Source organism: Sturnira hondurensis, unplaced genomic scaffold (assembly GCF_014824575.4).
Source record: "Sturnira hondurensis isolate 20B ecotype Veracruz unplaced genomic scaffold, ASM1482457v3 Scaffold0006496, whole genome shotgun sequence".
Classification (NCBI taxonomy): Eukaryota; Metazoa; Chordata; class Mammalia; order Chiroptera; family Phyllostomidae; genus Sturnira; species Sturnira hondurensis.
This window is the reverse complement of record NW_028079127.1, coordinates 17,787,847-18,071,196: the sequence shown is the minus strand read 5'-3', so window position 1 is coordinate 18,071,196 and position 283,350 is coordinate 17,787,847. Positions and strand designations below refer to the sequence as shown.

At 58.1% G+C, this 283,350-nt stretch overlaps 1 protein-coding gene across 6 annotated transcripts; it reads right to left on the bottom strand.

The window, feature by feature from the left end:
* Positions 1-45,645: 45,645 nt before the first annotated feature.
* On the bottom strand, positions 45,646-267,710 carry ITPR1 (inositol 1,4,5-trisphosphate receptor type 1). 6 transcript variants are annotated; one of them, XM_037049555.1, is made up of 62 exons: positions 267,486-267,710; positions 266,570-266,644; positions 244,750-244,857; positions 240,641-240,711; positions 192,614-192,729; positions 186,288-186,374; positions 184,029-184,187; positions 182,771-182,869; positions 181,765-181,848; positions 181,523-181,669; positions 179,424-179,519; positions 177,977-178,021; positions 174,549-174,703; positions 172,210-172,309; positions 171,188-171,348; positions 170,546-170,687; positions 167,202-167,360; positions 164,091-164,263; positions 163,327-163,446; positions 162,172-162,366; positions 159,921-160,172; positions 159,383-159,524; positions 158,512-158,665; positions 157,412-157,599; positions 154,445-154,583; positions 153,752-153,806; positions 151,732-151,897; positions 151,484-151,654; positions 151,059-151,124; positions 150,013-150,150; positions 149,610-149,735; positions 147,462-147,662; positions 145,426-145,677; positions 142,736-142,861; positions 141,555-141,683; positions 137,929-138,049; positions 137,430-137,614; positions 135,061-135,209; positions 134,163-134,274; positions 129,452-129,484; positions 122,839-122,874; positions 121,727-121,777; positions 117,168-117,300; positions 114,976-115,166; positions 95,623-95,803; positions 93,959-94,212; positions 92,274-92,474; positions 90,770-90,880; positions 88,498-88,593; positions 86,166-86,309; positions 85,127-85,231; positions 82,639-82,831; positions 80,426-80,548; positions 75,031-75,206; positions 71,670-71,834; positions 67,326-67,521; positions 65,057-65,149; positions 63,865-64,004; positions 63,217-63,382; positions 60,441-60,601; positions 49,509-49,670; positions 45,646-46,940 (listed from the first exon to the last, which is right to left on the bottom strand). In XM_037049555.1, exons 3-62 carry the CDS (start codon positions 244,839-244,841, stop codon positions 46,854-46,856), a joined length of 8,271 nt encoding a protein of 2,756 aa, XP_036905450.1. In that variant the 5' UTR covers positions 244,842-244,857; positions 266,570-266,644; positions 267,486-267,710; the 3' UTR covers positions 45,646-46,853. The 6 variants fall into 6 exon arrangements, with proteins under 6 accessions (XP_036905450.1, XP_036905445.1, XP_036905446.1 ...); XM_037049550.1 differs by lacking the exon at positions 129,452-129,484; XM_037049551.1 differs by lacking the exon at positions 129,452-129,484 and having other exon boundaries at positions 121,727-121,774.
* Positions 267,711-283,350: the final 15,640 nt, after the last annotated feature.

The window sequence follows — 283,350 nt, the reverse complement described above, 5'->3', positions numbered from 1 at the left end:
CTCAGGGTCCTAGAACATACACAAAAGCCAGCCTACCCGGGAACCAGCACCAGAAGGGCCCAATTTGCTCGTGGGAAGCAGCAGAAGGGACTAAAATCCGAGAGAGTGGAGCAAGCACTATTGTTCCCTCTCTGACCCCGCCCCCACACACAGCGCCACAACTCAGTGACTGGGTTGCCCTGCCCTGGTGAACAGCTAAGGCTCTGCCCCTCATAAGTAACATGAGCAACCAGACCCACCCCTCCCCCCAAATTGCTCAAATGGGACAGATCAAAGCCCCAGAACCAATATATCGAAGCGACCAGGAGTTAGCCAACCTATCGGATGCACAGTTCAAAGCATTGGTGATCAGGATGCTCACAGAACTGGTTGGTAAAAGTAACACCGAGTGTTTGAGGGCCTGAGCGAGGGGACTTCTGGACCACCCCCACGGCACCGCTGACTTGCCTCTTCATCCCCAGGGCTGTCCGAGAGGCTGGAGGTCGTTCAGCCCTAAGGTGTGGTTAAGTCCCGGTCCCGTCCCTTTGCAAGAACATTTGGCAGGCATCTCTAACTGCTCACTGTGGAGACACTTGGCACCTCCCTTACCAGTGACATCAGGTGTGACCCCTGTCCCAATTGTGTCCACCAGACTCTTCACCGAAAGGGCCACTGTCCCTTCCAAGCTCTGGAACAGCCACTCCTTTCCCCACCAGCAACTGTCCGAGACTTGGCTTTGGGGGCGGGTGGCCCCAAATCCATGTGCTTGTTTTCTTCCTCGCATGTCTCGGCTCCAGCGAGTGGTTCAGACTACCGAAGTACAGACAGACGTTGAGAAGCCAGCACGTGATGCATCAGGTGGCAATCTGCAGCTTGGGGAGCCGGGCACGGTCAGCTCTTACTCTGGGGTTGGTGGGAGGTCACTGCATTAGAAGTCAAAACCAGGGACCCACATCCCAGTCTCGGACCTGCCACTCACTCGTCACATGACCTTGACTCCTGCAGCTGCTCTGAGCTCTGGGTCCTTCACCCTCGACTGGGGAGGGTCTTTGGAGGTCCTGGTGACCCCAACAGTTCGTGACCCTGTGTCGTCACTCCACTTGGTGGACCACACTGGACCACACTTACAAGAGCCCGTGGGGGAGCTTCATCTCTCTCAAAAATCAACACGTGGGAATTACCCTGAAGCCCACCCTTAGGGGATGCTGACGCCTGTGGGTGCTATTCAGTGTTGCTGGGGCCCAGACACTTGTCTCGATGAGTGGACTTCTGTTTTGTTTTCATTATTATGTTTTATTTCACTGTTGTTGTTTCCTTTCATTTTCCATCACCCAAGAAAATCGTTGGCTACCTAGATTTCCTTTGCTCAGGACTATGGATCGAATTGCCTTCCTCCACACAAAATGGTTAGGGTCAGGTCCTGACCACCAGGATCTCAGAACGTGACCTTATTTGGAAAGAAGGTCATATAGATGTAATTAATCAAGTTAAAATGAGGTCATCTGGGTGGGTCTTAATCCAGCAGGACTGGGTGTCCTCATCGAGAGGGGAAATTTGGACAGAGAGACACTCACATGGAGAAGCACTGTGTAAAGATGAGGATGGAGACAGGGGAGACCCATCGATGAGCCAGGGGATGTCAGAGTAGCCTGAGACCACTGGAAGCAGGGAGGGAGACAGAACAGACCCCCTCACAGCCTCAGGGGAACCCGCCCTGTCGACACCTGGATCTTGGAGCTCCCGCCTCCAGGATCGGGGGCCAACCTGTCCCCGCCCTGTCATCCACCCAGTCTTGGCACTTTGATCCAGCAGCCCTAAGATGTTCCTGATCTGGTCACCAGTTCCCCAGGGGCTGTGATAGCCCTTAGGGAAATTGCAGGCTTTCTCTCGTGTAGATGTCAGAACCCTAACCAGGTCAAAAAGGTCTGTGTTGCCCCTTTTTCGCAAATTCCATCTCACACCAGACAAGTTTTTTGGAACCATCCGCGCACATGGACCGTGCACACACACGCTCTCTGCAAGTGTGTGTGAATGCTAACCTCGCCCTGTCTGTAGATTTGACTGGACACCAAGGACACAAATGAGTGAGTGCTCACCATTCTCTCCCGGAATATAAACACCTTGGCTGTTGCAGCCTTCCTAGGGTCCTATCTACAACACGAAACATATCCAGACATCTGCTAAAAGACCTCACTGGTGACGCTCACCCTCTCTAGGGGTGCACGGCAAGGTATCAGCATCAGAAAGACACACGAGGGCCGGTTCAGGAGAAAAGATCTTGGCCAGAAACTTCCACTCGTTTCTGAGTTCTGTCACAGCCAGCGTGTGGGGCTCTCAATTCACGCTGTGCTGGGGTGTTGTTTGCCAAGCTCACTGGTGCAACAGGACCCCTGTCTGGTCCGGACACGTGGCTTCAGAAGAGGACGTGGACCTGCTGGCCCGAGAGCGTTGCTTCGTGCACTCCTTTAAACGCAGGAGCAGCCACACCCCGCAGCAGTCCCCTCACCCGGGCCTGCTGAGCCGGCGACCCTCCGAACTGTGAAAGGCTGTCCGTCCAATGCACACCACGGCAGAGTGGACGGCGATGGCATGCGTCTGTTCACACAGGGCCTCCGAGGGTGACACTCTGACAGGCGCCTTCCACAGCGACTTTTACCAGTGCAGCCGTCTTGCAAACCTAGTGAACGAGCCTGGCTTTCATTACAGACACTTAAATGTCCGTGTCTTCAATCATGTGGGGTGGCGAGAACAGAGCTGAACCAGAGATTGGCGCAGACAGGAAAGGACGAGGATGGGGTGTTCGCACGCCCCATGAGCAGAAGTCCACCTACATCAAAGGCCTCGCAAAGGTGAGCAAAATTCACTTACCTGCCCGCAGAGAAGCTCATCTTGGGAAAATAAAGATTTAAAACAATTCTGTCTTGCCAAAGGTCAGATGGGGAACTTGTGTTCACTGTAAGAGCTGCGACAGAACTCTGACCCTTGAGGTTGAACTTGGGGCGCAGGGGTTTGCCGAGGCGCGCAGTTTGCAGTGAAAAGGCGTCACGTAGACGTTCCCCACGTGACGTCTCCGGCGGAGGCAGGTCTGCCTCTTGAGGTTCGCAAAGACAGACCAACGACCACAGAAACGGTCTCCTGCGAGCCTGGAGGAGGAACCTGGGACACCACTGTCACCGTTCCGTGGCGTTCCCATAAGCACCGGAGGCGGCTCATCTGGGGGTGGGCTTCGTTCCGTAGGGGTTGCCCTTGAAGGTGCTTCTGGGACCACCGGCACTTATGCCAGGAATGGCCCTGAAAACGGCTTTGCCGCCCCCAGCGCACCTTTCCCAGTGAGCCGCCCCGAGGCCGGCGGCTGGTAAAACCCAGAGGGGACGAGCGGGACTGAGACGCACGGCACAAACATGGTAACTGGCGACCCGACTGCGTCTGCTTCCAGCTTTTCTAACGGCGAAGCGGCTTCAGGAATCATGTGAATTCAACACGTTTACATGCTAGCATTTCACGCTGTCGTTTCCTATCTATCAAGACGCCCACCCTTGGCCCTGGAGTGGGAGGGGACAAGGTGAACCCCGGTGCTCCAGGTTAGCTCAGCAATAGGGTTAAAAAAAAAAAGCAGGCCCCCCCTCCTACAACCCTTTTTCCTTCCTGAGGCGGACCCGTCGGTCCAAAGTTCTGTAAGATCTGCTCTGTCATTCACTCACTTAATACATGGTAAGTGTTTCAACACACAGAGAAGTACTGAGATCAAGAGAGTTGGTTCTGCTCGGTGGAAAACAAACCCTTCTGCTGTAGTACATTTTTCCATTACAAAAAAGAAAAGAAAAACTGATTTTCAGAGTCCTGCCAACAACACTCTAAATCTGAGTGCTAGATTTGCAAATAGGCTTATATTCATATTTAGAGAATATGCATATTCAGAGACTTATTATTCAGGAAATATTTGGTTATCATCAGACTAAGTAAAACTATGGCTAAAAATAAGAAGGATAAAATATAAACAGTGGGAAAAGTTAGGGATGGAGAACAGGAGCCAGGACAAGAATAGAACGGAGAGGAAGCGGGGAGGAGGCCTGCGTGTTGGTTCTGTCTCGGGGTCTGTCTTCACCACTACCTGAAAGTCAGTCCAGTGGAACACGCAGGAAGCGGGTGCTGGGCACGCAGACAGGCCTCGCCGGCCCGTGTTCTCCGTGCGGACCCATCCCGCACCAGGGGCAGCCACGTGCAGTGCGGGGCCTGGACTTCAGTTCGAGCGGGGGGGTGGGGGGGGGCTCTTATTGGTCTGCACCAGTCAGGGTAGCCCCTCTCCTCCCCCATGATTGGCTGGGACTCCCCACTCTAAGCCTGAAACAGCCCCGCTCAGGCCACAGTCGGTTCAGGAATGACTGTGTGACCCAGTTTAGGCCAATGAGACGCCAGAGAGAGTTTTCTGAGGCCTCGGGGGCAGGTGCCCTGACTCCAGAGCAGAGCAGGCTATTCCTCCCGGAGGCGGAGGGCTGCTGCCTTCTCTGCTGTTTGAGGAGAAACGCTGCGAACAAAGACTGGCGGTGTCGACAAAATCAGAGACATGGATGAGGACCGCGAGCAGCGTGGCCTGAACCTGCACCATTACTTAACTGCAGTTAGCGGGTTGGTGGCTTTTCCCCATTGCTGAAGGCAATCTGCGTTGGTTTTTCTCTGCCTGATGCAGGCGCTGAGCACACCGACCCTCCGAACACTTGCTAGTACGTGATGGGTTAGGCGAGGTTTCCATGGAGAACAAAGCAGAGGACAGGCTCCCAGACTCGCCATAAGTGCGGTAGAGAACTATCACCAATGAGACACTGAGCCAGGCTCACCAGCATGAAAAGACACCCGGCCGAACACACAGCAAACCTTCAGTGAGAGGACCCAAGTTGGAAATGAATCATAGAATCTGAGAGTTAGAAGAGATCACAGCGCTCAGATAGGAAAGCCCCTAGATTTCCTGAGCAGAAATGGGCCTGAGAGAGTCAATGACGTACGCACGCACAGTCCCAGAGCGAGGTGAGCACCGTGGGGGACCCGGCTCTCTCTGGTGCCCGGCAGGGCTCTTTCTGCTGTGTTACAATGATTCCTCCCAAAGGCAGGAAGTGAAATAGGAAAAGGGTATTTCGAAATGTCAGCACAGGAAGAAGAAGGAGGAAAATTCTGCATTTTTGTTGAACAGAGATTTAGGAAGCTCATAATAGAAATTTCGGGTATTTTGTTTTTAAATCAGACCTTTACTAAAAGGTTGAGCATATGCCGCAGCACGGAACCACCTGGGCAGCACTGTTGCTAAGCAACGCCTCCCCCCTAAAGCAAGGTAATGCTGCTACAACCCACTCTCACGGACACCCTGACCCCAGAGCTGTCAATCAGCTGCGTTGCTGGAGTTAGGTGATCCGTTTTTCACAAGACCAGAAGTCCACCCTGGAGGGGTCAGACCAGTAGTGGGTTCGGCCTGGTGTCCACCCCAGCGTTCACACTAAGGGTGCTCTTCTCTTTATTCTTCCACGTGCTCCGCGAGGCAGGAGGTTCCCGCAGACGCGCATTGTGCTCAGACTGCAATGAAGAGGCCCTCTGGAGCTGCAGGCGGTTCCGGTCTCGGGGGTTCGAATTCAACAGCTCGGAGCCTTAAACACAGGCTTACTCTCTGAGCCTCTGCCTCCTCGCCTGTCCAACCACCCTGCGCGCCTTTTGGAGTTGCTGGGGGGTCGGAAGAGCTGCTGGTCGTGAAGGCGGAGGGTGAATCAACTCTGCGGCCCTACCAATCATCCCGAGCTGCTGCTTGCCTCTGGGTTTCAAGATCAGGGGCCAGGGGCAGCTGAGCAATTTCCTCAGGAGCGTTTGCGACGGGCGGCCAAACAGCCCTACCCTTCCAGCGGGGAGGTGCAGAACTGCATTCAAAACAGACTCAAAATCAGCTAGATTTACTCAACAGCCGCCTAGTGAGGCTACTGATGAACACTGCATTCTACCATCTCTCCTGAAACGATGCCCCAAATACGACAAAACATTATAGAAAATGCCAAGAGAGATTGGTATGAACAATCTAGCTGAATGAGGCCCATTTTTGAAAAAGTTTCCAGTTTTTGCTTTTTAGTGAAAGAAAAGACAACAGCTCAGAGAATGACTCCGAAGTTCAGTGAGGGAGACGGAGACGACGCCCTGTGGATCTGCACTCGTATCACAGCCGCCCGCCGACCTGCACCCCCCCCCCCGCCCCCCCGGCCGGACCGCCCCGAGCTCTCCTCTTCCCTGAGTGTATGAACTCGCAGCTTGACTACTCGAGCTACCCCCTCACACGTGGCTAGAGCCTCCAGGGCTGACCACCCGGGGGGTGCAGCTGTCTGTTGCCGCACCCTGATCTCCTGTATCGACACTCCCTCGACCCTTCGTGTCTGCCTGTTCGCTGTGCTGCCCAGAGGGGTGTGGAGCAGCTTACACAGGTACAAGCTCTGCCCAAGAAAACAAAGTTCAGTGAGTTCCTTACATGGATAAGGAAATATCATAAACCGCCAGACATACATGCCCAATAGCTCTACTTAGTTGTCAGAAGTGAGGGAAAAAAGGAAAAATAAATAGGCGTGCTAGGCCTCCCCGAAGCCCAGACAAAGCCCCTCTCTGACGGCTGGTGACTGGCACCTGGCTTCTGCTCAGCAGCCCGTGTGGGGTTGGAGGGAGGGCGGAAGGCGGGCTGGGCTTCTGTGTAGTCAACACCCTGAGCTCCACGCAGCCACGTGTGTGAAAGCATTCAGGTGCACCCCAAACTCCAAATATTCACTTTCAAACACCCATCCTCCGAGGGCCTACTGGGCTCAGTGGAGTGGACGGACAGATTCACCCACCCCAAGTGCAGTGAAAATACCCAAATTCAGTGTCTGCTCCCACGGAGGCCCTGGCGCGTCTGCTGCCCTCGGTGATTCCGCCCTAGACAACCGTGCGGTCCCTCTCCGTGCCTTCCCCGCCTGGAGTCACTGTTCCAGCCTCGCTCCTACGAGTCAGCGCTTCTCGGATACCCAGAAGCCCATTCCCAGGGCTCGCTCGTTCAGGCCTGTTTTCTCACTAATCAATTCCGTTCTTTTGTAAACTAGCTCCTCTGAAGAAAAGCGAGTTTGCTGACTTGGAAACAAACAAGTGTTTAAGGCATCACCCTGGAACGTTTTCGTGACACGACCTTCTCTAAACTGGAGTCGAGCTGTGTGCGTGCGACTCGGGTGGTCACGGGATGCGGGGAGCGGTCCGAGGCTTTGGGTCCCACTCCCTCCGGAGGTCCCCTCTCTCTGGGTGCTCCCTCTCTGACGGCAGTGCTGTGTCAACAGCCTTGCCTGCTGTTGACAGAAGGACTTGTGCAACAGGAGACCACAGGTGTGGGTGGGGGTGCGCAGGCAAAGAGTGGGCAACGCCGGCCAGGCGGCTGGAGTTAGCTCTCCGCCTATAAGCATTCCTTTGGGGCAATTTTTAGGTCCTCGCCTGCATTAATAATGTCCTTAAAAGCAGGACCTTAAGTCAGCCGCTACAGACGGCTTTAACCTGTTTGGGCCATCTTACAACTGGTGAGAAATTACCAGAACCTTTCGAAGACAAATTCTTTAATTCACTTAACACAGGCTGGGACGCTGAAGTTACATGAACATGTCATCGCTTTTATTTTAGGCGCCGTTTTCTCCTCTCGTTTGGATCTGTCGCCTGACTTCTTTGTCTTGCCAACCCAGACTCAACTGTCTCCGAGGCTGTCTTAACTGTCATTTGAAAGCCAGCTCTCCCCCTCCGGGGACTGCCACAGCCTGGGCGGTTAGGGCAGCACTGTCTCGAGACGTGCGTGAGACCTTCAGCAAAGTGCACCATCTTCCCGGGGCTGTTTGGGGTTTTCCCAAGGCTCCCAGGGCCGCGTGCTCCTGGGAGAGTGGCAGGCAGTGCCTCCATTTGTTTTTCTTTCCTGGTCTCTGCGACAGGCCTGTCCGGCAGGAGTAACCCCTCCCTGGGTGTGGTTGGGAGGGCAGTAATAGGGGTGCAATAACTTATAGTTTTAATGTGACCAGTTCACCTAAAATGTCATGTGCTGTGCTTGAGTGTGATGTTGTTACGTTACAGAATGACATGCTTACGATTTTGTACCAAAAGATTTTGTAATAAAAAGAAGTGTCACTTTGCCGGACTCTGCAGAATGCGGAGGGTGTGCAGGGGTGCGCCGTGCTACGATTCTACGTGCCTTCACAATGGGTTTCATATTCAAAATACTTGTTATTTTTGTTGAGCAATACCGTTTAGGAAAATAAACTCTGAGTCTATAAAGCGGGTGCGTCAGAATGCTTTCTATGGATTCTAATTGCTTTCCTGCCCATCTGTCGTCACAAACTTGCAAGAGAAAAGTTGCGAGCCCTGCCGCTCTCCGGGCGGCCCTGTGGTGGTCGGCGAGAACATGTGCCTTGCAAGGGGAGCCAGGAAGAGAGCGGTGACCTGTTTTCTAGGGAAGGGGGGTGTGATGGGGGGGCCCCGCTGGGTCGAGTGAGAAATGGTGGAAAAACCCCAGTCACGAGGGCTCAAGGAACCAGAATCACATCTGATGGTCTCGAGGGCTGCATTTTTGAGGTAAGCCTCGCTGATCTGCAGACTGATGAATTTGCATTTAGAAAATTCAAGCCAATGACTGAGGACGTCCAGGGCAAAAACTGCCCGAATAAGTCCCACGCCACGGAACTGACCCATGACAAAACGTGCTCCGTGGTCAAAGGTGGCAGACCACCACGGGAGCTCACGCTGCTGTCGGGACTACCAGTGGGCGTTTGCTCCATCTACTCTGTGTTGGTTTTACTAAAAAAACGCAGCGGTCGGATTCAGGAGACCTCCTAGGCTCAGCACCAACAGGTCCGCCAAGTCCAGGAGGAGAGGGTGGGAATCACCGCCCCCGCCGAGAGGCGCAGGCAAACGACCGGAAAGAAGTGGTCAGTAAGCGGGTCCCAGGCAGCACTGAACGGGCACAGAAAGGGCGTGCCAGTCTATGTGTCGGCTCCATGATGCCTCTGTCAGAAAAGTCAACACGCCAGAGAGGCCCCCGTTACAGCTGGGAAAACCCACGGAGCTTCCTGGGGAAGGTCCGGTTCTACGGCAGCTGCTGGGGATGAGACGGGAGCTCAAGTTGGATGAGCTGGGGGATGAGTCCAAGAATCTGTTTAAATTCAGGCTTTTAATGGTGACAAATAGAAAATCTTATTTGTGATGTAAAAAAAAAAGAAATGGCAGTTACTATGTCAGCAGAATAACAAAGAGTGGGTCCCTCCAATTCTGGACTGGGATACGTTGGATCCACCTTCCTGTGAGGACGGCGACTATCAGCAGAAGTCTCAGTGTCTCTGGGGCTGGACCCTTCACTGTCATTTTATAAACAAGGGTAACGTTCGACTTGAGAGGTTGCGTCATGGGGCCATACTGCTGTGCCTCAAAGTAAGATTTTAAAGTTCAAATTCAAGATCAGAAGTGTGATTGCTACCAACCCACATCAACAGGTATTCCCAGATTTTGATGCCAAGGTCAAGTTCACTTGACATGAAGATAAGCAGGCTGACTGGCTAGGATGTTTGTCTCTCTCTCTGGTCTTCCCTCTAATAATCAAATACAGCGTAGGCTCAAAAACAAGTTTTGTGCTGCCTTGCTCTCCCCAAAATTTCATCTGCAAAATGCAGATTATATTACTAATACTCGCCTCAGGAGTTGTTCTAAGGACGGAGTGAGAAATGTAAACAACTTACTACAGACACTGGAAACCATTGTTACAATTATGATCAGCACATAAAGAGAGAACATGGAGACCCCCAACACCCCTGACTTGGGGCAGGTTGAGAGAATGCTTGCAAGAAGAGCGTTTACTTTGGAAAAGAGAGCTTATGTTATTTTTTCCCAAAACACATCGAGGAGTAAAAGTGCTGTTCTGTAGACGCGCAACGCTGGAGCCAGAAGCCCTGCCACCCGCTGCGGCCTGTTACGCTCAGCAGCTCGGCTGCCTGTCACTCACCTATCTCCGACCTGCCCTTATCTGCTTCGCCCCGTTCCGCCTTATCCACTCTTCTATTGTGCAAGAGTAAACCTCCACCCTGGAACTGCCCCATTTCCCCTCGGCCAGTTGACGAGGGTCCGAGGGTCACAGGGATGACGGAGAAGAAGTGGCAGCCAGCAACTGCTTCTGCGAAACTGCCACTCTTGGGTGACTTCTGACCTAACCAAGAGGTCGTCTCCTGTGACTGCGCCGAGAGACTCGCCCCAGGCGCATCCAGCCTCAGAATGACACACCGGAGCAGACAGTGTATTTTCTGCCGTGTCCTCCCTCCCACTTGGCAAAAACACATGGAACGAACACACACCACCGGGTTTGTCCCAACACAGACTGAACACCAGGGCTGTTCAAAGTCTAGAGAGAAAAATCAGTGCAACTTCGGTGGGTGGCACCTTCCACCTTCAGGGAACCGCAGACACAGGGAATGGCATTTTCTACATACAGATGCAGGGGCCGCGGAAGCAGTGCCTGCTGGAGTGCGGTTGGCAGGGCGATGACGTGGTGTAAGAATGTATAGTTTTAGTCTGAACAGTTCACCTGCAATGTCCTATGGTGTGCGTGAGTGTGATCGTGTCGTTACAGAATGACATGCTCATGGTTTTGTAATAATAGACTTTGTAATAAAAGGGGGGCATTATCTGTGTCAGACCCTGTATAAGAAAATATCAAATGATATATTTTTTTAAATTGTGGCTATTTCTAACATTAAAGCCCAATGTCTTTTTTCCCCCTCAGAATCAGTTTTTTTTAAGCCCCGTGTTTAAAAAAAAACAAAACATTTTATTTATTTTTAGAGAGAGGGGAAGGGAAGGAGAAAGAGTGGGAGAGAAACATCAATGTGTGGTTGCCTCTCATGTGTCCCTTACTGGGGACCTGGCCTGCAATCCAGGCATGTGCCCTGACTGGGAATCGAACCAGCGACCCTTTGCTTTGCAGGCCCACGCTCAATCCACTGAGCTACACCAGCCAGGGCTAAGCCCAGTCTTTTAATGAGACGAAGATTTTTAAAATTCACCACAGATCAGACTTACTTGTACAGGGCAAGGTTATTTTTAATAAAATTCTTTACTATCCTAGACTACATATTCTTATTTATGTGTTAAGTTGCTCAAATTTTGAAGAGTATTTTTGCAAGAGTTTTATGACTTCCTTCTCGCTCTCTTCTGCTTCCTTAAATGGCCACCTGGTGAACGGCACTTTCTATCTGAGACATTATGGCTCCCAGCCCGAAGGGAGAGTCGGGGGCTGCAGTTAATGCTGCCTGGGGCTGGGCCACGACCCCGTCCCCTCCGTCCTGCACTGCAGTGAAGGCGCTCGCTCTCCCCAGTCAGACAAGCCCTCAGCACGCTAATAAAACTGTGAGGCGCCTTCCAACGCACCATTAAATCCGGGCTGAAGTCCGGGGGTTTTCAGAGGTGACATCTTCGAGACAATTTGATTTGCGTGAGTTTCCGAAATCACGCCCTGGCAGATCATCAGCCTGCCCACGCCACGCTCAGCTGGGTCGCCTTGCAGAGATGGGCTGAAATTTAGCTCCAGGTTTTCTGAAAGGCCCCCCAAGGCACCTTGGGTGAAAAGATATTAAACCAAACAGCTGCTGATATGGAAACCGACCGTCTGAACGGCAACTCGGTGAACATGTTAATGGGGGTGGGGGGGGGGGGGGGCGACAGTGGCTGACAGACGTGACGCAGGAGCTCACTGGACAGTTAATGCTGATCACTCTGAAGTGCTCCTGGGGCCCCGGGGGTGGAGAGCCCTGTGTGGGCGGTGACCCAGGTCAGTGAGACCTGCAAGGGGTCACTTCTGTGTCCTTCTCCCTCAGGTTTCAGGCATCATAAACACGAACCTGCCCCAGAGCCTGCTTCAGAGGGAGCAGGGTCACCGAGGGAACAAACGAAGGATTTCACAACACCTTGAAAAAACAATCTTATCAGTGCTGCAGAGCTGGTTTTATTATCCCACTTCCTAAAAAACTGTGCACGTGGCAAAACCCTAGTCAAGGTGGTGGAACTTGGCCCTTTACTGACGCAGGACGACGCAGCCCGGGGTTTCGCAAGCTCCTGCTCGCACGGGCGCGGGTGCCGGTCTCGGCCGTGTTCTCACGAGGTGGATTTTTAAGATAAAATCAGGAGAATGTGATTCAAAGGCACAAGAAGTTAGGAACATAACAACGTGTTTGGCTACAGGCCCACGCGGATCCTTCGCAGCATTAGAAAGTGGAAGAAAGCCTTCTCTCCTGCAAACACGGCTGTGTGTTTCCAAACCAGTGCGGGAGTGACCAAGACGGCAAATTTCTGCAGGTGCAAAACCAACCATCTCCAACCTGCTGAAGTCCACGGCGGACCACCCAAGAACTGTCTCCTCAGCCAGAGGTCAGGCAAACTGGGGCAGGGGACCAGACCTAGCCCCGCCCCCCGCCCTCCCGCTGACCCTACAGCTAAGGGTGCTTTGTATTTTTAAAGGGTCGAACCAAAGAGTCCACAGGGGCTGTCCATGGCCGGCAGAGCCTAAGACACTTCCTGGAACAGCCCTTGCGGAAAAGCTTGCCCACCCCCGCGTTTTCGCCGGGACAGTGAACACAGGACTGAAACCGCCCTCCCCGTGCCCTCCCCGTGGTGGTTTGCAGGCAGCTGGCGATCTGAGCAGAGGGACACAAGGCCAGCCGCCAGGCGGAAGAGACGATGGTGTCAGATAAGGCCTTCAAAGAAGAGACCCAGAGAGGTGGGGAAATGGGGGTGACTCTTGATGAAGCTGGAAGATAAGGAGCTGAAGGACAGAGGCGGGTGGAGTGAAGAGGGTTGGACAGGATGCGGGGTGAGCTCTGGGACCAGGGCGTGATTCGCCCGCAGAGCCCCCTGGGTGGCGGGGTGCGGGGGTCTTCCAGGCAGGGTGGGGTGACCCTGGTTCCAGGGAGGCCGTGACAGGGAGTCTGCCCTGCGGCCGAAACTAGCCGCTCTTCTCCTTTGGAGTCCGGTGAGCCGCCCGCACACACGCATGCAGGGAAGTGTTTTATCATGACCGGTGGGAAATTAAGGACACACTTCCTGTTAGGCTGAGCATCTCGTAAACGAGTGGCTTTTGGTGGCAAGTCAGTGACTGACACCAATGCACACAGCCACCAGGTCACCTTTCACCGACCAAGCACTGCAGGGCTTCCGTCCACGCACCAGAGACTCGCTGACCTCCTTTTGTGGCCGTTCAAGAAGAGGCGAGGCCTCCAGGGCAGGAGGCTGCCAGGAACGGCGAGTTCCGCCCCTGCCCCGTGCTTGTCCCAGACTCGGGACATGTCCTTCGGCAAAGCACTCAACACACCCAGTTTCCTTGGCAATGAAATGGGGGTGATGGACGTTAGCCACCTCATAGGAGGCTGATGGAGAGTGATCGTCTCCAAAACGCTTTCAAGATAAGTGCTCCTTTCAAGATAAGTGGACAACAAGGTGGGGGTCGTTCTTTTTCAAGAATTTAGGGGGGAATGAGACTTTCACAGTTAAAATAGGATGCTGTTTACAGCTTCCGAGAGCCAAGAGCTTTGCCACACAGGAGGGACCATCAGCGACACAGACTCTGCAGGAGGCTGAAGGCGCCCTCGGCCCAGGGGTTCTGGGCTGGTGCTCTCTAGGCGACCCCTGGGACCGGCGCTGCATCCGCCAGCGGTGGGAGGGAGGATGTCTGTCCCACAGCATGGCCCTGGGCGAGGTGGCCATGTGGGGCTGCTGTGGGACGGCTCTGGGTCCCCGCCGGGTCTCCTGCACGTGGCTCAGTTATGAGGGCACAGGGACGTGTCCTTTCTGCACTCACCTTTGGCTCCAGACTTTCACACTCTGTCCTACAGGGGGACGGTGGTGGGCACCGAGAGTGGCCTGGGGCCAGCAGGCTGTCACTGCCTCTGCGGAGCTGAGGCCGGTACTAACGTTTCTGAAGACAGTCAAAGAACCACCCTGGGGACACGGCGCACCTGGAGCTGACCAGGGTGGACAGGAGACAGGACCTGCTCCGCTCTGGGAAGTCTTGGGCCGAGGGGGAGGGGAGTATTTCTTAGGATGCTTCTGGAACATTTGCCCTTTCTACCCTAGTCTCTCTCCCTCTTTCCCCTCATTCCACTTCTCCGTCTTCCTTCTTCTTAAACAAACCTCTACCTTAAATTTGGCCCAGTAGGACAGACCGACACAGTTCAACCTGCAGGCGGCTGGTTGTTGGGGGGGCAGCAGTTCCAAACCCATGTGTGACTCTGGCTCCCTGGGGAAACTGATGACTCCAGGATCTATGCCGGGGTGGGGTGGGGGTGGGGGGCTCTTCTCTGCTGTCTCGACGACAACCAATGGGTGGGACAGGCACTCCAGGGGGACGAGCAGGCCTGACGACCCGCCAGGCCACCCGGCAGCCTCACCTGCGACCCTCTGAATGTTCTGGGGAGAGGATGACAGCCTGCTCCTTGCACAACCCTGGGACTTGGAGAAACGGGATGGGTGGGAGAGGTGCAGGGGTCCTAGCCACAGGGGCCGGGAACCAGAGAAAGTGCCCTCGAGGGCAACTTTGATTTTCCGTGACTTTTCTTTGTAACGGGACTGCTGAGCAGAGAAGGCACTGGGACCTGACAGCAGCCACGGGGCCCTTCTCATTTTTTGGAGCTCTCGGCCCACGGAGGCTGCCGGCCACCGCTCCATCTGTCGCTCGTGATCACGTTTTTCTCAGAGTAAGGAGCGCGCCCCAGAAAATGTGCCTCTGCGACCCGGCACCACAGCCACGGGACCCGCCCGACGGTCCAAAGGAAGCACTGACGTGCATTCAGCCGCTTAGTTTCGTCTCCCAGCCGACAGCCTGACAGCTGGACCCGTCCTTAAAGTGCAGTAACGGCGCAGGGGCTGGAGGGAAAACCCGCTGGTTGGTAACTGTTGCAATTTTCCAGTTAATTGGTTCTCCACCTGGTCGTGCTTGGTCTTTGGGGGCCGGCCCCGTCCGGAGCTAGTTTCGATGCCGATGTGCATAACTGGGGATGAGAGACAACACTGCTCAGAGCAGCTACGTGCTTCCGACAGTGGCCACGCCCAGCTCCGGGGCAAACGCGGAGGCCGAGCGACCCACAGTCCTACTCTGGTGGTGTGTGCAGTGTGCTGTACACGCAAGTGTGCGGTGCACGTGTGTACACAAAACGTGTGCACACATGCCCCAGAACCACCCTTCTCACCGCTGCACTGTCCTGAACAGCGGGACTGGAGCGCCTCTAGTGCCCACTGGCTGCGGGATGGACGGCTGGCCTGCGGCTGCTCACCGAACGGACTTCAGTGCTGACTCGGCCACGGGTGGGGCACTGCTCCCCACGATACAGGCGGGTGTGAGGGCGGGGGGCTGGGCACCAGGAGCCAGGCCCGAAGGAACATGCTTAGGAAGCACGGCCGTGAGACTCCTCGACAGTGGAGAATGAGTCAATGGCGTCTATTCGGACGGAAATCTCAACAGGGGCGTCATCTCTGGTGCTGGGGTTGCAGCGACTGAAGTGACTAGGAAACTTCGGGTTTGGCAAAAGTTGCACAGGTGTGTCTGTGAACGTCTTTAAGCCGCACACAATGAGACCCATCTCAAAATGTTTTGTTTATTTTTTTAAATATTTATTTATTTTAGAGGGGGAGGGAGGGAGAAAGAGGAGAGACATACTGATGTGCAGTTACCTCTCACCATCCCCGCACTGGGGCCCTGGCCCGCAACCCAGGCAGGTACCTTGACTGGGAATTGAACCCATGACCCTGTGGTTTGCAGGCCAGCACTGAGTCCACTGCGCCACACCAACCAGGGCCCAAGACGTTTTAAAGCGGGATTGGCAAACTTTTCCTGAATAGGGACAGTTAAGACTGCAGGCTTCTCAGGCCACGCGGCTACTTCTCACGACCACTCACCTCTGGCTGCAGCCCGAAGGCAGCCACAGTCGACGGTGAACAGAGGCGCGTGCGGCCACGTCCTGGGACCCCCCCGGTGACAGCACGCAGGAAGCCCCACACTGGGAAGGGCCGGGGTTCCCCGGCCTTCTCCTGGCTTAGAGGATTTGGCTTTAAAACCCAGCACCACAGCAGCACTGGCAACGCGGAAGGCCTGAGAGGTCCCGAGTCATTGCCGGAGCAGGACGACTGTCACACCACCACAGAAGACACTGTTTCCGGGAAAGCAATCCAAGCGGAAAGGTTTTGCTCATTTCAGAGTGTTGGCTTCTGGACGAAGGGACCCACTCAGGGGCCTGTCTCTGGAGAAGGGCCGTGAGAACCTCTTCCCAGCTGTGTCTTTTCTGGACATAACACGCGACTGCAGTTTCCTGTTTAACCTCCACTTGGTGACGGGTCACGGAAACCCGCACATCAGTGTGCGAAGGGCGTCTCCATCCTTTTTAACAGCTGCGTAGTGTTCCACTGCACAGAGGCCGCACGGTCTGCTTCACGAATCTCCACCGAAAAGCACGGAAGATCCTGTCACGTCACTCAGTGCCCACAGGGTCCCCCCACCCTGGAGCACACACACACGACAAACCTTGGGAGCGAAGGCAGAGCAGCGAAACCCTCGCCCGTTTGTGCCTTCACGGTGTGGCACTGAGCTGCCCCTGTGGCGTGCGGTCCCCACATTCGGCAGTCGGGAGCCCGTCTGACGGTGCTCCTTCCGAAGATGCTCCTTCCGACCGTGCGTGTCACTCGCTCTCTCCCAGCCTGCTGGGTGAAGATGGCGACTTATGAGTGAATTGGAGCTTTCCCCCATGTTTTTTTGAAGCAAACAAAAACTTGTCTCTCGACTTCATCAATTTTTTGTTAGAGAGAGGGGATGGGAGAGAAACATCCATCAGTCGCTCCTTGCTTACCCCCAACTGGGGACCCAGCCCGCAACTGAGGCACGTGCCCTGACGGGGAACCAAACACGTGACCTTTCAGTTTGCGGGCAGTGGACGCTCAGTGCCCCAAGCCATACCAGCAGGGACGCTTTCTCTCGTTCCAACAATGTTAGTCCTCCTGGAGTTCATCATGGTGGAAGGTCTGCATCCAACTGCAACTTCTCTGCCCAGATGGCAACCTGCTGCTTGAGCGCCGTTGCTGACCAGGCCTCTCTCTGCACTGAGGGGACACACCACTGTGCCCACACTGACTTGCTCGCAGCATCTGCGGCCGCTCCGGTCGCCCTGGGCCGCCTGGCCCGGCACACATTTAACTGTAGCCGGTGCCGCTTCACGGTTTCCCGCCCCACACCGCCGGGCGGCCCATGCTTTCCGTTTGCGAGACGTCCCTGCACATCCTTGTCGGTCTGTTGTTCTACGTCAGTGTTATAACCAGCACCGATCAACTTCCAAAAAACGTTTTTCAACTGAGATTTGTTTACATTTACAGATGGCTTAGGGAGAACTGAGTTTTACAGAGTTTTCTTTTTAACTAAAAACAAAGACATCTTCCCGTTCATTCAAATCTCTTTTTGACTCCCAGGAGCTTGAAAACGAGTCTCCTTCACAGGCTCCTCAGTAAAGTTTATTCCTAGGAACTTAATCTTTTCATTGCTTATACAAATCCACTGTATTTTCTAACTTACTGTTGTCCTGAAAACTTAACAGCCAAAGAAAAAACATTACTCTGATCTCAATAAATGGAATTTTCTAACCCATAATAAGTAACCACAGCATTATAATTTAATTCTGTTCAAAAGAGTTCAAACGGAAAAAAAAACCAGATTCATAGAAGAAAAAGGACATTCGGAATACATTAAAAATATTTAAGATACTGGTTTCTGACCCACATTTTACTGTTAAAACAGAATCTATGTCACTCCGCGTTCCCACTTCCCTAGTCGTGGACACATGCTGGTTCTGCTCCGCGCCCTGCCCACTGCGCACCTCTCCCAGGGGGCGGGAGGGGTGGCAGTTCGGATTCTTCCTCACCTGGACCCTGGAGACCAGCTGCCAGGACCTGGAGCCCGCCAAGCAGAGGCGGTGGCTGAGGCCCCTGCCTGCCAGTTCCCCTCTGCACAGCCTGGGAGAGGAATGTGTGTCCCGAAAATCACAGCTCTATCAGACCTGGGCTGCCCAAGGTCATGCCCAAGGTCTCGGAAGAAGACAAAGAGGACGCGAGGTGAAGCGTGTGATGCTCTGGGAGGGGACCCTGGAGCTGACCTTGGGGTGACTCCTCCTCTATCGAGTCTGTGGCCTCAAGTCTCAGAGTGAGCGGGCTGGCTTTCTGGCTCTGGGGGAGCCACTGCTGGGCCATGAGAGGGAGGGGCAGGGGACTCCTCACCTTCCCTTCCAGGCAGGGAAGGGGGCCGTAGGCCACCATCTCCCGGGAAGACCCCACAGGCCACGAGGGTTCCCTGGTGGCTTGCTGCCCACAGACAGGCGGTCACGAGGCCTCCTGCACCGCGGCACTGCGGGGAGCAGGGAGGCTGCGGTGCACCAGGGTGGCCCATCTCTCGGGGACACGCCTCCACCCTCATGGTGGCCCCTTGTGCTCACCGTGACAATCGTTCCAGTTCTCAGGGGAGGCAAGCTGGGGTCAGGGAAACTGAACAGCAGAAGACGGAGTCTGGATTTGAAATCGAGAGTCTGATTTCGACGATCGTGCCTTCAACTACCACACTTGGCTTCCATGAAAATTAATGGCAAACCCCAGTATTTTGAACTAAGGGTGAGCAAACAGTTTAAAGTTGTTTCTGTGCATTAAACACTTCTCCCTGTAATTTTACATACTGACACACTCATTCTACAAACGTGGGTTTTGCTTGTCTCCACAGGGCTTGCATCCACGAGGGATGCTGTCAAGCCCCTTCGCGGGCACATTTTCCCTCTGAGTGATGGATCTGCTCATATAGATGTCAGAATAAATCATGGACTGCCTAGCATGTTTACTCTGCAGTGCTCTGAAGACTGCGCCACGGGTGACGATACTCCTGCACTCACAGTTTATAACATTCCTGCCGAGCTGTCAGAGCCGTGTGCGTGAGCGAGCGCTCGTGTTTATGAATAATATGCTTCTCCTGTGGGCGTGAATCCCGCCCTCTCTGTGATTCCTGTGCCCCAGCCACATTGCTAGGCAACACCAAGCAACACCCATCCCACGGTCTCCTGATTCCATCTGATGTTTCACAAACGGACCCCTGCCTTTAGAGGCAGGCAGATAACACGAGCGTTTGGGCTTCCTAAGTGGTCACACATCCACGCAGATCAAAGCCAAATGGCCACGAGTGTCGGGCCAGCAGGAGGCGGAGGCAAACATAGGTTTAGGACGTTGGCTGGTAACTCATCAGCGACATGCACGATGACCCCGCACCCCTGTGTGGCAGGGGCATCGAGGAGGGCGAGGGCGCGGGCTTCCTTCCAGAGCGGGCCTAGGACTTGGAGGGCGCGCACGTGGAGTCCTCCGACACCGGTGAGGTCACACGCGTTCCATCTGCCAGGTGGAAATTGGGGGCAGATGTCCTCCGTCAGCACGGAAACCAGACCGTCCAGGCCAGAGCCCAGCAGAGCACGATGAGCGGACCCTGTGACTCGAACTGAAGCCACACACTGTCCCCTCCCAGGGAGAGGTCAGAGAGGCGTCAGCAGCCCTGAGAACACGGAGGCCGGCCTTCCGTGGCCAGGGGCGCAGTGCCTCACCACTCCGGAAAGGGTCCCTTGTTTTTCCCCACCCACTCAGGCTAAACTCGGAGAACCACAGGGAGCAGAACCTGCGGGTCATGGCATGCTGGCTGCCATTCCGGCCCGCCCGAGCGAGGAGGTCCTGTGTGGGCACCCTCCACCGACTCCCCCGCGGACGGCAAATGTGCCGCTGCTGCAATGCCATCCACCTGGGAGAGCGCGCCGCGGCATCTCCGCCGGCGGGAAGGTAGAGATGCGGTGGTAGGAACTGCGCTTGTGCGCAAACACGCCGGTGGCAGTCACCCAGGCTGCGCCACATGTTCTCCCCGCACAGCAGTACGAAGCACTGACGGACGCGGCTCACTCAGCACGGCTTCAGCTGGTTAGACACTGGGCGGCCGAGCCCGTGATGCTGCCTCAGGACCCCGGGTGCGTATGCGGCTGAGGCGACGGCTGAGCTTGGCGTCATCTCAAGGCCCAGCTGCGGCTGGAAGTCCACTTTCAAGACAGCTCATTCACACACCTGTCAAGTCGGCGCTGGCTGTCGGCCAAGGGATCTAACGACCACGTGGCCTCTGGTGTGTCTTCGCAGCACAGCTTCCCCTGAAAGGGGCCATCCAGGAGGGGGCCAGACAGAGGCCACAGCCTCACCTGGCGTCGGAGGTCACACGCTGTCGCTGCCACCGCAGCCGGTTGTTTACACAGGTCACCCCAGTCAGTGCAGGAGGGGACGCCAGAGGGTGTGAGGACCAGGAGGCTGGCCACGTGGTGACGGAGACATTCCTGTGCAGAGAAGACAGAGGGGACACGCACCTACTGATTGCACCTACGGGTCGGTGGTTCGAGGCGAGCTGCCAACCCGTGTCTGCGGAGGAGTCGCCTGCTACTCCGAGGAGCACTGGCCTGGGAGCTGCTGGGTTCCACGATCTCCGAGGCCAAGTCCAACCCTGACCCTGATCCGCAAACTGTCCCAGTCACAGGCGTTCCCCAGGAGTCGGTGGGAGATGCAATGCCCCAGACCCATCTCCAGATTCACGAGTCGGGGTCTCCAGGGAGGGGCCTAACAACCCACATGTCTGCTTAATTTTAAAAATGTTGCCCAGGTCATTCGTGCAACATGGCTGGACACTCCAAACGGTACAGAATGTCAGTAGGAAGTCTCTCCCCCAACCTTTCCTTTCAGTGGCCCAATTCCCCTTCCTGCAAGAGACGGGCAATGCTCCTGGGGTTTTCCCGTGTAGCATTCATGCAGGAACATAGGAATGCACAGGTAAACAAACGCACGGTGTATGTATAAAGGCAAATCAAGAGCCAAGCAAGCACAGAGAAAGGCCAGTTCACTGCTGGTCTCCGTCACCAGCTTCAGATGCACACACTCGACCGGTTTCTTGTGCTTTTTTCCAACTACAGCTGACACACAGCATAATGATTAGACATTAATGCAATGTGCAAAGCAATCCCCCCCAATAAGTCTAGTTCCCATGTGATCCCTGTGTGCCTCTTTCAGAGACGGGATTCTGTCATCAGCCAGTGACTTGGGTCACCCCACGCCTATCACAGCAAATAGAAACACCTGGAAAACTTCACCGGGGGGGCACACAAACTGTATGGAATGCACGTGCTTGGATTCCACCCTGGATATTGTACTCAGATTCACCCATCTGGGCACTTACAAAGACCTACTATGTGCCAGGCTTGGACAGTGGTGGACAATGGCCCCGCCCCGGAGCTCACAGAGCCTGTTAGAGGAAGCCCCATCTCAGCCCAGGAGCGGTGGTTTAGACGATGGTACAACGGACAGCCCCAGGTGTCTCCTACAGAGGCAGGCAAGGTAGGCTCTCGGCTGTCTTAGTTTGCAACTATTTGGGGGGCTGCTGAGCTCCCGAAGTGCTTCCCTGACACCCAGCTACACTGTGGTTGGATTTGAAGCAGGTAAGCCTGCAGCCAGAGAGCTCTTTGCCTTTTGCAGTTATTCATTCCTTTTTGCTAATGGAGTTGACAAATTAGGTATTTGGAAAGACTCACCTTGGTTTTGTGCTGTGAGCCACCAGCCAGAGGGACTTTAAAGTGTGAGGAAGACTATGGAAATCAGATCTTTGCTGCCGTGTAGAGAAATCTGAGGACTCTCACCCACTCTCCAGTTCTTTCTAAAGGCTCCTTGTGCGCTACCCGCGTGCATAGTCTGGGACAGATTTCTCCCCGAGCTTCCTGGTGCGGGGACAAGCGCGGGCTGGCCCCGCGTTCCCCCTGCAGTCCGTGCCAGTCCGTTTATGTGGTATGTTCACAGGGGGGCTGACAAGTGTTGAGAGGTTTTTATTTGGTGTGCATTTTTAAGTAGAAAAAACAGTCCGTAAAAATAGGTGCTTGTTAGTTGGTTTTCCCAGTTAGTCTTAGGATCGTAACCAACACCGTTCATTACAGAGCTCCCCCTCAGGCAGACTGTGTCGCTGGTCTGGGCTGTGCTTAATATTCGCGATGAGACCGCACAGCACACGGGCAGCTTTTAATGATCCAAAGGCAAAACCCCTCTCATTTTCCGTGTGACTTCTGAGAACCGCTCCTTCTAAACAGGGCTGCGTATGCTAATTTGTCATAGTTAGTGAGCTGCCGGCAGCTCTGTGCGTTTACTTTTCTTGGCAGTTCTAGAACCTTCTGCCATAACACATACTGACGAACTGTTTGACGGGTTACAAAAATCTGGATGTACTAAAGGTACATCTTGTGCAAACCACAAAATAAACACATGATTACATTACAAAATCTGCTATCTTATCAGGTTGAGGAAATTGTCTTCACAACCGCCCGAGGAAAATGAAACCATTTTGAGTGGAAAATAGGCTCTCCATCTGCGCAGGCTGCACTGTCTGTGCCGCCCGACCTGGGTTCGGTCTGGCCGGCCCCTCCAAACACACGGCCTGCCAGACGCAGACCACAAACTGTGCCCCGTCCAGAGACCGCCTGGGAGACGGGCAGCGCCTTGTGGCCCTAGTCAATACTCTGGTGTAAGAAATATCAGCTGTCAGGATTACTGGTGCAAAGCACAGTTTTAAAAGTTGGTTATTGCCATTTTTTGATCAAGCCGGCCAAGGTCTGTCCCTGCAGGAGGTCGGATCCTGGGTCTGCCGGCAGCAGTGCTGCCGCTGGAACATGGCTGCCTCAGGAGGAAGGTGAGGAGGCACACGGGTAGCGCCGGCCGGTGCCGCCTGGTTCCTGCAGGACAGGCCCCAGGAGGCCCAGCCATACGCTGTGGACAAGAGACCTCGCTGAGGAAGATACAGGACACTGGAATCATCGTGCGGAGGACAGTGATGCCTCGGTCCCCTTCAAAGTGGGCACCGTGGGACCTCACACAGTTCCAGTCGCCATCAGCTGCCCTGTCATATTTTCCTGAATCTCACCAACGGTCTGAAATCTTTTCTCTATCGAAGGTGATTTTAGTTTGGGGAAGCCGGAAGTCACAGGCCCCAAATCTGGGCTGTAGGGGGGCTGAGTCACCTGATGATTTGCTGTTTCACTAAAAAACTCCGCATAAGACGTGGTGTGTGAGTGGGCGCATTGTCATGATGAAGCTGCCGATCACCAGCTGCCCGTAGCTGTGGCCTCTGAATCATCCGAACAGTTTCCATGGAGGAAGTTAAGCCTAACGCAAAATCTGATACAGATTCATTGCTATACTTGCTCAGTCACTTTAAATGCGACGACCACACAGTACACACCCTCACTCAAAGGCATCTACCACCTCCACTGACCAGTACAGTGAAGTTGTCATTGTTCACCCATGCACATTCCAGGCCACTCTCCTTGGCTGCCAGGTTACACTGATGTCACATAAACTGTCCTCATTATATTAATAACGGCTGGCTTTTTCTGGACAGACCTTGTACGATGAGAATCTACTATGCAGAGGCACCTAGTTACGGGCTCCCGAGGCCCGTGGAACGGAAGTTTGGCTCATATTCTTGCATTTTGCCAGGGAGATGAACGTGAAACAGCAAATTATATAAGTAATTCATAACCACGGGAAGTGCTTCCAAAGGAACCGACAGGACGGTTGAGGGCAGAGACCGGGCGGAGGAGCAGGCCTTTCCTCAGGAGGTTCCTGAAGTTTAAGTTGCATTTGGAGCAGACTGGGATAGAATCTTAATTGTGTCAAGGTTAAAAAAACAAAGCACTGTTCTTGCATTTAAGGGTAAGAAGCCAAAAGATCTCTAAGCGAAATATGGTGTGGGTCGGTGAGAAGCTTCTACAGGCAGGAAAACACCCTTGCATGGTCTGAGACAACATCCTAGCAAGGGGTGATTTTGCTGCCTTTGGATGACAGAGTCCACGTCAGAAGGAGGGGGAATGGATAAGAAAGGCGGAAGGCTAATTAACTTTAGTCAGCCTTCATGCATGTGAGCCAAAAAATGGAGAGTTTAACATAAAAACACTTTAATATGCACCCTGGCTGGTGTGGCTCAGTGGACTGAGTGCCGGCCTGCAAATCAAAGGGTTTCCAGTCAGAGCACGTGCCTGGGTTGTGGGCCAGGTCCCCAGCAGGGGGTGGCATGAGAGGCGACCGCACATTGATGTTTCTCTCCCTCTTTCTCCTCCTCTCTCTAAAAACTAAATAAAATCTTTAAAAAAACTTTAACATGCTTATAAAAGCTTCAAGCTGATCGCAAGTCTTCAGCGATGAGTTTAGATTCCGTGATGGTGAAGGTTCCGACATGTGTACACAAAACGGAATGACTACACTGGAGGCCGAAGCGCAAAGATAGAGTTGTACAGAGAAAGTCTAACTTGTAAGGAGAGTCAAGTGTATAATTAAAATAATTTTTGCAATTTACTCTTTTAATAGCGAATTTCAACCAAACCTAACTGATTTAAAATTTCTGGTACAGAATGCAGTGTTAGAAAATGTATCAATAAAAGGATATGTAATCAGAAGTGAATGTAACCATGTACTCAGACTAGGCAGAGATAGGAATTTAAATCAAATTTTTGGATAGGTAATACGTACTCTACTGAAGAAAAGAATCAAGGAACCCCCAAATCGACAGGCACCTTTCCCTGGCCTCTTCTACCCACCTGGCTGCCAAGCACCCTGGGCCGCACAGAGACACCCACACACCAGAGGTTCCCATTACCTGTGAATACACAGGACCCCGCACATCCCAGCAGATCTTGACACGGGCTTGCCTCTTTTTACCCAAACGGGGAGCGTACCGCAGGCACTGTGTGCCTTCTCCTGACATTATTTCTCGGGGATCTTCTCGTATCTGTACACAAACCCTTCCACGCCCTTCTCTGCAGCTGTGCGGTGTCCCGCTGTAGGGACGTACCGTTATTGATCGAGCCAGTCTCTGGCTGGTGGATATCTGGGTGGTTTCCAACAGACGACTCTGCAGTGAACGACCTTGTAGTGTTCAAGTTCACATCACAAGTACACCCACAGAGGGAGGCCTACTAGCCAGAGGGGGCAATCATTAAGAACTTCAGTAGATGCTGCCAAAATGTCCTACATACAACTTGTACTGATTTATACTCCCACCAGCAATTCAGCAGAATGTTTATGTTCTGCTTGATGTTACCAATCTTTCAGCTTTTTTCCTTTGAGTGGGAATGACTGGAGAAAAATGCCAGCTCATTTTTCCACTATTTACCTCTTTTAAGAGTTCCTATTGGACTGTTAGTCTTCTCCCTGCCCCCCAGTTGCAAAAGCTCTCCTGCATCCGAAAGGTAAGACTTGCATTAGCCACGTGAGGTGCAAATGTTTTCCCCTCACCTCATCATTTGTCTTCGACTTGCTCATGCAGCCTTTTGCTGTGGGGGTTTTATTTTTACGTGGTTGAGTTTTTCAACATCTTCTCTTATGGCTTTTGGGTCTGACCCCTCTGGCTGGAGGACGACTACACGCCAAGGCCACTAATGTGCCCTGTTCTAGGGCCTGTGTGGTTTTCACTGCTTGTCTTCAGATGTTCTTATCCACTTGGAGTCTGCCCTCACTAAAATGAGCCTGCGAAGGCCAGTACCAAGTACTGAGCTGTTGTGTTTCCATTCTGCTTTGTGGCATCAGTTTTATCCCCTATTTGGGTAACTTTTTGGACTTTCAGAAAACGTGTATTTTCACCCATTTCAATTCTTAGAGATGTTCCCATGCATGTCTGTGTTCAGCCCCCTTCCGGTAACTGCCGTGCTCTTCACTTTGCGCTTCTTTCCTTTTTACGGAGCTTGCACTGGCTGCCTCCTTGAGCAACATCCCCAGAAAATTACACAGAGCGAGAGATGTGTTTGCGATCATGTGAAAATATTGTTCACATCCGAGTTAATTCTGCAAAAGCTGGGATTCTGTGCCAAACAATAATTTGATTTCAAGTGAAATCCCCTGTACTCAGAGCAGAAACGCTGATTCTCTGCGGCGCATTTCCGAGTGAGAGAGGGATCAGTCGGGCGGAGTCTGGAGAAGGTGTTCCAGACGCTCCTCGGAGCCCTGCAGTGAGGTTGCTTAGACCCCAAACCACACTTACTGCAGGCTGGTTTTGTCACGTACAAAAACACTTTAAAATGAGAAATAACAGCAGCTGGTCATACGCCTGTAACTGTGGAGTTTTACAGATGATGTCGGGACTGCAGGTCTCAGATGACTACGTGCAGTCGTGTGTGGAAGTGGGAAGGGGGAGCGGGGCACGCCCACTGGTGATGGACTCTCAGTGTGGGGTGCACAGTTTCGGGAGCAATTTCATCTGGGAGATGACACAGCAGAGAGCAGGAGGGCGAGCCAATGCTGCGAACCCCAGAATCTCGAGAGCCAGTGTGAGCAGGGCGCACTGGCTGCTGGCTCCCCGCCAGCCAGACTGGGTCTGCTTCAAGGCTGCAGACTAGCCTTTGCACGGACAGGGAGATGCCGGAACCCACAGCACAGGACCTTGCAGCTCCTTCTGTTGTTGTTGATCACTTTCCACGTTTGCCACCAGGAAGGGCCCGCGCCTAAGTGAGGGGGATGTCAATGCGGGGGTTATTGAATTATTTTCAAAATGCATGTTGAACCTAAACAGATGTGACTATTTATAGGAATGCAATGCCTATTTGACATCGGGAGGAATCACACAGTAGGCTCGAAAAAAGAAGTTTCATGACTATCAGAACCTGGGGCAGACCTTGGTCTTAGCCCGATCTTATACACGGAACGGAAATAAAACAAGAAATCACAGTTCCTTTCTAAATTTGTATTGGAATACCTTTCGTCTTCAGAACCTTGATCCTGAACTCTGCACACGGAACTATGAGCCCAGGCCCCTCACCGAAACAGACAGCTTGAGACGCGTCTCAGTGACTACGCCCTACGTAGTTCTGGCCTGTCAGTAATGACAGGAATAAACATAACTCCACGAAGTCAAAATCGGTTTTAAACCTGCTCGGTAAATGGGCAGTCCTACAGCTTCTACCGTCTGAGCAGAGGGAGACAATAAGCTTCCCTGAGAAAGCACCCAAACCTCTTTAAGAAAGTTTACTGGGTGTGAGACTGACCGGGCCCCTGCACCACGAGGGACCGGCAGATTTTTTCTGGGAACGAGGAGACAGGTGGCTTACACTGGGGCTAAGGGCCCGGTCGGTGCAGACGGCCATCAAACTAAATGGTTTCACCCGGCTCTGACATCCGAGCCGGGCCCGCAGCAGAAATGGCCTGAGGAGGCCCGTGTGCCCACTACACGGGCACCCACCAAGGACGAGGAGCAACCAGACAGCCACCACTAACGGATGGAGCCGTGACAGGGACGCCGCTGCTCCACGGGCCAACGGCGGTCGAACAGCGCAGGGCGGCAAGCGCCTCCGGCAAAGCCCGGAGGCAGCACCGCAGTGTCCACTTCCCGGGCCAGCTGGCGGCGTCCGCAGGCTGTTCGCCTGAGCGGCTGAGGTCCTGGGTCGTGTCCTGTCCAGTGGGTCTCCAGTAACCCCCACGTGAGAAAGGCACACGGGAAAGGGAAACGAGGCCAGCATGGGGGCAGATGCCTGATCGATCACTGCAGAACGGAGCACAAGTACTTAGCCTACAGCTTCATTTTCTGACACCTCGGACCTCCCAGGGCTGTGACACTTGGCCCCACCCTCTCAGCGCACTCGTTACTTGCTGTGACTGACAAAGCTGACGGCCCCTTACCTGTGGCAGTGAAGTCTGTCTGAAGCGTCTCAGATGATTCCAGTCGCAGAGTTTCGGAGAGAGGGAGGTTTTCCTGGAAGAGGGGAGCATCTGCTCCGCTCTCTGCTTCCACGTGTCGCCTGCCATAGGCCAGGAGCCTGGGCTCCCGCTTGGAAAAGCACAAAGGGTGCACCCGCGGGACTCAGGGACTTTGTGCCTGGTCTGGGGACACTCCAGGGCAGTGCGGTTCCTGTCAGTGTCAGGGACGCTGACGTCAGAGGGGAATTCATTCAGGTATGGCAGGGAGACAAGCGGGGGCGCTCCATCTGCGACAGGGTTGGGGGTGGGGGCAGGTACGGGGAGGGGCTTTCATCGCTGAAACATTTTCAACGGGCTCCCTGGAAGCCTGCCCAGCCCCGTGGGGCGTGCTGGTTTCTGCCTCGATTTCCCCTCCCAGCTGCTCACCGGAAGCTCAGCAGCAGACCCCCCAATGCTTCTCTCCTGAAGCAACCTCTTCCTCTGCAGCAGGACCCTCTGTCCAGGGTGCCACCTCCTGCTTTCTACTCACACTCCCGCCTCAGACAAGCCTCTAACGTCCAGGGTGCCGCTCCGAATGCTTGAATTCCCCGGCCGGCTGCTCAGGTCCCAGAACGAATGTCCACCTGAACAACACGCAGCTGTTGGTTGCAGGTCGGTCTGCCCTGAGCAGCCCGTGCAACCTCTGTCCTGCGGGGCTTTCTTCCAGACTTGGGTTTTCTAGAAACCAATGTCTCCTTAGGGACGTTGGGGAGAGGCTCGGGGTGTCTGCCACTCCCACCTCCACGAGCATCTTGCTGCACAGCCAGCTGGTTTTGGGTTCTGCTTCCCTAATCACAGCTGAGAAGCTCTGACAACTCGCTCCGGCTGGTGTGTCCTCCTGACCTTTGCTGAACAAATACCAGAATCCTCGCTACACGCTGGTGCTCGGTGCTCCATTGCTCCTCTAGGAAAGCCCTCTTTCCAGTTGGGGGGGGTGTTGGCTGGGGGGATGGGCTTGCTGCTTATCCAACATGCTTCTGTGTTTCACTTGCCATTACATTTTTTCGTGTAGTTTTGACTTTCCTGTATTTTCCATATTTTCTACACTGATCATATATTACTACCATTAAAAACCCCTGAATATCATGCCCCCTAAGTTGACAAACATGGGAACATCTACAAGTGATACACAGAGATTGTGTGCACACAATGTGACTTTAAATAAAAGGGCTGCGGTTGGGAAGCGTCACCAGTGGTGGTCTGACCCGCGCTTATCAGGCATCTCACTTGCAGTGCAGCTGGGACGCTGGGCAGCAGGAAGTCGGGGCAGGCTGCCCAATGGGCGAGGGGCTGCACTACCCCCCCACCCCCGCCCCGAGCGCCGGCCCATTGGTCTCTGTGTGGCTGGGAGGGATTTCGTGGAATGACACTCACGACGTTCTGAGAGGCCAGGTCGTGGGAAACCTTCGGCTGGCACCCCTTACTTTCTGACGCACCTTTCAACACTCTTGTGAAACAGCAGAGCGTGTGGGATTAGCTCCGTTCCACCCACGAGGAGCACTGTGCTCGGAGAGATTAGGGGAAATGATGAGTGAGCTTCAGGCTTTAAACCCGGCTTCAACCGCAGCCTTAGTGCCGGGCCTGGAAAAGGCCACTGGGCAAGTTCAAGGGACGTCGCTCTGCAGTGGGAGCCCCCCACACCTGCGACCGACAGGGCCTTTCTTTGAACCCCCCAGGAGAGACCTGCGTTGCCCGGCCGGGACTGACGTGCACCCCGAGGTCCTGGCTCAGTGAGGACGTCTCTTTACCCAGGTTACAGTGCCCTGCTCACAGAATGCTTTCCCGTTCTTGGCACATAACCTGGTTTTCTATTTTTTAACAAAACGCTTGTTAAGACAAATTCTCTCCTCTTAAAATGAACTGAAGCGGTAAGCTGCTTCAGCTAGGAGCAATCTCCTTCCTCGTTCTGTCCTGCTTCTTGCAAAGACACCCTTGGACTGCTGAGCTTTAACCGTGGAAACGGCAACTCCCCATCAGGGCGACGGTTCACGCTGTGAGAGTGTATTCTGCTTGCTGATGGACTGTTAGTGGCCCACGTGACTCACAGGCGGGGAGAGCCAGGAGTCGGCCCATCAAAATCTCTGGGCCGCCTCGTTGAGAGGACAGTTTAAAATGCAAACATCTGGCAGTGCTACGGGTTCTGGTGGTGCAGCTTACGGGGCAGACGTTAAGCGGAATCCATAAAGACGGCCTGGAAAGGCAGCGTTAACTATTTATATAGTCCGATCTTTGGGTTACGCTAAAAACGCAGTTTAGGAAAACAAGCTGGAAAAGCCAGGTTCTGAAGTCAGACCACAGCTAGAGAAAGACTTAGCCTCAGTACAAAAATCTGCAAGGAATACATGGCGAGTTACTTGGTATCTGTTTTTACTTGTAACAGTTTCAAAACAACTACAAAATGCTACAGATGTACCACTGCAGCTCTTCCTAATGGGTACGTGTCCTGGGGCACATTTTCGCGATCAGAGAAACGGCACTTTGGCCGTTCACCCAAAACTTCAATTTGGCTAATTAAGTCTTAGGCGCAATATGATCCCTATCAGAATTGCAGTGCGAGGCTGACTTTCCTTCCCGGCCTGAGTGTTGCTAGGCAACAGTTAAAAAGGCACCATGTACCTTTGGTGTGGCACTGCCAGGTTTAAGAGAAAACACACAGTAGCAGGTAAGCTGGGCCGGGAAGCTGGAACCCCCATGGGGATAAGAGCCATGGAAGGCGTGTGCTGTGTCATGCGCGCGCGCACGTAGACGGTAAGTTATTAGCATTCACCCGAAACTTGCTGCAGAGCATACAAAACGAATTTTCTTTAGAATATGCCAGGGCCAGATGAGCTTCAGAATGTCTCGACCTTGCTATGAATATGCTACTTGTTTCAACTATAAGCAGTGCGTCTATTTTTTTATGGGGGGAGGTTTATACAACAGCAGTAACAGTGGACTATTCATGCTCCTCTCCCCCCCAGCTCATACCGAACCCCTGGGGGAGATTCAGTAAATGAGAGCCCCCAAACCAAGTTGTGTGTAAGGAAAATGAATGAACTTTTGTAGGTGTCTCAATTAATTATATATACAGGTTTTTAAACATCAAAGCTCCTGGAATTAGTTTTTCAAGATTTTATACCTAGCATAAAATTCAGATGCAGAGTTGGGACACTGGGTGAGGCGGGACTATGTTTTCTAGGCATGGCACCAACTTAGCACTGTCCCTGCCCCGCCCCACCCCTCTCTTGCTCTGCTAACTCGTGCTTGGGGGCTGATGGCAGGGCAGGAGGGATGCTGCCTCCCTTCCGTAGCTAAGCCATACAATGTGATGCGGCTTCTGCTGGGATCCCTGTCTGGGGACGTGTTTTAGCGTCCCTGTGCCGACAGGTGAGCATGCCAGCCAGCCTGAGCCACACTGGTGGAGAGATAACGGAGCTGAAGCCCAGCCGTTCCTCCACCCACTGGCCTCCAGACCCGAGGCAGCCCACATGCGGGCCGGCTCTGGCCAATGCTGAGTAGAGCCCGGCTGTTCCCCTCCCCATCCCAAGCCCTGCCCAAACTGCAAAGTAGGGAGCAAAGTCAACTGAAGCCACGGAGGCTCCTGGTGGTGGCCTGAAATGCAGCATTAGACAACTAGAACATTAGGATCTGGGGAAATTTTGTTACAGCTAAATGCTACATATAAACTAATCTGCCATAGCAGGCATGGTCGATCAGCAAATCGATAAACTGATTAACATCCAGTTTTAGTGCTCAAGTTATTTCAAGCAGAAGACCACCCTGTCTTGATAAGAGCTGTTGACATGGGCGGAAGCGTTGGTTTTTAAGGTCCCTTAAAAAACCTTCAGAAACCTACCCACAGTCTCGCGTCCTGATTTGTTCATCACGATAGTCAAGTTTTAACGGAGTGAGGCAGAGGAGGCAGCAGTCCCTCAGCCGTCTGCTTCCTGTGATCCTGTGGGTCAGGAAGTGGGTAGAGTCCGGCTGGCTAGCTCTGCTCCATGTGATCTGGGGGGTCGCTCACCCAGCTGTGTTCGTCTGGGTTACCTGGAAGGCCCAGGAGGGCGCCCCTCGCGTGTCTGCTGCTCCTCCATGTGCCTCAGCGCTCGGTGGTTTTGCCCACACTTCGTGAAAGGTGGGGGCTGGCCCCCAGAGAGGCGTGCAGAAGCTGCCAGACCTCTAAGGGCCTGAGCTCAGAGCTGCAGTGTCATGTCCACTGCATCCCACGGGTCAGATGGAGTCACAGACCAAGTCAAGCGGAGAGAGACTCCACCTCTTGCAGGCTGGGCGCACAGAGTGGGAAGAAAGTGGTGGCCACTTTGGGGACGCAAGGGCAGAGTAAATGGCTCTGAGGAGGGAGAAAGTGGCTCTAACCCTGGGTCTGTCACTAACTAGCTGAGCCGTGTTGGCCAAGTCACCTATTAACGTGTAACCACTGGCTCGCATGCCAATCGGTGAGGAGAGGGGGCAGTGAGCTCCGAGACCCTGCTGGTCCCCCAATCTGCCTCCAGTCGGGGCAGAGCCCACCCGACCGTGGGGTGGAGGGGAGGAGGAAGGAGAGGGTGGAGAATGCAAACAGGAACACAGCGAATGAGTTACCCTTTGTCCAGGGAATTTTTCAGGGATGTCGTTGGCGGGGGATGAAGGCTCAGCCCTGGGCGGGCTAACACTCTGCCTACCAGCCATCGAGGGGCTCAGCTTCCCAGGCACATTCTCNCAATCGGTGAGGAGAGGGGGCAGTGAGCTCCGAGACCCTGCTGGTCCCCCAATCTGCCTCCAGTCGGGGCAGAGCCCACCCGACCGTGGGGTGGAGGGGAGGAGGAAGGAGAGGGTGGAGAATGCAAACAGGAACACAGCGAATGAGTTACCCTTTGTCCAGGGAATTTTTCAGGGATGTCGTTGGCGGGGGATGAAGGCTCAGCCCTGGGTGGGCTAACACTCTGCCTACCAGCCATAGAGGGGCTCAGCTTCCCAGGCACATTCTCTGTCTTCAGGCCACAGGGTCTTGCCCCCTTTCTCCTGTACCATGGCCTTTCGTTTCCAACTGGGGGGGGGGTGGACACCCTGAACCCATGTGCCCTTAGCACGCCTGAGCCCCAGGTGAACATCCCTGCATGGAACTGTCATGCCCTGCCTGTGCCCTTCCTGCTACAGTGCCAGAATTCTCAGGACCCCCCAAGTGCGGAAATGGTGGTACTTTTTGGGTCCCAATAAGCAACATACTGGTACAAATCCTCGTGCACAAGAAGGGCCATTAGATGAACGTAAACACAGGCTGCTAGGCCAGCCAACACTGCTGCTTCGTTCCCTCCCTGAGCTTCCGAGTCATCTCCCCACAATTCCGGCACTCTCGCCTCGCACCCTATTCCCAAAGCTTCCATTCTGACAAGATGCCACTTCAGGGCACATGAATCCAAATGCAGCAACAACATGCTTTAGAAAGTTATGAAGAAAGACGTGAACAAAACCAATCCGTGCATAGTCCCTGCGACCTGTGTTCTTTGGGGAGCCGGCGGCAAGGGGAACCCACACGGAGTGGTCTCAGCGGCACAGGCAGACCGGTTTTAAGTGCACCTGGCTTTCCTGCTCTGCACAGATGCGGTGTTTTCCACAGATTGAAGGCAAGACGCCCCACCAGGAAGATCACCCCTTGTTTATGTTGCTGCATTCTGGAACCGAACCAGCACTGTTTCCGGGGTCTCACTGTACAAATGTTTTGTTACCTGTGCGGTTCTCGTCGTTTCTTCATCCTTCTCCAACCCTTCCTCCAACCTTCCGACAATGATCTTCAGCCAGACTGCCCCTTCCCCCACCCCCCAAGAAGGCGGAAGGAAAAACACATGTAGTGACCATTCCAGAGTAACAAGAAAACGAAATTTGGGGGGTGGAGGAGCAGGCATCGACCCGAGCTCTCTTTCAGGGGTGTTCGCACCCAAGTATCAATCCAAAAAGCCATCCTCAGGCAGCCACTCACCGCCAAACACACCCGCCTGCTGCGGCCCATCGAGACAAATGTGGGCCCGAGTCCGTATGAGCCCTGCCCCAGGGACGCCCGGCTCATCACTGGGCGTCCGGACACCGCCTGGCAGCGTGGTCCACAGCAACCAAGAGCTCCCTCTTCCCCAGGGACGCGGGGCGTCATCGAGGGGCCCAGGCCACAGGAACACACACGACCAGGGTACCCATTTCGGGCTCGCACGTGGCAGCGCAGCCTCGACCCGGCCCTACCTTTTCTTGGTAACGGCGTCCACGGGAAAGACGCGCAGGCGCGGCCCGGGCGGCGCTGGCGGGAGAGGCGCTCATCGCCGAGGCTCCCGGGGCACCGGGGCCCTGCCTCTGCAGCAGGGCCCTGGCCAGGGCGCCCCGGGTGCGACACGCCTCGACACTTGGGCCGGGAGGCGGCAAACCTGGCCCCTCACGGGCGCAGTTCAAACAGTCACTGCCCCACGCGCAGCCACGGCTCCGGGGCGTGGGCCACGCGGAGCTGGTTGAGGGTCCGCTCGACCCCGATCCAGCGTAAAGCGGGAAAACTCGGAGCAATCCCTGCTCATCGCCCTCTGACTGGGCCAGAAGGGCAGTGAGGGCAGCCCGAGGCGCCCACCCGCCCACGTGGAGCCCTGTGCGCGCGCCCCCGCCTGCCCCGCCTTCCGGCCGAGGCTCACGGGCTCCGCCGCCTCAAACGCGCGCGGACCCCGTGAAACCACACTGCGCGCGTGCGCACACAGCACGCGGCCCAGCCGGCGCCGTCGGCGGCTGGGCCGGGAGAAGAGGCGCATGCGCCCGACCAGGGTCCCGCGCTCCCTCGAGAGGGCGGGGCATCGGGGGCGTGGCGAGCGCGAGGCCCCGCCTTGTCCTTGGCGGCGGCGGCGGGGCCAGGTGGAGGCCCACGTGAGGAGCCGGCCCAGAGCGCCTGGGCCAGGGCGCGCAGGCGCACAGCGGGGCTGGGCGAGGGCGGAGGTGGCACGGGGGTGAAGGCGGGGGAGGGAGTTCCTGGGAACGAGTCGCGTTTGCCTGGCCTGGTGTCTTGCAGCTGGCTGCGGGTGGGGTTCCCGGGCGGGCCGCCGGTTTCTCCTGGCGACGAAAGCTGCTGACGGGAAAACGTTCCGGGACGGGAGCGCCCCGGCCCTGGCCGCTTCCCGTGGAGGCCGCGGGACCCTTGTGGGTGATTTGGGGCGGGGGCGGGTAGCCCGGGCAGCGGCCCTGGGGGACTGTACGAGCGACGCTGCGAATCCCAAACAGCAGCCTTCCCGGCCCGTGTGGGCCCGCTGGCGGCTCTGTGACCTCTGGCACTCCCCTTTGCCCCGGCCTCAGTTTCCCCGCTCTGGTAGCGAGGCCAAGAAGGAAACAGCTCCCGCCCCAAGCACCATCTGCCTATCGCGGGCACAGAGCAGGGCCCGAGTTCCTCGGTGGTTCGTGCCAGGGCTCCCGGCTTGGCCCCCAGCGGGCGTGGCCGCCCTGTCCGTGTGAGCCTGGGCCTCAGTTTACTCACCAGCGCCCCAAACGGGAATGAAGGAGTGCGCGTGCACGGCGCCATCCTGGGGCTTCTCTGTGCAGGCTGTGTTGGGGGGCCCGGGGGGCCAGAGGCCCATCTGCGCTCTGCGGGCCAGCCAGGGAGCAGGAATGCGATCTCTGGCTTATTATGCACCCGCCCGTGTGTCCCTGCGATAAAGAAGGCTCCGCAGCCCTCAGTGTACCCCGTCTGTCTAGTTGGCAGTGCTTTGGGAAGGCCAGAGGAAGGGTTTCGTTGATTTTCCTAAATTCATTCTGGTGACCACGAAGGAGCCGAAGGAGCCGTGTTGGACCTGCATTTGGGGCGGTTGTTAGTGTCCTGGAATGACGTGGGATAAAATTGTCGGGGCTTGAGAGGCGAGCCGAGCTGGCAAAACCAGATGTTCTTCAACTGTTAACTGTGGTTCTGTGTTGAGAGCTTGAAAAATGTTCCACAGAATCTTTTTTTGTCTCAATAATACCCCTTCCTCCATTGTTGCCATGGTGGTCCCTGAAAGCTCTTCATGTATTTCTATGAGCCATGCACTTTGCCCTTAATCTTACCTTTTCCTACCAGTAACCACTTCAAGATCCTGTTGCAACAAGAGTTCAGGGAAAAATCCATCTGTAATATTATTTAGAGAAGGATGACCACGCCCTGGCTTCTGCAGAGTGTTGAGTAAATCACACCACTCTTCAGTCTGGAAAAAACCTGCAGCTGAAACTGGGATTAGGGATAGACCCAGCTGGATTTTGCAGGAGTGCTGGTGACAGTTTCTGTTTGTGGTCTGTTTATCCTGCAGCATGTTTTGCCAGACTGTGACTGGCTTTTTGTAAACCTACTGCGTCTGTCCACAGCACGTGGTGCCTGGTGTCTCCAATACGTGCAAACAGCTGATGGATGCTCCCCCCCCCCCAGTGGCAGGGTGGCAGGTGTTTGGTCAAGTCAGCCGACGCCCACCTGTAGCTCCTCCTTGGAAAAGGTAGCCATTTGATTGGTGTTTTCTGTGAATAATTATTAAAACGTGTTATTGAGAGTGTAGGAGTGATTCTATGGCTTGACTTTTTTCACTTATTTTCACTTTCAGTGTTGTAAACGTTTGTAGAGTGTACCTGCTAATGTTCCAGTTGCTTGAAATCGGCTTGAAAGAGGTAGTTGTCCTCGGCCTCCACCCTGATCTCCGTTCAACAGTATTTAACGGACGGCGTGCGGCGTAACCCCAACAACCCCGATAAACCCTCACTGAGAAGGTACCATTTACGTGTCATGGGTGCCCACCCTCTCATCTCACCACAGTGGACTCGGGAATGGAAGCTTAGCGAACCGTCTTCCACCTCCGGGGGCTGACCACCTCGTCTCTCTGTTTTTTAAGAGAAACGAGTCTTCCTGAAAAGTTACGCCTTGTAAGAGGCCAGTGGACAGGAATCCTGGACATTTGTCCGATTTCATTGATAAATACCGGTTTCCTTTAACACTGATTTTGTTTCAAATGAAACCACTGCACTTGATGATGTTAGTAGGGCCTCTAGCCAAATGGATCCTTTCTTACTTCAGTAACAGGATGGGGAATTTTGATGGCTCTGAGTCGGTGGAAGAAATGTGGGTAGGGCTCAGGGAGGAGGAGGGAACGCCCATGGCCTCCCGAGCTCGGCGCTCACAGTAGCACCATGACGGGGTGGACACTGACCCCTTTGGCCTGGGTGCGTGGTCAGTGCTGTCCATATACCCAAATAAAATCCCCCCTCTGCCCTTGACCCCTCCGGTCTGGTTCATTCCTGTTTCCATGAATAAAGCGAGGATTTCAGAATCGGACAATCACAGGAGGAGAGGGACGACCGAGACGTGAAGCAGCCCCAGCTGTCACGGCGGTTGGAGGACAGAGGAAGGGTCAGACGGGAAAAGAGTTACAGCGCGTTCAGTGCTGAAGGGACGGGGAGCGTGTGGTGCAGGTCAGGTGTCCCACAGAGCTTCCCAGCAGGGGACACCGTTGGAAGACGCAGTATCGTCAAAAGGTCGTTCCTTACCGAATCGATGTGGATACTCAGTGACATGACACTCATCACTGTGGTCATCGTCTGCGCAAACCTGCAGGGTGTGTCTAAAATGTATGTAGGAAGCAAAGAGAACAGCGGAAACAATTTCGAAAACAAAAACAAAGGTGGAGGGCTGGTGTTGCCTGATGTCAAGACTTAACTGCCTTGAAGCTTCAGCTGTCAGGACGGGGACGTCTGAAACACTGTGTGACAGTGTGTGTGGTGTCAGAGCGACCCTAAGTGAGTTTGAAGAGTGTGGTGCGGGGCTCTTAACCCTGATCCGGCACTGGATCGCTGGGGCTTTTTGATGTGACGTGACTGGAGTGTGATGCTCATCACGTGGCAGCTCTCGTCCCCTCCCCTGTCCCTGACAACCACGGCTGCGCTTTGCGCTCTGATGACTCTGGCCACTGTCCCTGCCTTGTGAAAGTGGGATCATGTGAGTTAGCTAGCCTTCTGCGACTGGCTGGCTTCACGTAGCGCATTGCCCTCGAGTTTCACCCGTTCTGTCACCTGCGACAGGATCCCCCTCCTTGTCACGGCGAATTGCATTCCGAGGCGTGCGTGTGCCACACTGTCCATCATCGGTCACAGGCACTCAGGTTGTGTCCCCCGCTTCCTGCAGGGCATGTGGCCCCCAGCAGTGCAGCCACTGCCGGGAGTTCCTGCCACGGGACTGCTGGGTGACGTTGTGGTTTTGTTCTTACTTTTTTGAGGAACTTCTTTACTGTTCTCTGTAGTGGCTGTCATTTTCCATTTCCACCGACCGTGCATGAGGGTTCCGGTTTCTCCACATCCTCACCTCTGCTTGACGATAGCCATCCTCACGGGGGGCGGGGTGACCTCTCACTGTGGTTTGGTTTGCACCAGTGATGTCACAGATCTGTTGGCTTTTGAATATCTTTTTTTGAGAAGTGTCTGTTCAAGTCTTTTGACCATTTTTAATAAGGTTGTGTTTTTACTGTGGAGTGGTAGGAGTTCCTTGCATATTTTGGATATTAACCCTTTATCAATTTGCAAATACCTTCTCTCTTTCCTTAGGTTGCCTTTTTTACTCTATTGTTTTCTTTGCTGTGTAAAAGCTTTTTTGTTTGATGTTGTCCCAACCTGTTAATTTTTGCTACTGTTGCTTGTGCTTTGGGGGCCATGTTGAAGGACTCACAGCCCTGGAGGCTTTTTCCCGTGGGTTTTCTTGGAGTTTTAGAGTTTCGGGCCTGCCCTTTACATTTTTAACCCATTGAGTTGGCTTTTGTGCACTCGGTAGCTTGGGTTACAGCGCAGTTTCACCTTTGCGGAAAGCTCGTACGGCGCTGTTCTAGAAGGAAACAGGAAAATAATCTTTGGGACTTGAGTTAGGCACAGATTTCTTAGGTCATAAAAAACATGAATCACACACGAAAAAACCTGATAAACCGAATCGCATCAAAATTTAAAAAATTTGGTCTTTGAAAAGCTCTGCTAAGAAAATGAAAAAATAAGACACAGACCAGGAAAAAAGATTTGCAAGACATGTATTTGATAAAGAACTGGCAAGCAAAATATTTTTAAAGACCCCAAAACTTTTAAAATTCAGTAATAACAAAAGAAATAAGAAACTGAGCAGTGTGAAGAGACACCAAAGAAGAGGTGTGATGGCCTAGTACTTGCATCTAATCTTAGACGTGCATTCTTTGGCTTTATTGTTATTTTTTAATCGATGCGGGTTATCTGGTGGGGAAGTTTACGGCCTACTTTTGTTTCCTTTGTACTTCACCTGGTCTTACTCGATTTTACAGAGTTGACCCCCACAAGTAAAACCCGCGTGTCTCAAACAGCAACCACGGCTATTTCCCCGTTGTTTCCCCTTGTCCAGGGGTATCAGCAGCCGAGGTGACAGGAGACAGGCCCCTCTCAGCAACGCCGGCAGCTCGTCTGTCCGCGATCCCATCGGCGACCTGACCGTGCACCCGTCGGGGCCGGAGGGACCTCTGGCCTCCCGTCTTCAGAGCAGACAGTCTGGGGAACAGGCGCCTTGTCCTCCTCCTCCTTGTCCTGAGCCTGAGCCTCTGCCCAGGGTGGGCGGCACAGGCTCGCAGGGAGGGAGTGCACGTCTTCTCTAAGGAGCCCCCATCCTAAGGCCCGGACCCTGTGATGTGCTGCCTTACTTGGCCGCGAGATGTTGCAGGTGGGACCGTGTGTCAGGTTTGGAGGTGGGCTAGCCAGATGGGACTCACGTAGTCAAGGGTCCTCACGAGGGGACGGACGGGGTAGGCAGAGGCACCAGCCAGGGCGGCACTGCTGGCTTCAGAGGCGGGCGCAGGCCCCAAGCTCAGGGACACGGTCGCCTCTGGAGGGCGACGGAGGCGAAGGTGGAGGTCCTCCCCCGAAGTGTCCGGGAGGAAGGCAGCCTGGCCACCTGTTGCAGACTTGTCTGCCCGCCTGGCTAACACACCTGTGTTGTTTTGGGCCGCTCGAGTGCAGGTGGTCACGGCCGCAATAGAAACTAACACAAGCGCACCTGGGGGCTGGGCTGTGCGCAGGCTCTGAAGCAGGGGCAGCGTTTTCTAGTCCTTTATTTATTTACTTGCTTTTAAGATTTTTAAAATTTATTTAATTTTACAGAGGGGAAGGGAGAGAGAAAGAGAGGGAGAGAAAGATCAGTGTGTGGTTGCCTCTCATACGCCCTCCACTGGGAACTGGCCTGCAACCCAGGCATGTGCCCTGACTGGGAATCGAACCAGCAGCCATTTGGTTTGCAGGCCTGAGCTCAATCCACTGAGCCACGCCAGCCGGGGCCTCAATCCTCTTTTTCAAGAAAAGTTGCACGGCTGGCCTTCCCCCCCCCCCCCCCCCCCCCACCTCTGCAAAGTGGAACTTGCTTCCTACAGGGTGCACCTTGCTCTCGAAAGAGGACGAAGGGAGGGTGACGTTCTGGACACTAGCAGCCTCAGGGGCGCCTGGGGGACGGGTTAACTGTGCAGAGCCTGGGACTGGCCCTTTTTCTGTCTCACCAGGGTTTTTTTATTTTTTAAGTTTTTAAAGGCAAGCTTACTGAAGTATCACTTACATGTATAGTAAAATTTTCCCCTTTTGGGTTACAGTTCTAGGAATTTTGAGAACCTTCTATAGCATAACCACGAGAAGTGTTTCCATCACCAAAACATTCCCCCAGGGTGCCTTTGTAACAAACCCCCTTCCCAGTCTCCTTGTCTCTGGCAACCTCTGGTCTGATTTCCGTCCTCACGGTTTGGCCCGGTCCTGAATGTCACGTCCGTGGAATGGCACGGCCTGCTGTAGCCTTTTGAGTCTGACTTTGATGACGTGGGCACATAACACCCTGGGGACTGGTTTGGCTCGGGTCCGTGTGCACATGGGAGTGAGCCGTGGTGGCCCCGCCCCCTGCAGTCATGTTCTGTCGGGGGACCGCAGCTGCTCCCCGCACTGGGGGGACGGGGTGGGCCCTTGGGCCTGGAAGCCGTGGGGTGGGGCGGGGACCGGCAGGTGCGGTGGGGCTGAGGCCACTGTGGTGGACGTGACAGCCGTGTGGGGTACAAGGGCTGACGGGGAGAGCGGTCGGGCCACGTGGTCAGAGGGAGCAGCAGCGGACCGTTGGAGGCAGGGTGGCCAGCGGGGGTGTGTGGGGGTCCACGGTCAGGCAGCCACCGAGGAGCGGCTGCCTGGTTGTTTGTTCCGTGCGCATCTCCCCCCAGGCCGCTGCGAGGTACTCCTCCCGTGGCGAAAGACCCTCCCGCAGAGGCAGGGAAGGTTTGCAGACTTTCCCCCCTCAGAGGCATGCAGCCGCTTTCTCTGGCAGGGACGGCGCTGGGTACCCCTGGCCGGGCGGTCAGCCAGCTGCGGCCCTCACCTGGAAGGGCTCGCTGTTTCCTTGGCGCCCCTCCGCCCTTGCTCTGGCGGGTCTCCCGTGAGCCGGCGGGCAGGTGAGGCGGAGGCCCTGCACGCGCAGTGGCTGCAGCGGGAGGGCGTGGCATGCGACCGCAGAATCTGCCTATGGATCCTGGGGCTGATGGTCTGGGGTCACTTCACCTTTCTAAACTGAGCCCCCCGCCCCCAGGTAAGAAAGGCCTGTGTCAGGGGAACAGGGCTGTTGTCCACGCCAGTGGCTGAGTCAGAAGCTGAGGCCTTCTGAGTTATCGCCTGGTTTTGGTCCATCAGGGGAAGGTGCTAACGGAGGCGGGAGTGGCTGGGGCAGACATTGCTCTGGGTGACAGAGACATGGGGTTTTCAGTGTTTGCTTGAAGCCGGATGGAGGTTTTTTATTCCGCTATTGTTTGGGCAGGGGTGGCAAGGGGTGGGCCCTGGCCTCGGGCGGGGGGTGGAGGCGAAGGTGCCGCTCTGGCCACAGGGAGCTGGGGTGTCTCAGGCTGCAAGTTTCCTGTTGGGACACCCCACCTCCAGTGAAGACGTGCCCCTCGCTGCCCCTCGCTGCAGACGGCTTTGCAGAAGGGGCAGAGGGGCGTGTCCACCTGGGGTGGCTGAGGAGCCCCGGGCTGCACTCGGGTTTAGGGTCGGCAGTGAGAAGGCTTATCAGGGTCCCCTCACTGTCCCCGAGATCAAATGTTGACCCATGGCAGCACTGTGTGGCCCCGGCGGCAGGGACGCAGAGCCACGTTAGCTGGCCAGGCAGTAGTTGGCCGAGGCTGTGGAGAGGTGTAGGACATGGAGGTGACCGTGTTGCCGAGGGAGGGGAAGTACCAGGTGTGGGGTACAAGCCAGACACGTGACCCTGACTGCCTTTCCTCCAGCTCCTTCCCGCCCAGAGGTAAGTACGCTCCCTGGACGGGCGGTAGGACGTGGAGACCGGGCCCTTCCAGCAGCACTGTGCCTGGAAGGGGATGGCCACTTGCACCCACAGCTGGTCCTGTTCCTCGTGAAACCTTACGGTCTTCCTTCCAGAGAACGCATGTGGAATGCTTCCAACCGGGTGCCACAGAGGCCAGTCAGCGGGAAAGGATGTGACCGCCAGCTTGTGCTCTGGAGTGAGCAGGTGGCATTCCTGGGAGGCCTTAAGTTTTGTCCTGCACAGGGGGGCCCACCACCTTTTGAGGGACACGGCAGAAATGCTGGCCCAGAGTTTCCGCCGGCGGCTCCTGGACACATCGCACCGTGTGGGGCTGTGGGACTCGCGCCCTGTCCTTCCGAATCCACCCTGGGGGCTTTCTGAAATGCCACGTCCTTACTCTGTAGTGGTTTCTAGCTTTCTTTTTCTTTCCAGGCTGGGTGGCTGGTGCAGTTTCCCCACGAGGTGTTAGGATTCTCTTTCACACCTGTGTGTCCTGACCTTAAAGCATTTTCAGTATTGTCAGTCTCGCCTTTGCCAATGTGTTTTGTTTTTGAAATGCAGTGCCCAGTGAGCTAGAGATCAGCCTCACCAAAGGAGTTTCAGAGCTGAGCAGCCAGGCAGTGCCGAGCCAGCAGCTCTGTCTGAGTGGGGCGCAGGGGAGAGGCAGCCCCCGCCTGCCCCCGTCTCCTCCCTCTGGGTCGGTTTGCGGCGCCGGCAGAGAGGCCACTGGTGCTGCTGGATGGGCCTCCAGGTGGTCAGGCTGCCAAACACGGCACGCAGTCCCCAGAGTGGAAACAGTCAGGATGGCCACAGTCGCCTGAATCTGCGATCGTCATCACAGCTGCCTCTGCAGGCAACCGCGGAGGCCGGCGGTCGCTCTGAGTGGCAGCCGCCCACGAAAACCACACACAGCGCTTGACTCAAAACTCCAACAAGTGCCGTGTGATGCGCGAGGGGTGGAATTTTGGGTACTTTCTGTAAAATCGAAATCTTTATGGGGGTTTCCAGCATTCTGGTCGATTGTTAACATGATCGGTGTGAGGAGAGCAGAGCAGGGCTGGCGAATAAACATCTCCCGGGGTGGGGTTTTCACCGGGAGAACAGCCTCCTCTCGGGGCCACGGTCCAGGGAGAGGCGACTGGATGAGGCTCGAGGCTGTGACACGAAGATCCGGGGAGCTAGTCCTTGCCACGGTGTTTGGTCTTGACCAAGTAGTGGGGTCCAGAGCTTTCTAACTTGTGGAACTTCTTGGGAAAGAGACTTGGCAGGCAAAGCAAACCCACGGGCCTTGCAGGACGAGGTGCAGCTCTGCAGGAGCACTGGGGAGAGACTGAGAGTCAGCCGCCCAGGCCCTGTTCTGGGAGGAGGAGGCGGCGGACAGCCTGGGGCAGGAGGGCAGGGGTGCGTCTTGGCCTCTCGTAGGCTCCACTGCTGGTCTTCGAAGTTTCACTTGCTGCGTGACGGGTGAAGGAGACTTATTGGCATATGCAATTCAGGGCTTCTTTCAAGCCCATAGTTTGTTTTTAAAATCTGTGAAAATGTTATTTTAGCGCCAACCAACCCTGTTTCTGCACGTATGTGGTCCTGCCCCTTCTGCGTGTGACGTCTGTGATGCCCTGCCTGCGTGGTACCGGGCCCACGGCCCAGGAGCGGCCTCAGAGCGGCGGCAGGCGCCCCTCGTCTGGTGCACGCCGCTGCATCGCGCCGCACAGGCACCGAGTTTTTCACAAACTGGAGGCTGCGCCCCCGCCGGCAACAGGACTTTGCCGTGGTGGTCGGTGGTTGGTGTTCTGCGCGGAAGCCACAAGGCCTCTGAGGTGCGCCTGAGTCAGGGCCTTGTGGCTGCTCATCGGTGCAGCTGCAGGCTGCCCACAGCAGAGGTGCAGCCCCAGAATGGAGCTCTCGATGCGCTAACCCCATTGTTCCCGCGCGGAGGCCGTGGTCCTGTCCCACCTGCATGGCGTTGGGAAGGCGGGGTTGGCTGCGGCTGCTGCTGTAGACAGAGCTGCGACTGGACTCCAGAACCCAGCATGCCTGCTCCCTAGTCTGTCCACGCGCCCCCCCCCGCCCCCGTCCGGGAGCAGCGGGACGCAGCAGGGCCATGCCTCCAGTTTCAGAGGGAGCTGCGGGGTCCGAACTGCAGGCACGAAGCATGAGGGATGAGAACGTGGACCGGAGTTGTAAAGAACGAAACGAGAGCTGGGTTTAGTGTGTGTTGGGGAGGGGGGTGGGGGTGGGTGGGCGCAGCTCTAAGAACGGGGTGCAGGGTCGGGTGTCCGAGCTCGGGGCCCTCAGGCAGGGCGGAAGCTTTGTAGGAAGAGTGGGTCACCACCAATCTTAGGGTCGGTCGCGAAAAGGGCAAGATACTGTACATGTTGGAAAAGTGGGAAGGAATTCCCCGATGCTCCAACAAATGATTTAGTTAAGAAATTGGCAAATACTTGAAATCTGAAGTGGTACCATCGCAAACCTTTCAGACCAAGTGCTCGGAGTCAGACTTGCTTGCGCGGTGGTGCCATGCTCCTAGCCAGAATTCTCCGGTGGGGGGCGGGACTGTGCCAGGGACGTGGACCTGGGTCCCCGACGGGTGTGGGGAGAGGTGAAATCACAATGCCACATCACGGGCCATGGGAGCTTCAGGTCCGTGTTTTCTGTTTCCGTTCTGCGGGCTTTGTGTCGAGGTCCCAGCCCCCCGGGGGGTACCCTCTGCCTATCATGGTGGATGGGGCGGCACCCACTCAGGCACGAGGATTTGTGTTTTCAGTGATGGGATTCATGTGGGACACAGGAAACCTGTCATAGCCACCGTCTGAATGTGTCCATGTGGAAAGCCGCCCAGGGGACCGGATGGCCTGGGGGACAAAGCACAGAGCCCTGAGACAGGATGGGTGGTGCGGGGCAAGCGAGCCCCGTGGTTCCAGGCAGACCGCCCGCCCTGTGTCTCGGCTGCGAGGGCGGCTCTGCCCCCGGCCTGCCTGCCTGCGGGAAGCTCTGTGCAGGGATGCCACACCGATGGGGAAAGCACTCACGGCTTCCTCAAAGGGTCAAATTTATAACGTCGAAGCACTGGTTATGAAACTGGTAATTGCACCAGAGTTTAATCCTGACCTAGTTCCCAGCTCCGGGCGGCAGTGACTGCTTCCCGCAGCCCAGGGACACCGGTGCGAGCAGAGCCACCCCGGCCGCTGGGAGGGACAGGCCCTCCTGCCTTTGGTGGAAGCATTAGCTTTGTAAGAGCTTCCCACGTCTTGAAGGAGGACCCTAGCCACTGGTCACGAACGAAAACCACCTCAAGTTCAAGCTCCCATAGCAGAGGCTGCGCGTGGTGCCTGTGACGCCTGGGGGCAGCCACACGTCCCTTGGAGTGAAGGAGCCCCATCCTGAACATGCTGGGCACCGCTCGCGTCTGCCTGGGGGCTGGCACTAGCCAGGGCGGCGTCTCTGGAGTCGCCCGGTGGCCTCACCACATGTGCTTCCAGCGGCCCAGAGAACACAACGGCGGGGGCAGGTGTCAACCTGCCACATGACGCCAGAACGAAAGCTACCAGTCGGTTCTGCATCGTTTATTAAATATTTGTTTATATATGCATTTACAAACGACTCATTTTGAGGACTCTGCTTTCAATCCATTTTTAAACTGTTTTTGGCAGACAGTGTCTTCTGGAACAGGAGAGCCAAGTACAAAACTAGGCAACAGGTATAAAAATTTCCTCTCCCACTTCCCATCCATCAGCAAGAGAAGTCATGTGACAGAGAAAACCGAAACTTGGCCCCTTCACGGGACTGGCATGGTCAACGGGGACTCCCCACGGGGCGGGGTGCACAGCGCCCCCGTGGGGCCTATGAATTAATACTTCCCAGGTCCTGGAGAACGCTGGTTCCTATGAAGAAAAAAGCCGACTCTACTGTTTGGGCCAGATGACCTAGGGACCCTTCCATGGTTGATTACAGCATGACACCAAAGTCCACCCAGGTGATGACGCCGGTCGGCCCGCCTTCACCCCACGCACTGCGTGAAGAGCCCCCTTCAGAAAAATCCATCAACTTCACAAGCGAAAGCCTGAGCCTCTACTGTAGCTCTGCTCAAAGAGACAGTTTAAACGATCAATTCAGAAGCTTAAAAGTTATCTTTGAAACTAAAGTTTTGTTTCTTAAAAATGAATGCTCACTAGACACTGGGGAGACTCAGAGCGCCGTCACGGCGAGTCAGAGGCAGGCACGCCACCGGCCGGGAGCAGCAGGCTCGTGGCAGGGCCGCCTGGTGCCCGGGCCTCACTCGCTGGTGCCAGCGTCCCTCGCTCTGTAACCCCTGGTGACCCAGTGTCAACACACCAGCTTTGGAAATGCGCGCCTGAGGACATGCCCGGGTCACAGATTCACTGTGAGCACATCATCCGTATTGCACAGTTTCATAAAAAACATAAATACTGGCTATTCTAGTTTTAAATACAAAATACATGTCATATAGTTTTAAATCTATAATCTGGTTCAAGTGCAAATCAGGTGCTTTCTTCAGTCCTTCCAAAAAAGGCATTTTTAATATCTTTGGCACAGAGCTTCATCCGTGCCAACAGTCCTAGTTACAATACGTACATCCAGACCTCTGGGGTAGCGATCATGTACAGAGTATAAAACTGAGTATGTACACGTGGACTGGGCGGAGCCCACACCTCCGTGGGCGGGGCGGACTCGCCAGCCCCACCCAGCCACACGAGCAGGAGTGAGAAAGGTCGCCGAGGGCCCCTCCTGGCCCTGCTCACGCGGGCTGCTGCGGGTTGACGTTCATGTGGGGTGGGTGTCCTAGAAGGCCGATTCTCTGCTTCTGCTTCCTCTGCTCTGTCATCTGGGAAGTTAGAGAGTTTCATCGTTAGCCCCAGACGCTTCCTGTACGCCAGAGCACAGCCGGCCCGCGGATTCACCTCTGTGGTCACGTCTGTACTGAAACCCACTTTCTATGAGAGTGCCGTCACTCCATCTCACACCCTCAGCTTCAGAAACGGCGTCTTCCCCGCAGGGTGGGGGACCCTGGGGCCGCGTCCCGCACCGTGGCATTCAGAGGGGTCGCCTGCTGCCTGTTTCATAAAGAAACGGAAGCACAGGAAGGGCACAGGAACCCTGAGGGCTGCCCGGACTCATTTCTAGACCGTGTCAAGACGCCCTGGAAGCTTTGGTGGCTTTCTACTGTAACGACAACACACGATCAAGACCAGCCGTGTGTCTGCGGCCCCGGGTCGGGGCGGGCCAAGTCCCCAGGCCGCAGGGTCCCGGCTCCCTGCTCTGAGGGCTCTTGGTGGTGGGTTCGAGAGAGAGTGATCTCTGAGCGCGCCCACGAAGATGAGGGGAGTCTACACGTGTCACCGAGCCTCCAGACCGAGGGGTCGTGTGTGGGTCCCGCTCTGGGTCCCACAGACACTGAGGGTCGCGGAAGGTCAGGCAAGAACACTTCTAAAACGCGCAGCGAGAGCTCCACCCCGCCACTCGCCTGCCGAGAGAATTCTCGTACCAAATTCTCTGCGTTAGTGCTTTCCTTAATCCCGCTGGTCCTAGCCCGGGCCTGGATGCTGGGCGTTTGAGATGACCGAGATAAAAAAAGCTGCACGAAGTGTGCGTCAGACAGACGTGCCTGCCAGCAGCCCGGGGGCCGCTCCCAGATTCTCGGCTTCCTGAAATCCGAGGAACGAGGGTGGAGGAGCAGACTGGGGCAGACCCGGCTCCCTGCGGTCTCCCCTCACGTAACTTCTCAGAGCCCGCCTCTCCCTCTACGCTGGCAGGTGGACGTGGGGGGACGTGGGCGGTTTCTCAGGACCCTGTCTGTCTGTCTGTCATGTCATCAACGCTAAATCTCAGCTTTTGCTTAGACTAGCGTTTGGTACAAACTGCCCTGAGGAAACGTGGACCGAGAGGAACTTACCTGGGTTCAGCGTTAAAGTGGGCGTTTCCCCCCTATCTAAAAGGTGGCGTTTTGATTTGAAAGGACAATTGCTGTTTCCAGGCACCTGAGAAAGGCTGCCTGTTACCATTTCCAAGTTTCCCAGGGGACCCGTATTTCCAAGAGGAAATACTGTACCAGGCTTCTGCCACTGAGAGTCGAGCGGGGACACCGTGGCCGGCCGCTCCCGTGTCCTGAGGTGAGGGCCCAGTCTTTGATTAACTGGGGGGGGTCACCCAGGACAGACATGTCACAAGTTCAGCAGAGGGAGAGCCACACATGACACGTGGGACAAACACCATCAGATCACGTGTGTGCCTCGCTTTGCTGTGCCTCACCAGTGTTCTTCCCTAATGTTTAAGTGCATGATGGGAGTTCTGAAACTTTAAGGCTCTTTTAGAAAAAATGACTAAGAATTTAAACAGTTAACCACAAAAGGCAAATAGGGTACAATTCTTTCAGCCACGAAAAACAAAACCAGTGAAAATAAAAACACAACACAAAAAACTGAGCCCAGGCAGGAGGGCCCGGGGCCCCGGGCCTGTCACTGGCACCTCGGCGCGCTCTGCGTCCCCACCTGTACGACAGAGGCTCAGGTGAGATGCACCTGCGGCCCCGGGGCCCTCCTGCACCCCCAAGGCTTTCTGCTCGCTCCTGAGCTCTACCCAGCCCTGTCCCGGCTCACAGGCTTACACGCTGGGCACGGAGCGGCTTCAGAATGACCCGCAGTGAGCGATCTGAGTCTCGGGTCCTTAGCATGGAGAGGACAGGCTGGGCCCGTGGAGGGAGCCGTCCGGTGCTGCCACCAGACACCTGCTCATGGCCGGCGGCCAGAACCGGGCAAGGACGACCCAGGCTTTGGTGTAAACCGTCCCTCCCCCACTTCCAGGGGCAAGTGGTAATCTCGGGGACAGGCAGCAGCTGGGCGGACCCTGAGCTCCGTGACAGCTGGGACAAGCCCGAACGACCCCACCGTCCTTCCTGGCCTGGGCAGTGAGCCTGGACCATGCGGCCACTCCGTGAGGACTTGGCTGATAAACAGACCACAGCTGCAGCTTACCCGAGTCTGGGCTGAAACGTCTTGGGCAAGGAGGGGTCAGATCTGCGGCCGGGAAGCAACATGTGAAATAGCTTTACTCGGCCCCAGGGCGGGAGTGGGGCGGGGGGCTGCCCCAGAGGAGTCCCCAGGTGAGGCCTCTACGGCAGCCACCGTGGGCCCACTGGGGCTCATGTCGCACATCGGAGTCCTGGCCCTGGCCCCGAGCGGGGTGCCACAGGCACACTGCCTGCCTCTGTCCTGTTGCTCGGTCCCTTCTCTCTCCAGGAGACAGACATGTCAGCATTTTACCATGAGCAAGACTGATTTTTTCCCCTCATCGAGTTAAGGGGGCATGTGCATGGTGTACGGTGTGTGCTGTGTGTGCCTGGTGTGTGGGTGTGTGCCCGGGGCGCACACACAGCAGACGGCGCCCCGCCTGGTACCTGGTCCTTCAGCTCCGACAGCTGGCCGGACAGGTTGGTGACCAGCTTCATGGTGGACTCCAGCTTCTCCTGCAGGTTCCGCAGCTCGTTCTGCTCGCCCTCCGAGTCGCTGCTGACCAGGGACATGGCTCTCATCCGGGGGAACCAGTCCAGGTTTCTCTCCTAGAACCGCGTGTGAAAGGAACAGGGGTCACTCCTGGGAGTCCGACCGGAGAGGCGGTCCGACCCTGCCGCGTACGCTCTGCCTGGCACAGCCCAGTGGGCGGCGGTTTCTGTAAAACCACTTGGCAACTGTCTCTTTCGTGGAACATGACTGAACACTCCCAATTCTTAGAAGTGACTTGAAAGTTAAATCCGGGGGAAAGCGGGCTAATTTTCAACAACGTTTCTGATCTGCAAATCTGAACACTGCCCCCTGCAAATCCAGTCTTTGTAAAAAAGACAAGGCTGATGAGTTTGGGGTTTTCAAATTGTGGTGAAATACATGGAACAAAATTCCCCGTTTTCGTCACTTCCAGGCATGTGGCTCAGGGGCAGCAGTGCAGTCACACTGTGTGCAGCCGTCACCGCCACCCACCAGAATATCCTCTTCCCCCGAAATGACACCTGCCGCCCCTGAACACGGTGCCCCGCTGGCTGCTGCCTCCTGTCTGTGCCTCTGGCCCTGACTGCTTGCGCACACGGTGGCTGTGTGTGTGTCTCCCTCGGGGTGCTGCACTTGGAGGAGCATTGGCACACATTCTGGACGTGAGAGGGACGGCAAGGTCCCGAATGTTCCAGATATCCCGGGGGGTGGTGGTGGTGGTGGTGGTGGTGGTGGTGGTGGTGGTGTGTGTGTGTGTGTGAGATGGTGGGTGTGGAGAGGCCGAACACAGGGCCTGGCCTCCCCGGTTGGCCCCCCCACTCCTCGTGGCCTCCTTCCTTCCTGAAGAGCTGCCGGGGGCCACCAGTTGGGGCAAGGAAGGCCCCGGCAGCCCCTCCCCTCCTGGTCATGAGGCCTGTGGCTCGCACCTGCAGGCAGGCTCGCGGTCGGGTACCAGGAATGCCTCACAGCTGCGTCCCCACCTCTGCCCACAGTGGCCTTTTCCCCAGCTAAGTTCTATTCCGAGAGGCAGGAGATGCTACACAGTTCTTTATATTTAAATCAAAAGATAAGCACCATTAGCTTTCTTGGAAGATAGTACATACAAAATGTAACATGTTCCACAAACGCTGCAGGCACACCATGTGTTTGGGGCCAAGGACACAGCTGGGGCCGCGCTCAGCAGCCACTGCGTCCCGGGCCTCGACAGTCCTCAGCACGAGAGGGCCTGCACCATCAAAGCACCTGCTCTTCTGTCTGGGAGAGCAGACTAAGGGTGGGACAAGGCCTGATACACCGTCCAGCGGCAGGTGGAGAGGAGAGCTGACATGTGCAGTGACGCCAGGGATGGCCTGGCTGGGGCCCTTCCTGGAGGCACGTGCCCGAGGGACGGTCAGCACTCGCCACACTGCGGGCAAGACCAGACCATCTGCACAGATGGGACAGCCGTGGCCCAAGTGGACGACAGAGACGTGGGGAGGGGGCAGCAGAGAGAGCAAAGAAAGTGACCTGTGGGGAGGGGCCCTTTTAGGACTCGCCTGAGGCCACCTGGCACCAATACGCAAACGAACGCCACCAGCGAACACCGGCTGCCTAGGAAAGGCGAGAGAAGCCACCTGAAATCGGCCATCGGAGCTCGTGTGCGCCCCCGTGCTCAGCAAACCGCCCACAGAACCGGGCAACACAGGCCTGGGCAGAGCATGCAGCGGCGAGGCGTTGGGGAGAAGAACGCGGGTGTCGGCCGCGGGCCAGCGCATGGTGCAGGGCGGTTCTCTCCCTCCTTCCCACACGAGCAGAGGCAGCCTTTCTGCGGCAGTCCCGCCTCCTTTGGCAGCACCCAGGTTCTGGACTCCCGGGCCTCTGGACTCAAATAGGCCTTTGAACAAACTTGGAGGGGACAGACCCTATCCCCCTGTCGACGGGGCACTGAGGGTCCCTGGGCCTGGCTCAGGGCTCTGAGCTGAGGGTCAAAGGCAGAGCAGGCCCAGGTCCCCGCCCCTGGGTACCGACGGGCAGGTCTCAGGACCCAGCCCCTGGCTCACCCTGCAGCTCTGCTCCAAGTTGGGGCTCTCAGGTCTACTGGATGGGCTGGGGGAGCCTGCCGGCCTGAGGGGCTACTGCGGGCCCATGCGCCTCTTACCCGGGGGGCTCAGGAGACACAGGTTTGTTTCCATCTGGGCTTCCATGCTGTTCTACCCTCTGTCCAGCTCAGACTCACACAGACGCCCAGCCTGTCTCAGGCCTGACGACCAGGAGTCCTGACGACCAGGAGTCCCGCCGCCCCGGGCACGGGGGCCGCCTAGGGCTGTGGAGCCGGAGCGCAGCTGCTGTTGAAGATTTCCTTCACAGTCCGTGGAAAACGAGAGAGGGGGTGTTTGTGTTTGACTAAAAAGATGCCCTGACCTTGCATCGCCCGTTGAAGATAAAACACAAGCTTCTAAAGAAACGTCACCCTTGCCACTGCGGCCATGTTGGGCAGACTGCCCCCCCCCCCCATTCCTCCAGCGCTGGGGCACAGCGGCTCCCTGGTCTGGGGGCCGTACCAGCAGCCCCTCTCCTTGCCTTCCTCCAACCTGAACACAGAACAGTGAAGAGCCTGTGGCAGGGGGCCCAGGGGGGCCCACCCACCCCAAACCAGCCCAGCTGCAGGGGCACTGTCAGTGTGGGCCCTGAGCAGGGCGGGCCCTACACCAGAGAGTCTGGGAGCCGATAAGTATTTTAATTAGTCATCCTGGGCTGTTAGGTCAGATCTCAAATTCCCAAGGAACACCTGGTAGTTAGAGTCAATTCGCAATTCTGGCCCAGCTGTCCTGTGTCTCCACGTGGCCCTGCGTGGAGTCTGAGTCTCGGGTGACCACGGGCAGACCACCCCGGAGCTGAGCGCAGAGGCGGGCAGAGACCACCGTGCCCACGGTTCCGCTCAGACTCACACAGACACCCAGCCTGTCTCAGGCCCAATGACCCGGGACGCCCGAAGCCCCAGCTCCCCAGGGGTGCATGTTCGCAGAATCCTGCCTGCGTGTCTCTTCAAGATCAAAACCGCCTGTGTCTGGGCTCCCACTGCCTTTTTGAGAAAGTCATGTTTGAGGGAGACACTCTGTTTACACATGAACTCAGCTGGAAGGGCGGTGTGTGTGGTCGGGAGGGCGGGGGCGGGCGGCTTCTGGGGTCACTGAGCATCTGTGGGCTGCATCTGCCCCCCACCCCCGCGGGTCCCTGCTGCCCCAGCTGCTGGCACCTCGCATACCGATGGCATTAGGCACCGTCTGCCCTGCTGCTGCCCCCAGCTGTCCCGGCACGGCCAGCTTCCTCGTCAGAGCATGCGGCGCCTGCAGCCACAGCCGGAAGCGGCTGACCACAGCCTTCGGTTCTGGTTGGTTCTTTTCCAGGTAGAGCTGGAAAAGTCCCTGCGAAGGCCAACACTGAAGTCTCAGACACGGGGGCGGGGCTGACCTCTTCGGATGCCCTTGATTGGAAAGAGGGAGGGAGTGTGCGTGTGTGAGAGTGAGTGTGTGAGCGAGACTGAGATGGAGGAGGAGGAAGAGAGGAAGCTGGACTGCGTGATGCAAACGCGAGTCATTCTGAGAAGCGCCTTTTCTCCCAGGTGCTAGTGCTGAGGCTGTTCTGGGAAGAGGATGGAGGTGGCCCGTCCCCGACTCGGACGGGTCTCAAGTGGAGTGTCCTGCTGACCATGGGACCCACACACACTGCTGCTGCGTCCTCTGTCCTCCCCGCCAAACCAGGGTTTCTGCGGTGACAGGGGAGGAGGGAGCGGGGAGGGAAGATGGGACCAGGAAGACTGAACCCACTGCCCCTCTGCCCTTCGGACCACCCCCGAGAAGGTTCCACGAGGCAAAGACTGTCCTTTCAACTCAGATGGCAACCGAGTTTCTCCTTATCTCACCAACCAAGATGACGCAACGGATTTTTCCAGAATGCCTGGGGACACTTAGGTGACAGGAGTGTTGAGAGGGCGGGGGTGGGGGGAGGCCTGCACACAGATTCTTGGCCTCCCTGTGGGTCCAAATCCCCAGAAAGTGCGTGGAAGGGGCTGGGGAAGGACTGACGTAACCCTTAACGTTTCAAAGGCTGGGGGAGAGCACACAGACTGCCCATTGTGTGCCCCTGTTGCGAGTCAGGGTGACTGTTTCTATGGAAGAGGAAGGATAACCCCCCAAGCCCCCTTTTCTGACGTCGTAGCAAAGAGCAGACCCCAACCCGGTACCCGCTGGCCTGGGTGAGAGGCAGCGACAGCTCACCTCGCCGGCTGCAGCGGCCACCTCGTCTATCACAGAAAGCGGGGCTGCAGGGATGGTCCTGGCCCCCCGATTGGGGGTGGGGGACGGCGATGGGGCCGGGAACCAAGGGGTCTGAGGGCAGTGTTCCGTTAGTGGCTGTAACAGTGACCCATGTCATTACAGCTCCAAGAGCAAACCAGAGGGACACTGTGGCCCATGTGTGACAATGATCTTCAGTTGGTGATACTGTATCTACGCTTCCTCATCTATGGTAACAGATACACGGCAGTGACACCAACACAGAAAGTTAGTAGGATGGAAAGGGGGTGGGATGGGGACATGGGAACTCTGTGTTTTCTGCTCAGTTTGTCTGTGAAGCTAAAACTCCTGTAAAAAAGTCTAGTAATTAAAAAAAAAACTGGACCCCACACCTGGCATGAATTGGCCAGCCCCCAACTCTGGAGCCTGCTTTCTTCTGTTCCAAAAGCCGTGACCCACCGTGCCCGCAGCCTGCAGGTGCACTTCCTCAGCTGCCTGTGACATCAGCAGGAGGGACGCGGACCCGAGTCAGGAGCCGAGGGCCCGAGCCTGGCGCCCAGCGAGCATGCAGGATGGGCACGAGGGGACGAGACAGTGACCGGCCCGAGTCGCTGTCTCCTTTGGGGGCAGGTGGCTGAGAGAAGGTCCCTGAACGGCAAGCACTGTGCCAAAGCACCAAACCAGCGCCCCTGGCCCAGTCCCAGAGCTGGTCTGGAGGCAGCCCGCCACCGAGTACCGAGCCCCAGCTAGCCAGCTTCCTCCTCCTCTGGGGTGCATTCTAGACTATTCTACCCACAGCTGCTCCTGAGCTGAGGCATCGAGGTGTCCACCCCGTGAGCTCGGAAGGCCACGGCCCAGACAGGCCAGATTATGTAACCTGCAGCTGTGCTGGGGTGGCCACGCACCCTCCCCAGACTCGGTGAGCGGTCGCACTCCGGCGATGCCACGTCCCGAGGTGGCCTGTGCCAGCAGGGAGGGCCATGCCCAGTTCTGATGAAACCCCTCGGAGGAACCTGCGGCAGGGACCAGGGCAGGGGCTGCTGGTCCCGCTGGGGCTGCAGGGGGAGGTCACAGAGGTCACGGAGGAGAGGAAGGTGGGGCTGCCGACCTGAGTGGGCAAGGGTGGGGCTGGCCGCTGGAGATCCCTGATAAAGGCCCAGTCGCGCCAACCTGCCCTTTGCTCAGCTGGCTCAGGGCCACGGTTGGGCAACTTCCCTGTCACTGTCACTTGGGCAGGGCACCTACCAGAAGTCCCCAGAGGTTGTTCATGGCATTCTAGCCATTTTCACTGGTTTCGTTCTATGCTTTTCTCGATCCCACGAGTTTTAAATTTTAAGCTCTTATTGCCTTTATGTGACAATGATCTTTTCTTTTGCTAGTTTAAGCTGCTTATGCAGCTTCCCGCAGTTCTTTACCGTTGGACATGTATGAACACATGTGTGCACATGCCTGTCTCCCCACCAAGCACACAGTGTCCCGCCAGACAGTGTCCTTCCCCCATGGGTTTGCCTGTTGGAAAACGCCCCCTGGCCGGTCAGCCCTGCCTGGGCACACCTGAGTGACAGGATGATGCTGTCTTTGTCCCTGTCCCTATGACGTCAGTAAGAGCTACAGGAGAGGTCCCCAGCACTGAACTGACATGACCCCGGGGCGGAAGAGAGGCCCACAGACTGACCTCTTGTTCGGATTCCTCAATCCCTCCCCAACTCCCACGTGACTCGCCGCCCCGCACTCAGACCCCAGAGGGGCCCCAGCCTGTTCCTGCAGGTCTTCCTCTGAGGCCCGTGGGCCTGCCCTGACACGGGGGGTGGGGCTTTGGGGACCGGGCAGCCCGGGGCAGCATGAGGGGCCAGTCCAGACTTTCTCATGTTCTGGGGGAAGCCAGAGGAGCTGGAAGGAGAACCCAGGGGCCTCGTCCGGCTGTGCCACCCCTAGTGCCGGTGACTCCGCCCCAAACGAGCACCGTTTGCTCATGCCCCCCAGAGACGCTAGTGGGCTCCACTGTGAAGAGCCGTGTCTGACAGAGCCCTGGCCACGGGCCCCAGTGAGGTCCCTCACCGCTCAGTGGCACAGGGCACGATGGCCTGGCTCTGTAAGAAACGGCCACGTGGATGGTGAAGAGGAGCGGACGGGGCCAAGGCTGAGGGGCCACGGTGGGCTCGGGGCCCGGGGTTGAAGGGGCCGGAGAACAGTGCGTGGGGGCTGCGGCTGGGGCAGGGGCAGGAGGCGGACCGAAACCAGTGGTGAGCAGACATCTCCTGCACACACAGAAGCAAGTGCTAAGCTCATCCCAGAATGCACCCTGGGGCTGACTCGGTCCGAGACCAGCAGGTGTGAGCCCTGCCTTCACCTATCGTCCTGCTATGGGCACAATTATTGCCCGCAGGCTCAGGGCCCGCACTTGGGGGCAGCTGGCACCCTGGGGCCTGTTTCAGGAATGGTTCCTTTCAGGCAGGTCATGGCTTAGGTCCCCTCCCAGTGACAGACAGCACCTAGCTCCTCCTCCACACAGGTCCAATGGGGCCAACTCAGAGGGGGGAGCTGGGGGTGGGGTTGAGGGCACAGAGGCATGCGATCAGAGGAGGCCGACTGTGCAGTAGACGGCTGACCTCATACCCTCCAGACCAGAGGGCACAGTGTGCTGGGGGCCTGGGCGGGAGGACGGGCTCCACAGCTGCTCTGGGCAGCTGCTGCTGACATGGACCCTAGTTCAAGTGCACAGGGTGGGGCGGGAGCAGGCCTGGCTGGCTGGGAGGCGAGTCCAATGATTCTGACATGCTGTTTCCAGCCAACTGCTCCCTGCCCCACCCCACCCATGCTCCCTCGTGCCCAGGATCTTGAACTCTGTCCCCACGCTGGCCCACTTCAGAAGCATTATGGGCGTCGTGTCTGAGGGAGGCCTAGGCTGTGCCCTCACTCAAAGCAAAGGGTTTCTGGAGCCCCAGGGACACTGTGACCATGGCTGTGACCTCCCAAGGTGGGCAGGAAAGCCGAGGAAGGCTCAACCCTCTTTCAAGGGAACTCAGTGAGGTGTCCCCACAGGAGCCCAGCCCATTGCCACACATCTGCCCAGAAGCAGACAGGCAACGGGAGCAGAGCACAGGGCCGGGGGTCTACGTAGGTGTCCTGTGGACCTCAACTGCCCCCTGCACCCCCACTCTCCAAAATCCTCTCTGCTGGGGCCTTCCAAGTTCTCGTGTCCTGACCTGAGACCCCGTGGTGGCTGTGCAAGTGACTATGTTCACGTCATTTCTCCTCTGTCACTTCCCCCTACTCCCTGAACGTGTCCAGGGCCTCACTGCTCTCAGATGTGACCCCAGGGTGCCCTGGGTTGCTCCTATGGCCCCCTCACTGCCCGCACCCCCACCCCCACCCAGCAGAAACACTGTCCTTGCCTTGGAGAGCTCTGTCTGCAGACTGGGCAGCCCCCGGCTCTCGCTCGGGTCGGGAAGGGGCCGGGCCTGGGCCAGCTCCCCTTCAACCAGAAGGTCGAACACGCAGGCGTTCAGTGCCCAAGGTGACCTCGGCCCTGGTGAGCATACTGCCCGCGGACCGTGCGTCGGTCCTGCCGAACACAGATGGACGGGCGGGAGGCCGATGCCCACTGCTCCTGAGTCCCCTTACCCACCTCCCTTGGGTGGCCGCTGAGTGGCGTCTCACCTGCAGAGGCTGTTTGTCTGCTTGGGCAGTTCGCCTAAGAGCTGCTTTCAGGCAAAAGGCTTTTCTGAAGCCAACTGACCAGGGGCCTCAGCAAAGCATCTTCCAGGAACCCAGGCTCCCGGACACCCCCCCCCCCCCACGAGAAAGGAAGCAGCCCACTGTCTTCTGAGAGTTGTGGGCCGCCAGGATGACCAGCTTCGACGTGGAAACCGCCTCTTTGCTGTTATGTCCTCGGGCGACTAGTTTATGAAGAGGTGAAGTGAACTAATGCAAGACGGCCCTAATAGGGAAATCTGCGATGGAGTTGTGTGTGCATGTGTGTGTGTGTGAGTATGTGCATGTGTGGGGAATCTGTGATGGAGTTGTGTGTGTGTGTGTGTGTGTGTAAACCTGTGATGGAAGAGTGTGTGTGTGTGTAAAACTGATGGAATTTGTGTGTGTGTGTGTAAATCTGTGATGGAGTTGTGTGTGTGTGTGTGTGACAGAGAGAGAGAGAGAGAGAAGGGGGGGTGTGGGGAGAGGGGAGACATCGAGGGCCACCCCCTGCAGCCATGAGGAAGCCAGCCCCAGGCTCCAGGACTGGGGACAGGCCAGACTCTTGTGCCACCTCACCGGGGGGCTGCGCCTGCTCCCATGAGCTACCTGGACGAGGATGCCTACATCTAGCTGTGGTTCTTGGAATTGTCTTTCCCCTTTGCCTCCGACACCCCACCGTCCCCAGACGGGGCCACCATGGAGCTGTCACCCTGTTCCAAGCTTAAGTGAGGGCAGTGGCCCTCAAGGAGGGTGCTGCGGTGGCTGGGAGGACCACACCCATGGGATGTGTGGGGCCTGAGTTCCCGAGGGGAGCCTCGCTGTTCCCACGCTCCTCCCTGCCCCCATGGGGCCTCCCTCCTGCTGGCCGGGGGCCACTAGCACCATGGGGTGGTGGGGCGTGCAGGAGAAGAGCAGGGCTGCCAGACCGTGAGATGGGCCGCACGCACGCACACACACACACGCGCCAGGGTGGACTCGGGCTCGACAGAGCTGGGTTGGAAGCTCGGCTCTGAGCACGTCCCTGTGGGTGACCATGCTGGGCTGTGGGGTCTCATCTGTACGACAGCCGGAGAGCCACCTCTAGTCCCTGACGGGGGTCCTGGGGGGCCGCAAGGCCCGGAGTCTGTGTCAGTGTGCCAATCAAATGCTGCCTGTGTCACTTATCACCAGAGCACCCGCGGGAGCAGCGCCCCGTCCAGGACCCTCGGGCAGCCGTGGCAGCAGGTTCTCCCCGTTAGCTCATCCTGGAGGAGGAGCCAGAGCACCCAAGACATTGGGGTGACCTGCCACCTGCCGAGGAGCCTTATGTTCAGCCAGCTGCCTTCCAATGCGAGTCACCCAAAACACCCTGCCCACGTGGTCCACACCAACCAGGCACAAGGCCTAGAGGGGAGGCGTGTGTTCCTAGGAACACCGATCCCTTGCGTTTAGGTTCTCAGTTGGCCTTCTTTCCCAGCCGTCCCTCTCGACGCTGCTTGGATTTCTAATTGTCGAGAGTCACCGAGTCCGCTTGTCCAGCGAAGCACTGGCTTCTCTCCTGAGCCCACCTGTCTGCTGCAGGCCTTCGGACCCGTGGGCACAGGCTTCCCACGGGCCCATCACCAGTCGGACGGCCTGGCTAGTCATCTGCAGACTCGCACGGAGCTGCACTGCAGCTGAGGGACAGCCTGGCCAGCGACACAGTGCAATCCTGAGAGAACTCGGCCCCCGCCCCTCCCCAGAAACCCCATGAGGGCAGGGAGCTGACGAATACAGACAGGAGTGACTCTCTGTGACCCGTTCTGTGCGGAAAGGGCCGGACCTGCCCTGGCTCAGCCCTGAAGAACGCCGCGTCCACCTGTGAAGTTTACGAGTAAGGCAGACAGGAACTCTCCACCGTGGGATTCCCGGAGCCAAGGTGCCGTCCTGCCTTTCCGAGGCAGCGGCCTGCTAACACCCAGAACGCCTCGCATGGCCCGTGAGAAGGGAAGGGCGTCTGTGCCGGCTGTCCGCTCGAGTCCCAGCTGGCTGCCCCGTCTGTCTGTCCACCTGACGCTGCCACCCCCTCCCTCCTGGGAACCGCAGGCCCATCTCTTCCCCACCACCCAGTGTACGTGGGAGGCGGGGCTAACCCGGTGACAGCCGGTGACTCGGGCCAGAAAGCCTGCAATGTGCCCAGGGACACACACAGCCAGGGAGGGGCAGAGCTGGAGCCCACACTGCGGGCTCCTGCCCCCAGATCTGGTTCTCAGATGCTGACAGCTCCGCGCAGGCCCCAGCCTGGCCCCGGCGCTCCGCGTCATCCCCCTCCCCAGGGACCCATGGGATGGCGTTCAGAAACCGCAGGTATGAAGGGCTGGGAGCCCACAGTGCACATGCGCTGCCTCCCCGGAGCCCTGCCTGAGAACCACACCCCTCCGGGACTCTGGCCGTGCGCCCCAGCAGCGAGAAGGTGAACTGGGGACCCGAGTCCCTCCACGGTGTGACCCACTCTGGACGGCCAGGGCAGCGGCCCTCACACGGCCAGGCTGTCTGAGCACATGAACGGATGGTGCTGGGGGGTTATTTCCTAACAACACTGCTCAGAAACCAGCTCTCACTCAAGGCAAAAACCAACCAACCAACCAACCAACCAAACAGGACCGTCCATCATCAGGAAGAGAGGCGGAGCCCAGGGCTGACCTCTCCAAGCCTCCAAGGTTCCTCCTTTAAAACGAGGAGGAGCCGCAGGTCTGCCTCCTCCGAAGGCCCCGGGAGTGGACGTGCAGGCCCGGAGGGCGGAGCCTCCTTCCGCCCGGGCTCCCCGCATGCGCACTCGGGCTCCCCGCATGCGCACTTGCAGAGGCTGCTGTCCTGCTGTGCACCACCTCCGCCCCCCTCCAGCGGGCACGCACTCACCTTGATCATCTCCGCCACGTAGCTCTCGGGCCCGGTGTACTCGGTGGAGTCCTTGACCTTCACCAGGACGATGAAGCACAGGTAGTGCCACATGTTGTGCTCTTCCTTGATGTGCTCCTCGAAGGTGACCGTCTTGTTGTCGAACTTGTCTCTTTCCAAGCCTGAAAGAGAGGACGGCCCCAGCCCCAGTGAGCGGCCCTGTGCAGGCAGTGACTGCAGCCTCGCACCAGTCAGAGAAAGGCGCAGGTCTGTGTGGGGGGTCATGGGGCGGTAGGGGGGGGCCGGAAGCAGCACCCGTCAGGGTCAGGGCGCACCCCCTCCTCTGCCACTTGTCAGTCACCATCTGGCCTCCAGGTGCCTGGGTGGCTGTGTTAGGGGGCTGGCTGGCCAGCCTGCCACTCGGCTCAGGAGCGCTCAGGTGACGCACTCGTGCCTGGCAGGTAAGCGGGGGAGGGCAGGTGCCCTCGCCTAGGTGGGTGCTTGCAGGCAGGCGGGCAGGAGGGTTTCAGAGGAGGCGGAGTCCGGGCCAACGGGACTTCAGCCCAGCTGGAATGCTAGCCAGTGACTGCATTTTGCAGAGGTCTCGGCGAGCAGTTCTGAAACCAGCTTCTGTGGTGTCTTGGACTGACAGGGAAATAGGAGAATGTGAGGTGGGTCACAGAGCCAGAGTCCCCATGGCTGGGGAGGGGCACTGGCATGAAAAGGGGGCAGGACAGAGCAAAGCCCATGACGCTGGAGTGGGAGGTTCCAGTGGGAGCCCGTCCGTTCACACAGAGACACGGATACAGACTTGTGTGTGCACGTGTACTCACACACACATGCACATGGACCCTCTACACTGACGCCCCCATAAGCCCAGGGGAACGAGCAAGCCTTGCCCCCAGAGTTTGGTTGCCACACGCCGTCCTGCAGTGGAGGGGCCCAGGGCTCCCTGGCCCGCCCGGCTGGCAGCAGGCAGGGTCTGCAAGGCACAGAGGAGCTTGACCCTGGATTGTCGCCTCTCTCACGGTGACAAAAAAGGGAGGAGGTGCACCCAAGATGACAGTGACATCACAACCCAGTGCCAGCCTGCAGGGGCTGGTGGTGCAGAAAGCTGCGCAGTCTGAGCATCACACAGGTGGTGGCAGAAGGACTAGAACCCACCGTGTCACAGAGGAACCAGGGACCCGTGTGGTCACAGATGCCAAAGCACAGGCGTGCACAGGTGAGAGCAAGACAGAGTCACTGTTTACAATAAAAAGCCAGAGAAATGTACAAGAACAACAGAATAAGGACTCATCCTTCGGGGACAACTGTGATGGCAGACTGGGACAGGGTCAGCCCTGGGTGCTACAGCTGGGGGTTCCTGTCTCCTCTGAGGAGTAAGACAGTTGCACTGTCTCAAAGTATCTCCCCATAATGTGGCTCATAACTACAGAGGGAAAAAGCAACTCTGCAGCCGGGAAAAAACCTCAGCCACACCTGACCATGCCACGCCTGACTGCACCACGCCTGACCACGGGAGCTGCGTCGACGCGCCCAGTTAGGATCTGGCCCCTGTGCCCCCGGTGTGATGCCCGAGGAGACACACCTTTGCAAAGGCCCGTAGAAGTGCAGAGTCCCAGTCTCAGCAAGGGGACACGTCAGACACCCTGATGGGGGACAGTCTACAAGACAACCGACCTACATTCTTGGGAAACATCAGCACAGGCCACAGAGGCGGGGCCACTGGGCGCAGCACATGGCCTGGGGACGCTCACTCGCGGTGAAGGCCTCGATGGGGTGAAGGGCGAGGTCGGAATTCGGTCTGTAGGTGACAGGACTGTATCTGGGCTCATAGTCCCGTTCTGATGGCTGGATGGGGGGTGAGGAATGTGAGAGGAGGTTCTTATGTCTGGGACGCAGTGCAACATTCAGGGACAAAGGGGAGCTGTGCCAGGCTCGCTCCGGCTCTTCGGAAAAACCGTGTGTGAGAGGCAGAATATCGCGAATGAGGTCAAACAGTGGTATTTGGGGGAACCGTCTATGAATTCTTTGTACCAGTCTTGTGATTTTCCTGTAACTTGGGAACTTACGTCAAACAAAATGCTTGGAAGATTTTAAAGGGAGCAAAACGGTTCAGGTTTTTCAACGGGAAACGCTCACTTTTGAGCGTGCGGGCCGGTGGAAGAGGCATTGACTCAGCCCGCATGTCGTGAGTGGCGCTGGGGCGGCTCCTCTGCTCCCAGCTTCCAGCAGGAGCAGCTCACACGCACACGCCGGGCCCGACGTGGCGAAGATGGCTTTCCCGGAGCCCGTGCACCTCTCCCTCGGGGACGCTCACTGCTGTCACCTGCTCTGTGCGGGGCCTGGCCTAGGAGGGTGCACAGTCCCAATCTCCCAATGCACTGCCAGGCAGATAAGTTCACATCTTCGTGCCCGCGTCCCAGATGGGAACACAGTTCAGAGAAGGAAAGTGACTGGCGCCAGTTGGCAGGCTGGTCAGGAGCCGAAGTTCACGCAGAGCCCAACTCCGAACTCCCCCACAGGCCTGGGCCAAGGGGACTCTTTGCCAGTGACGCCTGATACCCGCACCGTCAGCAGTGAGGCTGGGGCTGGGTGGAAGGGCTCCGTTCTAGTCACTTCGGGCAAGGGACACTCAGGTGCCTCAATGACGAAAAGACCCCGAGGTGCATTCATTTCGAGTGATGTGTGTTCACACGCCTGCTCCCCAAGGCCCCACCCCCACCGCACACCGGCCCCCGCTGCCCGGGCCCATTCCAGGCTGGGGATCCCACGCGAGCCCTCAGGCACTCACCGCAGATGAAGCACGTGGTCTTTAAGATCTCCTCCTTCTTCTGCTTCTCGCTCCTCAGGTCCGCGAAGGTGTCGATGATGACCCCGAAGATGAGGTTCAGGACAATGATGATGACCATGAAGAAGAACAGCAGGTCATAGATGACCCTCGCAGCAAAGAGGGGCTCCTGGAACGGGGGTGTCTCGGTCAGCAGGGCTGCCCGCCACCCTCACCTCCCACCCCTGGTCTGTGGGTCAGGGCGGCGGGGAGGGTCTCTTGCATCCAAGGCAGACGTCCATTTTGGCACGTGGGGGGGGGAAACCCCAACACCCGCCATCACCCATCGGCCCTTCTGGGAAGAACTCAAAACAGGCTACTGTTGTGTCTCCTTCCGCACCTGGCCTCCAACTGTGAACCCCACGTACTTGGGGGGGCCCGTCCATGTGGGTGGGGAGCCTCCTGGGAGCTAAGGGGTGTGGAAGCCCATCGGGTGGGCCAGACTCTGCCCTGGGAAATGGTCACTGAGGTGTAACTGGGGGACCTGACCCCTTGCATGGCCAGCAGAGAGGGAAGGAGCCCAGGGAGCTTCCCGGGCTGCCCGTGTGGCCTCTGCCTGCGCCCCTGCCCACTGCCCAGCAGCCCTCCTGCCCTCCCCGGGGCCGCAGCCACCTCTTTGGACGGCTTCCTGAGCACGTCGCCCACGCCGCCCCCGCTCCGCAGCCCGTGGCTCAGCACGGTGACAATGCACATCAGCAGCGTCTCGCACGTGTGCTCCTGGTCGGGCTCTGTCTCGTCAGCCGGCAGCGGCTCTGTGGGCGCCCGTCGCAGGGCAGGGGCGAGAGAGCGCAAGACGGGGACCTCAGACGTCAAACCTTTTGAAAAGCCCAAGTCGTCTGGGGCGACTCCATCTCTGACTCCATGCCCTGCTCATTTCTGGAGCCACGTCCGAGCGGCCCCTCCCACCATTAAGTCTGCCGCACACCCTGTCCTTTCCAGATTTTACACTCTGGCCCCAGCTTCGAACAGACGTCCGGCCTCAGAGAAGCTGCTAATGCTCTCAGCCTCGGGCCCCTCCTTCCCTGCTGAGGGTAAGGCCACCAGACCGGGCTCCTCAGTGGGGGCGTTGTGAGGGCTAAGCCCTGCAGCACACGGCACACAGGTTTTCTGGGCAGAACACTTGACTTTGGGGGGCTGCCCAGTCTCCCTGGTTCCCTTCCTCCCGCGCCTCGCCACCTTTCCCCAGCTGCAGGGAGCGTGGCCTCCCTAAATCTCACGTGCGCACTGCCCTTCCACGGCCTCCGGCCATCCTCTGGGTGAAAGTTAGCCTCCTTCATGCAGACATGTGAGACCTTTCAGGATCTGCCCCTCTGTCGGCCTCTCAGGCCTTGCTTCTTGCTGCTGTTCTTCCTCGGAACCCAGACCTCCAAGACCTGCTGCAGCCTACCTCCACGCAGGCTGTTTCTGCCCCCGTGTTGCCTGTCCCCTGCCCCCACGCCTGCTCCCACCGCTGGGCTGTGCTGGCTTAGCTGCTGCTTCCTTGGGGACGCTCCTCCCGCACTGCTAGGCCGGTGTCTGTCGCGTGTCTTCTGTCCTTGTTCCCGGCACTCAGCAACTATCGGTGATGCCCGCCTACCTGCCTCCCCCAAGCTACCACCGTCTCAGAGGGCCGCCCGGGCCCTGGCAAGCAGTGGGCCCTCGGGAAGGACTGGCTGAGTCAAGGCAGCCCGTCTTCCCTTCCCGCAGGGACTTCTTTTCCCTCCGCTCCCTCTGCTCCCCCAGCCCTCGCCCTCTGCCCTGGCCTCGCTGGTGGACAGCAGACTCCGCATCGTTGGGCTCCCATGTCACGGCCGCGTGGTCCTACCTTCTTGGGGAGCGGCGGAAGAGCAGTTCTCCTCGGTCCCCACCCGACACACGTCGGAGTACAGGAGCTCGCTCGCCAAGCTCTCGGGGCCCTCTGCGGGGAGAAGGACATTTTGTGAGGCCCAGCCTCGTAGCAGGGGGTTGCCCTGCCATCCTGCACGTAAAGTCCAAGTAGAGATGCGATTCACACTTGCGTCCGGTGATCAGGATGGGAGAGGGGCCGGGGGGTCAGTTCCTGGAGGCAAACTAGGGACCTGGCCCTCAAAGACACAGAAACTGGCAGACACGGCCCGGCACGCAGACACCTGCCCGGCTCATGCCGGCCTGCACCAGAACCGCCGGCAGGGACCCGCAGGAGCCAGGCAGGGTGAGCTGGCGTGGTCCAGACTGCGGTGGTTGCGGTAAACACCATTTCGTGTCAACGTGGAGGCGGCAAAGGCCACCGGGCTTGGTCACAACCATTCCAGCCCATTCCTTGGGCACAGCTGCCTGGCTGCCTGATGAAAAACCAGCAACACTTCATTTAGTTGTGTCGAGTGTCGTGACTGAGGGAGAAGAGCCCTTGGGCTCCACTCAAGGGGGTGGTCATTCTTTTTCGTTCGCAGAACTGGAAACCTCCTCTGTGTAAGTACCAGGAACAGGTCTCGCTGTGCAGAAGTCTGTTCACAGAGCAGGCAAGCCCAGCACAGGCCACTGCTGGCAGCTGGAGGCGTATTCTCCCATATATTAAGGGATGTCAACTTTTTAATTTAGAAAACAGAACAAAACACGACCCCCCTGCAGCTGTTCTGCAGTGTCCCACCACATCTGTGGGTGCTGCTCTGTGCAGGTCTGGGAGGGTGCCTCCCGCCGGCAAGGCCCCAGGGTGGCCCTTCACTAAGGAAACACACACGGCCTTTGGACGCGCCCAGTTTTCCTCGGCGGGGAGACCTTTCCATCTGCGTCTGCCCCTGCGTGCAGTCGGCGGGCTTTCCTTCCGGGGGAAATCCCTAGACGCAGATTTCCTAAGCCAAAGGGATGCTGACGCCCATGGTTTCAATATATATGCAGTCAGACTGGTTCACGAGAAAGTTGCAGTATTTTAAAACACGACCACAGAGTACAAATTCCATGCAGGAGCTGGACGCTCACACCCAGCGTCTAATGTAGCGGGTTGGCCAAGAAGTCTGTTCGCTTTCCCATACGGCTCTCATGTCGCCTAGTCATGTTTACTTTCATTTGAAACAATTTTGTTAGACTGTGTCGTGACAGCTGTTGTGTCGGTGTGAACAAAAAACCTGTCAAAACTGGTGAATTTGTGTGTAGTCATTTTAATATTGAAGATGGAAGAACATGAGCAACACTTTCAGCATATTATGCTCTATTATTTTGAGGAGGGTAAAATGCAAAACTGCTACCCAATGAAAGATTGGTGTGGTGTGTGGAGAAGGTGCTGTGACTGAACGTGTCAAAAGTGGTTTGTGGCCCTGGCTAGTGTGGCTCAGTGGATTGAGTGCGGGCCTGTGAAGCAAAGGGTCGCCGGTTCGATTCCCAAGTCAGGGCACATGCCTGGGTTGTGGGCCGGGTCCCCATTGGGGGGGGGATATGTGAGAGGCAACCACACATTGATGTTTCTCTACCACTTTCTCCTTCCCCTACCCTCTCTCTCTCAAAATAAATAAATAAATAAATAATATTTTTAAAAAAAGTGGTTTGTGAAGTCTCGTGCTACAGATTTCTCTCTGGACGATGCTCCATGGTCAGGCAGACCAGCTGAAATTGACAGCGATCAAATTGAGACATGAATTGAGAACAATCGATATTGTACCACAGGGGAGATCGCCGACATTCTCCAAATATCTGAATTAATAGTTATTGGTGAGGCCCTGGCTGGTGTAGCTCAGTGGGTTGAGCGAGGGCCTGCGAACCACAGGATCGCAGTTCGATTCCCAGTCAGGGCACATGCCTGGGTTGCAGGCCAGTTCCCAGCAGGAACTAACGAGAGGCAACCATACATTGATATTTCTCTTCCTCTCTCCTTCCCTTCCCCTCTAAGGATAAATAAATAAAATCTTAAAAAAAATAGTTATTGGTGAAAATGAAAAAAATGTGTCTTGTTTTACAGAAAACCACCGCACCGACTTTTTGGCCAACCCAGCACCACACCATCCTCGAGGACAAGAACCAAGTCTGCCAAGCCCACCCTCTGGGGTCCACCCGCACCACTCCCGTCAGTGTCCCCTTCAGCTCCCTTCCGGAAGCCGCCTCCCAGCAGGAGAGGCCCGACCCACCTGGCAGAGCGGTCTCATTGGGCAGCCGGTCGACCTCCAGGATGAAGTCGTCCTTGAAGAAGAGGTAGCCCACGATGGAGAACAGGTACACCAGGATCAGGGCCAGCACCGCTGTCAAGATGATGGACCGGCCGTTGCGGGTGACGCTCTTGATGACGTTCAGCAGAGTCTCTTCTCTGTACACCAGATCGAAAAGCTTCCAAAGCAAACACAAGACGGTGATGTGGCAACCCGGAGCGGCCCCTCAGGTGCACCGATGCCCCGTCGCCAGCACCGGAACTCGGAAGCACCGCCCCACACCCAGCCACGTCACTTGTGCCTGGCTTCACAGCGAAAAACGTGGTGGTGAGAGTGAGGACAAGCAACCAGGGAGCAAGGGACCCGGGAGCCGCTTTGGGGGCGCGCACTCGGTTTGGAGGCCTGGACACAGGGAGGGCCCAGCGCAGTCCCCGTGAGTCTGGGGAATGAGGGGGAGGGAGGAGGCCCCGGCCTGCGTTCACTGGGGAGTATTTACTGGACAGCCCTGGGCTGCTCTGCAGGCCGGGCCGGGATGCCCTGTCCTCCGCGTCCCCGGTGGGAGGGGCAGGGCAGGGGGCAAGGACTCTAGAGAGAGGCTCCCGCCCCAGCCCCAGTACCTGCTGCCGCCAGGGCCTGTGCCCTCTGAGCCCCAGCACCCCCGTCTGCAGAAGGCAGGGTGGCGAGTTACTGTGGAGGCCAATAAACGATACACGGCAGCACCTAGCACGCAGCCACGCTTCGGTGCTGAGCAAGTGCACAATAAATGGTCATTATCACTGACATCCTGACAAAGACACCAGGCCACATAGATAGTTCGTGGCAGGGACTCCAGAAAACCTAAACCTTCCCATGCGCTCGTGGGGACAGCTGCCCCCAGGTCACAGGGTGCTCACACCTGGCCTTGCCCTCTGCCTGGGGGCCTGCTCTGTGCAAGGCGGTGGCTTCACGAGACACGGAGGATCACCGTAGATCCTTCCGGCAGCGGGACAGAAGGCCTGCTTCCACGAACTCTCTGACCCCTGGCTGGTGGGGCGGTGGTGAGGGGCCAGAGGAGGGTGCGGTTCTTAGAGCGGGGGCCTCGTTTGGACCTGCCTCTGTGCCGCCACCTGCCCCTCTGTGGCTTTAGGCAGAGCCGAGCGAGCCAGGATGAGGGTCTGGACCCCACCCCTGCTTTTCCTTCGTGGTAGGAGGTCCGTGGACCCCGCAGGCCGCCTCTCTAAATGGTAGTGTCGCCTCGGTGTGGTCGTGGGCCGACCTAGTGACGGCCCGGTCACCTCCAATGTAGGATTTTCCATCCGAGCACGTTGTCTGGCCTCTCAGCCCTCTGCCTCTGTGAGGCACCGGAGCCCCAAGACTGGAGGGAAGGGCTCAGTGAGGCAGGAAACGGAGGGAGCGAGGGAGAGCCGGAGCCCCTCCAAGAGCACGAGAGGCTCAGGGAGACGCAGGTTAAATATCAACCCGGCAGGGGAGGGCGACTCCGGACAACAAAGGACTCGCTTTCCGTGGCCGGGAATGTAGAGAGCGTGCAGCCCCCAAGCCACGTAAGTGAGGGACGGCTGTTCTGTCCTCTGATCACACTTCCTGTCGTTAACGCGACAGACACGCATGGCCCATGGAGGAAAAGCGTTCTCCTAATTACACAATCATACGCGTCCCGTGGACACAACCTTGAAATCGCAGAAAAGCACAGAGAAGAACAAAAATCGCCAGTGACCCCGCTGTGTGCAGACATCTACCAAAAGTTATTTCCCTTCAGCCTGACTGGGCTTGGAAGAAAGTCACACACGCACGTGTGTATTTATAAAACTCTCACGCCAGCACACACGGGCAATCCTGAGCCTCGGCGCGATGGCCTGTGCGGACATGTGAACTGCATGCGAAAAACCAGGGCTGCTTTTCCTGGACAGTCGAGCGTTTTGAGCTGTGCATCACTAGCAGCAGTGGTGGCTGACCACCTCTCTGCTTGCCCCGCACCCCCTTCCCGATGAGCTCCCGGTGCATTTCCAGGAGTGCAGTCGCGGGCTCCGTCGCTGCGGTGGAAACAGATACTGTCCCGCCACTTTCCAGAAGGGTGTCCCGTGTACCCCTCCACTGCTGCCGGACACGGGCGGGCACCCCTTTCTGCCACACTCTCGATACCAGGCGCGACCCTGCTCGTGACCTTGTGGGTGCAGCATGGGTCACAGGTCTCACCGACTGTGTCCTGGCTTTGCGTTCAGGATGGACACTTTCCTGGGTTTCCTGTCCGTCTGGACTCCTCCCCCGCTGCCTGTAAGTGCTGTCCCCTCTCGCCCCAGGCTACCACCGTGTCTCTAAGGACGCCAGGTGAGTGCAGGCTGGAGAGCAGGCTCAACCAGGCCTTCCCGGGCCTCTGGCCTCTCCCTCTCCCTCGGGCTGCTGGCGCCGGGCCTCCACACCCCAAGCTGTGCGGGTTTGCCCTGGAGGGCTTGCTCCAGTCGCCGCCTCAGACTTTCCTCGTTTGCGGGACAATCTGACAATCTGAATGGTTTCAGTGTTTTGTCGGTGGTTCTCAACAGACCCATCAATGCTGCACTTGCCTTCGAGGGCAATGCAGCACCTGGAATCTCAGACTAGCGAGACCCAGACAGCGGAGAAGGCCCCGGGCGCTACCGAGAGGCGCCGGCCCCATTCGGGTTTGACTTTGTTCTAATGCGCTTCTCCGAGGGCAAGCGGCTCCCTGGCGATGGCTGGGCCTGAGGGCTGCGGCGGGGAATGCCAGGGCGGGGGAGGACAGCCGGGGCTGTGCCCCAGGGTCACCACCCATGCTGCACAGATGTCACCTGCCTCCAAGGCAACAGGGGAGAGGGTTTTCCAAGGAGCTCCTGGTGAACAGTGAGCACCGGGCGGTCCCTCAGTGACAGGACGGCAGGGCCCATGAGGGCAGAGACAGTGCTGGCTGGTCTCCCGGCGATGTCCCCCACACCTGGCGCTGGCACTGCAAAGGGCCCCAGGAAGGACAGGCGCCGTGGACAGAAAAGGAAGCTGGCTGGACACAGACCGCAGGACAAGCCAAGCTTCCCTGGGAGGAGACGGCATCACCTGTGGGGGCCCCCTGGTGCCCAAAGCCCCTCTGCAGGGATGGGACAGTCTGTGTCCACTGGGCTTTGGCTCCTGCCAGGTACTTGGCTGGACTGCGGACAGAGCTGCCTCTGACTTGCCAGCTGGAACCCCACCCAGGGACAGGGCTGCAGGACAGAGGACACAGAATGATGTGCACAGAGCCCCCGAGGACTTCGGACACCCAGTGTCCAGAGAGGTCAGCTCCGGTATCCGGAGACCCCTCTGCCCAAACCCTTGCATTCTAGCCAGAGCTGCGTGAAATGAGGTGAAGGACCCTCGGCCAGGGCTGAGGAGGGAGCGCACCCGCTGACCGGGACGGTGACTGTCGTGGGTGTGGGTGGGGGAGGGGGAGGGCACACACAATGACAAAGACGGCCCACTTGGCTGTGCGGCACGCAGGCTCGGCAGGGACTTCTCAGGCCCCGATGCGCACCGTCACACGCCACGCCCACCACAGCCCTGCCAGGGAGACGCGCTGCATTCCTCACTTCATAGCTGGGGAGACTGAGGCACAGAACAGAGAGGTAACAGCCCCACGACCGCGTGGGGAGCACCTTCCAGAAAAGTTTCCCTGCCTCTTGCGTGTGTAAGTGCCCCGTCCAGAGTCGACATTTTGTCCCCACAGACACTATCCTGCTTCCCGCCCCTCACAGACAGCCCAGCTGGCAGACAGGTCAGGGCCGCGCCCTCTGTCATTTGATGGGTGTGCAAGGAGACGGGTCCCCTCGAGTGACAGGAGAGGTCAACACACTCAGGGCGGGACCCAGAGGCCTGCTCGGGAGGAGGATGGCTGGGGGCTCATGTGGCAGACCAACACAGGAGACCCCGCGGCTCGGGCAGAACGGCGGCACCTCCCCCGGGAGGTCTCCTGGCTCGCATGCCTGTCGGCTCTTGGTCTGCACCCCGGGGCTGTGGCCACCGCTCCTGCTCCTGTCCCTGCGTGCTTTCACTGGGAGCTGTAACGCGTGATCCTCTGGAAAATGGCCCCTTGGCGAGCACTGGCCACGCGTAAGAAGTGAGGAAAAGGGAGGGCACACACACGTCCTGGCCTGGACCGTGGGCGACGCCTGCTCGGAGGAGTCAAAGGTCTCATCTGCTTCCGTGCCGCGTGGCCGCAGTTGCCAGGCTCCCGGCAGCTGGCCTGCACCCTGGGCAGCGTCCCCTGGGCCCCGCAGACGGGGGGGGGGGCGTCCCGTCAGGGGAGGGACACGGCCCGCCCCCGCCGCCCCGCTCCCGCCCGCTCACCAGCAGGCTGTAGAAGAACTCGTGCACCAGCAGCCCCATGGCGCAGATCAGCAAGTACAGCAGGTGGTAGAGGAACTCCACGTCCAGGACCATGGCCCGGCAGCCCCGGGTGAAGGTGCCGCAGTTGCCCACGAAGCTCATGAGGAAGATGATTTTGTTGCAGACCTGGGGACAAGAGGGACGGCCACATCAGGATGCCTGTGCCACAGTCCCGCCCCTCTGGGCACACATAGGGCGTCTCCCGCAGATGCCGGCCAGTGGTGGCGCCCTCCATTCCGTGCCGAGGGCCCCTGGACCCCGCCATGAACCTCGTGCGGACCCAAGTCATTTTGTTCCTTTGCTTTTTAGGCAGGTGACGAGGCACGTGGTAGTCTAATGGCTTCATGTGCCACGTGTGCACGACAAACACAACATCGGCACACGCTGAAATTACGGGGTTCAGAACAAGACGTGAATCATTTCCAACCTTCCTGGGTGATTCAAACATAGCAGCCACCTGCCCCCCGCCCCTCCCCCACGATCCCCACCCGTGGCTGAGCGCGGGTGCCGAGGCTCTGCTTCACTGGGGGCCCGACTTGGGGGCTGAAACTTGACGAGCGGCAGGCAGTCCTGCCGCCCTCCCACGGCCCCTAATTTCACGGGAAAAGGAGAACTTCCTTGGGGGAAAAAAGGAAGGGACTTCAGTGCGAGTTCTCTTCCCCACCTCCTCTCCCGGGAACGACTCCTCCTTTCCCTCTGTCTGTCCTCGAGGTTTGGGGGGTCGGGGGGGCTCCATCCTGGCCAATCAGAGTTTCGCACCTGCTGGCAGGGAGGAGTGGTCCAGGGACGGGACCAGATGAAACCCACTGAGGTCTTTCCTCGGACTGCAGCAAGACACAACTCTGTTCCTTCCTCTGACCTTGACCCTGAGAGAACACGAGCCTGTCTGGCCCAGCCCGGAGCCTCCCTCGGAACCACCGACACCGACCCAGAGAGCTGGCCCTGCTGCTGCCCGGGCCTCCGTCCACAGAGACACCTGAGGCCAGGCTCTCAACTCTCGGTCACTTGAACCAATCTTTTCTCCTTTGCTTAAACCGGGTGGATCAGGCTCTGACACCAGCTGCTGAAGGCTGGTTACTGTGTGACACGGTCCCACCTTGGGCAGAAACCCTCCAAGTCCGTCTCCAGCAATGTGCTGATAGTCCCCTGGACCTGGGAAAACGCCAGAGAGGAAGGACTTGGGCGGCCCTCGGCGTGATTCCCCGGGCCACCCCAGCCACCGGGCCCTGGGGTGCTGCAGACAGACAGCTGCTGGCTGACCTGGGGCCGAGTAAGCGAGCGGCTCTCGCTGTCAGAGCTGCGAGGAAGCCAAGCTTGCAGGGCACGCCCCGCTCGTGCCGACAGGGGCGTGTCCAGTCTGCCAACAGTGTCCCCTCCGACACTCACTTGGGTAGTGTCCCCCACAGGCGGGGGTGCTGCTGGCTCCGGAGGAACCGTGCTGATGCAGTTTCAGGGAAAAGTGCGAAAAGGCCACGCTCTGGCTGACCGCAGGGGACCACAGACGTGCCGGCGCCTGCTGCCTCCGGCACAGAGCAGCCGCTACCCCCCCAAACCCCTCGCCTCGGGCACTCGTGTCCTGGTGGTCACCCTGTCCCCAGCAGCAGCTCCAGCCTATTCCCGACTCCGTCTGTCCCCCCTTCCCAGGGGCCCTGCCTGGCAGGTCCCAGCTCTGACTCTCGGCCCTGGGTCTCCGGACAGTAGCTCTGTCTCACTGCTGGTGACACCGAAATCTCCTCCTCCAGCACTGACATGTCCTTGTCATTCTGCTCATGCACTTCCAAAGGCCACAGCCAACACAAGAGCCTGTCTTGTCACCTCTGGCCCCCCAAACCAACCTAAGCGTGTTTCTACCCTGAAAATGAAGTCTTTCTGTGACTTTGTTCCTGCCGGCGTATTTCTCCCCCAGTCACCTGTGACGGAGATCGAGACTCGCAGGTGCCCCTTTCAGCCTGCGGTCAAGGCAGTGGCACCTCTTGCACCCAGAGGAGGGGACCCAGCCGGGCCCCACACGGCCTCGGGAGTGAGGCCCGGCCCGCACGCCGGACACGCATCACCATCGCCTTTGCGCTCTGACACTCGCACCTTCCGCAGGCTTGTCACCTTGTCACACCTCGTCTAAAGGGCTCCCAGAGCCCCACAGTCCCCCGCCTCCAGCCCTGGCCACTGAATCCACGCACCATGCCTCCCCTGAGGAATTCTCTTAGGAGTGCTCCTTCCCACTTGCCGCTTCTCTGCGCGAAGCCACCCGAGTCACTCCCCGCTGCCGGGAAGACACTGTCCCAGCCTGCAGCACCCACAGCACTGGCTCCAAGAGACACGTCAGAAGCAGCGTGGGCAGATCAGTCCAGGAAACACAGCCACACCCCTGACCTCTCTGCAGGACACGTGACCCACGCTGGCACGCGGCAGTCTGAGGAACTCGGCTGGAAAAGCCTGCCTGCAGGGGCACGGACCCCTCCTCCTAAGAGGGGTCACTGGGAACAGGCCACGGGAATGCTGACGGGGAGGAAGGTCACATGCCGGGTCGCTGTGCAGACCAGGTCCTGCGTGTCCCCACGCCCTTCCGCTCCTTAGGACGCAACCTCCCACCCGAGCTTGTCAGCTGAAGGGGGCTTTTCTCCCCCAGGGTCCTAATCGCCTTTGCCATCTGAACACCCTCTGGGGACATTCACTGTTGCACTGAACCGAGCTCGCGTTGCAACATTCCTCCCGGTTCCATAAGTGGTCCCAGCGTCCAGGCATGCTCAGGGCGGAAACCTCTAGAAGGCAGGGCCTCACAGGCCGAGCGGCCTGCCTCTTGCCCGAAGCCTCCGCAGTATGGCTCCTATCTCGCATCGGCCGCCTCCACTCCCTGAGGATTCTCCCACCATGCATTTGGCTCCTGTCCTTCAACTGCACTGAAACAGTGATTCCCATCGCCCCCCCGGACTCTGAAATCGCCAAGTCCCTCCCATGCTCGCTCCCCCTGTGTGTGGACCTTCCTCTCGGCTCTCCTGTTCTGTGTGGCCTCACAGAACGGGTGCTGTGCTCCTCCTTGGTCACTACGCCTGCTGGCCAGACTCTCTGGTCCCAGCAAACCTGTGCCCAGCCTGGCAAAACTGATTTACACCCCAGCCGCCCACCACACTTCTGAGGGCTGTACAGTGAGGATGAGGCCGGCCATGCCCCTGAACAGTGCCCTGCCGGACCCGCCCGCGGTTCCGACTGCTTTGCTCTTCTAACAGGTGACCCAAAGAGGACTCTGCTGCAAGCACAGGCCAAGGTTCTGGGGGCCAGAGGGGAAGGCACCCCACCCCCACCGGCTCGGAGGTGGCACGCTTACATTGAAGGCTCCCAGGAGGAACAGCGTGGGCTGCAGCCCGACGGAGAAGATCAGCCGGAGGATCGTGGATGCGATGAAGGCCCGGATGCCGTGGGGCTTGGGCAGCGCGATGACGATGGCCAGGGAGACGAGCAGGGCCGTCCACAGCAGCCCTGACCAGTGTGGCTCCAGGGTCCCTGCAGAGACAAGGTGGTGCTATGGGGCGGAGCTCCCGGGGCGCCCAGAGGACAGACTAGACCCCCAGAGCCTTAATCGCATTTTCCTCAATCACTTCTCTGGACTCATTGGTCCCCAGTTCTCTGCCCCGGACATAACCGGCTACCACCGTGTGCTCGTCCGCAGACCTGCACACACCTGTCCCCCTTTCCTGGTCACCTTCAGTGTGAGCTCGGCTGCCTCCTCTTCCAGGAAGCCTTCCTGTTCCCTTACAGGCCCAGGGCTCCTTCCTTTAGTCCTCCCTGTCTCCTGCTCACCCGAGATACCCGGCACCCATCACATGGAAACTCAGACGTGAGCCCCACTTCACTCTCAGGGAAGGAGCACGGAGCCTGAACTTCTGACGTCTATGGAGGGAGTGAAAGGAGAGGCCCCTGCCTGGACCAAGTTCCTGCGGGGGTGGGGGGCTGGGGGGGGCAACTTCCGCGCGGCCTGCACCATCCCACAGTCAGGGTGCCCTCGCAGTGAGAGCCGTCCCCCGTTTTGCCATCTCTCGCTGTGGCAAGTTCTATTTAGGGTGCCCCGCGGGACGGCTCGGTTATATAACATGAGCTGATGCGGCTAAAAATACAGTTCTGTAAAACGCTCATTAAAAACCACCCCTATTTCAGATGCCGTCACTTCTCGAGTCTCCTTCGGATGTAAACAAGCAGCGTGCGGTGATTAAGGCCACTTACATAAAGGAGTGTCTCTCTCCCCCCAACGCCCAACCGCAGGTGACAGCTCCTCCTGAGCCTGCTGCTGCTGGTCTGGGGAGGCTCGCCCGCGGCACCCACTGTCTCCCTGCACCCAGCACCCCAAGCCCAGCCACTCCCCCTCCCCGGCCTCGGCCGCCGGGGGGTGGTGGTGGTGGTGGGGCCCTGACCAGAAATGGGCACCAAGAGGGGCAGCCCTGCAGACACCAGGAAGCTGGCACTGAGGCCCTGGCATCCCTCCTACGCTCGAGGCAATGGCGCAGTGGCGTGTAGGCCCTTGGTGTAGATGACCCCTGTCTGACCCCCTGGGCCCCTGTGCAGTTGGTCTGATTATTGCCATTTTACTCAAGGACAGAGATTTTCAACTGGTGGGCCACCAGAATTTGTAAACCATGCAACACCCGACTGTTGAATCGGGGTCACTGACCTCTTTTTCCCTTAGGTGGCCAAGGACAAAAAGGACATCAGCCAACACAATGTGCATGAGTCAGACTTCTATTTTTTTTGTATTGGCAACATCTTACAGTTTTTGCCCGCCACAGAATCACAGTCGTTATCTTATGGGCCACAAGATGGAAAAGGCCGAAAACCGTTGCTCCGGAGAAAGCGAGTCTTGGGTGGCAGATCTCGCCTGCGGCGACACAGCCTTGGAAGTCTGCGGCCCTTAACCACCGCGGAAGAACAATCAAAAACAAAATCCGTCCATCTGGGTGCAATTCGATGAATCTGGGCAGTTTCTATGGTCACGGACCCCCCACACAAGCAGGACACAGAATGCTTCTGTCACTGAAAAGGCCTCCTGGTGCCCCCTCAGCTGGCGACTCGCCCCATTCCACCCCCGACCAGGCAGCCGCTGACCGCTTCCTGTCGCAGTGGCTGTGAGGCGTCCAGAATCCCACAAAAATGGAAAAAGTAATCAGTGGGCAGTCTCTCTGAATCCCGACTCTAAGTGATTCTTTAAGATCCCTTCAGGTTATTGTGTGTGTGAACGTTTTGTTCTTTCTGTTGCTGAGAGCTATTCAACAGGACGTTTAATCCGCATTTATTTATCCGCTCAGCAAGGAACGGAGGGACGTTTGGCTTGCTTCCAACTTGGAGTCGTAACAAAAAGCAGCGGGGAGCACGCAAGCGCCGACCTCGGCGTGGACATGTTTCCTCTCTCTTGGCATCGACGTGGAAGCTGCGTTTTGAATCCTAAGCGCACGGCCAGTTTTATGGGACACGGAACCATCCCGTCCCCCGCGGTGACTGCCGCCCTCATCGGCAACGAGTGGGGCTCCGCCCACTTCCCCGGCCTCACCAGGACTTGGTGTTGCCAGTCTCTCCAACGGTCGCCCTGCGAGCGAGCGGGTTGGTGCGTTGCCGTGGTGTGCGCCGGCGCCTCCCTGATAACGAGTGACATTGACAATCTTGTCACGGGTGTGCTGGCCGACTGTAAGTCTTTTGTGAAGCTTCTGATCAAATCCTTTGCTCATTACTTTAACTGGACAGCCTGCTCACTACTGATCTCACTACTGAGTTGTAAGAGTCCCCTCTGTGGTCTGGGTGTGCGCCTCTCCTCAGACACTTGTTTCGTAAATACTTTCTCTCCATCCCATGCCTTTCACTTTCTCAAATGCTTAATCATGGTCTTTTTTAAAGAAGGTTTTTATTTATTTATTTTGAGAGAGGGAGCAAGGGAGGGAGAAAGAGAAAGAGAAAGAAACATCGATGTATGGTTGCCTCTCACACGTCCCCTACTGGGGACCTGGCCTGCAACCCAGCATGTGCCCTGACTGGGAATTGAACCTGTGACCCTTTGGTTCCCAGACTGACAATCAATCCACTGAGCCACACCAGCCAGGGCTTAATCACCAACTTAAACAGCCTCTTAGGAGCCTAATACAATCAATGTGACCAGTGCGATCGATGCACACACCCAAAGTCTGGAGGGGCCTGTAGATAAACCCGCTGCCCGCCTTCCCTGCAGGAGCGGCGTTCAAAACCGGTGCGGCAAAACCCTCCCACAGAAAAACACCACTGAGGCAGCTGGATACACACAAGAGTGAACTGGGTGGCGCTCTGGGGGGCGGCCTGACCCATCGGCTCAGAAATAAAGGGGGCAGGACACCGACACCTCTGAAAGGGGCTTTCAAGGCCACTGGTGTGGCCCGGCAAGTCCCAGGGTGTGACTGGCACCCAGAACGAGGTCGTGGCACATGTTCAGAGGGGGCACGTTGGAAACCTCGGTTTTAGGGTTCCACAAAAATGCACACTGCACCCAAAGAGATACTTCCAAGTTGGCACCCAGGCCCTGTGTGGGGGCAGGGCCAACACGACCCCGCTCCCGACGGCGGTCTGGGGCGCGTACAGAAGAGCCCCCACGACACCCCATAGGAGGAACAAACCGACCCCCTGGGAGGGAGCTGCTGAGTTGGAGACGACCTCGGTCACTGCGCCACAACGGCGAGGGCGTCCTTCGGTCAGCTTAGCCCCTTCTCTCCCAGGAGGCCTGACCATGCTCCCCGGGCAGCTCCCGGCACGGACTTCTAAGGCCTTCGCCGTCCAGACCGGAAGGCTGGCCTCCTAGAGAGCAGCCAGAGTACGCATCCCAGGTGGGCCACTGCCGCAGGGCGGGAGGGACCTTCCACCGTCCCTCACTGCACCGAGTGGGTCTCACGAGGGCGGAGGGGCAGCAGGGTCAGGTCTGGGCACCACGTCCAGGCCCTCTCAGTGCAGGTGTCCCCTGGATCAGGCCTGTCACCATGGTGGGGAGGAGCTAAAAACCTGTCCCCAGACACGAGCCCCAGCGCTGCCCGGGAGCAGGGAAGAAACGGCCAGATGGACAGGAAGAGCCGCTCTCAGCACAGGGCCCGGCAGAAGTAAGGCCAGAGCGCGGCTGGTGGGGCAGGTGAGTGTCCCGCACGAGATGGACAGCAGTTTGAACTGCTTGCCTAAAATGTCACAGAGTGCTTGAGTGTGGTATTGTGACAGAATGACATGCTTATGATTTTGTAATAAAAGGTTTTCATGCAGGCCCTGGCTGGCATAGCTCAGTGGATTGAGCGCGGGCCTGCGAACCAGAGGATCGCGGTTCGATTCCCAGTCAGGGCACATGCCTGGGTTGCAGGCCAGTTCCTTGCAGGCTAACCACCAGCAGGGGACGCACAAAAGGCAACCATACATTGATGTTTCTCTCCCTCTCTCCTTCCCCTCTAAAAATAAATAAATAAATAAAATCTTTAAAAAAAAAAAAAGGTTTTCATGCAACAAGAAGGGGTGTTACTTGTGCCACACTGTGTATATCTGAAAAAGATGGGGTAAATGCCAACGCATCCAAGTCATGGCTGAAGGCGGCACTGGGAGGCCCCCGACGACGCCCCAGGGTGGGCGGAGGCCTGTGTTCTGTCCCCTCCCACCAGGGTCCCTCTTGCCCCTGCTGACTGCAGTGAACTGGGCAGTCAGACGTCCCCTCGGAGAAAGCCTGGCAGCCCCGAGGGCCCGCTGAGCGCTGCGGCCACGGCACTGAGGATTCCTGACATGGCGTTTAAAAAGGAATGTTCCTCTGGACCTGGGTTTACATGGTGCTTTTGGGGGGGAAATAATCACTCGAACAGAGCTTTCCATGTAACCGAAGGCCAAGGGCCAAGTTAGCTCCGCACCTGGGTCAGTGAGAGGCGCGAGCATCACCTGACCCGTCCCCACTCTCCAATCAGCCCTAAAATGTTCTGCGGCTACGTGGGCACGCGCTTCAGTGTGTGGACGCACCCGCACCACCGGGCCCCGCCGCTCAGCTGGGCACCTTCCTGCTGAGAACCAGGTGAGTCTCACGTGGGGCCTTTTCTTGCACGTTCCACCTGAGGTGGCTCCCGGTGGCTGTCACACAGGTGTGTGAGCTGCTCTGCCAGGAAGCTCTGATGAAACTCTGAGCTGAACAGTGGGTTCCCCCCAGAGGCAACCGTGGGCGTCAGAGAGGAGACTGTGGGCCACCCTGAGGCGCTGCCGCCCTCGGAACCCACGTGTCAGCTGTGTGAGCAACGGCGTGTAGCTAAGACTGAGCGTCCTCAGAGGCACCGTGCCCTGTCATTCGAGTCCCCCACACAAGAAAATTCCAGAGATTTCTTACAGACTCTTTGCTCTGTGATCAACCCCAGAAGCTGGGTGTGGGAAAACTGCCTGGTCTGGTCTGAGCATCGGAGCACACGCACGGCCAGCTCTGCCCCGCCCTCGGCTGTGCGCCTCTGGCCAGTGTCCCTGCGTCTCTGCGGCACTTGCCCAGTGAGGACAGGAAGGCGGCTAAGATTTCTTCTGGGTCTCTCAACCGCAGCCCCTTCCTTTCTGGGTCAGTAAATATGGACAGAAAGTATGTATTATTTTAAGCTCGACGGAAGGCCAAGCCTGTGGGGAAAGCTACCAACTCATCTGAGTGGGTCTGAGTGGGTCCCGGGGTCACAGCCACGGCGCTGCCGGCGGCCCCCCCCCACCCTGGAACCGAGGACAGGTACCTCCACGGACTCCGCCGAACGGGTAGAAGAAGGCCACGAGCAGGTTCATCAGGACGGCCAGGTTGAAGGAGATGCTACTCCAGAAGGACATGTTGCGGGCACACCAGTACAGGACGGGCTGGGCTGGGGGGACAGGAAGGGCCACGTGAGGGTCCCCGGACTGCCTTCCGGGCGGAGTCCGAGCCCTGCCTGCCACCACCCCCACTTGGCCAGACAGGGCACCTTTGTTCCCGTTGCCACTACAACAGTGAGAACCACCGTGAGTTTGAAGGTGACTCACAGGCTCCCCAGGCCATCAGACTGGCTTATTTCTGCTCGGAGAACTTACTGGGACAGGGGGTGTCTTTGGGGACAAGGAAGAGGAGGAGAAAAGGGGGAGCATGGGAAACCCTGCCTGCTCCGGTCAGTGCCCTCGGGTGTGAAATCTGAGGGTGTCCAGAGTTCACACCGAGTCCTTAGTTCCCCCCAGGGCTCTGGGACCAGAGGAGGCGCCCAGAGAGACCCGAGAGTTCAATGAGCCTTTGACAAGCGCGGGCACTGGTGGAGGGGGACAGGCGGCAGAGTCGGCGCAGCTGCTGCTTCCACACAGCTTCCTGCTGCGAACGGAGGGCGCCAGAGAGAAGGGAACGATGGCAGGCGTGGCTGAGCGGGGAGCCGCGCTCTCCCCCTCACAGCGGGCACGCGTGGGAAGCTTGAGGGAAGACGTTGAAAGAGGAAAAGGAGACGGCAAAGCTCAGAGATGATTGGGGGACCAGCGCCACCTTCGGGGGAGCTCTCGCTGGCAGACATTGGGGAGCCGCCGTGGGCTGCTTAGATCCGCCGTGATAGGCACACAGTTCACACGTCTTGAGTGGTAATGACACTTTGACCGCGAGCGGACACCCAGTCCTCCAAATCCGTGGGGCGTCCACCCGGGGCAGGGAGGCCCTCGGAGAGCAGCCGGCACGTGCCCTGCCCTCCCCCGCTGTCCCCCTCAGGGAAGCTTGTCCTCGCCTGCCTTTCCCAACCCCACCGTGCCCCTCCCCCATGTACTCTGCCTAGCACCCCAGCCTGGCGCTGGTCCCCTGCAGCCCCCTTCACCAGTCATTTCCTTGGAGGACACTGTTGCCACGCTGTGAGGGGACTCAAGTGGCCCCGTGGAGGACCGCATGCCCACAGCCACGTGAGTGGGCAGAGCAGTGGTCCTCCCAGTCCAGGCTCACCGTGGAGGGTGGGGCCCTGGCTGCTGCGAGGCCCTGACTCCTGGCCCTGCGGCACTGGGAGGTGTAAGTGTTAACTGTTTGGGGCACTGAGCTTTGGGGTGACCGACGACGCAGCCGTGGAGTGGAACGTGCGCATTCTGTGGTGGGCAGAGTAAGGGCCCCGACGATGTGGCCACACCCTAACCACTGGAACCTGCAGGAAGGTCACCCGAGCGGCACAAGGACCTTAGCAGATGGGATGCCACGAAGGACGTAAAGGTGAGGAGGGTCCCCTGGCTGTTCTGGCAGGAGAGGGGCAGGGACATGAGGACAGGAGGGAGAGCCGCTGACAGCCAGGGTGGGCATGTGTGACTCGGCCTCCATCCGCCTGCGGTTTCCACTTCCCTGGGGGGTGGGGGTCCTCAGGACCTATCAGGGAGGGCGTGTGTGCATTGTGTCTGAGGGCACACACGTGTGTGTGCACTGTAGTTGTGTTAGGGTGTGTACATGTTGTGTGTGTGTAAGTATGCACATGCACTGTTAGTGTAGGAGAGCAAGCATGCATGGGCACTGTGAGTGTGTGTGTGTTGTATGTGTGTGTTGTGACTGTGTGCACGTCAGCAGAACGAGGAAGGGGCTTCTGGAAAGCCTACTTTTTGCACCTTCTAACCCTTGCAGGAGAAAACCCCAAACCACTCTGGCCTTTGGCCTGGGCGTGTCTGTGCCTGGCCACGGAGACCAGAGCCCGCAGTTCGGGGACCTGCTCAGGAAGGCCCTAAAAGTGGGGGATGAAGACCACCTGACGGATGGATGGGTGGATGGATACTACGTGTAGCTGGTCCCTCATTTAGTCTTTGTTTCGGAAGAGCTTCTGTTTCAGGGAGGGGGTCTGCCAGCAGCTGGGACTGCCTGGCGCCCAGAGGTGGGCAGTGTCTGTGTCACTCCAGCTCCGCTCCCACTTGGAGACCCCGGCCCCCACCGCCCGCCCCGGCCCGGGGGCCCCTCGGGGCTGCGCCGGCGCTGCAGACCCACCTCGGAGCTTCTTCTGCCAGTTCATCTCGTTGAAGAGGTCCTCGGAGCGCAGGAAGAAGTCGTTGATCTTGCTGCCCTGCTCGTCCCGCTCTGTGGTGTAGTAGATGCGCAGCTTGGACTCCTGCGTCAGGAACTCACAGATGCTGGGCACGGGGAAGACGATCTGCTCCATGGTTCGGTCGAGCCGGACAATCTGGGGGGTGCACACGTGCCTCACCTTCCGGCCCCTTCCGCACAGGGCCCTGGCCACAGGCTCCGTGTCTAAGACGGAGTGTGACACAGACCTTCTCCGGGCTTCTCTGAGGGCATGACCAACGGACTGGGCTGTGCTTGGTGGACTCTGTGAACCGGTTTTGCACAGGCGTTTTTCCTGACCTTGGACCTGGCCGTTGGGTCCCTGTGACTAACCCACCAGAGTGACTGAGACTGCGGCTGGGGCTGCCCCACAGGAACCTGTGGTGGAGACGTGGCTGTGTCTGTGTGTCTGTCCTGTCCACAGGCACGGACCCCTGTCTCATGTGGCCCCTGGGCAGTGACTGGCACGTGGGGCTCAAGCAACTGTGGGGCCGAGTGTTCAGTTTTCCTGTGTTTGAACTTGGACAGCTTCACCCGGCTGGTGGCTGTCGGGTGGCACGGTGCCAGGCTGGCCCAGGGCGCACGCCCACCTGGGATCCTTTCTCGGGCGGCATGACTGGCTTGTCTGCCCCACACGGGAACTGCACAAGCCACCTCTGGACTATCCAGCTGCAGTGACGTCCTGCCTCTCACCTGTCACAGCATTTGAAACGTATGAAGCAGGAACCGGTGAGCCCGGTAAACGCCGGGACAGCCCTCACTGTTCCTTGCCCTGGCCCGGCTGGGCCCCAGGGGGACACCTCACACGGCCCCCCCGACTGGCTCAGTCCCCAGGGAGCAGGAAGCGCGGTGAGGCCTGCTCCGACTCCCAGACGCTGTGCCGAGTCACAGTCCCCAGGGCGGGATTTCAAAAGGGGGGCCAGGGCACAGCACCATGCGGCATGGCCCGTCTCCATTTGTCCCCCTTGAAGCCTGGGGATGTTGGGGGGCCCGGGTATCCCCTGCACGAGAAGATCTGGGTCCTGCTCTTCCTGCTGCAGCCAGTCAAGGTGCCGTGGGGACGCTCAGAGGCGAGGCGGGTTCCCATGGCACTGGCTGCCCAGCCTCTGGGGATGGCTCTGTAGGCGTTTAGACCAGCGGTTCCTGGGCGCAGCTGACCAGGCTACGAGAGCTTCACTCTCACACTGACTGGCCCCGAGCCACCCTCACTGACCTGGAGGTGCGGTGTGGGGCTGGGGGCCAGCGCCTGCCTGCAGCCACAGCTGGGTGGGCTCTGGACCAGCCCCTCCCTCACAGTGGTGACCGTGAACTCAGAAGCACCTCTGGAGTCAGGAGGTTCCGGGCAGGAGACAAGAGGCCTTCTGGCAAGAGCGGAGTCCCACCTCCAGGGCTGCCAAGCCCCGGGTCTGCGAGGAAAGCCCCCCCCCGGTTACGGTGGTCTCTGGGTGCAGAGAATGTCCTCGGGAAGTGGAGGAGGTGGGGGGCTGGCCAAGGGCAGGACTGAGAGCTAGGGACGCCAAGCCTGGCCCTTCCGTTTTAGCTTATCATCTCCCCACACCGTTTTTGGTGGCGGGGAAGACCTGCAAATGGGAGTCAGGAGAACACACTCCAGTCCTTCTCCCGCCCTGAAGGGTGACCTTGCCCACACCTCTTAACTGGCAAGGCCCGTCAACCTTTCCTGTCTAGAACCTGGGGACAGAGGTCCACTGCCCTGATTCTCAGTGACATGACATGGACCCAACGCGCTGGGGGCGGCCAGGCCTGGGTTAAAATTCCAGGCCCACCTCTGATAGCCCAAGTGACACACTGCTTTGCTCGTGTTCCTGATCCTCCCTGTCTGCGCGGTGGCTCGGAGCCCGCTCAGCTCACAGAGGGTCGGGGAGGCTTGGGGAGTGCGTGTCTCTAAGGCAGGTCTCATCGTCGCCTCTGTGTAGCGCTGTCCAGGGAAGAGTCCTCACGTCTCGGGGACATTGGCAGGACTCTGGGGGAGCTGGCTCCTATCCTTCCTTTCCGACCCTCCAGCTCCCTTGACTCCAGCTCCTTTCCCACCTCGTGTTTCCCGCTGTGGGGGCTCCCCCGGCCACCAAGGCCCGTCCCATCTGAAAAGCTCCTCTTTCTAGTCCCTGCCTGTCTCAGCCTCACTTTCCTTCGGGTCTGGGCTCGGGTGTCATTTCTTCAGCACAGGCCACCTTCCTGACCACACTCTACCCTGGGTCCCTCTGCTGGACCGTACACTGCGTCCTCCTGTCCCCGTGGCCTGGTCAGGGCCCTCTGCTCTTGAGGCCTGCAGCAAGAGTCGGGGCGGCCTCAGCACCCCACGGGACACTCAGCACTGAGTGTGGGGCTGGCGCACAGTGGGGTGCAGACAGACGCGCCTGGCTGTGCAGGCTATGCCCAGCGAGCCGCACTTTACCTCGATCTGGGCCGTGTGCTTGGCGTAGAACTCCAGAGCCTCGTCCCCGTCCGTCTGGCCGCCAGGCTTCAGCATGCTCTGCAGCTCCTTGTTGTGCCGCGCCAGCTGCAACGCGGGACACTGGTCAGGGCCGAGTCCCGGGCAACAGGGCGTGTCCCCGGTCCCTCCGGGACGGAGAGGGCTGTGGGGGGTGGGGGTGGGGGCCTGTTGCCTCCTGCATGGAGCGCTCTGCGCAGCAGGTGTTTCAGGAGCCTGCAGAGCAGCACGGAGAGCTCACACCCACGGGAGGCTGTGCTGCCCCAGACACTGTTAGCCGGAAACAGGGAGACAGGGTGTCCGTGCAGCCCTGGGCCTCCATTCGGTGGGCACAGACAGATGCCCTCTTGGTGGCCAGTGAAGGTGCCAGGGGCAGGAGGCTGCTATCCTTCAGCCGAGGTGTGGTGGCCGGGCCCCAGTAACCTCAGCCCACTCCACTGTCATTTTGGATCTAACTCCTGGACCTGAAGGGGACGGGAGGCATGGCCCACGGCAGAGCTGCAGGCTGCCCCCGCCCCCCACCTTTGGCAGAGGCACAGTGACCTCCAGTAAGAGGAAGTGACTTCAGAGCCCCGTCACTTGGGGCAAGTGTTATGCAACAGGGCCTTTTGGTGCCAGGGTTCAAAGGTTGCCACGCCCTCCAAAGGCAATCACAGCAACAAGGCGGTTCCCACAGACATCCACCTGTGGGAGGCCAGGCAGCGAGGCTGACCTCTTCAGGTGGGTCAGCCTCACTCGTCGACACGTCCAGGGCTCCCCCCACAGGCTCCAGACGCACCCCGCCACCCGGGCACCGCTGCTCAGGGTGGATACTTTGGGGGGTGGGGGATTTCCAGGGACGTGACCCCAGCAGAGTGGGAACACAGAAGCACCCCGAGCTTGGCACCCAAGCCAGTCTGCCCCTGCTACTGGGGCAGCCCCGTCATGGACACTGACCAGCCCTGGGCACAGATGGAAAGGAGAAGCGTGTGGGGGTGCGTCCATCAGGCTGGGAGGGCGGTACCTGGTGGGCGAGGATGTAGATGTTGTGGCCCACGTTCCTGGGGGAGGCGGCCCCGTCCTCGCCGTTCCCGCCGTCCTCCTCGTCACTCTCGCTGTCCTCCACCTCCACCTCCCCCTGCATGTAGGCTTTCTTGATCACCTCCACCTGCGGGGAGGGCCACGCACACCCTGGGGTCAGGGCGGACTTGCATGGGCCAGCACCCCAGCGTGCTCACGGGCCTCCCCTTCAGGGCTGACGAGCTCGCCATGCCCAGCCGCTTCCCATCAGCGCGGGCAGAGCCTCAGCCCCCTCGCCGACACAGCCACAGGCAGTTGCCACCCATCAGCCTCCCGGACTCAAGGAGTGGATGCGTGCCCTCCTAGACCAGGGGACAGTCCCTGGCTGATGCACGCCTATGATTCTGAAGTGGACAATGGCCACGAAAGTGACTCCAAACAATAAAACAGGACACCAACGAAGGCTAGAAGCCAGGCCTCTCCCACTGCCTGCCTGGGCCATTGCAGGACAGACAGACAGACAAGAAACCCACTTGTGCTTAGGAGCAGCTGAGGAAACTCTTTTCTCTGACTCCGATTTCCACCCTCCAGGGCCCATTCCAGGTGAAAAGACCACCATCAACAAGGGACATCTACCGAGCCCCTGGCATGTGCCACACTCTGTCCTCAGCAGCCCGACATTCCTTCAGGAGACTTCCATGTGGGAGGGTGTCAAGGACGCGTGTTCCCTCGGAACAAGGAAATGGACTCGGAGAGGCAGGTGCAGTTGAAGGCCACACAGGCCTGACCTGGACCCAGGAGCCTGTTCCCAGAGCGCACCTCCCCCTGCCCCCTGCCCAGCAGGAGGCCTGGGTCTGCTCACTCCTCAGTCCCCGCCTGGTGCCTAGCACGGGCCAGGACAAGGGAGGGCCCATGTGGTATCTATCAAGGGGACAAGTCACTTGGGACGCAGTCATCGATGGACAGGAACACGGTGCCCTCAGCCGTCTTCCCTGATGACTCAGAGGCAGTGAGCCTCTGGCATGGACATAGAACATGACTCTAAACTACTTCTCACGGTCGAGGCCAAGTCTGCAGTGGGCCCAGTGCTCACACCGGGCCAGGCCCTGGAAGCGGGTTTGGAGATAGGACCCTTGCCTTCCCACCAGTTCTCTCTAATAGCCACTGAACAGGGGGTGCAGAGGATGTGGGGGCCAGAACACACACGTGCATGTGAGTACACAAACACACACACATGCATGTGCACACACACACACGTGCACACGTGCTAGACCTCAGAGCACCCCTGCCTCGTGGGGTCTCAGAACCAGGTCTGCTCCAGAGCGTTTGCCTTTGACACCTCTCCACCTCTGCCTCAGGACTGGCATCCCTCACCCACCGGGGCGGCCCAGGCACCCGAGGGCACCCAGGGCCCTGGGCTGTGAGGGTCTCCACCAGCATGGGGCCTGTTCTTGGTCCATGGGGGCTGGAACGGAGGCTCTGAAGCCATGTGCCCCCACTCAGGAGCAACCAGTCCTGCCCTTGTGCCCGCCTCCCCACCCCCGCCCAGTTACATAAGCTGTTACATCAACTCTGAGGACAAGCGCCTGACCCCGATATCAAAGAGCTGGGCTTGCCGGCAGCTTTATTTGTAGGGCTCCCGAGAGGGACTTCGGCCTGGGCCAGAGTGTGCGCCGGGGCACGGGCAGCACAGTGCCCTCATTTACATCTGTCGGCCACAGTTCACTGCGTGGGAAGAGAGTCCAAACACCAGTCTCGTCCCCAGCTCACGTCGTCGTCCGAGAGCGGCTGGCCCCAGTGGTGGCAGCGCCGCCTCCCGACCTGGGAGTCACAGCCCCCCGTGACCATCGCCCCTCAGAACAAAGCAAGCTTGTGTTTTCTTTGGCAGAGCACACAGAACACCGGCACCCCCAGAATACTGCTCTGTTGCCCAGACCTCTGGCAGTGAGAAAAGCCGTGAATTCTGGGGATGGAAACAGGACAAGGGCGGTTGTGGCAGGAGAGAGCCGCCATTCAGAGGGGCTGCTGGACGGGGACTGTCCCCACAGGGTGATACCATCTTCTCCCTTTCAGGGACGAGGACCCGACCCCTCCTGCACTGCCTGTGGGGGGCATGGCAGGGGGTGTCCGCATGTGATCGTGACCAGGGTGAGGTCGGGTGCCGCTCCCAGGTGGCACTTCCCCGTGGCCCAGCCAGGAGCCCGAACCTGATGTCGACGCCTCTTCCTACCCCTGACCTCCCTCGGGCACCGCTCCTGAAGCCCCAGGAAGGCAGCCCCTGCTCTGCCACCACGGAACCGGGACCACGGGACCCGGCGGGCCGCCGCCCTGCTCACCAGCTCCTTGGGCCGCATGTTGTAGAGGATCCTCTCCGCGTTCTCGCTGTCATGCCGGCTCTCCATGATGGCCAGCAGGAGCTTGGAGGCGTTGTTCTGGTGGGGAGACAGAGGCAGGGTGAGTACAGAGAGCCGTACGGGGAGGTGGCCAGATGCACGCGGCAGACGTGGCACCCAGGGAGAGCCAGGACCCTGCACACAAAACCCCCAACACCAGACGGACGACCTCACTCCCCCAAACACATCTGCGGACTCTGACTCGGATCAGCGACACACCAGGGTTGGGCATCGTTCCTCCCCGGCGTTAGCTGCTGCGGTTCCCATGAGGGTGGAAACGTACACGTGGGTGCTGCGGCTCCGCTGGCTCCCTCACGGCGACAGCATGGCCGTGCTCAGGGAGACCCTGCTGTCCACACCCACAACGCCTTCGGGGCGGGGGGGGGGGGGCGGCTATAAACACCGCAGCTCAGCCTGGCAGGCCAGAGAAGGCAGGCAGTGCAGGGGACTTCTCCCCACCTACCAGCAGCGTGAGTGCTCTCTAACCTCTACCATCACCAGGGCGGCCAACACACAAGGACCCAGCAGAGCTGTGCGCACACACCATGGCGCCCCCTACAGCCTCCCAGGGCCTCCCTGCACTCCCGGCCTGCCCTAGTTCGAGGGCCTGGGCCTGGCAGGGCCTGTCTGCTCCTCGGGCACAGGGCTTGAAGTTCTTGTTGTTGGAGGGAGGGGGCAGCATTCGCCCCGTCCCTCCCCGCCCCCCCCCACCCCCCGCACAGGTCCCAGCGGTTCAATCACGTTGCTGTGTCCTCAAAGGGTGGCTTCCCACCCTGGCTGGTGTAGCTCAGTGGATTGAGCGCAGGCTGTGAACCGAAAGGTCGCAGGTTTGATTCCCAGTCAGGGAAGATGCCTGGGTTGCGGGCCAGGTCCCCAGTGGGGGCCACATGAGAGGCAACCACACACTAATGTTTCTCTCCCACTCTTTCTCCTTCCCTTCCTCTCTCTCCAAAAATAAATTTTAAAAAAGTATTTAAATAAAAAAGGGCGGCTTTCCTAAGGGTGGCAGTTTCTGTAACAACCCACGGACCACTGGGTTAGCTGGGAAAGTTGCTGCACTGCTGGCCGGGGGCACACGGAACTCTCAGCTCAGCTCAGGCCCCCCCCACCGGCGGCATCCGGTGAGCGTGCTCAGGCCGCTCCTGCCACACACGCCGTCAGAGGGGTTGAAGCGGGGAGCGGGGGGGAACTCCCGCTTGATGCGTTCGCCGGAATCAACGGCTCGCCTGGAGTCTCAGCCCTGGACACCGAAGGCAACAGAACGGCCGTGACTCCTGCGTTCAGCCTCCCTGCGGCCTTTCCTCCCTTGACGCCACTCACGCAGTGAGCTCGACTGGGCCCCTCGGCTGTTCCGTGACAGTGACAGAGTGCTGCGTGTGGTGCACGACCGAGGACACGCCTCCACACACGCCAACATGGGGACAGTCACAAAGGAAACATGCTCGGTGAGGCTGGCCTGTTTCGAAATTCACTTCAGATACCAGCGCGGCTCGTGAGCTTGAGTCTCAGGACCGAGTGTTTGAACCCTTAGAGGGTCTCCGGGTCCCCTCCTAGGCAGGCAGCGCGTGCTTGTTTGGGTTCACTCAAGAACGTGACCTGGGGAACGGCACACCAACTTCTCAGACACGCAGGAGACCACCCGTCGTGCCAGCATCTAAACCCTTGCAGCCGGGGGGTCGGTCCCTGAACCTCTGTGGGTGTCAGGGGAGTCAGCAGTCTGCGCTGGGGTCACTTCCCCTACTTTAAACCGACACCCAGGAGGCACCTCTGACAGGTCAGCAGCAGCAGAGGACCTGGTGTGCCCTGAAAACACGGGAGTCGCCACTTTTGGCTCTGACGTGGGCGTGGTAGTGCCGCCGGCCAACTGGGGGGCCGGGTGTCCCAGGCCACAGAGGGGACGGTGTGGCCAGCTCGTGCGGCCTGTGGCTGTCGGAACCATGGCCTTCAGCTCAGAGTCTTCCCCTTGGCTGGGAGGGACGAGGGCTCATCCCTGTGACCGAGAGTGAAACACTGACTCGTGTCACACGACCCTTATGTGGAAGACAAAGCCCGAACTTCTGCATTTCAGGCAGGACGTGAAGTGCGTGCCGTGCCTCTGGTTTGAAAGAACCACTTTTAATAGTTACTCCCACAACACGAGCCCGCCGCACACTGAGGCCGAGCACGGGAGCCCCACACTCTCAGGGCCCAGGCGTGGCTCTCAGTCCCCACTTGCCTTCAGCTCCAGCACGAGGTCCATCCTCTTCTTCCCCAGGGGGTTGATGTCATTGAGGATCAGGGCTGTGATGATGTCGATGCCGTTGGACTCGTGGGTGGCTATGCAGTTCTGGGGGCGGACACACACACACACACACACACACACACACACACCGGTCATGGCTCAGACAGCGGGGGCCAGTGGGCCACCCTGCTGCTTCAGCACAATGCCTGCCATTCCCAGCAGTGTCTCTAGGGGAGAGCTGCAGATTTTCCATGAGAAAGTGGCAAAAATAAAAGACTGATGAAAACCTCTAGTTTCAGAATTAGCAGTGAGCAGCAGGAAAGTCCCTGTGTGCTGGAGCTGATACACTGGCCTCATCTCATCGGAATTGCACAGCTGGCTCTCTGCTCTTCAGGGAAAATGTGGCCAGTGACCGACTCTGGGTTCTGAGCCCTGCTTTCCCTCCTGGGGTGCGTTCCGTCCTCTCCACTCCGCTCAGGGTGCACGCGGCACACTCTCACTTAAGGCGTACACGGCGGACGCAGGCCGCCTGGGCAGTCACACAGGGGAGTGTCAGTGAGCCCCGGGGCGACCCCGTGGGCAGCCGAGCCCAGACCCCACGGCCCCCTGGGCAGATCTCTGTCTGGCAGCAAAGCCAGCGGGGGGGCCATCAGGAAGCTTGCTCAGATGTCTGGGGGGCTGTCCCTGCAACCTGCTACAGTTTGGGGTTCCTCCACACCTTCACTTGGACACAGCCTCCGTCTCCTCGGGGAACCGGGAGAGGAAGGTGGACCACACCAAACCCCGGCCTCACGTCACAGTCGGCGGAGAGCAGGGGGCTGCCTCTCCTGTACATCATCTTCTGCCCAGAGTAAGGGTCCCAGGCTTGTCCCCCAAGGAACTTAGCACGCCCTACACGCCCGGCCGCTGCGTTAGGACCGGCCCCTGAAGCCCTGGCCTTGTGGCACTAACGCAAAAAGCCACAGAACCTATAAGAGGCCACAGAGAAGCTGTGACTCCCTCAGGAAACTAGGGGCCCATCCCAGAACCCCCTGCTCGGGATGCCAAGGCCAGGACGATGGGGATTCCTTGTCCCTAACCGTCTGCGGTGTTCAGATCTGGACCGCCCACTGTCTCAGGGTGGCGGGCCGCCTCTTTCACGGGCTCAAACCTCCTGCCACTGAGTGGCCACTTTGGGGTCTATCATAGCCTGTGACATAGAGCTCGGGCTTCTAGGTTTAACCCCGACATCAACATCTCTCCCCAGTCAGGTCAGCATCGGACACTGGAACCAAACCACGGCGGGCTGAGGAAGGCTGCCGCCACCGACTGTGACCAGGTTGGGTCCCGGGGCATAAAGAGCGGCGGAACACCTTCCTTCCTGCTGGGAAAGCGGCCTTGGTGCCCCCTGAGTCCCGAGACCCACCGCAGGTGCCACGGGACTTCTGAGCTGGTCCCTGGTAACAGCACTGCCAAAGTGACACCCGGCCACCCCGCCCCGGGCAGGGCCTGCGCTCGCCTGGTTCTCGTGGCACGGCCCCTGGCAGTACTCGGTCAGGCTCTCCAGGGTCTGGTTGATGAGGGCCACGTTCTTCTCGTTGATGTAGAGACCGAGCAGGCCCAGGCCGCCGGTCGTGCTGCCGCAGATGCAGTCCAGGAACTGCAGCGTCTCGCACACCAGGTTGTAGTTGGTCTTGTTGTTCTGGCACCGCAGGAAGTTCTGCAGCCCGGCCGGACCGGGGCGGGGGTGGCAGAGGAGAGACAGCGGTTACCGCCCGCCATTCAGACAGCTCCGGACGGGCAGGGCTCTGAGGGCGCGGCGGGTGTGCCCAGAGAGGCCGAAGCGGGCAGAGTGGGAGGGCCGGCCCCATCAGCTCGGCGGTGGGGTCCCCAGGGTGATTCGCATGGGGGCAGAGGAGGAGGCCTCTCCGGGAACACCCACTTCCAGCTCCTACGGCCTTTTCGAGTCTCCAGTTTTCTCTTCCCAACTCCGCCCACGGCCGTCTTGGTGGGTGGGATGCTCACAGGCATTTCCAGAAAGAGATGAGTGTGTGGTCTGAAGGCCAAGTGCACTGAGCCCAGGACTGGGGACGGTCTGTCACAGAGCACACTATGACAGACGGGCTGGCTAACGCCCCACGTCACCAGTGACCCGGAACCCGGGTCACCTAGCGTGGCCATCTCCATCATTAATGAAGGGGCCTGAGCAGAACTTGAGTGTGTGTGCATGTGTGCGCAGGTGTGTAGGTGCCCGCGTGTGCATCCCCAGGTGAACTGGCAGAGCCAGCAAGGAACATGGGAGCAGGTACACCTTCAACACAACACAGGAAGCCACACATGACTGCCTTGGGCAGCAGAGTCCGCCTTGGTGAAGAGGAGACTTTTGTCAGAGACCTCACTAACCACTTCTCAAAGACCAGCAGAAGTGAACTGCGAACATGCCTTTGCACACAGTTACAGAAGGCTCGTGTGTTCACTGGAGAAAATGGGCGCCACAAAAAGATGTTCTCGGTGCCCTCTGACCTGGTAACGGCACTTCCTGGACACACCGACCTCCCGTCAAGGAGGACGTGTGGGCGGTCGCCACGCTGTTTGCTATAGGGGACACCTGGAAACAGCCCCCACGCCCAGCAGCTGGGAGTGAATCTCCTACTGGCACCCACATCACTGGGTGACAAGTTAGAGACTCTCTGGGGGAGCCGCGGGGGCTGCTCAGCACCGCTGGTGGTGGGGACACTGAGGGCGAGCACACGCTTGGCCCTCGGGCTGCCCGGGTGCGGCTCAGCTCTGCAGGGCCGAGCATGGCCTCTGAACCCCAGTCCTCTCTTCTACGAAACGAAAGTCGCCACAGAGGGCACTTCACGCCCAGGATGTTCCCAGCGACCCTGGGCCGCTGCTACCCCCGGAGCAGCCACAACAAACGGAGCGAAGGATGTCCGGAGCGATCAGTTCAGCGAAGCCCGTCGAGCTCAGCTTTGTGTCACATTCTAGGAAGCCGCTCACTCGTCACCCGACAAATACACGGTCAGCGTGTTCCATGCACCCAGTTTTCTAAGTCGGCCATGCTACCCCCTGGCCGCCCACGCCTCGCCCGTGTGCCAGAGCGGCCGAGCGGTCGCAGCTCCCGCTGTGAGCGACAGCGAGGGACCCTCGCCGTCCGGGTGGAGACGCGGAGAGGGCGGGGAGGGCGGCGCGGGGCCTCACCTGCAGGTCCCGGTTGTGGTTCTCGCACAGCAGCTGCAGGAAGCGCAGGATGGGCTGCATGATGGTGACGACCGCGCTCATCTCCAGCTCGTCCTTGGGCTTGTCCGCCGCGGCCTGGGCGCCCTCCCCGGACGGGTAGTGGTCGTCGGGGTCGGCCTCCCTGCGGAAGGTGGCGAAGGCCTTCTTGGTGGCAGCGGTGGCCTCCAGGAGCTGCTCGCGGACCTCCTCCGTGATGTGGGCCGAGGGCTCTTTGGCTGAAACACAGGCGAGAGGCCATCGGTGCTACAGGTCCCCAGGGGACCACTCGCCAGAGCCGAGGGGGATGTGTGGGCACAGCCCTCGCATCTGCCGGGATCCCCCCATCTGCTCTCGGACCTTGGGCAGGGTGACAGCAGGGCCGGGCTGCTTGCGGCTCTGCCCCCGACCAGGCCTGCTCTGGGCCTGGGGGAAGCCCTGCCGCGGGGCCCACCCACCCCACACAGCTGTGGCTCTGGTCCTCAGTGTCCTCATCCATGGAGCGGGGAAGCACAGCTGGCCTTCACCCAGCTTCACCCAGGGAAGGCTCCCAAGGGTCCTCAGCACCAATGACAGAAACGGTTGCTTGGTTGTGATAACCCCTGGGGTCCCTTGCTCTTCGAGGGAGCCTTGGAGGGTCTTATCGTGCCCTCCAAGAGCCCTGGCAGGTGACCTGGTGCTGCGGGGTTAGGCGCCGGCCTCTGCGGCCAGAAGGCCCAGGTGAAACCTGCTTACTCTACTGCCCACTGGCTGTGTGCCTTTAACAGGACAAGTCACCAGTCATCATCTCTGCCTCCCTTCCCTCATCTGTCAAGTGGGATGACAATTTTATCTGGTTTACAGGGTGGACTGGGGTTCCAAATGCAGTGACACATATAAAGTGCTGTGGACAGGGCCTGGTTCTCCTGGGAGGCCACCTTCTTCCTCCCTCCCTCCCCGTTCAAGACCAGCGGTCGTCCACGAGGCCTGCGTTGCCCTCGCCCCACCTGGGGGCCGTGCGCAGCACCTGGAGACCTTTCCGGGTGCTGGCACCTGCTGTGCAGGGGTCACATGTGCTGCTATCTGATACCCTCTGCATGCCCGGGCTGGGTGGGCTGTGGCTGAGAGACCCAGTGACAACCCTAACGAACTCGCCTCAGAGTGGCCACTAGCCTGCTCAGGCCATCGACCCTGCACCGGTGGGCCTACTCCTGCCCGTGTGCTGCTTCCCTTCAGTGGGGGTGATGGAGGAGGAGCGTCATAAACACGCCCGCGGTGCGGAGGGCACGGGAGAACTGGCCGACAAAAGACAGATGCGCCCCGTTCTACAGCGTCTCCCTCAACCTCCTCCGACTCGAATGGAAAACCACAGCAAAGGCTCACTCGTGGGGTTCCTGCGGGGGCGGCCTGGAGTTGGACTGAGGCTGCACAGGAACCCACTAACCCAGCAGAGCCTCCAAAGCAGTGGGAGTTACGTAGGAGGGGCTGGATCACCAGCGGCTTCGTCCTCCGCTCCTGAAAACCGGGTGTGCATGCTGTTTGGAGTCTAGAAGGACGGAAGGACAGAAGGACAGAAGGACAGAAGGACAGAGGACGGAAGGAGGCGAGGGGCCGCCCCTGTGGTTGTGCAGACCAGCCGCCGGGAGGGCAGCAGGCACCAGGACACTCACCTTTCTTCCGGGACGGGGCATCCCTGTCGGCCTCGTCGTCCTTCTTTTTATTCCCCAAGTCACTGGTGTTCACCGTCACCGTCGCCTTGATTTCTTGCTGGGCCACCTTCATGCGGTCATAGAAGACCTTGAAGAACTTCTCCGACTTCTTGTCCTCCGTCAGGCGGCAGAAAAAGGAATGCTGTGGGGGGGACCCGCACACTCTCAGTGTGTGGCAGACAGCAGCCGACTCCCGCCCGAGACCCCAGGGCCGCCGGGAGCCCAGCGCCGGCCGCAGGACCCCCCAGAAGCCTGCGTTTGGGCACGGCCAAGCACCATTCCGTGCTCTGTCATTCCCTGGCTCCCACGGCCCGAGGTTTTCTGCGGAGCCGTGGAAGCAAACAGTGTGGACTGCCTTCACCAGAGGGGAGTCACGCAGGCCTGGGATGCAGGCTTAGGGGCAGTGGGCAGATTGCAGGGGACAAAAGCAGCCCCCTGCACACATACAAGTTCATTAACAGTGGGAACAAAAGGCGTCTGGGGGTTACGGCAGGGCCACCACTTGCGTAAGGGCTTCTGAGAGCCGCCCTGTTGGCCCTGTGAACACTTGCAGGTGAGTCCGCCGGGCCCTGCCTGTACAGGCCCGGTGCCCTGTCCCTCCTGACCAGGTTAGGGCACCGTGTCCATGAGTGGGACTACAAGTGGAAGTGCCCACCAGCGACAGAGGCAGTTTGAGCAGAGCAGCTCGGAGCTGGCAAGGAGGACACGGGGGGTGGGGGGGTGGAGGGGTCCTGAACCCTCAGGGAAAAGGCGATGTCCACCAGGCCCTGCAGGGCGGGGAAGGGGCTCAGACACAGAAACCCCACGCTAACAGGCAGTTCGCCCCTTGCACGCATGCTTGTTTCTGCCCACTGCCAGGACGGGTGTGACTGTGAGTGCAAAACACAATATGGTGATCCGACTTCACCTACGCGCATTCGCTTTCCACATCTTTGTAAACACCACGCTGCCGTGAGTTATTTACACAGAAACACCAGGCGGCCGGTTCTGGAAGAATGGAACAAAGCTCCAAACTACTCACTTCTCCCGGTTGGGTCTTCCTGCCAGTTTCCACCCCCCACCCCCGAGGGGCAGCTTCCCTACAGAAGGCAGTGCTCAGCTCGAGACTCCAGAAAGAACTGAAACCTCACCCGCTTCTCGAAGCCTCCACCTCCTCTCTCTCTCCTCGGCCCCATGGAACCTCTGCCCCTCGACCTCTGCCCCTGCTCACTCTCCTCGCCTCTGGTTGTTCCCAGCACGCAACCCAGGACCCTCTTCCTCAGGCTCTTCGTCTCCGTCTCCTCCCCTCCCACCACTCCCGAGTGCCAGCGAACAGGCCACCCCCCGCCTGCTGTCTGGCCTGGTCCTTGTGTGTCATTGCGGCCTCCAAGCTCAAGTCTTTTTTTTTTAAAGATCTTATTTATTTATTTATCTTTAGAGGGGAAGGAGAGAGGGAGAGAAACATCAATGTATGGTTGCCTTTTGTGCATCCCCTGCTGGTAGTTAGCCTGCAAGGAACCGGCCTGCAACCCAGGCATGTGCCCTGACTGGGAATCGAACCGCAATCGTCTGGTTCACAGGCCCGCACTCAATCTACTGAGCTACGCCAGCCAGGGCCCAAGCTCAAGTCTTCAGTGCCCTCTGCTGCCCTTCCATTTTCTTTCAGGGTTACCTGAGCTACGCCAGCCAGGGCCCAAGCTCAAGTCTTCAGTGCCCTCTGCTGCCCTTCCATTTTCTTTCAGGGTTACTACTGTTTCATCCACCAACCCTCCCACTTACCTATCCATCCATCCACCCACTCACTCACCCATCCATCTACCATTCACTGTGCACCCGTCACGAGCTGGGCGCTATCCCCATCACAGAATACACAAGAGTGAGCAACAGGGGCCTGATGTTTGCCTTCCCACTCTGCCTCAGGCACAGCAGACCCTCAGCCTGGGCCCGGGGAGTCCGGAGACCAGAGACCAGATGCTCCGTGGGGACAGCATGGCTACCCTGGTGCGGGTACTCCCTGAGGGTCTCTTCCTGTGCCTGTGATGAGATACGAGTTCATACTTCCCGGGGACGCTCTCTTTGTAAATTATGAGTAGTCGTGGAACGCTCCTGAACCACCAGGCACGGTCCACGTGCCTCAGACACCCTATCCCCTTTACTCCTTGCGGCCACCCCCCGAGTGAGGTGCTGCCATTAGCCCCATTTCACAGATGAGCAATTGAAGGCTCCAAAAAACGCAGTAACAGGACAAGTCACTCTGCCGGGGAGTGGTGGCAGCAGCCCGGGACCCAGCTCCTCTGTTCCTGAGGACCCCGCCCAGGCTCCCCGTGGGTGAGGGGTCTTTGTCGAGTAGCTCTCACCTGAGCGTGAGTCTGTGGGGCTCCAAGCACCGCTCGGCTTCTCACGCCCCTTCCCCTGGCGCCGCCCCACAGCAGCGGGGCCCACACGTGCGCAGGCCCGGCCTCCCCGCACTCGTGAACATAGGCTCCCGACAGCCCTTCCTGCTCACAGAACACCTGCCAGGGCTGGGGCCACACGCTGTTCACACAGCCACTGTCACACAGCGGCCACCACTGGTGGAGGGTCCTTTAGAGACCAGTGACGGCAATTGAGACCCAAAGGTCACAGATCACGACCGGAGCGGTCCAGCATGCATGGGGAGGCTCAGGAGCCTGGTGCCTGGATGTCTGGGAACTTGAGTTTGGCCTTGGCACCTCGCTCACCAGCCACGTGAGCTTGGGCAGCTTTGTGAACTGCGCATGTGCCCCAGGCCCCTTATTTGAGAAATGAGACTCCTCCTACCGACCCTGCCTGCACCTGGGGGATGCCGGGGACCCACTGAGGGGACAGCCAGGGGGCTCTCCGTGGGAAGAACACAGGGATGGCCGTGGGGCACGATGCAAGTGCAGGGCACCCTGCTGTGTCTCATCACCCCTTTCGAAGGAGGGCGGGCGGGTTGACTCAGGTGCTGGGTATCATATGATGACCGGGGTCTAGTCCCCAACAACCACTACTAAATAATCCAGCTGGTGCCGGGAAGTCGAGGTGGCCTCTGAACTCCCAGCAAAAACATGCTGCGGAGCCGTTCCCAACAACTGCCTCGACGGAGGAGGTCCCACGCACCCCGCTGGGCCTCACGGGTTCCGTCAGACACAGAGAAAGGCAGTTTTCCTTCCACCTCTCCAGTCCTCTCCCCAAAGGCCAGGCGCAAGCTCTTGCCTGGAGGGACTGTCCCATACCTTTCACAGGAACTGTTTTTTCCAACCTTTTTAACCACCCTTGATGTCAGGAAAAGTACGATGTATGAAGAGTCGAACGATGAGTAAAACAGGCATTAGGAGTCAAACTCCTCGGCAGAAACTGTCCCTCACTCTGAGAAGGAGGATTTCGCAGGGTTTACCCGACACTCACCGGAGCTCTGCCCGCCTGCCTCTCTGAGCCTGTTTCCTGCTTTAAGGAGTGGAAATCCTGGAAGGGGCCACGTGGAGGAGGGGGCAGTGACAATAAGAACCCGGTCTGGGACGGGGAGGTAGCCACATGCAACCTCATTCGCCTTCGACGAGGGTGGAGAAGCAGGGGAGCCGCACTCAGGTTTCTCTGGTCACTGGGCTCCCAGAAGGTCGAGGCCAAAGCAGTGAGTCTTTACGGTGCTATTCAAGGTGAACGATATTTTGCAAGCAGCAAAATTCAGTTTCGTGGGAACCGCTCCCCCATGCCCCCTCTGCCTCCAGGGCCCACAGCTCGGCAGCAGTGCAGAGAGCCTGCCCATTTGGCGGCCGCCTGGGTCCCCTGTGGGGATCAGAAAGCACCGTTCCTCCCGTGCACCAACACCTCAAGCCACAGACGCTGCTTCCTAGCACAGCTGTCTAGGGCTGTTAGCTTACAAAGTCCCGAGTGTGTAGGTAAACTGTTGGCGGGAACACCCCAGCAGCGTTTAACAGCAAACCCAGGCAGGTGTCGGGGAGGCTGCGTCCCTATACAGGGCCCTCCCACGTGCTCTGGGTTCAATTCCCGAACCGGCTTACGGATGCCCAAGGCCAGCATCTCTCGTGAGGGTCCCTGGCAGCTGCCTGTCTGTTCCAGCCACAGATGGGGGAGGAAAGACCCCCCCCTTCCCCGAGAGGCCAAGGTGAGCGGTAATACAGGCTTGCTCGGGAAGCTTGCTCCCGTGCCACAGGCCGTCGGGCTGCTTGAGTGTGAGTGAGGCACCCGGGAGAAGGCGGGACTCCCTCCGCAAAGGAGCCTGGTTAGGCCCCAGCAGGGACGGACACTTCCACCCGTGAACACGCGCTGGGCACACCTGCCAGCCTCCAAAGGCGCCCTGCGTGGCTGATTTACAATTCAGCGAAAACACCCAGGTCCCGTGTCACCTTGCCCACGGACTCATCGCAGCGTCTGTGACAGAGGACTTCTCGGCCAGCCCCCACCTGCACCACGAGGCCCGCAGGACGGAAGATGTGAGACACGCCCTGGGCGCCTGCACACCTGGTTAGGGGTGGCGCCCTCAGCAGCGGAGGTGGGCCCGGCTGGGGCCCAGTGCGGCTCGCGCTGTTGCTCCCCACATGGCTGGGTGGTCAGCGACTGACGGGCACAGGAAGTGCAAGGGCAAGGACTCTGGTCATCGGCCTGACCTCCGTCTGGTGTACTCAGGGCCACTCACCAGCACTGACGACCTTTCCTGCCCCAAAGGCCCACACAGTTTGGCCAGGCCACTGATGACCGGGTAGCCTTGGCGTCCCCCTCTGGGAAGGAGGACGAGCGCCACGCCAGAGGCCACGCCAGAGGCCACGCGTCTGGTGGGCATTTCACACCTGCCACCTGCCCCCCTGCTCTCACTGCCTCTCCGTGACTTGTGCTGCCTCCACGGTGCCCAGGAGGTCCTGGCTGGCGCCCTCAGAGCCTCAGATGCCGGCTTCTGACCAGGCCCTGGGGCCACGACATTGTCCGGTTTCTCACCGTGACAATGCTGGCGAACGTGACATCGCTGACGACCCAGAGCCGGAGGGACTGCTGTGAACCTCGTGGGCAGGCTGGATGGTGGGAAGGCGTCAGCCCGGTTCTGCGGCGCAACTCCGAGATCTAGAGAAATGGCCGCTCCCACCCTGCCAGCTCACTCTTGCTGCACCGACGGCCCCAGCAGGCGTCATGGGCCACGAAGAGGCCAGACAGACAGACACACACAGGAGGGAAAATCCCAGGGCCCTGCTTCTAGGCATGTGATGCCTATGCGCAAATACGACACCTCAGTGGGAAAAACAAAACCAAACAAACCGTGACAAACCCGCTCGACCACAAAACCCACAGGAAAATAAACGTGCCCGGGCCCGCCGGGGGCGAGGGCACCTGCTGCGGAATGGTGGGCCGTCCAGCGAAGCGAGCGCCGCCCCGACCGAGGGTCCCCCGCCCCTCAGTCCTCTGCTCAGTGCAGCCAACTGCTCGGTCACGTCCACCTGGACACTGAAGGACGCTCTCCGGCACTTGCAGTCTCCTGGCCCTGCAGCCCCTTCCCCCGGGTGGGCCCAGCGGACGGGTGGCTAGATGGACTCGTGCAGCTCGCCCATGGGACTGCCGCGGCCACGACGTGAGGCAGGGCGCCTGAGCCGACGGGGTGCCCTGTAGTAGCACTGACCTGGGGTTGGCAGGGAGGTGACCTGGGGTAGCCTCCGCGCTGGCGACACGCACCCAGCAGTCACTTCCTCCCCGCCAGCTGCTACTCCCCGACCATGGTGGCCTCTCCCAGCTCCTGCAGCACAGCAGGCGGGGCCAACCCCGTGTCTGTGCACCCTCCACACAGCGGGCCTGTCCCCTCTGTCAGGGCTTCGAGCAAACGGTGCCTGCCCAGGGAACCCTCCCCTGACCCCTCGGGGTGAAGGGGCTCTCCCTCGCACTCCTGCCCCGTTTGTTTCACTGCTCGCTGGTGGAGGACGTGCCTCGCGGGCTGGGCTGTGAACTCCTAGGGGGCAGGGCCTGTGCGGGGCTCATCCCTGACCACAACACAGCCAAGTCACGTGGTGCCAGGCACTGGGTAGCTGTTCCCTAGACATCTGCTCTCTGAATGGGTGCACACTAGCCCCGAGGGAAATCCAAAAACCTTCACCTGACTCAGGCGTTGCACCTGTGGCGGCTGACGTGTAACTCAATAACCAGGAGTCCCTGTCGTAGACACTCAGCCCTGACTGAGACCAGCACAGGTGGCCACCAGGCCCTCCTGCTCCCATCTCGGGAACCGCTCAGGGCTCTGGCCCATGGACACTGGTGGTACCAGCTACAGAGCAGGAAGGACATCATGTCAGGACCCGGCTCCCTCCCCTGGCCTGCTAACTGCAGGCTTCGGGGGTGAGGACACTGATAAAACCCATTTCTCAAACCCCATGGCGCTGCCCCTGCGCAAACACCTCTCCAACAGCAACGCCGATTTTAAAGTCCTGAATTTAAAGGGAGACAAGCAGCTTGGGTGCTGAACGGTTGCAGGACCCGCCCCTTTACTGGTAACACCCAGATGTAGGAGCGAGGTACCAAAGGCGGGCAGGTTTCTCTCTGGGGGGTGCGGGGGGGGGCGGGCCCATGCAGCGAGCTGGTGTCAAGGTGCCTTAATACCCCGGGGCAGGCCTCGAGTGGCCGACAGTTTCTAATGAGAAAACCGTCTCAACCGCAAAGCTAGCTCAGCTGGAAGCGTTCCAAAGGGAAAGTCCCTGCCGTTACTCACGGGGGGAAAAAAATTACCTTCTTGGTCTGGAATCTGGGGACATTTTGCGCAAATGTCTAACAGAAGTTGGTAAGGGGAAGTCAGCTCGACTGATTGTTCAAACAGGCTTCTGCCATTAAGGATTTCGCAACTCTTGGGCTAGGCAGGGGTGGGTTTTGGGATTTTTGTTTCTTTTCAAATCCTGTCCTCACAAGAACTATGTTTTCTTTTCTAAGAACATGTCATTATCACCTCCCTGCTTGCGTCTCTCGAACGGCTCTGCTCGGAGGGCCCTGGCCGCCAGCAGGGTGGCCCTCCCGACACCGCCACCCTCGGTTCTCAGAAAGGCAGCTCCACTTCCTGCTGAGCAGTGGCTGGGGGCAGCCACTGCTCAAAAAAAAGAAAAGAAACCCAGGCTGAGCAATTTTGACGCCCCGCCTTCAGGTGACGCGCCCTGCCCAAGCTCGGGGAATGATGATGGGGGACAAGCATTCCTTTGTCTTCTCGGGGCTCTGGTTCAGGGAGTGCTAGATGGGCCGTCACCCGCCCAGGGGACAGGTACCGAGGGGGACACACTGGGACACAAACAGCACCTTCCTGGGCCAAGGCCACGGTTGGTCCCCCAGGCCGTGGGATGCCCCGGCTCTGGGGCTGTGCAATGGGAAGAGTCTGCAGGCGTGGATGGGGCGAGGACAGGGCGGGAAACCACACCCTCGCCAAGACTCTCCTGACGCCCGGAGCCACACAATGGGATGCCCTTCGTGGGGAAGGAAGAACGCCCTGCTTCCGGCGGCAGGTGCCAGGGCCATGAGTGGGTGTGAGGAACAAGGACGCTTACAGATCCAAAACGAGAGAAGAGAAGTGGGGGGTGAGCTCCGAGAGACTCCATGGCAACGTGCCGGCGCCGCCCCCGGCCGCCCACCCGCAGCCAGATCCCTGCTGACGTCCGAGAACGCGCCGCTCCTCCCCGCTCGGGAAGGTGAGCAGAGCGGAGAGCTCATTAAATCCCTTCCCGGCGACTCCCGTCTGCCTGCAGAAGCGGAGCAAGGGCGATATAAATAGAAGTTACGTAACAGCTCTTTGTCGACTCCCGAGTGTGCCCGAAAAACAGCCTGGCCTCGCTTTTTCTGAAGCGTTTTCCGGGGCCGGCGGGTGGAGGACTTGGGTCTCCTGGGGCATCATCTTCAAGTTTAAACCAAGGGAGGCAGGGTTCTAAGTGAGGGCACTCAGGACTCTGGCTGAGTGTCCGAGTTTGGGACCCTGAGGGCCAAGACCCCCCCAGGTAGACAAAAACAGCAACTCTCTGGTCAGAAAGAAAATAGAATCCTGAGGAATCTTGTGGCTCCCTCAGCGCATTCCCGGATGCTGCCAGCACAACCCCTAAGAGCAATAAAATGGCTTCTGGGGTCTTCTGCGGAGGCCGGGGCAGCTCGACTCTGCACACGAAGCTCACCGAGGGTCTCCAGATGCCTCCAGCATCGCTGGCTGTTTTCCTCTTTCTTAACAAGTGAGACACGAGGAGGCCAGTGGGCAGCAAAGGCCTCCTCCTCGGAGACGCCGACAGGGCCCAGGCGAGCAGCGCGGAGGGGACACGGGCCCGGGGCTCCAGACAGCCGCCCGGTGGCGTCTTCACCAGGAGGCCGTTTCAAAGGGCTGTGAGTCTGCTGCTCCTGTTGCAGAGAGGAGAGGTTCACCACTGAGGCTGTGTCTCTGTCCCCTGGTCTCACCTGTGGACACCACGGAGCTCTCAGAGAAACCGTTGCCATGGGAACCCTCCCTCCCAAGCATCCTTCCAGAAAGGTCCCAGGTGCTGGAGAATTCAACGCCCTCCGCCTCTGGAAGGCATATTCGTTTATTTTCTAGTCCAGAACACGCGGCTTCAACTGAGAGGACCTGTGCCCCTATGACGCAAGGACTTCAAATGCAAACGTCTCCTGGGGCCGGGGTCTGTCCCACCGGGTGGGGGTGGGGGGCCGTGCCGCATGGGCTGAGGGGACCCGGAGCCCCGCTTGGCACCCCACTTCTTCCCACACTGATTTCGGTGCCTCGTAGCGGCCATACCGAAGACTGTGCTGGGCCACAGGCGCCCAGAGGATGAATCGGCACGTGACGCTGTGACTGTAGGACCCCTTTTTCACTGGGGGGTGGTCAACACCACAGCACAATGACGCAGGGTCCCCATCTCGGCCCAGGTTGTGGGCCGCAGGCCCCAGGGCTGGCATGGAAGAGCCTGGGCCGTGTGTCTCCACTGAGCCCCACAGCCCGCACCGCCTCCTCTTCTAAACTCCTGCGAGGAAGGCAGGCTGTGCCTCCCCGGGGGGACAGTGCGGATCTGGCAGCAACCGACGGCAGCGTCACGTCCCTGAGTGGCAACGTTGCCAGGTAACAAATGTGGAAATCTACTCAGAAAACTGTGACAATACACAACCTCCGCTCTTCTGCGGCTGGTAACTGAGGGAGTGTTAAAACACCATGTTCTCTTCGCGCTCGGGCTTCGGGTGTGAAAATAAAATTAAACGGGATACTTCCTCTTGTAAACAGGAGACGGGCGAACAGCTCTCACAGGCTCCACTGTCTGAAAACGGCACAGGGCCCGCAGCGGCCTCCCTCACGCTCAGTCCCCAGCCCAGCACCGACGTGGGGACCTTGGAGGTGCACAGCTCGGCGGGGCCTCTCTCCTGCCGGGGCCACGTGCCTGGGGGAAGTGCTCACACCGAGGGCCCCAGTGGAGGCTGAAGAGAGACCCTCGCTGTGTCAAACTGAACTGGCTTCCACGGTGTGGGTCATCCATCTCCTCTTAAAATTTTCTGCAGGGCCGAGCAGTGACCGCCGTTTCGTGGATCCAACGACCAGGGCTTCCTACCCCCACACGACGACGATGACGAAGATGAAACACGTTTTGCAGCGCGCACAGTGCTGAGTGAGGGAGATGGTGCCGAACAGCCCGACACTGTTCCGTGAACACACGGGCCACATCGCCTCCTGTCCTCCTGGCGTGTGACAGTGTCGGGAAACTGGCAGCAGCATCTTGTACAGGGAGGCGGGCAGATGCGCAGTGAAGCCAAGAACTTGGGCCGCAGAAGGAAGCAAACTGGACGTGACGGCCCACTCGCTCCGGGACCCTGAGCGACCTCTGGGGCTCTCTGCAGTGTCCCCACCCCCACGGGACCACAGGGAGAGCCAACGCAGAGACGGCGCCTGGCCCGGCTCCCAGCAGTTGTGCACTCGCGTTTTGGCACTGCTCACTAGTACCAGGACCTGTGCTTAGGGCTGAGAGGAGAGGGAGGAGGCCCCATCAGGACCAGGGATGCTGCTCCGAGCTTGCAGTCTATGCTTCCCTCGGGCGCAGATAAACTGAGCCCCTGCGTGCACGGAAGGCCATCTTAGGAATGGCAGCCACCACCACTGACACACTTTCCCACGTCACGCCGTCACACTCATGTGCAAGGAGGGGGGCTCGGTGTTCCGCAGCCAAATCCCAGCTCCTCCCTCCCCTCGAGGAGGCCAGTCTGGACATGTGGGCTGCTTTGGGCACGTCACTGAGCCTCCAGGTGCTGCCTGCCCGGCTCACTGTAAATCCCAACCGGATGTGGACGATCCCACTTCTGGAAGGCAGAGTGGGCACAGGATGAGGTCCCGGGGGAAGCAAGACGACTCAGGCTTCCTACAGCGCAGGTGCCGAGTCCACTGACAGCATGTGCACACAGGAGGGCATGTGGGGGCGGGGGAGCCGCTGGGTAAGCCTAGGGCTCTGCAGACCGAGAGTGGCCAGGGGAGACTGGCAGGGATGGGCACAGAAGCCTGGAAACAGGCAGGGGCAGAGCCAGGAGTGGCCCCTCTGGGGGCTGCGAGGTAAGTGTAAGCTGGAGCCGTGGGGTGGAGGAGCTCGCCCAGGGGTCTGGGGGAGACGCAGACAGACAGGCAGCAGCAGCCCAGCTGTCATAGGCTTGACGGCGAGCGCCGCAGGGGGCACCGTGCCGGCTGCCGGTCAGGCCTCTGTGGGAGGCAGAGGAAGCAATGCACCGAGAATATGCTCTGGGTCCAAGGTCACGGAGGGCGACTCAAAAACTCTGTGGTCTCATCCAGAGGCCTGGATGCCCCAAGCCTCGCACACGGCCGCCCCGGGGAGCTCCGCCTTCGGGCCTTCCGAATCTGTGCTGACAGCTGGTGACTGGGCAAAGGCACACCCCCCGGCTGGGGCAGGGACGGCAAGGGGAGATTGGCCCCCCTCCAAAAGGAGAAGGAGAGAGCAGAGCCCTCTGCTTCCCGAATTCCCATCTGTGGGCTGAGTGAGGGTCCCACATGTCGTGGAGCTCAGGGTACTAGTCACCTGGTGAGCGTTTCCCAAGACCTGTCACCCGTCACTGCTCTTCTTCCAGGGCTGAGGACACAGGACAGATGGACAAGCTGTGGTTCTTTGCCTCAAGCAGCTTAACACCTAGAAGCAAAGCTCTGGCAAGGTTTCCTGCCAAAGGCCAAACGCTGGGCAACCTGGGCTCCGCCTCTGCGACTGGGCCCCGCCCCTGCGGCAGGGGAGCAGCCGAGGCAGCCCTCGACGGGGCTGCAGGGAGAAGCCTGGCCGAGCTCCAACACAACTTTACTTACGAAAGCAGGTGGCGGCCGGGTTTGAAAGGCCAGCCAGAGCGTGCCCAGCCCTGGGCCTCTCGCCAGCAGCTGGGACCTGCCGCAGGGGGGACAAGGAGGGAAAGAGACCGGTCTGGACTGTGGGCCTGAGAGGACACAGTGAGGTGACCGCTCCTCCGGCCACTCGTTCCAAGTCTTTTCTGACTTTGTGCTTCAGCTCCTCAGTTGGACTCTGGAGACCGTGGAAAAGCCCAGGTTTCCTCTGAGGACGCCTCCTTCCAGCACGGATTCCGCGTGTGGACTCTGCGGGAAGTGGGGGAGGAACACTGCCCCGCACCCACCGGAGACCCGGGCCCCCTGCTGCAGCGGCCCGCTGCGGGGGCAAGACACAGACATGCACAGCCGTGCACTCTGCCTGAACTGCTGGCCCGGCTGCTCAGGAAGGAAGCAGAATTAACACCAGTTTTCCAGCTCCTCCCAAAGGTGAGCTGGGGTCACACGTCCCCCTCGGGCCACCTCAACTGGACGGTGCCTCTCAGGAGCCAAGTGGGAAGCAGCCACAAGGTCTGTGCTGACATCCTTGCACTGATTTCCTGCCTGGTCGTGCAAAGCCAAGTGCCACAGGGACACGTGTCCCCCAGTGCCCGCTGTGCCTGGGAGGGCGGCGGGACCGCTGGCCGTGCTTTTCCAGGGGAGCCTGTTCAGGGTGCACACTGCCAAGCACGGGAACTGACCACTTCTATATGCTGAGTGGCCACCTTGAAATCTGGACTCGGACCGATGGCCACGAAGGACCATTGTCCAGTGACACGCAGTTTCCCGAGGTGGAGAGGAAGGACACAGTGCGTAAGTCCACAGAGTTGTTTGGCCAAAAAATAATAATAATAATAATAAAGGAAGGAAAGAAAAAGGCCAGGCCCAGAAGCCCCGACAGCCCCCGTGATGTCGGTGCCCCACCCAGAATGCCGGTCCGTGTGCGCACCCGGGCCACGGCCAAGGCCTCCCGACAGCGGCTCCTTGGGGACCAGTCACGTGGACTGCGTGTGAAAACCGCTGGGCACTGAGCACCTTCCCCACCAGGCCCACTGGCTCATAAACCGCCACAAAAGCAAAGTATCAGAAGTTGTATTTCTGAGAGAAAACAGATTTAATAAAACGTGTCCGCTTTTAACTAATAAAGACTTTATTAGTACAAATTACCACACGTTAAGATCTTTCCATGACCCTGAGGCACTTCCATGGACCCCCGTGTCCACCATCCCTGGACCCTGTGGGGGGCCCCTCTGGCCAGTACAGGCTGGGAGGCCCAGGTCGAGCCCCAGGGTGGGCCGGGCGGAGGCCGGGACTGTGCCCTCCCCACACCGCAGGCACTGGGGTCCGGATGTCTGCGGCTGTGCGCTTCGCCCCACGTGACCCTTTCTCCCTGCAGACAACTGTGTCAGGGAGGGGCTGGTTTTCCAGGTAAGAAAGCTGAGCTGCAGGCTGCCCGGAGGAAGCCCAAGGTCACCCGGTGGCAGGGGCAGATCTGGGGTCTGAGGCAGGTGTTTCCGCCGCCTGCCCTTCTGGGCGCGCTCCCCGAGGGGCCCGACCTCGAGCCAGCTACTCCTCAGGCCTCAGCGGAAGGTCCGAGTCCCAGGGGACCCGCTGGGGCAGCCACCTGCCTCCCTCTTCTTCTCACGCCGGCGGCCCCACCCCACACACGGCTCCCATGGACAGAAGCCCAGGTCAGAAAGCACCACGCAGGCGTGACTCATTTCTGGCTGCCCTGCCAAAACCAACACCCTCTTACGTAACTCGCTCACACACCAGCCCTTTCCTCCTCCTCAGGGTGACTGCCTGTCAGACGCAGGCTGATCTTCCTCACACGCCGGCCCTCCCTTTCCAGAAAAAGGAACCCAAAGGCCTCTCCGCCCCCAGACAGGGGCAGAGGCAGCCAGGCGGCGTGGCACCTTCTGGAAGGGGCAGGAGATGCCAGACCGCACGCTGGCCCTGGGGCTGAAGTCGGGAGCCCACCACACGGGTTGAGCCTGTGGCGAGGGCCAGCCCCGTGGACGAGAACCACGCTCTCAGGGCCAGACCCACGGGTCGGGTTCCGGACCAGGCACTCCCCACGTGTGCCAAGGCGAGCTGCGTACGTGCCGAGAGGACGGCCCGGCTGGGCGCGTCTGGAGGCTGGCCTTGGCGCGGGACGGCCGTGGGCAGCCCGCTGACACGTCAGCGGCAAGTGAGTCTGCAACCAGAAGCAATTAGTCCAAAACATTTCGAGTCTGGTCGCCCTGAATCTCGGTGAGGCTCGCCATGGTCCTTGGCACATGCCCCCACACACTACTTTGCCCCATGATGCCCTGGGCCCCTCCGCAGGAGAGGGGAAGTGAGGGGCGACGGTGCAGGAGGAAGGAACACAGAGCCCTGCAAGGGCTCAGGACGGAGGGGCCAGCGCTGAGAGGCTCGTGGTGCCCCGTGTGTGCCAAGCACTAATCCAGACGCAGATGCTTATTTGAGAGTCCCCCCCCCGCCCCCGCTACCAAACAGTGAGCAGAAAGGAAAGAGCCTTCTGGGGGCTGCCAGGAAGTGGGTGGCACCACAGTGGGGGAGACACAGCAGGAGTGACTCAAAGGGAAGCTGAACCCCATGGCTGCCCAGTGCCGTCCGCTCCTGGGGGCCTTCTCCTTGTTTCTGGAAGCAGAGGGTTCACCACGCAGCCTGAGCTGTTACAAGGGCACCCAAGGGGGAGAAAGTGTGGGGACGACAGCTGTCCTAAGGGGTCACTGCGCTCAGAGAGGCCAGGGCAAGGACCGAAGGCACCAGAGGGTTTGGGGAAACTGCCCCCAGGTGTCTGTTACACCAGGCTGGGAAGTGCCCCCGATTCAGCTTATTTCCAGGCTTTGGGTGACGAAGGGCGTATGACAGGGTTTCAGGGGAAGGGTGCCCAGTGTGACTGTGCATCGTCACTTTGCATCTCTGACAGCGGCGCCCTCCTCGGTCCAGGCAATGGCCATCTGGATTGAGGAGCAATGGTCCCCAGCGACTGCGTCCCCGGAGCAGGGCTGCATTTTCACATGACACCCAACAGGGGAAGGACAGGAGCCCACACTTCTGCCAAAATGGGGCTGGACCCCAGGAGAGCCGAGCTCCCGGACTACGGAGACACGGCGCTTCCCTGCCTGCAGAGGCAGCGCCCTGCTTGGGGCCTGACTGGCCCGTGGCGGGTGCTCCGTCAGTTCCGAAGCCGGGTGTGGGGGAGCCGGTCTGCAAAGGCAGCCCCACAGTTCCCTCCCCTCCCCACAGGCCCTCCCCCTCCCGGAGCCGAGTGGCCTCGGGCCTGGCTCTGACAGCAGAACTCGGGGAGGGTCGTGCTGTGAGCTGGGAGCCCGGGGCAGATGTGGGCCGGTAGCTTCCACTTCCTCCTTCTCAAACTGTGACTTCCTGGACCCGAGCCTTGGTGCCCCACGATGCCCAGACCACCGGGGGGTGGGGGGGACCGTGCAGCGCAGCCAAGGTGGCCACCCCGAGAGCCACAGGTATGCAAAGGGCCATCCGAGCCACGTGAGCTCTGCTGCGGCCCGGTGACTGCAGCCCTGACGGGACCATGCAAAGGAGACACTCTGCTCCTTCCAGAGCTGGGGACCCAGTGAAACGGCATGAGGGGGGGACGCTGCAGGCAGTGGTCCAGGAGCTTCGTCTTGTCCACCGTGCCCCAACCCGCTTTCGTCCCCATCTTTGGAAGTGACAAAGGGCAGCCGTGGCAGGGGAAGCTGTCTTCCACCGCAGAACACCTGCCACCTTCCTCAGGCCTCCTCCCAAAGGGCAGAGCCCCGGGAGGCAAACCTTGGCTCCGTTGCCTGTCCCGCGCGTGACTCGGGGTGGGCTCCTTCACCAGCGCGTGTTTCCATTTCCTCGTCTGTGGAAACGAGGAATCCACTGATGGGACGAGCTGCCCGTGAGGAGGAAGCACGGTCACTAACTGCTGGTTACCACCATCGGAAGGGCTTTCAGTCTGTGACTGGTCCCGTGGTAAAACTGCCTTTCTTGGCGTCCGGTTGTACAAGTGCTCACAAAGGTACAGGTCGGTGTGGCCAGAAGCGGGACCCACCAGCGCCATCACCCAAGAAGCCTCGTTTGTGCTCCTCCTTTGCAGTCGCACCCCGCTCCCAACAGTGGCGCACGCCGGCCCGGTGCCTCTCTGGAGTCCCATCCTCTTCAGGACGCCACAAAGGCAGAACCGTGCCGCGTGCCACCTTTCAAGACGAGTTTCTCTCATGCTGCACCAGGCCTCCGAGGTGGCAGACCCAGAGCTCCCGCCCTGCCCCACCCCACACCCCAGCGGCACCTCGCCGGGCGGAGGGGCCGTCACTTGTCCACTCCTCATGATTCCAGTAACAATTCTCACAACCCAGGGATGACCTCATCAGCCCGCCATTGCCACTGGGCCCTAGAATTCACAGGGAAACATCTGCTCGTCGCTGAGAGTCCTGATTCAAGGCGGCTGTGGCCCCGGCAGGCCACACGTCTCATACTCGGCAGACGTGGGGGCAGGAGCCCAGGCCTAGCGTCCCGAATCGCACACGAACGGGACTGGCACGCGGGGGGTGGGGGAGGCTCCCCTCCAGCTCCGTGTGCCACCCTGGGGAGCCGCCGAGGGCGAGGGACCTCCAGCAGCCCTGCTTTCGCACCGGCGGCAGCTCCCTACCCGCTGCCTGTCACTGAGAAAGGTGGATCTGCAGACGCCCACCCGGCCACAGGCCCGGCTCCCTTCCCTAGGCCGCGGCACACCAGGGGAGCGGGAGCAGTTGACACAGGCGCCGAGGCCCAGCTGGAACCCATGCCATCTCGATCACAGCCTCCTGCAGCCTTCGCTCAACACGCACCGACTCTCCGGCGGGTCACTGATGACTGAACCGGCGGCCCTAAAGCAAGATGAAACTTTGAACACCCCCCCGCCCTGGGCCGCTGCCCTGGAGCTTCAGGGTGCCTGTCCTTAACTGGCCTTGTGTGACCCGAGTCCACGTCATCTTCTCCCGAGAAAGGCAAGCTGGGAGCCAAGGGGACCTCAGTCAACTCAAGGCTGGAACACATTTTCCTGGAACCACGGGTGTCTAATGACGCGATGGGCGAGGGTCAGACTCTGCCCTCCAACCCTCCAGACCAGACAGGGGCGGGGGAGGAGGGAGAGAACACCCCCAGCGCTGTGTCCGTGTCCTGGCAGGGTGCCTGGGCCACCGAGCCGAGGCCCAGCCGCCCCTGAGCAGCCCGGCGCTCTGCAGAGGAGACGGCTCCCCGTCCTGGAGGCCGAGCTGCTGGAGCTCAGCCGCGGCATTCCATCTGCAGCCTGAGCATGTGAGTAATAGATGTGTGAAAACATGGAACTAATATTCATAATTGCTTTACAAGATAAAGAACTTGAAGGAAAAACAGCTTCTGGGTGCCTTGCCACCCCCGTCAGGGTACGCTGTGAAAAACACGGCATCTCGCCAGCAGCCGCAGCCCTGGGCGCTGCCAGCCCTCTGCACGCTGCCTGACGCCTTAATTCCTGGGTCTTCATGCGTCGTCATCCCGACTCTTCCCGGCCCTGGGAGCCCACGGGGGCCTCCGACCGCCTCCGCTCCCAGGGCGCCTTCTGGCCAGCCCTTCCTGCTCGTCAACAGCCCCGGCGCTGGCCTCGGGCCGGGCGTGCTGGGGTCGCTACTCACGAGACCCCCCCCCCCCCCCCCCGCTGGGTTCTGGTCTCTTTTCCCACCCATTTTTCCCCTACTGAGGTGGGACTCAGGTGCGGTAACGCACGTCAGGGTGGGCAGCATAGCTCGCCCACCCGGACCGAGATGCAGAGTACCCCCCGACCCCAAAAGGCTGCCTGTGCCCCTCCCAGCCCATGTGCTCTCCACAGTGAGGGCCGCTTCACCTGTCTTTGTGGACCTGTTTTGAGTTCAGGCTCTCGTCAGCTCGCCTCTGTGCTCCTGCCAACCACCTTCCCACCGACAGACTCCCTGCTCCTCGAGCCTGCCTTCCTCAGCTCGCCCGTCCCACGCGGCCAGACTCACAGTCCTTGAGGTATGGCCCCGAGGCCTCCCGGGTGGCTGTCCTGTGCTCTCGCCCCCTCTGCCATTCTGCTCACTGCGAGGGCCAGTGTCTGCTCCGGGCCTCCCTCTAGTGCCGAGTGACGGGCCTCCCACGGCCCTGCACTGCCTTCAGACCCACAGCCCACCTTCAAAGCCCATCTCGTCCAAACACCTCCCACCGGCTCCTCCACAGACGTTGTCACCTCCTCCCCCGAGAGCCCGAGGCATCGCCCTTATCCCCGGAGAGCCCTGCACGCCACTCTCGGGCCTCAGCGCCCGAGGACCTGCGCGCATTCCTGTCGGCTGCCTAGATCTGTGGTTCCCTGAACGCCAAGCTTCTGACATTTCTCCAGTCGGTAGCCCTTGAAAAGCCCACAGGCAGGGAGGGCGTAACTCGGGGTTCCCGGGTCCTCATTTGGCCAACAGAAGACACAAGGGAACAGAACTCTCACCCACTATCAACACCATTTCACCACAGACATGGGAGCTAGAAACGGTGGAGAAGATGTAACGTAAGAGAAAACAGCCAGACAGTCCTTCACACTGATGCATCTGGCTCATGAGAAACTCGCCATGGCCCTCGTCTTCCGCACGGGGCCGGAGGACACCAGCCCAGGCTGCCTGGGCCCGGGGCCCATGGCTCCCTGCAGAGCCCCGTGAACACAGCAGGTGCTTGGTGAAGGCTCAGCTCACCAGCCTCATTCCCGGGAACCACGCGGCACAAAGACAAGGGTGTATCTGCACTGTCCCCGCCGGCCGGCATGGGTGGACAGCACAGCCTAGGCAGTGGGTGATGAGGACTGCAGGACACACCCCCCGCTTGGCCAGCCTCCCGTGTGACAAATCAAAGGGCCATCCTGACAGGTTACAACTCAGGTGCCCATGTGCCAGCTGGGCCTGCGGTGGGCCCGCCCCTGGCACGAACCTCTCCACAGCACAGTGCCCAGCAATGAGCTTCCCGAGTGTGTGCCGGGGCCAGCAGGGACCATAGGGCGAGGGGACTGCACAGTCACTTGCTCAGGTGGTGTGAGGCACGAACCTGGGGCGCCCCGCACGAAGAGCCAGTGGGGGCTGCCATCCCACCGGCGCTCCCAGTGCCCTGCCAGCTGCCCCGGCCCAGGGCGCACCTGCCCACAGCAACACACTCCTGTTCCTAAGCTGCGTGACGAACCCAGACATCTTCAGTCCAGCCTCTGAACACAGAGCATGCCCAGTCACACGTGCACAAATACGGCTGCATGGCACACACACCATCACAACAAAGCTGCTATCACCATCACACGTGTTGGCGTGCACACAGCTCAGTGACCCCCATGCGGCGAGCCAACAAAGATGGACGGCTGCGCGAAGATGGGGCATTCAAACATTTTAAGGAGTAAGTTTAACAGCGTGCTCAGGTAAGATTATCTCACGTACACATTACTAAAATTCATCAAAATTGCTCCTTTAAAGACTCGTCAGAATTCTAGTTGTTATTACTTTTAAACATATACCCAGCCAGCAAAAAGTCACCTGCTCATCTTCGACTGGCCTAGCTGGGCCTCTCCCCGTAGGGAGTTCAGGGCGGTTTGGTTGCCTCGAGCTTTTCAGTTAAAAGGCGTGAAGTTTACAGTCAGTAGTAGCCGCAGCCTCTACGGACTTAGAATGAACCCTACGCGGCGTGCAGAGTGGAACATCCTTCTTGGCCACCTGGGATAAACCCTGTGTGTCCACTTCACGCCCTCGTTCACTGAACACACTTCCACGAGTGCCTCCCGCATCCCAGGCCACTTCCTTGGCACGTCCTCGGCATGGTCACTGCTTGCAAACATAAACCACGACTTGGAACCACGTCTGACTTGCCACTGAACGGCCCCAGCAAGGCCTCCCCAGGTCCGTTTTCGGGACAACGGAGCGCCACACTCTAAGGAGAAGCTGGCGCTCAGCTGGGAGACCCAGCACCCCCTGGGGGTCTGCCCCCCCCGCCACTGGTGCTAAAAGGGACGCTGCCCAGGCAGCCCTGCCCCCTCCTACCTGGATGGTGGTGTTGCCGCCTTCCAGAAGGGCGATGGCCAGCAGGATGCTCTCGTGGAACACCCGGTCGCTGGAGGCGTTCATGATGAGGTCGATGACCAGGTTGGAGGCGCCCTCCTTGTCCAGGTGGCACTGAACCTCGGCCAGGCTCATCTCACCCCTGCTCGCAGAGCTGGCCCCGGAGCCTGCCCCTGGGGAGACGGAGCAGTGTGCTTAGGAACCGCAGTCGGGGCGGCTGACACTTGGGCCTGTCCCTCGGCACCCACGCTTCGCACCTCCGGCCGGTCAACGGTGTCTCTCTCTCTCAGCCTCAGCGAGGCTCACCGTCAGGCCCTGAGCATGCGCAGAGAGGAAGCCCCGTCCGACTCACGCCCCGTGTGAGCTGCGGAGGAGCTGCTAGACACCGGGAAGGAGGCTTTTCTGGGGAGAGACCTAAGGTCACCTGGCCGGCCAAGACTCGCCACGTTACAACATGATTACCGGGGCAGGACTGTTAGGAACTGCTTCGAGTCTAGGGGACGGACCACGCGGCACACTTCCGCGGGCACTCCGAAGGAACTGCCCCCTCCGCCCTCTCTGACAAACCATCCTCGCCCCAACGCGCCCTCTCGCAGAAGGCGTCTGCTCGTTCTCTCGTTCGTTCGTTCGTTCATTCCACAAATATTGACTGAGTGTGTGGTGTGCAGCCGTGAGCTGGGGGTGGGCGTGAGCCAGGCAAACAAAGGGCCCACCGTGGTGGTCTTCGGAGCAGACCGATAGACTTAAGGTGAGAGGCCTGTGCCACTCAGGGAGTGGACCCCGTGTTTGGAACGTGTCTGGGGGCTCGCCCTGCACGTTACTGACACACAGTAATGCAATGACACACAGACGCACAACTGAGTTCAGGGCAGGTCCCGAAAAGCAGAGGCCATCTTGGGGGCTTCCCTGCCGAGCTCCATCCAAACGCCCCCCCCCCGCCCCGCCCTCGCCTCAACTGCCTGGACCCGCTGCATCTGCAGCGCAAGGTGGGTGCGTCCCCCCCTCCACGGCTCCCTCTGAGAGCACAGCCCATCTCCACGCACCTCCACCCACCTCAATGCTTCCCTGGGGCCTCAAGGACCTGCTGGATGACCTTGCTACAGCAAGTAAGGAGAAACTGCGTTTGCGATGTCGTGTGAGGACACCGTGCTCGAGAGTCACTGAAAACTTTGGGAGGAAGATGAGGTCCTGCCCCAGGGATGGCCTGAGAGCCCCCAGCACTTGGTGAGGGCACAGGAAACGCAGCATCCCCCAAGCTCCGAGCTCCAGGCGGCGAGCTGACCCGTTGAACTCAAGAGCCTCCTTGAAGCTGCTGGGACAGTAGCCCAAAGTGACACCCACAGCGAGCTCAGGGTGTTTGCAGCTTCTCTCTGCCTGTGATTGTGCTTGTAATGTTTTGGACACTTTTGAGGACGTGTTTTGAAGGTTTCTGAATAGGGTTCCACTTGTTTTTGTTTTGGGGGGTGGACCCCCATTCGGTCCTGGGAAGAAGACACACTGCACAGGCACCGGGTCGGATACTCCAGGTTCAAATGACAGGCCCACCCCCAACAGTGACTTCCACTCACTGTTACACGGGGACACAACNGGACAGTAGCCCAAAGTGACACCCACAGCGAGCTCAGGGTGTTTGCAGCTTCTCTCTGCCTGTGATTGTGCTTGTAATGTTTTGGACACTTTTGAGGACGTGTTTTGAAGGTTTCTGAATAGGGTTCCACTTGTTTTTGTTTTGGGGGGTGGACCCCCATTAGGTCCTGGGAAGAAGACACACTGCACAGGCACCGGGTCGGATACTCCAGGTTCAAAGAACAGGCCCACCCCCAACAGTGACTTCCACTCACTGTTACACGGGGACACAACAGCACCTGCCACCAAATGGGTCACTCGAAGGAGAAACCAGGTAAAGGGCGCACAGTGCTCCGTGAGGCCTTGGCACAAGTGTCTGTCCAGGAAACAGGAGCTTCACTGTCTTCACTGCCAGGTTCATTGCCACTGTGGGGTCCTAATGATCCGGGAAAACCTGCCCCCAAATGAAGCCCCTTGAATCATAGTCAAACGCCACTGAGGGTTTGGGGACATTGGTGTGAGGGCGGACCAAAGATAAGACCAGCTGCTGAGGGTTCACACGAACCCCACATTCATCGGCTAGCTGGCACGCCACGCGCACAACCTACCTCCGCCCCCAGGCTTGCTGGGTCCTCCCGGTGACAGCGGGCCGTTGCCAAAGCTGGTGAGGCTCTCTCTCCTTCCCGCCGGTCGGACGTTTCCATAGTAACGGTTGACCAAAATCTGCCTGAGCGCCTCGCCCTTCATTCAAACAGGACAAGGACGTCAGGTTCAGAGTCAGTGCACAACTGGCTTGCACAGGGTTCTGGGGGGAAGGGCTCAGTCTCACTCAGGGAGGACACACACTATCAGTCCACCCCCTCCATGTGCTCTCAGGAAGCCAGGCCATAAAGGAGTGACCAGAACACTAAATGGCTGATGCGCGCTCTCCCACGGTGACGGAGACAGAACATTTACTTCGGAGGGCAACTCCCGACAGCAAAGACAACCCAGAAAGTCGTGTGGGGCGAGCCAGGAAGAATCAAACTGCGAAGTTCACAGGTCACCTTCCCGAGTGGTGGGTGAAGGCCGCTGAGCACCGGGGTGACGCCCGAGATGCCGGGAGAACCCTGAGATACCCGCGGAAGAGTATGACGAACGAGCAAGCCGAAAGCACGCCCACCTTGCAGAAGTAGCCCGTGGGCCGAGGGGTGAAGAGAGACCACGCTACGGAAACGACTGAGTGGCCAGCGTGGGAGGTCGATGGACCAGGAAGCAGGCTTCGCGGAAGAGGTGGTCTCAAAGGGGGGGGGGCGGGGGGGGGAGGTGGGCGCAGGGAGGGGCGTGAATAAGACGGGAGTGGGGGGAGGGGGCTTGCAGCCGATACAAAAGAGGTTTCTTAAACGACGTCTTTTGCACGTCTGTGAAACTTCCGCAGTCAGAAGCGCTGCCAGTAGAAACACAGAAGGACTCCTGGGCAGGCGCTGCTGCAGCCGGGCCGTGCCCTGCCCTCCACTCCGGGGGCGCAGCAAGGCAGCGGGCTCGAGTCCCACCTGAGTGAAGGGCTCCAGCCCACCGCCCAGTCCGGAAGCCCCGGAAAGCCCAAGGGTGTACGGGTCCCTGAGAACCATGAGGCGCAGCGTTCCCCGGGATGTCAGCACGAGGCAAGTGAGGAGTCTAGCAGAGGAGAGGCGCCGACACATGGCGGGTCTCCACGACAGACTAGGGAGCTCTGCTACGACACCGGCAACTGTAACATGAGTCAGGAGAATTTAAAGTGATGCCTTAATAAGCTCCCGGAATAGGTCTGAAGACTTGCAGCTTCCAGTGGGGTGTTTGTAAAGGAGACTGGAGGGAGCAGAAGGGAGGGGGAGGGGCACCTTGCGGGAGGCAAGGAGGCCAGCAGTACCGGGGCACCCAGGGCCACACAGGCTTTCTCCTTTGTGCGTCCACCACGCTGGTCAGAGGCTCCTAGACGCACTGGACTGGGCAGACGTGAGAGGAAGAAGGGGGTGGGGCGGCAAAGGGGACAGCACAGCTTTTTAAATGAAGGTTCCGGGAATAAAAAAGAATCTCAACTTTCCTCTCTCCATTCTGCCCAGAAATGTCTCTCACTGCACCCCTGCTAAGGAGGCATGCCCGTCAGCTCGCAAAAGTCATCTCCCGCCTCCACCAACCGCAGATCCAAAATTCTGAGCGTGCCGCCGCAGGGGACATTATTTGTGACGTTTTCAAGTTCTTTTTAAACACACTGCTTTTAGGACAACGCATTTTTAGTGGCTCAGAAGGCCACACTTAGGTACCAAGTTTTGCCGGAGTTCAAGTCTGCAGCACAAGCACAAACCCACCGATACCTCCGTCCCGGAGGGCACGCTGATTTAAAAGGGTGAATCTGTGAGAGTAACACCAATTTCAAAGGGATGTTCAAAACAGCCAACTCAGGAAGGAGAAGGGAAAAGAAAGGGTGCTTCACGACAACTCTCACAGAGACCAGTGCGACTTCCCCCTTCCACCCCGGACGCACAGCTGTGGCACATCCTCACGGAGCCTCTGCTGCCTTCCAGCTCCCGCGGGGGAGGGCGGCCAGCGGAGACCTGAAGGCTGCAGGTGGAGAAGATGGCCGTCTCGCAAGAATGGGGAAGGTCAGAGGGCTGCATGGTGCAAGGCTGGGTGACTGCCACTGTGTGGGGGACGTCCCCGCCCCTGGCCCCTCAGGTCCCTGGAGGGCCGGAGCCATGGGGTTAGACTTTCTGCTCTGCGTGGGGTTGAGGGTCCCTGGCAAGACCATGGTGCGTTTGCCACGAAAGAAGCAGGAGGCGGGGAAAGAGCCCGTGGACTCCGGGACAGCTACTCCCGACTCACTCACGCAGCCAGCGCGCCAAACCCAAGTTACAGAGGGGTCTCTCCTTCCACGTGGGGGCAGGAGGCGGCTTCACAGTTGCCATAGCAACCGACGCATCAACCGGTACACTTTCCCCCATAACATCATGAAATGTGCTCATTACGGGGGGGGGGGGACCCACACATGCATCTCCCAGCAACTTTCACCCCCCACGATAAGGTTTTGGGACATATTTACCCCACCTTCTCTCTGTAAACAAACAAACTGCAACAACAAACCAGAGAGCATGTGAAAATGTTTTTTTTCAAAAAGGAAAATGAGACTTGTTCCTTTCCCTAAAGAAAAAGAACTGAGAATTTTAGGTACAGAGACAGACAAGAAAATAAGCACAGTGAGAAGTTATGCGGATGCCCCGCCAGGCAGCTGGGGCTCCGGGAGGGTCCCGCCTTTCTGAGTGGGTGGGTGAATCGGGGAGTGGGAATCCAAAGAGAACAGCCTTCCTCACGCCCCACCCCCCACAGGCCACTCAGCAGCACAGGCTGCCACCGCCACCACAGTGCCAGGTGTAGGGGAAGGAAGGCAGCGACTTCCCCAACAACGCCGCCTCTCGGCTGCGACGTCGGCCACGCCACCCTTGTGGAAAAAAATCACGCTGGTTTTCTCCCAAAGTTCGCACCTCCAGGTATCAGATGCTGCTCTCCGATCGGAGATTCCACACGCATCATTACCAAAGACCGAAAAGAGGCAGAGAGCACGTCACTGGCGCTCTGTGTCGTGGGAAAACAGGGACGGGGGGAGCTGCCACACGGCTCGAACGAGTTTTGCGTCTGTCAAGGGAACTGGTGGCTCAGGAACCAAAGGGGGAGGTGACCTTCGGGCTCCCCCAGGGCGCAGCTACTGAAAACAGCCTGAGCTTCGGGGAAGGCCAGCCCCTCCCAGGCACGGCGGGCCTTTCACAGCTGAAGAACACTTTCCTCCCCTACGTCCGCTGTCTGCCGGCCCACAGAGCGTCTCTGTGTGCATGGTGACGAGAGCTGACAGTCGTTCGCATCCTCGTCGGAGTCCTGCCCCTGTGCCGGGTGCTGCAGGGGAGCTGCCCAGAGACAATCCTAAAGGAGGGAGGCTGTCCCCACCCCCATTTCACAGAAGAAGAAACTGAGGCCCAGAGGTGAAGTCACTTGCCCGACATCACACGGGCAGAGCCTGGCCAAGGGAGGCTGAAGCTGCTTTAATTCCGCAGTTCACGCACCCACGGCACATGTCCTGGGAGCTTGGGGTGGGAGGGACCCACTAGTGCTGAGACGCAGGGCCGGGGAGGAGGGAACACGCTCGAACGCCAGGCGCCCTGATCCCCAAGCCGCAGGATGCCGGAGAGGAAGGGCAAGCCGGCAACTTCTGGGGAGCGGTTCCCTCTCTGGTTATGGACTGAGAAGTCACAACCACAAGGAGGAACAGGATTTGGGACAGGGTGGGACTGAGCAGTGGCCGGGCCATGTGAGCAGAACCAAGGTGCACGGTGACCCACCTCCCTCGGCGTAAATCCTCCAGGACCCCGAGGACACTGTTCCAAGAAGGCCTTCTCAACGGCTGCTCCCTTTCTGACCTAGGTGAAATGGGGCCAAAGGCTGGATCCCTGGGTGAAGGGCAGTGGTACTGAAACCGATGAGTTGACACATGTACATGTCCTGGTGAGCGTGCGACCCATGCTGGTCAGCACGCTAGTGACAGTGGCTCAGTGTGGTTTGCCCAGTGCCTAAGGGGAGTGTCCCCTCGGCCAAGGAAGTCCCCTCCCAGGGCCCACCCAGAGGTGCGCCCTGGGCTCACTTCCTGTCCCAGGGGAAGAGCCACAGACGGCTGTCGGGCTGCGGAGCCTCGGGCGGCTGCTGACGCTCAGACTTGCACAGAGCACACAAAGCTGTCCTGTCACCTGGACGAGAGCAGGGGCCCAGAGCTGTGCGCTCACCACGAGGACAAGGACTGTGTGTGTGTGGGGGGGGGGCGCACACCCTCACATGTGCAAGAAGGAAACAAAAGAGCTGGCCACTTTTAGAGCTGAGTACTGTCGTTCGGGACACTTTTGTCTTTATACTTCATTATGAACTACCCGGAGCGATCACCCTTTACAGAGAAAACAACTTAAAGGCTGCACCGAGGGAGAGAGCCCCCGCACGGGAGCGGGGTCACGGTGCTCTGAGCCGGCGGGGGCACGTGTGATGCCGGTGAGCTGGACTCGCATAACTGGCGGCAGCGGGGGCTGGTTCGGGCCCGGATGGGCTTTAACAACAAAAGGGGTCTTTCAGCCACAGTGCGGGGCTGAGGGAGCCCCCGACACCCAGGACTACGTACCCTTTTGTGGTCTTCCAGCTGCCGCAGGGGCGGACTCGCCTCGAGCTCCTGCTAAACACGCAGAAACACCGTTTTAAGTGTGCGTCCGCAGCATCAGTCACGGGCGGACGCCGAGGGCTCACAGACAGCCAGGACGGACACGGGCAGTGGGGGGGACAGCGTCTGCTTCCCCAGGTGGACATGAGCCCTGCCCGGTGACTCGGAAGGCAGCTTCACAGCCCCACCCCCGGCCCCAGGTGCTGCTGAACACCAGCAGACACAGGAAGCTGGGGCCATCAGTCTTCCCAACGTGGATGGAATGAAGTTCTCTATGATGGGTTTTTACATGAAGCCCAAAGGGGTTACAACGCAAACTCAGCCAGGCCAGTGCTCACGGCTCCGACAGGCAACCGTGCTTGAGACGCATGCGTGAGGACGTCCACAGGACACCATGTGCAGAGACACACACACACACACACGGAACGTGGCTCCCCTGGCCCCTGCAGGGCAATCAGCTGCCAAGGACCAGGAAGGGGCTCTGGTGAGAACACTGGGGGCTGACTGCTAGGAAGCCACCTGACGCAGCGCAGCCTGTCGAGCGTGCTGTTAACATCCCCATGGGCTGCACCCCACTCTGGCTCTGCCAGGGGCCCCCAGTGGTTTCTGGAAGTGAATTCTGACCCTTGACAATGGGCCTCCCCCAAGCTTCTCTGTGGCTCCCAACACCTCAACTGACTCAAGCCCCTGGTTTGGCGGCAGGAACCGACTGAGTGCACTGGGAAACAGTGCCTCCCTGAGCAGCTCGTCCCCAAACTGTCCCTTCGTGCCCAGAACAGCAAGTGGGCGTCACCTTACACAGGACAGGGCCCACCACACCAGCAGGTCTCAACCAGATACTTCCCGGAGGAGCAGGTGCTTCTGGCGCCCTGAGGGGGTGGCCCTGCATTTAGCTCCCACGCCTCGGGACCTTCTTCCCCACCCCGAGAGCCACCCCGGTCCCCGGCCAGGCCACAGACCGGCCCCTGTGCCGACTGCCGGGACAGACACAACTCCAGGACTGCTCAGACACTTGACCAGGACGACTGGGACACAGCCCCGCTGGCCGGCATGCAGCTGCGGGGGGCGGCACGCACCTCTGCCGGGCTCTCCGGGTCCGGGGCTGGCGGCGGCTGGTGGGAGTGAGAGAGAGCAGGTTAGTGACCGCATGGCAGCCGTGCCCGGGGACAGAACACAGACGGCACATCACAGACGAGGGCGCCTGGCGTGTACATGAAGGAGGTGTTGGCTGTGATGCCGAGGGGCAGGGGCGGGTACTGCCTCTACTAAATGGGCCGGAGTTGACTGTCCCAGGACCACCGCCGGCCGGAGACGGGGAAACCTGCACAATCAAGAACAAAGCAGACGGCCACGACTGAGAAGGAAACGCATTCCAAAAGCCACCACCATCTGAACCTCGTTCATCCGCAGAGAGAGGAGAAGCACACACCCATGGAAGCTCAGGGCGGGGGTGGGGCGGGCCTTGGGGGCCCAAACGCAAGCCTCTCCTGTCCCCATACCCTGAGCTGTCTCAGGGTGAGACCCCAGGCTCTCCAGCAGGAGCTGAAGACACCGCCCCCGGGGAGGAGAAGGGGGACTCCTGTGTGCAGGGCTGCCCCACCTAGCACCCCCCATAGCACTGAAGAGGAGCTCTGTCTGTCCCGAGACCCCACTCCTGCCAGACCATGATGACGTCCCTCCATTCCATTACTTCCAAACCACGCTGGAGAGACAGGAGGGTGCCCCTGCGGGAAGTCAGGGCTAACAGGAGGGTGAGTGTGGCGGCTAAAGGAGCTGTGGCGGAGGAAGGCAGGGCTCCGTGGGAAGACAGTCCTCCTTCCCGAGGGCTGTGCTCGGAGCCAGGCACAGGTGTCGGATGGCCGCGCCTGGCCCCTCCCGGGCTGCTCTGGACCAAAGTCATGCACCAGGCATGGCCGGCTGGTTCAAGGTGCAGGCTGGGGCCCTGGAAAGAGGCCCAGACTCACGCTATAACTGAGTGACCTTGGCCTGCTTTGAGGTGCTCTGGCAACGGGGCCCACCCACAGCCTGAGCGCTCGGGTGGTGAGCCAGGGCTGGAAGCATATGGGGCGCAGGGCTCGGCCTCCCTCCGTGGGCCTGGGGCGTGGGCGGGAAAAGCGTTCTTCCTATCAGACTGATTATGTCGACGAGTGACTTCCTTTTTCTGTCCTCGGCAGGTCAAACGAAGTAACCCGACAGGGGCATAAGCTCCAAGTTTCAAATGGGCCGCAGAGGACAAGGAGGCGGGCGTGGAGAGTGCGACCCGCTGCCTCCGGGAGGGCTTCGCTTCCTGTGGGGTGGGGAGGCACAGGCCGGCAGGAGGGGCGGGAGCGCGGCCAGCATAACTGGAGACCGACATCTGCAACACCACGATCCAAGGACGCCCTTGAACTCTACCCTCACGTTCTGCCCGCTTCGGGCTACAGAATGCACACTGCGCAAGCATCTGTGCTACTGGCCCCCAGGGCGGAAGGGATGCCCAACGAGAGGCGGGCTGAGAGCTGCTGCCCAGGCCTTGGAAGGCGATGAGGGACTGAGATGGAAAAAGTGCCACCTTCTACTGGGTGCGCTGGCCACACGCCCACCAGCTGTCCTTCACACCGATCCCAGGTGACAGGGCAGGAGGGCAAAGGCACGGGCTCGCTGCGGGGACGTGGGGGTCGAAACCAAAGCTCAAGGAAACGGAGGTGGTGGGAGGGGAACTGTGGTGTCTTCTTCCCCCTCTTGTCCAAGATGTTTCTGTCCAAAGGGGTGCCCTGACTTCTTCTAGAATGGACCCAGGTCGAGTATGGCTGTTTCTCAGTCACTCAGACATCGGTGGCTTGTGGCTCAGACGGGGCCGACACTCTCGTGACTCCCTGAATGACCGCCAGTGTTTACATTCCTTCAACAGGTAAAAAAATCAAATGTAAATGAGTTGGCTTTTTCCTTGGAACATTTCTTGAACGACTCGGAGACGACAGAGGACGGCTTGCCTGCAGCTCCAGGAACCTCCAGCACAAGGACCCAGTGCCATGCTGTCCACTCCCAGAACAGAGCGGAAACACCAGAGCCCGGACAGGGGCCGTGCACCTGGGGCGCAGGCAGGTCCGGGCTCCGGGCATCACCTCCTGACCTGAAGTTCAAGGGGACAGAGCAGACACCCAGCGGGATCCCCTCCCGCTACGGCATTACGTAATGCCTGAAGTATTTTCAGTAAACCTCATTTCGTAACCCCTGACGGGCAAGTTCTCCAGCTGTGACCCCAGGACGCAGGACTGCAGGCATGAGAAGGCCAAACGAAGCCGGGATGCCCTTTAAACAAACCCAGAAAAAGCACTGACGGCCGTCACGAGCATGCCCTCCTCTGCGGGCTTCTGCTGTGCTTCCTTGAGGCTGAGGGCGTTTCGTGGCAGCAGGTGGCACCTTTGGAAAACGTCACTGACAAGCCATGTTGACAAGCTGCGTTTGAGCCAGGTGACTGCTCCACAGACACGACATGTGGGACCCGGAGGAAGAGACGATGCTCGGTAAACGGACGGGTTGATTTTCTCGCCACATTTTTATTACTGAACTTGATGTTTCTTACACGAAGGGCCGTTTCTCAATGAGCACACGGGCAGGGCGGACGAGCGGAGAAAACGGGCCTATCTGAATGTCACAAGTCCCGTCCCCACCTCCTCAGTCCACCACAGGGTGCTGACGCCTCTCCACCCAGCAGGCGATTTCAGCCACCCGGTGTTGCCAGGTCTCGAACCCGGAGACGACTCTTGCTCTCTGTTGCCTCTTCGAAGCTTTCCTTTGATCTTCAGTCCTCCCAGTGCTTTCAGACAAGGTTGGCAAAATCAAACTGGATGCATCCCTGCATCCACCCACACCTCCACGCTCCCCACGTGCGCCATACACAGGCCAGCAAAGACATGTCAAGGCCGCTAGTTTCCTACAGCCTCCAATGTGAGTTCTTCTACCACCTCTGGGCTTCTAGATTTTCCCTTTACAAGAAACATCTGACTAAGACCACCCCAGCAGAAGCGGAAGGCAGCTCAAGAAATGTAACCATTTTAGCCACCTTACAGACCAGTTACCAGCACATCAAAGGGAACATTTCCGGCCCCCTTCCCCCCTCCCCTCCGATCTCCGTGTCAGCCTGCAGCTCCTCCTCTCCCACCGCGCCCCGTGGAGCCTCAGAACGGTGCGGCAGACACATGGAACGGGCGCAGACTGGGGCGCCGGGCCCTGGCCTCCTCGAGCTGGGAACGCCTACCCGCACCAGGAGCCCCGAGCACTTTAAGGCTAAGAGAGAAGTCACCTAGCATTTCAGCAGGGCGATGTCACACCTTCAGGTTGCATTTTTCTAAGGATGTCTGTGTTTAGAGACCCAATAAGAAGCCAAAGTTACTTAGTTTCACTTGTCTTCCCCAGAGCAAGGCCACTCAACAGTGAAACTCACTGTTCAAAAGCGCGTTCTCACGTGACTGAATTATACAACTGCGGTCATCACGGAACAGCCTCAGCACTCGAGACAGAGACAGAGGGGGACAGAGAGAGCGCCCGCCCAGCGCGGGGCTGCCAGTGCCCAACAGTAAACAGCCCGCTGTGCTCGCTGGCAGTTCCTGCTGAAGGTCACACATCAGCAGTAAAGCCCAAATTCCAGGAAAAAAAAAAAAAGAGAGACACTCTTATGTAACTGCCGCCCCAGTGCTGGCAGGCGTCCAACCCGGCCGTCGTCGGCCCTGCAGAAAAACAGGGCACCGCCACCCTGGCTTGGACGTCACGAGAACGCCCCCTGAAGGTGAGATCAAACGATTCTGTGCTTCTCTCCCCCTCGCCCGAAATTTACCGGGCTCCCTGTCAGTGGCTCCTGAGCTGGCAGCAGCCCGAGGTGGGGGGCAGCCGGCTGCAGCCACCCGCGACATGTGGGCAGAGTGGGAGGTGTCCAGGGAGCTGGCCGCAGGGGCTCTGGCGATTTCACGCTTCCGGGTGACAGCAATTCACGGGGGTCCCATCTCACACACAGGAGCATGCAGCCTGCCCGCAGAGCCACGTGCCATGGCCTTCCCTCTGGTCAGCGCCATGCCTCACAGTTTAGAAAAGCTGCTTGCAGGATCACCTGACCTCCCCGCTTAGACGTCCCCGGGGACGCCTTCTCACAACCCCAGGCTCCTCTCCTGGTGGACGGCTCTCCCTGAACACTGATCTGTACTCCTGTCCGTCTCCCCGTAGAACCATGGGCCCCAGAAGGGCCGACACCGTGTACTCGGGGCCCCACGCTACCCCAAGGGCTGTGTCTGGAACGGCACAGACATGGGAATGCACAGACGACAGTCTTCAGCACCCACCTCTGTCCACTTAAAGCTTGACAGGAAGACAAGGGACCACCGTGGGGCTCACCGGGGCAAAGCCAGGGGGATAAGAATGGGGACCCTGCTACTCTCTTTGCCGAAGGAAGGAAGGAAGGAAGGCAGGCCAGCCTCCTCCTCCTCCTGGCTGGCTTTCAGTGAGGCCTTCCCCTGGATGACAGCGGGAAGACCCCACGCCAGGCTCTTCATCTGCAGGCCCCCACGTCATCCCGAGTGCTTGGAGCACCGAATTCCACTTGGAGGCACTGGGCTTCTGAGTCATTCACAGCACATGTCCTCTCCTGAGGTGCCACTAGCTGTCAGCATGTAGGGGCGGTGGCCGTCCCCAGTCAGGGGACGCTGAGGTCACAGGGGGAGCCGCAGTTGTCTCTCAGGAGCTGCTCCCCAGAACCTTTAGAAGTGGGCGCACAGGGCTGGGATTTCAGCGTGAGGCCTTGCCCTGAGCCAGTGTGAAGGCTCATTAAGTTCCCCAGGCTCCGGCTGTGGGTTGCAGGTCCCCACCACACGCAGTGACAAAGGCCTGGTGGGGGAGACGCCACAGGAGCTGCAGGAGTTTCCGGAACAGCCGCTGACGGTGAAGGCCAATCAGGCAGCCCGGGGGCCGGGGACAGCTGGCCGTGTCCCAGGGCTCTGGTGGTTGCCAGGGGTAACAGGGGAGCAGGGGTCCACAGTGGCTTCCTCAGGGAATTTTCAAGGAAGCCGGAGTAGTTGCCAGAACGTTCTTCTTTCACGAACAGTATTCTATTTCCCAGAGTGTAATTATAAACACACCTGCTCCGGCTGTGGGCCCTCTCCACGGCGAGCGGTGCACCCCTAGCCCAGGTTCTGTCTCGAGCAAGTGAGCGAGCACGCCCCCTGATTGCCTCCATGCAAAACTGTGTATCCAGGAGGTCATGGACGCCGGCGAGGGCGGGTGCGCCTTGGCCGACTTGATCTCCACGTGTCAGAAGAGCTCCCACCAGCGAGGCACTGGCAACGGGAGGGGGGAGTGAGTGCGTGGAGGGAGGGTGCCGGCGGGCACTTGCGGCAACAGGTGTTTCCCTGGCGGCAACCCGGGAGGACGCTGAGTGGGACACGCCTGGAAGCCCTGTTGCCCAAGCAAGCGGTTCACGAAGCCACTGCCCGGCCTCCTGGTGTTCTCAGCTCCTACTCGTCCCAGGAGGCTCGGCCTCCTCACCTGCTCACGCTGGACTCACGTGGGGAGAAGGCTATTTAGAAGCCGGCCCCGTGCTGGTCTGAGCGTAGCCAGCGCCCAGCTGTGTGAGCTGAGGTGAGTCACTTGACCTCTCTGAGCCCCGTTCCCAAGGGAACTGGACCAAATCCATGGCCGCCCGCGTCACTGTCTGGTTTCAGTCTGGGATGCAAACCCCTTAGGTACACGCGACCCATCCCTTGGTATTTCCGAAAGGACAGTGGGAGACATCGGCGCGTACTGCGCTCTCTGGTAACTCTATGTGCCCCCAAAGCGCTACTGGTCTGTCTACCAAACGAGGCACGGGCACCCGGGGGAGGGGACCAAAAGGCTGTCTATAGAGAGCCAAAGCTTTCTTCCGGGTCCTCGATCTGCCAGGCAATGAAACTTTCCCAGTTACATATGTGAATTCCCCAAATTCACCTTTTCTACCACCATGCGCCAAGCACACACTACACCCTAAAAACACGGCCAGAAACCTTGAAAAACAAATTCATGAAACAAAGTACTTAGAGGCCTGAGAAGCCCAAAGATGACCTCTCGTCCATCGGTCTCCCGGGTGAGTCTGGTAAGGGAAGCTCATTTCATACCCAAGTATGGACTGCGTGCGGAGGCCAGCGCGGGTGACTCGGCCATTTCCCCCTCTGGGCAGAGTTCCCAGGCAGAAGCCCCGGGAGCCGTGTGTCCCCACCCACGGCCCCGAGCGTGCTTGGAATTCGTACCGCCGCAAACCGAAGGGGACCCCTCCCTCTGGCTCAGCTCTCCCCACAGGGAGACCACAGAGCTCTTACAAATTCTTTAGAGCTGTACCAAGGCAGGTACTTCTTTTTGCATCTGACGCTTTACAGGAAGAAGGAAAGCGCTTTGCGATGACGTCCACGTCGGGTTTCAGGCAGGTGAAAGGCCAACGCAGCCACAACTTCCGTGGAGATTCCAGACAGTGAGTGGAATCCTATCTCAGCTTAGGAATGTGCTCCAGACTCAGAGGGGATCTCCGGGGACAGATGGGAAACAGACTGGTGGGAAAGGCTCAGACAGACACAGAGGAGGGGCGCATCCACCAGGGGACACGGGGGTGGGGTGGGGACAGACCACAGGGCGCACTGCAAAAGGGACATGGACACAGCAGCACAGGACATTGAAAAGGAAGGAAAGTAGGACCTCAGCATTATCCAGTTCATCAATGGAAATGAGCTGGAAGAGAAAGGAGAGAAAAAGGGAAAGTTAGGACAGGACATGTAAGTGAGCTCAGTGTTAGACCGCTGTCCACGGGTCCTGCGCTGACGCATTGGGGTGGAAGCCTCATTTGAGGGCAGTGTGTACCCCACAGGGGCACACAGGGACACCCACCCTGAAACGCCATGCTTGGGAATGGGCGAGGGCAGTCTGTCCCCGTGGCCGCTGCCAGACCTCACAGGTGACTGGACCGAGTGCCCGGATTTGCACCTTCCCTTCTGCCTGCCCAAGGCCCCGGACACCATCGTGGGCAGGGGCCTTGTCCCCCGCCGAGGGTCAGACCAACCCAGCAAGGAGCAGACTCCCTCTCACACCCGCTTACCACTCAGCAGGACTTTGGGCCCCATGGAAGTTGGGGTACAACAGAATCGGCTTCCAAAGCCACAGACCAACGCTGGGGAGCCTCGAACAACACAGGTTTGAACGGCACCGATCCACTGACCCGAGCAGGTCAACGGAAACGAATCTGCCGGCACACAGCTTCTCGCAGTCCAAATCTGCGCTGTTCCAGGACCAACTGGGCGACCCCACGTCCTGATGCCCCAAACCCTGGTCCTGCTGGCGACGGAAGAAAATGTCCTCCCCCAAGATGGCCAGGCCCACTCAGCGGGTATTAGTGGCAACGTATTGGCCCTGAGGTCAAGGCAAGAGCGGCCATCACGGCGCTGCTTGTTCAAGGCCAGATGAACAGTTCTGACTGATTCATATTGCGCCTCATTAGTATTTAGCACGCTTGGCGAATTTAGGTTGCTATGAGAAACACAGTCACCTGAAAAGGCCAACACACATTCTATTCACAGTGAGAAACCAGCACTGGTCAGGACCAGGGGGCAGAGGACTCGTGTGGCGTGACCAACCACCCTGGTGTCACTCTCGGTCAGCAACCGTCTAGTAATAACACTGCACCTCCTGTTTGGAAGGGCACGCGGAGTTTAAGTAGATTCTGAGATATCCTTTCACGTGAATTCTGGGCCTCCAGATTTCTTTCCAAAACTCTAGTAACTTAATAGCAGCTTAGTAAAAACCTACCGTAGGCTACAGAGTGGCCAACTCACAAAGTGACTGCGTCCCCTTTTCCCGTGGGGGCTGGGGCCTGAGGACGTTCTGAGTTAGAGGCAGATTCAGGTTTGATTTTAGAGATGTGTCGCTACAGAAGGCTTTTGTTTTGTTTTAAAGGTGGACATGGTGTAACCTATGGCTTCAAAGTGCAGGTTAGTCGGCATTCCACAGAGTGGTTGTAATGTCGGAGTAAAACCTTAGAGTCTATTAACACTGAATAGGAAAGACACAAAGATGCTAACAGGATCACGTGAAAATGTCTTGTTGGGGGGTGATCTTTAACGTCCATTTTCTGCTACGAACACACGTTGCTGGTCCTCAGCATCAAGGAACCACAGTGAAGATGGTTTTGTGACCCCCAAGTAGCCATGGCGATGGTCTGGGGACAATCCCCCCTGACACCTGTGGTCGGGCCCTTCTGGGGAAGTGGCCTGAGACAAGTGGGCTGACCCCTGGCTGTTCACCGACTTCTTTCCTAGGGGACCCGACTGACACCCAGGTTCTGGTGACTCTGGGACAACAGCAGGTAGAAGGTCACCTGATGTCAACTGTTCTCAACGGGCTGAGTAACCAGAATGAGTCAACGACAAGACGTTCAAATTCTGCTACGTCCAGGGCCATTTTGTCACTTATATATTCACGGGACACTATGGAAACGGCAACGCTGAACTTGGGGTGGACACGTCAGCGTGTCCCCCGAGCACGCCATGGGGAGGAGCTAGGGCTCGGGAACCAGGCTGTGTGGGTTTGGATTCCTGGCTTCTGGAGGTTAGCCGTGTGACCCCAGGCAAGTTCTGGACGCTTGAGTCTGTGCTTTCCCCTCCACCCGCCTGCGCCCCGTATACAGTAACAAGAGTGCCCTCAGTCTCTGAGGCTGATCTGACAGGAGGCAGATGTTCTCGGTGCGGGGGCTGGCGCGGAACAAGGGGGCCGGGACACGTGAGCGACAGTGTCTGAGACGTGCTCGAGGCCATATGCGGCCTCGGAAATGTGGAAGTGACTCTGCTCTGTTTTCATCTATTTGGTGACTCGGGTGGCAGTTCTCACGAGACTTTTTACACAAGTACACCCGGGTGTTTGAACACAGTGAGGAGTGACTTCCCTTTTCATCTACATCCGTGACTGAACTCTGTCAAACGCAGAAATGGGGGTGGGCAAAGGGACCTACACCTCCTCATCTCGGAGAGCGGCAGCTCGGCCCGCAGGCGTGGGGACCCGGCCTGGGAGGCAGGCGAGGCCACGGCCTGGGAGGTGGGATCGCTGCGTGCTGGCCTTGCCCCTGCCACTTCCCCGTGACCCTGGGAAGCCCCTTCAGCTCCTGGCCACGGGCCCATGTGCAGAGGGAGACCGAGTGGACGCGGCTGGGGTCCACCTAGAAGGCCCAGTCACAGGACAAGCTCCAAGGGGCGGGCAGGGGGGGGGGGCGACTGCAGGAGCACCAGGCCGAGGAGGTGGACGCAGCCCTGGCACATTTGCCTGAGAAAGGGGGCTGGCTCTGGGGCCCCCACCCCAAATGAGCTGGCCCCCCTGAATGTCACACTTCTTTCCTCAGACAGGGACAGCCAGCGAAGCATCAAAGGCATTTTCTAAAAGCCGCAGGGAGTCAAGGCCAAGGGATGCCTGCCCCCAGGCGGCCCCTCCCCCGGCCCTTCTTCTGAAGTTCGATTCTCGTGATTGGGAAACGGCGCCTTCCAGCAGCCGGAGCACAGGGCCGGGGCACTGCCCGCGCGTGCTGCCAGAACCGAAGCTGACTGCCATGGGATTCTAGACTGTCCCCCAGCCATGTGGGATTCCAGAAGGTTCTAGAGTGTCTTCGACCAGTGAGGGATTCTGGAATGTCCCTGACTAACAGATTCTGAGAACGTCTTCAGTGGCATTTCCACTCTGGGGAAGGGGAAGGGACAGTGGCCCCAACTACACCGGAAAGAAACGTCATCTCGCCTCCGAGCCTCCCGCTGCCTGGGCGTGCGGTTCCTTCAGCAGCTGAACAGGGACCCGAGCTACAGTCTACGGACCTCCTCTGGATTCTGGTCGCTGACTCTCCCACGGGGACCCCATCTACCGCCGGCTCACAGCCCGGGGCCCTGTCATCCTCTGTGAGCTTTGTCACAGGCAGGGCCACAGCGCCTCAGGGCTCTGTGACGACGGTCTCCCAAAGGCACCAACGGGCAGAAGGGCAGTGAGGAGGCCAACCTCCCACCTGGCCGAGTGCCTGGTGCACTCGGCCCACCCAGCACCCGAGGGGTCCCCCTTCCATGGCATCGAAAGGGCGCTTCAAGGAGACGAAAGTACCGACCTGATGGAAACAGCCCCTGGGGGGGGAGGCACCCAGTTCACGTTAGCCCCTCCAAGCTCACAGGGGCAGACGTTCCAAGGAAGAAGAGAAACTGTGGCCTTCATGCTTGAAAAGCAAGTTTTGTGTCCCCAGGGTACAACTATGTCCATAACTCATTCAAGTTGCTTTCGTGGATTGTTATGGAGAGTGAGTTTCTGTAATTAGAATCACGTTTAAAACCATTTTCAAAGCGCTAAGAAAAAGGAAGGTCTTGTGGAGTCAGTGGATACTCTTCACCTGCCTGGCGCACGCTCTGCCCCCCCTGCCTTTCCCTCCCCGGGCGTCTGTGTACAGGGGCTGCCGCAACATTTCTGCGCCTGGTGCCAAGGCGCCTGGCTTTTATCACTTGTGTTGATCAGCTATTTGGGGGCTGGCTTCTCCACAAAATCCCTGTGGAGCTCTGGACGTCTGCTTTCTAACCAGCCGACAGGCATTTGTCCTGCAACGCGTGGGGAGAAGGACTCGGGCAGCCCCAACAGGTGACCGCCAAGGGGGGCAAGCCTCCCGCAGCCCCGCCTGCCTGACGCAGGGCAGCCGTCCCACCTGGTCTGACCGTGCAGGCTGTCCTCTCCCAACCGGGCCTCCCTCACAGATTTGAATGAACGGGCTACCGGGCCCCTGGGTCTGTCGGTGAGATCCGGGTGCCTGCCCGCTGAGGACACATTGCTGCAGGCGCCGGGACACAACAGTGGACCGCGGCGTTACCTTCTGACGAAAACCAGGGAGATGCAGCTTGGGCCCGGGCCTTCAGGGGGCACTGGGGGAGTGTCCTGTGCGCCCTGCTCGGCAGTGACACGACCCTGGGACCACCCGTTTCACAGCCTCCCATGGCAATGGTGACACGTTTGCCTGCCTGACTTCCAGTTGGAACTGGAGGGAGTTTGTCAATGTGCGGGAAGCACTGGGCGACATCTCGGCAGGTGAACCTGGCTGGAGCGCGCACCAGCGACTCGCGCCTTCGTGCAGAAGAGGCGCCGGGCTCTCAGCGGGAATGTAAGTGGATGGAACATGTTGCCATTGTGGGTCCTCTGACAACAGGTTGTGTGGCCAAGGGACCTCGAAGAGACAACTGCACACACTCGACTTTTAAAGGAGACAGTGACAGGTTTGGGGGGGCAGGAACAGCAGCTTTAAAAACAATGACCCCTGTTCGTGTGTGGGCCCAGGCGGACCCCTGCGGTGGCCGCAGCCCGTGTCCGTGGCCCGGCCCGGCCCGGTCTCCCGTGGCAGCGGGCGCCTCACCTTTTCTCCGTAGCCCCTGTCCTTGGTCATCATCTCCCTGAGCGTCTGCAGCACCTTGATGCAGAGTTTCTCCTCGTTCTCCTCCAGCAGCTGCTTCGTGTGCTTTATCAACCTGAGCGGGGGGAGCCACGCGTCACAGCCCTGCTGCCATCCCTCAGTTAAAGCCACTGCCCCAGGCTCTCACAGTGAGCGATTGTACAAGCCTGGGTCACAGACTCCTGGGGCAGCTCCCCGAGGACCCAGTTAGCTACAGCGTCTCAATGGTGCCACCTGCTGGCCAGTGACGGCAAACACGCTCCCTGGGCAGCGGAGGGCCACCCTTTGAGAGGTGACCGCAAGGTGCAGAGGTAGGCCCAGACACACCTGTTGTTTAAGAATCCTCTGGGGGCTGCTGGTGCTGTGGCGAAAATGCGCCAGCAGCGCCCCAACCCTCACGACAACACGGCTGAGCCAACACTGCACCCCCATCCAGGGCCGTCCTCCGAGGGCCCACAGAGGGGAACTCGGGGGCAGAGCCCAGTCAAGGGCAGAGGACAAGCAGCCCTGGGGTGGGAGTTCTGCATGGAGCTCTTTGTCTCAGGCTGGGCACTGAGGCAGGAATGGGGCAACCGAGTGTCTCAAGAAGACCGTGCCGAGGGCTGAAGGGCCGAGACTATTTTGCGTCCTTGTGGCAGCCCCCTGGCCGTGGTCAGGACCCGACGGTGGCACATGCCTGCTGGGCAGGCAGCGGGCAGGTGCTCTCGCCCACACTGGCTCGAGTCTGCCGCCTGGGGAAGGCAGACTGGGCCTCGACCTTGGACTTGCCCGAGTGGAACGCAGGCCTGGCACCTCCGTCTCGGAAGCCCTGCGCATCCTGATGCCCCCCCGCCCCGCCCCCGCGGAGAAAGAGGCCACTCACTTGCAGATGAAGCCTCCGCTCTCGCACTTCCTCCGGGCGTCGGTGTTCTCGGGGAACAGCAGCTCGGGCCTGTGCAGCACGTCCACCAGCACGGACAGCTCGGCCTGCACCAGGGGCCGCAGGCGGTCCTCCAGGGCCGAGACGATGTCCTGCAAGGACACGCAGCCTCGTGAGCAGTCGGCGGCGCCTTGCAGGCAGGGCTCTCTGTTCTCCCCTGAAGCAGATGCCAGCCCGGGCCAGGCCAGGGGAGCTGGAGGGCCAGTGGGTGCTTAGCTCTGATTGCCAGACATGGCCCCAGGGGGTGAGGGGTCCCGGAAGCACCCACCCCGGTGCAGAAAACCAAGTTGGGGCAGGTCGACGCACCCACCGGCCCTTCCTTCAGGATGGACTTTGTGCTATTCGGTGTCATTCCACGGGTTTGAAAATGAGATGCCAAAGATACATTCAACCACAAGAAGAGATGGCTAAGGCACAGGCACAAAAGTGGTCAGGCGTGGATGCTAGGATCCCGCTTTTACAAGCAGCGCCAGCACCTAAAGGGTGGGCACCTACTACTGCTCCGACTACTGCGCCGGTGGCCTGCTGGGGGGCTACAGGGGTCGCGGATCTCCTGGCACATGCTGGTGCTGTGGGGACGGTCCAGTGACCGTCAGCGAGCATGAAACAGTCACGGGATAAAGTCACACGAAGAGGACACCAATGAATGAACATGTGTCAACACGCTGAACGCATGCACCCGGGTAGCACGCTGGTCTTCAAACGCCAAACACACCGCTGCAGGGAAGGAGGACAGGGGAGTTGCACGGGCGGCGATGCCGACGCAGCGCACACCGCGTGGAGGCGAATGGCGGCAACAGGTGGAAACCATCTCCAAAGACGCCCCCGTGGGCCGGCGGCTCGAAGCTCAGACACACGCCGGCCCCAACGGGCAGGACATCACACTCGTGAAATTCTGCATTGTTTGCAAGGTTTGAACTTGACGTGGCCGCCGATCTGCATCGTATCATCAAAGGTAAGACATTCGACAACGGGAGAGACCAGCAGGCAAAGACGGTGAAGCCACGGGCCGGGAGAGGAGCCGGGGTAAGCGAGGGGCTGTCTGAACAGGGATGGAGCGTCTGGGCTGCAAGCGAATGCTCTCGAGTCATCCTGGGCAACCTCATCGCTCCGGGGTTCAGAAGAGAGGACCCTCTGGCCACTGGCCAGGACTTTGTAACAAGCACTGTCTGTCCTTAGGTGTTTCTTAGTTCATCTAAAGACCATAACTATTAGAGCCGCAACAGCAGTGACAATACCACCTGTGACAATGACCGTAATGGCAGCTCTGACTGATCGAGAGCCTGCACTGGCCCGCGCTGTTCTGAGCTGCACCCAGGCCCTATTTCCCGAGGACGGCCACCGGGGCGTGCCCTGCCTCACATTCTTCTCATGCTGTGTCACGGACATCAGCTCCATAAAATGGTGGTCCACGTCCCTTCCCTGGACCCCGAGTGGGCTTCTGTGACTGCCTCGACTAACCACGTGTGACAAAAGTGATACTGTGTGACTTCCGAAACTGAATCCTAAAGGCAACACAGCTCTCTCACATGTCTCCCTGAGACATTCCCCTTGGAGCCTGGCCACCATGCTGGCGCATGGGGAGGCAACGTGGAGACGTTTCTGTCACCACCTCCAGCGGAGGCCCCCACACTGACATTCAGCGCAGGGTGACCGCCATCAGAGGACTGAGCGAGACTCCAAGATGAGCCCAGCCACGCCCCCACCTGACTGCGGCCAGAGGCAGACCCTGGGCACGCCGTCACCCTCCAGAGCGGCGAGGGGGAGGTGGCTGCTGCTGCTGTCCCACTGCACAGACCGGGACACTGGGACACTGGGCATCGTGATCCCCCCCAGCGCCTGGGTCACCCCAGGATCTGTAACTCTGTGGGACAGTCACCTGCAAGGCTTGTCACAGAAGCGTTAAGACGTAAGTTCAAGTGTCTACCCTCTGCCCGACACTTGCTGCCCCCCCGGCCCACGCGAAGCACAGAGAGTAGGAGCCGAAGTGCAGCCCACCTGACCCCCACTGCGCTCCTTCCGACATAAGACTCTGCCCTCGGATTTCTACACTGTTCCTGCCGCCTCCAGGGTGACGGGCAATGGGAGGCCGATGCCCGCATTCGAGGCAGCCTCCTCGGTGACCTCGAACATCCCTTCCTGACCACAGTGCAGCCCCACACTTCGTGGAAACCTGCAGATCTGTGCACAACCTTCGGGGACTGTGACTTCGTGACTGTCCACTCCCCCCGCTGACCTCTCCCTACGGCCCACTGCGCATTATCTCTGGCTCAGGAGGCACCGCTGAGCGTGGGAGCTGCCTCAGGCCTCACCTGCAGCCTCTCGATGATGTTTCGGTAGTCTCGGGAAGCAGCGAGAACAGAGTCCCGGCGAGCCGCGTTGCGGGCCGACAGCCGCCAGTTCATGGCCGTCTTCTGCACGATGTTGTGGGACTTCAGGAAGAGGTTGTTCACTTGGCTGTCCAGGTCCACGGGGATGGCGATGGCCCGGCTCTTGGCTGCGTGGGAGAAGATGACCGTGAGCCTATGTGTTCAGCAGGCGACGCCATGAGCTCCTTGAACAAGGGGTTTCCCAGGGCCTTGACTAAGCTCACGTGTTCTCGGACGGGCCAGGAGCCGCCTCACACTGGACCATGGAATCTTGGTTTTCAAAGTCTATCTTTTTTGTGGGGGACTGACTGGCTTCTAGCTCGGGGAGATGACAGTGGTTTGGGAAGGGACATCTGGGCACGGCGTGGCCCTGCCCTCCTGGAGTGCTTGGTCAGGAGCAGCCCCCCGCCCCGGCTGCCCACCTGCTCCGAGCGAGGCTCACCTACGTCCGACAGCACGCGGATGCAGCCCTCCACCGAGGCCTTCTGGCCGGGCGCCAGCCAGTTGCAGTGGTAGACGCGGAACACGCCCTGCAGCAACTGCACGAAGACGGGCTGGCGCGTCTGGAAGAGAGCGGCCGGGGAGGGGGCGTTGGTGAGGGCCGGAGGGCTCACCGGGGCTGCGGCGGGCGCCCCGCTCCGGCCTTGCCCGTGCCCTGGGTTAACCGGCCACCTGCGAGGGCGGGAAGGGTGGCAGCGGTGGGCTGGAGCAGAGGGAGGAAGAGCCACAGGCCTCAGGGCGACGTGCACGCCCAGCACCCCCGACAAGGAGGAGCGGCGGGGTCGAAGCTGGAAACAGGTGTCCTTGTCCGGTTCCGACCGGCTGTGCGGCAAGGAGCCAACTGCTTCCCTCCTTGGAGCCTTCGTGCTGCACCGATCAACCCGAGTTCTCTCCAGACACCACGTCCCGAGCGGAGCCCACGCGGTTCCCCAGCAAACACAGCCTGGTAAGTGGGTCTCCCCAGTGTCCGCACTCCCGGAATTCCGGCACATCTCCCACGACCCCAGGGGAGGACAACCCCACGGGGCTCTCGTTAAACGCACTCGCTCACTACAGACGAGGCCTCACATGTCACCTACACGGCAGGCCTTGCTCCTCTCTGTGAGGGTGCAAATCTGTGCTCAGTGTGAAGACAGACAGCTCAAGCCTCCGCCACATCAGTGTGACAGCGAAGTTGTAATTCTGGTCCCCACCCAGAGCATCCCCGTGTGTGGCGGCCACCACGCCAGTCGGCAGCTCTGGGGGGAGGACCCACAGAGTTACGAAAAAAGGACAAAAACTCTACAGAGGATCCTGAAATAAAAGGAAAACTGAAAGTGCCCAGAAAAAAGGAAGTCCGTTACAAGAAAAAAAACAGTTAATAAAAATGTGGAAACTCTTCTGAAAACACCCTCACGGTGACTTCCATCCAGCGCGAGCCGCACACTTCCCGAGAGACCCCTGGGCCTGGGTGACAGTCCTCTGACACAGGCGCCAGGCTCTGTCTGGAATGCCCTCCTGGGAACCAGAACCCTGCTTCTGTGGGGAAGTGGTTTCTGCTTCACAGCTCACGGCCACGTGGGACGGTCAATTGTGTCACCAAGAGATGCCGGAGTGCAGGGAGCCAGAGAAATTGGCCCAGCAAGCCCAATGGGTGGGCCCAACGGGAGTCAGCCCTGCTCAGCGCTTCGCACCAGTCTCATGGGACCGTCCCCACGAGCCCAGTATGCGAGCCAGCCATGGCGTGTCAACCACCCTCCTGGCTAATACGGGTGGGATGACGATGGGACCCCAATAGCTGCTCTCGAGGAAAGAGGTGCCTTTTGACCACGTTCATTGAGTCAAACTGGCCTTCACTGAGCAACGCCTCTGCTCCCGCCTGCGCAGATGAATGAGCTGGCCGGCCTGGCTGCCTCCTCATTACCCATCTCGATGTGCAGTCTGGGGACATCGATTCACGTGGCCCTTTGGGCCGAAGGGCATGACTGTCCATCACCTTCTCACTGCAACTCCCGCCTCGCTAGCTCCTCAGGTCCTGCTTGCTCTCCTCGGTCTTCTCTGGTCTTTCGCCGACCCGTCCTGAACTGCTCGCGCTCCGCTGGCTTCCCTCCCAGGGAGCTGCCTCGTTTGCCTGGCCAAGACGCCAGCTAGCGGGTGTTCACACTGGACTTCGCTGCTCTCCCCTCCTGCATCTCCCTGACCCGTTGACCCGCCCGACAAACCTGAGCCTCCTGGGCGTCAGCACGATGAGGGGCACAGACGGGCCGTGCACTGGGACACGGCCTTGCCCACCTCTCTGCGGTTTCTCGGCCGAGCAGGAAGAGCGTGGTGTCTCATGCACCTACTGGGCGCGGGGTGTTATGCTGGCCGTTTTGTGAACTTGATCTCTGACTCCCTCAGTTATCTGCAAGGGTGACCCCCATCCCTGTTTAACAAGGGACAAAAGAGGTTCTGAGCTTCCGTGACCTGCTCAAGTTCACAGAGCTGGTGAGGGGCCCGTGAAGATCTGAACCCCGCCCTGTCTTGCTCTAAACTCTCCAAAATCCTGTTCTTCCTCCCTGGACCCCACGTGTCCAACAGCCTCCCAGACATTCCACTCGCACGAAACACGCGGTGGCCACATGCAGGCTCACGGTTTTCCCCCCCAACCGTGGGTGGAAGCAAGGAAGGGGAAAAGATGTGCCTGGGACACTCAGCCAGCCACTTGTCAGCAGGTTGACAGGATCCGTGGCAAGGAATGTCCCAGAAACCCGTAAGCTGGCCCTTTAAAAAACAAAATGAAAACCACCAAAAACCCCAACTTGAACTTCATGTTCCGAATATGTGTTGTCCGTCTGGGCCTCGCTAGGGGCTGCAACTACTTAGGTTGAAGATTCTCTTCTGAGAATTCCAGCTGAGCTGGTTCAACGTGTCAGTTTTGCAATCCCATCTCACAGTCTACAGGAGCCTGGGCGTTGCCATGGAGACGGTCACTTTAAATTACAGGAGGCACGTCCAACCTCTGCACCAAGGCCGCCTTCCCTGCCACCCTTGGGCAGGGGCATGTGCCGGCCTTCAGGAATGACAGGCTCGGAGTGTCTCCAGGTCCCGCTCTCCAGGGACTCCCACTGTGGGGACAGACGCTCGAGGGGCAGAGTCTCGTGGTGTGACCTTTTGCGTCGCAGCTGGTGTTTCTAGTTATTTCTGAATGGAACCGGAGGTTACCTGCGGCCTCTAGGAAAGCCTGTCGCAATGAAAACCCTGCAATTCAGGATCAAGGTGCCCAGAACTGGGCTGAAATCATGCTTAGGAGCTGTGACCGTGGCTGAGCACGGGCGTGAACCCTTCTGCGCCTCCGTTTACTCTGTGGCAGAACGGGGAGCACACCACCTACCTGGTGCGCTAGGCACGGACACACTGCTCTGCACGGTCAGGGGACCACCGCAGGACCCGATAAACGCACCAGTGTCACCGTGCTGACCACGAGTCACTTTGCCCCTGGGGAAGTCCCCCGAGTCCCATCTCAGAGACTCTCCTGTCGTTCCACACCCTTCCCATCGGCCCCGGGAAGCCCCCGCCTCCCTCCACGACAAGGACAGTGAGTCTCCCTCTCCCGGCCACCAGAGACCGAGTGTCCCCTCATTCCACAGGCTACGCATGGACGGCGGGAGTGCCGCCCCAGGGACCAACCGAGACACAGTCGGAAACAAGAGCAACTCCCGGGCACGAGAACCACTGCCAGCTGCCCAGCCCGAGGCCGAAACTGTCAGAGCACTGAGAACCCCCGCGCAGAGCTGCCCCGCGCACCCGCTGCATCCCCGCAGAAGGTGGCCCCGGAGCCCTGCAGCCCAAGGGCACGGTCCCTGCTGTGCCACCTCGCTCCAGCCCGCGCCACTGTAGGTGCGTCTCAGGCTCGTGCTCGGAGCTCAGACAGAGATTTCCAGGGCTTCTAGCAAATGTGGGTGATGGACGCACCAGCCCCTCATGGAGAGCTGCGTCCACATCTAACGCCGGAGAGGGGACATAGTAAAAGGGGGGGAAACACCCACCGATGACACCATCCAGTGTGGGGAAATGCTCTCGGGCGCTTCCTGGTCCCGGGCCCCTCACCTGCAGCGTGGTGCTCTGGTCCGAGAACGGGGAGCTGAAGAACGTGGTCACAATGCTCATGACGATCTCGGTGACGTACTTCTCCAGCACCGAGTCCGCGTGCTTCCGGTCGCTGGTGTTGTTGCAGGCCTGCAGGGCGGGAGCGGGCCTCACACAGGTGCCGGGCAGCCGGGGGACCTGCGGCCGCTCCTGTACTCGCCTTAAAAGACAATAAGGGCCGCGGCCAGGAACCCTCCCCAGAAGAGAGACCAAGGATTAAAAAAAGAGAAAGAGATGAGGGTGGAACAAGAGAACCAGGCCAGCTTGGACATCACGGAGAGACTCACAAAATAATCACTCTGGCGTGGGGCCTACACAGCGGCCCCCTCCAAACGCCTGCCCCCTGTGGCAGATCTGACCCCCAAAGGGAGGGAGAGGTGGCACCCCTGCTTTTGCCTAAGGTTTCCCCTGAAAAGACGCCGTCCCCCAAGTTTAAGGCCTGTGCTCCCTGCAGGCCATGGACTCCTACTCCACATAATCACGAGACTCAGATGTGTCCCCAGGCCACAGCCACAATCTCTCCAAACCTACACACCCTGTGGTCCTAGCCGTCCGACAGGCAGCACTGGGGGAGCGGGGTCCATCTCTGCAGCGTCCTCTGCCCCGCCCCCAGCTCCGCCCCCAGACACGCACATTAAAGCCACGTTGGGTCTTGCTAGTCAGCAGTCTTGTGGCTTCAGAAGGTCCATCAAATTCAGTGCCAAACCAACCAGGGGAAGGGACGCCCACCCCAGCTTGTGGGTGGGAAAGCAACCTACGGACTTAGAGGGCTTTGCCGAATCCTCGATGTACTTGCTCAGGTGTCGTCAGGGAAGAGAAAACCTTGCAGACTTGATTTTAACACGTCCCCGGTTATCACTCACAAATCAATCCGTAAAGGATGAAAAGAAAACCAGAGATGCCTTACCCTCTTGTGACGCTCGGCAGATGAAACCCGCCCTCAGCTAAAAGTAAAAGGCAGGAGCGACACATGTGGGAGGAAAGAGCCATCTCTGCCCTTTGTGCTGGAAAGACTGAGCTGAAGTCACAAGACGCTTCCCTAGGTCTACACAGGCATGCCCACGCAGAGATGGACAGATGGACAGATGGACAGGCGCACGCACACCCGTTAGCCCTGCCCCCAGAGCCCCGGCGAGCCGTACCCTGCAGATGTCCACGAGGAAGTTCTCGAACAGCTTCCACATGTGGTTGCTGGTGTAGATCTCCTTCATCTCCACCTCCGTGTCCACGTAGCAGTGGTTCAGGAAGTTGATGTACGCGATCTTGACCTGGGCAGAGATGGGCGTGGGTGAGCCCCCCGCTCGGTGTGCGGGGGTGGGGGCTGCCTCCTCCGGGTACTGAGTGGGGCCGAGCTGGTCATCCCACCTCCCCTGCCGGGTTTCAGTTCCTTGATGTTCTTGGTGGAAAATTCACATTTATGAAATTTAAAACATAAAGCTTTTGGAAGAGAATAATTTCATAGACCCAAGGCAAAAATGGTGTAAAAAAGAACCCTGACCACAGAAGAGACAATGGACAAGTCTGACAACATTAAGATCAAGGATTTTGTCCTGGCCATTAGCTCGGTTGGTTGGAGTATTGTCCGATTCGCGAAGGTTGTGGGTTCGATCCCCACTCAGGGCACAGGCAGGAATCAACCAATGAATGTACCAATAAGTAGAGCAGCAAATTGTTTTTTTTCTTTCCAAAAATCAATAAATGCAACTTTTAAAACAGATTCAGATTTCTGTTCACACCCAGATACGGTTAAGAGTTCAATGGTGTGTGTGAGCTGGGACGCTGTTTGCCACGCTCTCTCGGTGAAAGACCAAAGCTACAGACGGGCGTGTGCGAGACGGACCCTCTGAGGGAAAGGTGGCTCCGCGTCCGGGCCAGCGTTTCCCGAAAGGGAGAGCGAACGTGAAGGACACATGTGGGAAGGGGCTCCGCCCCCCTGAGCGCTGGAGGACGTGGAAGGTAGAACCGATACGAGACATCAGTGTCAGCGTCCGAGAAAACAGGACAAGTGGAAGAGTCTGACGACATCGTGCTGGCTGTGGGCAGGGGGCTCCGGGGCAGGCGCGGCAGCCGTGGGAAAACCACTTGGCCCAGCCAAGTCCCACGGGCGAAAGGCAGTCCCTGACCCAGCACTGTCCTCTAAGGGCACACCTGCAGAGACGCACAGCTGAGGCCAGGACGCACGCACGGTGCCAGAGCACCAGCCCTTGGCATCACTGCTTCGTCACGTGCTATGCACTGGCCCCCGCAGCCAGACCCTGGACATGCTGAGGGGGCATCCGCAGAGCAGCGACTGGAGTGGTGGGCAGACAGGGACACTCCATGCAAAGGCGATGAGGGCGGCTGCATGTGTCGGGGTGGCAGGGGCTCACCCCCACAAAGCTGAACTTGAGAAGGCGCGGCACAACCCAGGAAGGAAGTTCAAAGATGGGCAAAGCTATGTGGTGGTGTGTGGGATGTGTAGGAAAAGCAACTACGGGACGCATGCACAGGGGCTCACGACTGCCACCAGGGGGAGCCTACCAGGGAGGTCAGGGACAGGGACCTGACGACGGGGTGTCTGCCCCGTTTCCTGAGGGGGGTGGTGGTTACACAGCTGTCCTCGTCAGCATCACTCCTACACTGTACTCTGAGACTTAATGTCCTTTCTGTTCTTATGTTGCATTTCAAGCAAAAACGGGTTTGAAAAAAGCTAACTGCCCACAATTTAAAACTATGTCAAAATGCCATCTTCATCTATTCAATAAGAGACCCCAAAAGATCGATAGCTTTTACATATAGACAGAGCAATGAGAAAAACACAACCTCATTATTTTCCTTCTGTAATTATCATCTCAATACATTACTACAGACTGGTTCAATATTCAAACAGGGCAGGTGCGACACGCCTGCCCAGTGGGACGTGGTGACTACAGAAAGAGTGTGGGATCCCTTCGAGGACGGTATGAAGAAAGGACAGGACACCTAGAAAGTCTTTGTGCTTAAAAGGACAGGGGCCGGGAGAACCAAGTCTACTACTTGTATCTGTTTATAAGCAAGACTCTGAAAGGATGTACAGAAACATAATAAATGATTTCCTGGAACAGATTGGTAGGGGATTTTTCATAGTTTACTGCTTGACAGTCTTTGCTATTCGAACTGTTACAAACTACATTAGCGTTAAGAAGTAACGACACAAGTAGCACATACGTAACTTATGGTGCAAATTCGTGTACGTTCAGTTATTCAGTTAGACTGTAAACTAACTGGCTATTTGAAATCAGAGAAGGATACGATGTACACTGCACGGGCCACTCTGTTGCTGTCGTTGTTACTAATCTTGTTACTAATGGAGGTAAAAGAACAGGGAAATTTGAAGGCCTGGAGGGGGTCACATCCCAAACCTGCCTGGCATTGAGGACGGGCAACCAAATTATAGATTACTTTTATTTTCTTATCAGCTGTAGTTCCTAAATACTTTACAAGACGCTGTTCCTCATGTTTGTCATACGAGTGCACGTTCTGAGAGTAAGCTGGCAGGGCAAGGGCGCACCTCTCTTCCAACCGCAGCTCCGCCTGCTCTCAGCTCCTTCCGGGAGACGCGTTCAGATCAACCCCCCCACCCCCGAGGTTGTGGTCCCTTCGCTCCAGCTTCCGTCTTGTGGAGAACACAGAGGAAAAACAAGCTTCCACCATGTTCCTTCTGCACAAAATCGACACTCGAGCAAAAGTTTTAGCCGACTGAAACTGCACAACAAAATGAGCTGCAGGTCCCCAAACGGCGAGGTGCCCTCCAGCCAGCCCCCCATGCCACGTGGCCAGACTCGGGAAGGGCGCCCCTTGGAGGCCGGCTCACCTCGGGGATGCAGTCCTCGTGGGTCACCACGCGGACAATGTCGTCCAGCGGGAGCAGGGAGTTGCACTTGATCTCGGTGTAGACGTTCTTGCCCTCCGTGCACACGGCCAGGAGCTCGACCAGGTGGATGTGGTACATGAGGGGGCTGTTCTCGTCCATCCGGTCCCGCTCCGACCTCATCATCTGGATCAGGGTCTGGAAGGAGGCCCTGTCGTTGTAGAACACGAGGACGTCCTCTCCCGAGTTCACCAGCTGCGGAGAGCAAGCCATGTTCAGACCACGGGCTGCAGGGCCAGCAGCACCCAAAACCTCTCCACCCACACAGGCGGACAGTGACGTGCTGGTACCTCCCTTCCAAAGCTGTGTGGCCACACGCCTCTCGACGTCACTCACTCACGCATACGACTACACAACCGAACAGCCAGAGCGGCAGCTTTCTATCTGCAGACGCACAGGTGCCGGTGGTCCTGAGACACGACTCGGGGAAGAGAAAGCGCGGGGCCCACATTCGTGGGTCCAGCAGAAAGAGAGATTGCAGCCAGCTTGGGCTTGTATTTCCAAACCTAAGAGTTAGGCTGTAGTTTCTCCTTTTAAAATGTTTCCATTTTCTCTTTCTGCTTTCAAAGCATCCCTGTTAGGACCCTCTTGCACACTGCCCCACCTCCTCGCAAATTACCCACTTCTAATGCAGACACACCTTCCCCACAACACTCATCAAAAAGTCAGGCACTTCACCCCTGGCTGGTGTGGCTCAGTGGATTGAGCACTAGCCTACAAACCAAAGGGTCACCAGTTCGATTCCCAGCTCAAGCCCCAGTCAGGGCACATGTCTGACTGGTAGCCCAGGTCCCCAGTAGGGGGCGTGCAAGAGGCAACTATAGACTGATGTTTCTCTCCATCTCTTTCTCCTTCCATTCCCCTCTTTCTAAAAATAGATGAATAAAACAAATCATTTAAAAGTCAGGTATTCCTACCATTAATATTCCTACTGCTAATGGGTTCTGGGTTCCCCAGCACTGCAGGTCTTTATAAATCTCCGTGAGAATAAGACAACTTCAGCACCCTGTGAAAGGCCACACCTCCTAGAGGGCAGGTCCAGAAGTCAGCACAAACATACTCACTACTATTTACCAACAACGACTCAGCTTTATGAGCTCCAGCCACATACCAGCTACCGTGACCAAAACTTCCCCTGGGTCCCCTAACCTCATGAAACCCTGTGTAACCTGGGACAGGTAGGGCCGTGGTGCCCAGTAAGCGAACACAGAAACGCCCAGAGCAGCGAGCAGAGCGTGCTAGGCTGCGATAAACGCTCCCTGTGACGGTTGACTCCTTGGGGAGCCCCACGGTCCTTCATTCTACGGAAGCGCCTGCTGAGGGTTTGGGAAACCAAATCACACAGCCACCACATGGTCCAGCCCATCCTGCACGACACGGCACCACCCTCTACTGGAACCACATACACAGACGGGACGATAAAGCCACGTGGTGGGGAGATTCACTTCAGTTCTTATTTTCAAAGAGGTGGAAAGATGAGGCAGAGCCCAGAGGGCCGGGGCACAGGTGTGGCCGAGGGCACTGCCTCCCACAGAGAAACTGGTTTCCCGGACCGGCTTTTCCCTGGGAATCCTCAAGCAAGGCGTTTTCTAGCTGATCAATTACAGTTGTATGATCAACAAGAAAGGAGTCTGTTCTGGCTCACGAGGTTCTGTCCACATTTAACCTCCATCCACTATATTCTGGCTCATTACTCCTGGGGGTTTTTCGTCTCCCAGAAGAATATGAGCCAACATCCTCAAAATGAATGTACTCATTGCTGTAAAAATCAGATCAGCCTCTTGCCTATATCTGCAGTTTAAGTTCATAAATGAGACACCCCCCTTACACACACACACACACACACACACACAGAGGCAATTCCTTCGGTCTCTCTCTGCAGCCCCGGGGAGAGCGCCGGCTCAGGGGGAGGCAATCGCGCACTGTGACACTCCCGGGGCGACAGCAGAGGAAGGCATGCAGAAGCAGAGAGCAGTCACCTCGGCCATGACCATGTCCTGGCACTTTTTGATGAACTTCCCCTCGGCCTTGACGATGGTCTGCAGGAACTTGATGTACTGCACGCTGCGCCCGTGCGTCTCGATGCAGTGCACGAAGTGCTGCACCACGCGCTCGCTGATCTCGCTGCAGAGCTGGAAGTTGTTCATGAAGATGTGCTGCATCGTCACGGCCTCCAGGATCTGCGGGGGCGGGGGGCACGGGGGCGGGTCAGGCCAGGCCGGCGGGCGAGAGTCGGAGAGGTGCCCGCGCCCTGCAGGTCCCTCCCACTGTTCCCGAGTGCACACCGCCTTCATTCCTAGTAAACTCTTCCATCGTGATGGATAAATGCAGCAAGAACTAGACAAACCACCCGTGTGGGCTGACTGGGGGTGTCGCTGAGGGAACCCCGCAACCAGAGGTGGCCCCTGGGGGACACCCGCCACCTCCTCCCCGTCTCTGGGTGTCTGCAGCTGTACATTCGTGCCGCCCTTTCCTGGCCCTTGTGCCTGCTTTCCCCTCTTTTGCTCCCAATCTCATTTGCGATCTGTCATCCGTGCTGCTGCACGGGTCCTAGTTTGTCCCTTGTCACCGCTGTGGCTTTTCACTGTGCGAGGACACCACCGCACATTTCTCTCTTCCACTGCTGACAGGTGTCTGGGGAACCACCCCGTTTCAGTGACGTGCTACACTGGTCTCACCACGAACAATACCAAGATCGCTGCTCTGTGTGTTCTCGTGTGTGTCTTCTGGTGCTCAGCGCATGTTTCTGTCGGGTTTGCCCCCAAGAGCGGAGAGGTGGGGGGCAGAGTGTGAGCACGTCTGGCTTTGGAAGACATGGCGTCCGGGAGACGTTAACCCCTCACGCTCCACCCTGTGGCCACTCCGTGCCCCACTGCACACCCGGTGCTGCCCCCTCTGCGACCCCAGTCCCTTCCCGCTGCTGGCTGTCAGTCTCTGCTGACCAACCACGTGCAGCCCGTGCTACGGCCACCGGCCACGGGGACAGATGTCCTCTGTAGCGGGGGGTCTCGATTCAAAGGCTTTTGCTCCTTCTGTGAGGCGGGCTGCCAGGTTTCTCCTTCCTGACATTCCTGAGTTTGCTACACACCAGACAGAAATTCTCACCGGATGGGTGCCACGCAAACGTCCCCCCGCCCCTGGCCTGCCTTGGATAAACAGGCATTTTTAAAGAAGTCCGATTTGCCAGCACTTTATGACTAGAGCATTTAGCAGACTGTGCAAAAGACATCTCTCTCCGTAAGGCCATGTACGCCTCCTCACATGACCTTCTAGAAGCTTCACTATCCACCTTCACCCAGGGCACTGAGCTACTAGGTTTTGTGCTTGGTGTGAGGCAGGGGGCTTTAAACTCCTCATCTCTGGCCTTTTCTTTCTCTTCATGTGACAACCAGGGACTATTTCCCTTCGATCCAGCAGTCATCCTCTTGCAAAGTGCTAGTGCACTCATGTGTGTGTGTGTGCGCGCACGCGCATGTGTGTGCGCGTCTGTATGTGCATGTGCGTGCAGGTGTAAGGATATCACAAAACCAAAACCAAGCCCAGACGTTGCCTGGTTGTCCATGACCACGGGAATGGGAACGGCTTTTTAAAAACCCACAGCTGTTCTACGGAAGGCCACGTGGCCATCAAATCAAGTGGGAAAACGCACATCTCTGACCCGCCAACAGCCACGATGTAGTAAGTGAAAAAAAAAAAAAGCAAAACAGTTGCAGAGTTGCCTCCTTCTTCTTTAAAAACTGCAAAACACATCTTAAAAACATGTGTTTAACCAATGGAACTGTTGCGTGGCCACGTTGGGGGCGGGTTACTCTGGGCTGGCATCCCCACAGACAGTGTGCGCCCAACTCGGGAGGCGGGGCCGAGTGAGAACTGGCGCCTGCCTGTCAGCGGGACGGACAACGAGAAGTGTCACCGAAAATACGTGACCCCATCTCACCGTGTCCTTACCAACCTCCCCCCACTTTCCCCTTCCTTCTGCCCCCAAACGATGGGGAGAGTAACGTCCGCGCGGGAGTGGACCAGGGTGTCCCCCGGAACAAGTATGGCAGGGTGGCCGAGCCTCAGCAGCGCGACAGCCAAGCGCAGAGGCCCCGCCCCGCCGACGCGCAGCCCGGCCCCCGTCCTACCCCGGGGTTGAGGAACAGGTTGATGTGCTTGTGCAGCAGGGCCTGGTTCTGCTGGTTCCCCGCACAGAAGTTCTGCAGGAACTCGTGGGCCAGCCTCATGATCTCCTGCATCTTGGTGTCCTCAGCCTGTGCGGGAGGGGACGATGAAAGCGGGTTGCAATCAGGCTGCGTACGGTCAGCAGGAGAGCGCACTGGTCTCCGGGCCGGGCGGCCAGGGTCAAGGCCATGCCCAGCCCGACTCTCCCAGTCGCTGCTCATATTCTCCCCCTCCAGCCTCGGGCAGCAGCAAAGGTCTTACTCCCGGAAAAGCCAACCCAGAGTGGACGCTGAGAGGAGGCGTCCGGGACCCCACGTGCCACCGCGCGGCCCCTGTGACCGGGGACGGGGCGCAGGCCCCGCTGACCTTCTCGTAGGGGATCTGCAGCAGCTCCAGCACCACGGCGTGGGCGCTCATGTTCCTGAGCAGCCGCTGCTGCTGCTTCCGGCTCTTGCGCACCGACGCACTCTCCTGCACGCACAGCTTGCTGAGCCGGATCAGGATCTGGGGAGACAGAGCGGGCCAGCTGGCGTCTCAGCTCCGAGGACCCCGCACGGCACGGGCGCCACGGTGGACGACACCGGGCTGCGGCCTGCAGTTGGCTGGGGCAGAGGTCCTGACTGCTCACAGCCCGCCCCCCCAACCGTGGGCGCCCTGTGGGCAGCACTGCACGTCCACCCCAACACCACGCTATACACTTGAAGGACCTTACGGTCATGTTTGTTAGACCTCGATGAAGCTGGCAAAGGTTTAAAAAGACATTAACCTCAGAAGAGTGGGAAACCTCAGGAAACAAACCACGGGGGGTGGGGGTGGGCAGGGAGGCCAAAGGGAGCGCCCCACACACTGAAACCAGGGGACCCTCCAACAGGCAGAACTCAGCCGAGGGCACCAGGACGAGTCCACACCTGCCGGGGATGATGGCTCCCACAGTACATGGGGAGTTTCGGGAGCACCCTTAACATGCGGACACTGGGGTCTCTGCCGAGGACAAGGGGGACCACGCCCTGGGGCGCTGACCCCCCAGCTCCCGCCTCCTGACGCCAGCCACCCCGCGCCCACACATGGACGTTTCTGACGAGCCACAGCTCTCGACAAGGGGCACTGGGTGCGGGGCACCAAGCAGACCCCTGAGCTCGACCCCGAGCCCTCCAAGCCCTGCACTCCCGCTGGTGCAGATCGGAAGNTGGTGCACCTGGGACAGCCCGGGGGGGGGGGGGGATGATGTGCAAACAGGAAGGGGCAGAGCTGGATTCAAACCCAGATTCAGCGCCACAACCCATGCACTTGAACCCTGAGGCTACCTTGTCCCTGCCCCTCTCCTCACGAGGAGAGCAGCTGGTGTGCACTGTCGGCGTGGCTGCCACCAACTGTGGCCCTGCGGGGACGAGCACAGAGGCGCGGGGACTCACCTCTCTGACCGCCCTGTAGTTGTAGCTGCTTGTGCTCTCGTGCTTCTGTGCCTGGCCGCTCCCCTCCTAGGGCCAAAGTGCACGTGAGTGGGGCGTGCCTGTCCGTCTGCTGGGTCCACACCGCCCTTCGTGACAGACGGGAGGGGGGCCAGGCCAGGCCCTGCCCCGAGTGGGTGTGTCAGGGGAGGCGGGTCTAACCTGCCCCACTGGGAAGTCTCACACAGTCCCGGGAGACCTGCGAGAGGTAGCGAGACTGCCGCTCATTTCCCAGGAGAACAGCTATTCTCCTGGCTCCTTAACGAGCTGTGCCTGTGAGAACACAGCCCAGCCCACAGCTGGCGTCTTTACCTAAAACCAGGGGAGGAGGGTAGCTAGTCTCCAGGGGCCCGTCCATCTCCCTGAGGCCCTGCCCCAGCTTCACCCACCTCTGTCTTCTTGTGTTCGTTTTCCCCGGACGCGCCGTCCAGGGCCTCGTCAGGGCCCTGCCCCTTGTACACCCAGAGCTCCGACTTCTCCACGATGGACCTCAGCTGGTCCAGATCCTGTTTGATCTGCTTGTAGTTGTCCACGTCTTGGCTGGTGACGAGCAGCTGAACCTGCAGGAGTGCGGCCCGTGAGCGGCACACGGCAGGCCACGCACGCACGTGTGCTCGCGCAGAGCGCCCCACGCTACCTGCTTGAAGGCCTGCAGGACCTCCTGCCTCTGGCTGAAGTGCCGGAAGAGCAGCTGCAAGGCGCCCGACACCAGGGGCGGGTAGTCGTGCATCGTCAGGTGCAGCAGCACGCGGAGGAAGGTCCTGCCGCCGTGGTCGTCCAGGTCCAGCGGCGTGTTCTCCTCGCTATGGGGACGGGGAGAGGGGGGGCAGCCCGTGAGCCCCAGACGCCCCTCCCAGCCACACGCCCGGGGGCCCAGACGCCTCCACGGCTCGGACTGCCTCGCGTGACTGGGCCTCCCGTGAGCTCCTTCCCCCAAGTAGCCCTGTCTCCTCTGTAGCTGCGTTGGGGGTCTGAGGACAGCAGAGCTGGCACAGCGGTCACACGTCAAGGTCACTGCCTTCCTGCAGTGACAGGACGGGCCCCGCCGCTGGGTGCCCGGCTCCCGCTGCCTCGTCTGTGCTCTGAGAGCTGCACCCAGCGGGTCCCCCTACGCTATGAGATCGCTGTCCACACAGGACAGCGCCGTGACCCAGTGCTGGCCGAACCACCTGCGGCGAAGGCCCGGCCTCCTTCAGTTCTGAGTGTGCAGCCAGCTCCCTGTCTCGGTCCGGACCAGGCTCGCCCATCACGCACCTGGATGCCAGGGCAACGACCTGCAGCATCGCCCCGCCCAGAGGCACGCTCCCGAGTCCGGGACTTCTCCCGCACTAGCTGGAGGCGGGCAGGGCAGGGCTGCAGAGCCACTGTGAGGACAAGGAGTGGCCGTGAGCCACTGACACCCCCAGGGCTCCCCGAGCGGGGGCGCTGGGCATGGCACCCGGGGCTACTTTACTGTGTCATTTAAATAAATGACCGTGAGGAAGTAAGTCCCCATGACACAGCAGGCCACTCGCTGCCTGCATCAGCGCCCACATGCGTCAGCGCCCACGTGCGTCTACCACCAAGTGCGGGCCCGAGGGTGAGCCGCCTGCCGTGTGTGCAGGCGGCCAGAGAAGCTTGGAGGACATACCACACATGAGCGCCACTCACGCTGTGCACTGCAGTGACGTGTGTGGGGGGGCCTGTGTTTGGGATCGGAAGAACCACTGGAAAGCTGAGGCGCCACAGAGTGCGCCGTGCAGTCAGGCCGAACCCCGAACACCCCCAAGTTTCGGAGAGACACCACCTTCCACGCAGCAAGTAATGCTGCTGACTCAAATCCCGTGGGTTTTACGTTTAGCGCAGAGTGGAGACCCTGGGCCCGACGTCTTCATGGACATGGGAAGAGAGGGAGGCACCCCAGCCTCACCAAAGAGCCAGAAATGCAAGTGACGCACGTGGGGACTGCCACCCCAGTCACAGCTCGCTCTAGTCACAGGACACCGCCACCAGTGACCAGCAGGAGGACCGACTGCTCAGGCCCTGTCAACCCACGAAGTGGTGCGAGGCGGTGAAGGTGACCGGTTTCAGTCCTCTAAGCTTTCCCTTGGGCGGCAGTCTGTCCCAGGACAACGGGTAAGTGCCTTCGCCGTGACAGCTGGGTGTGCAGGCTGTCACTCCAGGCCTGGAGGCACCGGAGTCGCGCAGGCATCTGAGTGCGAGTCACGCGTCACGTCGGCCCCGGGCAGCGTGATCTTTCCCAAGGGGCAGCGGACGTTGAAGTCGGGGATGATGAAAGAGCGGGGTGTGTCTTGTCGCCCCGTGGGCCTTCGAGTTCGCGGAAAACTGCAGCCCAGCGGCGCACAAGTACATGGCTTTGCGAACCTCCCTCTGGGCTCAGCCCCCTTTTCCTTCCCACCCTGTTTCCCACCCTTTCAAAGACCTGGTGTGTACTTGGGGCGACCTCCTGAAACCCTCCTGCTGTAGGCAGGACGCCCCCACTCACACCCACCCAGGCCGACCGCGAGCCTTCAGCCCGAGAAGCGAGCGACTCGGCGCGAGCACAGGCAGCTCTCCGGGGACGCGGTGCAGGGGAGGCCTCTGAGCGCCAGGCGAGAGGCCGGGAGGCTCCCCGCTCTCAGAAACACCCGCGAGACAGGGACCGAAAAGATACTTTCCTTCCTCCGAAGATGCCCTCTGCTTGCTCTTCGATGTGTTCAAAGTCAAGAGCACCTGAAACGTCAGAGAAGGTAACCTCAGACGAGGACGGTCTGACCCCGGGCCACTGGGGAACTCCCCCCAAACAGCCTCACCCCTGCCTGCCCGTGGGTTAGCTTCGAGTCTTCTCTCGTCCCACACCTCTTGGTGGGGCCAGGCCAGCATGGACCACACTGTCGCGTGGCTCTGGTGTGCGGGTCCCCACGCTGCTGCCGGCGCCTTTCCACTCCCTGCGTGACCCCCTGTGACAGCCAGGGCTGCCCTCCACCAGGGGTTGGGGTGTTTCTGCCACCCCCCGCCCCTTCTCCCTCACCACTATTTCCCGAGCAGGGAAGACTGCCCACTGGGAGTAAAGGCTGCTGGCGGACAGTACGTTTTCTTGGACCATTTTACTTTTTATTCCCTTGGCATTTCATGGAACCCTGCATTAGAGCCCTCAGCCGTCTTAGCACCGAGACTCCAGAAGGGGAAGAAATACGCCTATCCCAGGAGGCGGGCTGTTCCAATGACCCCCCTGACCCAAAAGAAGAGCCCTCAGAATCTCGTGCCAAAATACCTTGGTCTCCAACCCAGGCCCGTTTGCCCTCCTCCTCCTGGGGCGCACTGCTCGGGCCCATCCCCAGAGGCCCGGCGGCCACTCCGCGCGCACCAACCTGGGACGCTGCTGGGCCCCTCCTGGCTGCTGCTCCCGGAGGACGTTTCTGAGGCTTGGGAGTTGCTCTCGTCGAACTCCCGCTTAAATATGCACAGGAGGCAGGAGATCCTGTAGTCCAGCCGCACGTTCAGGATGAACTGCAGAGTCAAGCGGAGACGGACACAGGTGGGCTGCCCGAGCAGGCCCCTCCTGCGACCTCCGCCCAGCCTGTGCACGTGGCTCTCCATGGAGCTGGGCTGCGACTTCAGGTCCCTTTAGCCACAGACCTCTGTGGGGCCGACCCAGTCCGCCCACGGCGCCTCCGCTCCCAGGGTGGCCCTGGGTGTCCCGGCGACACCCAGCCTGAGGGGAACCACAGGTCACCGACGCTCCTCCCCACCCCGGCAACGCTGCTGGTCCGCCGCAGGGGAAGTTGGCCGTTCCTCACTTCAGAGAATTAACCGGAAAAAACGTGCGTCCTCTCCAGAAAATCAACTTGGGTCATGCTCTTCTGCTCTGGTGTGTCCTTCGATGTGAATTTGCACCCCGAGGCTCCTCTGCTTCCACCGCCTAGGCACCCCCTGCCCTGGACTCCAGCCCGAAGTCACTTGCTCCAGGTCAGCTACAGGAGCCACCCAGGGTGCCGCTGCCTGGTATCACACGAAGGCCTCACCAACACCCTCCCTTCCGTGCCCCGTCGCCTCTGCCTCGCCCCCTAGGTGGCCTCACTCCGTCCCAGTGCCCCGACTCTCCCAGCCTGAGAGAGGCTGCTGGCTTTCCCTGCAGGCTCCAGGTCCCTGCTTCCTGCTGACGAGGAGACACCTCCTCTGGTGGTTTCTCTGAGTTCCCAGCGCAAAGGAGCACTGCACAGAACCAACAGCGTCAGCCCACCCCGGGGCCATCAGCGCCTTCTCTGACACACGTCACTTCCATGGCTGAGTCCTGCTGGCTGGACCTCAACCACTTCTCCCAGGTCCCCGTCCTTCACACCTGCTCATGTCCACTCTCTCTGGCCTCGGCCGTTATGAGCCTTGTCAAACCGCTCCAACTCCTAGGTGGGCTTACCCTCTGGTGTCCACCAACAAACGAGTCCGAAGGGCCCCGCAGACCCTGGTCCTGAGACTTCAGGCCCCGGGGCTTCTGGAACACAGTCCGGCCCTCCTCCCAGCATCCCCCTGACAGCTTCCTTCCACACGCTCCGCGTCCCGCCAAGGAGACGAGCCCTTGCTGGGGGCCAGGGGCTCACCTGCCCCACCCGCCCATTTCTAACTGCCCACCCGCCCATGAGTGAAGGCCCAGCCGAAAGCCCGCCTCCCCGTGAAACTGTCTCAGGTCCTCCCTAAGCGGAGTCCTCCCTGAGTGGGATCGCAGGAGCTGCCACTGGGGCTCAGAGGAAGACTCTTCCCACGGACGGACAGCCCTGGACAGACACACCGCCTCACCGCACCTCACTTCCCTACGGGATGCCAGCCCCTCAGTCACATCAGCCGTACTCAGCCCCGGGCCCTTCCGTGCAGGGGCCCCCAAGGCTGCGAAAGGCGACACCATGGGCCGAGGGGTCTCGGGCCGCTCTGCCTGCTGAGTGGACCTCAGGCTGTGACCACATTTCCCACACGGTTGCTGTCAAGGTCAGCGGCTCCCCAGACTCGGGGTGTACCTGCTGTTTGCTCAGGAACCCTCCTCTCCCTTCGGTAGGGCACCAGTTTGGGGTGGTTTCCCCGTTACTTAAGTCCGTCTTTATTGCCTGAGGGAGTTCTTTGGGGGAGTCTAACGGGTGCTTTCAAACCATCAGTAAAATGGGATTTCAGACTCAAAACAAAATCCTTATGTCTGCAAACACTTCTTCCAATGCTCGGCCACAAGTTCCCGGCTGGGGCCAGGCAGCACGGGATGCCAGGGAAAGCTGGTTACAAGAACACTTCCTCCAGGAGCAGAAGAGGAAACACAGGCCGCTGGGCAGCGGGAGGTCCTGCCACCTGAGCCTCATCTTCTGCCGCGGGCGGGCGCGCGCCCTCCCCTCCTGCCACCTACGGACTCTGCTCCTCCCCGTGCTCCCCCCCCCCCGCCCCCCGTGACCGGCTCCACTCAGCACACAGACCCCACAATCTCCGGGCTTCAGCATCCCAGCAGAGCCCACCTGTTACCAGCAATCGCCCTCCAGCCCCTCCCCAGTTCACAGCAAATCGCTCACCAGAGCTGTTTGTCACCCCCAACCCCATTAATCTTCTCCCTCCCGTTCCCTCTTGAACCCCACAGGTTCCCAAGTCCGCCAGGCACACCCCCTTGAGGCCCTTGCGCTTTTTGCCTCCAAGACTCTCTCCCTATGTGCGCGCACGGGGCTCCTGTACTCCATCAACGGCCTGGCCCATCGGAAACGACACCCAGGCCCCGTCCCCACAGCCGCAGACCACCCAGCCCTCCTTCACACCCCAGCCTCCTTGGCACTCGTCACTGTCCCACACTGTGCATGGGGTGGAAGTGTCTCTGTCCCCTCTCAAAGGGTAAGTTCTTTGGGAGCATGGATTTAATCTTATTCATACTGAATCTCAAAAGCTTGGAAGTACTTGGTCCCGAATAAGGTTCAGTGACTAGTTGGTGAATGAATGAATAAAGAAGGGGAGGGGGAGGGGCAGGCAGGCGCTGCGAAGCAAACGGGACCTTGGGATGAGCTTCGGGCCGTCAGCAACACACACAAGTGCCCGGGAGCAGATAAGGAGCCAGGGGGACAGCTAGGGTGGAGACGTGTAGGCCAGTCCCTGGGGAAAGCTGAGGCAGTATGGGAAGTTCGGGCGCAGCTGGATGGACCAGGGCACGCCGGGGAGGGGAGCAGACCCCAGGAGAGAGACGAAGTGGCCTCCGAGCTGAGCACACACCTCCCGCCCCTGACCAGAGAGCCCTGGGTCCCGTCAAAGCAGGACGCCACAGTGTGGTCACAGTGCCCCACAACGCACTCTCGCCCCTGCCACCACCGCCGGCTGAGGGTTACCTGGAGAATCTCGATGATCTTCAGCTTGGTGTCCATGACCAGGATGTCCTCCTTCTCCGGCTCTGCCTGTTTCACGTTGCCTTCAGGGGCAGCAGCCATAGGGGTCACGGGCAGAAAGCCCCCGCCCCGGAGCACCACCTGGGTCATCAGCTCGCCAACACCATGGATGGAACGCATCACGTTACTGCCTGGAGGGGTGGGGCAGACCTCGGTCACGGCCCCATCCTGGGCCACCAGCTGTCACCCCATGGATGGGCCGCACCCATGCTGGTTGGTCACTGTCCCGGGGGATCAGGACAGACAGTGTCCTGACGAGGTCCCCACAGAGCGCTTCAGGATGCCGGGTGCGGGACACGAGCCCTTTCAGTCGGCAAGTTATCATTTCTCTGGTTCTGCTCAGTCTCAGGACCCCAGAGACTTGAAAGGGTTAACACTGCCCATCGAAGATAATGGGCCTTCGGGGGCGGGGGTGGGTGGAAATGACCCAAGTCTTGACATCCCTAAAGGAGCATTTCTGTGCATTGATTCTCCCGCCAAATTTTCCTGGCCACCCACTACGTGCCTGTTGCTGTGCAGACCAGGGACACAGGCGTGGACAAAGCCCTGCGCCTGGCCACGAGCACGCCAGGTTAGCTCGGAGGCCCCATCTCCTCGGCGGTGCAGTGGGGATGAGGAGGCTCAGGGACAGGCTGACTGGTGGCCTCGGTGCACAGGGGCCGAGAAAGGCTGGCTCTCTCGTTCACAACTGAACAGGGCCACCCAGGCACACCCCTGGGGCACACTGGCACCCTCACTGTGGACCTCGGGACACAGAGGTCAAAGGCGGGATGTGCCTTTTTGTGAGCGAGGCAGACACTTCGGTTGTGAGGTGACTTGCAAATGGTTCAGCAACACACAGAGAAACACACACAAACACACAGGAAGTGCACAGAACAGTCTCTGACTCTCAGCTGTGGGCGCGGGGGGCCCGACGCCCTGTGCTTCCAACCCATCTTTACGTCGGAGGCGCTCACAGTGGCTGACAGGGTGGGACCCCCGGTGTAGGACCAAGGGGCGGGCGTCAGGTGCCTAGCACCCGCCAGACCCCCCACCACACCCACCTTTGTTCTCGTCCCCCTTTGCCATCTTGCTGATGGGGAAAACAGTCGTCACGTGCACGCAGTCCAGGATGGCCAGGAGGATCTTGGTTAATCGCAGGAGGTCAGAGAAGTTGTAGAAACCGAAGTATATGAGGTTCCTGGCCAAGTTCACAACCTAGCGGTTAAAAGGGAGGGAGGGGGTGCTGAACACTCTGTCTCCTTCAGCTCCTCTTTCCACCGACCAGTGTACAGAGGGCCAATCCCGACCTTCCTTGTGACAAGAGAGGACGTGCGCTTTGCTTCCAGTTTCTGATCCAATTCCATTTTGTTTCATAAGGGGAAGACACGAGATGAAAACCTGCAAAGCCACGGTCTGCCTAGTGACCAGGCAACAAACACTGGCCCGCCCTGTGCTCTGCGCAGGTTCCCCACGTGGTCCGGGACGAGCCAGTGACGCTCAGCGAGGACAGAAAGACACCGTCGTCCTTGCACACGTAACCCCTCCGGGGAATTAAGTGTCACAAAGGGGAACACTTCACCTCACAGGCAATGAGGATGTCTGTCCACAGGTGACTGCTCTGTGTCCGCTGCCCAGTGCGGCCTGCCTGCTTCTCATGGTGCTTACTGGGACCGTGTACAGGGCGCACAGCGTCTCACACGGCCCGCCCACGGAGCACCTCAGCGCAGCGCTACCATCTGGCCAAGGGACAGGCACCAGCCCACTGCACTCTGGGACAGAACCGAGCTGAATCCCTTCTTACGACCCAACCGGAGTCTCGTGGTGAAAAGCACCAGGTGCTAAGACACCCGTGTTTTCCGTCACCCCCGCGCCCACCGCCGAGAAGCGGCCAGCAGGAAGCGGCCAGGACGCGGTCACCGCCTCGCACGCTACCTCGAACGTCAGCTTGTTCTTCTCCTTGTCGGAGAAGGGGAAGCGCTGGCAGACCACGTCCCGCAGGTACTCCTCCACGAACTCCATGGTCTGCGCGAACCTCTCCTTGATCTCGTCTCTGGAGGCCCCGCTGCTGTCGTAGCTGGAGGGGCGGAGGGGGGACAGGTCCCAGGTTCCAGGGCGGCCCGCCTCCCCGCCCCCACTTCACTCCCCACTCCACACGTGTCCCCGAGATGCACATCTCAGACGCTGGTCTTGGTGACCAGCTGCCCGGCCCCACCAGCACACAGACGGTGCTGTGGTTTGTGCCGGTGCCAGCGGACACAAATATCTGCTGAAGGAAAACACACTCCTGTCACCATCTATGCTCTCGGAGAAGTAGTGTCTGCCACCCGCTTTACGTGAAGCTTAAAGTCCCACGGCCTCGCCTGCCGTCCGTGGCGTGGCTGGGCCCCACCCGACCACGGGCGCTCTGCCACAAAGAACGGCCCAAGGGGACCCCCGCCTGGGCAGGGGACGGGGCGCGGGGGCGGCTCACTCGTCGATGGCGATCTCCGACGGGATCTCCGACCAGAGGCGGGCGTACTTCACGGGCGTGACCTGCTCCTGGGGGTCGCGGTCCACGTGCATGTGCAGCATGAGGCGGCAGAAGGAGGCCCTGAGGTCGTAGGGCAGGCTCTCGTCCGACATGCAGCGCAGGATGAGGTCCACGTCCAGCTGCCCGGAGATCTCGTTGATGGCCAGGTACTGGCGGTCCAGGCACATCCTGGCGAAGAGGTTCAGCTGGTACCTGGAGGAGGGAAGTGACATCAGACGCGCGCCCCAGTCGCTGTGGGAGGGTTCGGGTTCCACCAGAGCGACCCGGCTCCCTAACCGGCTGGCACGTCTGGGTCCACTCTCGTCCCAAGTGGAGAAAAGCACTGGGTCGAGCGAGGCAGGGAGGCCCACACGCCCGCCCTGCCCTGCGGGAGTAGTGAGGTTCTTCCCGATTCCGTGTGGCCGTGTTTATTTTATAAGGTAAACCAAGAAAAGCCAGTCAGCCAACCACGCTTGCCAGTTTCCCCTCAGTTGTGGTTTTATTCGGTGGACCAGAGACCACACAGGGAATGGTGCAGACTGCCCAGGTGGGTCTTGTTAGCAGCTCTGCGACACCTATGGGGCGTCAGCTCACGTGCACCCCGACACATCACAAACGAGGTGTAAGGAGCAGGGGCCTCTCAATGTGTCTTTCACTTTCCTCCTCCTCCAAACGTGGGGACCTTTGGAGCTTCCAAACTTGACCATGGAGACACTTTCTCACCCACTCACGGGAGAAGATGCGTCAAGCAAGAAAGGAGTAAGCGTACTTGTGAAAGAAGACGCCAGGAGCTTCCACGGGGGCCGACACTGGCTCCGACCTCAAAGCCGCACTCATGCGCACCTCCACGAGTTACAGGACTGACTTTGAAGTCCCGTAACTTTCACTTTATCCGTGAAACGCAAATTTAAATGATTCCGTTTCATGCTCGTCAAGTTTAACAGAATTAAAAAGCACCCCCACATTCCGAGTTAGCAAAGACAAGGAACAAAAGCTCACATCTACGGCCGAGGGGAGCACAAAACACCCAACTTAGGGCCACTGAGTGGAGTCGAAGTGGGCGCACTCTCCGTCCCACAAGCCCGCTCCTGCGGTGGCGGGGCCGCTTCCACTTTGGAACGAGGGTGTCCCCTGACGTGAGAGGCTAAACGGCGGTGGACACGGCATGTCCAAGAGCAATGAAAACGTGGCATGTTAATAAAATGGAAACCCATCGGCAGCGCACACGCAAGGGGTGAATCTACCTCCTCCATGTGAACATGGTCCAAACCCAACACCGAAGGAAGAAGGGACTTCGAGCCTAGTCCTGCTCACACCATGTGTCCAGCACGTGTCTGCACAGCTTCTGACTGCACGCAAATGTAGCTAAGCACACGCAGAGGGCGTGGAGGGACACGGCACACGCCCGCACGGGGAGCACGCAGACTGTGGCCACAGGAACGTCACCGTCACTGTGGAATTCCCCTTTCCTTTGAAAAGACTGTGAGCCCTGTCCCATCTTTCCTTCCCATTTTTAATAAAATACGTCTCGGCTTCCATCCCTGTCACTTGAGGTGGCAGGGCCAGCAGGCCTCACAGATGGGACCAAGGCGATGCTGGGATGGAGGAGGGACAGACAGAGGCAAACAGACCGACAGACCGGGAAGACACCAGCCAGGCTCACGCTGTCGGACAAGGGGGCTCCCACTCAGGAGAGGGGGCGGCTGGAGAAGCCCCACGGTGCTGATGAGGACCCCAAGGGCTGGCGCGCACTCGTGGGCTTTACCACCGGTGTGAGTAAACGAATACAGAAGTAGACGTGTGTGCATGTGCACACAGATAAAATGTGTATGCATACACGTGCACAACACAGTCCCCAGCTCTGGGGGCCGAGGTCCACGAGGGTGGCGCTCTTTGCCCTTGTTTTGTAGACCCAGGGGCACAGAGAGAGACCTGTGACGTGACCGAGGTCCGAGAGCTCATGAGGAGCAGGGTCCGGGTCTGAACCCGGGTGGGAGGACTCTTGACCCCTGTGGGAAACGCACAGGTGACCTGCCCCGGGGCGACACGAGCACGCCCGGAGGCCGATGTACCACCCAGGCCATGCGGAAGCCCTACCCTGCACCCCTCAAAGACGCGCCCGCCCCTCGGCCGACCATGGGAGCACGGGCCGCAACTGAGTCCCGGGCGTGATCGCGCAGGGGCGGCGACGGACGCCCCGCCGCGCCCTCACCGGTAGTAGCTGAGCACGTCGCGGTCCTCCTTCTGCCCCTCCTTGGCGTCCTGCGCCAGCTCCCGCACGCTCTTGCTGCGGATCTCCTTGCTGCTGTCCCTCCAAAACAGCCACACCTCCTCCTCGTCCTCTCCGGCCTCCAGAGCGTTCTCTCCGGAAGAAACACCTTCAAACTCAAAACGAGAAAGAACCAACCTGGGAAGTGAAACGAGGTGGGAGGGACGCATTAGGTTTGGCATGGGCCCCATCGCCAGTCTCCAACCCACACCGGCAAGGCCCTGGCCTCCTGATCCGCCTTGCGCTTCCCGAGCCACGTGCGGCCTCCTGACTCCGTACGTGTCTGCCCCTCCCAGAGGTGGAGCCACGCAGGGCCCCACGCTGGTTTTGAACTTCCAGCCTCTGGTTCCCAACCAGGACACGTGGCCACGCCTGGGGATCTGTGCATCTCTCGAGCGGCAGAAGGGGCTGCCGGCTTCCAGTGGGCAGCACCGGGGATGCAGCGCCATACCACACACTGCACGGGACTGTCCCCACGACAGCCATTTGGCCTCAACTGGGAAAACGCCAAGGCTGACAAACCCTGCGTCAGCCCAAACCCCAAATTACGTTATGCACGAGAAACAAACAAAATCGCAAGTTTAGGGCATGATGTAGGTTTTGGGTGTTTTTTGAAGACGGTCCGCGTTGTTGGGCCTGTACTTCTGAGGCCCAGTGTCCCCTTCTTAAAAACGGGTCACTGCTAACCACAGACCCTGTGGCCCAGTGAGCACTGGTGAACAGTGATCACTTAAAAACCGTTATCCAACACGGATGTACAGCAACACTGAATCAGCGATTCCTTTAAAGTTTAAAGTGGATGAACTCGAACCTGTTAAACTACACTGAGTCTGTGTCAGACACTCCCAGGCGAGCTGGTGTGGCCTGTAAGCCAGCACGTAAAGTGAGGCTGCAGCCGGGCCGGCCACCCAAAGCCACCCCGATTCCCCGGCCACGGCCGTGGCTAAGGGAAGCTCCAATGCTGACTGGCTCAGCTTTAGCCTCAGCGTGGACACACCAGGGGCTCCGTTTCCTCCTGCACAAGCGCAGACGCCCCCTGAGCCCCACACCGCCCAGCAAGGGCCCTTCCTCCCCCGATGGGACCCCACGGCCACCCACTTGGTCTCGATGAGGATGTCGGCATTGGCTGGATTCAGCACCGCTTTGCATATCAGCTCCTGCGTCACCGGGATGGATTTGTTCATGGACACACAGAGGTCGGACAGGTAATCCAAGAACCTATTGAGAAGGGAAACCAAACAAGACGCGCTCTGTAGACTGAGCCGAGGTTTGGCTCTCAGAGCCGACTTGTTCTCAGGTGCACTGATCCAATGGCCTTGTGACGAGACCAGTGACGTTCAAGGTTCTGGTACCAGCCAGTGCCTGTGGTGCCCCCAGAAACCCGGTCACTGGAAAGAAGACAGGAAAGAAGGGAGGGAGGGAGGGCGGGAGGGGGGAAGCAGTGGTGCCCAGAAGGCAGGGCAAGGCTGTGCTGCTGACTGCGGGCCACAGCCCCTGGCGCATCCCATGAGCCATGTCCTCTGGGCACTGTTATCGGGGGAGTGGCCTCTACCTTGGTTTCCTCATCTACAGAAAGGTGTCCCTAGGTACAACCTCAGAGGGCTGCTGAGGGTTGAAGGAGACAATTCAGGCAAAATGCTCATAGTTCCCTCTCTGGCGCAAGACATGTTCCTGGAATGTTACCACTGTGGCTGGGAGCAGCCGGTACCACCTTCTTCCCGTGACGCTTCCAGGGCCCTCGGCACACCTGCCTGGTCTGCACAGGTGGGCCCCCAACAAGAGCACACGGGGACAGGCACCAGGGTCACCGCGGGCCTGCCCCTCAGACACAGAGGTGTGCGCAGCGAGCCCGCGCCCCTCACCTGGGCTCCCTGTTCTTGCGCACCAGGCTGACAAAGGTGTCGATCTCGGCGGCGGTGATGTGCTTCTCCAGCAGCTTCCGGTTGTTGTGCAGCAGGGCGGTGATGGTGTCCTCGGCCAGCACGTCATAGCCAATCTGCTTCTGCATGAAGCCGAACTGCTTGGCGATGTACTCCTGGTGGAAGGAGGGAGGCCCGGGGGGGCCGGGTGAGCCATGGGCAGGCACTTGGCAGCGTCCGGCAGAACGCCTGCCCTGGGCAGCAGAGGGCGGGGGGACACCACCCCCACACCTGTAACAGAGCGGCAGCGGCTCACCCTTCGGCCACAGTGACGCCCCAGACGCCCCGCACGCGTAGAGGGGCCTTTCATTAAGCACGCGGCTTACATGTTAATGCCGTGATTTCTTTTCTAAAAGGCCAACAGCTGGTCTTCAGCCCTGGTTTTATTTCTAATTCAACAGAATCTAACTGGGCCTCACCGCTCTGGGCTGCTGATCACACACAGATTTTTAGAACAATTTTGCCCCCTTTTGTTTTCTTTATTGGGGTGAAAACACATTTTAAAAGTCTCTTTGAGGATCAGACATCACATTCCATAGGAATATTTGCAGACTCAGGGAAGGCTCTTATGAATATTGCTTTCTACGTGAACATACCTCCCTGCCCCAGACAGATGATGTGCCTGCTCCAAGTTCAAGAGCCCCCCTCTTTTATTAACTTTCAAAACCTGTACAGTGTTTAGGAGAAGCACGGTGGACAGGGGCCACTTTTAGGCTTGTACTCAATGAGGCAGCAGGGCTGGGGGTTCCTCAGCCGCCGGGACACACTACAGCCGCATGACACAGGACCCAGGAGCAACCAGTCAGAGGACCCCACACAGTGCAGGGGACGGGCTAGTGTCCTCGTGGACGAACCATGCCCTGGAACACTGTACACGCTCCGTGGCGCCCTCATGGGAAGATGAAGACGGAGCAGATGAATCTCCTGGCACCACGTGGGCGCGGTGGTGGCGCTGGGAGGGGCCTGAAGCAACCCCACTGCTCGCGGTGCCCACGTCCTCGGAACAAACAGCCCACGTCCTGATTGGGCAGCAGCGACAGCAAAGTGCGGGCCTTAGAAAACTCGCTGCCAAGGTCGTATCTAATACTGTGGAGCTCTGCTTAAGGTCCACACTGTCTTCACAAGGACAGAACAAAAACTCACAGAGAAGTTCAAATTCAAAGGCCAGACACAGGGCTGTCGAAGGCTTAACAGCAGTGGCCTTGGAGACAACACGGGGACAGGAGCGACCAAAGCAGCGTTCGCAGCACAGTGGCCTCCCTCCCCATCCACAATCCCGCTCTCAGCACTTTCAGTCACCTGACATCAACCACAGCCCAAAAACACTCCGTGGAACATTCCAGGAATAAACAATTCATAGTTTTAAATTAAAAATCTGAAACACCAACCCAAAAGAACCTACGCACCTCAATGTTTGTAGCAGCACAATTTACAATAGCCAAGGGCTGGAAGCAGCCTAGGTGCCCGTCAGTAACTGAGTGCATCAAAAACCCGTGGTACATTCACACAATGGAATTCTATGCAGCAGAAAGAAAGAGGAGCTCCTACCCTCCGTGACAGCCTGGATGGAACTGGAGAGCATTGTGCTGAGTGAAGGAGGATGGGCAGTGAAAAGATGAACACAATATGATTTCACCTGTAAGTGGAATCTAATGAACAAACAAGCAAAACACAGCCAGAGTCATTGAAATTAAGAACAGAAAGGAAACAGAGGCGAGGGGAGGGGAAAACGGGAAAAGAAAGGGAAGGGTCATCAAGCAACATGTATAAAGGACCCACGGACCTGGGCAACAGGGTGGGGCCTGACTGTGGGAGGTGGGGGCTGCAGTGGGACGGGGTCGATCAACGGGGAAAAAGTGGGACAGCTGTAACTGAGTAATAGTAAAAAAATACAATAAACTGCACACCATCCAAAGCAACATGCTGAAATGCTGTGTGGCCCAGCTCAACTCCCACCCAGGGCAGGACTCGTCCCCTTGCCCCGCGTCTCCACGCGGCAGACGCTCCCACCCGGCAGTCCCTCGGTAGCATCTCAGTCACCCACGAGGGACCACGGTCACAGAGCTTTCATTACAGGCTGCTGTCACGGTTGTGTTCGTGTTACTGGCATTCTCTCACTGTGCCTCATTTAGAAGTTAAACTTCCCCAATGCTAAGCCTGCACAGGAAACGACAGCGTGCGTAGGGCTCGGCATTCTCTACGGCCTCAGACGCCCGCCTGGGGTCGTGGTACATGTCCCCACAGACGAGGGACAGTGGCTGCACTCTGTGGAGCGTGGGTTTCTCAGCCCTGGCACCACCGCCTTCCGGGCCTGGACCGTTCCTTCTGCAGGGCTGTCCTGCGTGTCTCTGGATGCTGAACAGCTTCCCTGGTCCCCCCTACCCATCCACAGATGCCAGCAGCACCCTCACGTGTGACACCCAGAGGAGTCCCCAGAAACTGCTCAGTGTCCCCCATGGAATAGCTGCCCCTGAGAACCACTGACTCACTGAAAGATCTCCGGTGCCCCTGGAATCTCAAATTGCTTGGAAGCCCAAAGAGGTCAGAACATTCACTTCACAGGGAGAATGTTTCATATACACATACATACATACACGTACATGTACACACACAAACACACACACACACACAAACGTGATTCAATGACTTAGAATGGCAAAAAACACGAAGGAGAACCGACACAAAGAAAAGTTACCAGCAGCGAGGGAGGAAATGGAGGAGGCAGAAAGGAAGGACCCCGCTGTCCCCTACAAACAAGCAGGATGACGTTTCCCAGCCCTCGGGGCTCGCACGGCACAAACCACTGCACACGCCTGCCAGTGTCACAGAGGGCGAGGCTGCAGAGCGCATGCCCAGGTCTCCTCCCGAAGGACTCGGGACCACCCTCCCCAGCCCTGCAGACATTTGCTGTCCTTCCCAGGAGCAGACCGAACAATGAGCGATGGCTGCCTGGCCGTGGCGTGAGCGTGCACATGACCCGTCACACTCAGGAGGAGAGTGCCCGAACGCCAGGCGGGGGGACCCGCGGTGACCTCCCCGCGAGCCCGAGCGCACCTGGTTCTTCCTGTAGTCTTGCTGGGAGTGCCTGAGCACGCGGTAGCACAGCCGGCAGATGTGCCGGAAGGGGGCGTGCCGCTGGTCCCCGAGCTCCTCCAGCCGCAGCATCGGGCCGTCCCCGCAGTCCGTGAAGGGCGCCTGCAGCAGCTTGAAGATCTGTCCACGCAGAGGGGGAGGGGAACTGTCGTCACCTCGTGTCTGATAGTGGGCTCCTGTCTGACAGTGGGTGCGCCCTCTGGGACAGCTGTGACCTGGAAGGTGTGACCCGGCACAGCAACTCCCTGACCCCCCCTCGCCCGCTGCGGAGGGCTGCTCCCCGCGTCCAGGCCCCCAGGGCCAGGGGGTCGTCCCGCACAGATGGGCACAGGGTGGAGAGTGGTGGCTACGAGTGTGGACCCTGGAACCGGGGGAATCTAGGCTGAACCCACATGCCTTCCAGGCTCCCTGCGGCACGGACTGTGGTCCAGGCGCCTGTGGTTTCCTCCTCAGTGTAATGGAAGGGAGCACCTGGCTTGCAGGGGGTTGTAATCATCAGCTGCCTAAGCACCGTGTTTGCTGAGGGCTCTGGCCATCGGCTCAGAGCATCCTGGCCCCCCAGGAACCCACTGTCATGGAGACGAGCTGGCACTGTGCCAGAGGCTGATCTGGGAGCCAGCGCCCAGACCAGCAGCACGTCATTGACCCTTGGACCGCAGCCCTGTGTTGAGAGGTGACGGAGTGCTAACACGGCGGTCTGTCACACACTGACGGGAGAAGGGCTGCTCAAATACCACGTTCCCACGGGAGCCGGGGGATTCACGGCCAACGTGCTTCCCTTCTGGTGGCAGAGGTCAGGAGTCCCCAGGCTGAGCTCGCAGCCAGCCTCCCACAGCTTTCGAGAGCTGTGTGGCGTGCACACCTGGCCAGCCCAGATGTGAGTGCACGCCAGTTTGCACTTACACCAGACAATGCCAGCTATGCACTTCCTGTAAGCTGTCACTCATTCTTTTTTTTTTTTTTAAGATTTTATTTATTTATCTTTAGAGGGGAAGGGGAGGAGAGAAGGAGAGAAACATCAATGTATGGTTGCCTCTCGTGAGTTCCCTGCTGGGAACTGGCCTGCAACCCAGGCACGTGCCCTGTCTGGGAATTGAACTGCGATTGTGTGGTTCGCAGGCCCACACTCAATCCACTGAGCTACACCAGCCAGGGCTACTCATTCTTTACAGCAAGGGCCTTCGGGGACCACACAGTCCTCTCAGGCCAAATGGCTTCTAGCGCTTGACGTGACCAATGCCATCTTAAGAAGCGAGTTGCCCTCTGTGACCACCAGTTCACCTGGGAGGGGAGGCTGGGCTGGGACCACCGGAACAGAATGTTCTCACATAGATAAGGAGGCCTGCTCAGTGGTTCACCGCCCTGGGACGTACAGCCCTGAATAAGCACCTGCCACCCAGCTGCAGGCCACCTGTGTCCTGCGGGCTGCGTACATCCAGCCCCCCCCCAGGAACAGAGCGCCACCCTCCTGGCTGGAAATTAAGAAACTGTCCGACTCGGGAGTTGCTGGCTCTTTCTCCGGTCTCAGACCCCGACACCCCCAGAGGCCGGTGCCAGGGGGCCCGTGGCCTGTGCTCGTCCGTCCTGTGCTCTGCCAGAGGAAAAAGCTTAGCGACACAGCACAACGCACTGGCCCTGGTTTTGGGGACGGTAAAGGTATCAGCCGAACTGTCCTTGGGGTCCCTAAGGGCGAACACTCCACCACTGTGTTTGCGACGGGGCTCAGCTGTCCAGCCACAAAAGGACACGAAGCAGACGTGGCGGGTGTGGGGAAGTCCACGTGCTCTGTGAGCCCGCGTTGTGAGATTCGGGCAAAGGCGAACAATGAGACCGGGCCCAGGGGGTGGGGTGGGCAAGAGAGGGGTGGACAGGGGGAGCACAGGCGGTTTTCTGGGCAGCAGCACTCAGCTGATGCTCCTGGGGGCGGGGCAAAAAGTCCGTTACGTTTTTTGTCTAAAATTAAAGTACATTTTTCATTTTCCCTAATAACTTTATTGATTTGGATATTTTGAGTCTGTCGGCTATCTCCTGCCATTGGCTTCTAGTGGGTAGAGGCCAGGGGTGCTGCTGAACATCTTCCAATGCCTAAGACAGCCCCACAGCAAAGGGCCATTTGGCTAAAATATCAACAGTTCCAAGAAACTTCCCAAACCACTTTTGACATGTTCCATCACTCACAGCACCTTCTCCATACACCGTACAGATCTCTTTTGCATCTTGGTTGTATTTTTGCCTCTCTGGAAATAATAAAGGATAATACACCAAAAATGTTATGGAAGTTTTTCCAGCTTCAATATTAAAATGGCTGCGCAGCCCTGGCTGGTGTGGCTCAGTGGATTGAGCACTGGCCTGTGAACCAAAGGGTCACTGGTTCAATTGCCAGTCAGGGCACATGCCTGGGTTGCAGGCCAGGTCCCCAGTAGGGGGTGCACAAGAGGCAACCACACATTGATTCTTCTTCTCTCCTCTTTCTCCCTCCCTTCCCATCTAAAAATAAATAAATAAAATCCTAAAAAGAAAAAAAATATATATATTTATATTTAAAGTCTTAAAAAATAATAAAGTGGCTACATAAAAAGTCGCCAATTTTGATAATTTTTTTTGTAAATCACAAGTGGCAAACACAAGGCCCGGGGGCCGAATCCAGCCCGGCACCTTATTTCTACCCGGCAGCAGCACCGAGCTCCTTGCCCCCGGTTAAGGAGTAGTTACATTTATACCGTCCTCAAATTACATTCAGACCTTTGAAGGCAACTGGGGGGCTGATGTGGCCCCTGGTGAAAATGAGCCTGACACCCCTGTTGTAAATGCATGCTGATATGACAGCTGTCGTGACACAATCGAACAAAATTGTTCTGAGTTAAGTTAAAGTCAACTAAACACTACTAGACCCATTGTACAGAAAAACCTAACGGACTTCTTGGCTGACCTAGTATAGTGGTGGTACCACGTCATCACGTGTTTGTCCAAACCCACCGAATGCACAGCCCCACGGTGGACTGCAGGGACCCCTCGGACTCCGGGGGAGGACGCTGCGTCAGCGTGAGCCTGTGGACTGAAACCCAGGCCCCGCTCTGGTGGGGACTCTGACAGTGGGGGAGACTGTGTGGGGTGGGAATGGTGCGTGCAAACTTGGTTCTTTCTACCCACCACTGCTGTGAACTTGAAACTCTTCTGAAAAGTAAAGTCTGTTTTTCACACAACTCCCGTCACCCAGACCACCTAGGTAGCACCACCCGGGTCCCTCTCTGACCTGAGGCCTCCCCGGTTTCTCACAAAGCCCCGATCTGCCCAGTCCCACCCACCTGCTTGAGGATGTTCTGCTCTCTCATCAGCTTCTGCCGCTCCCGGTTGGGCTTGGAGAAGACCACCTCCAGCACATCTTGGCCAGAGTTTGTCCCACCAGTGACAAAGTAAACCAAATCTTCCAGCAGCTTGGTAACTGACCTGGGGTGGGGTGGGGTGGGAGAGACTTGGTCAGAGACGGCAGGGCCCTGCGTCCCACCGCCAGGAGGCTGCCTGTGGGGGTCTCGGTTGAAGGAACCACTTCACCCGTTCTGCCCAAATTCCTCAAAGCTGGTATCAGGCCAATGACCGGTCAGAGGGAAACACGGACGACACACTAGTGTCCGTGGAGGCATTATCCCCTTCTGAAACTGCTGGCCATCCAAGTTTCTATCCTAGGGCCCTCGACCCCTGACATTCAGTAAGCTCTCTCTAGAGACATGCTGGAGATGAAGAGAGAGCATCTTCACAGCCTCAGAGACACTCGAGAATGGGAACGCAAAGGAGACTGTTGTCTGAGAACCACAGGCCGGTCCGGCTGTCCACGCTAAGCCTCACTGCCCTCACACCCAGCCCAGCTACTCAGCGCTCTCTCTGCAAGGGATCCGAGATGCCCCCAAGGGCAGCAGGAGCTGCCCGAGCTTCGGGGGCGGGGCCCTCACCTCCTCTCATTCTGGGTGATGGTGCCTTTCTCCAGCTTCCCCGCGATGGAGCCCAGCACCTTGCTGGCGTCGTTGGCGAAGTCCAGGTCCCTGACTTCGGCCGGGGACACCGGGACGATGGCAAATGCTTCCTTGTCCTCCTTCACGGGAGATGTGCCGATCTGAAACACGGGACGGTCTCTGAGGCCACCAAGAGGACTGAGAGGGGACAGCAAATTCGGTGTGCGCAGGGCCCCAGGCTATCTGCAGGGCTGGCTGGGGACTTTCTTGCAGACAAAAGCAACTCAGCGGGAAACCGCCTGGAAGAAGCACCCAAACTATGACCCTGGGGACTGGAGCTGTGGGGACAGTGAGGCAGGAGGTGGGGCAACACCGTCACCTACAGCTTCGAGTGTGATGGGCATGCACGACTCATGAGCCCACGCATGCTCACCAACACGCAACAGTGCTCATAAAAATAGGAGAAAAATTCCCATAACGTCCCCATCACCCCCACCTCCCCCCCAAAACCAGTGAGAGCATCGTGCCATTTTTCAGAAAGAAAATGCCCACGTTTGCGTATTTGTGCTCTGCGACCCCCAGGAAGGCACGGAGGCAGGGGTGAGCGTCAGGGAGGGAAACCGAAGGGGCTGGAAGAACTGTCAGGAAGTCAGCGTGCACATTCAAGTGCACAGAAATACAGAAATAATAACAATTTTTACTACAATAGAAATAACAACCAGCATCTCTGATGTCCCTCGGGGCACGAGCAAACCCCCCTCAGCCCAAATTGCTGTTCAGACAGACATGAAATCCAGACAACGGCTCGACCTTTAGGGCAGAGGTCATGGGGGAAACTAGAAGGTTCTGGCTCTTTCAAAAGCCCCTTGCTTAGCCACCAGGTCCCTGGGAGAGAACGCTTTCATCACGGTTATGTTTGTCTGTGACCGAGCTCTTCCCAGAGCCACAGGACTTGACGGTCACCACCCCCATCCGGCCCAGAGGTGCCCTCGCCCCGGGGGCAGCACCAGCCCCGCACTCACCTTCAGCATCACCGGCTTCTCCTCCTCCTTGTCAATGGGGATGTTGGTGCTGTGCACCCAGGTGTTGGTGCACAGGTGCCTGAGACGGACATAGGAGTTCCTACGGGGGAAAGCGGGAAAGGCTGAGTGACAGGAACACTTCAGTTTCCGAAAGCCACCGCCCTGGAACGTGTTCTGCCGGAACAGCAGAGGATGTGAAGACGGCTTTCCGCCGTGCGTGGTGTTCGCCGCAGACTGGAGAGTACACGGTGCCGGTCTGGGACACGCCCCCGGTGCGCTCGCTGCAGTGGGCAGGCACACGACCCGACGGCGTCGTGGGTGCTGCCGCGCTAACGAAGAGCGCATCCTGGCGACGGGTGTCTCGGAAGGTCCCGGGCCCGAGCACGCAAGCCAGTGAGGAGCAGTGACTGAGGCCCGTCGCCGAGAGGGACGACAGAGCAGGAACAGACATTTCCGTGTGGACCGATAAAGCAAAGCGCGAGAGCGTAACACTCCTGGGAAAAATATGAGTGAATGTGGAATAACCATTTGACGCAGGAAACAAAATATGAGATCCCTCCAATTTAAATGTAAAAGGTAGGCAAAAAGTGAGAGGCAAAGGATCCAAATAGGTATTTCTCTGAAGACATTTAGACATGTGCCCAACAGGCTCGGCAAGGGGCGACCAGCAGCACTGGGGGCCACCAGAGAGACACTGATCACCAAGACCCCACATCCCGCCTACTAGGATGGCTCCACACGCACACGTATGCACATGCACACACACACGCACACGAGCCGGAGAAACTGGGACCCCACACAAGGCTCGTGGGAGGTAAAAAGGCACATCATGCCCTGGATGGTGTAGCTCAGTGGATTGAGCACAGGCCTGTGAACCACACAATCATGGTTCGATTCCCAGTCAGGGCACTTGCCTGGGTTGCAGGCCAGTTCCCAGCGGGGGACTCACGAGAAGCAACCATACACTGATATTTCTCTCCTTCTCTCCTTCCCTTCCCCTCTAAAGGTAAATAAATAAAATCTTTTAAAAAAAGGCACATCACCCCCCAAAAGCCGAGACCCAGAGCTACAGAGGCCCCACTCATTGCACTGCTAGGTACACACCCAGAAAGAACTGACATCTGCACAGAGGCGTGCACACTCGAATTCACGGCGGCACTGTTCACAACAGCCAAGTGATGATGTTCGCTTAACTCGGCTCATCCACTAAAACCAGTGCACTCGGCACTTCGAAACTCTGTTACTCAAAAGCAGCAAAGGCGCGGAGCGAGCCCGTAGTCTGCAGAGCTGCGCCCGGACTTGGGACCCGGTGGGAGAACACCTTCTGCCCGACCAGATTCTTAACAGCCTTGCCGCCGGCGATCACTTCCTGACCGACAGGGAAGGCACTCTAACGCCCCCTTTGGTGTAGATGTCGCCCTGTGTGGTCAGGCCGAGGGACAGGGACAGCAGCCACCACGAGAAGGTTCTCCTGGAGCTCAGAGAGCGCCCACCTGCAGCTACCAGGCTCAGAGCTGAGCTTGGGCTGAGCAGGACGTGGTGACGAGACACATGAACAGAAACGCCAAGGACCGCTAAGATGCTGACTGCCAGGACTGCCCATGCGACCCTGTTTGGCTCAAATGTGTGAGGTCTGGGGGCTCTGGGATGGGACTCACTGACCTGTGAAGAGTTGTGCAAACTCCCTGAGCCTCAGTTTCCCTATTTATACAACGGGGGGGATAGCGATACCCATGTCTTGGGGGCCTTTGTGAAGACGAGACCACAGAGCGCAGGAAAGCACGCGGCGTCAGGCCTGGCGTGCGGGCAGCACGCGGCATGGTTGGCGGTTACCCGGGAGACTATGCTGACTTGCTTAAGCACGAGCTTTGGTCCTGTCCGCTTCTGGCCCAGGTATTCCCCCAAAACACACTCTTATAAAACTAAGAGTTAAATTTTATAAAGTAACCAGAAAGAATGGTCTGACTTCTAAATACCATAAGATTTACTTGGCACTCAGTGTGTTTCAAACATCCCCTTTCCTCAAATTTCTTTGCAATCGTTTATTCAACTGACCGAGAGATCTCCCAGCTTTGGCAGAGAACCAGAGGGAAGGAAAGGGAAGACCAGGCTACTTCAGCTTCAGGTCCGGCCTGTTGATCTAAATAGAGCACACGTACCGGATTATCCAGCCACCGAGAACTCAACTGGTGAGCAAAAAAAGGAAAAAAAAGAAAGAAAAACGAGACGCCATTCCAACGGGCAGTCAGAACAAATCCTTCACCAACCTCTGTACGAAATCCCCAAGAAAGACTCCAGGAGCCCCCACTCAGGTGGGAGGCGCCACGCGAGCACCGTACCTGGGGACGAGGCTGTCGCCCCCACGGAGAGTGGTGGGGTCTAACTCGAAGATGGAGGAGATGTCGTTGCCTTCGGGCACGGAGACCAGGGAGTACACCATCTTCTCCTGGGCATTTCTCAACCTGCTTCGGGAGGCGTCCTGGTCGGGGTCCACCTGAGGAGGAAAAGCCACAAGTCAAGGAGGCCACCTGCCAGTCCTGCCATGTGGCTTCGGCCGTGCAGGGGCCACAGGAGCGGGGAGAGGCAGTGACACTGCGTGAGCTTCGGCGGGCAGTGCGCCCGAGTTTCAGAGCGGTCATGTGGCACAGGTGCCGGCCATCCACACCAGAGGAAAGGAAAGAAGGAACAGCTACGCTCTCCCTTCTTGTCAGGTGGTGACAGAAATGTGTCAACAGTGGGGGCCCGCCTGACCACTGCTGGCCTCGGGCAGAGTGCCACAGGGCAGCCGTGAGCACGTCCAGGGGCGGCGGGGGTTCGAGGAGAAGTAGCCCGAGCAACCTCTCGTGGATTTGCGTACGGGCCGTTGTGGGATCCCGCGTGACACTGCCTGGCAGTAAGAGGACGCAGCTACTTCCTGGGAGAAGAAGTAAAGAAACCTGGACCCAAGTGTTCGTAAGCAGGGGCCCCAGGGTGGCCGAGAAAGGTGCGTGAGACGTCAGACTCGCCCTGGAAAAAATGTCCGTGGTTAATCACGAGGGCGGCCCACGATGAAGCAGGGCAGGGCCCCGGCTACGCGGGGGTCTGGCTGGGACTGAAGAGCCCTTCAGGGAAGGCCGATGGACGATGACGAAAGCATCCCTGAGAAACGGAAACCACAGAGCCCATCTGCCCGGGAGGGTTTAAGCAGGTGGCCGGCCCTGTGCCTGTTTCATGATCCGCAGGTGGCTGTCAGTACTGTGATGCTATAAGGGCTCATCTGTCACATGTCACGTCAGCCTTGCAGGAGGAGAACGTCCCCCGCACCTCCTGGGAAATCGCATTTGCAGGGACCCTGCCTTGCTTGGCTCGCCTCCAGTGGGGGGCGTGGGGGGGAGGGGACAGCTAAGGGGCCGAGGGGAGGGCCCGGGAGAACCGAGTCCCCTGGCTGCCCTGAGGACCACAGGCTGTCGTGCCAGCCCCTCAGCAGCCCCAGCGCCTTCTGTACAAACACACAACAAACCACGTCCTCCCCCCCCCAAGCTCCTGCCTCCAATGACTGTGTGGGTCTCCCCAAGCAAACCGGCGACTCGCGGCTCCATCGACACTGGAGTGACAGTCACCCCTGGGCCACAGACACTGCCACAAGCTCCACCCAGGAGAGAGAACTCCAGCCCAACTGTCCTCTCGCACCTGCTGTGACCTGGAGGGTGTTCCCACCCCACTTTCTACACAAACCCCGACCTGATCCTGTGTAAGACCCGGGGCTGTGCCTCAGGCTGGCAGCTCAATTCTGGGACCTGCCAGAAGCTGATGGAGAATGAAAACCACGTCCAGCGCCCCGAGTCCAGGAAGGAGGCTGAGACACAGCAGGGTTGTGTTCTCGGGGAGCAGCCGGCGCCCGCCACCTAGTGGGGGGACAACCACACTGCAGGAGGCCCTCGGCCACCAGGCAGCTCCTGTGGCCTTCCTCTCCCCGACCTCGAGCAAGAGGCTCCAGGTGCCTCTGAATGTGGAAGGATGAGAGTGACAGAGTAGAGGGCAATCCCTGGCCCTGAGGGCAGTGCCGGGAAAATGCAGGACCGGGGCTCAGAGCAGAATGAGAGGCTTCTTCTCAGGAACTCATGCACCCAGGTCCCAAAGCCGGGGCGCGGGGCAGGGTGAGCCCCACCCTCCGCCACACTCAGACCAGCACCCAGCCTGAGTAGCACCAGGTCCGCTGGCACCTGGAGAGTCAGATGAGCGGAGAGACCCCTGACCTCCGAGAGACCCCGCGGCACGGACTGGCCGGGCCGCTGCCCGCCTTTCTCCGTCACACCAAGGCCGTCCGCGCTGGCTGCCCCAACCCCTCTGCTGCGCTGCCGGCACCGGCCTCACCAAAGGCCATTTACTGAGCTTCCTCACCAAAGGCCATTTACTGCGCTGCCGGCACCAGCCTCACCAAAGGCCATTTACTGAGCTTCCTGCAGCCCGGTCACCTGCACGACTGTCACTTGGCCAGCACAGCAAGCGTGGTCGCCACGGCTGCAGATGGCGGCCCACCTGAGCCACATGGCTCTGGAGCCCGGGCTGCCATCGAAACGCTGCCTCAGGGCGGCAGCCCCTGAACGTCAGCACCCACTGCGAGATACCACGGGGACCAGGGGCGCACGTCAGGGACCGTCCTTTCTCTCAGGAAGAAGACGACGCAAGGACAAGGCGTCTGAGGAGAGGCTGCCTCGCCTGGCCCAAACACGCACTAAAGGGAGCCTGACGTCCCGCAGAGAAGCTGCGTTAAGGCCGCCCTGCTCACGGCAGGAATCTGAGGACTCCTGCCCCACGCCCCGCAGGGAGGGGAGCTTTCAGACGGCCGGGAGTGGGGCGACAAGGACCAATGAAGAACAGAGGGCAGCAGGCGAAGCCCCGCCCCCGAAGGTCCAGGCAACACCTGGGCCCGACCTCTGCGGCTCCTGCCAAACACGATCCAGCAACGGCGCCCGCTGCGATCCCCACCCAGCGCCCTCCAATTCGTTCAGTGCTTTAGGGGAAAACACCCCCGATACCACCTGCCAAACCCCAGCATCGTCAGAGCAGCAAGTGTGTGAGTTTTTGTGAACCCTGGACCGGCAGGGCGTGTGCCAGCGTGCGCCCCAAATAGGCCTCGTTCACACCCGCCTTTCCCATGCCACACGCCAGGGCCCTCTGCCACCCATGCCCGTGGGCACCAGGGTCCCTGGTGCCTCCAGACAGGATCCAGGGGCCTGGATCTTACCCACACTGAAGTTCCTACCCACATGGCAAAGCCTACTTCTGACCCTGCAGAAAGCAAGAATGGACTGTTCGATAACTCAGTGTCACTCGGAGGAAAGGTACACCGGGCGGCCTGGGTCACCTCCACAGACTAAATGACACCATCCACCTCACACACGCATTCCTGGGAAATTCCAAATGAGTCACAGATGAAGGTCAACAGCAAGAGGACATCTGTGTGTAAAAGGCTGGCTCCTACAAGGCCATCCCCCGTCACCAACCTATCAGTCTCCCAGGAGGTACACGACCACCTGCAACCTAGAGGCGGCAGCCCCTTGACTGAGCACACACAGAGCGTCATGACGGACGGGCTCTTGAACCAATCAGAACACAGGAGACCAGAAAGGAAGCCCTCCAGGAAGGCAGACCAGGCCCGGCTGACCGCAGCCTAGGGCTTCCCCTTCCCCCACTCGGCGACCACAGGCAGCGGCAGTTTCTCAGGGGCTGCGGAGCGTCGGCCTCGCCCTAGCGGAGGAAGACAAGAGCTCTCGTCCATACTTACTGAGGGCTGAAACTCCAGGCACTCCTTCTCAAAGTCTGGGTCTACCTGATGGAAAAGAATCATCGGGAAATTAAAGCATCCGCCGACTCCTCGAGCACTGGGCCCCGCCAGCAGGACACGGCAAGGCCTGCGGGCGCCTTTCAGCAGCCGGGCCCTCGTCCCTTCCCTCTGGTCACGGATCCAGCATGCCACCACGACACAGGCCACATGAGCACCACACACAGACAGCCTCCCAAGTCACCGAGGGACGGACAGAGGGACACCACGAGGTCACGAGCCACACGACAGTGAAAAGCCTCAGATGAATAAGAGCAGCATCCAGTCGCCACCCACCCTGATTTTCAGTGAGACGGTAACAATCCGTGGCCCCCAGAGCTACATTCGCCCTCACACGCAGCAGTCACCTGGGCCCTGGGCAGCCCCGCCGCCGGCCCTCTCCCAGCCGGCAAGTGGGGGTCCCGAGAGCCCCGGGGCTCCATTGCAAATGCCAACGGAGCAGTCTCGGCCGCCAGTTCTGAAACACGGCAAGGTTGCCAGTTCGTACAAGTGTCGGCAGCCCAGGGCTGGTGCCCGAGACTTGGGCCTCGTGGGGTCCGCGGCAGAAGCAGCGCCGCTGCCCTCGCTCCAACCTGGGAATCTGGGAGCGGTCCCCACGCTGGCCCCAGACAACAGGGTGTCGCCGGATGTGCGAGTGGAATGTGAGAGGGACACGCATCACACGTCCTCCAGCCGGGAGAGCAGAGGAGACCCCCACGCCTGCACACGGGAGGGCGGCTCCCACAATTTGGCACCCACAGTAAAGGACATCAGTCAATCCCTCCTGTCCTTCGGCACTGGGCCTCGCCTCTCTTCACAATCGCTGAGCAGACGTGGAAGGTGAAGGGCATGTCTTTGACTCTGACATCCCCCAGGTACAATCATCAGGCCCGTCTATTCCACGCATGCCGAGAACCACGTGCCCCAGGAGGCTGCCTAACTCTTCCTGCATCAGCGCTCCCAGCTGCAGGTGCCGCGCCTCGCTCACTCCCGCAGGGGCAGGGCTGGGGGTAAGATGTGGGGAGAGTGGTGGGAAGGAGCCGAGCGGAGCAGCTGCCCTCAACCCAGATTCGCGCTCTTTTTTAAATCAGAATCTCATCTCTCAGCAACTTCCCGACTCGCAGGGCCACACCACGAGCCGCGGCCCCCGTGGCGCAGCTCACACCCCTGGAACAGCATCATCTTCCGACTCACAGTCTCCCCACATCTTGCTGTGAATCCCTGCGAAGGACTGGACACGTTAAGCCTTGTTACCTTGTGCTGTCTGTGCGCGGGGAAAGAAGGCAGAGGAGACGGGAGAGCAGGAGGAGGAGCAAGATGTCGGAGCGTCACCCTAAACCCCCAACCACCCAGCGCCTGTGGATAAAGAGCAGACGTCAGCTCAACAGAGAAAACCCTGGATGCCACTTACCTCTGCGGCTAAGTAATGCCCAGTGGCCAGGTGCTTGAAACGGAAGAGGCTGTTCCAATAGCCTGCTCCTCCCCGGCACGGATCATGCTGGACCACCTGTAACAGCAGGAGGAGCGGTCACAGCGGGGGAGGGTCCGCCCGGGCCAGGACACCACCACAGCCAAGACACCATACACACGTCATCATCCAGCAGGGACATCGCAGAGGAAAAAACCAGCACCTTCCAACAAACCCCTTCTACGTGCCAGATGTAGTGTCGGAACACAACCGCGGGAAAGGGCTGGGTCGTGTTTCTGCATGACCCGAAGAGGCTGTCGTGAACCATTCCCTGGTTTTCATTTGATCAGCCCCAGCTGTCACAAAGCAGCAGCTGCGACTCCGAGGCTCGCCCACAGGGGGCACGACAGGCAAGAAGGGACGCCTCGAGGCTGCGGGAACCGTCTGTGCGTGGAGATCGAGTGTGACACACACACACGTGCCGGCCTGCACGCACAACCTGACGCCCCCAGAGCCCGAGCTCCCGCTTGCGGTCGCAATGGGATTGCTGGCGCTGGCGGCTGGTGATGTAAACGATTAGACGTGAACTTGCCACGGACAACTGGACAGGTGGATGTACTGTGGGAAGTGAGCGTGCTCAAAGGGTGGGTAGCCAGTGTGCACAGCCGTGACCGCTGAGCAAGGGGACACAAGGCGGCCTCGTGACTGTCCTGGCTCCCTCCCCAAGGACCCTGAGGGTTGGCAGCATTAGGAAGGAGACCCCCAGCAGGGGACGAGGGTCCTATGGGTTGAGGTGGTCGATCAGACTTTAGAGTGGCTGGAATTTGTGGGGACAGAACACTGCTCGCTCAGCAGGGTCAAGGAACGGAATGCTGATACATGTAATATCGTGAATGAATCGCGAGTGATCATGCTGAGTGAAGGGGGAAAAAGACCAAAGGAATAAAAGACTGCATAACTGCATGCTTCCATTCACAAGAGGCTGGAGAAAGACAAGTCCAGCGCTGGACACTGGGGGAATTCAGAGGGCTGACTGGTCAGAGGCCCACCAGAGACCCATGGGTGCTGCTAGAGCCCCATTTCTCGTTCTTGGTACGTGGCTAGTATGTCAAGTTCATCGAAGTGAACACTTGGGCCCTCTATTTCTGCCTGACTCAATAAAAACATGACGGTTGAAGCGAGGGAGGACGAGAGGTGGCCAGCTGAGGCAGAGAAGTGGACTCCCAGGAGGACGTCGGGGGAGGGGCGGAGTCCCCTGCAGCTCAGGCCTCGGTCCCTCCACCACGAACCCGCCAAGTTGGTTTCTTCTTGGTCCCACGGTCTGGTCGCCCTCCGCCACCACTCAGTGACCACGCCATGGGCAGGTCGCCCCTCTTCCCCAAACAGCACCTGGTTATGTTTCTCCCTTGCTGCAAACAACCCTCCAAGCTCCTCCCCTGCCCGTGAATGACAGCCCAGCTCCCTTTGGCCTGGATAGGAGACTCCATGGACACAGGTCCCCAAAAGCAGTTTGTTCTACTTCCAATGCCTATCCCAGCTCCCAAGTGACTGCATTTCACCCCAAGGCAGCCTCTCATTTCCAATTCCACGCCACCATCTCACGTGAGGGGCCTATTCCGGAAATAGGAATCATCCCATCTGCACCAGTGCAGATGCTGCCTCCTCCAGGAAGTCTTCCGGAACCCCCCCCCCCCCCCACCCAGAAGTCCTCCCGTCATCATCAAAGCCTGCAGAGCACAGGGAATGGGCCTGCAGCCACTTTAACCGCCCAGTTATCTGGCGGTGACCTTCTCATCCAATCCCCAATGCGTCAGTGCCCAGGTATCAGGCCGGGGCAGGGGCACGTGACTGCGTGTGGTTGTGACAGGGAAATGGCAAGGGAGAGAGGAGAAGGAAGACACGATTTGACGGCCCAGAGAGAGAAAGGCCCAGTTTCTGCTGAGCTTGCTCCCAAATGAGATGCCATTTCTGCCCCGGGAGCCCCTGGCACTGCTCTGGTGTGTGGGGGAGGGCTCCCGGGGAGCGAGGTGGGTATAAGGACCTGGCTATGGTTTGCTGCTGCCACCACAGACACCCCCCCGGCCCCCCGGCCCCCCCCGTACCTCCACCTCCCACAGGGCTTTGGAGCTGGTGGCAGAGGTGGCCGACTGCCGGCCGGTGGTCCGCAGGAAGACGTGCTGCTTCTTCCGGTGCTCGTCGCAGGTGAGGAACTTCTCCTGCTCGGCGTGGAACAGCCTCACCACGTCCCCCTGGGCGCGCACGCCAGCGGGAGGAGGGACAAGGAGCCCGGGTCAGCGCGGGGTGGCCGCCCCGCCTGCGCCAAGGGCCGCCCGCCCGCACTCACCCCCTTCAGGATGTCCTCTTTGTTGTCGCTCCACTTCATGAACAGGACGACCTTCCAGCTGGTGTTGCAGTTGACGGAATTGACCTGGAAGGAGTCGGGCTTGTTTCCTCCACGCCCCTCGTCGCGGTCCTGCCTCCCGCCCCACACCCCGAGGCCTGGCACCCTCGGGATCCTGGTGGGTGCCGCCAGCCCGCCGGAAGCGCTGGGCAGGAAAGGCCACCCTGTCGCGGGGTGAGCTCGGACGGACCACAGGGGCTACACCTGTTGTCCTTCTGCAACGACAGCCGCCCTTTTGCCAGGTCGCTGCTTCTGCCGCCAGCAAGTCATGGCCCAGTGAGAACACACACTCGTGAAGTGGGACGGGCCGCAAAGGCAGAGCACACCCAGTGCCTACGCCCTGCGAGGTCAGGGACCCTCCTCCCTGCCTGTGGCGGCCCCGTCCTCAGCCTTGTCCAGAAAGCAGGGTGGGCCACTGTGCCCACGCACAGACAGAACACTGATGCCCAGGCAGCTGCAGGTCACATCTGGGACTTGAACCTACACCCATCTGGCTTGAGAGCTTGTGTCCCTCCTCCCTCAACCATCAGCCAATTATTTGTCACCATCATCACTGTCCTGGGTCCTGTCATGCCAATTCAGATGCTAAGGAGATACACTGCCAAAGTGAGGCATCCCCTGGCCAGCAGCACGTCCTTCTTGGAAATGCGCTACAGGTGGTCTCCTTGGGAAAACACGTTAGAGGCCAAGGAGCCCCTTGGGCCAGGAAATTCGGTCAGAGGCTCCCTCCAACGGCTGCATCAACTGGAAACCGGTCCCCCAGTAACGAAAGTCTCCAGAAACTGCACCCCCATCCCCTACCCTCCACACAGCCGTGCACAGCCTCCTGGGTGCCCCCTACACAGGCCTCAGTTTCCCCGAGTGCAGAGCAGGCACACTGGCCCATGTCACTGCTGAGGCCACTGTCAGCAGGGACAGGCTGTGGCCCCAGGGCCTGCTCCTGACTCACCTCGTTGCAGCCGGGGTTATCCACCAGCTGATGGCTGCTGGCGTGCAGCGGCTGGCCAGCATTGACGGGGTTCAGGACCACCTTGTCACCTATGACCACCTGGAAAGGAAAGGGCCGGGACAACTCGTCACAAGGCAGGTCAGGAGTCCCAGGTGGAGGGCAGCTGGGCGTCCTCAGAACGCCCCCTGGCTGTGGCCTGTCGGGGGCTGCAGAGCACGCTGCACTGTGACGTCCACAGTCCCTGCCTGGCCCCTGAGTGATGGCCAGACCAGCATGGATGCCACTGCCAAGTGCCAGCGGCCAAGGTCCCCTTTCACAGGGTAACAGACATGTGTCAGTAGCACTAACTCAGTCTCAGGCGGAAGTCTGTGACTTTGAAAGAACAGAGCCGTAATTCTACGTCTGATGTGAAGATGTTCACACTCCTTTGAGTACCAGCCAAACCGAAAAACACGTTTCCTCGTAGGGCCTGTCACACGGACGTGTGTGTACGTGTGTGTGTGTGTGTTCGTTCGTGCACTTCCGTGGCCCCCCAAACCGACGCCCATCCCCACTGTGAGGGACACAGCCGGCGTTCTCCATTCTGCTCCACCTTCTAGAATGACAGCCGCAGCCGCTACCCCCACCGATCTCACGGCCCACGAACGGGAAGACACAGTTACCCGCAGGGACGGCTCTTCCAGCCCGTGCCTCCCCTTCCCCAGGACGGCTCAGCCCAGCAGGCAGGGCTGCGGGACGGGAAAGCTAAGGCCTCGCTGAAACTCATATTCAGAGCCAAGCGCCCGGTCTTGTGTTATTTCAGGGAAGGGGCGGACTGGGCCTAACGGGTCCCTAAGGTGTAAGGCTCCCGATGTTCCATTGGGCGCCTTGGCGGAGCCCACACGATGGATCCTCTCTAATTCCAAACAAGGTGGAGACAACCCCACCACCCTCGCCCCCTCCCGCTCGCCGCTCCTTGTTCTCCATCCTTCCTTATGAAGGTTATTTCCAAACCAGAGAGGCGTTTCTTGTCCCCTAGCGATCCAGACGGGCAGATGCACCCGGGACACCCGCCTACGACCCCTGCCCTCCTGGACATCACGGAGGTAATGGCTGCTCGAAGGCTGTTTTCGGGCGCCCGGGAGGAAGAGGCAGTCACTGTGTTCGGGTCACGCATCTCTCCCACTGTTTCCCAAACGCTGGTTTCCATGGTGACTGCCTGCCTCTGGTCCTGCCTTGGGGCGCTTGGGCCACCACCCCGGGCCGCGCCCGCACTTACACTGTCCCCGATGGAGCGCAGCTTGTAGAAGGGCTGGATGTAGAACCAGGAGCCCTCGTTCCCTGCCTCGTCCAGCGTCACCCGCATGGCGTTCTTCTCCAGCAGGGCCGGCAGCCGCTTGTTCACTGTCAGGTACTTGTTGCTTTTCAGGTGCAGGAGCTGAGGACCCCGGGAGAGCGCGCCAGGCGTCAGCAAACCTCTGCATCTCCCCCGTTTCTCCCAGACACATGCAACACGGACCAAACCTGCCTCCCACCCCTGAGCTGCCTGTGAACCACAGCAGTGCCTGAGGCGGGCGATGATTTGGAGACAAGAAGGAAGACCGAGCAAAGGCGCGGAAGTAGAGGGGAGAGGAACCACTCCAGTTTTCTCAGCACAGCCGTGGCCCAGCGCACCCCGGGAGCAGCCGTGTGAGTCCCCTGACACAGAGGGACAGCTGGGGAGGGGCGTCGCTGAGCCCAGGAAACAGTGCGATTACGGGGTGACCACACAGGGGACCGTCCTTTCATCTGGAAGAACGTGACCGCTAGGGATTTCCCCCTTGAATTTCTGAGCACCGTGTTCTTGTTTCTTAGGTAACGGGCACATGAAAAGGACAGAAAAACCAAAGGGCTAGATGGAAAGGACTGGTCGAGGAGTGGGTCTGGACCGGGAGACGGTGGCCAAGGGTCCCCGACGGCTCTGAGGAGAAAGCTGGGAAGGTGAAGACCACCCAGCCCTGGAGAGAGGGGGCCAGCACCCCCGTTCATGCGCTGTCTGCAGTTCCCCAAACACTCGAGTTGGGCCACGGATCTCCACCATGGTTGTGGGGAGGGCGAAGCAACGTGTCTCACAGGTGAGCCTGACATCCCTGGGCCACGTCCCCCTGGACCACGTCCCCCTGGACCTCCCCTGAGGGGCGCAGCCCTGCCCTTCCACACCCCTGCCCCAGCACTGAACTCAGATTTACACACTGATGTCACTGAGAGGTGGGCCCCAAGGTCCGGGCCTGGGAGGGTGCCACAAGGAACGCCAGCTGACGCAAACTCAGAGGTCACCTGCAACAGGTACTTCCGATGGCCCTGGACAGCAGGGGCCCTCATGCCCCACTTGCTGCTGAAAAAACGGAGGCCCCATAAGGCCTCTCGTCCCAAGTCTCAGGTCGGGAGGTGGCACGACCCGGAACACACCGGCGGGCGTGTGCTCGGAGCCCCCAGGCCCTCTCTCGTCTGCGGCTTGGGCCTCGCCCTCCCATCTCACTTGGGAGTCAGCTCTCTGAGGTCCAAGGCACTGGCCTGGCCCAGGACAAAGCTGCGCCTGAGCCCACCTGTCCCCTGTGCCCACTCTTAACGTGATAAAACCCGCAGGGGAGGCAAGTGGGACTGGCCAGACCTAATCTTCAAATGGATCGGGAAGCCACTGTCACTACGTCAAAGGGCCCGAGAGGAAGGGCCCAGGGGCCGCTGTCGCCCACATGTAGTTCCAGCTCCCCTGCGTCCCTGACCGGCACAGCTCTGCCCCCAACAGGGGCACAGACGGGAAGGGGCTCCGGTGTCACCGGTCACGTCCGCAGTCAGAGAACTGCAGCAGCAAGCACAACCTTCCAAAGGGGAAAAATGGAGACAACCAAAGGGGTCCAGTTTTCAAGAATGGGTAGCACTTTGACCCACTGTGCCTGGGCAGGATGGCGTGGGAACTGGACGAGTCGGGCAAGGCCAGGTCTGGCTCTGGACTGCCCCCCACTCTCTCCTGCAAGGGGAGACCCGGACGCGCTTTCTTGGCAAAGCCCCCGTTACCGTGCCCTGGGTGGCATTTGACCTCCATGGCAAATCTGAAGGCCCCAGGGATCCACAGGTACGCCCGCCTCTCCTGAGACGAGACGTGAGGCCCGCCCTCCAGGGCTCTGCCTGAAGGCACAGGGGCGGCCCCACCACCTCTGGCCACCAGCTCTTGAGCCCAGAGGCGAAAGCCACAGGAAGCCGCTTTTCACCAAGTAAGAACTTCCGGGAGCGCAAGTTACACACGACTATGAGAGCCAGGCTCCGTTTCGGGGGGGGAGCTTCCCACTGTAATTTGGACAGATCTCCAATGATCAGCCATGGGGTCGGGAAGAGCAAGTTCTCGTGCTGAGGGGGCACCACAAAGCCCAAGGGCCCGGCCCACGGAAGAAGCAGCACCAGACTTGCCGCGGGGCCCTGTCTGTCCCGTGAGTACCCTGGAAAGGTGACCCAGCCCGGTGCCCGCTGTCAGCGCCGCTCCAAGAGAAGGGCCCCGGCCTACCTGGATCACGTTGCCATACTGGATCACGGTCCCCAGCAACTTCCTGTTTTCCGTCTCGTTCTGCTTCTTCTCCAAGTCTGCAGCGTGCTGTGCGTGGAGAAGGAAGGCGGGTCACCACGAGGTGGCCACGGGCTGCAGTTTGCCGCCGTGACACGGAGCCAAGGTCGCCGGTCCGTACGAGTATCCCTGAGGCTAAGCAAACAACCCTTCGCCTCTGTGAATCCAACCCCCAAACCCAACCCTTCGCCTCTGCGTTCTTGCCTTTTTGGCTTTTTAAAAATGCACTTTTCCTTTAAGGAATTTATGAACTTATCTGTCTAGGGTAAGATTAAGGCATAAGCTTATGTATTTTTACAGAGAGCAGGATAGGGGTGGAAGGGAATTTGTGTAGCCCTTTTGAGACTTGTAAAAATTCTCCTTTAAAGCTTTGCAGTGAAACCAAACTGAACTTAAATGCTGGTGTGGGGCCATTTCCAGTTCTGTACCTGGAGTGTGTTACTGAGCAGGTGTGTGCCTCAGTTTCCCTTCTGTAAGACAGGGACAAAAACAGCGCCTCGCAGGAATCGGAGCCCACCATGCTGGCATTCACGGGGTGTCGGTCCTTATTATAAACATCCATTATCATTTATTTCATCTCCACAGTGCTCCCTCGAGGGGAAGGTCACTATCCCAATTTTATCAAGGAAGGAACAGACTCGCAGAGATGTCAGTATGCGGTCAATGTTGCAAAGTTAATTAGATGATGGGTATGAAAGGGCTTTGTTGTATATACTGTTTTCTCGACTTCTGCGTATATTTGAGATTTTGCTAAAGAAGCTCTTTTCTTAAAAGCCACGCATCTATGAAGTAGCAGAGATAACCCTCAAAGCCACACCTGGGTCAACTCCGGATTTACACAGTTACGGCGAGGCTGGGAGACATCACTAGAACACACTTGCCGGGCTAGGGAAACGGCAGAGCCGAACGGCGCATCCGGAACAGTCTCCCGGGGCCACCGACCCGAACGGCCATTCTCCATCGGGCACCTATTCAGTGCTGGTGGTCCCGGGGGTCAGAACAGGGGGACTGGGCTCCCCTGGGCCATGCGGAGACTGTCGTTCTGACCTGTTATCCCCCAAACAAACCGAGGGAAACACAGGTCAGGTCGGAGACGAGACTCAGCAGCTAATCGGGTGGGGGGTCAACCCTGACGCCCCATCGGGTGCTCCTGCCTGGTTCCCAGCGTGCTCCTCCTCCAGGGTCACCTCTCCACGAGGTGACACGTGTCAGGTGCCAGCAGAACAGCGGGCCTCTTTCCCAGGCAGCGTGCTGGCACAAGACCGGGCCAGTGCAGACTTGCTGTGGGTGCCACGTCACCTCAGCCAGCCACTCAACCTCACAATCCCCACTTGGCGTCCTCCTCCCAAAGCGGGGACCCTGCAAGCTGGTCGGGGCTGTTGTGAAGATTAGAGAAGCTTGCAGACACACACCAGGCACTCGCTACACTGTAACTGTCGTTACCACCATCATACTCGAGTCTCTGACTCTCAGCCATGCTCCAGGGACGAGCCTCCCAGAGCTGGGCCAAGCTGGCGGGGAGGAGCATCCCAGGTGCTTCGGACTCAGGCAGCATCTGCCCCACCGCTACCTCGACACAGGCATTTGGAAGAAAGCAGGTCACTTGAGAAAATAAGTCAATACACAGCAGAAAGCTATCCCCAAAAGAACCGTACCTGGGGAGGCAGAAGACCCGCCTCTGTGCGTGTAGACCCATGTAGATGCACACCCCCTCCGGCGTGGAGTCAGAGCCCCCCACCTTGGGAAGCAGCTGCCAGTCTGCTGTCCTCAAAAAGGGTAACACACCCAGGACTCATCCAGGACTAACTACGGTGCGGGCACGGCGAGCCCTGGGGTCCCCAGGGCCCTGGGCACAGTCCCTGCAGCTCCCCCTCCGGGAACTCCATCCCTCCGTGTCCCATCCCTCCCCCGTTTCCCCATGCTTGTCCCCTGCCCCCCGGCAGAGACGCTGCAGCACCCATGGGCCCTGCAGGGAGCTTTCCAAAAAAAAGCCTGCTCAGAACCCAGGAGGAGGGGGGCACATCCTCTGTAGAAAGCCGTTTGTTCTGCGAAGCAGTTCTCAGCCATTACGGACAGGGAGTTCAAGGAGACGTGTGTCAATGGGGAGAAAAATCAACAGCGTCGGGAAAATAAAACATTTCCAACAAGCGATACAGTTTTTCTCCACTCCAAATACCTCACCCAGAGGACTCATCTTCAGAGAGCCATACGGCACTGTTTCTGGACTCAAATGAGGTAAGGACCTGACAGGGAAGGTCTTCTCGGACCTACTCTCGGTTTGAGAAACGCTCATCTAGGGAGGGTGGGAGGGGCGGTGCAGGGCGGAGGGGAGGAAAGGGAGGGAAAAAGTGGGACGACCGGATTGGCATGATCAATAAAATATACTTAAGAAAAAGAAACGCCAATCTAACAGACGAAGTCCCTAGCTACGTCGAGGCTGAGTGTACAGGTGCCAACTCCACGGGTACTGGCGCAGCCGTAAAGAAATGTCACATCAGTCACCCCGAAGGCACATTCTCTATGTTAAAGGCAAATTAAACGGCAGCTCCGAAGTCTCAGGGCTTTTGTCTAAAAACATACGAAAGGCAAAACTGGAACAGAAACCACAACCAACTGGAGGATAAACGTCTGCGAACTTGTCCTTGAACACCAAGCGTCACACCAGAAACGGTTACGAGGTTGGACGGGGGCCAAGCCCCCACACGGCCACCAGGGGCCCACGGGCATGAGACTCACAACCCTCCCAGGAACTCACTTCCCCTACCAGTGCTCCGTTTCAGGGAGGAGACTCCAACCCAGTCCCCTTCTGCACAGACACTGCCTGTCTCCAGCCTGCAGACCCATTCCACGCCCAGAAAACGGCCAGACCTCAGCCTTTCCCGCAGCCATACGGGGTCTGAGTGGCAGGCAGCACCGTCAGATTCAGCTTTCCGACCAAACTGCGCGTCCTCATGTCCAGGTGCCACAGGGGCGGAAAAGGGCAGACAGGAAGTCAGGTGCGAGCTGTCCCTGGGCCACCAGCGATCAAGGCCACTTCCACCACTGGCAGGATCGGATCTGGCTCAGTGGACCCACCCGTATTTTCTCAGGGGGCCACTGTGAGACCCTAACCCGGCACGGTCCTTCTGCAGGGTCACTGGCCAAGTCCACCAGAAAGTTTTTCAACGGGCCGGACCCCGACGTAGCGATTCCATTTGGGGGAATTTCTCCTAAGAAGATGCGCAAGCCCACGCCACCGGGTCTGGCTGGTTAAAAAGACACGCAGGTCAATGTGTCGGCCTTTCCCCAACACGGGAGGGGAGGACCGTCCTGAATGCCTGGGAAGGAGGTGCACTCTGCACTACGGTCCCGCTGCCATTGTTCACCATGGCGTCACCAGGCTCCCTCAGCAACATCAAGGTCGACCCCAGGCTGGTGGACCCCAGGCTATCTGCCTGCTATTCTACTTCAGAGAGCGAGAAACCACGATTAAATTGCTGCAGAGAGGTCCTTGGAACTGCAGGGAAGGGCTACTTGTTTCAGGTCCACAAGCCCTGAATGATGTCACGGGACAAGGAGACAAGGCTTCCGCTGACCGGCCATGCGGGCTCAGCCACGCAGGCGGGAGGGACCCAGGCCTCAGACGCCAGCGAGGACGCCAGCGGCCACTAGAGGTCGCCCCGCTGCGAGCAGGGGATGTGTGCACGCCAGATCCAGGGCAGAAGGAAGTCGAGTGGTCTAGACAAGGAATTCCTTAAATGGCATTAATTTAAAATAATCTGACCTTTGATTGGGGTCCTGCACAGCCGTTGACAAAAATAAAAATGAGAACCCGCAGGAGACTGGCCAGCCGCCCCCAAAGGCAAGCGGCGGCCTGAGATGCGACATTAATGACCTGCGCTGAAACCGACACGTGAAGAGAAGGACCCAGGCCGGCAGGACGGACGGACGGAACCACCGGACCCCACGGACCCCACGGCCAGGCCCAGCGCCGCCCAGCAGTCCCAGGTCGGGGCTGGCTCCCGGCCAGCTTTCTTCCCAAGCCCGAGCGCCATACGAGAGACAGCCGTCTTTTTCTTGTTTCTCTTTGTACACAGGAAGGCTCTGTTCTGGCTCACCTCCGGGACTGCACCTACCCCCGTGCAGCGCTTTTCACGGTCCGCTCACGGGAGGAGAGCGCACCATGGGGGCTGCCGGGAAAGCCAGCAGGCACCCGGCACTGGTGGGGGGCTGGAGAGCGAGCGCCACCCCTCGGAGCCCTGATCGTTTTTGTGTCAAGTGTGTGTTTCAAACTCGAACTGAATTCGTGGCCAACGTTTTCTAAGAATTGAGAGGCGACACGCAGCAGCAGCATGGATTTCTCGCTTCTCGGACAAAGGGGAGGGCCTGCTGGCAGCTCCCGGCGCCCCCTCCCACGCTCCCTCCCACACAGCGACAGCAGGGAGGCGGCGTGTCCCCTCTGGCCCGCATGCTGGCCCGCTCCAGTTAGCACCCCGGACCCCCACGTTCCCTCTATTCCCACTGGCTTCCTGCTTGTGAATCTGAATTCGCAGCCCCTGCTGTAGAAAGCATAGGACCAGCGAGGGTTGGAGAGGCACGGACGGGGTCTCATCGAACAGAATGGTTTTCTTACAGAAAAGCAGGGCCTTCTACTGGGGCGGCCTACGGTCCCCGCACCTCACAGAGCCCCAGAGAGCTGCGGCCCACAGCCCCCGCACCTCAGCCAGACCCCCAGGTGCCCACACAGACTCCAGGGGGGTCTGACCACTGCAGTGGCTGGAGTTAGAGAGGAGCCAGGGACGCCAGAGGCCCCGAAGCTCACGGCACAGCCCCACACAAGGGGGACGCATCACCTACTTGTGTGATGGCACGTGTGCTGGGACATTCACAGGCTGAGGAGCTGCCCGCCACTCTGAGCCCCGCCCCTGACCCCACATGACCTGTGGTCACATGGCACGGTCCCACATGGCTCACTTATAACACGGTCGGAGCACTTTCCCCAAATGCAAGCGCCACTCAGTAAAGGGAAGAGCGAACTTTGCTTCCTGGGTAATGCTGCAACGAGCTGCTGACCATTTTGGAAACCATAGCTCTGGGTCCCTGTCCCAGACGCCTCCATCTGCCTCAGCCTCTTTCACGGCTCCCTGGGTCCTCCTCGGTGGCGAGCCAGTGTGCTCACTCCCCGGGGTGCACAGTGACCGGGCTTCCTCGTTGTTCGTTTCTCTGGAAGTCACACTGCTGGCAAATTGACCTCCTAACTGTACAACTAAACTGTACAGTTACGTATTTGCCATTTATTATCAAGAGGGGGCAGTGGGTCTGTGGAGGTTGAGAAAGTTTGCCCTGAAACCATTAAAATACTGATACAATTCCTCAAGTCTTCAAACCAATCTTTTATTCACTGTTTCTTCCTCCTCTGACTCCCACAGAGGCCTCAGATGGAGGCTTACCTGTCACCTCCTCTTCCTCCAGGAAGCCCTCCCTGACCACACGCCACCCATCCACATTCACACGGATGGGTTTGGGGACTGCGAAGGCACTGCCGCAGCCCAGGGGTTTGCCCTGGGAGGGCACCCCCACATGCTGTCATGTCCTCTTTGCTGTACGAAGCTCCCCGAGGGCTAGGACACCGTCACAGCCACACCTGCAACACCTAGCACAGCACTCAGCCAATCAGCAGATGTTTCCTGAGCACCTACTTTGTGCCAGACACTATGACAGGCACTGGGGACACAGTGTGGACGGACAGACACTGCCCCTGCTTTCATGGTGCCGTCATTCAAGTGGGTGACAGATGGCAATGAAGGGAACTGATAAATGTCACTCCAACTATGGCCCGTGCTGAGAACGATGTCAGCAGGGTGCGGGGATGACAGGAAGCACACAGGGCATCACTCAGGGAAGGAGGTGGGGCAAGGCCTCAGGTTCCAGACTTTCACTGAGAGGAGCAGGAGGCAAAGGTCCCTGCGTGGGAGGAGCCGGGAGAAGCAATTTCACATCAGGACAGACCTGAAGCGCAACAGCGGCCAGACGCCTAGTCTGTGCTGCTGAGCAACCTGCAAGGACATGCGGGCGCCGCATTGTGCGTTCACACGGGGCCTGTCACACCCTGAGGGCAGCAACCCGGTCCCTCCATCACACCTGGGGCGTGTGGCTCTGGGGACTGGGGCCCATCTCTCCCGAGGGTCAGCGCCTTCCATCCCTTCACCGAAGAACATGGGGCGCCCATGACCGAGTGGGAGGGCTGCACGACGCGCCCCCACCGGCCCAGCCGCCAGCCCGGTACGTACGTGCAGTTTGTTGAGCAGCACGGCGTCGGTGGTGCTGTTGGCGCCCGGCTTCGCCGCCTTCCAGAACTGCTTCTGGGCGGAGTAGCGGTTCATGGGGCAGAGTCTGAAGAGGCAATCTAGGGGAGACAAGCCGACAACAGGCCGTGTTACTGAGGAAGGAAGGTGCCGCCCAGGACTCGCAGAAGGCCGCGGCACTCACTGCCCGGTGCGCAACCAAGCAGGCACGGGGCCCTGCACCACCCACCCTCCCCTCTGACCTGCGCCTCTCGGCACGTGAGGCCACAGAGGAGGCAACGGGCTTTTAGAAACTACCGTTTTTGCTGTGTGCAATGTGCACTCCTTGGCCCAAGTTCTTGATGGAAAAGGAAGGATGCACATTACACGTGGGTCGGACTAATTCCCTATCGATATAAATGTTTTTGATTCTTTTTTTATGCTTATGTGGCAAAAGCAACTCTAGAAAGCAATAACAATACAAAATAATACTCTGGAATACGATCATCGGTTTTGTTTCTAAATATAAATAAATGAGTTAAAAATTAAAATGAAAGATTTTTATCCTGAAAGTTTGGGCCAAAACCACTATCTGTGGCAAAATACGTAGGTAACTCGACTGTCACGTAGCCGGTTGGTGGCAGAGCGGGACTCAGAGTACCAGTTGGGGCCCCACCGCCGTGTCCTCGCCGTTCTCACGGGCCGATGTGAAGGCCAACATCCCCGCGCTATGTGTCAACACACATGAGCGTTTTCACGCGTGAACCCGACTCCAAGGTCCAGCTACATTTTAGAAAACACCAAGGGGCTCCTTCGGAAGGAGCCAACAGGGCGGGGGTCTTGTGAGGGCTGTGCCCAAGACGCCACTCTGGGACCGGGATGCCGCCCTCTGCGCTGGACTTGAGACAGTTGCGTCCTGGCCCCTCGGGCTCAACATGTCCCACGTCCTTCCCTTTAGGAGCTCCAGGACGCTTGCGACCCTACCCACGCTCCTGCGTCCAAGTGACCCTGGCACAGCGACAAGAGCTTCAAAGTCACCCAGCTAAGTCACCCACAGAAACGCTCAGCAGGGCCACCAGGGCACCACATCACCGTCTGCTCGTAACTGTTCCCATCAATGTGTCTCGGCCCATTACCACAGGTGCCCCTCCAGGACCCTGAGCGGTCGACACCCAGCCCTGCTGCCTTAGCCAGCCACCTCGAGGTGAGCAGAGCTGCCGGGCCCACAAACCCGGGGCTTCCTCCGCACCAGCTCGACCCGGCTTCTCGTGGGAGTGCATTTTCACCGCGCACGGCACTGCACAGGTACTTGATATCGTTCAGGAAAAAGCTGCAGACCTGGAGGGACTTGCCACTCTCTGTGATCTCCTTCTTCATGAAATACTGCGACCCAGGCGCCGGCGGCCAACCAGCGAGAGTCCATCGGCTGACGGTATGTTTGTGTCTGCAGGGGACACTGTCTAGGTCTTCAGGGAACAAGGACACAGTGGGAGACCTGTTAAAGAACAGGCTGATCGAAGCCACAGGTCACTGCCACTTACTGTATTGGGGCAACTGAATGCCGCCACCAAGAGACATGGTTTTTCCACCATCACCCCGTGAACCGTCACAGCCGTAGCACTACACGGACCAGCACCGCGTGTCCGACCTTTGACACAAGGCCGAGGGTGGCCTCCGGGCCGGGGCTCCATGACGGCCACACGACTTATGACTGCATTCCTGACATCTAGGTTGCCAGGGTTCCTGCAGGATGTGGATAGATGAATGGGCTTTGTGGACCAAACGGAACAAGGTCACATGGGATCGGTAACAAGGCGTCGAGAGTAAAACGGCCTCTTCTTGTCCTCCACACACGTCACAGGATGACAGCGAAATGGTTTCCATTCTGAAACGGAGCTGGGTTGCAGTGGGGGCCCCGGGCACCACGGGGCTGGACCCGAACTGCCAGGCCACGGAGGGCACCACGCCGCCACAGCTCACAGCACAGCCCGGCACCCACCGAACAAACACAGGCCCAGGACTTCAGATCCCCCGACGCCCCCCGAGGGAACAGTGTGAAGCGAGGCAACCACAACCTCACGCCAACCTCCACACCACCGCCGACGTCTGTGGGCGACACGGAGCGCCGCCTGGACAAGGCGCATTTATACCCGGCCATCCAGGAAAGCGTGAGACGCCGGCCCATGTGTACCAGCACCGCATCAGCCTTGCGGATCTCGGTCTGTCTTCCCTGTTGCTTAGCAACGGATGCAAAGAGAAAATTCAGCAATTCCAATGCGATGTAAAGTCACCTTCTGTAATTCTGCATTTCAGCATCTCCCATCACCCTTTGCAGTTCGGGTGGTGCAGCCGGGGGACACCGAAGTTCGGATGGATCCAAACACAGTGTTCGGTACAGAAACACAAACTTAGGAGATCTGAGAGAAAACGAGGCGCACGACCCGTCTGGGGGGTGTGTGTGCACGTGTGTGTGTGTGTGTGTCTGTACACACATACTGTGGTTTGATCTGACTCCAAAGAAATGCCACAAGACTAGCTGATGACAAGTGCTATTTTAGACCTTTGAAAAATAAACTCAACTAAGCTTTCAAAAATTGACTTTGCAACATCCCTAAGCTTCCACAGATGCCATACTGGGCCAGCCCAGGAGAAGTCAGCTGCAGAGAGGGTTTGGGTTCTCTGTTAAAGGGCCATGGGCAGATGACCCCCAACCATTCGGACAGCATTCCGGAACCTGGCTGTGGAGAGGACGCCCAGCCCGCTTAGGAGAAATGCGCACAGCGGCGCACAGGCAAGAGAACCGCGGGCGAAAGGGGGCTGCAGGTGCGTGGGCCCACCTCCACGGCCCGAGTCAGATGAAAAGGCCGCCGGAAGGGCAGGTCTCCGCGTGTCTGGGAAGCTGACCGTGAGCGTAAAGGCCCTGTGGACGGAGAAAGATGCCTGTCTGTTGCGTGCACTCTGCTAACCCTCAGCTGAACTCCTCACTTATGTGCGTTCATCCCTGGGGCTCCAGAGGTGACCCAGGCAGGTCCTCTGAAGCCACGTCCAGCCCTTAGCCTCCTCGACCCCCTAGGAGCCAATTCGCATATTCAACTATGTGTTAAAGTGCCTACTGGGTGCCTGGGACGGTCCTGGGTGCTGAGAAAGCTGTACCAGTGAACCTGATGCACAAGGCGCTGAATGCAATCCTGGGGACAGTGGAGAACTAGTCACAGACACAAGAGGAGTCACAGCAAGCGAGGATGCTTGGGGGGGGTGAGAAGTCCACAAGGGCACAGAGTGGCTGGTGTCAACCTGGAGGGGGAGGGGGCACCACCCGTGCAAAGGCTGGAAACAGGCTGGTGGCCGTGGGCAAAGGGAGCCAGTGTGGGAAGGGGCGGGGTCTGGCGGCCAGGGGGAGGGGCCCACATGCAGTGGGCAGTGCCAGCTGCCAAAGGCCTTTGGCCCCAAGAACCTGGTGCGGCTCATGCGTCTGGGGCGCCTTCCGTGGGTGACGATCCCTGGGACGAAGGGGAAGGGGGGGAGGGCCGATCTAGGGGACAGGAGCACAAACGAAGAATTCCATCTCAAGTGACGCTTCGTTTCAAACGCCCATGAACCAGCCCAGCTGAAGCGCTGAGTGGGCCGCCCGTGGATGGGCAGGCTGGAACGGCGGAGCAGCCAGTTATTTCGGGAGGTGAGGGGGAGCCGGGCGCAGGCAGCACGGGGCTGCTGGGAGGAGGAGCGGGAGAAGCATCGCGGATACAATGCCGCTCCATCTGCCGCTGGGGGATCAGTCCAAACCCAGAGAACATGTTAGTTGTCGAGGCTGACAAAGCTGGAACTGGATTCCAAGTTTCACAGGCCAGAACTAAGGCCTTCCCTCTCGCTTTCTGCACCCCCCTCCCCCGCAAAAAGAAACACAAGGAAAACTAAAACCCCCCAACCCAACACTACCGACTATGAAACTCAACTCTACCATCCAGAGGTGCAAGAAGTGAAGCTGGGGAGAGGATGGGACTGGGGGGACCTTAACAGATGGGGGGAAGCACCCTACACATCTTCGGGGGAGGGGCACGAGAGGGAAGCAAGCTGACTCCCCCCACGGACCCCGGAAAGGCTCAGGCACCCACGGGGACACTGTGCAGGGCATGTCACGGCCCGAGGCGGAGGGGGGACCCAGGGCTCCAGGGCTGCCGAGCACGAGAGGCAGATCGCCCTGCCGGCCCCTCCGCCCATGGAAACAAACTGGCTTTCGGAGGGAAAGACTCAGTAAATGCTACCCAAGGGCTGAGCAAATAAAGAAAACCAGGACGCCACTGACTCCAGGGGAAAGCTGCATATTAAAATCGAGTGTGTCTTTAGCTCGACGGTGAGCAACATTTACACAGCCAGGAGAACCTCAGACTGCGCATTACTTCACCAGAAGCACAGGAGTGGCGTGGCCCTGACGGGAGGCTGAGCATCCGAGAGCCAAACTCAGTCAAACAACAGGAAGTCGGGTCTGCAGGCTTCCAGAGACTTCCGCATCTGGGAACGCAGTGGCAAATACCAGAAGGGAATGTTAAATATTTTAAACTGTTGCCGCTGGAAAGTGAGAAGGGAGGAGCTGCCAGAGCCCAGGCTGTTACTTTTATTCTGCGAGTTATCAATAATTGACCCGTTGCGGAGGTTGACACAATGTTTATACAAGGCATAAACAATGTTAGGGAGGTCTTACACAATCAACCATTTCAAAGGGAGCCCCTGAGTGGCATTTGGCCCATTCCCAGGGTCAGGCAGGCCCCAGGTCTGTGGGTTCCCAAAACATGTTCAGCACCCCCAAAGCAAGCTCTGTGCCTAGGCAGCAGTTCACCCCACAGCCTCCAATACTCCACGTTTTAAAGGTTGTGCTTGTAGCAGTGAAAATATTTAATTTTTTAACTGGGCCATTTTGTACTCAAATCACCTTTCCATTTTCACTGAGCTGTCCCTTTACAAACACAGAGTGACAAGGGCAACCAGCTGGATGTGCCCGGGGTCCCTGGGGCAGAGAACTTACTGCGTGTCCGTGGATCACAGATGGGTGTGGCTACAGGGGGCCGCGCCCTGGCACGAGTCAAGGTAAGTAAGCACCTGTGACCTGTAGTTCGTGGTCCAGCCACTCTGCTAGCGGGCGTGTGTTGCAAAGAAATCCCTCCCAGGCCCTCAGGGCTCACCTGCCCAGGTAGGAAGAGGTACGAGAGAAGAGGGTCATGAGAAGGACCCCAGCTCCAAACACAGGACTGTCATCAGACGACCAATCACATGCCCACCTCGATGCCACGGAGCCGAGAGCGGTGAGCTGAGCACGCAGGCAGGAAAAGCGCATCGGTGACGACCTGCCACGCCGAGGCCCGCCCTCGGGGTGCCGAGCGTCCCTTCCACTGTCTCTCACCCCACCCACTGCCTGGTGGTGCAGCTGTCAACCAGACAAACTCAGTCCCAGCGCACAGAATCCGAGCTCTCCAAACCCACCCCCTGTGGCCAAAAAGTGACAAAAAGATGGTAACCAGGCCTGGCTGGTGTAGCTCAGTGGACTGAGTGCAGGCCTGCGAACCAAAGGATCTCAGTTCGATTCCCAGTCAGGGCACATGCCTGGGTTGCAGGCCAGTTCCCAGCAGGGGACGCATGAGTGGCAGCCATACATTGGTATTTCTCTCTCTCTCTCTCTTTCCCTTCCCCTCTAAAGATAAATACACAAAAATCTTTTTTAAAAAGATGGTAACCAAAAAGAAAGACAGACAATGGACAGGGTGGCAGGTTTTTTAACCCTTCACTCACCAGAGTAATAAACCACAATGCTGTACAGGGTCAAGGGCAGAGTCGTGCGAGCCACACTTCTGAAAAATTGAGTGTTGACTCTTCACATCTTGCCTTGTTTGGAAAAGGATGGGGGCCACTGAACGACAGTTTCCGAAGGGACGGACAGCACGATTAACAAAGAGAAAGGGGGCTATCAATTCCTCTCCAAGGAAGCCAGGCCGCACAGAAGTGAAACCGAACCGCCGACTGTGGACGTTTTACGGCCCCTCCCAACTCAATCTCACCACCCGGGACGTTCCGCACAGGTCCCCGTCCAGGCCAGTCAGCAAGGACGGGCAGGCGGGGGAGGGGATGGGTCTGGGTCTGGGGCGGGAACACAGCTGATACGGGGGCTCATGGGGGAACCCCCGCCCCACTTCCGACCCAAGCCTTCCACGAACAACGAGGGACGCCCATGCCTGTGATTGTGGCACGGATCTCCTTTCCCAGCCGGGACAGGAGTCCCGTGAAGTTCAGTGACCTACGTCTCCCAACAGGGGCCACAGACAACCCTCCCGTGACGGGTCTGCTCAGAGACACAGACAATGTGGCCGAGACGAAGGATGCCAAGATGACTAGGAAACTCGGGACAGAGGCTATTTAGGGGGCAAACTCACGACAGGTGGTAAGTGGAGGTGCGGTGCCAGTGTGGCCGCCAGACCAGACCCGCCGAGACGGGGACCTGGTCCCTCCGACCGCTGCGGCGGGGGGTTCTGCGGAATGTGGCACAGGTGTCAGCGAGGGACAACAGCAACCGAGAGGGGTATCGAGTTCACCGGCGGCACACCTGAGTTTGACCAACGTCAGAGGTCGAATGTGTGTCGATTAGAAACACGTTAAACAGAAGAGGAAGCCCCAGGCTGACGACACCCGGGCCACTCTGCCTTTCCCGGCTGTCGGATCACCCTTTGCCAACCACGCGTGACCGGGAAGCGAAGGGAGGAATGTCCTTTTCACCTCCTGTGGCTCAGCCAGTTCAATGTTTATTCACCTCTTTGCAAAGGTTACTGAATATGGATCAGCGTTACCCCACAGACGGACCGGATCGCGAGAAACAGTGGGAAAGGCCACGCCACTCCCCGCCATGGACGAGAGCGGGGGCCCGAAGTGCCTGCAGGGCAGCCACTGCCCGAGGCAGACAGAGGCCGAGGGGCGACGTGGACGGTGGGGCCCCAAGAGGGGACGGCCACTGGATGGAGGCGGTGCCCTTCCAAGGGCTCCGAGTGAGTCCCTGGGGGTCATATGTCCTCCTGGCGCTGCCCGCCCTGGCTCACAGTCCGCTTCTGTGGTTTGTGGCCCCGAGTCCCAGCTGACCGGGAGCGTGATCAACAGGTGACACTCCGCCGGCCCTGGGCGTGAACAGAGGCTCCCCGACACCAGAGAGAACGCCCGAAACCCAGACGACGGGCGGTCTGGGGACCCAGTTTCCCCCTGGCGCTGCTGCTGGCTAGCTGAGCAGCCCTGCAAAGGCTCCCGAAGCTGTGTGCACTCGCCTGCCTCCAGAAATCGGACGCCCCTCAGGGACAGGGGGCCTGAGAGGAGCGGGGACTAAGGAAGCAGGCCTCCGCAACACGGGCCTCCCGGGAGTGGTCCTGCTGCAGGGCTGGCGACGCGTTACAGGTCACGGACGGGCACGCACTGGCCCAGGGGCTGGCCTGCAGCCTGGTCGGGGGCGGGGTGGGGGGAGGCCAAGTCGGCTCTGTCCACGCCAGTTGTGTGCTCTTGGGGAAGGCAATCATCTTGCATTTTCGTTTCTCACCTACGAAACGGCAGCAACCACAATGGCTCACCCACCCACGCACGTATAAAGGCCCAACCCGGGCAGCCGGAGGGTCCCCACGTCTGCGTCCTCGCCGACCACGGGCCACCTCTGTGGCTGCGGCCCCCTCACGGTTCCATCTGCATGTCCCTCTTACTGATGGCACTGAGCACCTTCTCACGTGCTTCTGCGCTGTTTACGTGGTTTCTTTGGAGAAACGTCTGTTGAATCCTTACCCTACTTTTAAATTGGGGTAGGGGACGTGTAAGAGTCCTTCGCAGACCCCAGCTCCTGGCCCCGGAGATTTCCTCCCTTTCTACGAGGGTCTCCGCGTTTTCCTGACCGCGTTCTTGGAAGCAAAAAAGGTTTTCAGGCTGACGAAGTCTCATGCACCAAGAAACTGTGTCCTCATCCGAGGTCATGAAAATTGACATCCACGTTCTCATCTAGGAGGTTTATAGTTTCAGCTCCTGCGTTTAGATCTTCGATCCATTTTGCGTTAACTTTTACATGTGGTGTGAGGGAGGGCTCCACCTTATTCCTTTGTGAGTGGAAATCCAGTTGTTTGCTAACAAGAGTGCAATTTAATTGTCTTGAAGCCCATGTTAAAAATCCATGAACTATGAAGTGTGGGTTCCCTTCTCCTTTTATCAGGTGATTAACGTCCACCCAACCCTACTTATCAACAAAAGAAATAAAAAGAATTTCTGCCCTGGCTGGTGTAGCTCAGTGGATTGAGCACGGGCCTGCGAACCAGACGATCGGGGTTCGATTCCCAGTTAGGGCACATGCTTGGGTTGCGGGCCAGTTTCCGGCAGGGTCCAGTTCCCTGCAGGGGATGCGCAAGAAGCAACCATACATTGATGTTTCCTTCCTCTTTCCTTCCTTTCCCCTCTGAAGATAAATAAATAATAAAATATTTTTTTTAAAAAAAAGAATTTCTCAATTATTTATTTTAAAAAATTCTTCTATGCCCTGGCTGGTGTGGCTCAGTGGATTGAGTACCGGCCTGCAAACCAAAGGGTCACAGGTTCGATTCCCAGTCAGGGCACATGCCTGGGTTGTGGGCCAGGTCCCCAGTAGGGGGCGCACAAGAGGCAACCACACCCTGATGTTTCTCTCCCTGCTTTCCTCTTTCCAAAAATAAATAAAATCTTTTAAAAAGTTGTTCTAGAAACTCACTAGGAAAGACCACAAGTACAATCAAGGACATTTGAAGTGTAACATCAGCAGAACTTCCCAGCAAGTTGACCCAACACAGCGCACGAGAACAAAGCCGGCACGGCTGATGCACCCTGGTGCACAGGGACGGGGCGGGGGGCGCCCTCGGGTCTGACAGCCCAGCTTTTCAAGCACAGGAAGAGGCCTGTCCCAGACCACCTTCCTGCACGTCCAGCGACTTCTCAGATGCCGCAGTGGGGGAAGTCAGCCTTGACAGCATTCTCTTCCAGGGATAAATGCAACTTGCTACACTGAGCAAATTCTCTGAAGGCCGTGGAGTTGCCACATGGTTTCACATGCGGTGCCCCCAGCCCAGTGAACCAGAGACGCTCCCATTGTTCACGTCTCCGTTTCTGTGTCGTGACGGCTGGTGCCCCGCGTGGAACTGGCCTTCAGGGAGCAAATCGGTCTCAGACGGACAGCCATAGAAATCAGTGTGGGAGCCACAGTGTTCACCCTCTTCCAAGGAACGTGCCCACCGCCACCCCTGCACGCTCCCAGAACACTGCCCTTCACGCCGCCGTCTCCACGTTACAGTTCCTAAGCCGCCACAGACCACCGCTTTGCACAGAAGACATGAACGTGCACCGATGTGCACTTGGCACATGCCAGAACAGCGCTCTCCACTTAGAAGCTAAAAATCAAAGTGATTTCAACTGTCCACAAAACACGCCAAACAGAAGGCCACGGGGAGGGAGCCCTGGCCCTCGGACCCTCAAAGAGCCCACCTGCACGGTCCCCGGCAGGCCACCCGCAACACGACCCAGGGCTGCTCTCTCCTGGGAGCCACCTAACAACCCTTTCAGAGCTCAGAAATCCCAGACACCCAGTCTAACCCCCGGGCGAGCTTGAGGGAGATGACGAATGGCCAGGGACAGGGGCCACAGCCCCCACAAACCTGTCCTGTACGCACACCGAGGGGGCGGTGGGATGGTGCTCAGCAGCTGAATGGCCCGACTATGAACAGAACTGACAGCCAAGTGCCTCCTGACAGAAGTTTGCTCCTAGGAGAGTCCAGCAGAAGAGCACACGTCATACAACTCCATTCCAATACCCAGCTCCGGGAGACGCCAACTCGCCCACAGCGGTGAAGCCCCGGGGTTCCCGGGAGGTTGGTGCGCGGAGGAGGGGACACGGGGTGGGGGCAGAGCAAGACTCTCGGGGCTGGCGAAGAGCTTCAGTAGGCCAGCTCACTGGTTCCTCTTTCTTAGGAGGTCGCTTCTCTCAAGACCACTGACTTGACTCGCCGTCATGTTTTGGGGGTGGCTTCACGGTGCGTACATGTGGTGACACCAGACTGCACGTTTTTAAGTGTGCAGCTCGTCGTATGCCAATTACACCTCTGTAAAGCTACTTAACGCCATTGCCACGTCCACACCGTACACCCGTGTGCGCCGATGCAACAGTGTCTCCTCTGAGGCCGATGCGGAGCAGGGCAGCCCTGGTCCCAGGGTGCAGGTCGTCGAAGCCAAGGCCCCGGGGAGAGTGCACCGCCTCTGGTGCAATAGTCTGGGGCTGGAGGGCCTCGGCCAGCAGCTCACGCCCAAACATCTTCTCCTCCACGTCCGTGGCCTCCCTCGTCCCGGGATTCACGAAGCAAAGACAGCACCCCACCCGCCTGTTGGCAGCTGCCACAGAGGAGCGTGAGGTGAGGCCAGGGTTGGGGGGTGGCAGGCGTGAGCCAAAATGACTTGTGGGCCCTGTGGTGGCGGCCGAGGCTCAGTCCTAACAAGCGCCTCCACCCAGGGATGTGGACCCGACGCAGCTTGATCTGACTTTTCAAGAAAATAAAACAAGAACCATTTACGGTTTTCTGTAAAATCTTTAATTTTGAATGATGAGCCAACTAACTTGATTTTTAAAGTGCCACGCAGGTTAGACCAAAAACAGGCCCAGGGAGCAGCCGACCTCAGGGTGGACAGGGTGGCCTGGGCACAGGCCCTAGGGCAAGGCCAGCTCCGTCCCTCTGTGCCCCGGGACCCTGGTAACGCACCACCCTTTCTGGGGCCCCACGTCCCCACCGGCGGCAGGCAGCTCACAGGAAGAACCCACACCTGCGGGTTCGGGAAAGATGTTCCACACACAGAACAAGCCCTTGGTGAACGGTGCTCTTTGATGGGAGCACGCCTCGTCCCAAAAGGTGCTTTCCAAAACCAGGTCTCCCTTTCCTGCTGATGCTGCGGATGGCGTGAAGCTTGGAGGGAGCGTGAGAGCCTTGGATAAAAGCAAACGGCTTCCACGGGCCAGAGGGAGGGAACATCATTCACACGAGTTCACGTGTGAAGTGCGTGTGGAGCGCGCACCCTAATTCCCAAAGTAATACGGACAATGAGCCTCGGGGACGGGTGTAGGCAGGAGCTGAGGGAGCCTGCCAGGGTCACGAGAAACCGAAGCATGCAGGCCACAAAGGAAGTCACCGGGGACAACCCCGGGCACCGGTGAGGCCACGCCAGGCCCAGGACCCAGCGCTCTGGAAGCCCCGCTGCAGGACACAGGGATGGACAGGGCAGGGCCAGAGTGGAGCCGCAGTGCCTGGTGGGCCACCTGGCCTCTGGGGAGAGCGTGAGCTCGGGGCGTGCAGTGACTCGCTGCGGTCACTGACTTGGGTCACTGGCCCCAACCTTTAGACCCGCCGTTGGAAACTCCGTGTGAGCCAAGCCAAAAGGGCTTCTCTACCGTGAGGTGCCCCACAGAGCCTTTCGGGGACCCTGTGATTGGCAAGCGCCTTACAGGTGGATGTGACAGCCGTGTTTCCTCAACATTTTCCACCTTAATGTTTTTTAAAAGAATTTATTTATTTTTTAGAGAGAGGGTAAGAGAGGGAGAGAAACATCAATGTGTGGTTGCCTCTCACACACACCCCCAATGGGGACCTGGCCCACAACCCAGGCATGTGCCCTGACTGGGAATCGAACCAGCAACCCCTTGGTTTATAAGCCCGCATTCAATTCACGGAGCCACACCAGCCAGGGCTCCAGCTTGATTTTTCAATCCTCTGGGCTAACCAGGGTTCCTGAAGAGCCCCCCTATCCCACCACCCCAGGGAAGCCAGAGGGAGAAGACCTCCTGACTGCCCCCACGCATCACACATGCCAGCTGAAGAGATCGGACTGCCATGTGACAAGAGGTGACAGCGGGTCACAGAGGGGGCTTACTTCCCTGCCACCAGCTAGGTGAGAAGGGCAGGGCTCACCTCATCTGGGAGCAGAACTGAAGCTCAGCCCACCCGCTACCCAGAGCCGCGGAGACCATGTGGGCACCAGACTGGACAGACGCCATCCACCCCTCCGGCCACTGCGTCCCATAAAGAGGGTTGGGTCCCACGGGAGCAGCCGCAGGCTCCACAGCAGGTGAGCTTGGGGGGATGGGGGTGCTCCACGGCCAGCTCTCGGTCTGCAAGTCCTTGGACACGGCCAGCCCCCGACGCACTGGCCTCTGCAGACATCCACAGAGCCGAGCGCCCGTTGGGGAAGGCCACTGTGACTCTGGGCACGATGGGGTCTGGCCACCAAGCCGTGAGTGAGCAGGAGGGGCAGCCTGTGATGAGCCACAGCTACAGAGAATCACACGTCAGCCCAGGTCACAGCTCCAGATGAAATCAACCAGTTCTGTACCTGTAGCCAAGCTGGGTCCCCAACCTGGCCACAGCTCGCCCTGGCTCCCTTCTGCCTTGCTCAGTGGTGCCTAGGGCGGCCCAGCCTCCATCCCCTGCCCAGTAAAACTGGGTGACACCAGCCAGGGGCCACTGCGCCAAGCTGGAAACCCCCCACCGCTTCCGCCCCGCCCCTGGTGCAGCGCTGCCCATGCAGGCCCTGGGGTGCCGTCCCATGTGCCTCCTGTGCTGTGGGCTCCACGGGGGCTGGGTTGATGCCGCCCCCTCCATGGACCCCCAGCCCTGGGAAGCCTTGCTCATTGCTCTATGCACTTGTTCATTGAACGAGAAGCAGCTTCACTTAAATCGTTACCTTAAGCAAAAGCTGCCGGCCGTTGGGNCCCCAACCTGGCCACAGCTCGCCCTGGCTCCCTTCTGCCTTGCTCAGTGGTGCCTAGGGCGGCCCAGCCTCCATCCCCTGCCCAGTAAAACTGGGTGACACCAGCCAGGGGCCACTGCGCCAAGCTGGAAACCCCCCACCGCTTCCGCCCCGCCCCTGGTGCAGCGCTGCCCATGCAGGCCCTGGGGTGCCGTCCCATGTGCCTCCTGTGCTGTGGGCTCCACGGGGGCTGGGTTGATGCTGTCCCCTCCATGGACCCCCAGCCCTGGGAAGCCTTGCTCATTGCTCTATGCACTTGTTCATTGAACGAGAAGCAGCTTCACTTAAATTGTTACCTTAAGCAAAAGCTGCCGGCTGTTGGGCTTCGGGCCAAGCCCACTCACAGACAGTGTTCTCTCCGGCCTGTGCCGGGTTTTGAACAGAACGATAGTAATTACCATATGAAGAAGCCATCTCACATTAGAATCCACCTCTCCATTAGCTCACCCTTGTGCATGGCAGGCAGGTGCTGGAGGCAAGGAGGAGGGCCCCTCCAAGGGGACGCACGGCCCCTCAACAGCCCTCCCCCTGTCCGCGAGGAGCTGAGGGACTCGCGGCTCCAGGGCCCTTGCTCACACTCGACGAAGGGAAGCAGCGGGAGCCCGCTGGCAGGTCAACAAACTGTGCGTGGCAGCCTCCAGGGAGCCGTGTGCTTTTACTGACCGGGAGGACACAGGAGGAAGTCAGCCTGCTTTAAAGTGACAGCTGTGTTCCTAGTCCCCACTCTGGCAGGCTAACCTCTGTGGTAGAGAGTGCCTGCAGCTCACCCAGTCCCCTGGCCCCTCTTCTCCCTCACTCTCAGCTCTTTGCCACTGGGGTGGCAATGGCCCCAGCTGTAAACACACACACAAAGCCATACACAGACATTCCCCAGCCTCCCAGTGAGATGACCACGGGGAGGGACTGCTGGCCAATGACTTCAAAAGAGGTTCCATCAGTAGACAGGCGCATCCTTTGCCCTTTCCTCTTTCCTGCTTCCTGGAATGTGAACTTGATGGCCGGAGCGAGAGCAGCCATATTACGATAAAGAGACCTCCTGAAGATAGGCGCACAGTAGGTATGATGCAAGAGCAGGAGGAGCGCTCGTTAACCATGCAGACCCAGAACGAGGATCTCTAGACATCATTCACCCGAGATAAAGACACACCCCTTTCCTGGGCTGGGTCCCCCAGAAGGGGTCACTGGGGCATGGATTCATGCACCACGATTTAGGAAGGAAGTGCTTCCAGGGTAAGCCTGTCAGGAAGTGGGGAAACGGGACAGGGAAGAGAAAAAAGGTGATCAGGCTGACCCTGGGCAAAGCTGACCACGTCCCCCCATGCCCCTTCCCAGGACACCTCCGACTCTCAGAAACTGCTCCCACGGCGAGGGGGCCATGACGCCCACCCCCAAATCCATCACCCCCACCTCTGCCCTTAACAATACGCCTCACACTTCCTGTTGCTCTGGGCTCTCCTGGCTGCACAGTCTGTTCGTCACTCACCCTTTCGGGCCTCACAACAGAACTGGAACAGAAGAGAGCGGCCTCCCTCCTCCGCCCCAAGGGAAGCGAGGCCACCGTCCCCCTTGTGTTCCCCGAGCAGCGAGCATCAGGACCTGACGCACAAGTGCTCCGTTTCCAGGGCTGAACTGAAGGCAAGGCTCCGAGGAAAGAAAACCCGCCCCCAGCCCCCGTGCTACCGTGTCCACCACTTTCCCGTCTCGGCTCTGGGAGAACGCAGAAGGCGAGGCCCAGCCTCTGCCACCGGCTCAGGTTGCTCACCTGACTGGAGCATCACCTTCCTTATCCAGAGGTGGAGGAAGCGGCCTACACGACGTCATCTAGTTAGAGCGGAGAGTGGCCTTGTCTAGGCCTCCCATGCGCAAGGAACGGTACCAGACACACGGGGACGGGAAGTGATGCCTGTGAGCTCAGCACACCGGCACCGGACGCCCCACGTGGAAGCTGCCACGGGTCGGCAAGGACGGCAGACAGCGTTGGACGCTGTACCAGGAGTCCCGGCAGGATCCGGGGCCTCCTGAAGTGGGGCGAGTTCTCATTGTGCACATGCATGAAACATACATGCACACGTGTGGGAAGGCTCCACAGCCTTCTGGTCACAGGGGCTAGTGGGGGTCAGGAAGGGACCAAGAGAAGGCAGGCCTCACATGGGTATCTTACTGTTTTACGATGCAACTGTGTTTATCTACATCTTATATAACAGTTGGGGGCCCGCGGTGTAAAGCTCCTCTGTGGTTTGGGTAGGCCGCCAGGGGTCACTGAATGGGGGTGCTTGGGGGCACGCTCCAGCACCCAGTGTCAGACGGAACCCGCGGGCTCAGGGCTGAGCCTGGGCGTACCTGACGTCAGACCTAGGGAAACCCAGTGCAGCCCGAGCCAGGTGTGCCTGTGGCTGAGCCACGCCCGGGGGGCACTCCCCACACAGTGCCAACTTGGGGGCCCAGCAGGCTGTCCCCGGAGTCGGATGGGCAGGCTGCGAGGCCTCTGGCTGCAGTCAGGAAGACATGGCGGCTCAATGCGCAGCCCTCAGAGCCGCAGACGCGGCCCCAAGCTGCTCGGCAGGAGCGCCTGCCTTTCCAATAAGCCCTCTCCACGCTGAGATGGTTTTTCCTCAACCTTCCAGTGGCTCCGTTTTGTCACTTTGCCGCAGAGGCAGCCACCCCCATTCGGTTACTGGAAGCCACCAACTCCAGCCACTATGAGATGCAACGCACAGTGTGGATGTGGAAGGGGGGAGCAGGGGCGGGGAGGGGTGTAGCCCAGGCACCAGCTACTCTAAGCGAAGGCTGAGAACCAGCACTTTGGCATCACCCAGGGACCTGTCACAAAGGCAGGACCCTGGGCAAACAGACAGCCATCACAACTGTCCTTCTGTGACCACCACCTGCCTTGCCAGCATGGTGACATCTGACAAACACGGTCTCCGAGCCCAGCCAGCTGGTCGGCGTGGCCTCCAGGGAAATGTAAAAGCACGTATTCCCACACCCCGGCCCAGCTGCAGGATGCGGCCGGCACTCTTGTCTTTGGACCTTCCTGGTGTTTCTACAGCCAACGAGGTTGGACGGAGGCCTCAGCTGACCTGCGGGCACAGAGCCACCTGGGGAAGCAGGTGAACCTGAGTCAGGGAACTGGCCCGGGCAGGTCGCAGGGAAACGAAGACTAAACACACCACGAAGAGCATCGCCACGAAGCCACGCAGACGAGTGACCTCACCAAGAAACACTGTCAGAGCACGAGTGTGTATGTGTCTCAGTGGTCCCCGAACCGAATCCCAGGAGCCCCCGAAACAGCGAGCATGCAAGCCTCGGTTGGCCATGTGCAGCTCGGCCGACGTGTCAGGATGCCGCACGGCACAGCAGTGGTTGGGGTCGTCCTACCAGCCGTAGCCCTCTGTTGGCTCTCTCAGCCTCCGTTTCCCCAGCGGTGACACAGGGACAGAACCAGCACCGCCTCCCAGTGAGGGAGAACTGGGAGAATGTGCCCTGTGAGCTCCCCGTGGGCCCCTGGCCGGAGGAGGGGGAGTGAGAGGCAGAGTCCAGAAACTACGTACATCCAGCCGGGAGGCATCAGCCCCCAGGGCAGGAGGACAACAGCAGTTCAATCAAAACACTCCGAGCACCCCGCACAGATGCGGGACTGGCTGAGTTTGCACGTTAAAGCCAGCATTAGGTCGGCTGGTCGGTAACAGACCTTCAGCGCGTCCCTCTGAACCTCCTCAAACTTGCAGGTCACTTTCCAAAGAGGAAGCAGGAACGCCTGAGCCCGGCAAGACTGGACCGAGCATCCTCGGGTGGATGGGAACAAGGAGCGGGAGCCAAGTCCCGAGGGTCGGGGACCCAGCAGGCTCTCCCTGGGCCGGGTGAGTGGCGGGGGGGTGCTTTACCCTCTGGGCGACCTTCTGTCTCAATAACTTTCTAACGTTTCCCACCTCTGCTGCCTCCGTAGCCTCTGGGACGTCTCAGGGGCCCGCAGCGCCTCACTCCATACCCACCAAAAATGAATGGCCAGGTGAGGTCAGGCAGAGCCGGGAGCAAGACCCAGCAAAGACGGAAAACGTGCCCCCCCCCCACACACACAGGCCCGTGAAAACGAAAGTGACTTCTGGGAGCCCTGCACACCGTCCCTCGGGGTGGGGAGGGGGGCCGCCTCCGAGTTCTGAGAGGTAAAAACATTTCCTTCGGGCCCCCTCCCTCTGAACCCTTAATGAGTTCAACTTCCTTCTCCTTAAAGAAAACAAACCAAACCAAACCAAAAAAAAAAAAGGATTCTTTGGCAAAGAGCGGGGGATTAGCTTCCACCAACCTCACTTCCTCTCCCTCCTTCTCCATCTCCATCTCTTATCAGAAAGAATGAAACTCTCTCTGAGAACGGGGGTCCACACACTTCCTTTTTAGGCTAAAACATAAAACAAACAGATGCTCCGAGAAACGGGCCACACCTCATCAAACACACACACCAATTATTTGTGAAGCCACGCCACGTAGAAACTGGGGCAGGGTGCACTGTCAGAACGCTAGTTCCCACTGGTGAGGGGACGTGGGGGGACCGGAGTGCAACAGGCTCCAAGAACGTGACTTCACACAAAAATGCACAGGACACGTTTTCCTCCCAATACCAGCAGCAGAGGTGCCAGGGGAACAGCCAGCCACAAGCCCCTCCACACCTTGTGAATGTGGGGCTCCCCAGCGAGCAACAGGACCCGGTCCTTAAAAGGGAGAGGAAAAGGCCCCACAAGAGGTGGAGAGAAGGCAGAACCGGAAACAGTAAATGTGTGTGTGTGGGGGGGGGGCAGGCCATCGGGAGGGCGAGGTACTGGGAACAGTGGGGAGGGTGGGGGAGGGGCCCACACCCAGACTGGATGAGAACAGAGTGGCCAGCACTGCTCACAGGCCCCTGGCCCCTGCATTCCATGTGCTGCACGTTGCTGTCCCAGGGCGAGGGACACAACGCCGTGGGCCCTGGACAGCCTGCCACTGCCCAAGGTCCACAGGGCTGCCAGCCAGCCCCGGTTCCCAGCTCAGAACCCCTTGAAAGTGGGAAAGAATCCCTAAAACCAGTGGAACAGCCCTTTCCAGGAACAACCGATGAAGCCCACAGCTTTACCAAATAAGGCAAGTGACCGCTAGGAGCCCAGAGGAGCACAGGCTGCGTCCTGCCCGAAGCAGGCCAGCTGGGCGACAGAGCGGTGCAAGCCAAGACAGGACCGGGGGAGACCCCTCCGCCCACCCACCCCGGGCCAGGCAGGGAGGAGGATCTCAGCCCAGGAGCCCGCAGGACGGCCCGACATGCTCAGCAGCTGCCGGTTCTCTCGGGGAACATGCATGCAAACCCCCTTTTATTTTCAGCGTCAGCACCTCTGTGCAGCACCCCCCCACCCGCCCCGCGTGAAGCGCAGAGACACCACACAGGCGTTGTGAGATGAGGCGACCAACCCGTTTTCATTTTCTACATGAAAATATTTACGAGACTACTTGCATTTAAACATTTAATTATTTTTTTTGGCTTCCCAAGAAGCTCCAAACCCAATTTCCTGTTTTAGCAAACCTCCCATCTAGGAGAAACGGCCTGGAGTTTTTAGAATCGCTTCCTTCCCCGCTTTATGCCATGAGTCTTTCTTATGCCAAAGATAAATTTCAATAAACTCTGCTAAAACAAAGGCTGAGGGTAAAGAAAATCTCTCTGTGGGGCCCGAGACTCTGCCGCCGTCCTCTGCAAGCCTCCAGACACACCGCCAGCCGGAAGCGTGTGGCTGTTTCGGGGCAGGGACAGAGCGGCCCGTGGCTGGCATACGGGCCGCACACCCGGAACGTTCCCACCCCCCGAGTCCAGCACTGTTTTCCTATCCTCCAGTCCTGGGGGTTTCTGAAAGCTAGTCCCCTCACAGGACCCCAAGCAGACGGTAAGACCCACTCACAGGCACGGAGGCGGCCTTCGAGGGTACGGGACTCAGAGAAAACCCACAGTCCAGTCCACGGGGAGTCCCCTGAAACCCAGCTCGTGGGCTCTCTCCGTCCACTTCCTTTTCGTGCAGCGTGGTCAGTCACTTGCTGCCTTGGACCTCATCCCTCCCCTGACCCTCCGTGAAGTCTGGAGACGATAACATGTACTGCAGTGGGGCAGAGAGGTGACGGAGACCACGTCCTTCTGGGAACAGGACTGTGCTGGCAGGGGTGGGGCACAGCCCCCCAGGAGTGGGTCAGCAGGGCTCATCCTGGACGTGGCAAGATGGGGGGCCTTTCCTGTGGACACAGCAGGGGTGCGGCCCTCAGGGACTGAAACAACCAGCTGGCTCCGGGCGGCTGCAGCTTCCTGAGCTGAGGGTTGGTTTCTGTGCTGGGGGGGCGGGGGCGTGATGGCAGAGAAAGGAGGCCCCGCCTCTGACTGCAGGGCTGGGTTTCGGATGCTGGCCTGACCCCTGGCAAGTCTGCCTCTCAGTAGCAGGACGGGCCAGGCCTCGGGAGCACTCCAGTGGCGAGGGCCGGGGAGCCTCCGAACCAGCCTCGGCACAGAAAACGGGAAGGCGGAGAGGTCCCGCAGCCCCGTCTCCTGGTCACTCGAACCTGGGGCCCACTGATTTCCATTTCTCTCCCTTTTTCTTTAAAGCCCTAAAAAATACTCACCAGGTCTTCAAGACCCAAGTCGACCATTTCCTTTAGGCAATCATAATAATAATAAGCCTGTCTAGATTAATTGAAGTTTTTTAACAGTCCCTGTGGGCAAGACAACATTTCGAGTCTGCAGGGAAAACTGCCTTCTCTGCAGCCCCAGGGAAGCCTCGGGCTGAATTCGCGGAACTGGTTCCAGGGCACTTTCTGGCAGGTTCTGTTTAGTCCAGACCAGGGCTGAGAACAACAAGGCTTCCCCCCTCAAGTCATGTTCTGAGCCTTTGGTTATTTTTAGCACTTCATACAGTGGAGTCTGAACAAAGCAAAAAATAGATGTTCGCTTCACATGAACCTTGCAACGGGGTGGGTGGTGCTTGCGGCCACTGAGCGCTGGCGAGGGGTGGTTCCCAGGGCAGACCACCACCCCTCACCACGGTTTCCTGAAAGCGGCTTATAGAGAATAGGGCAAGCAACCCAGAATTATGTAGAAGTGACCGACACAGACAGCCCTAGTCTGGGAACAATGCAGAGGCCATTCCTGGGAATTCTGAATGCTCCCCGGGGACCTGACCTCCAGGCCAGACCCCACAGCCTCACAGGAGTCGTGTCCCGCCCAAGCCGACAGCCCCCTGGACCAGAGGCTCACGGAGGGACCGGAGGGCCGGCTCCCAGGCAGTGTTCTTCCTGCTCTCCAAGGACTCTGGGGACAGCGTTGGGTCGCTTGGAAGCGGCGATTAGGGGAAGGCCTTCAACACAGGCCTTAGTCGAGTCCCCACCCTGTTTGCTTCTGGGGGTGGGAAGTGGGGTTAGTTTCTGCCTCTGAGGCCAACAGTTAGGTCCTAAGGGCTATGGAGCCCAGAGGTACGGAGTTGACCTAGTGTGCACCTAGTGTGCTCTGGCACCTAGTGTGCTGCTTCCTGTTCACAGAAGCAGTGAGACAAGGTGGGAACCTTCATTCTCTTGCCTGATGTTTCCCCTGGAGGGGGAATCTCCCCAAGGGAAGCACTCCAAGCCACTCTCCAGCCCAGCTCTCCCCACATCCGGTGATTGGCTGGGCATGCTCGGTTCACCTCTGGGGCTCTGCCCACAGAGCAGGGGTCCTCTCCGGTCAGCTCAGCCAAGGAAAACGGTCTCTGTGAGGCCCGGGGACGAGAACAGCTGGGAGGTCCGCAGGGCTAAGCCTCCCCTCCCCGTGTTTCATCTGCAAGTGAGGGAACCCAGGCCCAGCAAGTGCCCCGCTTCTGTGTCTGGACCCTCCCGTACCCCTGAGCTCACTGCCAGGGACAGGATGGCAGAAGACCCTGAGCGGGGTAACTGGCTTGGTGGTTTTACAACGCAAACCGGGGAGGGTCTGTGGAGTTCTCTCGCTCTGTCTCCCCTTTGAAAGAAAGAGCTGAGTGGGTATCACTGAAGCACAAACCACCAATTTCTTATTTACTAACCTGAACCTTAACCTTCCTTCTCACTCCTGTGTACGTAACAATGTTAAGATTCTCCATCATGGGGTCTTACAACCTATTGTGTGGTTTTTCAAAATAAATTTTTTTGATTTGATTTCACATTCAAAATGCAGCCACATCTAATTACCCAATCCAGGTAAAATATGCAGTCATTTGCAGAGAGCAGGATGAGCTTTAAAGAAAAAACAACAAAGAAAATCAACTCCGCGTAAAGGCTGCATGCCACTTCATCTCGCATCGCTCGTTGAAGAGCCCACAAGTTCAAGTCCCTGTTGTGGGAACCGGAGCTGCAGCTTGGGGCCCCTCACGTGAACTTTCCTACAGAGGGAAGGTGGGTCAGGCCCTGGTCCAAGGGAAATCGCAGAGAGGGACGCGCTCGGTCGGCGGCTGCCGGGCACTTCTGCCCTCCGAGCACACCCTCGACGGCACCCTGCCCTCCACGCCCATCCACCCCGCAGGGAGGAAGCAGATCCGTGAAGACTGGTCTGTGACGGCATCGACACGGTGCTTCCGCGAACCCACACTTCCAACCCTTCAAGCTATCACACATGTTCCACGTCACATCTCTAACATGGAAGGCGAGTGTTCGGAAATACTTGCTGATACTAGTGCGGCATTACGATCGTCGTCACATCACTAGCGTTTTCAGAACTCAGTCGATGTCTGGCCGTTTACTGCTATCGCCCCCACGACGTCCTGCCAGCGCCCTCAGCACGGTGTCATGTCTCGCTCTGCCTTCGGCGCAGCGCGCCTGTTAGAAGACGGGGGAGGCTGGGGGAGGGGAAGCGGCCTTCCCCAGGTCCCACAGCTGCTGCGCTGCGGGGCTGGAAACCCCGCCGGGCAAGCTGCCCCGAGATGGCCACGATGTCACCACACCCGTGGAGTTTCTTGGTATCAGAACATTCGGGTCACAACTCACTAACCAAATGGGCTGGGCAGAACCACATGAAACACCACCCTGACAGGTCAAAGTTGGCGGCGTGACACAGTCCAGCCCAGGGGGTTGTTCTAGTCAGCACTGTAGAGGCCCCAAGTCACAGGGTAAAAACCCAAGAAGTCTAGACCCCCAGACCCCACCTTCCCAACCCCGCCAGGCTCTCTGTGAACCATCTCGCCGGGTCTGTCACTGCTCAGACGGAATGGGAAGGGCACTGTTGAAAACCCACAGCGAGACCGACTTTCACAGGTTTGCACATAACTGCTCTGTTGTTTCACACAGGCCGCTGAGAGAGTCCCCCATGGCCGAGTCTCCCGCAGCAGCGCTCCCTGGGGCATCCGTGGCCACAGGGCCCTCGGGGGAGGGACACGGGAGCCATCGGGCTGGCAGAGCCGCAGAGCCCCTTCCTCTCCACCCAGGCCACACACTCGCTGCACAGTCCTGAGTGGGAAAGGAACCTGGACAAACGACGGGTGAACGCCCTGCCGCCATGGAAGTTCCCAACTTGAACGTGGGAATCATTACACAATGGAAGGAAATTAATCAAGGGTGTCAAACCGAACTTGCCCCTCCTGTGGTTTCTTGGTTTTTGTTTTGCTTCGTTTTTGTATTCCCTGATACTGTCATTCGAAAGATGGGGGGGGGGAGCCCTTTAAAAAAAGGTGACAGAGCAAATCTGCTTTCTATAGAATCTTACATAAACAAGTTTTCAACTTTCAATCAAACAATTTTAAAAAGGAAACATGCCTACACAGAAAGCTCAATTTATTCACTTCTGACCTTTAAGAAGCCCAGCAGTGTCGGGCGCAATGGCAATCGGAGGCAGGCACTCTCCTCCTCCTGCTTCTGCAAACTGGAAACCGGAAGCAAAGGGGCTCGCATTTCAAGATGCGTGTGCAGTGGGCCGTTTCCCCGGCGCTGTTGTTGGGTGAGCTGCAGGTAGCAACGCCCTTGGCCTTCAAGATTTTCAGTGCCAGGATGTGCTGTCCTGGGTACTGATACATGTGTGGGTGGGAGGGGATCAGAGCCCAGATGGCTTCTGTCCAGGGGACTGGAGCTAGTCGTCTTGGAGGAGCTCTCCAGGGGGAGAGGGTCCAAAGACCCTCGGTGTCTGCAGCCTCCTAGATCTGCTCCTCCGTGCAGACCGCCCCTGGCCGTGTCAGCACCCCCAGGATTCTGCTGAAAACGCAGGGCCTGAGCCCTCGCTCAGACCCACAGAGGCCGCACGTGTTTGAGAAGGTGCCTGGGCGACAACAGCCCTGAAAGCCAAGGGCAAGGAGCACCACAACACAGACACGCACATCTCCGAGGCCTGCGTTCAGCGTGGGAGCTGAGGCCACACGGCCGCCTGCCACTCGGCCAGTGAGGTCAAGTAGGGAGCTGCAGGGCTCAGGTCCCTATCACAATCACGTCATCAGCGGGGACCCCCGTCACGCAGAGCTTGTTCCTAGCAAAGCCACCTGGCAGGGCAGAAAACACACGGCGGGAGACGCCCCTCTGGGCCTTCCCCTGCGCCCGACACCTACATCGGCCTCAGAGCCCCATGAAGACAAGAGGCGCCTCCCCACTCCCCCAGCAGAACCTCAGGGCCCTCGCTCAGCACGCAGCACGCAGCAGGTGCTCAGGAGGGGTCTGATGGACAGACGGATAATATGGGATAGGCAGAGCGACGGCTGATTGGAGCTGTCTCCAAGCCACGGCTCTGCTGACTCCCCCCACGCCACTCCCCTGGCTCTGGGGCTCCGGGCTTCTCCCCACTGAAGGGGCAGGCCAGAGCAGGAAGCTACTCCTCAAGGTTGGCAGCAGCTCTGCCGTGTCCGGACACAAATTCACTTCAACCTTGACCTCATTCTTAAGCCACCTTCTGGCAAAAGCAGTGAGCACGCGTCACAGCCTCCTGAGGCTGACAGGCCCGACTGCGGCGGTCTGTCCCCACATCAGGCCCCCCCGGCTGGCGACAGCCTGCCACCTCTGCTCGCAGATAAATGTTCCGTTTCTATCTTGGGCGTGAGCCTGCCTCCTTGCTGATCATTTTTCCCTTCCGAGCACTCGCCTTCCACCGGCCCACCTCTCTCCCCGCCATCGCTTCCAGCCCTCGCACTTCTCACAGCTCGTCTGAGAACCACCTACGTCCACCTAGCGCTGGGCTGGCCCTGGACCCACGGGGCCCGGGGTCCACACCTGGGAGGCTGCATTTTCAACTCGTGACCAGGGTATTTCTTAGGCACGCACAAGTCTGGGACCCACTCTTCGAAGACCAGGTGGGGCCATACCTACTTAACGATGGCGCCACCCAGCAGCGCCCCTCCCAGCCCACCTGCTCCTCGGGTGCCGTGCACCGGAGACGTTCACTTTCAATCACCTGCAGTGCCCAATAATGACTGCCGACTACAAATCTGATCAATCATGATGAGGAAGAGAAACCATGAGACCATTCTGTGCGCATTAAGCTCTTCCAAGGTCAGCAACATTTCAAACACACAGTGACGTCGACTGCTTTGAGTGGACCCCGCCAAACACAGCCCCCCTCCCTCCAGCACAGGGTCACGGTCAGCCCTGAGTGAGCTCACACCACACGGCAGTGGCCGCCAGAGCCGTGCGTCTCAGCTGTCACTCAGTCGTCCATCGAGGCAGTAGGGCCACTGGTGAGGCCAGTCTGGGAGGATGACCAGCAACAAGCTGCAGGAGGGCAGGGAGATTTTCAATGCATTTTTTTTGCTTTTTTAAGCCATGGTATTTTATCTTGCAAGCATGCAGTCACAGAGCTAGAGTCTAGCCTACTCATCCTGATCTCTGGATAAATCCTTGTCACACATGGAGGGAGCCAGGAAATGGTGACGGAGACATTCCATTTAAATCTTCTCTCTGGTTTCCCTCACGCTCCCCTTAGAAGATGGGTGTGACCCCTGCTCTTTGACCTCCTTGCAGGTGCTTCCCCTAACGCCAGCACAACCTGAGGGTGTGATCTCCTACTTGAACAGGTTTGCCAGGAGACCTTGCAGGTAGGAATGACGGTTGGTTGGTTCACTTTTTCTTTTTTAAAGATTTTATCCAGTTTTAGAGAGAAGGGAAGTGAGGAAGGGAGAGAGAAGCACCACTGTGCTCTCACACACCTCCCCCACCGGGGACCGGGCCTGCTGCCCAGGCACATGCCCTGACTGGGAATTGAACTGGCAACCCTCTGGGGTTTGCAGGCCGCTGCTTAATCCACTGAGCCACACCAGGCAGGGGTTGGTTTGTTTTCTGAAGAAGGCCTGCATACTGAAGGCCACCACACACACAGAAAGGTGTACGCGTCCTCCGTACAGGGGCTGAGTTTTCACAAAGCGAGCACGCGTGTGTACGCAGCACCCAAATCGAGACAGCGAACTCTGCGTGTGTGATCATCTCTGAGTCTCCCGCACCTGGCTACCAGTCCGAAGACGCCGAGCCCTACAGACCAGATTTAAACAGCGCTGTTTCTAACACACGAGCAAGGCTGAAACGGGCTTCTGAGGCCATGAGGAGGCAGGAACAGGCCGAGACAAGGTTCCGATCCGGGGACCCTGTCCCGGTGACCGTGTCTCTCCCAGCACAAGAGACCATTTAAGGCAGCAGCACTCTGCCCAGCGAGCGTGTGCAGATCCTTTGGAATTAACTGAATGTTTCCATCAGAACAACTTCACCACACACCCAGCTGGGGGCAAACAAAGGCATTTCACATAAGCCTAATCTCAGAGCCCCAAGAGGGCAGGGCAGCAGGTAGGAGGGTGCCAGGAATATCCCAAACAACCGAGAAGAAAAGCCCATTGTTTCCGGTATTTTGGCAGTTTTTTGTAGGGGGTGGGGAGCGGAGACTCCATTATATAATTCACCGACCGGTCAAGGTACATTTCCCCTGCAGGAGAAACTTCCGGCTCTGCCTGACGCTGGGCACCCCACTTCCCGCACCCGCCGTGCACGGGAGGGGCGCCCTCACGTCAGGCAGGAAACCTGATCGCAGGTAACGCAGAACAGCCAGGTTTGGGGAGGGCGATCTGGGGCCCAGAGGGCAGAGGTCAACAATTCCCGTCAATCCCTGTACCGTTTCCTTCAGCAAGGGGCTGGATGTGACATCCAGATGCCACCCCCAACCACGCCCCCCTGGGATCTCAGGATCAACAGCCCGCAGAGAAACGGGCTGGAGGTGCTTGCTGTGAAGTCGCCCACGCAGAGGACGCCAGGTGTACGTACTCTAGGTGTCCCCGTGGCTGGAGCCAACGCTGTTCAGACACAAGGGTACAAGTGTCCTGTTAGGGGTGTCCAACCTTTTGGCATCTCTGGGCCACACGCTGAACACATTACGACACATAATCTCAAAAAAAAAAATCCCATAATGTTTTAAGTACATTCATGATTGGTGTTGGGCCGCCTGCACAGCCACCCTGAGCCGTGCGGCCCGCGGGCCACAGGCTGGACACCCATGCGGTTTGCTCAGTCAGTCAGTATTTCCCGAGCCTCTCCCAGGTGCCAGACATGCCTCTGGGGGCTGAGCTTGAGTTCACGGTGTGTCCATCCCCTTGCAGCAGAAAGCCGAGGAGGAAGTCACAAGGAAACTCGGTGTGGTGTCGGGGCGGCGAGCGCCCCCCGCAGATGGGCAGTGGGTGCCCTTTAGGCCAAGGGGAGTTACCGTCCCGTGGGTGCAAAGTTTCAGATTTGCAAAATGAAAAAGTCCTGAAGATCTGTCACCACGACACAAATATTCTTAATCCATTTTATGTTCAGTGTTTTTTTACTCCAGCGAAGAACAAAAGTTACATTTAAGGCAAATCTAAAGCATCTATTGAGTTTATGGTATTCGCACATGAAGATACGAAGCCTCCTCACCAGCGAGACTTTTGAGGTCCACTTTGCTGTGTCTCTGTTGTTGACTTTGCAAACATGCTTTCCTTCACAAGGTATGAGCTCTCGTAGGACTGCAGGGTGTGCGTGTGACTGAAAACATACACACCAGCATAAAGACCCTGTGGCTTAGGAACAGAGTGGGAATCTCTCAGAGCAGCGGTGACCTCCGCAGGGCTCAGAAACTGGAGATGGGAACTGCCATTGCTCTGGGGAAAGCCTGGGAGGTGGGGGAGTAGGAGGGGACGCGGTCCCGTGTGGGTCCTGGGTAGAGGTGCCCATGAGACACGCACAAGTGGACACGGGGACGAGGATGTCGTGACGTGAGCCTGGACGTCGGGGGCTGCAGAGAGAAATCCATGTGTCAGCAGTGGGACAGCACTGAGTGGTCCCATGGGCCAGGCCCGATCAGGACAGATGGGACAGGGAGGAAGTCCCAGGACTCAGCCCTGGAGACCCAAAGAGGAGACCAAGGGGCTCCAACCCCTGAGCTGGGGTCCAGGGATACAAACTTGAGACAGGTAGACTGGGACAGAGAGACAGGGCGGGCGCTCGTGCTGGAAGGCCACATGGACTCAGGACTGAGGTGCTGAGGCAGGTCACAAGCAAGAGGGGAGAAACAGAGAGGAGCAGAAACGAGAGCAGACGCGTGGGCTCTCATGGACAAGGGCGTGGCTTCGAAGCCACAGCCCAACCCCGCAGGGAGGCCTGCCTGTGCTGGGTTCTCTAACACGCCCGCAAGCTCGCCCACTGCACGTACAGCGTCCTACGCGCCAACCCCATCGGGTCTCCACTCCCGGCGCCTTGCTCTGCAGCTGCGCCTCCTGACCTTGGCAGACACCATACCAAGCAAGGCCTGCACCCCACCGTGGCTGGTCCACCCCAGATAGCAGGGCACACTCACCCCCGGTCAGCAGACCCCAAGGACCCCCGACACGGGAGCAGTGCACACCTACTGTGTGCTGTGCCTCTGGGCGGTGTAACCTCTGCACAGCAGCCATAAAAACGCTGACTGGATGTGATGATCAGTGTGTGTCCTATTCACAGTCATCCCCACCAGTAAGTGGGGGCAAACTGGAACCCCCCCCAAAATGGCCAAATACGGACCAAAAGTAATTGGCAGAAGCAAAAACAGGAGTTTTGAAAATATCCAGAGGATACGAGATCTGGCTAACTCAACCACTGGAGAACCGGCTGCGATTTTAAGGCACCGAAAAAGAAATAAACCAATGAGTAGACCAACAGTGACAGGCAGGGTGGCGTCAGGTGCCCGGACTCCGCTGGCTGAGCCGCCATGCGGGTGGGCAAGAACCCGAGCAGCACCTCCCCTCTCTCGGGAGATGAGCCTCTGGTTCTTCCAGCAGGAGAGCACCATTCCCCTGAGGGGAGCGGAGCCGCCGTCCGCGTGTCCTGCCAGGTCAGCGTGCGTGCCGATTCCCCCAGCAGAGCCCAGAGGTGGGCATGGCCTGGACTCCCATGCGCAGAGCCCCCACGAGGGCTCTCACAATCCTGCCGATTGTGAGAAACCGTGAACACAGAGCTGTTCTAGAAGCACGTGCCAACAGCTCTCAAATCCCAACACCGGCATTTCAATCGTCTGCACGTTGATCCATCTCTATCAAGTGGGAAATCCCGCCGTTATCTCTCAGCTGTTGCAGGTGTCCCCAGCGGTCACACGGGAAGCCTCGGGACAGCTCCGAATGGAGGCGCAGTGCAGCGCAGCGTCCAGTTGGAAAGAAAGGACACAAACAGCGACGGAGCCCTTCGCTATTACATAACCCTGTCCTTGGGGCTGCTGCCGTTGAGAGTATCAGTAAATTCTAGTCCTCAGTCAGCCAGGAGTTCAAAAACATTAAACTCCGGCCGGAAGTTCTCTCCTGGGGCCCGAATGTAACCGTTTCAGATCCCTAACAGCCAGCCATTCCAAAGGAACGGAATTAAATTTGCAGGAGTGCACCCAACAGCTGATGTCCTGAAACCAGTCATTCCAGAGCTCAACGTGGACGGAATTTAGGGTTGAAAACTGGTTTCCGGTCTACACAACTCCCTCCCACGCCGCCCTCAAAGACCTAGTCCTCCAATACCCAACGGCCATGCCCTTCTGCAACACCTCTGTCCCATGTCTGGGACGCCTGCACTGGCCCCATGCTGGCCACCCGTGGAGCCACAAGTGCTGTGTGGGGGCCCCAGAGTCCAGGACGGCCCCCACCGTCTGTGTCCTCCTTACTCTTCAACACGCCACGCACCCACATCACAGCCTGGACCCTCGGGGTTCCTGGTGCCTAGCACACCACCCCCAGGGGGCAGGCTCCTTACACACTCATTCTGACCCAGAAGTCCCTTCCCTAGAAGAGTCCCCCACCACCCGGCTCCACCCAGTCGCACTGTGTCCTCTCTTCTTACTTTCCACTCTGCCGAGCACTGTCCCCTCGGACGCACCCTGTCCAGCACTTATCATGTCCCTGCTCGGTGTTGTCTTGGCCACTGGGATGCAGAGGACACTGCAGGCCCCACATTATAATTTTTTTTGGATGAACAAACAAGCCCTACTTTCAAAGGCGCGCTATTTGCAGCTAGGTGCCACGTCCGACAGTTTCCTCAAGGGGGAACCGCTGGCTGGTACCATTATGTGGTTCTGGAAAGTCTCCGCGCACAGAGCTGTTGGCAAACGTGAAACCTGAGATGTCGGGGACGCACGTTTAACGACCCCGAGTATAAACAATGTGGTCGGTGTGATGTAAACATGTCGGATAACCGTTCCTACAGGATCGCAGCCGAACCATTAGGCCGACGGCTTCACCCACTCGGCTGTGCTTTTTCACATGCTACCAGTTAAAATAAATATATCTGGCTCCTACAAGACAAGCCTTTAATAAAATTGGGGACTATCACAATTCCAAATGCAAAGCTACTTGTTGCAACTTAACATTTCTAACTATGTTCGGTATAAAAAAATAGAAATTAGGAAGTTTTTTTGCAATATCAAGATATTTTGATCAGAGGGCTCTAGATTCCGGCCTTTTACATGTTTGGAAAATACAACAGCATGAAACACAAAATTGAACACTGTCAACCGTCTAGGAACTATGGATTCCGCCTTTGGGAACCACCCCTTTAAGCAAAACAGGCATTTAAGAGCCACAAGCCGTGTGTCCTGAAAACAGTTCTCTGTTTCTATTTTTAAAAATTATTGGCAGGTCTACCACTCACGTTCTTTTATCTCACATTTAAAAGTAAAAGATCTTGAAGTCATTCAAACTAAACTAGGAATGTCACAAGCCAAAGCTGTGAATAAAAACAAAACAAAACAAAAAAAACCCACAAAGAAGTCCCAAGTGCAATGCTGTCCATCATCCGAATCTGAAGTAAAAAGAAACCTCAAACAGAATTACTCTACTTTGTAAATTCAATTCCAAATGCACCAGAAATACAGTGAGAAGCCACAGGACTATTTAGAAGCCCAATCCAAGCCTTAGCCAGGATATGGGAGCAACATGTGCGCACACACGCACACACACGCACACACACACAGGTGGTGTGTGTCACCTGAGTAGTGTTAGTCAGCTGGGAGAAAGGACAACCCTTTGGGACAACACGCATGGACCTTGGAGGCATACTGCTCAGTGAAGTCGGTCAGATGAGGAAGAACAAATACTGTGTGATGTCACGGATATGTGGGTCTAACAACCTTAACCCTGGAGACAGAGAATGGGGGTCGCCAGGGGCCACTGCGGGGTGGGAGGGGAGGTGTTCAAAGAACACAAACTTCTGGGATCGAATGCACAGTATGGTAACCACACTGGGTCACACGCTGGGAAGCTGCTAAGAAGCACCTGCAGGGTCCTCCCCACAGAAAAGCAATGGCCGTCCTGTAACGTGGTGCAGGTGTTAGGTGCGGCTCGCGTGGCCGTCACGCTGCAGCACAGAAACACCAGACCAACAGGCCCCACACCTGAAGCCCCAGCGTCGCACGTCAGCCGTATCCCAGGGAAGCTCAGTGAAGACAGACAGGAGGGAGCGACTGGGGGCCATGGAACCCTGACCTTAAAGGAAGGGACCCAACCAGGCGCTGCGAGCAGAGTGCCCAGTGCAGCAGACAGAGCGCGGAGCCTGGGGCTACGGAACAGCTGGTCCCTGACACGTCACCGACGCTCTGAAGCCATCTTGTGTCTGAGTGCTTGGCCACTTCCCCAGAAACAAGTTTCTCTGGTAATTCCACTTCCACGCTGCCCACCAGACAAGACCACCTGCACACGGGGAGGCAGCAGCGAGGGGTCCCCAAGGGAGCAGCACCAGGACCGGGGGGGGGGGCAGGACACAGGCTCTGGGGGACACCTGCATTCCCATCCCGGTTCCCGGATGTGTGGTGCTAATTATTTAACTCCTGCCCTGCCTCACATGCCGCACCTGGAAGACAGGTGACCCTCGTTCAGCAGTTATCAGGGGTAAACGCGCTCATGTCTGGGCAGCACCTGGCGCGAGGAAGGGGCTGCGTGAATTCCGGGGAAACGAAGTGCAGCACTGCTCGTGGCAGTTTTTAAAAAATGAACAACTCACGTGAATCTCTCAGAGAACAGCGACTCGCACTCTGGCATGTGTATACTCTGGCATAACCCTCAACAGCTGGGAAGAACTGGAGACTGACTTTTATTCAAAATGGCTTACATATGCACTTTTGGGTAAAAAAACCGAGTTGCAGAAAAATAACTATGGGTTTAAGAAAACTCACAAAAATGTACATTATAATATACACCTATACGGCCTTCCCATGAAGAGCAAACATCCTCGAAAGACACAGTCAGGAGCCAAGAATCCTCAGCCTCCTCTGCGGGTCCCGTTTCTGGCCCCGTCTCGGCCACAACCGGCTGTGCCGTCCCGGCTACAGCACCGGTTCTCGGATCACTGGGCCACGGGGCCCTCATCTGAGCAGGTCAGGGGGTTAGGGTCGAATGCATCTAGTGATCCCCCAAGTTACTCCAACCCCCCGGATGCCCAGATTTGATTTAAGGCTGGCACGCCCGCCCTAAATAAAAAGCCTGAGTCCCAAGCACACCGCCTGCTCCGTACCCACCAGATGCCCCACGCAACAGGGCCACTGTTTGGGAAACACAGCCAGCACTGATGGAGACGTCCCTCGTGGTTTGGCTCCCCACCGGGACCCCGCTCTCAGCAATAGCATTGTCCTTGGCATCGTCCTCACGTCCCGCCCCCACCGGGTCAGCCTGCGTGCTCGCAGCAGAGACTGGCTGTATCGATCGGTAGATGAGCAACAGTTTCTCCATGGCCACTTCCGCCTGTTCCCCAGGTATCATCAGAGATGTATGTGCACCATCGCTCACAGACATACATTTGTGAGCCCGATTAATCCACCCACACACAGGAAGACAAGAAAACCACTGTCACCCTGGCTGCTGTAGCTCAGTGGATTGAGCGCGGGCCTGTGAACCACATGATCGCAGTTCGATTCCCAGTCAGGGCACATGCCTGGGTTGCAGGCCAGTTCCCAGCAGGGGACCCACGAGAGGCAACCATACATTGATATTTCTCTCTCTCTCCTTCCCTTCCCCTCTAAGATAAATAAATAAAATCTTTAAAAACAAAAAAAAGAAAACCACTGTCGTAAAACTGGGGTCATGTTCGCATCACCCGCCCCACGACCTCTGAGAGAGACCCTCTCTGTCGCTGACACCCACTAGGATTCTCGGTCGCTGCTGAGTGACCCAGCACCCCAGGCTTCCTGCTGCTTTCCTGCCCCTGCTCTGCCCACCCTCTCTCAGCCCCTGATGAGACTGACCTCCTCCCCCACCTCCTTCCTGCCTCTGGACAGCCCCGTCGCCCCCCAGCCCAGCCCGGCATGCATGACCACGACAGGGCCTGGCTCACAGCAGACACCAAATCATCGAGTCACTGCCCTCACACCACAAAGACATCCCCTGCCTCTAGAAGCCCGCAGAGCACCATGTCACAGGGACCCCTTCTCTCTGCTGCACCCCAGTCCACACAGGCGCAAATTCTTCTGTAGGAGCTGTTCAGGGAATGACAGCTAATCCGCTGGCCCAAGCCAGGGGCTGGCTCTGGTCTGACCTGTTGCCAGAAACAACCAGCATAGCCCCGAGACGTCCACTCAAGCTCCGGTCGTGGAGACAGGGGCCCAACTCTCTACATGAGCAGCGTGGTGGTTCCTGGCAAGGCCGGGCGAGGGACTCGGAAGATCCCTCCTCATCCAAAACCTTGCACGCCGATGCCATCGGAGATGAGTTTTCTACGGAGACACTTGTGCCCCGTTGCATGACTCGCATCTCAATCTTAGCACCCATCACGCGGGGTGCGGGGGGTGCGGTTACGAGAGCTCCCCAAGACAGCCAGGCCTAGACTCCTGCCGCTCTTTTCACCCCTCCCCCTCCCTCCTTGTTGTGGTTGTCACACGGCCACCAAGACCAGCACGCAACTGACACACCCCGCTGCAGAAGAGGTGCGGGCCCTGCCGCTGCCCATGACCCCCAAACCTCGGCCATGAGAAGCCACAGCTGGGACCACTTCCTTCCAGCGGCCACCCCCACAGGTGAACGCCATCACCGCAGCGAGTGGGCGGCCCGGGAAAAGCAGCAGACACTGACGTCACCCGCAGAAAAGTCCTCCAGAGGGAACGGGGGCACCCAGGGGCCGTCTGAGAGGCCTGTCTTGCTTCCGCGGGGTGGGGACAGGCAGCCCCTCAGCTCCACAGTCAGCAGGAAGATGCGGCTCCCTCCCTCCTCCTCCTCCCACCCGGAGAGCTCACTCGGTGTGGGCCACGGCCTAGAACCGCCCCCAGGAGAAAAGGGCCCAGAGCAAGAGAGGGCCGGCGGCACCCACGATGCGCACCCTCTCCGCAATCCGTGTTTCGGGGGACAGAGTCAGCACGAGGTCGGGGGCCCCAGGAAGGCTGCAGGCCCCCGTCTGTCTGTACCCAGAAGAGCCCCTGCCCCCCACGCTGGCGAGGGCAGTGTCCCTAGCGCCTCTACAGCACACGCACCGCGCACGTGTGGCCGATGCCACCGAAGGGCCCCGTGGGGGCGGGGGAGGGCGGAAAAGAACTGCCCCCAGCTTCCAGAGAGACACGAGTGAGGGGTGAACACAGCACCGCTCCGCTTCCTTCATGGGGAAGCTGGCAGCAGCCGGGCAGCTTGCACGTCCTTTGTTTTGTTTCGTTTGCAACAGAAAAATGACTTGGAGCCCCTCTGCGCCCTGAGGATGCAGCCCAGGCGAGTCCAGAAGTTGTCTAGGACCTGGACTCGAACATTCTTGGGAGACAATGGGGAGGATGATTAATTGCCGACCGGCCCTGCTAGCGCATCTGTCTATTATGGGAAAGCAACATGTCATACTTGTTTATTTATCACGGCATCACTTCGTATTCGGAGGCTTCTAACGTGCGCGTCACAATTCCATCACTGACCCTCATCTCTGAAAACCAGAGAATTCAGAGGGAGACCCGCCCTTGTGACCAAGGACAAGGGTGGCTGTGCTCCCTGAAAAGTGACTCCTTTGTAACCTGAGAACACACCGCCGGCCTGTTTCAGATTCAGAGGTCGCTTTCTGCTGAGAAAGGAGGGCCAACCACCCAGGTTTTCTGGACGGGCTGACGGGTCACTTGAGATTTGGAAGAACGGCCTGGCTCCGAGCTTGACGTGCAGACCCCTCCTGGGACCGGCTTGCCGGACTCAGAGACAAGGCAGGGTTCTAAGAAGCACTTCCTGACGAAAAGATCACTTTTCCCCTCCTCCCAAAATTCATCCTCAACAGGAGACCCTCCCCTGTTGGGACCCTCCCCTCACCAATGACCCGCCCTTCATGTCACCTTCAGAGAGCTGAAGTGACCCAAGGAGAAGCCGCTGGCAGTGTGCCACCCCCGGGACAAAGGGTTCATTCTGCACCACCAGAACGTTCCTGTGCAGACCCACGGGCTTCAGGAAGGTGCTGAGGCTCACTTTCTGCATGAGGGACACTGCCCGGCGGCCACACTCAGGCGTGTGTTACAGTGCCTGCCACGGGGACATGCGAGGCAAAGGCCCACCTACTCAAGAGACAAGCCTGTGTCAGGCTCACACTCGTGTGGGCTCGCTTTCCCCCACAAACTCTTGGGTAACGTGGCCGGGAACGGCCACAGGAGAGGAGACCCGCCTCCCCGCCTCCGTGGACTCAGCCCCACTGGGCGTCCACCAGCGGCCAGGCGCACATGGCCTGCCGCAGACGGGCACTGACTGACCGACACAGAGTCCTCAATTAATTAACCCCATTCAGCGGCGCTGGCCTCAATTCATCACCGTTTAATCTTGGCGAGCTCTTTCCATTCAGTCTGGCTGAGGCTTTCTTCACTGCGCCCACGGCCGAAGGCAGACCTGAGCGGCTGCAGGGACCGACACCGTTTGGAAGGGCAGAAAGGGGATGTTTCCTGACGCCTCCTTGGCCAGGGCTGCCTCGGCGGCCCTCCACAAGCCTGGTCAGTGCTGGGGCTCAGTGAGGGCCTGGTCACAGGTCTGACGCGAGAAACCAGGAGGCAGGCGACTCTGCCAGAGGCAGGTGCCCGCCAGAGCCGGGCCTGCAGCGGGGGGCCCAGGAGGAAACGTGCACGTAAGTGGGTAAGACAAAATGACCTAAAATTTAGATTCTAAATAATACCTAAGGCCCTCCTCCTGCAAAGAAACAGGCTGGCCTCCTGTCCCCTCTGGTGCACTTGGGGCTGCACCCCGGGGACGTGGGCAGGGACTCACACCCAAGTGTGGCTGGCAGGGAGGGAGCCGACGCCAGGGCGGGCGAGAGCTGCGCCAGAGGCCGGGGCTCTCGGGGCAGGTCCTGTCCTGCAGCCCCCGCGGCTGAGCTTCGAGACACTCGCGTGCAGCGGGCGGCGGAGCTGGTATCTGAGTCGGAGTCAGAGTCTTGACATCACAACCGTGCCACCCTGTCCCCGACATCCAAAGGCCCTTTGACGCCGTACCGGGCCGAGGTGCCATTAAGAGACACAGACCCGTGTGTTCTCTGGGGAGAGAGGCAGGGAATCCAGACGCAATAACACGAGTGACAGATCTTGCCACTTGTTTAAATCCCGTGACAACTGCCTAGCCAATGGTGTAAGTTGATGCGTACATGGTGTTCATTCCCAGGAGTAAGTGTGGGAGATAAATTTGAGGGATCGTTACGCTTCTGACAACGAAGAGGCAAGAACAAAACATCAGATGTCATCTTTCACAAAACAGAGATTAAACGTCGTCAGAGGCGCACAGGGGACCTGACGGATATGAGAGACAACAACACATCTGTGACACAGGCTGCGCCCTGCCCTGGGCCTTGCCTGGGACAGACACCCAGGAGCAGGAGGCGAAGTCCCTGACACATCCAATGACTTGCCCGAGGTCACACTGCTGCTCGGGGACGAGGCAGGGACACGGGTTCTCTGACCCTGGGCTCAGTGCTGGAGCCTCGGACAAGCATTCTCGTCCCCCACCCCACCTTGCCTGCCCACACTTACTCACAGGCCACCTGGTCTGGGAGGACCCGTCACGGCTCACGCCGCCACACCACACCACGCCACGCCTCACAGAAGAACGCACCGCCCTGCCCCCTGCCGTGGGACACCTGTCCACACAGCCTTCGTGAGGGGATGGCCTTGAAGAAGGAACCACCAAAAAGAGATCGAGAGAAAAATACAACTTAAAAATTACAAGACAAAGCTGCAAATCCACCATCATAATTGAAAATCTTTTAACCTTAAGAAGGTTTTAGATTCAGGAAGATGCACTTTTCTGTGCTACACCGTCCTATGGGACACACGTACATGCATTACACCATCACCACTGTCACCGGGACACAGAACAGTGTCCCAGCCCCCAAACATGTCTTTCAACAACTGGAAGTCAACCAGACCCCCACCCCCCACCCCCCGAAAAGGCCCGAGCCTGACTGAGCTCACAGAGGACATGGCACAGGCTGGAAATGCGTGTTCTCCCAAACCCAGAAGGTCTAGTGCCAAAAGCCACAAAACAAGACTTTCCAGTTTGCAAGACCGATATGACACAGATCACGTCATCGGACCAACATCGAATCAGCCACAAACACTCTACAAAGAACCAGAACTTCCGCATGCCACTGAGAACAAAACACGTCTAAGTGACGCACAGGCACTGGAGACGATTCGCGGGTGTGAGAAAACACCTCACACTCAGGAGGAATGGGGAATACTCAGTGTCAAAGGGCGCAGGACCCAACGAAAGTACCGTGTAGAGGGAGCCCATAGCTGCGGATGCTCACTTCACAACCGGAGAGAGGCCACATCCGACCCCCCAGCTCCGGAGAGCCGTGCGGAAAATGCGGAGCAGACCCGAGGCGGAAGAGTAAAGGCAGAAACTAAGGAGCTGCTAAACCAGCCTACGAGAGAATCCACGAAGCCAGACTTCATTTCTTTGAAGACTAGCACTACAAACATACGTCCCATAAACATATTGCTTATTTAATGCACAAATAAATACGCAGCACGAACATCATCACGGTAGCCCTGCCGATACTGTAACAAACTACCAGAGGCGCACTGGCCAAAAGCGGCGCAGATGAGTCCCCTAACGTCACGAAGTCCAAACGGAGGCAGGGCTGCACTCCTCCCGACACCAGGGCCCGGGGGAGGCGCGAAGGAGGCCCACCCCTGCCCTTGCCGAGGCCCCCTCCCCACCCCGCTCTCCTGGGCTCAGGGCTCCAACCTGCTCCTTGAGCCGCCTCCAGAGAACCCTAGCACCCTGCAAGTGCCTCATCCGCACACCTGGAGCTCCGAGACACTCTTCCCTCCTTGAGGTGCTTAACTTAGTCGCCCTGGGGTGAGGCCGCGTGGGCACGGGTTCCGGAGATTACCGAGTGGCCATCACTGGGGGCCGAGTTTGAGGGGGGCATTCTTAAGCCAACTGCAGGGACCAAACCAGATGCTCCAGGGATTGACAGGATAGTAAGAGGGTATTATTAGGTTTGACAACTCAGATGATACAGGTAAACTTCTAGAAAAACGCACCTTACAAAACTGACCCCCAAAGAAAGGCATAAGAAAGGCCCACCAGCCGTTAATCTTGCCACAAAGAATGCAAATGACCAGACCGTGTTCCTCACCGGGCCACCAGGCAGTGAAGGGGCACACAATGGTACGAGGGCCACCCCCACTCTCCCAGGGGCGGAGCGACAGGGCACACCCCACTTCGAGGGTCCGGTGAACCCAACCCCAAGGGAGCAGGACGAGAAAACACAGCTGCTGGCGAGCAGCGAGAGGAAGAAGCGAAGGGGGGACGTGGGCACCGAGGGTCCCCAGGGCTCAGCCCCGCCATCGGCGGCCCTTTGTGACACTCCACTGTTCAGCCAGGGCTGTTCGAGCCCATGCAACCCCCCCACGGTCGAAGCCGGCTCACACAGGCTGTCCCCAGAGTCCAGTCCCGATGAGTGCACTGGGTCACCCCCCAGCCTGACACGGCCAACTGCCACATTGACGTTGGGGCCTGAGACATGCCCTAAGTCACATCCGGGTGACTGAAGCCGGTCACTCAGACCAACTCTGAAGTTTCCGCTGCTGCTTTTCTAGCAGGTCTCCGACTGCGTTTCTCTGGGCTGGTTAGTATGGCGACCTGAAGAAGAGATGGCGACCGTGCCCACAGAGAAGAACACACCTGGGATTCCACGCTCTCCAGGGATGACCCTGTGGGTAGGCCCCGCTCACCCCCGTCACCAGGCGGCAGGCCCCTTAGGGGTGGGACCGCTTCTCTTCGAGCGGGTGCATGGCCTTGTGAACAACCCGGTGGCCTCCGGGACCACATTCCCAAGAGTCACCCAGGACCGACAGACTTTCCATCCCAGCAATGGAATGGAAACACAGAAACGTGCGAAGTGGTGGGGGAAAGTGTCACATGGAAAAGCCTGTGTTCCCTTAAGTAGAGCCCACATCTCAAACTGTACTAAAGAACTTTTTTAAGGGAAAAGTGAAAAAAGCTGAAATCACAAAAGTGAAATCGAGAGAGAGATCTATCAACACGTCACCAGTGTGGTAGCTCCAGGACCCTGAGCCGCGCAGACGATCAGCTACAACCCATGAGGAGCCGGCCGCACTCGCAGCGCCTTCCCCGCACCCACGGCAGGTGTGACGAGGCAGACGGGACGTCCGTCCACTCGGGGACTCGCCTGCATGTCCTGGAGCCTGCCTCGCAGTAGAAACGGCACCACGGCCATCGCCACGAGGACGCGCTACTGTGGGGTTCTTGGTGGGAACGTGACGTAACCTGTGGGCGGATGAGGCCTAGGGTCCCCTCGGCGCCCAGCGACTGACACACGTGGGTGTGGGGAGGAGGCCAGAGGGGCTCCAGGGTCGGGATGAGGGACCAACGAGGAGGTGCCGGCCCCTCGATCACTCCTTCAGGCCTCAGAGGGACGAGCCTTTAGCGCCTACCTGCTCCAGATTTCATACAGAACAGCTTCTCACGCGCCCGCCCTTCCCACCCAGCAGACAACGAGATCACCGACAGCACCCCCCCCACCCCAGAGTGTCCACGGCCTGGCGTCGTCTCCACGTCCTGCCCAGAGGGTCTGTGCCCTGCAGGGGACACGGGAAACAGGGCCGGCTGCCCTGTCCTGCTCTCTCTCCCTCGGCCTCCCGCACTCATTCCCGAAGTCAGGAAACACCACCCATGCTGACACGAACGAGAGGGGACAGTTCTTCCAGCTCACGGAGGCGGGTGCGGACCCCGGAGGGCTCCTCCCTCCCCCGGCTCTGCCCCAGGGCCATGCTCCTTCGGGCTTTCGTGTCCCGGTGGGATACTTCATTAGCTACCCTGTTCCTACTGGTCGGTGTACCAGAGGACTCGCAGTTTAGAGAGTCGATTGGCTAGATCTTGCCAACTGGATGTTATCATAGCTACGGTCAAATTTTTCACTGAAACTATGGCAACAAAGCCCCAGTATTCTCTGTCGTCAAGGCCGAAGCCAAGTTCGAGAGAGAGAGAGGCCACCGCTGGAGGGCTGACCCTGTGCTGGACGCCTCCACGTCCCGCCTGCACCTGACACGCGGCGTTTCTGGGAATGACTACCGGGGAGGGGACCTCCACGTCCCGGCAGCGCACGGATGAAGCGCCCTCCCTGATAACGCTGTCCGACACGTGTGATGTGAGCACACACGTCCAGATACCTCGGAAGCACTGGAGTGGAACTCACATGTACCCAGAAAAGCACCAGATGAAAAAGGAACAGTNGACGCCTCCACGTCCCGCCTGCACCTGACACGCGGCGTTTCTGGGAATGACTACCGGGGAGGGGACCTCCACGTCCCGGCAGCGCACGGATGAAGCGCCCTCCCTGATAACGCTGTCCGACACGTGTGACGTGAGCACACACGTCCAGATACCTCGGAAGCACTGGAGTGGAACTCACATGTACCCAGAAAAGCACCAGATGAAAAAGGAACAGTTAAATCTCACTGAGGGGGCTGCCGTATTGTGTTGTGTATAATGCACATGTTTTTGTGTATAATGCCCACATTTTGGGGGGGAAAAAGGATGCACGTTATACATAGGGAAAACAATTACATACCACAGGTGTAATGATTACACACCACGAGTATGGTAATAGGTGTAACAATCCCATGTATAATGCCCACAAAAACACGCACGCACGTTACTCACGGCAAAACACACTAAATGCCCAAGTTATTTCTCTCAGCTCTAGCAGCTGCTCAAATTGGAGTTTTTCTGCACTGACCGTCAGTTACTGCTTCATAAGGAGAAAGGACGGACTCTCCGAGGAGACTCGGTCTTCTCCCCACACCTGTGGCACGCTGCACTCTCCCCTCCCCCAAACCACGGCCAGGGAACCCACACACAGGCTTTGCCTTGGAGAGAGGGGCTTCCCCCTCACCCCAGCCATTACTGCTGAGGAAGTAGCCACGGGAAACCCCTTCTGGGTGCTCAACTGCCCCAAGCACCAGGTAGAGGATGTCCCTGCAGGCTGCCTGGCAGAGCCCCACCGAACTCGCCAAAAACCCACCACAAGGGGGTGGGGGCCTCGGGCTTCCCGGAAAGCAGCCACTGGCAGGACCTCCCTCCTGTCTGTCAAGAGCGGCGGGGTGCCTGCTGCCTGGGTGCAGATAAGCGTGGCTTCCTCCCGGCGAGGCTCACAATTGTGCCCACGAGCAGGTCTGCCACCCGGAGGAAACGGCCTGGCAGGAGCAGCCAGGGCTCGCGGGGCCCAGGGGAGGCCTGACGGCCTCTCTTCAAAGGGCACAGAGTCCAGTGCTCACTCTCGATGACGGGCACACGCAATAAAATCTAAGACATTCAGAAAGATGGAAATGCCTCTGGTTATCTTTGCACAGGGCACGCACCGAAGCTTCAGAACTGGTAGGTCGGGGCTCACAAGACGGCAAGGGCCACACTTGTCTTCTCTAGAGATGCTCTGAAACAGTATCTCCAATGGCAAATCTAGTCACCGTGGATGGAGGAATAGGGCTGTGCCAGGCACACGGCAGAGGGCACTGCTACCCGCACTGGATCCTCTGCCAATGATTGTCCGGCCCACATGATCACCGTCAGCTGGTGACCAGGAGGAGAAACGAGGGTTGAGAGAGGCGAGGTCACTCGGTCACACAGCTGACAAGAGGTGGGGCAGGGGCCTGACCGGCTGCCCCAGAGCCAGCACTGCCTACCACAACATCCCACGGCCTCCATCCCTGAAACCAGGCCTGGCGGGACTTCTGTTCTGTTTTTTTCCACATGTGTCTCCTTTCAAATATTCCGAAAGAGGAACAGAGAGGGGCTGTGCTCCTTCGTCTCTGCTTGCCTCTCCAAGCACTCAGGAACCCATCTCTGCGGCACTCCAGGACGGTTCTCCCGACAGCGCTGGACGCCCCCGGGCCCCTGTGCCGTGGCAAGGATGCACGCAGCAGCTGCGTCCCTCGTAGGAAACCTGGCCACATAAGCAAGTGACGTGGCATCGGCCACGGATGCTCTGTTCCCTCCCTGATGCCCCCGGCAAGCGGGTGGTCTCTTGTCACTGGAAGCAGGCCTGGCCCCTGGTCCACCCTCAGCACAGGAGGCCAGGAGCCTGCTCCTGCCGCAGAAAGCACTGCTCTCTCTCACACTCCCCCCGGGCCCCTTTCTCTGGGCTCGGNCGCAGCAGCTGCGTCCCTCGTAGGAAACCTGGCCACATAAGCAAGTGACGTGGCATCGGCCACGGATGCTCTGTTCCCTCCCTGATGCCCCCGGCAAGCGGGTGGTCTCTTGTCACTGGAAGCAGGCCTGGCCCCTGGTCCACCCTCAGCACAGGAGGCCAGGAGCCTGCTCCTGCTGCAGAAAGCACTGCTCTCACTCACACTCCCCCCGGGCCCCTTTCTCTGGGCTCGGAATGTCCCCTGTCCACAGACAGCCTGAACACGGGGGGTGGGGAGGGGAGAGAATGTGTCAGGGCCTGGCATGGCAGCTGGTCGGCAATGCAGGCCCTCCACCCCCACACCAAGTCCCCACCTGCACGCGCCCGAAACCCGCAGGGCTCCAAGTCACGGGCACTTCATTTTCCCTGCAGACAGCTCGGCCTCCCCGGGACATGCTCAATCCTGGCCCCGCAGTTAGGGGGGCGGGGTCAAAGCAGAGCCACGGACCTGCGTGATTAGCCAACAGTGCTGTGGCATTTAACACAGGTCAGACACTCTTCAAGTGCCTAGCTTGAACCAGCTCCTCTGAACCCCACAGACACACTCACACTCACACTCACTGTGAAGCACACCACATACGCCCCCCATCTTCGAGGTTGAGGAAACCAAGGCCCTGGAAGGTGACAGGACATACCCCAGGGCAGGGGGCAGGGCAGCAAAAGGCAGAGCTGGGGGTCCCACCCATCAGTCTGCACCCCAGCGTCAGCTTGGAGACCTTGGGGCGGTGTCTGAGGCCTGGCGGGTGAGTTCGCATCTTAGAAAGATGGGGCCCCAGGGGAATGACGGAGTAAGGTCATTTCAGAGAAGAAAAGGGATACACATGCGCAAGGCCCAGGGCGCAAGGCTAGGCCGCTGGCTGCCAGGAGGCAATGTGTCGGTCCTGAGCCAAGAGCCCTCGGGACGACAACACAGCTGACAGGCAGGGCCCTGAAGACCCTGGAAGAGTGTCCTTTATCCTGCGCATAGCTGGGGAACCACGGGGGCTCCGAGCAGCCCTCTGACATCTTCAGATCCAGGCTGATTCCTGGAGCCTCAGCAAATGGAGGGTTGCAGGGGCCCCACCAAGGAGGCAACGGGGACAAGGCAGAGGCCAGCGAGGAGGTCGCCGCTGCCGCTTAGGGGAGACACACTGCTGCTCCCACGAGTCTGAAGCGCACAAAGCTCTCTCGATGAGTCCTCGCTCGGCGTGAACGCCACCATTTTTAGTCCCATCCCCCCTCAGCCATGCTCCCACTGGGCAGCGTGCCTCTGGAAGGTGGAAATGTGGCCCGGGCTCCAAGTGTTCCCTTTGCAGAGCTCCATTCATCCCCTGGAGGGGCCCGCTGAGTGCAGCCCTCTGGACGGGGGTTCAAATCCGGGCCCAGTCTGGTTACTGGCCCTCTGCAGGGTCAGGACGCCCAGCTGTACAGGGCAGCGCCATCTCCAGCGCAGAGGTCAATGAGGGATCAGGGTCAGGAGCAGGCCAGGACTGTACCAGAAGCCCAGTTAAGACAAGTAACTATGTGTTTTTATGACCACGTTTTGAATGAAGCCGAGCAATCTCAAATGTACAGGCATAAGAGGGAAAGGGAACAAATGTTGGGGTCCTAGGGGAGATGCCCATGGGGGGCAGGGCCCATCCCCGATCCACGGGGAAGGCAGGTCAACCATAAGAAATCGGTCCAGAAGCACCAGACACAGGCAGTTAGGAGAGAGGTCACGGGACAGCATAGGAACCTGTGTAACAGTGTCAGCCCTCAGCTGACCTAAATCGTCATCGGGGAAGAAACCACCATTAGAACTGGGAACGGTGAAACCCTCTAAAAACAAAACAAAACAAAACACCGATTCCTCGGGACCAGCCTTTACGGGCGGCAGCACCGCGCCGGCGCTCGGCCGGGTTGTAGGCCAAGGGCTGGTCCCTCCCGATGCTCCGGAACCTCGCCGGGGAGATAAAAATAGCAGATGGCCGTGATAAATACGCTCCTCGACGTTGCTCCGTGGGCAGTGAGCGTGTACCTCTGGTGTGTTGCAGCTATCTGTTCCAGGGGCAGTGAGTCTCACAAGGACACGCTGGGGTGGTGGGAGGGGAGACCGGTTTAAGAAACGCAGTGTATTCCTTAGTAAAGGGTTACCCGCAGGCCAGCCCCTCCCACAGGCAGTTTAGGGCTAGGTATGAGCAGGAAGGTCCCCGATGACAGGTGTCGGGGCTGAAATCCAGGCTCTGCCGCTTCGCTGGGACCTTGGACCCAGCAGCTCCACACCTGGAGCGGCAGTTCCCCGTGTGAGGAAGGGGGGCGCTCTTCCAACACCATCGCCACCTATAGGTATGGTTGTGGGGGTGGGGCTAAAAATTAACACATGTCAAGGAAATGATGATACAAATTCAGGAGATTAAATTAACGCATGTAAGCACCATACAGGGTAGTCACTGTTACACCCATGTATAGAGCACAGAATACGGTTAATAACACAGGGTGATGGGACAAAAATAAAGATTTCAGTCTACAGCCGAAACACAGCAGGCCAAGAGACAGTGGGGGAACTCGGGGTGTGTCCCAGCCCCAATTCTGACGCAGAATTGTTCTTTGACCCCAGGAGCCCTCCTGCGCCTGTCTGATTTCCTCACCGGTCAGGAAAGGAAGGGAAGGGGTCGCCAGAAGCCACAGTGGCCCCCCATCTTCACCAGAGCCCGGGAGGCAGGACTAGCCAAGCCTTTAGCTGCCGCTGGGAGTGCCCAGCAACACTGTGTGACAACGCGACCCCAGTTCCCTAGCTCCACATCCCCATGGAAGTCGCCCTCCGGGGAGGGAGCCACTCGGGCCACCGGAGATTCGGTGAGATGACAGCAAGAACACGTCTGTGGTACCCAAAGCATTTCACGCATGAAGAGTTCAGACACGCTCTGCGTTAGCACGTGAGCTGCTCCAGGGAACAGGATGCAAAACGGAGTCTGGGGTCTCCATCCCACGGGCGAGTGGGCACTTAAAAAGGAAGCCAACCTGTACGTCCGGGAGCATTAGCTCCCGGGCCCCTGCAAGGTGCCCAGCACCGGAAGACACGCGTCTCAAAGCTCTGAGCACGTGGGCAGAGACCCAGAGCACGTGGGCAGAGACCCAGGACACGTGGGCCTCCCTCACCCTCGGGCAGTGGGCCCCACCCCCGGCTGTGGGGGGCGCGGCAAGCATTCTGTGCCACCCTGAGGACTGATGTAAATTACAGTGTTGTCATTCCCTCCGACTGGAGCGCGTTGGTGCAAGATTGCGATAAGCTGGTAAATCTGAAACGAGGATTATTTTAAGAACCTACTAATCTTTTTATTAAATTTGAATGGATTTTGTGAATACAGTCCAAGCTGCGAGAGACTTCCCCCCAAAGCGGCTGAGTGGCAGGCAAAACCTTCAGCGCCCTGGAGGCCCACGCTTGACAGGCACCTACCTAGACAGACTCTTAACTGCCCTGCTTCCCAGAACAGGTAGAAACTAAGCCTGTGCCCTCCCTGGGAAAGACCAGTCACGGCTTAGAGTCAAAGGACAAACAAGATTTACATTGACCCTCCCCTTTGCCTGTGGGTATTTAAAACTAAATGAGATATGAGTTAATTCCTTGCATGCTTTGCCTAAAAAAAAAAAAGAACCAACACTGCTTAGCAACAATGAGGACAACATGCGGGGAAGGAGGGGGGTTGGAGAGAGGCAAGCCAGGGGGCCGGGCACGGCCGCCCAGTCCACAGGACCTCTGCATCCCCCTATCCTGGCTGTGTCCCCATCTGGCCTCAGAAGCAGGCCCGGCTGTTCCCACCCATCCTCTTGTCCTGATGGCCGACTGGCAACCCCAGAGACAGAGGCTGCTTCTGGAGGCACCAGGCTCCCGGACGCGGACGCTTTCTGGTGAAGCGTCAAGGGGCCGTTTCCAGCGCCGATCCCAAAGTTTCACCCTGGAAGGGACCCTGCAGTCATGTCCCCTGAACTCCACTTGTCACGTGGGGAAACTGAGTCCCAGAGAGACGAAATGACACCCCTGCCCCACGGCCCCAGAGCAGTGGGTAGCAGCCCCCGGGCTGGACACGGGCTCTCCCATCACACACGCCCTTCCTCTGGCCTCGGGGCTCCTGCAGACCCAGGCACCAGGCCTGAGCTCCACTTTGCTTGCACGCAGGATGGTGGCCAGATAAGCAGGCTGCTGGCACTCAAATCCTTATCACTGGATCACAAAAAAATACTGTCCTTCCTGCGGCTCCTGCAGGGCTGCTGGGAGGTTCAAGGCCAGCCAATCAGTCCACAAGGAGCTCGCCTGGGATGCAGACCCTTTTCCCCTATCAGACAAGCGGTCCCTCAGTCCCTGAGCTCCCAGACAGCTGGGCGGCACTGGACAAGTGCCCTGGGGCTGGGGAAAGAGGGCCCAGCAAACCCAAAAGCCCCAGGCCTCCCATTCAGGCCCGGCCTTTGATCCCGGAGCTGCCTGTTACAACAGTGTTGTCCGAGACCATGGCTCCAGGCTGTCACCATGTGAAGGCGGACACATGCTGAGGAGCCAGGAAACTGCAGCCGACAACTCACTCCGGAGCCCCTCGCCCACACCACGTCTCGGGGACTCGCTGCCTGTCCCACAGCCTGTCCTAAACACACACAAAGTCAGAGGGTCCCAGGCTTCTGCCTCCCACAAGGCTCTCCTCCTCGTGCAAAAGGGACCAAATTAAAGCTCCGAAGAGCATGCACAGGAAGTGATAACCGGGCCCATTCTCGTGCGGAGACTAGAGGTGACAAGGCCACAGCTTGACTTTGTACTTTGCACTTGACAAAGTGCAAGGCACACTGAGCCCTTAACGGAGGACCAGGTTCCCTCGGCGCTAAGTTCCAAACACATTTAATCTCCACAACAACTGTACAAAGTAGAGCTATTATCACCCCCCAACTTACAGATGGGAAAACCAGGGTGCACGGAGGTCACACAGTTAGTCATGTGTCACACAGCTAAGGGCTAGGGGACCTTCTCTTGGAAGCCGGCACCCTGCTCCCAGGGCCTATGTCGCTAACCACACGTGGGTCTGCAGGCCTGGGCAGCCGCTCACAGAGGGCGGGGTGCCGGCCCCTCACGGTGCGGCTGTCCTGTCAGACATTCCCAGCGCCTGGAGCAAAGCTGATTCCAAACCAGGTTGGTCCCACCAGTCCCAAGCACCTCACGGCCTAAGGAGGCTCCACTGTCACTGGACAGAGAAAGCCGTTCCACACGCCCAGGCGGCCACCTGACGACCTGCAGACCCGGCCAGGCCACACAGGGGCTCGGTTCTCCCCAAACGCCCTCTGCCAGACTTGCTTTTATCTTGAAACAGTCTCCTCGCATCAGCCACCGGACACACACCTGACACCAGGCACTTGGCCCCCAGGACCGGCGAAGCCCACCGCCCGACTTTGCTGGCAGTGGGCCCATTTAATGGTCCAACTTTGCACAGCGCAATCACTTCTTTGCCAGGCTCCCCCACCCCCCGCAGCTCCCAAGGCCTGTGTGTGGGAGGGCAGAGGAGCTCGCCCCCCCACCCACCCACCCACGGGGCTGGCCAACAATTCTGTTTTCCTAACCAGCCTGGCCCCCCAAAAACCTTTCCAATGGCCTCAGCTCTGCACCAACCCTGCCAGGCGGCCTCTGTCCACTTGAACGTCTGTTTCCTAGTTTATCAGAAGTTCTTTAGCTTTTACCCAAAACAGCAGTTTCTAAGTTGCCTAACAATAAGGACTTCTAACTCAAATGATATAATTTGCAAACAACAAGCTTTTAGCCCTTGGTGGCCGGAGCGAGGCCCTGAGTCGAACACCAGAGCAGGTCACTTACCTTGACCCTGGCTTCTGAGTCTTGGGGAGCGTTGACAACGACAATGCTTGGGCACCCCCACCCACCCCGCCCCCAAGAGCCTCGGAGCCTGCAGGGGGTGGGAGATCCGCTGCAATAAAGCGGGTCAGCCGGGAACCAAGGGCACAAGATAGACCCACGAAGCCCTCGTAAAAGGCATCCCCATCTTGACCCTGAACTTACTTAGGCATTTTCAAGAGGTCATCAAGCTCAGAATTGAAATCATACTTTAAAAACAATGCATCAGTAAACAAAACAAAAAACCCACACACGGCCACACACTTCATGAGTTTTCCAGTGGAGCAAGCGGCTCGTCCAGACGGTCACTGACTCACCTCGGAATTTCTTGGGTGGATTGTTGAGGTCCCCGGTCTCTGGCTGCACAACGCAGCGGTCATCGACCAGCCTGCAAAACAGACAGAGACAAAGGCTACCTCAAGTCAGGTTCAAGAACATAAAACCCTAAGCACCGTGCAGAAATCAAGTGGCCAGGCTGCTCCTGGGCCCAGCTTAGACCACCCCACCCCCGCTGCGGGGGTTCGGGGAAGGGGGGTGGCACTCACACTGGAGCGTTCCCTCCTCAGGTGCACAAACCTCACCCAGACGCCCAGGGTTCCCCGCTGCCCTCTGCGGTTCCCCTCTCCTAATCACCTCCAGGACAGCTCTGAGCCCGCAGCCATCACGCCCAGGGTGGAGGGCAGAGCACCCAGGGGCTGCAGAGGGCTCACTTTGTGTTGGATGGCTGGGCCCGGGGTTCAAGGACAGTAAGAGCCAGGCCCCGCCCTGAGGCAGCTCAGGTTAGCGCAGGGACCATAAAAGCAAACCGACCAGGAGAATATAAATTCAGGCTGCAGGAGGAGGGGGAGATTCACCCAGGAACCCCCTGCACCCTAGGCCAACGGGGCAGCAGGGGCAGGAGCGAGGGGCCTGCAGGCCCCGGGAACTACAGGGGTTTGGGACGTGGGAAGAGGAAGACGGGGCACTTCCATGCGAGGGAACTGCCGGTGCAGGGCGGACAGACCGGGGTGTAAGGTCCTGACCGACCCTCTAACTCACAGAATCCTTCCAGAAGAGCCAACTGAAGAATCTGTGCTGTGTGGGCCAAAAGCACGAGGCTGGGAGGAGCGTCAAGGACACGTCCGAGTCCCTGTGTCCAGTCCCTGCTGCCGGTACACGGGCCCAGCCCCCCTCGCAGAGACCACAGGGCTGGCTCCGGGCCAAGCGCCGCGGTGGCGTTCCGGGGTTTCCTCCGCCCATCGGCGCTGCCTCTGCCCCAGAGCAAGGTGCCGCTGGTCCTCAGCCGCTCCCTCCAAAACTCCCTCCTGCCTCCAGAAGCCCTGCCGTCTTCCAGGGCCCCATCATCTCCACAAGACCCCCAGGCCTCTCTGTCCTGGGCTCTCTCTGCCCTCCCCACCCCATCCTCTCAGCCTCCCTGGGTCGACGCCCACAGGGCAGTGAGCGCCTGTACAGTGGCCCAAAAGATGCCCAGGCAAACCCTGTTTCCCACGCAGGCCAGGGCTCAGCACCAACTAGCAGGGAACCCAAATGTCCGGAGCAGCCCAGCAGCCGTCAGTGTCCTCTGGCTCCAAGACACAGCCGCTCCTGCATCCGGGCGGTATGGTCCCTGGCCTGAGTTTCTACGCATACATCGAAAGCACATGTGACACATAAAACGCCACCCTGAGTCCCTGTGAATGTCCTTCCAGCAGGCCACCAGACCTGACATACCCTGTGAAGGGTGATGCGGCACTGGACTCGTGAGCTGTCCCACTGAGCTCTCAAACAAGGTGGGGGACAGGCACAAGGCTCCCCCCCCCCTTGCTGGGACTGGAGGGCAAGTGAATGGTCAGCGGCACTCTGCCACCTCTAGCAGCAAGACGGGATGACAGCCCCTGGCTCTCCTGGTCCCCGGGTTCCTCGGGAAGGGAGTAGCTCCCAGACTCCATGTCTGAACCAGCTCGACCCTGGGCGCTCGGCGCCCAGGCCCACCACGGCCGTGTTCTGCCTGGGACACGACCCGAGGGCTGACACTTCTAAGGAGAGCCGCAGGGAACTCGGCAGCTGTCTCCTTTGCACGTGTGCACATACTCGGTCCCGCAGCTCGGAGGGCAGTGACTGCCACCTACAGAAACAGGACCAGGCTGGAGCATGACCACCGAACTCCACAGAAGAGGTGGCCCCTCACTGTCATCCATCACAGGTGCCCCATGGAGGTAAAAAATATCAAAAGGAAAAAAAGGCCCAACTTAGTTTCCCAAGTCCATTTTTATACGGATAACCCTCCGACTTTATGGGCAGGGACCCAAGGGAAACAAATGCTCCTTGAAAGAGGCAGGTGCGCCCCAGACTCAGAAACAGGCCGCCCTCCCCGCAGCAGGAAGGAGGGCCCTCCTCATCTGTTCATTTGTCACACGTGACTAGAAGCATGCGTGAAGAACGTGTGCCGCCTTGGGATTCCGAGAGCAGAGGCTGGGGAAGAAGAGGAACGGGGAGAGGAGGCCCCTAGGTTTCAGGGTGGGCTGGGCAACGCCCTGGTCATAAGCCTGGGCGACTGGCGGGTGGCGGCACTGAAGAAATCGAGACCACAGAGGAAAGATGGGTCTGAGGGTGGACAGGCATCCAGGTCAGAGCTGTGGGCAGCGAGGGGGCGGCCAGGAGAGCCCAGCAAGGAAGGCCGGCCCCACCTGGGGCCCAGGTGGGAGCGTGGTCTCAGAGGCCGCATCTTTTGGAGGGGAAACCCTGGGCAGGTGCCTGCGCCTCTCTGTTATTCGGGGCCTCGACCCCATCGGCAGTGACAGAGACAGAGCTCACTGTCAGAGCGCTCAGGGATGGAAGGGCTGACGTGGGTGCAGAGGTGCGGGCACAGTGCGCTGAGTGCCCGCGGGACCCCCAGAGGGGCTTACTGTTGCTCACTGGTCTCGTCGCCACAACTGCTGAAACACAAGGAGGGCCTGAGATTCCACCGCGAGGCACGGAAGAAGGACTGGACCGAAAAGAAGAAAGGGACCATCAGAGAGGCCCCAGTGACAGACAGGCCAAGAGCCACAGAAAGTGCTTCATCAGACGACTCTGGGAAGTGAAACTTTTGCGCAGTGGGTTCCCTCAGAGCTGCGGCCCGATGTGAGCCCACACACAATGGCCGTGGCCACTCCGAGAGCAGGCCTGCGCGGGAGCAGCGGTGGTCTAAAGGGAGGTGCGGGGTCTGGCTGCGATAAGAACGAGGCTCCTGGGGACGCTGTTGGCCTCCCCCTCCCACTTGCCCCCGTCTAACTGAGGGCAGCTCTTGCCAGACTCAACAAGGCCGCCCAGGACCCCACTCAACCACCCTGCCCCTTCCGAAATTGGCCGCTCTGATTCATCCGCCTCTGGCTGCGTACCTTCTCCTCCCCTCTGCTAGACACGCAGGGCATGACAAATGAGGACGCTGTGGAATACGTCTGTCCTGTTCAAAGTTGAGTAAAGGTGTCTCAAAAGAAACCCTACAGGCTGGAAGGGGGTAAAGCACAAAGTACTCGAAGTGGTGAAAAGCAAGGACCTACAACCTAGGTCACTCTGTCCAGCAAAGCTATCATTTAGAACGGAAGGGCAGATGAACTGCTTCCCAGAGAAGGTCAAGTTCAAGGAGTTCATCACCACCAAGCCCTTATTATATATGAAATGTTAGAGAGACTTATCTCAGAAAAAGAAGATGATCAAAATGATGAACATTAAAATGACAAAAAACTCCCAACTATCAACTGAACCTAAAAAGACGAACTGAGCAAACAACCAGAACAGGAACCGAATCACAGACATGGAGATTATCAGCGGGAAGGGGGAGAATGAGGGAAAAGGTTCAGAGAATAAGCTGAATAATTAGCAGGTACAAAATACACAGGGGGAGGCTAAGAACAGTACAGGAAATGGAGAAGCCTGAGAACCCGTATGTGTGACCCACAGATGTGAACTAAAGGAAGGAGACTGCTGGAGGGAGGGGGGGTACCAGCCAGAGGGGGGCAGAGGGGGAAAACCTGGGACAACTGTAATAACATAATCAATAAAATATACTTTTAAAAAATGGAAGAGAGCACCAAAGGACAAAACTTGGATGTGCAGGACTGTGCGATGTGTAACTTTCTACTGCATTCGGCGGCTTGCGGTGGGGAAAGCTCCGACGGGGAGGATGGTCTGCCTCCGAGCGGCCCTGGGCCTGGCGGCAGGCGAGGCGCCCTCGGACTGAACAGCATCGTCTTCAATTTTACCCCGTACACATCCCCTTCCACAGGAAGGAGGGGAAATGGTAATAAATCCACAGCCAACATGGGATTCTGCATTCACGATTCCATCTCCCCCTGTAAAGGCCCAAGTTAAGGTGGTAGCGTTCTTTTCTTAGAAAGATCACAGTTTTTTAACCTGACATCACGAGGCCGAACAAGTTCCGCCCCACGAGAAATCGCGCTCTTACCCCAAGGTGCTAATAAATCCATTTGTCGACCCCTCCGCGTACAGAGAACAAATGTCTCCGATGTGCAGGAAACTGGACATCTTGTCAGACATGTCTGCCTCGAAAATCCTAGAGAGAGCAAAACATGCGACATCGTTAGAAAGAAAGACAGGCTCAGCGCAGGGGAAGGAGCCCCCGAGGGCTGGCGTGGCTCAGCGCAGGCTCCCGAAGCGCCCTACTTACCATCAAACTGAAACGAAAGCGTGGCAGGCAGGCCCCTGAGCCAGCCAAGCGAGCACATGGGAGGCCATATTCTCCCCCATAAATTACCAAATTTCAGGACGTTCCGAGCACAGCGACTCTGCTTTCGAACACAACCACGCGGAAATCTGATCCTGCAAGTTCAGGGCCCTCGATATTAAAACGGGGACTACAAAGACGGCAGGGGACTCGGCCACAAACTTGGCAGCAGGGAAGACACTGGCAAGCCTGACCCAGAAAACACTAACACAGGCCAGCGGCCTCGGGGAACGTCAGGCAGAAGGAGGCACCTGGTGGAGGGCTCAGGCCTGGAGGTGCCGGGGGCGAGGGGCTGAAGCCGCAAAGGAAGGCTGAGGAAAAGAAACCTCTCAACAAATACCAGGAGCACCAAAACAGGATGCGCTTCGGCCAGGGGCCGCTTCAGCGTCTCTCCTTCCCATCCTTCCCCAGAAACACCCGCGCAGGCAGGAAGGGCCTCGGCCCCTCATCCAAACCCTTCCCGACGCAGGTGCGGGTCCGCTAGGAACCCGGGCTGGGAGTGCACGTGGGGAGTTAGGGGCGGTCCTAGAGACGGCTCATCAATTCAGGACATCCCTACACAGCCCACAAATTGCTACACACACACACCCCGCCCCGATAAAAACACCGCCTCCGCTCATGGGAACAGCCCCCGCCAGGGCCGACTCATGGGAACAGCCCTCACCAGGGCCATCAGCATTTAGGAGGGGGAACCGACTGCAGAAAGCTGAGCTGAGCTGCAGACACGAGTCCCTTGCATGGGAATGCAGTGTGCTTGCTGGTGTGGACCGTAGGGGACCCCCCAGTGTCCCCGCAGGCACCTGCGGGGAACACACGGGTGCGCAGATCTCCCCCTGACCTTTCCTGCCAACCGGGTCCCGCAGAGCCCTGCCTCCCACGTGTTCCCTCCAGGTCCTTCTCTCCTGACAGCGCCTTCTGGGTCCTTGCGGGGGCCAAGCTGCCTTCCAGGAAGGACTCTGCGGCAAAGGTTCAGGAAGCTCCTCCCCCACTCAGCAGGAGCGCCAGGCTGCACACCGACCCACCGTTCAAGAACCGCAGTTTCCCACGTCTGAGAGGCGGCAAGGGGCGACTAATTCATCCCCAACGCCTCCCGGAGGGACCCAGAGCATTTCATTGCACATGCACTTCTGTGTGCAGAGCAGCAGCACTGAGCCAGCCCCTCACAACCTGGGGGAAACACACACACATACACGTGCACACACACAATGTGCACAGGGGGCCACTGCCCAGCCCTGGTCTCCAGATCCAAGTCCACCAACGATCAGGCCACTTGCTCCGAACTGGACATTTTATACCCAAAGGCAATCCAATGTCTCCGGCAGCACCCAAAGGGCTGCACAGACTGATACGAAGGTGCGGTCCTACTTCCTGTGTGCGTGCATTTAAAAGCAGGATCGGAATGGGCCAGGGAGCCCCGTGCTTCTCTGGCACCAATGGCTGGGAAGCAGTTGTGTGAATTCAGAGGCCTACAAAATCCCCATCTGCACACCCGGGCCTCATCTAGGGTGCCCGCCTCTCTCCTCCTGCGCGTACCCCTCCAGGGAGCCAGTTGCGCCCGCGGAGCCCAGGCCAGAAAACAGCAGAGGGACCCCGCTGTGGGAAGCCCCTCTCCACCTGGTTACCTGACTGGGAGGCACCAGGCCCCAAAGGCAGAGAGGTGGCCAGCATCCAGTGTCCTGAAGGACGGGGCAGGAGCGCTCGGCGTGGGTCGCAGCACCAGCTGCCTGAGTCTGTGCCACTCCCGTTCCTGATGAGAACGGCTCACACACGTCAGGCAGGACGGCACACACTGTCGGGTGGAGGGCTTCACGAGTCCTCCCACTCGCAACGCTCACAACCACAGCACGGGGCCGGCTCTGCCATCCCTCCCGGTCACTGTTGGGAAGCCCAGATGCAGAGGGGTAAGATGCCCAGGGTGTATGCACTGGCAAGCAGGAAGGTCAGGGTCACGACCTTGGCCTGCCTCTCAGCCCTTCAGCATGGCTCTGCCTCTGTGAGGAGCCCCAAACCTGGAGGAAAATGCCCCCCTTCTTCTCTGGGGGGGTGAGACTATGAAGGACTGATTTTTTCTTTTAGTATTTTTTATTTTATTAATTTGAGAGAGAGAAGCATCAATGTGCTGTTCTACTTACTGATGCATTCACTGGTCGACTCTTGTATGAGTCCTGCCCAGGGATTGTGCCTGAGACCTTGGCCTATCCAGGTGACCCTCAAACCAACGGGGCTGCCCAGCCAGGGCCACAGCTCTATTTCTTAATTGGCCTACTTAGGTATTTAATTTTTCTACCGTGGCCACACAGCACTTGGATAACTCAGAAGAAACTATAGTAAGTGTCTTCTTCCTGACCCACAAGCTTAGACAACCAAGCAAAAACCCTTTAGCCGATCTGACATCCCCCCACCCCTCCCCAAACAGACCAGTCCATCCACCACAGTTAACGATCCTCAGCTGGCAATCTGCAGGGGACATTCAAAAACACAACAAAAACTGTGCGGGGGGCCGGGGGCGGGCAGTGAAGGGACACAGATGCTCCCCCGGGGGTCTTAACCTAACTCGCCTCACAAAGGACCAAGGAGAAGGCTTCTGGGTCTGGCTTGAAACCTCTGGAGGTCTCTGCCCACCTCCTGGTAGTGAAGTGGCGGGGGAGGAAGGGAGGAGGGGGAGGAGGGAGGGAGGGGGACCTTCGGGGGTCATCAGGGCTGTCCGGGAAGAACGGGCAAAGACCAGGAAGGTGCACAGAGGCCCATAGAGGAGGTGGGATGGCGGCGGCCGGAGCAGGGCCTGGTGCCGCCTCCAGAAGCCCCCTGCAGGGCAGAGGCAGGCGGGAGAACCGGCCTCTAGATCTGAGGTGGGACCAGCTGTACCCAGAGCCCCAATGTTGCTCACACAACCGGGGGGGGGGGGGGGGCTGGGCAGAAACCACCTAAAAGAAAAGCAGGGCCCAGGCCAACCTGCCCCGGAGCCACATGACCCTGGGCCACAAACAGGACACCAGGCCTCTTTGCTAACAAGGAGCTGGTGGCGGCCTGCTGGCCCCCGGGCCCCACCCCCTCTCTTGCACAGCTGTGGCATGAGCCCCCCCCGCCCCCCCCGGCCCCCCAACCTGTCCGCTTCCACTTCCTCACCTGCAACATGAGGACAGAGCTCCCTTCACGGCGCTGCTGTGCCAAACAGACGGAGCAGCGCAGAGAAAGGAGCTGGGACGGGGCTGGCGGGCCCACTGCTCAGTGCTGGTCATTTCTGCATCTTTAAGGACACGAAGTGGAATTCCAGAAGGTCCTAGGGCCTCAGAATTTAAACTCCGCACAGCAAAGGCTCTCCCGTGTAAAACGGGCTGAGCACCACAGCGAACGGGCGACCCCATGGGACCTGCTGTGGTGCGTTTGCTTCGGGGAGCGTAATCNTGTCTTCTTCCTGACCCACAAGCTTAGACAACCAAGCAAAAACCCTTTAGCCGATCTGACATCCCCCCACCCCTCCCCAAACAGACCAGTCCATCCACCACAGTTAACGATCCTCAGCTGGCAATCTGCAGGGGACATTCAAAAACACAACAAAAACTGTGCGGGGGGCCGGGGGCGGGCAGTGAAGGGACACAGATGCTCCCCCGGGGGTCTTAACCTAACTTGCCTCACAAAGGACCAAGGAGAAGGCTTCTGGGTCTGGCTTGAAACCTCTGGAGGTCTCTGCCCACCTCCTGGTAGTGAAGTGGCGGGGGAGGAAGGGAGGAGGGGGAGGAGGGAGGGAGGGGGACCTTCGGGGGTCATCAGGGCTGTCCGGGAAGGACGGGCAAAGACCAGGGAGGTGCACAGAGGCCCGTAGAGGAGGTGGGATAGCAGCAGCCGGAGCAGGGCCTGGTGCGGCCTCCAGAAGCCCCCTGCAGGGCAGAGGCAGGCAGGAGAACCGGCCTCTAGATCTGAGGTGGGATCAGCTGTACCCAGAGCCCCGATGTTGCTCACACAACCGGGGGGTGGGGGGGGGCAGAAACCACCTAAAAGAAAAGCAGGGCCCAGGCCAACCTGCCCCGGAGCCACATGACCCTGGGCCACAAACAGGACACCAGGCCTCTTTGCTAACACGGAGCTGGTGGCGGCCTGCTGGCCCCCGGGCCCCACCCCCTCTCTTGCACAGCTGTGGCATGAGCCCCCCTGCCCCCTGGCCCCCCAACCTGTCCGCTTCCACTTCCTCACCTGCAACATGAGGACAAAGCTCCCTTCACAGCGCTGCTGTGCCAAACAGACGGAGCAGCGCAGAGAAAGGAGCTGGGACGGGGCTGGCGGGCCCACTGCTCAGTGCTGGTCATTTCTGCGTCTTTAAGGACACGAAGTGGAATTCCAGAAGGTCCTAGGGCCTCAGAATTTAAACTCCGCACAGCAAAGGCTCTCCCGTGTAAAACGGGCTGAGCACCACAGCGAACGGGCGACCCCATGGGACCTGCTGTGGTGCGTTTGCTTCGGGGAGTGTAATCACCCCCCGGCCTCACCTGTGGAGAAAAGCCCGCTCCAAAGCAGGGCACTCGGGCCTTTCCCTACACACAGATGCACCCAGAGCTGGAGCCGGGCACTGCGGGCACCACATCCCTCGCCCACTGAGGGGACCCCCCACATCTCCTACAGCTGGTCTCAGCTTGGGGGTGAGCCCCGGGCACTGGGGTCTGCTCCAGGTTCAGAGAGCTGGGTGAGGAGACACTGTGGTCTCCTCAGACTCCCCCGCCCCCCAGAATTTCTGCTTCTCTGATGCTCAAACGCCTCTGAGCACCGCAAGGTTCTCTGATGTCTCCGTACAACTTGGCTGGTTTGCAAACCATCACCACCCTCGCTGTTCCTGACCTGGCCCGCCCCGGGGAGCGCTCATTCCACCCCCACCCCACCCACAGAGCACCAGGGCTACAGGCCAGGTCTGTAAAGTCCCTACGCCTCGCTTGCTGCACCGTGAAATGGGGGTGACACAAGGCGCCCCCTCGGCAGGTGGGCAGGTTCCGCAGGATCACGCTGATGAAACACACAGCCAACCACGGGCCGGAGTGAGAGTGCAACCCACGGAAGCCATTTCCAGTCCCACCGCCACTCGCTCTGCGGAGCTGAGGTGCCCCTTACAACAGGATTCTCTAGGTGGCTTGACGGGACAGACAGGTGAACAGACCGACAGGGCAGAGGCTGCGGCAGCCTGGCTGAGCATCATGCCACCCGCTGGCTCGGTGGCAAGTTTCTGTCCCCGCTCCCCAAGTGACCTGCTTCTATTCTTAAGGAAGGCAGAGATAAAAACACAAACTCCAAGATCTCCTCCGAAAACAGAACCAGAGGCGGCAGCTCTGGGGTCTCAGATTCTGCGATACTGTGCCTTGCTACGCCCTCCCGCTCACCTCCTCCTCTCCACTGGCTCCAGAGCCTTCTATGTGATTGAGATTCCCGAATCTGCATCTCGTGGCCAACAGCTGGTGGGATGCGGACCCTGGATGTCCTCAGCATGGGACACCTCAGCATCTTCCCGCACCAGAAAGAACTCCCCTTGCCCACCCAGCCTGCCCCTGCTCCTCCACGCCGGCTCCCTGAACCCCCGCAGCGCAAGGCCCAGAGCCCAGAGCACCTCCAGGACTCACTCTCCTCACCCCCGCCCCGGGGCCATTGCCTGCTGCCTCTGCCCTTCCCGATTTAAGGCTGGCCTGCCATGGAATCTGTTTTGCATACCATTGTATTCCCATCACCGACGCCTCGTCCATAGCAGGTGCCCGGTAAAGATTCACAAAAGACGTGAATGAGGAAGTCTGATCAGTAAAATTCCATGTTCAGTTACACTTGACTCCTCGGATTCTTTTTAACTGCTCTGCCTCCAGCCGGATCTCCGCCAGCGCCCTCACTTGGCTGGGCCGCAGCAAGCCTCCCCAGCCGCTAGGCTGCCTCTGTCCCTCCCCCGGCCTGTTCCCACAGGCAGCCTGCAAGGCCTCCTGGGAGCCAGAGCACGCCCCTCCTCTTTCGAGCTCCCCAATTCTTTCCAGGGCTCTGCCCCTGGATCCTTCTCTCTCCCACCCTCCACATCCCAGCCTCAACACCCTTCTCCAGACGCCCACCACTAACACGCTGGGCTGGCTGCCTGACCCTGCTCCCCTCCCCCACCACCACTGGGGGTAACTCCAGACACCCCTGGAGTCCCCGTGTGATGTCACAGCCTCCGGGGGGCCCGCCCAGACTCCTCAAGATCTGGCAGCCATGCCCCGGGCACTTCTCTCCACAGTGCCCCCACCACCCCATCCTGAAGCTGCTCAGTTACCCGCCCGCACCCCTAGACTGTGAGCCCCTGAGAGCAGGCGGCATAGCTCTTCTGGGACCTCGGGTCCAGACAAGCAGCCTCATCAGGGTTCAGCATGACCACAGGGCACCTCCTCTGTCGCCTGAAAGAACCTGAACCTGACAAAGAGGTGAAGCCCAGCTCACACTGTTGGGTGAAAGGCAGAGGANAACTCCAGACACCCCTGGAGTCCCCGTGTGATGTCACAGCCTCCGGGGGGCCCGCCCAGACTCCCCAAGATCTGGCAGCCGTGCCCCAGGCACTTCTCTCCACAGTGCCCCCACCACCCCATCCTGAAGCTGCTCAGTTACCCGCCCGCACCCCTAGACTGTGAGCCCCTGAGAGCAGGCGGCATAGCTCTTCTGGGGCCTCGGGTCCAGACAAGCAGCCTCATCAGGGTTCAGCATGACCACAGGGCACCTCCTCTGTCGCCTGAAAGAACCTGAACCTGACAAGGAGGTGAAGCCCAGCTCACACTGTTGGGTGAAAGGCAGAGGAGAGACCTGTTGGCCCTTTTCAACAGATTTCTACAAGAAATTGCGGACCCCAAGACAATTGCCAATTTCTATCCCTGGGAAGAAGTCCCCCCCACCCCCCCGCCCCTCCTGTGTGTCCAAGTAGGCTAGAAAGAGACGGGAGGCTTGGGTTCACATGCCAGGTTCACCAGCTGCGAATCCGGAAGCAAACTGCCTAACCTCTCTGACCTTCATTCGGCCTCCTCATCCCTTCAAAATGTAGGGCAAGGGGTTACGGGGGGCAACCCTCCCTACCTGCTGGGGCACTGTGGGGGTGAGCCACGCAATCTGCCCAAGGTGCTCACCAGCAGTGTGTCTGGCCCTTACGGAGTGCTCATTTTTGTACTTTCAAGTGAAAGTGAAATTTCACTTTTCTTCCTTTGGAGTAAGTGTGCTTTCACTTCTGCTCGTAACTGGTGATTCTTCTGATGCACGCGTCCCATCTCCTCAGCGCTGCGGGGACTCACGCACGCGCACAAGGCCCCAGGAACCCTTGATCCTCGTCCGGCTCACGAGGCAGCTGGTACTGCCCGTCGGCCCCGGTTCACAAGTCCCTACAGCCAGGCCTGGCTCCGCTCCCCCTTCTCCTACCAAGCCAGGCCCCTGCTGGGGGCGGGAACCTCTTCAAAGGAGCGGTAATTCAATATTTAGAACCTCTTCCACTTTGGTGCTAAGACAGGCGAAGCACAGCCTCCCTCGCTGAAAAAAGAAATGTGTTCACTTCATTTTAAGCAGCTCGAGATAAGCCTTGGAATATTTTTTTCTGTTCTGAAAGCTTCATGGCAGAGAACTCACTTGTAATTTTTTCCATCTCTGTCTCCTGCACACACTTAACTAATTGCATTATATTCATTTTTCAAAAAAGAGAAAAATCTCAACTTCCGCCTACACACAATTCGGAATTTAAAAGTTAGCAGCTCCTGAAACGAGACTAAATTAGAACACCTTCATTAACCGCCAAGTCACCTGAGGCGCCGCTCACGCCTCGGGGCGGGTGGGCAGGCAGGGCTCCAGAAGTCCGACTTGCCACCGGTGCGGTCGATGGCCGGAACCACCGACACGCAGATGTGACGGACACATGGCAAGCCGGCCTCCGTTTAGTTCAGATGAAGGCACCCGGCCCTGGGGCGCTACAGAGTCTGACTTTCAGTAATGGGGGTGTGGGGGGGCATGAACACAGCCAAGCACCGGGGCTGGGAACTAAGCACGCAGCCACGCCGGTCCCCCCACCAAGCGCCCCCCCCACCAAGCGCTGCTCCTGGGCTGGCATCCAATTACCTTAACTTTGACCGTTCCACATACATCACCCGAGACACAGGCAAAATACGCCCAGAGGCCTGGATCAGCAACCATTCACCTTTCTTACACTGTTAAGGAGGCTAGCGGGGCCTCATCTGCTTTCGACAGCTTCAGGGCCGCCCAATTCTATTACAGGACACCCCCTGAGACCGAGAGCTACAAGGAGAACCGAGTCAGGGCTGCAGAGTGAAAGCCAGAAAGGAACCCGTACTTGGAAGCTGCTCTTGTCAGGCATGGAGAGGAACCCACACGTTCTAGGTTGCCGTGGTCCTCCCCGCGAGGGACTTCTGGCCTGCTGGGTGGAATCCTGCTGGTCCTTAAAGGACAAATGTGCCCTGGCTGGTGTGGCTCGGTCGGAGCGCCGTCCCACAAACCGAAAAGTTGCGGGTTGATTCCCAGTCACAAGGAACCCACGTTGTGGGTTCGATCCTGGTTGGAGCACGTATAAGGCAACCAAACGATGTTCTCTCCCCCTTCCCCCGCCCTCTCTCTTTTCCTTCCTTCCTGTCTCTCTAGAAACAATGAAAAAATGCCCTCAGGGGAGGATAAAAAATTAAAAAGGAAAAAAAGATGAACCCAAGACAAGCACCACGGCTCCCAAGTTCTCAGTGTTCCCTTGCAGTTCAGGAGGAGCTTTTGCTGGGAGGCAATTTTCTTTTGCAAGAGCAGCTTAGATGAACCCCCGTGCAGGTACTTCTGCACAAAGGTCTGACACGACTCCCAGACCAGGAGACACTCGGCTGCATTCTGCCACATCGGCCTCTGGCTTGCCCCCCTCTCTCAGAGGTCCCAGCCACCCCCCATGCTTTCGAATTACCTATAGGCCCCTGGCTCTCAACGGGGCCCTCTGTAGAGGGTCTACAAAGTCAAAACCATTTTCGCAGCGACGCCCAGGCATCTTTGCCCCTCCACTAGGTCTCCCGGGTGCCCAGTGGGGTCGCAGGACAAGTGACGCCCCAAGAGACTGAAGCGCAAGCAGGTCTGTGACGCGGCCCCGGCCACGTCCTGTGGAGCCCGCTCTCCAGCACTGTGCGAAGCGTAGGGCAATGCCATTCTTGTCACCACCTTTTTGGTTTTGTTTTGGGAAACGGTTATTAAACATTGAAAAACATGTTACTCTGTCAATGTGTGACTGGTTTATTCTACTGTTCCTGTCTTCTGCTTAGTTTCTCAGTGCCACTTTCTGATACGGTAAGTGCCGGTTGTTTTAACTCACATGGAGAGGAGCTCTTTGGGGCCCTCAGCACCTGGCAGGCACCCACTGGGCCCCTCTAAACGGGGGGTGCAGCCGAGAGTTTCCTGGAGGCGCCGGCTCTGCGCTCAGGACGGACACGGGGCAAACGGGAGATGCTGGACAGAACGGGACTCGAACGCCGACCACACCGCTGAACAGCCAAGGCCTTCGGGGGGACCCCGATTTGAAACCTGAACCCTCCTTTCCAGTCAGCACGTTTATTGAGCACCTACTAGGTGCCACTCCCCACTCCAGGTGGGGGGTTGTAGGTCCCCGAAGACAGTGAAGGCTCCTGCTCTCAGGGCACCTGTAACTCGGTGAAGGCAGAGAGACGGAAACCCAACCAGAAAGCTCAAACGGGCGAGATGAACCAGAGCGTGGTAACCGCACGAAGAAGGTTAAAACCGCGCAACCTGCCCAGCGGCCACAACGTGGCCGCTCAGAGGGAAGAAGCTGGGACGTCCAAGCTAAGACCTGAAAGTCAGGACGGGGGCGGTCATGCAGAGCAGCCCCGGGAAGAGCATTGTCGGCAGTGCAGGCGGCTGGCCCACAGGCCCTGGGGCAGCAGAGCCCCGAGAGTCTGGGAACAGAATGCCGGCGATGGGGAAGGAAGAGCAGATGGGGTCGTGTCGGAGGACAGCAGCCAGGGTCGGCAGTTTGCCTGCACCCCGGGTGGGACGGGAAGTTCATAACCCGACCAAGACGCGTCCTCTTTCTGGGCCTTGGTTTCCTCATCAGCAGAGGGAGGGCTGCCCTCGTCCAACCATGTTGAGGATTACATGAGAAAAAGAAAATAATGGGCGTATGCACGGGGGAAGCAGACAGGAAGCATTCCCACCCGCCGTTCCTCCAGTCTGCTGCGTTCCCTCCTCTCCACGGCCGCGCTCCTGAACCCCTCCCAGTCCACGGAGGGTCCGAGGCACTGACTGCAGGTCCACGAGCCGAGGGGACACACACACAAGGGACACTTCGTGGGATGTATCTACCCGAAGAGGCCACTGCCAACTCCGGCAGAGCGCTCTCCGCTGTTCCTGGCCCAACTCAAAGCCCGGTGAGAGGGGATGGCCACCCCCCCACGCAGCCCCCACTGTGTGTGCCCTGCAGCCGCCAAGCTCTGCCACTTGGCCCCAAAGCACCGGAAGTCCTTCTTCTGCTGGAAAATGTCGCCCTTGGAAACCCAGCGGCCTCCCCTGTTCTCCCTGGGACATCCTCATCACCTCCACCTCCTAAAAAACATGGAGGGACTCTGCCCTGGGCTCTCAGTGCTGGCTGTCCTGTTGCTTGCCTTGAACAGGACTTTCAAAAGAATAAAATCAAAAGGCTTCCTTTGAAGTGAGGCAGCCAAGAGAAGGGCTTATGGGTGAAGGTGCAAAAGCGCCTGGCGCTCTAAGAGGCCCCGGTCCCCAGAAACCCGGTGAGGCCTTGAGGGCCAGAGCCCCGGCCAACACCAAAGGCGCCACTTCCCTTTGAGGCCCAGCAGCGCCCGCGGGCACCAGAAGGCCTTTCAGAGGGAAAACAAGAGAATGCCCAGAAAAAGGAAGAGCCGCTGGCACTGGATCGATGTCCTGGCTGGAGGCCAAGGCCACTGCCTGCGGAGGAGCGCCCTGGCCCAGGCACATATATGGTCATACGACTGGAGATCCGGCAGAGGAAGCCCACCACCTTCCCCGCGGAGCCTCCCTACAGAGGGGAAGAGTTCCCTTCACCAGGTCTCTGCTTCGGGTGCCGGGCGCTCGCACGGTCAATTCGGGAACTTCCTTTGGGCAAGGACTTGAGGGTGGCGTCTTCATAGGCAAAGGAGGATGAGCAGTGCATTTCTGAGCTGGACCCCTGGGCACATCAGCCTGCGTGTCCCCTCGGGGACCGGCCAATCGCACGGTCCTCCGAAATGCAGCATGTCCCCAGCAAGGGATGATTTATTCTACGGCAAAAGGCACTTCTCTCAGAGCCTAGAAGGTCACATTCTACTTTCGTTTTCAGCCAGTCCCAAAGGACGTCACCCACGCAGGAGGCTCGACTTGAAGCAGGGCCCCTCTGGGATGACCTCCGAGACAGCAGTCGTCACGGTGCCGCTCTCTGGCTGCACCGTCGCTGGCTGGAGACACCAGAGACAAACACAGAGAGAGAAACCTACCGGCCTTTCTACAAACATGAACACGACACGCTCTGTCCCGGAGCAGCACGTTATCCCCACAGTCGCTTCTCAGAAAAGCTGAGAGCACTGCCGTGTGCCCCCACGTCCCCCGTCCCTCTAGGCCGAGGGGAGCGCCTGCTAGCCCGGAGCTCAGAGCCGGCAGCCAGGAAGCGTGACGCTGTGTGGGCCGGGCTCCTTTCCTAGGTAGCCCCCTTCCCCATGTTATAGGCAGAAAAGCAAACAAACAGTGATCCCTTGGCGATCACACAGCCGAGCAGTGGCCACGGTGAGACCACAGGGCTCCTGACACCGGGGCTGGTGCTGGGGGCCCAGGGGCGGGGACAGCGTTTGTTCAAAAGTAAACGTCAGCCCAGCCCGAGGAGACGCCCCCTCTGCCCACAGCCTGAACCACAAAAACTAACGAAATACAACAAAAACCCAGCAAAGCAACTCAGGGTGATATCCTCGGGGAGAGCGAAAGTTTCACGAAGTCCGGGAAAATCACTCCAGATCAGGGTTTCTTGGCCTCGGGGCTATTGACATTTTGGGGGGCAACGTCCTTGGCTGTGGGGTCAGGTCCTGGGTGCTGTAGGAGGTGCAGCAGCGCCCCTGGGCTCCACCCACCCACGGATGCCAGCAGCACCCTCTCCCCTCAGGTGTGACGACAGACACGTCCCCAGACACAGCCAGATGTCCCCCACTCGGGGGCACCCTCACCCCATGGGGTGAGACCGGCCGATCCAGGACACAGATGTGGCCGTTTTGCTCGCTAACCCCCCGCAAGCACTGACTGTACAACTCGGCAGCAATGGCCTGGCCCGGGCGTTTTGACACCCGCTCTACAGGACAGGATACAGACACACAGATGTCACCTGCTTTGCCCGCAGCCAAGAGGCAGGTGACCGGCATCCTGCAGTCAGGCGGGCCCAGACAGTTACAACCTTGTTTCACCACCTAATTCGCACCCCCACCCCCCTGTGAACGCTTGGTGCCCCACCCCCACCCCCCACCCCCGCCCCCAGCGCAACACCCTCAGACACCAGCATCTCAAAAGCTATCAAAAGGGACCACTTCACGCATATCCTCACAGCCCCCTCAGGGCTCTCCCCAGCAAAAGGGGCTTTTCAAAGCAACACGCCAATTCCAGAAGGAGCCAGTCAGGGGACGGATACAAAGGATTATTGGACTCTTCGCGGAAGCTCCCAAGGCCCATCAAACAGGGAGACGAATAACCTCAGTTGGTAAGTGTTTTGTGAGCATTTACAATGTATCGGGCACTCTTGCCGGATTACAGATCAAAAAGGCCCAGGAGGAAAATAGATACAAAGGACCACAGAGTTTCAAATGCCCAAAGCTTTGCAAGCACCAGGAAAAGCTTCCCCAAAGAGGCGGCGTCTGGGCTGGGGACTGGGCAAAGTGAGTGGGGGTGGGGCACAGCAGGCAGAGAGGAGAACCCGTGGGAAGCCATGGATGCGAAGCACGGATGCGAGCACCCTTCGAGGCACATAAGTGAACAGGCCCGCATCCAGGAGTTGATCAGCTTTTTCTGCTGAAAACACATGCCCGGGACGCTTTTAAGCTGTTCCTGCAAAACACAATCACTTCCCAGATAAAGCTCCTCCTGAAGTGCAAACAAACACCAAGGAACTTGGAGAGACCAGTGGGGCCTTTTTTCTCCCATTCACCTCTCTGATGAGGAACGTCACACAAAGCGGCCCAGAAGTTCTGCTGACTCAGCAGGTCCTAAAACAGTATAAAACACAACTTCCTCCCAGGGTCCACCAGCAGGTTTACTCCTGCGACTTCACGACCCCACACAGTTGGGTCTTCTGGCCTCTCTCTGCCTGAACGGCCAGTAAAATCGTCCCCAAAGCGCGCACCCAGGAGAGCATCCTGCCAGGTCCATCCCCTGCCACCCCGGGCTGGTAATGGAACCTTCGCACTGACCTGGAAATGAGAGGGCTGCCGGGGGTGGAGGGGGGGTGGGGGGTGGGGCAAAGGTCAGGCTGCACAGGTGAGAGCCAGCCACGGAAAACAAAGTACCCACAGAAATAGGACAAGCAGTGAAAAGGCACAGAGGCAAGCACCCTCCAGTGCAGGCCTTCTCAGATGCCCACGGGTGTATGACCCCTGACCCCCCCACCCCACCCCCACCGATAATCACACTAAAACCGCAGCCTCTGACTCAGTGGGTTGGGGGCAGGCCTGACCATCTGCATAGCAGACAAGCTCCCAGCGGAAGCCAGTGATTCTCATCTGGTGACTACAAAGTAACAAAGCTGGAGGACAATGTTTCTTTAATTTGGACTACAACCCCCAGGACGAAACGTGTATAACCGAAAGTTCACTGTGTGTGCACGCACAGCACACAGAGAATGAAGGAGCAAGTCTGGTGCAACATACACAGTTCTTTTTTAAGTATGGGAGCAATATACTGTGTCTATTCTAGTCTACTTCATCAAAAACCCACTGACTGAGGCCAACTCATTGGACGTCACCACCTCTTCCTGGGTGGCCACGCAGCTTGAAAAACCTGGATGTCTGCACCCCAGCGAACGATGGCTGAAACTGAGACCACGCTGAAGGGCTCNGGAACCTTCGCACTGACCTGGAAATGAGAGGGCTGCCGGGGGTGGAGGGGGGGTGGGGGGTGGGGCAAAGGTCAGGCTGCACAGGTGAGAGCCAGCCACGGAAAACAAAGTACCCACAGAAATAGGACAAGCAGTGAAAAGGCACAGAGGCAAGCACCCTCCAGTGCAGGCCTTCTCAGATGCCCACGGGTGTATGACCCCTGACCCCCCCCACCCCACCCCCACCGATAATCACACTAAAACCGCAGCCTCTGACTCAGTGGGTTGGGGGCAGGCCGGACCATCTGCATAGCACACAGGCTCCCAGCAGAAGCCAGTGATTCTCATCTGGTGACTACAAAGCAACAAAGCTGGAGGACAATGTTTCTTTAATTTGGACTACAACCCCCAGGACGAAATGTGTATAACCGAAAGTTCACTGTGTGTGCACGCACAGCACACAGAGAATGAAGGAGCAAGTCTGGTGCAACATACACAGTTCTTTTTTAAGTATGGGAGCAATATACTGTGTCTATTCTAGTCTACTTCATCAAAAACCCACTGACTGAGGCCAACTCATTGGACGTCACCACCTCTTCCTGGGTGGCCACGCAGCTTGAAAAACCTGGATGTCTGCACCCCAGCGAACGATGGCTGAAACTGAGACCACGCTGAAGGGCTCAAGGGTGCGTTCGGAAATCCTCCGAAAAGAGCAAGGATGTGCCCATCGCCTTTCGGAAAGGCTTTCACTCAAAACGTTCAGGTGGGTAAGTTTCTTCCCTCTCATTTCTGGCTTCTGACCTACTTGAGAATGACGAGTGCACCATCTGGCCCTGAGCGGGGGTCTCCAACCAGCAGTTCCCGCTGAAAAGAACCAGGGGGCCCTGGAGAAGAGGCTGGTTAGCCGTCTGGGACAGGGTGCACAGATGACCCAGAACATCCTTCCACACCAAGAGCGAGGAAGCCACTGCTCACTACTAGCGTGGTGCCCCTTGAACAGACTCAAATCGTCTCTCTTGTTGACCAAAGATGGACAACTGGAACATCAATAATTAGACAAAGGATACAAAGTACATAAAATATTTAAATCCGTGACTTCCTAATGATACTAACACAAAAGGCACCCACTGGGTCTGTCAACAGCGGGCGCTGATGGTATTTGGATAATTGGGGGGTTGGGGGGGCCATGCTGCAGGCTGGTGGGCAGCAGACCCAGCCTCTAACCACCGGGTGCCATCAGCGTCCTGTCCCCAGATGTGACAACCAAAAATGCCCCCAGACATTGCCCAATATTCCCCAGGCGAGAACCATTTCCAGAGCTCATGGTGGAGTTCAACTCCTTATTTTTGAAACTTAGGGAAGTCCAGAGAGAAATTCAAGTACGGATCCGGTCTGTCAGATATGAGCTACATGCAGTCAACCAAAAACTGAGAGGAGGAAACTTACATAAACAATCCCAGCTAAGACAGGGGTGTGGGACTCACTTTCACCGGGGGCCACATCAGCCTCGCGGTTGCCTTCGGAGGACCGAATGTAATTTGAGGACTGTGTAAATGTAACTACTCCGTAACTAGCGGCAAGGAACTCGGCGCTGCCACCGGAAGAAACAAGGTGGAGGGCCGGCTTCGGTCCATGGACCCTGTGTTCGCCACCTGTGAGCTAACACGTGCAGAGGAAACAACAGAAGTTTTACAAGTACGAGTGAGCTGACGGATGCAGGCAGTGAACGCTGATGGTTACTAGATTCACAAGAAGACACACCCAGACATGTCACGCATCATACGCCCCCCGAGTGAAGTTACAAAATAGACCTGGGCCCCTTTCCTCCCCCACAAAAACCAGATCCTGCCAAGCCTCCGCCTGTACACCCGACTACCAAACTACAGGGGGCCAGAGGGGCGTGCTCGGCGACGCCACGCCGATGCAGCAGCGGAACCCAAACCCTGAGAGCACGCCCCCCAGCTCCTTCAACGAGCACAGCGGCAACCAAAAAGTATGAGGCAAAGAAGAGGTGCAACAGGAAGCATATTCATTAAGAGACATTGATTATTTGTAATGTAGCAACCTTATTTGGATCCCAATGCAAACTGTTAAATGTGTGTAAATATTACATGTGTTTTTAAATATGACTATCAAGGAAGTGAGAGCAGACGGGACTCTTTTCCAACTGAAATTTTGCTTTTTTCTTGAGGTGAGTAATAGTATTTTTTTAAGAAAGGAACCCCAATACTACAGACACACACTCAAATACAGATGCCACTGGTATGTCTGCTTGTTCAAGTGCAAACAAGCAGAAAGTGTACTTGACCCGACTCACCACGCAGCATTAGGTTACTATGAAGAACAGATGAGAAATTCTATATTGAAAGGAGTGATTACTAGGCTTTATCCCTGTAATAAGATAGCCAACATCTGAATAGGGCTTTATCTTCCATTTAGTTTTCTAAAAAAAAACAAAAAACAAAAAACAGTGTAAACCAAACGAGGCGGCCTGGAGGCTGGGCCTGACAAACTGGTTTTACCCCGGTGACTCCATGCGTGTCACCACTCAAATGCACAGTCCCACGAAAGGGACAGCGCCCCCTCTGGAAAAATGAAGATGCACATGTCCACTCATTAACAAGAAAACGTTGCGGTACAAGCCGAGGTACCAAACAGGAAGTGCCGGAGGAGCCCCTCTGCACACACTGTAAACACACACACTCCTCCACACGTGCACACGGAGGGAGGGGGTCTGCAGCCCTCACGGTGCGGGGTGAGCAGTTCGGCTGTGTTGCGTCCCTCTACTTCCTAACGTTCTCCTGCCACTGAACGTGTGCGTCTTACACAGTAAGTAACCAAGTGCGTCTTTGTGACAAGCGTGCACACGGGAAGGGTCCACTTTGGTTAGCAGAATCACTTAACTTGAACTTCACATTCCTCAAGGGTGAGGCTGGGTGGCAGCGTCCGAGTCCTCCGTGGGGAGCTCTCTACGACGGGACAGGCTGCAGAAGGTTTGTGAGGATAAACCCAAAAGAATACCATTGGGCGCTTACAGAGTGCTGTCCGTGCCGGCTGCAGGCTGACTGTCCTACCAGAGGGTTCCCTCCAACAACGGCCAAACAATCCCAGGAAGCCACGTGGCTTCGCAGTCCCAGAGTCTAGAAATTTGGAGTGTGACGCTGACCTCCTCACCGGTCTCTTCAGAAAGGACAGCATACGTAGTCCAGTGGTGGTGAGACTCACTCTGAGAAGTTGGCGAGCGTTTAGAAATCCTCGGGGAGACCTGCACTGTTTGACCTTGACCCCCTCCCCTGTCTGAATGCTAGTGCTCCTCCTCGGCGGCAGCCACTCTGGCCTCCTTGACCCTCCCCAGGGGGTCATCTCTGCTCCCTCTGGAACATCCCTTTACCTGGTATCTACAGGACGAACTCCAGCTCTCGAGAGCCCCCCTGGCACCCCTGGCCCAACTGGTTGGAGCCGCATCTTGCGTACCCAAAGGTCACCGGTTCGATTCCCAGTCAGGGAGTTTACAGGAGGCTACCGATTAAGGTTTCTGTCACATCGATGTGTGTGTGTGTCTCTCTCTCTCTAAAAACCTATGCATGTCTCCTCAGGCAAGGATTAAAAATAAAAAATAAAATTAAAAATAAAAAGCCCTCCCTGGCTCCCAATTCCCACTCGAGTCTGCGTTATCCCCTTCCCCGTTGTGTTTCGTTGTTTGTTGTCAGTGGTAACATAGGCACAAAAATTACAATTTTAACCATCTTTTTAAAAAAATGATTTTATTTATTTATCTTTAGAGGGGAAGGGAAGGAGAGAGAGAGAGAGAGAGAAACATCAATGTGTGGTTGCCTCCTGTATGTCCCCTGCTGGGACCTGGCCTGCAATCCTGGCTCGTGCCCTGACTGTGGCACAATCAAACCGTGGTTGTTTGGTTCCCAGGCCCACACTCAATCCACTGAGCTACACCAGCCAGGGCTTAACCATCTTTAAGTACACATCTCAGGGGCATTAAGTCCACACATGTTTGTTGTACGGCCATCACACCATCCATGTCCAGAGTTTTTTCATCTCCCCCAAATGAAACACTCTACCCATGAAACAAATTTCACACCCCCTGCCCCGCCCCCCACAACCACTGTTTTACTGTCTCTGTGGACCCCACTGTGCTAAGTTCCTCGCAGGACTGACATTATACGCCACCTGTCCTCCTGTGACTGGCTCGATTTGTCTAGTTCAGCGTCCTCAAGATGCACCCCCATTGTGGCACGAGTCAGAATGTCCTTCTTTAAGGCTGAGTCACATTCTGTCGGGTGGGCGCTACATTTTGTTCGCCCGCTCACCTGTCAGTGGGCTCTGGTGTTGTTTCCATGTCTTGGCTATAGTGAGTGAATGCTGCTACGAATGTGAGTGTGCAAATGTCTGTGCCAGTCCTTGCTTCCAGTTCAAGTGTATACCTGGGAGTGGAAGAGCTGGATCATCTGGGGATTCTGGGGTTCATTTTTGGAGGCAACTGTCCTCCCCACACTGGTGCCCACAGCAGCTGCACCCTTTTCCACCCCCACCAACACACAAGGGTCCCGATCTCTCCAGTCCTCACCAGCACTTAACTCCCGTTCCTTTCACTCTGCTTCCTTTTGCCCCACAGCGCTGACTACCTGTTACTCTGTAACACCCGCTTACTGGTGCTGGGTGCCTCCGCCCAGCTAGGCACGCAGTCTCTGGAGGGCAAGCCCAGCAGCAGCCCCAGCACTGAGAACACAGCTGGGCTCCCAGACAGGGCTCAGGGAAGAAATGAAGGAATAAACAACTGAAACAACTCTAACAGGTATCAGACTTTCTGGGCTCGATTTATCACACCGAATGCCTTAAACCATGCCCAGCTCAGGCAAGAACCCGGACATGGCTCCCTCTGAGGCGCAGCCCCACGGGTGATGGGGTCAGGGGGCGTTGTTAGCTCTTCCTCCTTCACTTCAGAACCACAGACGCTACCACAGTTGGTAGGAGCAACAGAAACTAGCTTGGCCACCTCACTGACTTCAAGCTTTCCTGGACGTCATCGGAAGAGCCATGCAAAAAACGTAAAACAGCAAAAGTCGGCTAAGAAAGCGCATGGGCTTTGTTACTGGAGAGCCTGCAGACACAATGTGTTTTGTTTTAAGAGGGCAAGCCAACAGCAAAGACGACGGGGCGCTGGCCTCGTGTGGGTCCTTAATCACAGGGGCCCAAGGACAGCCTGACCCAGAAACCTAACTCCAGGCCTACTTTTATTTTTTTGTTTGTTTTTCTTCTTGCTCCTATTAGGCACTTTTTTGTTTCACATTGGTTTGTTTTTTAAGAGCTGCTTGTAAAGAAATCAGGCAGAGTTTCCATGAGATCATTATAAATCTGTAAAAAAAAAAAAAAAGTGTGCTTTTTTTCCCTCTGGAAGTTGGCTGGTTGTATAGCATTGGATTGGCCATTTCTTCCCCCTCCCCCCATACGCTGGTCTTCCTCAGCTGAAAATACTTGGAGGAAAAGGGCAACAGATGTGGCTTATGTCACCTACTTCTCCGAGAAGCCACCAACTCGTCTTGTTCCAACAGAAAAGACGCCAATCTGCCAATCCTCTCCAGAAGGCACCGCTTGGTTGAAACGGGTACCGCCCCCCAGCAGCCTCCCTGGGGCCCCCAGTGGAAGCCAGGAGTGATTCCTTCAGAGCATGACGAACTTGCCCTGCCCGATAGGCTATTCTGTTCTGATTTTACTTATTCAAAGGGCAGGTTATACTTTCAACACACACACAGAAGCAAGAAAGGGAAGAGAAAGGCTTCCGCACAACTGTCCGCAGAGCACACGGACCGACGGGCACGGGAAACGCAGCTGAGATCACCAGGGATTTAAACGTTCGCGTTTTACTCAGATGGGCACAGGCCGGACTCCTTGGACCTGCTGGGGTGCCCCAATGAGGGTGAGCGAGACGGACTGCAGAGGCGAGAGGCCTGGCACCCGAGGCTCCTCGAGGTTCGGTTTCTCTCACTCTCAATCAGGCTCTGAGCGCGCTGCCTTCCCAAACCAACCAACGCTGCTGTGAATAGCTAGTCTGTTGTCCCCACACCTGTGGCTACATCTGTGACTTCGTACCTCAGGGTAGGGACTGTGCATTCCCCATTGGCAGGACACAAGCAAGACTTGTTGCACCAACAGCAAGAACTTTATCATTTTTCCTAGTGTCTCCCTTGCCACGTGCCCAGCTTAGGGGCGTTTGTGGGTACAGCACAGCCCTGCCTGCGGGTACCCCAGCTCCCATGTGCTCGAGCCGCTGGGCAGGTGATCTCACTAACTGCCCCTCAGTTTCTGCACCTGGACCTGACGCCTGGGGTGTCTGTGATAGACGGATGGTCCTGGGCCTGGCTTACAAGTACCTAATGTGTCGGTATTATGATTTTTAGCGACCAGGCGGGGCAGACTCTTGGACCTGCTGTCTTTCCTGGTCTGCGGCCCGCTCAGGAGAACCGAGCCCAGTCCTTCGCCTTCTAAGTGCCGTGTGGCCAGGCGAGTCCCTGGAACTCCCGGGCGGAACCAGACCTCACATGTCCACATGCTTCCCAATCCACCAGCCGGCGGAGGATCTTATCAACAGGAAACAAAAGCACTAGACTACTATAATGAGGTGTCTGGCTTTTCTTTTCTAATTAGAAAAGCCCAAAGATTGTAGCCCAGGGAACGGCTAAATATTTGGAAGGTTAAAGAAGTTCCTAAGACACCCCCCCCCCCGCCATTACCCTGTTGTTTCCCCTGCTCCTGACCATTTCAAAAGAGAAAAACTTTTGACAGCTAAACCTGCAGCGACAGAGATGCACCTGCGCCTCCCTTCTTGAAGGACAGTCTGACTGTTTGGGGAGGAAAAACCGGAGCTGCTTGTGTTTACTGATAAATGTGAACCCCCAGCTCGCAGCCCACGAAGGCCCCAGCAAGAGGGGCCCACCACAGACCTTGACATTCTGACAGAGGGCTTCAGGTCAAGGGCTGGATGCCACTATCTTAGGCTTCAAGCACTCACTTCCCTTTTCAAAGTTCTAATTCTTTCCATTCGCCAGCAGCCGCTTTCATTTCTTGCAGTCCAACACACATTCTGATTAAACGCACATTCACAGTAAGAAAAAAAGAAAGTGACTATTTTTGAAAGAGAGGAGCAGTTAACATTTGCTTCCACATCTTGGCAGAGGAAATCCACTCCATCCTTCAGAATTTAGTCATCGGCACACTGCCAGGCAAGTTCAATGCTCAGTCCACCAACGGGCACCCCTTTTACTGCTCCAGGCAGCGGCCTTTCCCCTCCTGTCCCCAGAACAGCTGGCAGGACTTGCCCCTGGGCCCCCCTGGGCCCTGGAGTCCTCACCAGAGGCAGTGGCAAGTTTTGGACACCGAGCCTTTCTCGTCTCTATCCCCCATCTCCCTGGCTCCTTAGAGAGGACTAGGAACAGGCTTAGAACAAAACCTCATCATTGCCTCCAGCCTCAGTGCAGGGTCCCCACTCACCTGACCCTCCGTCAGGCACTGTTGCCAAAACAGGCCCAGTCAGGGGTGCGAATCCTGTTGCTCTGGAGTCAGCGCCTAAGGGTTTAGAAAGAAGACTGTGTGAGACCAGGAAGGTGGGTCCCCAACAGAAACGTTCCAAATTCCCACCTTCCACCTCCTTTACCCTCCTTCCTGGAGTCATACCCTGCTCCCCACGCGCCACCCTACCCCCCAGTTGATAGACAGGTTGGTGGAATCACGTGGGGGAAGAGTCCAGGTAACTCAGGAGCACTTATTGCCAGTAGGCACCGGCTTGGCCCGTGGGGGAGGGGAGGGTACTGGAACTACCGGACGTGTTTTGGCGGCTCTGAAAGCACTTGTTTCCCGCAGCGCAGGCCGAGCGTCTGAAGCCCGCATCCCCATTGGGCGAGAGCTTCGTCCACACTTCAGCCCTCAACGCTCCCCGGGTGCTCTTCCGTTTTTTTTAAAACCCTCCCCACTGGGGCCCCCACGCACGCACGCTTCTCCCCACCGTGCAGCTCGAGCGAGGGTCACGTTTTGAGAAAGATGGTTTCCTTAGGCGGACTCACACAGGACACCCCCACAACCCCCCCCCCCCCCCCCCCGCAAAAAAAAAAAAAAAAAACCAACCACCTATTTTCTGCATCCGCTGCAACAGTTTCCAACTTGGGGGAATGCCATTCCGCCCCAGAGTGGGGAGCCCTCAAAGCCAGCCAGTCTCTGGAGTCGAGAAAATTTTTTTTCACCTCAAATGAACTCCCCCCTCAAAAAAAAATGCCCGCAGTAAAAGAACCCACAAACGCCTGCAAGTGCTTTCAAATCCACCAAGAACTCCCACAGAGCGGGGCACAAACTTGTGCGTCGCGGGGACAGAGCAACTCCCCGCGCCCTCTGCCCGGCCCCAGCCGCTAGCTACCTTGGTACCCGGGGAGCCACGCCGGTTTGGGGCTGCAGGGCGAGGAGAGGGGTCAGCAGCCGCCGCGTAATCCCATGCTCGCGAAGAGGGAGCTCGTTCCGTTAGGATGGAAGCGGAACACCCACACCTCCTCTCGGCGTGGCTTTCGCTCTCCGCCCTCTGCCTCCTCCGCCTCCTGCACCTCCTCCCACCCCAGCGAGCCGGAGGGAGCGCTTCAGCAGTACAGCCACATGGTTACTGCACTTGCAAGCGGCTCTCGGAGCCTTATATAGGCCGGGGAGCTCCCTGGGCAATGTAGTCCGAGGCCAAGGAGCGACGGCCCTGGGGCGGCGGGACGGACTTCCAGTCCCAGAATCCCCTGGGCAGAGGGCGGGGCTAGAAGTAGATGCGCGGGCGGGGTGGGGCGTGGCGTCCTGCGGGAGAGTCCGGACTCCGCGAGCGAGTCCTCGCTGGGACCTGGCCGCGTTCTGGGACCCGGCGCCCAAGCTGCCTTTGGAGGGCGCCCCCACCCCTTGGGGACCCTCCCCATCCCTCTGGCCTCTTTCCCTTGAATGCAGGTGTAGACGGGAGCCGGGGACGGGGAGCCGTTCGGATTTCTGCTTCGGGAAGTTTTTACCAGCTGGAACCTTCCCTCTCTCCCTCCCTCCGCGCGCCCAGCGTCGCGAGCCAAGAATTTCAGAAATCCAGGGCAGAGGAACGCCAGTGTTTGCGGTCAGGGAGGGAAGGCGCGAGGTCGTCTTTACCTAACCGGCTCGGGTTTGCGCAGAAAACCAAGCCCGGGAGCGACGGTCCCCGCAAGCGGGGACACAGGCCAGTGGCTGGAGGGCACGTTACTGAACCGAACTGCGTGCGCCCTTCCTCGCCCCGGCGAAGGTGGGGACCGCGAGCCTCCCCCTCTGGTGCACGAACAGAGGAGCCGTGTTGTGACTCGCCAGCCCTGAGATGGGGAGGCAGAAAACAAATACAGAACGCGACCTCGGTCCTGACCCTGCTTTCTAGCAGCCCCCTCTGCTCCCGGCAGCTGTAAACGCTTAAATAAATAAACCGCAAACAAGAAAAAAAACGAAATAGGGTTTGGAAGAGAGCCGTTGGCACAGTGGGGAGCGTCCAGGCGGGGCGCCCTCCCGCGGCTCCGGCCGCGGCGGCAGGGACGCTGTGGTTTTCGGCCCACTGCCAGGGAGGGCCTGGGCTCCCCAGCTAAGGGCCGCTTCAGGCTCCGCCTTCGGGAAGCGAGGGCTAAGCTCGGAGGCAGTCAGCCGGCTGCCCTCCCTTCCTCAGACGACGTGCATTCATTCCACAAACGTTTCCCGTGGGTCTGCTGGGTGCCAGGTAGTGTGCCAGGCTCTGGGGCACGATTGTGAGCCAAAACACAGCGCAGCCTCCTAGACGGGCGCCGCCTGCCCCGCACGGGATCTGCTATAAGAACAACAACAACAATAATAATTGGGGAGACTGATTTTCTTGAGCCCAGGCCACATGGCACTTTTCATGCGTCCGTGTTACTGAGTTTTAACCACCTTTGGCATCTTCTTAACCCCTATTTGGTAGGAGCGCACGGGAGGGCTCGAGAAATCGGGTAATTTCCCAAGGTGACACCGCGAGAACTAAGCAGGGCGGCCTGGATTCCAATTCCGGCCTCCACGTGTACTAGGTCCCAGTCTTTGGGGACCTCCAGCTGTGCTGCCTCCCCGTTTAGGAGCAGCCTCTGAGCCCCTGGGCAAGTCATTTTCATCTCTTTGTCCCAGTTTTGCCATCAGAGGAGAAAACCATCTGAATTTGCCTATTTTCTGGCAGGTTGGTTCCACGTAGAGTCAACAGTCTGGTGAAGCTTGAGGAACAGATTAGGGGAGCGCCGCAGCTAATACCTGTCACCGTCGTAATGCCTACATCAATAATGATAACTGAGCTTTCTCAGGTACACGCCATGTGCCAGGCATTAGTCTGAACTCTTTATGGACATTATCTCATCAAAATCCTATTAACAAATCTTTTTTTTTAACTTATGGGAAACAGGCACACACAGGTTAGATAACTTCCCCGGAGTCCCACAGGTGGCAGTGGGCTGTCTGACTCCCCAACCCAGGACCTCGCCTCCCGGACACCAATATCTGCCTCGTCTGTGTCTGCTCATATAACACCAGGCCAGGAACGGGCACAGACCTGAAGCCCACGAAGTTTGTGTTTATTATGCTCACTCCGCCCCTCCTCTCTTCCAGCACCGCCCCTGGTCACTGGGCACTGCACACTCTGTCCCATGCCTCAAACTACCACCTCCGTCCCCAAGAAACTCCTCCACCTTGTCACAACAAATGGGCTCACGCCTTCCCCATTGGTCCAGTCTCTTCTTTCCCCTGTGAAAACAAGCACTTTCTTTTTCCCCCCGTCAGTAAATATGTTGTTTTATTTTTTAAAGCTTTTATTCATTTATTTTTAGAGAAAGGGAAAGGGAAGCAGAAAGAAAGAGAAACATCAATGTGTGGTTGCCTCTGGCACGCCCCCGATTGGGGACCTGGCCTGCAACCAAGGCATGTGCTTTGACCCAGAATCAAACTAGAAACCCTTTGGTTTGCAGGCTGGCGCTCAGTCCAGCGAGCTACCCCAGCCAGGGCTTAAACACAAGCCATTCCTGAAGGGTTTTGGTGCATTTGGACAAGAGCAGGAAAGAGGCCAGTTTGGTGTGGAGCTAAAGGAAGCAGGATGCTTCCCCTGAGGCCAGGCTCCGGGTGTCCTGTGGGGCCAAGAGAAGGCAGGAGCTCGGAGAGGCCTGGTATTCCTCGTCCTGCACCTGGAGTTTAGGAGAGGCTGCTGGTCAGTAACTTTGCACGTGGAAGGAACATGGACAAGTTGTCTATGATTAAAGATCTGGAAGCCAGCACAACAGGCACAGAAGAACACAAAAAGTAAGCAGTTACTACCACTTTATCCTATAAGGGAGTGGAAGCCACACCATCTCCGATGGCTGCCAACATTGGCACTAGGACCATAGCAGCAAGCAAAGGGCACCCTGACTTTCGTAGACATTCTTTTCCTGCAGCTGTGCGGAACCAGGGGCTTCTTGTCGGCTCAGATGCCCCCCCTCTCCTGCCTCACACCTGCGAGACTCCCACCCTGGATTGCTCTGGCACCCAGAATCCTGGGAAAGACCTTGTTCTTATCTTAGTGTTTGAACTCAAAGGAAACATGTGTATCAAAAGAAAAACAGAAAGCTCTTCCTTATGGAGGAATTTAGCTAATACATGTGGAAAGAATAATAAAATTAGAAAAATCACCATTTTGCAGCTTCCAGTGCGACCAGTGGCACAGACGAAGGTATCAACAGATGCCGAACTCCCTGGGCAAAAGGCTGATGCAAACAGGACGCCCACGTGACCCTAAGCAGCACCCCACACACTGCCCACTAGTTCTGAAGTGGAGAGTGGACCTTTACAATGAAGACATGTGGCAATCTCCCATGTTCCCCCAAAGGACCCGGCTGGCCGTCAGTGATACTGGGACAGCCAGGCGCTGTCGGCCCTCTGATGTGATTCTGTCAGAAATGACAACATCACACACAAAGGAGGTTAGGGTGCCAGCAATGTTGGAGGGCACCTCCCGGCAAATCCAGAGTGGGGGGCACACCACAAGATCACCAGCCTGAACTGTTTCAATAAAACGATATCATGACCAAAAAAAAAAAAAAGGGCAGGAGGACTACAGGTTTACAAAGACCAAAACAAGCCTAACTACTAAATGCCACTTGTGGCCCTTTATTGGCTCCTGGGTGCAAAGAAATAAAAAATAAATCAATGAAAGACATTTTTCAGCAACTGAAAACGTTTGATCCTAGACTTGTAGACTTCTATATTAAGAAAAATTGTGAAATTATTAATTTTGCTAGGTGTGATAATGGTATTGTGCTTCCGTGGAATCACATGGTGTCTGCAACTCACTCTAAAAAATGCAAACCTATTTAATACAAAAAAGTATTCATTGTATGTATTTATACTCATCTATTTTATTCAAAAAGCTACGGAAAATCTTGCCACATTAATATATATACCTATGACCACTTTTGTGGGCGTTGCACAGTTATTTTGGAGAATTACTTTATACCTTTGAAAGTGATGGTTAAGTGCAGTAAGTTATTTAGAAACCTGGCTTAGAAGTTCACTTGGTTTGAGGAGTAGGGTGGGAAGCTGCTACTGGAAAATCTTTATATTGTATTTGTTGTTCTTGCTTCAAAAAAAAAAGAAGAAGAATGCATACGTTCTGACCCCAAATGAGTAGAGAAAGTAGCTTCTCAGGTTCAATGTAACTTTTAGGGGAAATGCAAACCCTGTTAGTCACTATAACTAGGCAACTTTTGTGTCAAGGGTCTCCAAGTTGTGAATGATTCTAATTGTTTCAATGTATCCTTCTGAGAGTCTTTTCAGGTAGACCAGAAAAGCAGGGGGAATTATGCATGAGAAAAGGGAAGTGGAAAACTTGCGAATTGTTTCAGGCTTCATCTTCCCTTCTCCTGGGAGAGTTATTCAATGGTCATTAGACCTGGTCTCTAAAGTGGGCACCAAGTTCTGCTTTATTCAGTTAGCAATGAGCAGAACGTGTGGATTTCTCACTTCCTGGGCTGTATCAGCGTGTCCAGACTCAAGCAACGTAACTGCTTCCTTTGTTCCCACACACTTTTGTTTCCAGATTTAAAGTATATTTCCGTTTATCTGTAGTTTTAGGATATGAGCAACCTGTATCATGAGTTCACCCCAGATGCAGAGTTTGAGGTCAATCCTTCACTCACCAGATCACGTATTAGGGTCAGCCCCCGGGAGGAAAGGGGGGGAGGGGAGAGGGGTCAATTGGGGAACATGTTCGGGGTCCCCTAAGGGCTTGGTTGTACAAATTGATGGTTGTGGGCATTTACGCCAGGTCCCAGTTTCTGGGCATGGGGTGGAGGGGTTGGGGGTAGGCAAAGACTGTGTAGAATGTTTCTCTGTCCTTACCTCCCTTCCAGGAGAATTTCAATCGGGGCGTTTGGAGGGCAACAAAGAGGAAGATGGCAGCTTTGTCGTCATGGGTCGTGGTCCTCAGCTGGTCCTCCACCCCACCCGCCTCGTCGTTCCTTCTTTCCAGTAAGAGTTTCCAGGCCTAGCAGCTGTGACCTAGGTCACCGGCCAGGTGCCCCCAAGTCCTCTGGTCTTCCTTGGGTCCCTGTCCACCCTCCAGGCCCCTGACGCTCCCCGCTGGGCTATTTCTCTGGGGAGGGCCCACACTGCCAGGATGACCCTTTGTCGCTGAAACGTGTGTATAGGGCCTAATAAAGCAAGCGAAGGAGGGAAACAGCTGCTTCTGAGGAGTTTCTCTCCTCCAGTCTCCCTCAGGCAGGCCCTTGTATTTACATTTGTAACTGTGTTCCTTCTTAGGGGGGAGGGAGGAGGAGGCGGAGTGTCTAGTGTTTTCTGAGCCTCACTCGACACCAAAATGCCTTGAGGAACAGAAGAAATTGGCTCCTCTTGGAGCAAATAAGCCCTTCTGTAAAAACCAGTGTTCCTTAGGGGGAAAAAATTAAACAAGCACAGAGTTCTCTTATCATCAAAAATAAATAAGGATATTTAAAGGGGAAATATTCCCTTTAAATATTTCCAAAAACCCCCACTCATAGGTAGTGCTAAGTCTCTGAATATACTGTTTTGTACCCAGATGAGAAAATGTTGTAACGAGGCTCAGCGAAAAGATTTTCATGCAGTGACAAATAAGCAGAGCTGATCTTTCTGAAAACTGGTTCAGGGATTTGCTAAGTATTTGTAACTTACGCATTACTGAGTAATCATTTGGCCCTCAGAACAAGCAAAATTGTTTATCTGGTTTGGGAAAAATTCACTTGGTTCAAGAAGTAGGGTGAGAAGCTGCTATTAGAAAATCTTGATATTATGTTTGTTGTCCTTGCTGTAAAGAGAAAAGAAAAGGAAAGATAATGTACATGCTGACCCCAAATTGGTATGAGAAAGTAGGTTCTCAGATCAAATTAGCCTTCATTTCTCTCCCACTTAACTTATTTTCAGAGCATGACCACAAGGGAAGAGGCACCAATGTTAAAAATAACAGGAAAAAAGACTTCTTGTAATGCTAATCTCCACTGGAACAGTGCCCTGCAGCACCAGTGTGGCGGTTGGTGACACGTCGGTCCACACGTCGCAGTAAAGGAAGGAGAAAACCGCTTTCACGGGTTTCATGGCATGAGTCAACCAGCCGGTGATTTACATTTTGGTTACTCGCAGCCCTTAAATTACAAATCTTATTTTGTGTCCCTATTTCATTGGAATCACGGTAGAAGCAGCAAAGTCTTGGGGGAGCGAGAAAACAGTAGAGTTTGCCTTTCAAAGCCTAGTTTTGAGGAAAAGAAATCACAGGTTGCTGTAACTGTCCCCCAGAGAAGCAGCGGGTCCAGGAAGCCTGGAGACTTTGCCCAGAGGGTGGGGCATTCCGTGGAAGACAGCCGGTCGGCAAATGTCTGTGTCCTCCGAGCACACAGCTGGTTAGACCTTAGAATTTACACGTAGCTCTCAGAATAAGTCCCAGGGCTGGGCTCTTTGATTCCGTGGGTCCCCAGCTCTACCCGCAGCACCCGGCACAGGGTGGGTACTCAGTACAGATTTATTACAAAGACACCACCCCCTTCCCCGTGGACAACACATTCCTTAGCATCTTTCCGTGCATGGGATCGCTGGTCACTAGGGGTCAAAGAGATTGTGGAGACCCCTATTGTCCTATAGACAAACTAAATGGCCCTCATTATTTATCACTGAACTCTATATATTAAGAGAAATGTATTCATTAAAGGCTTTTATTAAATTAAGATATAGCCAGTGCTAACTAGTAAATTATCTGCATCCTAGACAGGCCAGTCCTCAGAAGCCTGCCATGCCTGCGCGTTTCCACTCGCGGGTATCCGTCTACCCAGGAGAGATGAAAACACACCCCCGCACAACATCCCGGGCACACGTTTGTAGCAGCGCTATTCGGCATAGGCAAGACGGGGAAACAGCCCGAATGTCTGTTGACTGGTGAGCCGATCGACAGAATGTGGACCACCCGCACGGTGGAGTATTAGTCAGCCCTTAGAAGAACCGAGCTCCTGACACACGGTTCCATTTGGATGGAACGTTTGGAACGGACGAATCTACAGAGGCAGAAAGTCGATCGGCGCTGGCCTACGGCGAGCGGGGACTGGGGTGCTAGGGAGAAATGGGGGTACCCACTAAAGGGTTTGGGATTTCCTGCCGAGGTAAGGCAAATGTCCCAAATTGATTTTGATGATGACTGTACATCTCCAATTATTGCAAAAAGCATGAAATGGTATCCTTGAAACGGGTGAATTCTATGCAATATGAATTCTCAGTAAAGCTGTTAAAGGGAAAAAATGCTGGACTGGAATCCTAGCGCCTGTTGCTTACTAGCTCGGGTAAGTTGCTTATCTGAAAAGGGACCAGGATAATGAGCCTGCCCAACAGGGTTGTTGCTATAAAGATCAAACGAGAAGGCTTGGGTGGAAACTTCCAACACAATACGCATGTAACTGGTGGTTCTTGTTCACTATTAAAGGGTGTGGCCCACCCACAGCCCCTGACCCTATATTTGGTACCATTTAGAGGACACCCCAGGCCNTGCTTACTAGCTCGGGTAAGTTGCTTATCTGAAAAGGGACCAGGATAATGAGCCTGCCCAACAGGGTTGTTGCTATAAAGATCAAACGAGAAGGCTTGGGTGGAAACTTCCAACACAATACGCATGTAACTGGTGGTTCTTGTTCACTATTAAAGGGTGTGGCCCACCCACAGCCCCTGACTCTGTATTTGGTACCATTTAGAGGACACCCCAGGCCCCGCCCCTGCAGCCCGCAGCCTCACCTGAAGAGGTGACCTGGCTCAGTCCCACCCCTGCTCTGAAACAGATGAGGCTACTAGACTGCGAGGCCTAAATGTCAAGGTCACAGGAGTCAGGTGAGCCTGTGCTAATCGAAGTGAAAAGGCAGCAGGTGTTGCTGAGGGGACAGAGGGGGCCACTGAAGAGATGCTGAGAAGGACAGATGCCAGGAGTGAAGGGGGGCAGGCCCCAGAACCACCTGTATTCCTGACACCTCCTTTGTCTGATCCCAAGCCTTTGGTAACAGCACACTGGGCCACCACCACCCAAAGTCAGCGTACCCCAGTGCTAAGTGATGCGATGACATCCCAGAGGAGCAAGGCCCACTTTCACGACCCAGCTCGCCACTCGCCCGCTCTGTGAGCACGGGTGGGGCACTATCTGTGAGTTCGTAGGTTCCGGAAGCAATCTGCACCTCCATCGCCTGTGCCTGTCCAATGGGTGCAGCGATGGAGCTTCCTGCACCGGGTTGTTGCCAGGAGACAGCGCACCTGAGTGCTCAGCACTTAGTAGCTGCTCGTTAGGTGAGACACTATTATTGGTCAGCACTACAGCCTTTTCAGTCTCAATGTAACTGCTCTACTGGCGAGCGAAAGCGCTCCCTTCAGTAGCTGGTCATACAAGGTCATTGCCAATGCGCAGTCCTCCCTCTGAAAGCCATACTGAGGAAAGGGTATTCCAGAGTGAGAACTTCAGGAACGAGGGGACTGCTCTGTGCCTTCTTCTGCTGATGAAGGAACAGAATCTAGAGATTCACTGGTCCTTCTAGACCAGGAGGCCACCAGGGGCTCTGCGGGGTGGGGAGCCAGCCTTCCCTGCCTCTGACTGGTGCTAGGTAATAGCCCCTCTGATCACCTGCTCTGACGCCACTAACCGAACCCAGCGGGCTTCCCACTGTTCTCTTAACCAGCTCTTTATTATTGGGATTGCTCTAAAAACAGAAGGCACAGTTAAAGTCCTTTATTGTGTACAGTTTAGTAGAAACATGTTACTGTACGAATGACAATAAATCCACTAGTGAAGAGAGTGGGGTTAGTGCGCCAAGTTCTTCACTTCTCCATCCGTGTGGGCGACGTCCACCACAGACACTTTTTCTCGGGGAAACTGACAAGAGCGTCCGGGTTTCCCAGCGACCCAGCCCGTTCTTCCGCTGCTGTGACCTGGGGGAGAGCGTTCTGCGTAGAGGACGGTGCAGCCGATCCGGGGCGACTTACATTTTTCTGCATGACTGTAAGACCAGTTGCCCTAGAACTGGGAGGGAAAAAAACCGTCAAAACCCTGACTTTTTGTCAGATTTCCCACGGGGGTGAGCATGGCACAGTTCCTTCTTCTTGTCTGCAATTATTTTCCAATTAATTCGCTCCTGGTCCAGTTCGCCCTTATTCATTTCTGGAGCCGTGGCTTCACACCCAAATGAGTTTCCTCTTTCTATTGTTAGACGAGTTTTCTCAAAAGATTAAAAAAACTTTCTGCTTCCTTTGTATTCTGCTTTGTGGGTGAAGCAATTTATTCGGACTCTTTTCCTCGGGGAGACCTCTTGAGTTACAAAGTTATGAGATAGTCCGTGGGTGGGAGACGGTTTCCGAGGTGATATTTGTTGCTGGCCGTTGGCTAATCTGTGGATGTTGCCCCTAGTAACTCATCCTTCATCACCACCATCATCATCATCATCGTGTCAAACACCCGACACTAGAAACCGCGTATGGCGGTCTCACCATGGGCTAAGGGCCCTACACAGATCGTTCTATCTAAGCCTCATCACAGTCTGGGCATGGGGTTTTAGTGCCCCTACTCGAAAGATGGTGAAGACAGTAAAGGATTCTGAAATTTAAGTGAGTTGCCCAAGATCATTCACCTTGTAAGCAGCAGAGACGCCTGAAGGCTCAACTCCCTCTCACTGCGTCCCTGCTTCTCTGACTGGTCCTCACACGGGCAGCATCGGCGGCGTTATTTGGGAAACTGCCAGAAAGGCAAGCTCTTGAGCTGTCCCAGAACCAGAAATTCAGAGAGTGGAGACCAGAAGTCTGTGTTTTGTGTGTTTATGTTTGTTTGTTTGTTTTTAAATAATCCCTCTGGGACAGGGGTGTCAAATTCATTTTCACCAGGGGCCACATTAGCCTTGCGGTTACCTTCAAAGCACCAAATGTAACTTTTGGACTGTGTAAGTGTAACTACTCCTTAGTAGTTCACTGAGAGCTCAGTGCTGCCATTGGGTAAAAACAAAGTGGGGGGGCGGGATCAAATAAGGCGGAGGGCCAGAGTCGGCCTTGTGTTTGTCCCCTGTGCTCTGAGAGATTCCAATGCGCTGCCACAGTTGGAGAACAGGCGTTGTAGGCACCAAGTCTTCCCAGCTGTGCTTAGGGCACTGGGAAGCCTGGCTGGGAAATGGCTCCAGGAGCTATGGGCTGCATGGCTGGGACCCGTGGCTCCCTGCCTCTCAGAAGGAGGCCTGAGAAGTGCCAGGCTTCCGGAGGCCCTCGGGATCTCTAGGGTCTGGCAGCTGGCATATCTCTGAGTTCCCCTGAATGGCTAGCATCCACGCTCACCCTCCAGTTCCTGCCCCTGCCCCATGCAAAGCCACTCACATCCCTGGCGACAGGGGAGAGTGGCGCAGGCGAGGGACGATGGAGGCCCAGCTGGGTCCCAGCCAAACCACACGGCCTGACTCTCCAAAGGCCGCCCCGCGTGTCTGTGGGTCCCAGCCTGCATCTAGGGATGACGCTGGCACTGAGATATGTGTTTCTGCTGGAGCCCTACCGCTGCGACAAGAAGGGCCACACATCTAGTGGAGTTCCTTTATATGTGAAGCACTGTTTTAAGCCTGAAAATGTAATATATATTTGTACCTTTCAAATACACCCAGGTGCCGACGTGTTTAATTCTTTGCTCAGGAACCGCCTTTAAGGCGGCCTCCTGACGTCTCGTTTTCCAAATGGGCGCTGAAAGTAAAACTTATATTGTGTGAGCGTCTGCGACTTAAAATATGTTGCGCGGGTATAACATCCTCTCCTTCACAATGGAGCGCTCCTTCTCGAAAAAGGTGGGACTCACTCTTAGCGAACCACGACCAAATTTCTACGGCGTTCCCTCCTCTCTTCCCAGAGGCACATGGAGCGCCTCTGACTTGCTCTACGTTTCTCTCGGGGCCATGCCAGCTGCTTCTGCTCCTCTTTCCCTCCACGCACCCCTGTTCGGGGGCACCAGCAAGAGGCTCGATGGAAAGGCGGGAGGGGGAAGAACATTGGTTGGGCTGGAGGGGTCGATCTGGGCGCCTGCCTTGCGCCCAGCATTGCTGGGAGACAAACGCCCCCAAGGGGGCTGGTTTTGCGAGCGCAGCGGTTTACAAATGTTCATCCGCGCAGCAGCCCGGAGCCTGTCAGAAATGCAAATTAGCCGCCCGTCCGGGCCCGCTGATTGGCGGGAGCGCCCACCAATCATTGCAGCCGCACCGACAGCTGGGCCTGAACTGAACTTCTGGTTACAGCCGCAGGACCAGAGACTCCCGGCCCCTAGCACAACCTCCCCGCGGGGCCGGCGCCCGCGCTCCCTCTCCCGGGCCCTCGGAAGGGAAGCGGTGGCCCCTGAGTATTCGCGGCACTGTCAGCGCGGACCGGGGCTGGGCTGCGTGGTGAGCGAGCCGCCGAGGGTCAGGAGCGGCGGCCCGCAGGAGCTGGGCTGTAACTCAGCAGAAGCTGTGAAGCGAAGCTTAAAACAGGCGTCTAGGAGAGTGAGGAAGGGGAAACCTCGGGCAGGGAAGGACCACGTGCAGACAGGCAGGGCCCGCGAGGTGGCAGGTGGCGGCGGACCCGGAGCCCAGGGCAGGCCCGGTGCACCTGCTGCGGAGGTCCTGGAGCAGCTGCAGTCTCGCAGGCTGGGTCCTGTGCTCCACAGCGGTCCAGTCCCTTTACTGCAGCCCTCCCGCCCCGCCGCCCCGCCCCCCCGCCCCCCACCTGGGTGTCCTTAACACGTGTCTCTTCTTTGCATTTTCTTCGAGGAGTCTCCTGTTGTTTTTCTTGGCACTTTCAAGGAGGGAGAAAAGACCAAACCATTCGAACAAGAAAAGAAGAAAAAAGGAGAACGAAAATGAAACAAAAAGTTCTTTCTGTAAGTTTCCCTCCTTGGCTGCAGCACAAATTAGCAAAACTAAAACACCTGAATTAATGGGCTTCCCAATCAGAGGACCTCATTAGGAAATGGTTCTCCTCTCGGGACTTCTCATTTCTCCTGTCTAAATGTACAGGGGAAAGCGTCCTGTTATTAAAAAAACAAAACAAAACAACAACAAAAAAACTTCGGAATGCTCCTTTTATGTATTAAATAGGTGATCATTGTAATAAATCACAACGAATAATTTAGAGCTATTCCTATGTCCCAACCAGTGTTCAAAGTATTTCACTTTTTAAAAATGATTTCGTGTCAGTTCCCTGACAAGGGCTAGAATTTTCAGCCGCTCTGATCCCTGCTGCATCCGGGAATCATGCCTGGACTCGTGCTGGGCACCCACTCGGCACTCCGTCAGTACCTGACGAGTGATTCCACGTGGGTCTTCACAAGCCCTTGCGTGGAGGTGCAGTTCCGTCCATCGCGCAAGTCCTCCCTGCGTAGAGACGGAGAGCTGCATCCTGACATCTTTCTGAGCCTCACACTGTCAGGCAGCAGGCTTCTGCAGGGACAAAGACCTTGACCTCCAAGAGCAGTCCTACAAATGTTTGGAGCTCTGTTACTTGAGAAATGTTGAAGTTCAGATTTCACCTTCTTCTCACAGTCTGAAGTTTTTTATTCCTTTGATGATGTGTCATTTATTCACTCAGCAAATATTTACTGAACACTTAAGCATATGTCGTGTTGTTCTAGGCACAGAGAATATACAATCGAATGCAAAAATGCTGTACCTGTCCGCACAGAGGGAGATAAACATCATTTCATGGAGACAAGTGCATGGAGACAATAAAAGAGGTCATGTGACAGAACATAACGGGGGGAAGTGCATGACTTTATATCTGGGGACCGGGAGGCTGAGGAGGTAACCTTTGTGCTGAGGCCTGAATGACAGGAAAGAGCCAGTGCAGAAAAGGGTGGAGTGTTGCAGGTGGCAGGAGCAGCAAGTGCAAAGGTCCTGGGGTGGGACTGTGCGTGCTGTGCTCCAGGAGCAGCAAGGAGGATACCTGGGCTGGTCATGGGGAGCAGACGACAGTGACGGGAGATGACACGCGAAGTGGGGGGCTAGATCATGGAGGGCCTTGTTGGTCACGGTAGCGGCCAGGAGGTGTGTGCCGGGATGTCCCCTGGAAAGTGAGCCTGCCGTGAGAACCATAGTTAGGTGACAGCCTCCAGCAGGAGCTCCTGGGGGGCTCAGCCGGTGTGCAGAAGGAGGGCACCACCTTCCTGGGCAGCCCCAGGGTGGGGAGGAAGGAGCTGGGTGGGAAGACTCAGGCTGGACCGATCTGCTCAGTGTGCGGCTGCGCTGAGGGGCAGTCTTTGCCGTCGAGCTTCCCGCTGGCCTGGCCTGGGAAGCACCGCGTCGGTTCTCCGGAGAGACGGCACCAACAGGAGGTGTATCCATATACCTGTATATCTACGCATCTATTCCTACAGACAGACAGGTGCATGTAAATAAATAAAGACGCTTCATTCTGAGACACTGGCTCCTGGGATTACGGAGTCTGAAAGGCTCCCTACCTGCTACCTGCAAGCTGGTCCGAGGCCTTTCTCCACCTTTCCGTCCCCTTCAGCCCCTCCACGATTGGATGAGGCTCAGCCTCGTGGGGGAGGGCCATCTGCTCTACTCAGTCCACCAGTAGGAATGCTAGTCTCTTCTAGAAGCACCTGCACGACAACCTCCCGCCCCCAGGAATAATGTTTAACCAGGTGCCCAGGCACTTGATGGTCCTGTCAAGTGACCGTGAAGTGAACCATCACAAGCACTGGTCTCCAAGGCACTTCTGTCCCCATGTGCCTTCCTCTCCCAGGTGTCAGGCCTGCGTGGCCGCCTGGAAGCTTCGGCTGTCCTAGCCCGCCTGTCCCGCTCCCCTGCAGCTTTCACAGGTGTTGCCACCAGGCCTCTTGCCTTTCCAATGACACCTGGCTTCCGTCTCTGAGAGAAGCCACCCCGACAGGGGGCCTGGAAGTGTTTTGAGCAAGCCGGTGACAACATGGGGGTTGAGGACTGGGTTAGGGACGGAGTTGTCTAAGCAGAGATGTCTATGCTGCATTGTGTCCCCAGGAAGGAAGAATACATGGGTTTGGGAATCAGAAGTGGATGTGTCCCACTTACTATCCCCACTAATGGCCCACTGTGGTCCTTGCTCGTCCCCTTCCTGGACTCGAAGGAGGGCGCTCTTTCTATGGACACAGGAAGGGTCCTGGTGAGCTACCAGCCAGGGCCGCCCCCGGGCACTTTGAATTCCTTGTGTTCAGCAGGCAGACAGGGAGTCTCCAACTTGGCAGGGAAACTGACCCTGGTTAGCAGGAGAAGGGCGAGGTGTGCGGCATCTTCTCAAAACCGTATAAGGGTTATATGGCATTATAAGAGATTCAGAAGCTGCAGCATTCCTCTCCTGGGCAGTTAGCTGTTCCCAGGGGAGGGTGGTCATCTGTCCGTGGAACACAAAGGCCTGGATGCCCCCAACTTGGTCCCAGGCAGTAATCTCTAGCAGTGCCCTAGGAGGTCGGCTGTTTTTCCAGGAGCCAGGATGGGCTTTATCTGTAGTTTCTAAAACAAAAACTGGTCTCTACCGACAGGGTAAGGGAAGGGAAATGCTGGGGCTGAGTTTTGCATCCTGAGCACGGATCCAAGGGTCGCAGGTTGTGTTCCGTCCTCACAGAGTGCTGTTTGCATTTGTGGGCCTGACGGCCGGAGTGAGCTCCGAGTCCGGGCCTCTGGGAAACTGAGGTGTGGGTGGAGGTCGACACCTGGGAAGTGGGAGCCACATTCCTGCCCCACAGATGCCATCTTCTCAAAACCGTATAAGGGTTATACGGCATTATAAGGTATGTGGCATCTTCTCAAAACCACATAAGGGTTATACCGCCTTTTGGTGAGTGCAAGAGTCACCGGATCCCACACCATCTGGCCCGGCGTCACCTGTCTCACCTCCTTCCGTTTTCTCTCCCCACCCTGCTCACTCCCCTGTAGCCACACTTGTGTTTTGGGAACACAAAAGTCACTGGCAGGCATAGCGTCTTTCTTCTGGCTTTCTTTAGAAAGGAGAGGTAAGACCAGTCGAGGGACCTCAAATGGGAGCTGGAGGGTGGGGAAAGTTCTGTGTCGGGAGCCGACCAACACCTGACCCCTGACACAGTTGGACGGATGAGGTGCATCCGCACAGCAGAGGCAGCTGTGGCTGGATTTCCAGTCTATCTCTCCCTGCATGTCTGTCTTTGCGATTAATAGGTGGTGGGGTTTTTAGACACCTGCATTTCAGGCCCTATGATTTGCAGAATTCCAATGAAGTTGTACAAAATGATTTCTTGCCCATAGAACAAACAGTCCCCCCTGATGGGGTAGCCCCTGAATGTCTAAAAGTTGATGGAGTAATGGCCCCTCCTCTACCTTGGACAGGAATATATATTAATGGAATTAGGTAAAGATGCAGGAGAAGCTGGTTAACTATTACAAACGAAGCACGTAGAAACAATTACTAAGGAGTTAGAGTCCAAAGTACATAAAGAAACATTTTAGAAAGATAGATAGCTAAGTCAGACATCACAAAGGCCTTGTAATAAATTTCCTATAACCACTGTTCAGTCTAGTGTATCCTTTTGACCCATGCCAAATTCTAAGAACTTTAATAAACAATAAGACATTTAAAACTCTGTACATACAGCTATTTCTAATTGTCTGATTAGTGGCTCTCCTGGTCAAAACAACCTTTGTTTAACATAACTGAATCTATGGAATTTCCTGTACTTTTCCTAGCTACCTCTGTATTGATTTTTTCTGCTTAACTGATCACACCATGCACCTGTT

Excerpts from the sequence above, each read along its gene's own strand:
- ITPR1 (XM_037049555.1), bottom strand. The coding sequence starts at position 244,841 with ATGTCTGACAAGATGTCCAGTTTCCTGCACATCGGAGACATTTGTTCT. Across the intron at positions 172,310-174,548 it reads GGCGACAGCCTCGTCCCCAG|GAACTCCTATGTCCGTCTCA; the intron begins GTACGGTGCTCG and ends TTTCCCCCGTAG. Across the intron at positions 60,602-63,216 it reads GACCACGTGCTTCATCTGCG|GCTTGGAAAGAGACAAGTTC; the intron begins GTGAGTGCCTGA and ends CCTCTCTTTCAG.